Source organism: Typopeltis vanoorti, chromosome 24 (genome assembly GCF_054136105.1).
Source record: "Typopeltis vanoorti isolate ZY-2024b chromosome 24, IOZ_Tvanoo_1.0, whole genome shotgun sequence".
Lineage (NCBI taxonomy): Eukaryota > Metazoa > Arthropoda > Arachnida > Uropygi > Thelyphonidae > Typopeltis > Typopeltis vanoorti.
This window is the reverse complement of record NC_143572.1, coordinates 82,896,189-83,184,546: the sequence shown is the minus strand read 5'-3', so window position 1 is coordinate 83,184,546 and position 288,358 is coordinate 82,896,189. Positions and strand designations below refer to the sequence as shown.

Genomic DNA, 288,358 nt, shown 5'->3' with positions numbered 1-288,358 from the left:
TCGTAAATAATTTTTTTAAAATTCGGTGCTAAATACGACATACATATCCATAAGTAGATAGGTACTTAATTCGAATTCAAATCAAACGTGCGAATTTTGTTTAGTTACTTTTGTATTATTGCATCGTCAATGCTAGAGGGCGTATAATATTCTAATTTACAGATAGTGGGAATGAAGTGGTGTGGTGTTAAGACAGAAACACACGTGACCTAGACTGAAAACAACCAATAAACTTAACTATTCTTAAATTTAAACTTTTTTTTTTTTGTTTTAAAGCTAATTAGAGCAAGTCGAAGACCAGCGGAACAATTTCATAGTAAAATCACGCATTATTTATCCAAATGTATAAGTTTACACATTCGTATTTTTGTGTTTATAGTCGGCGACAGAATACTGTGTGTCGAAATACTGATTATAAACAAACTTGGAAGAAGAAGTATTTTTGTGTTTGTACCATAGCAGATACGGTCGACAGTACAGATTTTAAAAGTACAAATTAAAATTTTTTTTTCTAATATTATTTGTTGATTTACTTCTGATCAATACAATCTATACTAGTCAAACACTAATTAAACCCTATTTAAAAAATTATAGGAACATGGTACGACAAAGACCATGTGAATATCAAGTAGAAAAATTTAAAAAAAAAATAAATAAAAGAAGAAGCTGTTACAAATATGTCGGGAAGTATTATAAAATGCATAATGCCAGCGACATAAGTTTCAACCATAGAAGGTGAAATAGAAGAAATAGTGGCAAGAACGCCAAGAAATCGAAGATACTTTGGAACAAACAGGATAAGAAAAATATTGATGGTGAAAAGAATATTGAACTCAATACGACAGAAGCAATACAACAACGAGTAAAGAACGTCAATAGTAAGGAAATGGAATGTACAAATACAGATGAAATATTCTGCGATGTTGCTGCTTGGTCAATGCCAGTACCAGATGAAATTAAAATTGATACTATCAAGCAAGGAAGTGAAGTGTTTCAAAATAAAGATGGACCTTTTCATGCAACATATAGATCTTGAATAGGAATTACAGGAGATCGTCGCCAACTTACAAAATCATGGTTTTATAAAGAACTACCAAATGAAGAAATTGTTCTTAGAACTTGAATGGTTTATTCTCAGATAGCAAAAAAATTATTCTGTTTTTGTTGCCGTTTATTTGCCTGCGGCGATACAACTAGAGTATTGAGTATTGTGAATGGTTTTAATAAATGGGGGAAATTAAATCCAAAGATTTTACATGAAACTTCGGAACAACATCTTAATTGCTTAGAAATGTGGAAAACTTTAGCAAACAGGTTAAAATTGAATAAGACTATAGATCAAGTTACACGAGATTAAATTATTAAGGAAAAGACAAAAATCGAGGATGTTTTGAAGAGAGTTTTGGGTGGAATTCTCTTTTTAGCTCGTCAAATTCTTTCTCTTCGAGGTTGTAGACAAGATTCGTCCCCGACAAATAAAGGAAATTTTTTGGAGTTAATTCAGTTTCTATCTCATTCTGACCCTGTTCTAAAAGAACATTTATTAAGAACTGAACATTCTGCTTTAGATAATAGGAGATACCGCTCATACTTTCTCCAAGAAACCAAAATGAATTCATGTTTACTTGTACATGGTATTCATTTTGAATAACATGTAAAAGACAAAATATTGGCGAACATAAAAGAGGCTAAATATTTCGGGATCCTTTTCGACAGTACTCCTGACGTACTCACTTGGATCAAATGTGTGCAGTTATCAGATACGTGCACATTGAAAATGGAAAAGTTGAAGTAAGGAAGTCATTCGTAGGTTTTTTCCTATCTCAGAAAAAATTGCAAATTGCAAATACTTCTAATATTCTGAAGGAAATTAGAAGAGGGCACACTTGACATCAACCTATGCCGTAGCCAGGGTTATGATAATACTGCAACTATGTCTGGAATTCATGGTGGAGCTCAACGTAAAATAAAAAGTATCAATTCTAAAGCGTTTTTTATGTCATGTGCAAATCACTCACTTAATCTTTATGGAGTTCATGTTTTTGAAAGCATTTCTACTTGTGTAAAATTTTTTGCCGTGTTGGGAAAATTATATTCATTTTTTTTCAAGTTCAACTCACCGTTGAGAAGTATTGAAGGAAAGTGTATGACTAACATTAAAAAATTATCAAACACAAGATGGAGTGTTCACTATGAAGCAAGTCATAATGCATGATACAATATCGAAAAGTTAATTTTAAGTTTTGAAGCACTATGTGATATAAAAGAAAATATTGATACACGAGGATCAGCTCAAAATTTACTTCGTGCAATTTGCAATTTTACTTTTTGTGTTATCTGTCATTTTGGAATGAAGTTTTGGAAGTAAATGGTACTCAAAATACATGCAAACCAGCAGAATAAGTTTAGAAAAATGTAGTGCGAGACTTGAAAATCTGAAACTCTTTCTTGAAAATGAACGAACAAAAATGGTGAATATTGCAATCGAATATATAACAACAAAATACGATAAATTGTACATTCATATAGAAAAAAGGGTCAGAAAAAGGCTGAAAAAAAATCCTGGTAGAATTGTTGGAGATGTTTGTCTTACACTTCATGAGGAGGTGAGAAGATCAATGTTTGTGTGCCTTGATCGCTTTTTACTTGAATTTTGTAGCCGTAACAAAGCAATGAATGAAATAATGACGTTTTTAGTATTCCACAACCCAATATTTTAATACATGGCACACAAAAAGATTTCGAAAATTGCATCCGCAATTTAACAAATATCTATGATGAATTTCAAAGCGGAGATATAATTCCTGAAATAAAAACACTTCAGCGACATCTAACAGCTGTTAATATCAGCAAACAAGAAGCAGAAAAATGGACAGCTTCAATTATCAGTTCATTGTGGAGTGGGATTTTGTGGAATCTCTTCCAAATATTTCACTGTATTCAAGATTTTTTTAAACTATTCGTGTATCAGTAGCTTCTTGTGAAAGAATTTTTCTAAATTAAAATTCATTAAAAGTTGACTGCGGTTCAATGACAGAAGAGAGAGAGAGACTAAGTAATTTATCCATACTTTCTATAGAAAATAATTATGCCAGGAAGATAAACTTTGATAAAGTTATTGAACATTACGTAAATGTTAAGTGCCACAGATGTAAAATAAAATGTGTGTTGAAAGTTATAACAGATGTTTTTTTTTATTTTTTTTTATTTTTGGAGGGAGGAGAGGAGGACCAAAAATGCAGCCCTGGGTAGTAACGATTACGAGTACGCCACTGACAGTAATCCAAGAGATTGATGAAGGACTTTTATGGATGTTGGTGGATAGAGAGTTGAAAATACAGAGCGCATAGTGCTAAGCTATTCACGATGGCTCACAGGATTGCTTGATGTTTGAAGTCACTAACATGCAGAGATAAAGAGTTATTATTCCTCTTTATAAGCAATTGATAAGTTCGCATTTGGAATACTGTGGTCAGGTCTGATAGTCTGGATTCCGTGGAGATGAGGAATTGGCAGAAAAGATTCAGAGGCGAGAGGCGAGTGAGTGGTATAAGTAATGCTGCCTGCATTGATAGATTAAGAGTTTCGGGATTACACAGGCTGGTTTTATAGGCGGATAAGAGCGGATAGGATAGAAACATTTAAGTTACTAAATCGGTTTATAAGATTGATGCTGGCGAAATATTTTAACACTGGAAGAGTGGTGGAATAACAAGAGGTCATCCCTAGAAATTAAGTAAGAATGTGTTTAACAAGGGTATGAAGAACAGTTTTTCGCTTGGAGAGTGGTGAATGAATGGAATACGTTGCCTGACTTAAGTTGTGACTTCTTCGTCTGTCAGTGAGTTCAAGAAGAGGCATGAGAGGTATTGTGAGGATAGTTATGGTCCCCGCAGAGAGTCTTCTGACTCCATGCTGATGATCGTATAATAATAATAATAATAATAATAATAATCCCCCGAAGGAACACGGCATTGTCGTGACGGTGGGGCTTGCACACTTCAGTGATGTTTAGAGCTATTCTGGCGGTTGCACAGCTGCCAGCAGCGCCACCCTTGTCAGACAGGTCTCAACTGAGGAACCAGAATAACAGTGTTCCATTCCCATATTAATGGTGAAAAGGAAGAAGAGATCCATACCGCATCAGTCGACGCCCTGGTCATCAAGGACTCCGCCAGATGTGGATCCTGGGCATCAGCCGACAACTGGGCTACAGGATCCAGCGCTCCTTGCTGGGGAATCAAGGCAGGACGCTGAAAAGCGAATGGAAGAAACCAATACGTAAAAAATGGATGTAGAAGAAAACAGAGAAATTATGAAACACCAGAAAAAACAGATCAACACCAGAAAAATGAGGTTTCAGAAAGCGTATGCATTTAATTTGGAAACAAAAATTCCCAGAATCTGCAATAACAGAACAAAGACTTTTGGACCAAAGGAATTTCATTTTCCGTAACAAAATATTTACTGAACTTAAGCTGGAAGAGATATGTAATAAACCAACAACTCCAGTAACAGAAAATCATCAGGAGGTAGCTATATCAAACTTTGGAATTCAACTCAGTAAACGTCAAGCTAACGACATACCTCAGAATGTTTTGACAGAAGGGCAGTGTAAAATGAAGTCAGGGACATTGGAACATATTAATTCCATAAATGACCGTATAAGACTACCACCATTAAAAGCTTTAGAACACTCTAAGCTAAAACAGCTCCTCTTAGATGGAAATGTTGTAATTGAAACCATCAAAACCAACAGTATAAACGAAACAAATCAGCTCCTGTACAGCTTATATCATTTCAGTGAAGCTTAGTTGCAATCCGAAAGAGAAAAAGCTGAGGATGAAACAATCTGCACCATGGAAAATCCAGTTAGAACGAAAAGTCAAGAGGCTTCGAGCTGATCTAAGCAACTTAAAGAGTTTTAAAGAAGGACCGTTGAAAAATAAGAACATCAAAAACAAACTGACTAACACGTAAATTTTGGCCAACAAAACAATTGCTGAAGTTACCGAAGAGCTAAAACAAAGAATTACAGCGACTGCACAGAAAATTAAAAGATATGAAGCAAAAATAAACCGATATGTACAAAATATGCAATTTCGACAGAACCAACGTCAGTTCTTTCAGTCTCTCCAGAGAAATACAAATGCAAACCATCATTCACCCGGAAAAGAAGAAACACTCAAATTTTGGAAGTCAAACTGGGATAATCCTATTGAACACAATAAAGATGTTTCATGGATTAAGGAAATAGAATTAGAAATGAAACAAAAACAAATGCAAAATGTCATTATCACTAAAGAAATAGTCAGTGCTCAAGCTAGATAATTAAAAAACTGGAGTGCACCTGGCAAAGACGAACTACATGGATTTTGGTTAAAATATCTAACCAGTCTACATCATCGAATGGAAGAACAATTTAATTATTTGTTGCAGTCAGGCTCAGCGGAAGACTGGATGATATCTGGGCGCACTTTTCTCTTCATGAAAGTTAAGGATAAGAGTGCAGACCCAAGTAACTATCGTCCAATAACATGCCACCCAACTATGCTTACGCTGTTCACTGCAATCATAGCAAATTCCATATACCATTACTTATCAGATAATCAGATTTATCTGATTGAACAAAAAGGCAATTTTCAAAAATCTAGAGAAACAAAAGACCAAATCCTCATGAATAAAATGATTCCCTGAAACTCAAAAAGACGAAAAACTAATTTAAACATGGCATGGATAGACTACAATAAAGCATTCGATTCCCTCTCACACTCCTGGATCCTAAAATCACTAAAAATATTTGGAATTATAAAAAACATATGTTCGTTTCTGGCTACTGCTATGAAATCACGGAAAACAACAGTGAATTAGTGAATAATGAACGATTTGGAGATATCAGCATTAAACGTGGAATATTCCAAGGTGATTCCTTGTCACCATTGCTCTTCAACATCTCTTTGATACCTTTGTCTATGATTCTGAAGAAAACAAAACTTGGATAGGAAATTCCTAAATGTAATATTAAAATTTCACATCTGTTGTATATGGATGACTTGAAGCTATATGGAAAATCGGCCCATCAAATAGATTCTTTATTGAACACAGTTTGTATTTTCAGTCAGTACATCAAAATTGAATTTGGTTTAGATAAATGCGCAATGTTATCTATTAAACGAGGAAAAATTAATGACACTAGCAATTTGAATTTTGGATCAAGAGAAATATATAAAAGCAATTTCAGCTGACGAACACTATAAATACCTAGAAATATTAGAAGCCAATGATATTCTCCACTCGCAAGTTAAACAACAGGCAGCATCAGAATACATTAAAAAGAGAAATATTCTGAAAACAATACTAAATGGATTAAACACAATTAGAGCAATGAATTCTTGGGCTATATGAGTGATCCCATACACAGCTGGCATATAAATTGGACAAAAGAACACCTGGACAAACTAGACCGAAAAACTAGAAAACTAATGACTATGCATCATGCATTACATCCATGAAGTGATGTTGACCGGTTGTACCTACCGAGGAGAATAGGTGGTCGGGGTCCGCTGTAAGTGAGACATACTGTGGAAGAAGAAGAAATTGGTTTAAGAAATTACATCGACAATAGCTCTGAGCCAATGCTTCAAGCAATTACACAAGAGGACCTTCTAAAAGCAACAGGAAACAAATTCGATTACAAAAAGGAACAACAAAATACCGATGTGCCCAGTAGTAGTGTAGTCACTTCTAACAAGATCAAGATCAAGATAAGACAAGGAATCGTGACGTGATTGGTTGTTCATTTGATGACGTCATTGTGGGCGTGACGCCATGAGATTGGAATGTTAGGAATTTCCCTGTAGGCATATGTGTCAATGGATTTAGTTGTTGTGTTTTGTTTGGCGTATGGAATTGTGGGTGATTTTTTTTTGGTTCGCGTATGGAATTATGGGTGATGGTAGAGATAAGGATTCGTGTTGTGATTGGTGGGACACTCTGAACAAGATCAAGATCAAGATAAGATGAGGAATCGTGACATGGGTGTGTGTTGTTGTGAGATGTAGATAGGTGACGTCATTTGTTAGTTGTAAATAAGTGACGTTATTGTTTTGAATGGAATGGAAGATATATTAGAGATAAGGAATTGTGTCGTGATTGGTGGGACACTTTAAACAAGATCAAGATCACAATAAGATATGGAATCAGAGCAGTTAATCGAAAGGCTTTTCGATTAACTGCTCATCGGTGAAGTGCTTTTTCGGGGCATTGTCTTTCGATGAACTGCTTTTTCGATTAATTGTTGTTGGATAAACATGTCGATGAAATGTTTATTCGGTGAATTGCTTTTTCGATGAATTGTCTCTCGGTAAACTGTTTTTCGATAAACTCTCCAGATACCAGGAATCATGACGTGAATGTTTGTTGTTGTCAGATGAAGATCAGTGACGTCATTTGTTAGTTGTAAATAAGTAACGTTGTTGTTTTGAATGGAAAGGGAGATATATTAGTGTATAAGGAATCGTGTCGTGATTAGTGGGACACCTCTAACAAGATCAAGATCATGATAAGATAAGGAATCGTGACGTGAATGTTTGTTGTTATAGATTTTCGAATATTTGGAACTTCACTGGGCCCTCGTCTGTCAGGGACATCACGTGATGTGTTTGGTGATATTTAGAGATAAGAATCGTGACGTTATGTGTTTGGAAATTTCTGGGGAACATATGTCTCTCTGTGATATCACATGGTATTTTGGTTTGGCTATGGAATTGTGGGAGATGTTTTTGAGATAAGATATCTTGGCATTTTCCCAAGGTGACACACATCCAACATTGTCATCATGTTTTGTTTGGTTGTATATAGATGGGTGTACTAATTTCCAATATATTATGGGGTATTTCTTTCCTGTTAAAGGGTGGGAATTCTTAAAGTAAGTCGTGATGGCGGCAGTCTTTCGAACTTTTCTGAATAATTTAATTATATACTATGTCACTCAAACAAACATACAATTTTTTTTCTTCTATAGATTGTAGTACTAATTTTCAATACATTCTGGGGTATTTCTTTCCTGTTATAGGGTAGGAATTCTTAGAGTAGAGTCTAGTGGCGGCTTTGTTTCGAGCTTTTCTGAATAATTTTATTATATGCTGGTGTCCCTCAAACATACACTTTTTTTTTCTCCCAAGTTTTCATTATCAGTTTTAAGTGACATTACTAAAAGATTATTGGCAAATGACAACATCTTTTTCGAATTAATGTTATCTTGTTTACAAATGTTTGGGTAATGGTGTTATTTTTAGTTTACATGAAGAGAAAAAACCAAATGGTATTTTAAAAATAAACGGAGATTTAAAAGGTTGCCATGACTGTTTTGTATGTAGTCTAGAAATTCTAATGATAATTTAAATTTACTTACAGTTTTCCAGAATGATTGTTCTTAATGCAAATAGATATTCCAAAATAGCTGAATTTTTATCCACACCACAACACACAAAAACACAATCTTGAAAGAACGAAATTTCTGTAATAATCTGAAAAGTTATTTGACTTTTGTTCCTTTTGTCCGTTTTGGTCCACTGTTAATTCCTTAGCATAGGGTCATACGATGTTTGTGATGTGACTATATGTTTTTAGCATTCACATGATTCATTCATTGTGGCACACATATCCTAAGTCGTGTGTTTTTCATGAGTAATAATCCGGAACCGAGCGGTAACTTCAAATCGCAGTATTCACCTTTTAAATGACTCATATTCTTCCTTTGATGTTTTGAGCAGTATTATCAGTTTGCGGAAGTATGACTGTTTTTCTATAGTTGAATATTTAATTTAGATTACTATCTGATTGGTTCTCTGTTTAATTTTTACCCACAGTTGCTCATGCTGTTTTCCTAAGCTTGGTGTGAAAGTCTATGTGCCTTTTTGTTTTGGGTAAGTGTAATTTCCTGTTTCGAATTCCGAGTGCTGTTAGGGTATGGAATTCTGACAAGTGAAATGATTTTTTTTTTTCAAATTGAATGGTTATTTTCTGTATTTTACTTTTAAAATTCAGTTTAATTACATATTCTAACAGAATAACTGAGCAAAATTAATGAATAAATAAAATGTATGTGAATTTATTTTCCAACACTCTAGATTTCTCATTAAGTCTTATCTTAAAGATATCTCTCTTATCCAGTTGCCAAATTGTTGTACGTAGGTGAGAAATCGTGAGTGTGTGTGTAGTAACGTGTTGGTTTAAAATATCTAATGGCTCGGTAAAATAACCAAATTCTAGCAGTATTGTAACATTTCAGGTGAAATCTTCTCCACTAAAATTCTGATTATTAATTTAATACCCGATTTCTTTTGCTTCCAAGAGTTGATAGTTTCTTGATATATTTGAGGGCTTGCATGAACAAATAAGACTTTTAATTCACAGTCAAAAAAAAAAATCTGGGTAGTTTGTGGCAAGAAATTTTACAAGGAGGAAAAAAAAATGTTGTGGTCTTACTTAAATTTGTATTTTGACTGTTGTCCTCTCAGCCGGACTTTTTTTGTTCACAGTAGGGATATTTATATATTTTAACACAATTATTATATTAGATATTCTTTCCAACACAAATAAATAATTATGTATTCTTATTTCAAATGAATATTAGCTCAGAAAGAAAGAAAGAAAATTGTAAAGAAAAAAATGTTTACCTTCAAATAACTATTTTGGAATCACAGCAAGCAAGAAATTCATCACCTTTTCAAAGTTTCAAAGTTTTGAAATTCCTACACATGTTGTTTTCATCATTTGGTATCATTTAAATGAAGAACGGTTCTGGCTATAAAGTTTGTTAATGTTATTGATTTTTCTCTTCCAATGGCGGTCATTTTTTTTAATACATTCATGCTGATTCCTTGTTATCTGCATGCTACGATACCTTTTTATTTTCTACAACAAACGTTTTAAGAGTTTAAGTAACGTGATTGGCTAAAATATCAGCTGTTTGTCTCTGTAAAATGATCAAATTCTAACAGTCGTATTGTTAGAATTTGGTACGACTATTTTTTTTCCTAGTCTGGTGAAGGTATCTACAGATGTAGTAACAAATTGTCACTTATCAGTTCATTTTTACTTTATTCACAAAACTACAAATCCGTTATTTGCTATGGTCTCTGTTTTTAATATCCCCCATTGCTAGAATGTACGGGTGGTAAAGTTTTGAAATAAGTTTCGACTCGCAAACAAAAAAAAAAGACTGTCTACCTTTAAATAAATATTTATGATCACAGTAAGCAAGAAATTCATCAGCTTTTCAAAGTTTGGAAATTCATACCCATATTGTTTTCATCATTTGGCATCATTTAAATGAAGAACGGGTATGGCTATTAAGTTTGTTAATGTTTTTGATTTTGCTCTTCCAAAGGCGAGTATTATTTAATATATACATGTTGATTCATTTGTTATCTGCATGCTATGATACCATTTTTATTTTCTACAATAAACTTTTTAAGAGTTTAAATAACGTGATAGGCTAAAATATCAGTTGTCTCTCTGTAAATAACCAAATTCTAACAGTCGTATTGTTTGAATTTGGTATGACTGTTTTTTTTCTAGTCTGGTGAAGATATCTACAGATGTAGCAACAAAATTGTCACTTTTCAGTTCATTTGTACTTTATTCACCAAACTACAACTATGTGTTGTCAAGTTTTGAAAAAAAAAGAAGAAAAAAGTTTCGGCTGCCAGTGATATGTTTTTAAGCTTTTATCATGTAGAAATATTTGAAAAGAAAAGAAAAATGTACCTTCTTTTCTTTTTTACATCAAGCTTTTTTAAGAGTTTGGTAACGTGATGAGTTAAAATATCTGCACTCTCTCTGTAAAATAACCACATTTTTATCTTACTTTGTGTGGGGAAAGGTAAAATTTGTATTTGTGTTATCTGGAGAGTACAAACCTTTTTTTCTAAACCAAACTTTAAGAGTTTAAGTCACGTTTTGGGTAAAATTATCTGCTTTCTCTCTGTAAAATCACCAAATTCTAACAGGTAGGATTTTCGAGTATGCGAACGAAATGTTTACAGATAACTCAAAAAATGTCAATAGGTAGCATTAGACAAATTTCTAAATAATTAATTACAGGATATCAGGTTTCCCATGTGCCTGGCATTAATTTCACAGTAGTGATTTTTTTTACAATAATTAAACAGAATTGCATTAAGGTATAAAGTTATGGATTTAATTATCAAATTCTAAACTGAATAACTGAGTAAAAATTTTACTGTGAAAAACACAACAACAACACACATCTTTGTTCATTTAAGTTTTACAAATGCTTATTTTATTTTGCTGAAATATTACTTACAAAGAAAAAAAAATCGAAACTTGTAATTACCTAAAAATATCTCACAATATTTAGTTTACACTATTTTCCTGAAGAAAGAAAATTTCAAAGACTTTTGTGGTTCTCTCGTTATTTTACTTTACTGGACCTAAACACCACACCACAACACAATACGATAGCTGCACTGGATGAACGAATTGCAGTAACTGAAAAGACACTCGAGTTGATTGTTTTTCCTTATAGTACTGTTTACCTTACACTTTACCCTGACCGTTCCTTCCAAAATGAAACTTTCGCGCAGATGACTCACAGACATCTTTTCGCATGCTGGTGGATTTGATGTTGATGTGTGTTTATCTTTCTTTGTGACATTATGGTACAAACTTTATCTCTGTGGCTCGAATTCATCCAAAGGAAGATGAGCGAGCTACCCATTTGTAGATATCTTTTAGTGATGTCACCTCAAACTGATAAAAAATGAGATGAACGATCTCACCATTTGCGGATGTCCGAAATTTTTGGGATGGAAAAAAAAATAGCATTATGTGTTGGGTGTGAAAGGGTAGTCGAGAGGTTGACAGTGGTCTTCCCTGCAAGGTTCCCCCACCCTCCCTCTCCTCCAGAAGATGTCTGCTCATTTAGGGTAGATGAGTTAGCTTGCCGTTTTATTTTCGGATTTTTTTTAGTCATGTCACCTCCAACTGATACTAAATTCCCCCATTCCCCCACCCCATACTCTAACCCAATCATCCCTCTCTCCTCCAGCAGATGTCTGCTCAGGCTATCGGAGATGAGCGAGCTTATCATTTGCGGATATCTTTTAGTCATGTCACCTCCAACTGATACTGATAACTTTGGAGAAAAAAAAAATAGCATTAGGTTGTGGAAGTGAAAGGGTAGTCAAGATGGTGACAGAGATCTTCCCTGCAATACACCCCTCCCCCCCTCCCGCTCTTATCCAGAAGATGTCTGCTCAGCCTCGTGGAGATGAGTGAGCTCATCATTATCGGATATATTTTAGTGATATATAACAGCTTTAAAAACTATATATAGTTTTTAAAGCTGTTATATGGATACCGCTTTAAAAGTTCTCATAGGATGTCATTTCTGTGTATAATTATTATGTATGTGTTTATTTGGATTATGTTTTACCTCATCCACGGATTTTAGCTTGTTTTGGAACGAATTTTGACTTTCTTTGCAGATTTTTTTTATATATTTCATACAGTGAAAATATTATGTTGCTGTGTAATGTATATATTGAATCTGGTGAAGCCATATGTTTCTGGTCGATTTTTTTATTACTTCGTTGACTATTTCTATGTCTATTATTATTATTATTATTTTGTGTTTCATATGCGGATCATTGCATAGATGTTGGCTTACTGTCCAGGTTTAGAGCCGTGAAGTGATAGACTGCTACATTACATTTTATGACTGTCACTATTTGGTGGTGCCCAAATATTTATATGACATAAGCAAGAAGCAGTGATAGATTTCTGACTATTTCTTCTCTAGTACTTGATGTTATGGTTCGGATTAATTTATACATAAATAGCGTATCTAGGTATTGAACAGTGTTGTTGTGGTTTTCTCTTATAATATTTACTTTTTTATCACCGATTATCGATGGGTATTCAATTCATCGGTCTGGGTTATTTCCCCCAGAGGCAAAGCTACATGCCACAGGAAGGATCCCCAGGTTGCGGATCGGGGAAAGGCCACCAGCGATGGTGGCTAACTACGATTAACCAATAAGCAATCCCGGTCGAGCAGCGGCAATATCGACATGATGTGGTGGGTTAGTGGACAACTCCAGTAACTCTATAAAATGCCACAGAAGTCCAAAGACAGTACTTCGTCAAGGCGAGCTTAGGCCACCCTAAGCCTAAATCGATATGCTCCTTCTGATTCTCTCCCAAGCTCTTCAAGGAAGACTAAGGGTTTGGCAGATAAGTGTCGATGTGCTGACATTAAAAAGAAAACACGATTGAAATCTAATCCCAAAAACAAGAAAAGAGACGCATGCAGGCTCGGATGTCGCCCTGTCAAACAAGGTTCTCATACCTAATCGAGTAATCACTGTTGGATCGAAAAATCAGTTACTGAAAACAAAGACAAAAAAAAAAAAAATCAAACCCAGGCCTGTAAAGGATGGAATATCAATTGGCACATGGAATGCACGTACACTCTGGGCAACTGGAAAATTCAGTTGCCTCAAGAATAAATGAAAAAATACAGATGTGATATATCGGGTATTTCCGAAATGAGATGGACATTGTCAAGAGAATCATATGGTGGAAGAGTTCTCTGGTCAGGAAATGAAAGTAAGCATGAAGCAGGCGTAGATTTCCTGCTAAGAAACAAGGCCTGTCAGGCAATGACTAACAAACCAGTTAGTGAAAGAATAATGGTTGCCAGACTCAGTGCCCAACCATTTAATATCACAACCATTCAAATAAATGCATCCACTACAGAGAGTGTAGATGAAAACATTGAGAGATTTTACACAGCTCTACACTAGAAATCGAGGAGGTGCCGAAGCAGGATATACCCGTCATTGGAGGAGCCTGGAATGCAAAGATTGGCAAAAATAACACAGGATGGGAAAAGGTTATTCGAAAATTTGGATATGGAGAAAAAAATGAACGTGGAGAGATACTTCTGGAATTTGCCACAGATAACATGATGATTTGCAATACCAAATTCCAACAAAAAAGATTGTCGTAAATGGACGTCGCGCTCCTTCGATGGTAAACACAGTAATATGTTCGACCTGACATTAAATGACCAGAAATGGAGAACCTCAGTTCAACAGTCATCTTTCCAGAAAGCTGATATTGATTCAGACCACAGCGTAGTGATTGTGAATATAAGACTAAAACTGAAGCAGAAGTACAAAGGGAAGTTCCAAAAAGCTAGAGACAAAACTAAATGAAGGCAGGCTAAGAACAACATATCAGAACATATTGGAAACGAAGGTTAGGACCCCAACTGAAAAACAAAATATAAATACGAGCAGAACGAATGACTACAGTACTAAAAAAGCAGAATAGGAAGTAATTCCTGAAAGAAAAAAGATCAACAAGAAATGGATAACTCAGGAAACCCTAAAATTAAGAGAACTGAAATTTAAAAGAGAGATTATTCAAAGGCTGCAGATGAGTTATACCGTCAAAAATGCAATGAAGTACGAAAAGCAGCAAGATCTGATAAAGCGAAATGGTTAGAGGACCCGTGCAAAAATATTGAACAGTGCTATGAAGAACACAAAACTAGAGAGGTTTACAAACTTATAAGAAAGGTCAATAGGAATGTCAATAAGGCAGATGTACAAGTTATTGCAGCGACTTATATAAAAATCAACTAAATGATACTGCAACAGAAGTAAAATCAAAGAACTAAAAGCAATCTCTCCACCAGCAGAGATCTTTGAAAATGACATCTTGGAAGAGGAGGTGAATAAGGCTATAAAACATCTCAAGAATAACAAGTGTCTTGGAAATGACAACATAATAGGCGAGATGCTAAAATACTGGGGAGAATCAGTTGTAAAAGAAACACATAACTAATGTAATGAAATATGGAGATCAGGGTATCTCCCAAAGAGTGAAAAAAATCGGTCTTGGTTGTTTCTCATAAGAAAAGCAGTGTTTTAGAATACACCAATTACAGAACTATTGCATTAATGAGTCATCTTGGCAAAGTGCTGATGAAAATACTAACAGAACGCCTGAAGGGGCATATGGCGGCACATTTCGGATGAGCAAGAAGGATTTCGACAAGATCGAAATATACTCGCACTAAGACTAATAGCAGAGAAAGCTCGAAGAAAGAACAAAAAGATATATTCCTGTTTCGTGGGCTTCCAAAAAGCATTTGATAATATTGACCAAAATATGACATGGGCTGTCTTGGAATCCAATGGTGTGGAGAGTAAATTGATCCACTTGCTGAGAGATATAAACAGCCAAGCACAAGCAAAAATCAGAATAGCAGGTGAGATTGGAGATTGCTTTCCAACTAGTCAAGGCACAAGACAAGAGGATCCAATATCTCCAATCATCTTCATCACACATCTGGGAAGAACGATAGTTAAGATTAAAGAAGAATGTGGAGATATTTCGATAAATGACATGAGAATAAACTACCTCTGCTTTGCAGATGACATCGTCCTGATTGAAGAAGACGCAGCAAGGCTGGAACAGGCATTGCAAACACTATGCATAGAAGGAAAAAGTCATGGACTAAATGCCAACTTTAAAAAAACTAAAACAATGATATTCAGACAACAGCAGTTACTGAACAGAGTTAATAGATTTCAGCTGGAAAATGTGGAACACTTCACATATCTTGGATGTCACATGTCGCAAGACATGGACCCCAAAAAAGAGATAAAAATTAGAATAGTCAGAGCAACAACTATTTTAAAAGCCATGGACAAAATATGGAAGAGCAGAACTATAAAGATGCAAACTAAACTGCACATTGTAGAAATCTGTATCTTCAACAGCATGCTCTATGGATGCGAGGCCTGGGTACTCCTGAGAGAATCTGAAAGGAAAATATTGGTATTTAAGAGGAAGTGCTATAGAAATATCTTGAGAATAAGCTGGATACAGAAAGTGAACAATGAGGAAATCTACAGACGAATACAACCAAAAGAAAACCTGATCCAAAAAATAATCGAAATGAAACTACGTCTATTTGGTCATATATGTGGAATGAATGATGAGAGAAAATTAAAGCGTTGCTGTTTAGAATGATTGAAGGAAAGAGGTAGAGGTAGACCAAGCAGATAATGGGGCGATGATATCATCAAATGGTGCTGAAACTCTATACACAAACTGAGTCATTTTGCCCAAAATAGAATGCAATGGAAGATTCATATCAAGATGGCGGCAGACACCTACGGGCATTGGAACAATAGTTGTTGTTGATGATGATGATTCAGTTCAGCATAATTCTTAGCGTGAAAGTCAGCAACAGAGTTCGTGCAGAATTTTATCACGATTCAGTTTGGTGGCATGTAAATAGCAGTTAGTATTAAGGGGTGTGTTGGATTGGCCGTATTAATTATTTCAATGTAAAGGATTTCAGTATGCTCAAACTGATAAACAGTTCCATTTGCTATTAATGTATCTTCGAGAAATATTAATATTCCAGTCTGAAATTTGAAAAACTGTTGCTTCATCATTAGTAACGAATACGTCTGTTATGACCAATATATGAATAAAATCGTTTATTCTTCTAATGTTAATATACAGGATGGAGAGGCCTCTCGTTTAAACTGTGTGTTGTTTCCATGTATCGAGGTATTCAAAAGTACAATTGCTGATATATTCTGGTTTATTTACATCTTCCTGATGGTTCACGTTAATTTTTTTTTTTGTTGTTGTTTTTGTGCTGAAGTCTTCTTTTTGATGTAATTAGAAATTTATTGTTATACTGTGGCAGCCTGCCTTTGTCTTCCAAGATTTTGATTTGTATTGACTTTGAAGTTTGTGATATCCTCAAGAACATCTTAGCATCTCTGATCTAGAATAATTGATTTTTTTTTTCTTTTTTTTTTCTCGATTTTCTGACTTGGTAAAACATATTTTGGTTGAACTGTGTTTACATTCTCAAGTATTAAGACTGCTGTATTGTTCTGCAATTCGTTGAAGTCCTTGACAGCTGTTTTTTCAGTCTGCTGGCCTTTTATGAGATTGTCTCTTATGGATTTGCTTTTAACAAGTACTATGACTGATGCATGTCGTGCCAAGTCTCATGTTTTGCCTTCCTGGGAATCCGAATTAAGCCCTTAGTGTCATTATGCTGTAGGAGGAAGTCAATTGCAAGACCTAATTTCAGAAATTCGTCTGTCTGTAAAGTTTTGTGTAGGTGTAGTTTCAGGAATACCGTGGCACTATCGTAGGTGGCAGCGTTTCTTTGTTTTCTCTGGAGAATAGGCGCTTCCATTCCTCGCTTTTTGCATTGGATTTACGTTGTAAGGTTTGTTTCTTAAAGATTGGAACGTGTAAAATGTAGATTCCTAACACATTTCCTGCAAGTTGTATGATTTCAATCGGAAAATAGATTCTTCAGGCATTGTTTCACTTTATGACTCACCTTTCTTCCCTTGAGAAACTGAAGCTTTGTTCTCCGTACGTGAGCGATCAGGGTCCACACTGTGTTCAAATTTCAGCACTAAAAGTTTGAATACTACAAAGGCGATTTCGATGATTTATTTCTCACTGGCATTAGCGTGACAAGTAGAATTACTGCGCAACAACTTCAAAATAAAAACAGGAATTAGAATCCCTTTAATCACCTTACCGGCCATTAAAGATCCAATATGCACCTTCAAAAGCTTCGTATCCATCATACATTTCAAAGTAATATCAATGGTATTGCAATTTTAATAAGCACTTCGCATCCATGGAAATGTGGACGTATATGTAAGTCCTGGCCGGTAGCGTGGTTTTAAGCCATAATAGTAGAGGAGCAGCGATATCACCATATCCGTTCGTAAAACGAAACCGAACCCTCTCTGATTGATATTTATTTTTTAATAATATTTTTTTTTTTTTTTTAGAATAGAATAAGTTTATTGTCATTCATTTATACATATATCGAGTATTTACAAATATATAATTCAGATTAAGTATAAATATATAAACATATATAAATTATTATAACATATATAATAATAATATTTTTTATGTCTCAGATAAATTACATACATAGATGCAGTAATAATTATGAATACACGATTAACAATTATATAATAGATACTTGCAAGTTAATAATATTCTTAAATAATTTATTTCTTTTATTTTTTTATGTCTCAGATAAATTGCATACATAGATACTCTAATAATCATATATATATATATATATATATATATATATATATATATAATAGTTATTACACATTACAATTGTGAATAACAGATACTTGCAAATTAATAATTTTCTTCCTCGAAGCTTAGCAGAGCTTATCTGAGGAAGATAATAGATGATAGATGGTGGTGGTTTCATGGTTATGTTTCTATACTGGTCGCAAGCCAGGTGTTGATTTTACTGTTTGTTGGTATGTGCTTGGAAGACTTCGACTGCTATTACAATTTAACCTTTTTTTTTGCAAATTGGATTGGATTTATACATGGTGTGTTTGTTTCTTTGTGTTCTTGTAGTGATGGTTTTTTAGAGGGGGTTGTCATAGGTGTGTGTGGGGGGAGGCAGGCGGAGAGAGAAACAAAAATTGCTCTAATTTTCATTCTCGCTATAATATTTATATAGCGCCTGTTTCAGCTCTCTATATGTTCGTAGGTTTCTGTTGTCGAAAGGCAGTTTGTTTATCATGTCAGGTACGTAGAAGTTTCGGGTGGCTTTGCCGTATTTGCATTCTGTGCAGACTACACACTTATATGTTATGTAGTTTGTTGACTGTGGTCTTGTTATTTGATATGTTGTTCTGGTTACTCTGCAGGTTGGGCTGTAGTAATGATTTAACATGACTGTGTAGTGGCATAAGTGCTTCATCTTAAATGTTTTGTGTTTTGTCTGTGTTTCCTGCATAAGTGTGGGTTGTTCCCTCAATATCAGTTTTACCATTTTATCTTGCAACCATTGTAACCTGTTAAGTCTGTAGTCTGCACAGAATGCATATGATGTGATTGCATATCATAAAATGTTTTCCCATAATGCTTTATAGATTAGTATTTTTATGTGGGTTGGGGAAATGTCTTTTAATCTGTATAGTTTGCTTAAAATTATCATAAGCTTAGAATGTAGGTAGTTTGTATGGCTATTCCAACTATGATCAGCATCGAAGTGAAGTCCGAGATAGCGTGTTGTTTTCACCTGTGTGATGGTTGTGATTTTAGGTTCTGCACTTTGTGTATAGGATGATGAATGTCAGATAGTGAGATATTTAGTTTCTATGGGCAGGGTTTGGGTTGTTTTTGAATATCATTAGCTTTGTTTTTCCAGGGTTTATATATATGCCTTTTTCGTTTAACCAGTTAGTGATTTGATTGATGTCGTGATGATATTTGTGTAAGCGATATTTGCGTTGTTGTGAATGAATACTATGGCAGTGTCGTCTGCATACTGGAAGATTTTACTTTTTAGGGGAAGGTGGCTTATGTCGTTTCTGTATATGTTAAATAGAATGGGAGATAGGACAGCTCCTTGTGGTACTCCACACTTTACATGCACCTCTTTGCTCTACGCTGATCCAATACGTGTGGTGTTTAAACTAGGTCAATGAATACCACTAATGTTATTCTGTTTTTATCCAATGCAGCGTTTATTAGATCTGTGAAATCTTCCAGGAGTGTTGCTGTTCCTTTATTTTTTTGAAAGCCATACTGTGTTTTGGGTATGATTTTAAATTTTTCAACGTATGTGGAGAGTTTGTGATGCACAATGCGCTCCATGATTTGTTTGATTACAGACAACGTGGCGATGGGTCTGTAATTACTTATGTTTCTTTTTCCCTGTCTGTGTTTTGGTGTGATTAATGCAGTCTTTAGTGTTTCAGGTATGTGTCCTGTTCCGAAGATTTTATTTAACAGTTTTTGTATAACTGGAAGTAGGTTGGTTGAGTGTTTCTTGATGTCTTTTGGTCTTATTCCGTCTATCCCCAGTCCTTTGTTAGGGTTAATTTGTTGAATTGCCAATGATAGTTTTTTTTTTACTGTGGGGAACCACATTGACTGTGTTGCTCGTGGACCTAGTGGAGAACGTTCGTTTGTGTGAGAAAAGGTTTTCTTGCAGTTTTTGCACAGAGTTCACAAAGTGCTGATTAAAGTTGTTTGCTAACGGTTTGAGGGATTGGGGTCACAGGCAAAGCTGTGTTTTATTGTTTCTGAGGCAGTGGTTCTGTGTATATTCTCCAGAATTTTATTAATCAGGTGCCAGGTTTCCTTTATATCATTCTGAGCTTAATTTGTTGCTGTAATAGTTGCTTTTTGCCGTTCTAATCTGTGTTGTTAGGAGATTCCGTTTTCTTTTGTATTCATCTTGTAAAGCGATATTGTTCGGCGACTTCTTAAGTTGTTTCCATAGAGCATCTTTTCTTTGTATGTCTTTTAATATGTTTTCTGTTATCCATGGATTTTGTTTCGTTTGGGGGGGCGTATTTTTATTTTTTGTTAATGTTTTGTTATATATTTTGTTAAATGCAAGTTTAAGATTATTATATACAGCTTCAGCAGAGTGTAAAGATGCTATCTGCATCCAGTCTGTTTTTCTGATTTCATCGTTTACTATTGTTTCGTTCAGAATGCTATAATACTGTTTTGTAGTCTCAGTGAGTTTTATGGGTTCTGGTTCAGTGTGTAACTGTAATGCTGTGAAATAATGGTCTTCCAGTTTGCATGTTATGATGGCTGCTGTGTGGCTGTTTGGAAGGGTCCTTACATTTATATGATCAATGCAGGATGAGGTTGTTGTGTTTCCAACTATCTCTTCTCGTGTATACGACTGTATGGATGGGGTTAAGTTATATGCTGATAATAGGTCTAGGTTTTGTTCTGTGTTGTTATTTATTTTCCTAATGTTTATATTAATGTCTCCTATTATTATCAAGTATTCAATGTCGTCTACTTCCGTGGCTGATAGCCATCTATTTAGTTCTTCTAGGAATTTTGTGGGGCTTAAGTTAGGTGGTCTGCATATTGCGTTTAATATCAAGGAGTTTTCTTGTTTGATGTTTTTAATTTCGATGCATATTTTTCTGCGTATTCTAATTTAGAGTTTATTTCTGTTTCTTCTAGTTTATGTTTGGTAATTATTATTATACCACCGCCTCGTTTTGTGTGTCTGCAGTGTTTGTGTTGTTGGAAGTTTGGTAGGTGGATGCCTCTTCGTTTGTCGTAGATACTTCAGTCAGTATTAAAATGTCTATGTCGTCTATATCTTCTTTCAGATAAGCTTGCAGATTCAGCCAGTATTTTTGAATGCTTCTGATGTTGATGTGGAGAATAGATAGTCCTTTTTTGAGGATTTTCACTTGTTTCCATTCCTTTATTTTTTCAGAATGTGGCAATTATCATGTTCCGGGGTGATTACGTCTGCTTTGATGGTCTGCATTCATGTCGGTTGGTGTGCTGTTCCTTCTTTACGAGTTGTCAATATTCCTTTCAATATGGCAGCCTGTTGAGGTTTTCTATGGATTTTATTTCGATTCGTTTTGCCTCTTGTGTCTTTCTAATGAATATTTTGCTGTCTCTTATCCATATAAACTGGTAATTTTTTTCTGTTTTTACTTTCCTTGTTTGGTAGAATATTTTCTGATAATATGGCGTTAGGTATTCGAACAAGTATATTGGGGTATTGTCGTGGTTTCCTTTCAGATAATAATAATAATAATAATAATAATAATAATAATAATAATAATAATAATAATAATAATAATAATAATAATAATAATAATAATAATAATAATATCGGTGCTTAATTTGGTTTAAAAATAGAAAATAATTCATCTGGATGATTTCAAATGATACCTTATTTATAAACAAGGATTAACTGGCTCGTTTATATTCACAGTTTTTTTTTCAATCCAACAGGGAATATCAGAAGTTCGGCAAAAAAATTGCCATACCATTTATCAATGACACGACTTGTGAATATATATTAGAAACTGGAATTTAGATCCAATATCAATTATTTCTATTTATTAAATGTCTTGCTAAAGATAGAAATATAAGGTCCATAATCGGTTCCTTTCGAATAAAAGAACGTTTTAGACATGTTCAATAAAAGGAACAGACTTTGTCCGTCACCTTTGTTCAACTCCCTAAATAAAGGAATTCAGTAAAACAATAAAATCTGAATACAACTGTTCGAAAATAAATCATTCTCTTCTTTTATATCAATTCACCTGAAATGTTCACCTGAAAAAAAAAAAGAAAAAAAAACGAGTATTAGTAATTTAAATATGCGCTTTCATCGTGAAGGAATTAGGGCTCATTCCTGAGTTGTATTCTAATCAGTAAAAGGACGAACTTGATTCAGGTAGTTGAAAGGCGGGAATATTCTCTTCGTCTAAGAAAAGGAATATGAATCAAAGTTAACATTTCATTGCATGCCCCAAATTATTTCTGCGATGGTAATGTGAATTCGAATGCTCTGAAAATCTAAAGATATCCCATTAATGTCGAATAACTAACATGTATATCAATAAAATAATGAGAAATCTTCTTTGACATTAGAAGGCTACTACTACTAGTAACAAGAATAAATATTTTTGTTCATATACCTGGAGAAACGAGCGAGAGAGAAAGAGATTTGTTGGTATAAAGTAAATCAGAGGCAGTTGCGATCTCCATATCCTAATCGATTTGATGAGAATATTGTGATCATGGCTGACTCGGGTCCGAATTTCACAGAACCTCATACAAAAATTAGAAAAAGAGCACATCCGATCAATTGGGTACTTCAAAGCCTGACACCTAGTAGCGAAGAAGTAATTTCCATCCCCTTTATAAAGATTTGATGCATCTAAATCTAGAACTTTTTGTTCAGATTTTTTCAGTGGATTTCTTCAGGATGAAAATGTGGTTTGGAGAATTCAACGGCAGTTCCTCTCAATGTGCCTTCAAGTTTGTAGAAAAAAATCCTAAGAGAGAGGAGCAAAAGATCACCGTTGGAAATTCAATAACAGTGTAGTTAGTAGGGATGTAAGGTTCAAATTGTTTCCTATGAGAATGACGAATGAGTGGAATAGGATGCGTGAGGTGGTTGCCAATGAGAACCTCCAATTAATTTTACATCAGGTAGAATATTTTGTATCTGATCCAGAAACGAATGGCTCCAAGACCTACAGCACATTACTGCCATGTGTGGGCAAGAGGAGTAGAAGAAAGGAGGAATTTGTTCACATGTTGTTTGAACAGCTAAGTTTTTATTTTTGAGGAAATTATAGTGGTCAAGGTTTTTCTAAAGGACAGAAGCAGATAGAAATAAAGATTTAATACTGTGCATGAAAGTGTCTGTAGAAGAGGCAGAGGACAGAAACTGAACGTGTCTGTAGAAGAGGCAGAGGACAGAAACTGAACGTGTCTGTAGAAGAGGCAGAGGACAGAAACTATGAGAGGATTTGAAGTGGGTATTCGAGAAATTATCATTAATTAGTTGGATTGCCCTTTTCTGGATAGAATCGAGCAAATTTAGAGAAGAGCTTACTGTACCACTTCAAATATAGGAGCAGTATTCCATGACTGAGTAGATTTTGGATTTGTATGGAGTTGGGATCTGTGGAGGTTCAAAGTAGTGTCTTTTGCAAAAAAATACAAATATATTCAAGAATGCAGAAACTTTAGTTGAAATGTGGTTGTGCAAGGAAAGATTGGACGTACAGATCAGTGCAAGAAGAGAAATCAGATCATGTTTAGGTTTTCTCAATATTACTGAAGCCAAGAACGGAAGGAATACGAGTTCTTTCTTGCGATTGTTCAGAAAGATCTGAGTTTTGGTTGCATTGACACTTACCATATTGTTCTTGCCCCACTGGAAAAACTATTAGAGCCAAGTTCAGATCACTCGTCATGACATAGAGGATTCTAATACTTTCTTACTACAAGGATTGACCAATGAAAAGGAGGAATGGAGTGTATTCTTATTTGCAGAGCTATGGTTAGGATAGGAAAAGACCAGATCATTTATATACAAAGAGGAAGAGAAAGGGGAAAGAACAGAACCCTGGGGTATTCTTACATAGTTTGGTAGCTCTGATGAGCATAAACCAACTGCCATGATATGTAGTGAGCAACCAGTGGGAAAGTTAGTGATCCAGTTGCAGAGTAAGTAAGGCAGACCATAAGGTGGATGTTGGTTACATAGGCTCCTTAACCAAACCTGATCAAATGCATTTGAAATGATGAGAGCAAAAATATCAGTTTCTGCAAATTAATCTACGGTCTGAGTCCAGAGGTGATTGGTGAATGCAATAAGTTCAGCTGTAGATATGGAGTACAGGAATTCATACTACTGGCCATGATTAATTGATATGTCTCTAGATGGTTCAAGAGTTGGTTGTTAATAACCTCCATTTTTTCAGAGACAATAGAAGTGAGACTAATTGGATTGCATATCGTTGGTTGTGTTTAATCATTTTTCTTTCCTATGGGATGGATGTGAACCTGTTTCCAAGTTGCAAGGTAGATGAGAGCTGAATAGGATAGATTCAAGTGGCAACACAGAATAGGTGTTTGTCCTGGGATAGTGTGTTTAGCACAATAGGCAGGATAGTATCAAGACCAGATGCTTTGTTTGTATTCAGGTTATTAATGATTCTTCGGATTTCTTTTTGTTGGAAGACTCTGGAAGCCAAGAAAAGTGCCTATATCGTTCATAGCAAATGATCTTTCTCTGGATCATTAAGGCAAGAATTTGAAGAGAAGACTGATTCCATTAATTTGCTTTTGTCTTTATGTGATATAACTTCTGTACCATCAGGATATGAGAGTGATAAGAACTTGGATGGAAGAAGTTGCTCTAAATGTCCTTGGCAATGGACAAGAAGGACCAACTGCCATTTGGGCATGAGGAGAATTTATAGAATTTTTCACTTTCAAAGTCTGACTTCGATTTGGTGATGAATCTTTTACGACTGTTGCAAGGATTAGAACAAGCAGAGTGGGAAGCAGAAGATTTTCCCTTCACCCATCCATAATATGCAAAGATACTTTTATATTACTGTACTGATGAAATTTTTTATGAACCACGGCTTTGATGGTGGGTGAGAATTTCGAGTGGAATAACAGAGGAGAGGCTTCATTCCTGTTAAGATGATTTATATTATTCAGTCTGGGCACGGGTTTGGTTGAGAAGAACTGAAGCAATAGAAGGACAATCCGTCGGAGGAATATAATTCACTGAGATGCTTCTAGATGGCACCCTTGTATTACTCGGTTACCAATAAGAGAACCGATGACCACAGCATACAAGGATAGGGATCATGCTACAAGGAAGTCAAGTATGTTTGCAAAGTGAATGGGGGTTGTCAGGTACCATGGTAGGAAGAATAACTATCCGAGATAGGTCATTGCTGATGACAAACACCTAAACATCACTTCCTGGTTGATCGGTGAAACTGGAGAAGCAGAACCAATATGAATTTTGGACTTCGAAGTCTTCATCAAAGATGACCTTACTACTGCAGTATTTCTACTGCAGAAAGTTCAGTTTTAGCTGAAGAGGTTAGAGTGTTTGATGGAGTTTGGAGAGCAATAAAATATTGCTCTCCAAATGAAAAGGGCATAACTTTGGTAGAGAAATTTTGAGCCAATGTAGTTCAATTATGGTATATATTTTGTTTATAATGGTGTAGTGATTAATATCGAGGTCTTGGAGGTGTCGATTTTTGAAATGGAAGCTCTTGAAGAAGCTGGTGTTGTAAATAATTGGACTTTCATTTTTAGTCTTCAGGATAGTACCAAACTTCATCATTTGCCAGTGCATATCCAGTGGGTAGGATGCAGAATAAGAAACAATTTTCTACATTACTCGAACCATAGCGAAACAGACCATCAAAACTCAGGAAAAGAATAGCACACAATTGAGAGTTGTTTATGGAAATTCTTTACATAATTTGCGATTACAGTATTTTTCGACATGGGAAGAAATTCTCGACATACGTTCATGCAAGAAATCACATTCGCCTGTTGAATACATTGTTCCACACAACATCTATGCAATGGACCACAACACAAAGAAATGTGATTTTACTGCAGATCTCAAAAATTCTTCCACAAAAATATTTGAAACACCCAGAAATGCAAAACAAAAAATCCAAACATAAAAAACATCCAAAATTCCAAGCAAATAACCAAACACAAATTCTTACCAAAAAAAACAATTCTTTCCACATTAACTTCGCCAAATATCGATGGCCTAAAAAGCAGTATAACCGATGTACAGTGCCACCTGCTGTCATGGAAATCAAAACATCTTTGCATATGAGAACCAATAGGCAAACTAGTCATTGCACAGGTCATTTATCCCCAAGGGCATCTTTTGCATTTATCAGAACCAAAATACCATGCCACACTATAAACCCTTGCATATCAACTAGGTAGTGTTATTACTTAAATAAAGAGAGAGTAGGCTTCATTTTGGCGATGTAACATTATTTAAATTAAGGGGATATTAAATCCCACATTATTTCAAAACCGAATAAGAAACTCAAAGATCAAAATCAAAGAGTTTCATGCCGAATATAGTAATAGTAAACTATAAAAGTAGTTTAATTTTTTATAGTAAACTATAAAAATGAAGTCTATTGGCTCTTTATTTAAGTATTTTAATGAGTGCACCTGTTTGGTAACTCATATAGCAGAGTATATAAGTTCTTTTCGCTATACCCTCAGTAATAATTTGGTCTACCTATTCACTGATGAGATCTCAATAAATGTCAAAACCTCTCTGGGTAGTGACCTTCCACCATAATGTATAACATCATACATCTCCTAGGCGATGTGTTTTAAATTATGGGAAATAATAAGAATAGTGATCAGAGCTTTACTACCTTTGCTACGAGTTGCCTTAGTTTGTACTACGTACTATGTGCTTTAGCTTACGCTAGTATCCGCCGATATTTTTATAGTTTACTATTACTATATTCGGCATGAAACTCTTTGATTCTGGTCTTTGATTTTCTTATAAGGTTTTTAAACAATGTGGGATTTAATAACCTCTTAATTTAAATAGGTCATTTTATATTATATTACTCTTCTTCAACAGACTGAATTAACTCCGATAGGCGTCGCACAAGTCCGCAGTTTGAATACTAGGTGGCAAAGTATCAGTAAGTAGCCTCCCAATTTACTTATTCTTCAGGTACTTAAGTACTTAAGTACGTAGTAAATTTTGGTTTGTCATGTACCTTATCGCTACAAGTTGATTAAACTGATAATTTTGTGCCCTTTATAGTATCCCCAAGCAGTCAATGAAAAAGATCTACAAACCGGATAACTGTCATTACTTCCGACCTACGTACATGGCGGGTACTAATCTTAGGAAATTGCGATACGCCGCAAAGTAAGTGAGGAACTAGCCGATGATAGCAAGACTTTATAAGGCTGGCGAACTCTATTAGTGCGCAAAACTGCATGAAAGTTAGTACAAAAAATTACCAGAAGACAGAAAACTGACCAGTCAATGTATTACACGAAAATTTAGCGATCGACCAAGCTCACAAGGTATTTTGTTTAAAGCTGTATGCATTCCTCTGCTGAACAGCGGTCTCAGGCAGATGTGTCACTCAGCCCTGACACCAGTACAGCTAGGGAATCGTATTAAATTTCAAAATTTGCATATCATGCACTTTCTTAACTTTTAGTTATGACAGCGCAACCAAAGAAAATTACAAGTCATTAGCACATTTTGAATTATTCCATTTATAATATCGGACTCTTTCCTTCCAAACGGTCATTTCATTAACAAGAGAGTCTACCGGAAATCGCAGCGCACCCATAAAAGCGTGAGCGCGTACATCGTCTCCAATGGTAACCGGATGTGACGCCCCGGTAATAAGGAGGCGATTGGAGGGGAGGCGAGGAGGCGATTGGAGATCTTGATTGATCTGATTATGATCTTGAAGAGTGTGTCCTTCACGCAGCAGATTAGCAGTTCAATCGGAGTTTACTACTGTACCGTAGGTTCGTGCTCGATAAACAGAGCAGGTAAGACTTTTAGTTCTACTTTTAGTTCTAGCTTATTTTCATAAGCCTAGCCATGGATAAGTCCTTCGACGATCTCAATTTTCAGGAACTTTTGACGCTTTTCAGGGATTTAGGCAACTTGCTACACAAAAAATGGCCAGATAAAATCGGAGCACACCAGATCCTTGAAGCGGAGACAGAGGATACCCATCCCTCTAAACTTCCTCACCCTTCACATGACAACGCCTGCGAGCCAGCAATAACAACTGAAAACATCTCTCCTTCAAACTCCAGTAGCTTTCAGGAAGTTAAACGGAAGAAAAGAAAGAAAAAATCCCCTGCAACAGATCCTGAAATAATACCTCAAACGTCGGAAACTACAGCTCCAATGGATACATCAGCGCTAGCTGATGAAAGAACAGGGACATTGACACAGCCCAAAGAGAGGATTCCGCCAGTAATCTTGAGAGCTAAAGAAAACTGGTCGTCACTTGCTGAGACGATGAAGAACAATAACATCAAGTTCTCATCAGCTAAAAACACCGACGATGGAGTCCGCATACAGCCCGAAGGAGAAACGGACTACCGCCAGCTCACCAGACTTATGGATGAACAGAAAGTCCCATATCACACCTACCAACTAAAAAGCGAAAGAAACCTTAAAGTAGTCATCAGAGGTCTGGCAGAAACCATAACTACTGATGAAATAGCTACGGACCTCAGATCACAAGGTCTTGAACCAATTAAGATCTCGCGCATGTACCGCGCAGACAAGCGCCCCATGCCTCTGGTCTTAGTGGAGATCAGTAAAGACCACAGAGCAATTTACGACCTTACTATAGTCTGCAACTTAGTCATCAAGACCGAACCACTCAGAAGAAAGGCATCCGCCGGTCAATGCCACCGCTGCCAAAAATTTGGGCATGCACAAAAGTTATGTAAAGCAGATTACAAGTGTGTAAAGTGTGGTGACAACCATCCCTCGCACACTTGCACAAAATCATCGTCTACACCTGCTAAATGTGCGAATTGTGGCGGCCCCCATCCAGCAAATTTTAAAGGCTGCTCAATTCACCCATCTAACCAACGGAAGACTAGAGCGGCGTTGGCTCCGCCCACTGAGATTCAAGACACAAAACCTTCGCCGGAAGTCACAGTGCGGAGTGTTCCCGCCGATAAAACATACGCTTCTGCGGTCTCTCCCCGGATTTTACCCGTAGCCTCGACAGATTACAATGAAAATTCTGCACAGATTCTTGCTGCCTCACTAGGGGAGATGCTAATAGCCTTTAGCAAGATGAACCCCAGCCAAGCCGACACTAAGAAATTCCTGAGGAATGCTCAAGTCATCTTCTCCATGATCACCCAATGACATGCTCCTGCATCTCGATGCTGATATCCCAGATATTTCCACATTGCTTCGTAACACTACCGCTACTTTTTCACCTAAACAGCTTCTCATTCCGAGCAACTCATTCAGGAGTTTTCTAAGCGCCCGAAAGCTGCACTACCTTTCGGCTCACGCGCTTCCGCAATGCCCTAATCAGGGTGAGCCGAGTGCTCGCTAACCTTTAAAATAAGTCTTTTTCATACCGATGACGGGATCAGAATCCACGGGATTGACATCCATCAAGCCACAGAAGTTAACAGTTAACAGGTAATAAGGGGACGAAATGGAAGTTTTGCATTGGACTAGGCGACACACAGTTCTGCCAGATAGAGAGGAGGATAACGGCTCGCTACCAGAGTGTAGATTCAAGGAGTTAATTTTCCTTATGAGGAATTATACTAACTTTCTTTATTATGCAACCATGTAGATGGCATAGATTTCGCATTTTTTACTCTTTCAAATATTTTGCTTTATTCATTAAAATGGTGCAAACTAGAAACGGTGCTACCCGCTTGATGACAGGTGATTATTTCGCATTTTTTCTCTAATCTGGTTTTCTTTTTGACCTTTTTCTGGTTTTGCACTATTGCTTCTTTTTGACATTATTGAAAGAATGAAATTGTTACAGTTAAAAATATAACAAAATAAAAAACCAGTTGTAATTGAAGAAAACTATGAATAACACTCGCGTTGCCCAAAATCGTGAGTGACTTGGTTCGTTCATTACGTCGTTATCTTCTTCACGCATTAGGTATAATATCTGTTGCGACCAAGATTTCATCTTGTTTTATGGTAACTTTTATTTAGGACTTACTGTTTTTCTTTTATTCTTTGGTTTCCAAATGTCGACTTGCTTTATTATTCTTTCTTTACTGTACATGTTCAATCCATTTTATTCTTAATGTTGAAAGCCAATTGTTTATTACTTATATTTGATATTGTTTTCCTATGTAGGTATTTTTTTTTTTTATCTAGTCTAGTTTTGATTACTATTTTTCTTAGTATATTCATTTCACCAGTGTTGTCTTTTTTTTTTTTTTTTCGTAATGTCTGGTGTTGTTTCTGCTTTATATGTCATAATAGGCGCGATTACTGCTTTATAAATTCTTTTTCAAGCCTTCTTGCAGCTTTTTCATCTTGTTCTCTGACTTCTGGATGTAGCCTTCCTTCCCAGTTCAGTTGTATACTTAAATACTTGTAATGCGTTATTTGGTCTATATAATACCTTCCAATTCTAATTTACATTTTTGTGATATTGTGATAACTTTTGTTTTGGTTTTTGCTATCTTCATATTATATAATTTTGCCGTTTCGTTAAATGCAAGTAGTAATATTTTTAACTGGATTTCATTTTCTTCAATTAATATTACATCGTCTGCATAACATATAGTTATTATTCTATTTTTATTTTGACTTCCGTATTTTGCATTTTTTTTAACGTTTTGTGTTATTCCATCCATTATGATATTGGATAATGTTTGACTTAAGGAGTCTCCTTGTCTAATGCCATTATTAATTTGTATTTCTTTACTTGTTTTTCGTTGTGTTTTTATTATACAACTATTGTTATCATATATTTCTTTAATTATTTGTGTTATGTTTTCTGATACTTTTCTTCTCTGCAATAAATATATATATATATATATATATATATATATATATATATATATATATATATATATATATTACATCTTGAATTAATATTCTGTGAAATGCTCTTCCAGGTCTATAAAGCAAATTAATAATTTTGTATTATATTCTATTGTTTTCTCTATCAGTTTTTGAATTATAAATATTGCATCTGTACATGATCTGTCTTCTCTAAATCCTTGTTGTTTATCTAGTAGATTAATTTCATTTGTTATTTTATTATTTAGGATTCATATTAGTAATTTTAATGAAGTATTTCATAAATTTATCCATCTATAATTTTCTGCATACCTGTTGGTCCCACAGAATAACAGATATGCACCAGAAAAATGGCAAGCCAGCTGTATTATTAATTGCCTAAAATCTTTAAAGATGAATTGGCCAGCAAATAGAAGCAGAAATAGTGCTACCGTATAAGGGAGAGCTGACACACCTAACTGAAGTCCACATAGACAGCTATGTGGAATGCAAACAGCATATATAATATTTGAACCATCAACATCAGAACATTGTACAAACCTGGCAAATTAAAACTGATTGAGAGAGAACTAGAACTGTTAAAATGGGAAATTGTTGGAGCTGCAGAGACCCACTGGACCGAGGAAAAAAATGCAACCTTATTTTACTCAGGAAGGAAAGATAACCATCACAGAGAAGGTGTAGAACTAATCAATAAAAAAAAATGGTTCCTAAACTCAATAGCTGACGTAAGAAAAATTTCCTCTAGAGTCATTTCCCTAAGATTCAAAGCAAAAGAAAGTGGAATATTCATAAAAATAATAGAGGTTTATAACCCAGTACAATACATGAAGAGGTGGAATTTAGTCTATTTCATGAAAAACTGCAAAGAGAAATAAGGCAAGCAAGTACCAGAGATATCCTGATTATTATGGGAGATTTTAATTTAAAGATTGTTCAGTACTCTGAAGATAAATTATAAGTAATGGGAAAATTTGGTCATGGAGAAATGAATGAAAGAGAAGAGGACTTGATTAATTTTTTCAAAATAAATCAACTGTTAATCACAATTATCATATTCAAACACAGGTGACAACACAAATACACTTGGACATCACCAAACCTTGAAGTCAGAAATTGTATAGACAGTATAATCAATAATAAGAAATGGAAACATTCCTTCTAAAATGTCAAAACATTAAAAAAAGATTGACATGGATACAGGCCATAAACTGTTATCAGCTAAACTAAAAGTCAGTTGCAAAAGAAAGAGAATAAATCACCAAAAACAAAAGAAGATAGACTTTTCAAAACTAAATGATAGCTTGACTAGATCTAACTGTCACAGATCATTAAAAGAAAAATTAATAATCTTGCTTTGGATACAGTCCTGGAGTATTGGAAAAAAGGTAAAGAAAGCAACAAACATCTGTGCTACCAGACAAGAGGGAATAAAGATTTGCTTACACCAAAGATTTTGGACTTGTGCAAGAGAATAAGAATATCCAAAACTAACCTCTTAAAAGAAGATAATGAAGAAAATAGGATATTATACAAAAATTGAAAAAGAAAGTAACAAATGTAGATTAGCTAAAATCATCACATACTTAGAGGATAAAGCAGGATTGTGTGAAACATGACCCAAGACATTTGAGATAGTTAGAGATAAGCAGAACATACTCACCCAACCTAGTTTTAATATTGCAACAAGATGGAACCACAACAAGCATCACTGAAGCAATAAAAGAAATATTGACTAATCATTTTAAAGAAACATTTGCAGCTGAAGAAAACATTGATCAAGGTGCCTTCAACAGTGAAGAAACTTCTGACACAAGACATTCTAAATGAAGAAATACATAGAGCAATCAAACAAATGAAAAATGATAAAGCACCAGCCATAGATAACATTCAAAAAGAACTTCTAGAAGAAGGGGGAGAAAGCATAATAAATTACCTAAGGAAACTGTTTAACAAAATACTAAAAGGAAATTTACCAACAGAATGGAGAACAGGCCAGATCATACCCATCCATAAAAAAAAAAAAAAAAAAAAAAAAAAAAAAGGAGATTCCAGATCCTTTACTAACTATAGACTTATCATCCTTTTAAGCCATTGCTATAAAATATTCATTAGGATTCTTTAAAACAGAGTTAAACATTCCCATGAAGAACAGATGTGAGAAGAGTAAATGGGATTTAGAAATAGCAGAAGCACAATTGATGCAATTTTCACATTAAACAGATTACCAGATCTTATGTGAGACAAAAATAAAAATACTCCTGCTGTTTTATCAACTCAAACAATCTTTTGACTCATAAACAGATGCAAACTTATTAAATTTCTAAAAACAGAGAGTTTAACAAATACCTATTAAATTGTATTAAGAATTACTATTCGGAAACACAAACAATAGTGATATAGAAACAGATCAAAAAGCAATTTAAAATGGAATTATGCATGGCTGTCCATTGTCACAATATTTATTCAACTTGTACCTAAAAGAATTAGTAGATTGACTACAGATATATGAAAGCATAATAGTAAATGGAAGAAATATAATACATTTAAAGTATGCCAATGATATAATTATCACTATAGACAGTCAAGAAAAATTAGAAAATATCCTGACCATCATCATCATCATCAAATTCCTGCCATGTACCCTCAAGGGGTGTACAGGATATCACAGTACTACATGAAAAAATTACATCATTACTAACTTCCTATCTACAATTTTCCTCCAAATCAGTCTGTTACTTGTCAAGACTCCAACATTATCAGATCTTATATTTCTATCGTCTAAGGCACTTTGTACCGTATCAATCCACCTATATCTTGGTCTTCCTCTGGGTCGTTTTCCTGCCAACCTGGCAGAGAACACTTGTTTTGCTAATCTTTCCTCTCCCATTCTATTTAAGTGACCATACCATCTGAGATTAGCTCTGCTAATCTCAGATGGTATGGTCACTTAAATATCCTGACCAAGCTACATTCAAACCTGCTACAAATATGATATGAAAATCAATTTTACTGAAACAAAACTAATGGTAATAGGAAGAAAAAGGGAAGAAATTCAAATGAAAATAGGAAACAATAATACAGAACTAGTAAAGCAGTTCAGTTATCTAGGATCAACGATCATTGAAGATAGATCTAGACTGCCTAGAAACCATAAAACACTGAATCAATAATGGATAGTTAACAATCATCACCATCATGCGTATCAAGGATTTATACCTAGCGTGGCCAGTTCTGGCCTTAGAAGTCATCATTTAAGAGCACATCCTGGTTTTCTTTTTCCTAATATTTTGGTAATCTTTCTATTTTCATTCTTTGAATGTGTTCTATCCATTTATGTTTATATTTTTTAATTTTTTTTATTACTGGTTCTTGGTTTAATTCTTTCATAATATCTTTTGTGATCAAATAAGGGTATATTTTGCAGTTTTTCTCATAAACTTTATTTCTGCTATTATTAATCTTTGTTTTTGTTGTCCAGATTTTACTTCCAAATATAAATCTGGTACAGCTAATGTATTGTATACTTTTAGTGTGGTTTGTTTTTAAATAGGATTGGTTTAAATATAGAGTTAATCACACCTGTTATTTTTAAATATTTTGCAATTTTTATGTTTATATCTTTTTCATTTCCATATGTGATCATACATCCTAGGTAGTTAAATGAATTCATCTGTAGATCTTGTTATCTATTACTATTTTAGATCCTTCTGGATCTTATCCTTTAAAGGCCATAGTTTTTGATTTTTCTGTTGATATTATCATACGATAATCTTTGGCTATCTCATTTAGATCTAAAATAGCTTTCTGTAAGTTATCTTCAGAATTTGTAATTATTATTTGGTCATTGGCAAAAAGGAGAGTGTTTTAAGTTCACTGTCGGAGAAAGTTTAATTCCTTGATGTAAATTTTTAATCCATTTTATTATTATTTCACTTAAGTAAATAATAAAATGTTAAATAATGTGTTTCTCTTAACTTTACCAAATGCTTTTTCAAAGTCAATAAATGCAATATGTATTTCTAAATTGTATTCTCTTCTTTTCTCTATTATTAATTTTAGGCAAATTGCAGAGTCTATAAATGATTTTCCTTTTCTAAATCTGTTCTGTACTTCTAAAATAAAGTTTTCGGAATATTTCATCAGTTTGCTATTTAAGATTCTGAAATATATTTTGTAACAGGAATTTAGTATACTGATACCTCTATAGTTTTTAGGGTCATCTCTATTTTTTAAAGATAGGAATCACAATTGCTTTTTCCATTCTATTGGGGGGATACCAGTCGAATAAATTTTATTTAAAAATAATAATATTCTTTCTTTGAATCTTGTTCCTGCGTATTTATATAGTTCTGAACCTAGCATATCTTCTCCAGGTGATTTTCCGTTTCTTGTTTCTTTCAGGCTGATTTCTAATTCTTCTTTAGTTATTTCCTTTTCATTTTCGTTAATTGTTTGCCAGTTGTATTTTTTAAACATTTGTCTGTCCACAATTCTGTGTAGTAATTTATGGATAACAATGTGCACACTAAATAATAGGAACAATAAACAATTAAGGAAAGAACTGAAATTAAAGATGTATAAAACAATGATAAATTCCCACAGTACTGTATGACTCAGAATGCTGGATCTTGAGAAAAAAAGAAATGTATAAACTCAATGCTTTTGAAATGAAATGTCTAAGAAAAATCAATAGAACAAACTGGACAGAAAAAAAAAATGAAGAGTCAGAGAAAAACTTTACTTTAAAGAAACAATAACTATTCCACTAAAAAGAGGCAGCTTGCCATTAAGCTGGTTTGGGCATGTTACAAGAATGAACCAAGAGAGACTATCAAACATATTATTAAAAGATAGAAGGATGTCCTGTAAAGGAAGACCAAAAAGAAATGGATTGACAACATTAAAGAAAGCACCCACTTGAATCCATAATAGAACTTCATAAAAAGACAGCAGCAAAGAAATGGCAAAGATTTGTCTCTGAGGAACTCAACCCACCATGAGCAGAAGAGATAATTTTTTTTTTATATATTTTTTCTTAAATAGATATTATTATACTTTTTTTCCCCATTCTACAGGAATCTCTTTCTTTTGTTTTTATTATTTGATTGTATAGTATATCTAAACTCTGAGTTATAATTCTTTATCCTTTTTAATAATTCATTATTGATATTATCTAGACCTGGTGATTTCCTACTCTCAGTTTTTTAATTGCATTTTCAATTTAATGTTTTTTCAATTTTTTATCGCTGTTGTATTCATTTCTTCTTGGTTTGTTTGTATATGTTCTATTTTTATTTCAACTATTTATTTATAAAGGTTTTAAATAATTTTCTAATTCTTCTATTTCTACTTTTAATATTGGTATATATTCTGCTTCTTCTTCCTTTTGTGTATTAATAAATCTCCACATTTGTTTCTGTATACCATAAAAATCATATTCAAATTCTTTTGTATATAATTCTCAAAATTGATTTTTACTTTCTATTTTCTTTTGATTAACTTTATTACTTATTTCCTTTTATTTGTTCCAATTATCAGTTGTTTTCATTTACAAATATTTTTCTTTTGTTAATATTTTTTTTCTTCATTAAACCATGGAGAACCATATTCTTTAATTTTCGTATTTTTATTTATTTTTACCCCTAATGCTTCTGTTGCTATTTAAATTAAATTTGTATTAAAAATCTTCGAATTATCTTTTGTGCTGTTCACTGCTTAGTGAGTTATCTTGGAACTTTTGTCTTAATCTATTGTAGTATACTGTTCTTGTTGATTTTCTTTAAATTTTATTTTCACCCATTTCTTGTTAAGTCATAGTTTACATATTAACACGTTATGTTCACTTCCAATTTCTTGGGTGTTAATACTCTGTGTTCTATTTCTGATGGGTGTATTACTTTATTGCATATAATATAATCTATTATTGATTTCTCTCCTCTTGTGTTTTAAAATGTTATTTTCTTCTGTTTTTATGCTGTTTTTAGTGTCTCATTATAATTAATTATTCATTTGGTTTTATTTCTTGTACTATTTGTTGTAGATCCTTATAAAAAGATTCAGTTTTTTTTTTTTTTTAATTTCTTTCTTCTTCTGGAGCAAATATTGTAATTATATTTATCTCTATCTGTTTTTATCCTGACTATTAATATTAACTCTTTAATTATGTATTACTATTCCTACTCCAGCTTTAGTTCTATTAGCTCTATTTTTTTATTTTACTCTGCTGTACATAAATATATAGCCTTATAAGTTCATTATTCGATTCCTTCTTTGTTTTTGTTTCTGTTATGCTGCATATTTCAATGTTTCTTATGGTTATTTCTTGAATAAGTTCTTCCTCTTTTCCATTAATTGCCCTTACATTCATTGTTGCTAGTTTTATTATTCCGTATCGTATTCTTTTCCTTTTCTGTTTCTGATCAGTATCCAATTTTTCCTCCAATTCATATTTATCTTGGTTTCTCGAACAATATTGTTTTACATCCAATGACAGTTGCTAGCCCAATCACCAGACACCTCCCACCTTAGCCGAGAATATCAATGTAGCCTTCATGTCTAGGGTGGCCCTTCTGGAAGACCACGCTTCTGACATACTTCAACTACATCTCCCTTTCACCTCTCCACCACAATGAGGTGTAGGTAGGATTTAGAGAGCTACATCATTATATACTGTGTAATTGCACCTACATGCCGCTAAGTGCCTTCACCTCACACAATTTAAAATAAAAATTCCAATCCAAAAAACGTATAAAGTTAAAAATTCGATACGCTGGAATTCGTAATGTGAGAACTACTTGTATTTTTTTATTTTATTTATTTTTAATGAAAAAGTGTGGCCTTTGAAAAATACACATGTTAACCTTCCAACAGGCCAGAACATCTATTTATATATATCCAATAAAATCTGGATATGATTTTTATGTGCTAATTTTGTCTAGTCGGCAATACATTTTATTTGTTCTAGAAGAATGTAATTGAAGATAATTATTTAAGGTAATGTATATAAAAAAAAAAAAAAATTGGTTGTCCACTTTTCAGATTGTTATTTTCATTTTTATTCAAAATCAAATTTTGTAGATTGCCTGAAGAATGCACTTTGATGACTTTGTTTTATAAACCCTCTGTTCCAAAATGAAACCGAATTTTTCGAAAATAGAATAAACTAGTGCGCCACCTCTTGTATATATTTGTTTTCGAAAGTAGCAACCCTCATTAGGGTTGTGTTAACTCTTTATGACATTTGTTTCATTAGAAGTCGAGTTATAGTAGCAAGAATGATAGTGTGTTTTGACGAACAGTTAGACGTCACGATACCCATGCCATACGCGATGAATTCTTGCTATTAATCACTTCAAAAATTCAAGATAAAACTCGCCATTGACCGATTGGGCAGGCGAATGTATTCTTTGTGGATAATGCACTTTGAATCGTAGAAACAAATCAGCATTGTCTTTACTTTTGATTTCTCCAAGCGACTTTTTTTTGGATGCCCCTCTTCTAGTGGTCTCCACTCAGCACTCTGGTGCACTGTTTTGGGATCATGCTCATACTCAATACACCACATTTTGTCACCAGTAATGATCGTTTCAAGAAAGTTATTCCTTACGAGCGGTTTTAATGAGGTCCTTGCAGTGTTCGATTCGATAAATTTTTTTCGTCATCGGTCAACTTGTGGGGAAGAAATCGTGAATTTAATTCACAAAGGCCCAAATTTTCAGCCAAAATGTGCACAGTTGAATTTGGAATCCCCAATTCATTTTAAATCAATCTCACGGGCGATTTCTTTGAAATCGCACAATTTTTGGATTTATCTTCGCTTACTCCAGTTCTGGACACACGGATTTTTGATGGCTTCAAGCGTGTCACGACCACTTTGTAATCACTTGTAAACTTTGAGTATGGGATAAGCATTCATCACCGCATGCTTTTTGAATCATTTGAATTTCGGTAAAACTCTTAAGTTTAACACAAAAGTCATTCGCAGCTCTCTTTGAAAGTCATTTTCCGACCGTTCATCAAAAAAAAAAAAAAAACTGTTGCTATTGGCACAATAACTCGCCTTATAATGAAACAAATGTCATAGACAGTTGAATCAACACTAAGGAAGGTTGCTACTTTCGACAGCAAAAAGATGCAACAAGTTGCGCCACTAGTTTCTTCTATTTTCGAAAAGTTTGGTTTCTTTTTGGTCATAGGGTGTTGATAACAATACGGAAATCTTTAATTGTATCAAATGTGTTATATACTTTTCACAGAATGTTCACTTCACATTTGTATGGTTAAAGATTTCTGTATTATTATCTACACCCTCTGTTTAAAAAGAAACAGAACATTTAGAAAATAGAAGAAACTAGTGGCACGACCTGTTGTATCTTTTGTTGCAGCAACCTTCCTTAGTGTTGATGCAACTGTTTATGACATTTGTTTCATTAGAAGCCGAGTTATAGGTATGAAATTAGAGCAAAGTAGAGATTTATAGTTCATTTACAATGAGCAGGATGGGGGGATGGGTTGGAATACTTCAAAGCAAACGAAATTTTAATCAATTGTGTATAGCAGGGTTTCTCAAACTGTGTTCTTCGAGAAGTTCTGGAATTTTTCATTTTAGTTTTCTAAGCATTTTTCATGAATAAATATTTTATAGTAGAAATATTCTGAGGAGAACGATATTCATCAATATGTCGAAAAGCTCAGACCCTGAATGCCTAATAACATCTGTGTATTGTTAATTTTCACACATAAAACCTTTTCAACCTTTGGGAAAGGGAATACTGATGTTTATGACCGGTCATAAAAATTGCCTTCAAGCGGATTATAACAATGGTGGCATGTCCTCTGTTCACGATACTGAAGGAAATGACTTCTGTGTAGCAAATGTCAGTAACCAAGTGCAATATTTTTAAACATGGAAATATTCATGAATTATTGTTAATTTTCACACATCGAAATCTTTCAACAATCGGGAAAGAGAATACCGATATTCATATATTTATGGCAGATCATAAAAATTGCCTGCAAGCCTATTACAACAATGGGCGGCATGTTCTCAAAACTGAACGAAATAATATCTGTGTCACAAACGTCAGTGACCAATCAGGAAGGAAGTATAAAGAAAATTTTTCCACTGAAATTGAAGATCAATGTAGTCTGCATCCGGTTCTCAAATCTATTAATACTGAATATTTTCTTCACAAGTTCTTATTGCAGTGTATAAGTGCTTGTTCTGAAACTGGAGTGCCGTGATTTTTTTTTTTTTTTTAAGTAATAGGAATGCAGATTTAATTTCTTGGGGGGGGGGGGGGGTGGGGGGGGGGGGGGGTGGGGGGGGGGGGGGGTGGGGGGGGGGGGGGGTGGGGGGGGGGGGGGGTGGGGGGGGGGGGGGGTGGGGGGGGGGGGGGGTGGGGGGGGGGGGGGGTGGGGGGGGGGGGGGGTGGGGGGGGGGGGGGGTGGGGGGGGGGGGGGGTGGGGGGGGGGGGGGGTGGGGGGGGGGGGGGGTGGGGGGGGGGGGGGGTGGGGGGGGGGGGGGGTGGGGGGGGGGGGGGGTGGGGGGGGGGGGGGGTGGGGGGGGGGGGGGGTGGGGGGGGGGGGGGGTGGGGGGGGGGGGGGGTGGGGGGGGGGGGGGGTGGGGGGGGGGGGGGGTGGGGGGGGGGGGGGGTGGGGGGGGGGGGGGGTGGGGGGGGGGGGGGGTGGGGGGGGGGGGGGGTGGGGGGGGGGGGGGGTGGGGGGGGGGGGGGGTGGGGGGGGGGGGGGGTGGGGGGGGGGGGGGGTGGGGGGGGGGGGGGGTGGGAGCAATTAACTTTTCTTAACAATTAACTAGAATCTACACAACTCTTAGTGACTGATCTTCAGGGCCGTTCCGTGGGTTTGCACAGCCTGAGTGCAAAATTTTTGTGCCACCCCCCTTTAAAAATTAAAAGATCCCGAAGTACAATAACACGTTTCGAATCATTTTATTATACTGCACATTAAGAGGAAATCTCTCTCTCTCTCTCTCTCTCTCTGTAAAAAATATAGTTTATGATCCTTTTTCATTAACGTATGAATTTTTATTAGCTAATGCTGCTATTTAGAATTTATGATCAGTGATGTTGAAGCCTAGATTAATATCATGGCTTTTAAGACGTCATTAAAAGAGTTTTTTTTTTTTAAGGGGAAGGGGCGGAAAAATATGCTACTGCACATGGCGACAAAATTTCTAGGGTTGGCCCTGTGGCCAGTCCTGGTGAATATGGTGTTTGAGGTAGATATTGAAATCCCAAGTCGTATATTGTCTGCTGGATTTCATAAGCAGGTGCATTGTCCTGCAAAAGCAACACGCCTCTGCTTAGTTTCTCGAACCGATTTTCCTTCAGTACCTCCTTCAATTCCTTCAGAGCTGCTGTAACAGTTTCACCTTTCTTGAGGTAAGGTAAGGATTACACCATCCATATCCTAAAAGACAATGGCAAGAACTTTCCCTGCTGACTGTTTGGTTCGAAACTTCTTTGGCCATGGAGAACCTTTGTGTCTCCACTCCATTGACTGTTGTTTGTTCTCTGGGTCATAGTGACGAAGCCATGTTTCATCAACGGTTAGAATATGAGCTAAAAATTTCACGAGGATGAAATCCCTTTATGAAATATTCTTTTAACATCTCAACTATACCCGCCTCAGTGGCTATCATTCACTGCAACCAGTATGCCCCGCCAAAAAATCGCTTTCCAAACGAAGTAGGATAAATAGTAGTTATAAATAATAGGATAATAAAAAGATATATACCTCTCAAAATAATCCAAAACAAACAAACAAAAAAAAAATTGCACACACATCTTCGCCCCCACACGCCTTATAATTCATTTTTCGGTGAACTGTATTTTCGATGAATTGTGATTTTTCGATGAATTGTTGCTTTTCGATCAATTGCGTTTCGATGAATTGTCTTTTCGATTAACTGCTCATCGGTGAATTGCTTTTTCGGGGAATTGTCTTTCGATGAATTGCTTTTTCGATTAATTGTTGTTCGATAAACTGATTTTCGATGAATTGTTTATTCGGTGAGTTGCTTTTTCGATGAATTGTTGTTCGATGAATTGCCTTCGATGAATTGTCTTTCGGTAAACTGTTTTTCGATGAACTCTCCGGATACCTAATTTTGGTATTAAGAAATCTCTTATTGAAGGCGTTTGTGACAGAACAGATAATGAGTCATCCACCTCAAGGCTACAAAGATCTCCAGGATGTACAAAAGGAGGGGAAAACTACCAGCACACAGGAGAAAAGTCTGCATTCACTCGTAAGTACTTATAATAATATAAATATTTGGTGATCAGGATAGGGTATGTCAATGAAAACAACACAAATTAATTTAATGATGGTTTCTTGGTTTTAATTAAATTAATTAACTTAATCAAAACATCAAACTTTAATTGATGTTTAATTAATTTTCACTTATTAGTTAATAATAAAATCAGCTAAATTACCAATTAATTATTAATTAATACATTACGAAATAACCAAGGTGTTCCGTGAAAATTTCAGGATTTGTGAAGTGTTCCATCATAGAAAAAGTGAGAAACCCTGGTGTATAGGATGTATATGTCTCATAATTTCTTCATATGTCTATTTTCGTTGCTTTCACTCACAAACTGTTATTTTACAATGGTATAGAAATGGCATTTTTGTTGTTGAAATGAGCCCTAGAAATAACGATAATAACAATTTGTTTCGTTTTACAAGTTCATTTGAAATGCTACTGAATACAATTTTGCGATATATTACTATTAGACTTGAAATAAGAATGTAATGCAGTTTAATGTCTTGTTCATAAAAGCAGAGTTGTTTTCAACCAGCAGCAGTAGATATCAATCTGTAAGCATAAGAACGTGACATGTATATTTTCATATGTCGTAATAGTGCAAGATGAAATAAAAAGTAATGTTCAGAATTTATTTATTGCAATAACTTTTGCTTGATAAATTTTTTTTTCCAGAATATTTTAAAACAATTGTTACACAAGTGTAGAAACGGGCAGACCTCCCTCCCCCCCCCCCCCCCCAAAAAAAAGCTGAAACACTTCTGCAACACATCCAGAATTTGTTTTGTTTTTAATTCAAATATTTCTTTCTTTCTTTCTTAAATTAGTGCATGAAATAATTTATAAGTTTTTGATAATAAAATTGAAATTGTGATTATTACAAATTAAAAAATTATTTTGAAATAATTATTCCATCAGACTGTAAAAGAAATTGGTATTTCCTATTTAGGAACGAACTGAAAACAAAACAAGACTGCTGATGTATTATGCAACACTACTCGAGGCCCTTTAGTGTCACTTCTAAGGTGGTCTTTCTTTCGAAGCAGCTTTTAGCCTTTACCTGCAGCTGGGGAGAATATTGTTAAGATGAGTTATTTCCAGCAGCATTAAGTCGTCATATTTGGAATTTTTTAGTAAAAAAAAGACTAATACTACTGAACTTTCCTTTTTGTTGTTGTTGCATATATGTACATTTTTCGCATTTAGAATAATGTCCACAAACAGCAGAACAAATGATTGCAGAGTGAAAATAAAAAGTCAGGAATTGGAAGCAACTGCTATGGAGGGTTCTAAAATATTACTGATGTACTTCTTTTATCAAAATATAAATGAAGTCATTTTGAATACAGTCTGTAGAAACTTTCAAACACTAAAAAAGAACTTCCTGATCCACCGGTTGGATCAGTGAAGTAGTGTTTGGAGGGAGAAACATGACCTTGAACTTATTGAAGATCGCCGTTATAAGACGGATGACCTGGAGCATTATCTAGAATTAATAAAATTTTAAATTCTCTATTTTCTTTCTCACAATCACTTTCCATTTTACTCACGTATCAGTTGATTAAGGTATTCACAAACAATTTTTGAGTCATCCATGACTTTTTATATCTCTGCTAATGAAATTCCTAACGTTTCTGAAGGCTTGTGGATTATCATAGTACCATATCACAAATGGTCTCAGTTTATATCCAGCCACATTATCCCCTAACAGAATTGTAACACAGTTTTAAGAGCTTTGAAACCAAAAGTAGATTTTAGCTTTTTGTGGATGAATAGTCTGCTCTAGCATTTTTTTCAGAAAAAAATGAGATCTTATCCATATTAAAAATTTGCTGTGACAAATAATTTTCCTCAGCAATAATTTTATCGAATTTGTCCACAAACTCCTTCGTAGTCTTCTCATTGGCACTTGCAGATTCACCATACATTTTCATATTATGCAGTGCAAATCGCTGCGTGAATCTCATGAATCAACTGGAAGAAGCATAGAGTTCGTAGTCGTAATCGAGTCGCTTTCTTCTTCAACATGTTGAAGTGTCTTAGTGCCTTAGCAGTTATGGTCATAGTGATAAGAGGTATGCGCTTTTAGTTCAGGTCCTCTATGCATGATGGAAGTAGCTTTTCCAATCACAAATAGGATCTTGTCATAACTTCGTGACTGTCGTTGAACTTGGAATTTCATTTCAAGATCATTTGCTCGCCTCTTTCCCTGTCATACTTCACTAGATTTTTCAATTGGATGTGTAGGGTACATGTTGCACAAAATATTTAACAAATACACAAAATCAAAAGAGGAACTGTTGAAGACACTTGCTGATTGTGCTGTTGCCACTGCGCATGATTCATTTTTGTTAATTAGAAACCTTTTTACTTGACACGCTTAATTCTTGTTCATAAGTATAGTTGAAAATGTTATTTATTCCATTATGGGATCACGGAAGTAAGTAGTTGGATGATTGTGTATGTCTGCTGAATTCCTTTATATATATATGGCATAATGGATTCACTCGGCTGAAAGAAGCATATTTTTAAAAAGATCTTAAAATGACTGGAAACAGATATGAGAAGCAAAAAATACTGTTTAATTAAAGAGGGTTAATTTCTTCTTCATAGAAGACTTCTTTCAAAGTCAGAGGGTACAACCAGCAAAAAATTGCAAAAGAATTAAAATCTATACATTGAAGCATCAGTGCATTAACATTTGAAGCTGTCTGGGTATCTCTACTTCGTTGGGTGTGTGGAAGCATTCAACACCTCTGAGGTTGATGTTAAGATGTATTTGATTGAGGACAATTTCTTTGGATTCCACAAATTTTTCTAGTTCACCTTAGAAGCGTAAGATATTTTCAGATTTGTCCCATAAGACTGGATGAATGAGGTTTTCCTCATTAGTGTCATCAAAATTCAGGACATAGTTCGACAGAGCCCTAGCTCTTGGTCTCCCTTGTGTGACGTTTGTTATGTTTTTCTATAGAAATTTGATGGATTTTTCCATCTGGCCAAAATGAGGTTTATTAAAGAAGTTGCACCAAATTCGGTAAATGCCAGAATATTTCAGGTTGCCTTGTTTTTGTTTGGGCCTACTGAGCGAGGAACGAAATTTCTGAAGAGGAGTGGAAGAAGTCTGAATGTTGTATTTTTTAATAACTTTGGCCAATTTAGGTGAAATGGAGCTGATATGTGGCAGGGACATGTAGCCTTTTTCACTAGTTCATTCTTTAGTATGGCGAGGAGTTGGAATGAAAAGTAACTTATTAACTGTTTGTTTCGAATAACCATTTTGCTGAAAGATAGTAAGAAGAAACTGATGCTTCATTTATATTTTGTTTTATTTATGTTTGTATAAATAAACAAAAATCTGGTTTAGCCATGGTAACCCGTTATCTTATTAACTGTTTGTTTCGAATAACCATTTTGCTGAAAGATAGTTAGAAGAAACTGATGCTTCATTTATATTTTGTTTTATTTATGTTTGTATAAATAAACAAAAATCTGATTTAGCCATGGTAACACGTTCGCCCATACTAGCTAATCTATATTATTATTATTATTATTTGACACCTCCAAGGAGTCCAAAGACTCATTGAGGGAGAGTGTGCCAACAGCATCGAATGATTGGTCCCCTTCCAACTACTCTTTAGAAGAAAAACTATTTCCTCCTTTCATTTGAAACCAAAATTGTGGAAGAGAAATAACGATGCCATCTGCTTATTCCGGAGCCATGATCCTGAATCTTGAGATTCTTGACAACCTCAGTGAATACCCAAAAATCAGATTTACTGTTGAATTGGAGATTGATGGTTTTCTCCCATTTCTGGATGTCAAACTCACTCGTATGTCTGAGAAATTAAAAATCTCAATTAATTTACAGAAAATCAACTTGCACCAACAGACATCTCCATGCACAGTCCTATCACTATTCACCTCAAAAACTTTGTATTATTTCTATTATTATTATTACAGGCAACTCCAAGGAGTCGACAGACTCATCGAGGGAGGCCCTAACATCATGTCAAGAACAACTATTCGACATTCACACAGTATCTATCATACCTAGCCTGGATTAGCTGAGAATCAACAGGATTAAAAATAGTCGTTAAAGATAGTGGATGTGGTTTCATCTGATCATTAACTCTACAAAATAATACAAAAACTAAAATAATCGTAAGAGTGTCAAAAATAAATAAAATGATATATAAAATAATTGTGATTACAGGTAAAAATAATGGCCAAGTAACTACTTATATCTTGAAGGAATTATCCAAGATGATGTACACTGAAAATACGAAGAATTACTATGGCAAAATAAGTATTAAAGAAAAAAATCATTTAATACAGGTAAGATTAGTAAAGACATGGAGAAAGAAAACAAACAAATTTTCCAAGAAATGAAACAGTAGAGTATTGAAGACAGTCATATTGTGGCACACATGACGAGACAATGAATGGATTATAGACGTGATCGAAAGAGAGAAACCTGAGAAAAGAAGAAGATAGGCGAAATACACCTTATGGGTAGTGTTTACTTTAGTTGGAAGAGGAATGCCAGAAATAGGGTGATCTGGAGGAGGAATCTCTGCATTTCCACAGGGATTATCCCTTAAAATGATGTAGAGAAGGAAAGCCAAAGAAATAAGTACAGAGAATAATATCTACAGAAGAATGGCTGTTCATGCTACCTACAGCAGTAAACCACAATCGTTCTTCTAATAATAATTGACACAACCAACTGAATAAAATGCCATTTTTAAGAAATTCACTCTCGAATTGAAAAGCCATTTTAAACTTTAACCATTATTTCACAGTTTCCATGTGTGCAAGAAATACCTTCACATCTAACTTCATCCTCAGAGGATGAAGATTATTCCTGAGGACATGTTCACTTCAGAATATAATGCGGCTCCATGGTTCTCGGACTAGCTTATTATTTTGTGATTATGCGTTTCGCAAACGAAATCAGGTTTGTTAACACAATCATCATTTTAAGAGCGATAGTACTTGGTTATTTTCCATTGAAGGTTTTAGCGTTATTTTTGATTCCACTCTTCATTACAAATACTAAATTTCTAGATAAAAATTCATACATTAATTACGATTGAATATTAGTTAATATGTTGAGAATATTTTATTTGCTAAATGGAGTTTTAATTTAGCATTAATTACACAATTTCTCTTTGCAGATTGTGAATAGGGTTAGTGCCATGAGACATTTTGCCTACTAACGCATTAAAACCAAGCTGATAAGCAGCATTGTATGAAAACTATTAAGTTTTAGTAAACATTTCAAGCTGGACTTGCGAAATAAAAATCAAATAATCCCGAAGAGGTTGCTCTTATAGTAGTGTTAACAGAAAAGCATCAAATTAGAATGGAATAGATGACCCAAATTCAAAAAACAATTAGTAAATCTCCTCCTGCAACAACTGTTCATTCGCATTTCCTATTGATATATTTTAACTGAGATGAAAATCGGAAAAAGTATTTCGTTTGTGCGTCATTCAAGACGCAGTTTGTATATCATAGCATGAACTGACAGAAAACGCACAGTAATCAGTCAGATAAAAAAAAAAATCTATGTGCAAAGTATTACACAAATCCTTTAAGCAATCAGATCAACTTAAAACGCATCAGACAAAGATCAGGAATTGAACAATAGTAGACTACAGAGGTAAAGGGTCATGCTAGAAATGTGGGAAAAACTATCATCCTCATGACAGCCTAAAAAAAGGGCACCAGAAAATGCACGTGGAAAAAGAAGGGAAAATATTCCTTCTGTACGACATGTCTGAAGAATTTCTTTGATTCAGTAAATCTTTGACAGCATCTGAAATTGCACTCAGTCAAGAAGCTATTTTCATATAAAAATTACAGCAAGACCTTTTTCTCATTTACACACCTGAAGAGTCACAAGGCTACAGAGAACTAAGACACATAAAGCTGGTTAATCCTGGGATACGTTTTCGTTTTTCCGAATGTAAAAGTTTCTATTTTAGTTCTTTTGAGGTGCATTTTAGAAATTGTGAACACTACAAACTTTCCCGATTAAATTACCTGGCATGGAGAACACAAACACAACGGAACAGAAATCAGTATGCAAATCATTTTCCTCAAAGTCCTTTCTTTAAAGATATTATTATTCCTGACACCTCCAAGGAGTCCGAGGACTCATCGCGGGAGGACACCTACAACTGTCTCTACACTGAACCTCTACTACGAATCAACGCCCACCTCTACCGCCACCACAACTGGTATTCTATGTCTCTAAATTGTATGTGTTCTGAAGGGCCGATTTGTCTGTATGCAGGATGAAAAACCCGAGTTTCCGGGAGAAAAAAGCCTGCTACCTGCGTATATGAGATCGGCTAATTCACCTTCGATTGAAATCGATCAGATAAAGATTCCTATATTCTGTTATTCACACGAATGAGAGGTCTTTTCAATCCAAATATGCCACAAGATATTTACACTCTCAGAAACTAAAATGCCAAATAGTTTGTGCCCTTGCAGGAGAAACCTTTCACCTGTGAAATATGTGGCAGAGCCTTTTATGAAGTAAAGCTTTTATTTCACATCAGAAGGGTTCACGGGAAAGAGAATCCGTCTGAGTATAAAATTTGTAGAAATTCATATGGCTATAGACAAAGCTTTAAAATGAATCTGAGATCTCGCACTAAAGAAAACCTTTTAACTGTTATGTGTACCTCTACGTTTTCATCACTATGGTCCCATAAAAGATCTTCACCAAGATCGTTATGTACTCACTGAAGAAAAGTATTTTTATTCAAAACACATGGCAAATAATATTCTCAATCATAAAAACCACATGAAGAAGCAAACTAAAGATGATTTTTCCTTTACAACTGAAACCTGTTAGAAGAAATTCTGTGAATCGTCTCACATGAGAACTCACGAAAGTGTTCACATCAGAGAGAAACCGTTTCCTTATCGAATTTGTAACATGAGTGAAAAATTATCTAACCATACATACTGGTGAAAAAACTTTTCTATGCGAAATTTGCAACAAGATGTTTTCAGGTAGTTCGAGTCTGAAAATTCATCTAAAATTGCATACTGGTGAGAAGCCTTTTCTATGCGAAATTTGTAACAAGGTGTTTTCATTCAGTTCGAGTCTGAAAAGTCATCTAAGAGTGCATACTGGTGATAAGCCTTTTCTTTGTGAAATTTGCAACAATAAATTTTCAGACAATTCGAATCTGAAAAGTCATCTAAGAGTTCACACTGGAGAGAAACCTTTTCTATGCGAAATTTGTAACAAGATGTTTTCATTCAATTCGAGTCTGAAAAGACATCTAAGATTGCATACTGGTGAGAAACCTTTTTCCTGCGAAATTTGCAACAAGAAGTTTTCACAGAGTTCCGATCTGAAAAGTCATCTAAGAGTTCACACTGGAGAGAAACCTTTTCTATGCGAAATTTGTAACAAGATGTTTTCATTCAATTCGAGTCTGAAAAGTCATCTAAGATTGCATACTGGTAAGAAACCTTTTTCCTGCGAAATTTGCAACAAGAAGTTTTCACAGAGTTGCGATCTGAAAAGTCATCTAAGAGTGCATACTGGTGAGAAACCATTTTTTTGTGAAATTTGCAACAAGAAGTTTTCACAGAGTTGCGATCTGAAAAGTCATCTAAGAGTGCATACTGGTGAGAAACCATTTTTTTGTGAAATTTGCAACAAGAAGTTTTCACAGAGTTGCGATCTGAAAAGTCATCTAAGAGTGCATACTGGTGAGAAACCATTTTTTTTGTGAAATTTGCAACAAGAAGTTTTCAGTCAGTTCGAATCTGAAAAGTCATCTAAGCGTGCATACTGGTGAGAAACCTTTTCTATGCGAAATTTGCAACAAGAAGTTTTCAGAGAGTTTCCATCTGAAAAGACATCTGAGATCGCATACTGGTGAGAAACCTTTTCCATGCAAAATTTGCAACAAGAAATTTTCTCACTGTTTCAGTTTGAAATGTCATCTAAGAGTGCATACTGGTGAGAAACCTTTTCTTTGTGAAATTTGCGAGAAGAAATTTTTGCACAGTTCGAATCTGAAAAGTCATCTAAGAGTTCACACTGGTGAGAAACCTTTTCTATGCGAAATTTGCAACAAAAAGTTTTCTGACTGTTCCAGTTTGAAAAGTCATCTAAGAGTACATACTGGTGAGAAACCTTTTCTATGCAAAATTTGCAACAAGAAGTTTTCACAGAGTTTCCACCTGAAAAGACATCTGAGATCGCATACTGGTGAGAAACCTTTTCCATGCAAAATTTGCAACAAGAAATTTTCTTACTGTCCCAGTCTGAAAAGTCATCTAAGAGTGCATACTGAGTGAGAAACCTTTTCTTTATTAAATTTGCAAGAAGAAATTTTTGCGCTGTTCGATTCTGAAAACTCATCTAAGAGTGCATACCAGTGATAATCCTTTTACTTCTCAAGAGTGTAGCTCTATGTTTTCTACTATAGAATCCCTGAAACCACCAAAAACGCTACAATCCGATTGATGAAATGCTTTATCTACAAAATATGTTGCAAAAAATTTTTGAATTTGGCTATCGTAAAAATTGCAAACCACAGAGAACAAAAAGCTGTTTCAAAGAAGTGTTTGAAGAGCTTAGTTTTTTGTACAAGGCAGTAAAAAAAATGAAAAATATTTCAGATAATTCTGGGTTTTTTTTGTTTGGTTTTCTGTGAGAACTTGGGTGAATTTTGTGATGTTAATATCTAGCAATCATGACAAGTTTCTAACAAAACCTTTTGATGTGAATCCATACTACCCTCATTCTTCGAAGTTCATATGTTTCAAAACCGTCAGAGCAGGAAAGAACAATAAAATAATGACAGTCGGGAAACAGCAGCCGCTAGTATACGACAATGCACTACTTCAATGTGTGCACTTCAGATTTTTTCATCATAAATATCAGATGACTTTTTGAATTAATAAAATTTCAGTTGATTAGTTTTATTGTTTTTTTTATTTTTATTTTATTTTAATTTTCACTGTCATTTCATATGTTCCACTTTTTCTTAATTTAGTGTGAAATGAAAATTGTATTCATCTGCTTTGCAGACAATTTACATGTTAAATGTAAATTACAAGTTGTAATTGCTAAGCAATTTTTGCTGAGGTGTTTCACTTTCTAAAATTTAATAAAATGAGTTTTTTTTAAGTTGTGAGAATATTTTAATAACATAATTGCTTTTAACAAATACTCATTTTAATGCATAAGTTTTTTTAAAAAATTATAATAAATAGTGTTCGGATATGACAATGTGATTCCAGGGATATAACTGAAATTCAATTCTAAAAAAGCAAATTAGATGAAGACATCACGCACACATTCGTTTCTGTACTTCAAATAAGACTTGTACTTCTCTCCTCGACTTTTTGTTCATCGAAATTTAACTGATAACTTCCTTGAGGAAACTTCACCGAAATGAACCCAACAGAGTATTCTCTTATAATTATGACACCGGTTTACCTAATTTATAATCACTTTAGTTTCTCATTCATTTCTCTCATGATGCTCTATCGGTATGCACATTCATCTCCATCCCCTATTGTTTAGTTTCATTTCAGATGACACCATTCCCATAAGATTTTGTACATGATCCAACTTATTTCAAGAAGTGCAATAGACCATTGGAAGAAGTTTTGGCCATTATTAAAAACTTACATCAGGAAAAGGTATCTAATGAGATTCAAGAGAACGTTTGAAAAAATTCATATTGTTTTCTATTTTGAAAACATTTACAGTCGACTGTAATTGCCAAGTGATTAAAGTTTCATGAATTATTTTATTTATTAACATATTACAATCACTGCATTATAAAATAATGGAGTTGGTATTATGAAAACGAAATGAAAATGACCTGCGTGGGATGGGCAAAGCACATCGGGAATATTATTATTCCTGGTAGGGCTATCTAAGGCGTGAAGGCCATCCCACTCTGCCCAGCTAAATGCTAGCAGGTGAAGACAAAAGAGGAGATGGTGCAACTGCATTAATTTACTTCCCATTAGACATTCATGGCAAAGGATTTAACACAGCATACCATGCTGGCTTGGAAGTCGCCCAGTTCAATAAGGTCTGCATTGTTATTTGGTAGCAGCTCCAGGGTTGGCAATGACAAACTAGCGACTGGCGCTATCACGGATAAAAATAATGAAAAAACTAGATTCAGACTCCGCAACCATTTAAAGACCAGAACCTGGAATATTAGGACTCCACTACAAATCAGGTCAACTCAAACTACTACAGCACAAACTAGGAAGATATAAATGGACTGTTATGAGACTTTGTGAAATTCGATGGCCCAAAATAAGAGAGCTAACAACAGATGAAAGATTGCACTTCTTTACTCTGGATATGATTGCAGCGAAAAAGGTGTTGGGTTTTTGATACACTAAACATCACGAAATTCTGTCATGGAATTTAGTCCTCTCAATAGCAGAATTGCTTTATTCTGCCTAGGAGGAAAACCTCTCAATATGACCATGATACATGTCAGTGCCCCAACCACAGGCCACAAGGATTCCTAAGTGGAGGAATTTTATGGTCAAGAAAAATCAGAGGAGCGAATTGAAAAGACATTCCGATTGTAATAACAAACTTGGAACACATCGGTAAATATTTTTGAAAATTATGGAGACAATTACCTTGTTTGAGTAAAAACTTTAGTTTGATATAACTAAAATCTACATTCGACGTTTCCACTTTATGTCAAGGTCGTCATATGGAACATACACTATATACAGAGAACAAGCTACACTACAATATAACTGGTTTGCTAAGGTTACTGACCAACTGACAACAATTGTTAGCATGACCTCCAGTGGAGGAAAAAAATTATACATCAACGCTAGAGTTCTATTATTAATATCTGTTGGCTGTAGAATTACATTGGGTGCAACAACAAGTCTATATATCTATCTATATACATATATCAACATCATGATTAGATTATACATATACATTCCAGCCAGTTGGTATGGAATGGTTTCTAATACTAGCTGGAGGTTGGCTAGAGGCCTGACTTATGCTGGATATTATATATTAGGTGGGCTGAATGCATGCCATCCAGATCCTTGTAATTTTCATGTCATATTTGTTGTTGATATTTGGGTGGTTTATCAGAATTTTTAGGCTTCCTTAAATTTCCTTTCATACAAGGTTATTGTATGTTGTAAAGAGTTGGTGCTTTTCCAGTTGATTTGGTGTCAGGTGTTGAGCGTGTGATCTGAGAGGCCTGCTTCAATATAATGGTTATATTTAATGTGTCTTATGTGTTCTTTCTTACGTATAGGGATTGTACGTCCTGCTTCACCAATGTACGATACGTTACAGGTGCAGCGGATGTAATAAACTCCAGGATGTGGCATTGGGAAGAGAGGATCCTTAGAGGAGTTGAATATGGTTTTAAAGGTGGCATTGAGGTTGTAATGATTCTGTTGATTTTTTCTCATAACTCTAATGTATGTTATGGCTATGGTTTCACTGTAATCTAGATCCTTTTTTGTTGATGTTTTATGGAGTATTTTATTAATAGTATTTTTGTTGTAGCCATTATTTATGAATATGTCGCTGGTGATTTTTAGTTCTTGTTCCAGGGCTTGCTGGTTAGAGCAAATTGTTGTAGCTCTGTTTTATAGGGTGTTAATGACTATATTTTTGTGATGGGTGGTGGTATTAATTAGTGTATATGTATTGGCCGGGGTGTATCGCTTTTTGGTAGACCGTGAAGGATAGACTGCCTGAAGGAAGACGTATGACTAGTGTGTCCAGGAACGGAATCGAGTTTTGATTTTCAATTTTGATGGTAAATTGTATGCATTCGTGTTGTGTGTTCAGGTGGCCAAGGAATGTGTTTAGCGTTTGTCGCCCGTGCGGACAGACAGAGCCTTTGAGCCCTTGGCTCAAAGGTTTCCATGTAGAAGTTAGCGATTGGGGGGGGGGGGTTAGTGGTGAGCCCATGGCTGTACCTTCGTTTTTCAGGTAAATTTGTTTTTCCACACGAAGTAACCGGACTGTAGTACGTGAGCAAAGATGGCCGTAATGTCAAGCGGAAATTTTTTCTCTAGTAGGAGAATTGTGTCATTAATGGTGACATTTGTGTAAAGGGCAGAAACGTCGAAACTGATTAATAAGTCGTCTTTATCGAGTGTTATATTTTTAATTTTGTTTATAAAGTGTTGTGTGTTCTTTATGTAGGAGGGGGAATGACCTACCAACTCCTTGAGTGTTGACGCTAAATTCTTGGCTAAGTGGTAATTAGGGCTGTCAACCAAATCAATTGGAAAAGCACCCTTTCTTTACACCATACGAAAACATGGTATTAAAGGAAATTTAAGAAAGCCTGTGAAATTCTGATAAACCACCCAAATATCAACAACAAAGATGGCATGAGAATTCCAAGGCTCTTGATGTCACACATTCAGCTCACCTAACATACAAGATCCAGCATAAGCCAGGACTCTAGCCAACATTCAGATAGTATTAGAAACCATTCCATACCAACTGGCTTGAATGTACATGTATAATCTAATCATGACGTTAATATATGTATATAGATAGATATATAGACTTGTTTTTGCGCCCAATGTAATTCTACAACCAACAGATATTAATGATAGGACTCTACCGTTGTTGTATTTTTTTATTTTTTTTTCACCAGAGATCTGGCCAACAATTGTTGTAGCGGTTGGTCAATAAGTTTAACAAACCAGTTAGATTGTAGTGAAGCTTGTTCTCTGTACATGGTGTGTATGCTCTAGAAGATGACCTTTACATATCGGTCGATGCGTCGAATATAGATTTTAGTTAAATTAAACTGAAGTTTTTATTCAAACACGGCAGTTGTCACCATAATTTTCAAAAATGTATTCGGATCACCGTGTAAGCCTAAAAGAAAGGATTCAGATTATCCATGGAAATGATACCCACAAATCGCAAGGTACGGTACGTTAAAGATGCGTATTTCTCAATTGATCAATCGGCTGGCCTTTCTAAAAAGATGCAGAGACAGTAACCTGGATATATATATATATATATATATATATCCAAACAGCCCGCCAAAACCTACCAATATCTCAAAATCTACTTTCAAAATTGCGATCTGAACTATCGAGCTATTTATATCCAGACATTCTACAAGTACTTGAAATAATTATTCAAAATTCGGCCAAATATACCCTGGAAAAACAAAAACTTTCATCACCATTATCATGCGTATCAAAGATTTAGGCCTAACATGGCCTGTTCCGCCCTTAGAAGTCGTAGTTTACGAGGACGTCCTGATTATCTTTTTCCTAATGGCTTGTACTTTAAGGCTTGTTTTGGTAATTTTTCTGTTTTCATTTCTTTGAACGCGTTTAATCCATTTATGTTTATATTTTGTAATTTTTTTCTATTACTGGTTCTTGGTTTAATTCTTCCATAATTTCTTTTGTGATCAAAAATGGGTATACAGTGCAGTTTTTCTCATAAACTTTATTTCTGCTGTTGTTAATCTTTGTTGTTTTAGTCTTTTCGTTTAATTGTCAAGATTTTGCTTCCATACATTAAGACTGGTAGGGCTAATGTATTATACACTTTTAGTCTGGTTTGTTTTTGAACTAGGTTTGGTTTAAATATAGAGTTAATTACACCTGTCCTTTTTAAATATTTTGCAATTTTTACGTTTGTCTTTTTCATTTTCATATGTGATCATACATCCTAGGTAGTTAAATGAATCCACCTGTTCTAAGATCTTGTTATCTATTACTATTTTAGTTCTTACTGGATCTTCTTTAAAGGCCATAGTTTTTGATTTTTCTGTTGATATTATCATACCATAATCTTTGGATATCTCATTTAGATCTAAAATAGCTTTCTGTAAGTTATCTTCAGAATTTGAAATTATTATTTGGTCGTCAGCAAAGAGGAGAGTGTTTAAGGTGACTGTAGTAGAGAGTTTAATTCCTCGATGTAAATTTTTATTCCATTTTATTATTATTTCATTTAAGTAGACATTAAAAACAGTTGCTGAGAAGGGGGCCATCCCTGTTGGACCACTTGGATTTTCTCTGTCGTATATGATAGCTCGTGATTTAATCTTATTTGTATTTGATTATTTTCATATATACTTGTGATAGCTTTTAGGATATTATTTTGTGTTTGTCTTTCTTTTAATATGTTAAATAATATGTTGCTTTTAACTTTGTCAAATGCTTTTTCACAGTCAATAAATGCAATATGTGTTTCTAAATTGTATTCTTTTCTTTTCTCTATTATTAATTTTAGGCAAAAGGCCGGGTCTATACATGATCGTCCTTTTCTAAATCCATTCTGTACTTCTAAAATTAAGTTTTCAGAATATTTCATTAGTTTGCTATTTAAGATTCTGCTATATATATATATATATATATATATATCAGTGGCGCACCCAGAGGGGGGGGGGAATAGCCCGGGCACCCCCCCCAAAGAAAAGGAAAAAAACAAACACTAGAAAATTTTCCAAAAATCTTTCCCTAATTTAAATTCATTTTTTTTTATTTATGTTGTGTCGTGTCTTCTATTGCTATACTACTTATGAATTAGCGATCACTGCAGATGCTCAGTCATAGGTCGTATGCGATACGTTGTGGGTATTCGCAAATCGTCTACTCAACCTGGCCTCCCCCCCCCCCCCCAAAGGTTAAATCCTTAGCGCTCGGCCCCCTCCATGATTAAATCCTGAGTGCGCCACTGATATATATATATATATATATATATATATATATATTGTAACAGGAATTTAGTATACTGATATGTCTATAGTTTTTAGGGTATTAAATTTTTATTCCATTTTATTATATCATTTAAGTTTAAAAAGAGTTGCTGAGAGCTTTATGTACGGTAAATTACTGTATTTTTACATTTGTGAAAAGGGCAGAAACGTCGAAACTGACTAATAAGTCGTCTTTGTCGAGTGTTGGGTTTTTAATTTTGTTTATAAAGTGTTGTGTGTTCTTTATGTACGAGAGGAATGACCTACCACCTCCTTGAGTGTTAACGCTAATTTCTTGGTTAAGTGTGAATTAGGGCTGTCTATCCCTTCCACAATCAATTGGTCGAAGCGGAACATTTTGTTTGTGTATTTTTGGGATTCCAGATATTCTGGGGGACGAGCGTAGTGGGGTATGAGTTTTTTCACCGTGTCCGGTGGCCAAGAAGTGACGGACTTGAGTAGTTTCTCTGTTTTGTCCTTTATCTTGTTCGTTGGGTTATAGTTTATCAGATTATGTGTTGTTATCGGCTTCTAGTTGATTCATCTGAAGTATGTATTTTGTCCTCTTTATTGCTGGTAGTTCCGTTTTTGTGAGTTTGTTCTATATGGTTTTCTTATTGTTCAGGACATTACTTGTTTCTAATCGCATTTTATCGGCTATATTGTTGGGTTGGAACCTGATGCCTCTTTCTACATGGTAAATAAAATCCAATTTGTTTAGCTTTTTTTAGGTTCTATTGCGTAGTTAAGTCCTTTATCCAGTAGCGTAAGTTCGCCGCTGTTTAAGGTGTGGCTTGATAGGTTGATCACATGGTCCTAGCTTGCCGATGGTTGGTAGCTCCTTGTTTCCCTAGTTTGCTATTCTTTTTTGGAGGTGTTTACCGGGGAGGAGGTCTCTCCTGATTGGTTGGATTCCTGTGATTGACCGCCATATTTCGCCGTTGTTACAAACTGTGAAATTTGTTCCTGAGTTTTTCTTTAGTTTTACTCTCGGGGGCCCTGTAACTCCTAGAGAGCGCGCCCCCTGGGTGGCGGATAGGGGACCCCACCGTGTGTGTGTGTGTGTGCTTGAGTGTATATGGTGGGGTGGTCCGAATATACTGAATAAGGACTCGTGGACCATAAGGGGCAATCATTTTGGTTGTAAGGGAAGCGGCACTCCCATGGACCCTAGCTAGATCTATCCTCTCCTTCTACTTTGAGGAAGATCCACTTACTTTAATCTTTCCTATAAGGCCTTATCAACCAACTTTTCTTATTTTATGATCCTTATGCTAGTAGAGTACTCGAGGGCCATGGGGTCTTTTTCATTTCTGGCCTTACAACTCTTCCCTCTCTATAAACCTTACTATAATCTTCTCTTTCCTCTTCAATATACCCTATTCCTCCTATGGGTTTAAATTCGGAAGAAGCCTTCAGGTAGCAGCCCTACCGCTGAAATATTCCATCTTCAGGCATCGAGAACATAATTCTACTTGTAAGCAGACAGAAAAAGATAATCGGATTGAATCTATCGGAAACGGCCCTAGAATGGAAAAGGCAAAACAAAAATGGAAACGACAAAATATAATACGCATAGCAAACTGGAATGTAAGAGGAATAGCATATAAAGAAATAGAATTAGACCAATTATTAAATGAAAGAAATTTTAAAATAGTAGTAATCACTGAAACAAACAAGAAATTAAAAGGAACAATGAGAACAGAAAATTTTAATGTGATATACAGTGGAGTCGACAGAGACCAAAGAGCGCAAACAGGTGTCATGATTTGGATTCATAACTCCCTTTCAAAACAGTTAAAACATTATAAATTATGGAATGAAAGAATAATAGAAGCTAGAATAAAAATAGATAGAGGCTATTTAACAATAATTGGTTAACAATAATGAAATAATAATAAAATGGAATAAAAATTTACATCAAGGAATTAAACTCTCTACTACAGTCCCTTAAACACTCTCCTCTTTGCCGACGACCAAATAATAATTTCAAATTCTGAAGATAACTTACAGAAAGCTATTTTAGATCTAAATGAGATAGCCAAAGATTATCGTATGATAATATCAACAGAAAAATCAAAAACTATGGCCTTTAAAGAAGATCCAGTAAGAACTAAAATAGTAATAGATAACAAGATCTTAGAACAGGTGAATTCATTTAACTACCTAGGATGTATGATCACATATGAAAATGACATAAACGTAAAAATTGCAAAATATTTAAAAAGGACAGGTGTAATTAACTCTATATTTAAACCAAACCTAGTTCAAAAACAAACCAGGCTAAACGTATACAATACATTAGCCCTACCAGTCTTAATGTATGGAAGCAAAACTGAACAATAAAACAAAAAGACTAAAAAAAACAAAGATTAACAACAGCAGAAACGAAGTTATTGAAAAAATTGCGAAGTATACCCTATCTGATCACAAAAGAAATGAAGAAGTAATGAAAGAATTAAACCAATAATAGAAAAAATTAAAAAATATAAACATAAATGGATGGACCACGTTCAAAGAATGAAAATAGAAAGATTACTAAAACAAGCCATAAAGTACAATCCTTTAGGAAAACGAAAAACCAGGACGTCCTCTTAAACGATGACTTCTAAGGCCGGAACAGGCCATGTAGGCCTAAATCCTTCACACGCATGATGAGTTTTTGTTTATTATTTTCCAGGGTATATTTGGCCGAATTGTCAGTAATTCTTTCAAGTACTTGTAGAATATCTGGATTTAAAAAGCTCGATAGTTCAGATTGCAGTTTTGAAACCAGATTTTGAGTTATTGCTAGGTTTTGGCGGGCAGTTTGGATCTGTTCTCTAAGCATTGCTTTTTCTGTGCGGTCACATATATATATATACGATGTGCTTTAGCGGACGTAAATTTCTTTTTCAGATTGATGCAGATAGGAATAAGGTTATTGTCTCTGCATCTCATTAGAAAGGCCAGCCGATTGATCGAGAGGGAAATATGTATCTTTAACTTACCGTACCGATTACTTATCAACCGCTACAACAATTGTTGGCCTGTCCTCTGGTAAAAAAAAATATATATATATATATATATATATATATATATATATATATATATATATATATATATATACATCAACGCTTGAGTCTTATTATTAATGTTATCTGTTGGTTGTAGAATTACATTGGGCCCAACATTAAGTCCATGCATATTTATGTGTACATTTATTAACATCATAATTGTTCATGTAAATTCCAGCGAATTGCAATGGAATGGTATCTAATACTAGCTAAAGGTTGGCTAGAGTCCTGACTTATGCTGGATCTTATATATTAGATGGGCTGAATGTGAGCCATCCAGATCCTTGGAATTTTCATGCAATCTTTGTTGTTGATATTTGTTTGGTTTATCAGAATTTCGCAGGCTTCCTTAAATTTCCTTTCATAGCATGTTTTTGTACGGTGTAAAGAGCGGGAGCTTTTCCAGTTGATTTGGTTGACAGCCCTAATTACCACTTAGCCATGAAATTAGCGTCAACACTCAAGGGGTTGGTAGGTCATTTCCCCCTCCTACATAAAGAAGACACAACACTTTATAACAAAACTAAAAACATAACACTCGATAAAGACGACTTATTATTCAGTTTCGACCTTTCTGCCCTTTACACAAATGTCCCCATCAATGACTCAATTCTTCTACTACAGAAAAAATTTCCGCCCGACATTACGGCTATCTTTGCCCACCTACTACAGTCCGGTTACTTCGTGTGGTAAAACAAATTTGCCTACCGAGTACAGCCATGGGCTCACCACTATCCGCCCCCCCCCCAATTGCTAACTTCTACATGGAAACCTTTGAGCCAAGTGCTCTTGATTCTGCCAATCTAATACCGACAGTTTGGCTTAGACACGTTGACGATGTGTTTGCTATCTGTCCGCACGAGCGACAAACGCTAAACACATTCCTTAGCCACCTGAACAAACAACACAAATGCATACAATTTACCAACGAAATTGAAAATCAAAACTCGCTTCCGTTCCTAAACACACTAGTCATACGTCTTCCTTCAGGCAGTCTATCCTTCACGGTCAACCAAAAACCGACACACCCCGGCCAATACATACATGCTAATTCATACCACCTCCCATCACAAAAATATAGAGTCATTAACACCCTTAAAAACAGAGCTACAACAATTTGCTCTAACCAGCAAGCCCTGAAACAAGAACTAAAAATCATCAGCGATACATTCATAAATAATGGCTATAACAAAAATACTATTAATAAAATACTCCATAAAACATCAACAAAAAAGAATCTAGATTAGAGTAAAACCATAGCCATCCCATACATTAAAGGGTTATCAGAAAAAATCAGCAGAATCCTACAACATTATAACCTCAATGCCACCGTTAAACCACCCACTAAACTTAAAACCATATTCAACTCCTCCAAGGATCCTCTCCTCCTATTTGCACATCCTGGAGTCTATTGCATCCGCTGCACCTGTAACTTATCGTACAAAGGTGAAGCAGGACGTACAATCCCTATACGTAGAAAGAACACATAAGACAGATTAAATATTACCATTATATTGAAGCAGGCCTCTCAGATCACGCGCTCAACACCTGACACCAAATAAACTGGAAAAGCACCCGCTCTTTACACCATACAAAACCTGGTATGAAAGTGTTAGATGATGATTGATGTGTCTGAAAGGACGAACCATTCACTCAGGATTTACCATGTTTAAAAGGAAGGCTGAAGGATGAAAAACGTGCACTTCAGCAGAACACAAGTGAAATTTCTAAATGTATAAGAAAATAATTTCCTTTCGTGTAAGTTATCATAATACTAGATTGTTTTACTTATTTATGAGAAGAAAATTATTTGTAAATATCACGTTCATTTGAGATGACTTATTTTTCTGTGAATCACTGAGTAACCCGTAAGCAAAGATCTAATGGTCGCGTGTATGTTAAATGAAAAGCCCGAGGCAGTGACGTACACGGAAAGCAACTCACGTTCGACTTCCGTGAAAAGGAGCTCCCAAGGCAGGGAGAAAGTAAGGGAACGAGACTATCATAGCACCGTGTGGGAAATTTAGAAGGAAAAAGAGGGCGCTAACAAGAGAAATAAAAGGAGCTCTCTAGGTCAAGGAAGAGGTCTTTCTCATCTCATCGGTTGTTGTTCCGGGGCCTTCCTGTTCGAGTGGAATCGTGCCCAAGACAGCGATGTGCAATGGCGGGAGATTCAAGCAGTCTGTTCAGTGAACTCCTGATGGAAGATCAGCGTGTGATAGCGAGCGCTCTCCTTGGAAGCGGATGCAGGCACGAACATGTCTGCAGCTAACCTCCGACAACGCGGAAACGATGCTGTATACGAAGATAGGGCTACTTAGTGATAACCAGATCCTGCACGTGGCGTCATGGAAGATTCAATTCGCGGGCAACACAAGACCAGCAGAACCTGATTCCAGCTCAGTGATGGTAAAGTAGACTTTTGTTTCATGTTAAATAGTTGGTATTGGAGAGAAGAAATTACTTTGTGATATGATTGATGTTTCGACAGTCTAGTTAATGAACTCTAAGTAGAATTTTGTGATATGTAACATAATTGATGTCCATCTGGCATATTGTCCTGGACCGATTATTAATGAGAGAGACAGAGTCAAATTTGTGTGACATATGTTACAGGTAGAATTGAATTGAGATTGCTTTGATATTAAGCCTCAGAGCTTAGAAGGGAAATTTAGGAGAAAGAGAGTTATTGTTTGGAAGTACTGTGCTTAGTGATATGCTTAGTTTTGTTTGCTATGATTTTTGAACTAATTTAGTGTGAATTGACCTTATAACCTAGAGTTGATTTGGCATGATTGAGTTTATTGAATATGTGGTATAATATGACTGTAAATGTGTTTCAAGTTCAAATAAACATGTATTTTGTTTAATTCTCAGTCTTGCCTGAATGTGATAGCCAACTCACCACTCACAAAATTCTGAACCATAAGCAGGAGGGGATTGATAGTTAAAGAATTAATTTAAAGGCCACGACTGTCAGTAAGAGTTACTAATGAGTTCAGGAAGATGGTTTAATGTTATTTCTATGATTTCTGATTTCTATGATTATGATAATGATTTCTATTCAGAAATCATTAGAATAGAAATCCACTCTATTATAGGATATAATCTAATGCAGCGTAAAAAAACAAATTTGCATATATCCGAAATGAGGACAAACTAAAAATTTTGATAAGCATAGATACGACTGCAGAGTAGATAAGAGGAAGAAGAAAAAATAAGGTTTTAGCGATAACTAACAAATATAACAAAAGGAAATTTAAGGAAGCCTATGAAATTCTGAAAAACCACCCAAATATCAACAACAAAGATGGCATGAAAATTCCAAGGATCTGGAAGGCACACATTCAGCCCACCTAATATATAAGATCCAGCATAAGTCAGGACTCTAGCCAACCTTCAGCTAGTATTAGAAACCATTCCATAACAACTGGCTGGAATGTACATGTATAATCACGATGTTAATATATGTATATAGATAGATACATCGACTTGTATTGTTGCACCCAAAGTAATTCTACAACCAACAGATAATATTAATAATAGGACTCTAGCGTTGATGTATTATTTTTTTTTCACCAGAGGTCAGGCCAACAATTGTTGTAGCGGTTGGTCAGTAACTTTAACAAACCAGTTAGATTGTAGTGCAGCTTGTTCTCTGTATATAGTGTGTATGCTCCAAAAGATGAACTTGACATAACGGACAAAACGTCGGATGTAGATTTTAGTTATATTAAACTAAAGTTTTTACTCAAACACGGAAGTTGTCTCCATAATTTTCAAAAATGTATTCGGATCGCCGTGTAAGCCTAATAGAAAGGAGTCATCGTTAAAGGTTTTCTCCCATTTGTCAGATCCTATGGCTATGGGGAGAGAAAGGAAGAGGTTTTGAATTGATCAATTTTGCCTACCAAATGAACGCATCGTTACTAACCCTGTTTTCCCATAAACCTTTCAGAAGATGGAAATGGACTTCCCCTGAAGGTAAAACGCACAACCAAATCGATTTAATCCTTGCAAGCACAAAATTTAAAAACTTCTTCAAACTCACAAGAACTTGATCATTTCATGGACCTGACATTGGCAATGACCACAATATGGTCATCACAAATATGAAACTGAGCGAAATATTACCTACAAAATCAACTCATAAAAGATCTAATATAATATAGAAAAATTTAGACACCCCCCAAAAAAATTAAAAGACCCCCCTTTTACTGCAATTAATTGGAGAATAGAAGATCGAACTCTTATCATGAATAACCAGAAAAGAGTTGATAGATGAAAATGTTACACAACCAAGCTTTTTCGAAAGGACCCCCCAACCGACTGATGATATTTTGGGCGAATTTTTCCAGGAAGTTCGGAGGAAGGAGATTACTCGATATTAAAAGAAGTCGTTGCAGCAGTTAGCTCCTCAAAAACAGAAAACTCACCGGGAGTTGATGGTTACAATGGAACTGATAAGCGAAGGAGGTGACATCATCATAAACACCTTGCTAAATTTATTTCAGTATGTGTGGAACTATTCCTAAAAAGGGAAACAGCAACAAATGTAGCAACTATAGAACAATAAGACTTATTAGTCATGGAAGCAAAATCCTGTTAAAATATTATTGTCAAGAATCGAAAAGAAAATAGAAAGCAGGCTATCAGAACAAGCAGGTTTCCGAATGTCCAGAATACAATCGACAATATTTTTACATTACACATAGTAGGTGAAAAATACATTGAATATTACAAAATAATCTATCACAGTTTTTTAGACCTTCAGAAAGCTTTTGACTCAATATTGCACGAGGCTTTATGGAAAAGTTTGGAACATTGTATGGTATAGACCAGTGTTTCCCAAACTTTTTGATGTCACGGACTCCCTGTAGCGAATGTTATTATGTCGGGGGGACCCCCCTGTAGTGAATGTTAATTCACCGCAGCCCCATAAAATCCAAAATGGAAATTTTTTTATATTTTACATATCATAAAGAAGTGATAAGTTACAATTTTGCAACACTAAATGTGTCATTTATGACAATGCAATACTGTTATATATATATGGAAGAATATGAACATATCAATTAGGCCAGGTGTGAGCAATATGATAGGATAAAGTTTAATGAAAATAAATTATCCCGCGGACCTCCCCGTGAACCATAGTTTGGGAAACACTGGTATAGACAAAAAATCATTAAGATTAATAAAGTTCTTTATTCCTCATGTGATATGAGAATTGAAATTAAAAATTACAGCAGTGAACTTTTCCAGGCAGAATGGGGGGGGGGGTAAGACAGGGATGCATCTTGATCCTCTTCTTTTTATTGTTTTCTGGCATATGTATGAGATGAAGCTCTTCATGAATGTTGGCAGACTAAGAATAAACAATATACGTTTTGCAGACGATATCGATCTTCTGGCAGAAAGTGAAGAAGAATTACAAGAGATAACCAGCTGTGTTTTCGGAACATTAAAAAAATGTTGATTACATATAAACCTGCAAAAAACAAAAACAATGATAACCTCATAATCAGATATTGAACACTTAAAGATACAAATTGATAATGCAAATAAGTTCACTTATCTACAAAGCACACTTAGTCGAGATGGTCGCTCGAAAACCGACATTAGTAGTAGAGTAGCCACTCTGAACAAGATCAAGATAAGATAAGGAATCGTGACGTTATTGGTTGTTCATTTGATAACATTGTGGGCGTGATGTCATGAGATTGGAATGTTTGGAATTTCCCTGGGGGAATATGTGTGTGTGACGTCACGTTGATTGTTTTGTTCGCATATGGAATTATGGGTGATGATTAGAGATAAGGATTTGTGTCGTGATTGGTGGTGCACTTCTGACAAGATCAAGATAAGATAAAGAATCATGACGTGGGTGTGTGTTGTTATGAGATGTAGATAAGTGACATCATTTGTTAGTTGTAAATAAGTGACGTTATTCTTTTGAATGGAAAAGGGAGATATATATTTGTGGATAAGGAATCGTGTCGTGATTGGTGAGACACTTCTGACACGATCAAGATCAAGATTAGATAAGGAATTGTGATGTGAATGTTTGTTGTTATGAGATGTAGATAAGTGATGTCATTTGTTAGTTGTAAATAAGTGATGTTGTTTTGAATGGAGAGGGAGATATATTAGTGAATAAGGAATCGTGTCGGGATTAGTGGGACACTTTTGACAAGATCAAGATAAGATAAGGAATCGTGATGTGATTGGTTTGAGGACGTCATTTTGTGTGATGTCATGGGTTTGGAATGTTAGGAATTTCCCTGGGGGCATATGTGTCAGTGACGTGAGTTCTTGTGTTTTGGTGTGCGTATGGAATTATGGGTGATGAAAGAGATAAGGAATCGTGTCGTGATTGGTGGGACACTTCTGACCAGATTAAGATCAAGATAAGATAAGGAATCATGACGTGAATGTTTGTTTTTATGAGATGTAGATAAGTGATGTCATTTGTTAGTTGTAAATAAGTGACTTTGTTTTGTTTTGAATGGAAAAGGGAGATATATTAGTGTATAAGGAATCGTGTTGATTGGTGGGACACTTCTGACCAGATCAAGATAAGATAAGGAATCGTGACGTGAATGTTTGTTGTTATAGAGTTTGGAATGTTTGGAATTTCTCTGTGACCGTTATCTGTCACGGACATCACGTGGTATTTTTGGTTCGCTTATGCCTTGTGGGTGATTTTTAGAGATAAGAATCGTGACGTTATGTGTTTGAAAATTCACAGTTTCGAGGTTTTCTGAATAATTTAATTATATGCTATGTCACTCAAACACACATTTTTTTTCTTCTATAGATGGCTCTACTAATTTTCCAATACATTTTAAGGTATTTCTTTCCTATTAAAGGGTGGGAATTCTTAGAGAAAGTCGTGATGGCGGCATTGTTTCGAGCTTTTCTGAATAATTTAATTATATACTGGTGTCCCTTAAACACACACTTTTTTTACTCCATAACTCATCCATATTTTCTTCTATATTCATATTCTAACTCAAATTCATATTTATTCCTAATTCATCAGAATATTTTGATTTGTCTAAATTGTAAGGATTTTTGTCACGAAGACTTGCGAATTCTCTTTAAACTGTGTACTGGTGGCAAGGAGACGCGGCAGTCGTAACAATGGAAGCAGACGACGCTTAGGACTTTTTTTTTTAGCAAAGTTTCCGCCGAGTGGTATCCATTTTTTTTTTTAAATGTGCCCGAAGTGAGAGAACAAGTACAACATTAGTGTTTGAAAGCAAATATAATTTTCTAGTTAGATCATACTACAGTACAATAGGTCATCGGCATTGCAAAAAGAGAGCTATGAGTTAATTTCAGCAAGCATTCATTCTGCGTAATGATCAAGACTTTCACCAGCTTTACCATTCATCACGAGTTCGAGTTTTACTTAAATTAAGATCTTAAAATTCAATAAATAAATAAATAAACATATCTTGTGTGAATTCACGGTGATTTCAAAAGTGATCTTACTTAAACATACATAACACATCAATGACACTGTTTGTTCTTTTAAGTTTACACATTTATTTCACAGATATTATTTACAATGCAATATGCAGAAATAGGCATTTACAGATATCACCAATGCATAAAAAACTATTCAGTATTAGAATTACGCTTACCAAAATATATGAGTAGTGATTATTTAAATTACAATTATCAAGTGTTATATTTAAGTTAAAAAATTAACTTACATTTCTTTCCAGAATGGGTATATCTTGGTACTATCTAGGTCTTCTGAATATTCAAAATTGTTGATTTTAACGTATACTCACAGCACAGAACACAAACACAAGTCTGATATTCCAGTTGACTTTTCCTTATAGGTTACTGGCGGCGAACATATATTCACAACACTTGTTTTTTGGTGACTAATAATACATTTGGTGATCACTAATTTCCCATCTCTCAATGCGGATTTTTTGTATTTTACTTTTAAAATTCAGTTAAATACATATTATAACCAGAATAAGTGAGTAAAATAAATAAAGAAATTGTGTGTGAATTATTTTCCCACACTGTTAATTTTCATTAGACTGGTTTGTAGATAACTGAGTGACTCATATCCGGTTAGGTAGACATTTGTCAAATAAATTATCATCGCAGTTTCTTCAAAGGTAAATTTTCTCAGAATTATGTATTACTCAAACTTTCTGTTGTGACTAAATGTTTACATTAGTGTTAGGTAGCAAAGGTTTGCAATTGACCTCGTGATGATGAGAAATAAGGTATTCGAATCACTTCCTTTCATACACGTATCGCGGTTTCTTCAAAGGCAAATTTCCCAAGGATTATGATGCTTTCTGTTGTGACTAAATGTTTTCACTAGTTTTGGGTAGCAAAGTTTGCAATTGACCTCATGTGATAATGAGAACTAAGTTATTCATTGTCACGTTGTCATTATTGATTTTCCATTGGTTCTGATTTTTTATTAATAGACTAATGGGGCTCGCTGTTTCCATTTGTCTTTCTAGTACTTGTAATAGTTGTATGCATTCAGAGGTTTGTAGTTCCAAAATGAGTTTTTGGAACTAATTTTAATTTTATGTTAATTTTATGTTATTTTTATAACAATGACATTTGAAAATTTAACATTAGTTGAATTTTTGGTGACCACATTAGCGAATTTTGTCTATAAAGTTATAAGGTGGGTTTTGCAATAGAAAATTAAAAATCATGTTCATGATTTTCAATCTGTTTTCTGATAAGTGAAATCCCATAAGTCATTATATATATATATATATATATATATATATATATATATATATATATATATATATATATATATATATATATATATATATATATTTTTTTTTTTTGATTGGGAAAAGATGTTGAGTGTGGTTATTTAGTAATACTATGTTAGTGAAACCATTGAGTAGTGTCGAAATTGCAAAAAACATTATGATGAGTAACATTTCATGAAAATACTTCAAACTGTTTAGTGAAACGTCCATAATGCATTTTTTAATTATTTTTTTTTGCTTGTTAGGATTTTTGGGAAGAGGTTTGAGGGCTGATGTTTAGTAAAATTGTGTTAGTGAAAGGATCACATAGCACTGCAATTGCAAAATCACATTATGATGAGTAATATTTATCTGAAATCTAGAAAGCAATTTAAGGTCTGTTTTTAATATAATATATACGTTTATAAGGTGTTTTTGCAATGGAATTAAAAACATGTTTTTTTTTAATAGCAATCATCCGTTATTCGTTTTGTTGATGGTGATGGGAATATATTTAAGCATCACCCCATTTTTGTAGAGGTTGATTTGCCAGGAGAAAATGAACAAAGCACAGGACGTGGTGTTAATCCACATGTAACAATCTTTGGTTTGGCTGGAGGAAGTCGCGACTCCCCCAAAAAAATTTATATAATTTACATTCAGTTTCTGGATGTGAAACTAAACTCTCTACTTCTATTATTGAACCCTCACTCTACAAGGACTTTTATTCTGGTCACCTAATTCTATCAAGTATCAAACCCATCAATTGGAGTATCAAATCCGATTTCTTGATCTTGAACTCTTTTCACCAGAGTGTTTTTTTTTTTTTTGGAATATTTCGAGATATGCTTAATGAGATCATTCAGCGTTTATAGAGTTCAGGAAGTTTTTCTCATGTTCGGTTGGGCATTAGTGCATCCAGTATAGAAAGCAACATTAACTTACCATTCATGTTGCTTTCTGAACTAACTATCCAAAGGATGGTTGATGCTTTTTATGCTCTCGCTCAATAGAAACGTGAGTTTCTTTTGGCAAATGATGTTATCGATGTCGTACTGATTAACATCTGCAACAATGGTGGTGGATTACTTTCTGAAAAAAAAACAAACTGTTGTAGAAATTTCTAACAAAGACAATCTTTGCATGCCCGAGTGCTTGTTCTGGGTGTTTCATCACATGTTGATGATGCCAAAACATACAGACAATTGCGATTAGATTGAAAAAGATACAAACAAAGAGGGCTTTAACTCTGCACAAAATTGTAGGGGTTCAGCTTGGTTCTTGTGGTATTCCAGAGGCTGCTCTCTTTCAAAAGAATTTGACTCCGGAATACCAAATCGTGATTTCTTCGGCAGATGCTGATTTTTCTATGGTGTTTCTGGGGACAAATGCAAGTAAAGATCTGTCTTTTATATCACAAACAGCATTATGATTTAGTGCATAGCATGCCAGCCCTGTTTGGGAATAACTATTATTGCCCAAGTTGCTTGAAAACATTCAAACAATCTATCAAATTGCAAATGCATAGATGCCAAAATGTGTGCATCTGCTGCCACACAAACACCAATCATAGTGTGCAGAACCTTCTTTTGTGTGAGTCATGCAATAGATTTTTCTACGGCAACGAATGTCTGAATATGCACATACAAAATAGTATTTCTTCAAAATTCCATCGTTGCTCACAGTGTTTGGCCACTTTCTCTACAGATGAAAGCCATGTCTGTCCACCTGAAAATTTCTGCAGCCACTGAAAATTAGTTCCCCCAAAACAAATGTGTTTTGTACAAAAATCGGAGGTCTCAAATAAGCAGACTTTTATGATTTTTTTGACACAGAAACTATAGCAAAAAATCATCTTCATGTACCAGTCTTATGTATAGCTGATTTCGGTAGTCACGAACGTGAATTCTGGGGTGAAAACTGTATGTGTCAGTTTCTAGATGAGTTTTTTTCTGTCATGAATATCATGAAATGGGGACAAGATTAGAGGATCCTTCGGACTGTCAAACCAAAATACGAAAATATCGTGTTATAGCACACAATTTTTGTGGTTTTGACGGGTACTTTATTTTGGAATATCTTTTTTCAAAAAATTTCCAACCCTGTGTAGTGTTTAACGGATTGAAGATACTATCTATTATGACCCATTAATCATCATATTTCTTGACAGTTTTTCCTATATTAGTGTCGCTCTTAGGAAACTCCCAGCCATGTTCGATCTCCCGAAGTTCGTAAGGGTTTCTTTCCTCATACGTTTCACACATCCGATTCTCTGGATTATCGTGGAGTCATCCCCAAAAAATCATATCTCCAGCTGGAATTTATGAACAAAGAAACTTGTACAGAGTTAGAGACTTGGTACGAAAATCGGCTAGACACTGAATACTGTCTGAAAGCATAACTTTTAGCTTATACGAAAGATGATGTGGATGTTTTGCATGACAGTTGCAACACTCTTTGCACTCTCTTCATAGAGCTCACCCAGATTGATCCCTTTCTCCATGACATTACAATTGCAGGAGTATGTTTGAGAGTATTTCTCCAAAACTTTTTCAAACCTAACACATTGGCCATACTTCCTGCTCGGGGTTACATAGGGGCAAACATGCAAAGTCGAAAGGCTTTGGCTTAGCTCAAATGACAAGTACAGCAGAACAACATAACCATACAACATGCATGTTCTGTGGGGGGAGAAGTCTGCATTGGACCTTATTTTGTCGATGGGAAATGTGGAAGCTTAATATTTGAATATTATTACAGTAGCTCCTTCCATGGTTGTCAAAATTGCTACAGACCAAATACATCCCAACCATACACAAACACAGACATGATTTCCAGTTTTGAGCAAACAAAGGATTGCGAAAACTATTTTCGTAGCAAAGGATTCGACGTTATCTCAATTTGGGAATGCCAATTTAATGCAGAAATTTCTGAAAACACAGCCTTGAAAAACTTTATTGCTGCTCTTAATATTCCAGATCCCATTTTACCTCGTAGTGCTCTGCATGGTGGTAGAATCGACTGCTACAAAATGTATCACAAAATTTAGTCAGAAGGGGAAGTTATTCACTATTTTGACTTCATTAGCCTTTATCCATGGGTAATGAAATACCAGGTATGTCCAATGGAACATCCCAAAGTTATTCTCAATAATTTCGACTATCCTCCTGGAGTATACTTTGGTATTTGCCATGCAAAAGTGGAAGCACCTACTGATCTCTTTTTACCGGTTTTGCCCATCACAATTAACGAAAAATTAATCCCCCCCCTGTGTGGAAAGTGTGCTTCCGAAATGGCCCTATTATGCTCTCATACGGACCGATCATTTACAGGTTATTGGTGCACTCCAGAATTAGATTTAGCACATGCGCGCAGTTAGAAAGTTATAGAATTTTACGAGGTGTGGCGTTTTTCTCAAAACTTTGAAGGGGAAGAAAATTTCTTTGCTCACTACATTGATACCTTTCTGAAGCTGAAACAGGAAGCATCTGGATGGTCTGAAGGTCAAAACCGACAGTCTTATCTGGACGAGTATTTTGCTAAGGGAAGGTGTTATGTTAAATAGTGAACACATTAGTAAAAACCTTGGTAAACGGTCACTTGCTAAACTTTGTTTGAATTCTCTATGGGGAAGGCTTGGCATGAGAATGTTAAGAACTCAGACTCAGCTGATTTCCTCCTGTGAAGACCTTGTAGAACTTTTTTTAGATAACAGTAAAGTTATCCAAGATGCCAGGTTAGTTTCAGAAGAGAAGATGATGGTTGCCTACTCTCCTATTGAAGGCACTGAGCCTGAAAATAGGAAATGGAATGCTGTTATCTCCTCATTTGTAGCTGCTTATGGTAGGATAAAGTTATGTGGGCTGTTAAATAAGTAATAAGACTAATTTTACTGTGGCGAAACTACTCATCACAATATTAATTTCTGTGGAATAAAGAAATGTTGCTGTCTGTACTAACAAAAGAGGTTGATCGATGGCGTATATGGGCTGATGTGCCAGAGTGTCACGTGACTAAATACAAGTGCTCATCGGCGCACCCAGTCTTCGAAATGGAAGCTTCCTTGAAACAGCGTTATGCAATTAAATTTCGTGTGCGTTTGCAAAAATCGGAATCAGACACTTTTAACATGATACGTGAAGCTTTCCACGATGACGTAATGCCAAGGGCAAGTGTTTTTCACTGGCATAAAAACTTTTAAGGAAGGAAGCCAAAATGTGGAAGATCTTGAACATGAGGGAAGACCTTCAACGTCCATCACAGAGACAATGATCAACACAGCAGCGATTATCATCAAGCATGTCAATAGGAAGCGTCCATTGCTGAAGAATGGCTTCTTATTGCACCACGATAATGCAAGGCTACATATTGCTGGTTATGTAGTGGACGTTTTGCAGAAGAACAACACAGATATCCTACCACACCCTCCATACAGTCCTGAGCTCGCACCGTGCGATTTCTGGCTGTTTCCTCAGATTAAGAAACCACTAAGTGGCCGCCATTTCGAAAGCAACAAAGCATGTGTAAAAGCTGCAGAGGCGGTTTTGAAAGAACTCTAAAAGAAACGGACTCTCACATGTGTTTAAAAAGTGGATGCAACGTTGGGACAAATGCATCGAGTCTCACTGTAGTCTTATTTATACATTTCTGTATAAATAAGACTATATTTATACAGAAAACAGATCACCTTTAATCGTCATCATTTACTGAACAGCCTACGTATATGAGGTGATGGAACCTTTGCAAAGACGGCTTTTATAGACAGATACTGATTCTGTCATTTTCAGCGAAAAACCGGTTGATTGGGGAGCTAGGTGACGAACTCGACGGTGACTTTATAGTTGAGTTTGTTACCACAGGCCCCAAATCTTATTCCTACAGAACGCGGGGGAGTAAGATTGTGACCAAATGCAAAGGCATTACTTTAAATTCTCGCGCGGCCACTGAGATTAATCTGGAATCTATGATAGCAGCAGTAAGGGGTGAGACACAAAACATCCAAATTCCTGTACCATTTTCTGTCCATAGAGACAAATGGAGCTGTCCTCAAAACGATCTCCGTAACAAAAAGATTTGGATACACTTTTGCGAAACGTATAGTGTCAACAGACACGTGCACTTTTCCTTGTGGGTATTTTAAAGGATAATTCCTTACATTCACATACCCCATAAGCAAAAGATGCCATCTATGGGACAGAAAACTAAACAACATTCTATCTGGTAGGTAAAAACCCATGATTGTTTCCCAACACGAAAATTTGCAGTGTCGCCCTTCTCTTGTACAGTTTTCAGATCAGTGTTATTATTATTACTATATTTCACAATAGCTTATTTTTTTTTCTTTCTTTCTTAGAATTTAAAAAGAAAAAATTCGTCTTGGCATGATTACATGGTGACTGTTATAAAAAAAAATCTTGACGGGGAGATTTTTTGATATTAAAATCAAGCATCTATTTGTTTTACATGATTTCTGATTATATAAAAATGATCACAGTCTAATTATGTTATCATTTTCGATATGTTCATACATCCATTTACATGCATTATTTCGGGAGCTACTCAGTCAGGAAAAACAACATTCGTGTTGTCTCTCATAGAACATTGTAATCAACTAATCAAACCATCACCGGAGCGAATTGTTTACTGTTACAGTGAAAAACAGGATAAATTTAAAAAATTTACCAACATAGAATTCGTGAATGGCTTGAAATTACCTGAAATTGATTCTAATGTGAGCAATTTACTCATTATCGATGATTTGGTTCACCAGGCTAAGGACAGCACGGAAATAGCTGATGTTTTCATAAAAGGTTCACATCACCAAAAACCTCAGTGTCATTCTACTGACACAAAATTTATTCTGTAAAGGTACACATTTTCCTACAATTTCTCTCAATAGTCGTTGTGTTATTCCTTTTAAAAATCCCTGAGACTCTTTAAAGTTTTCTCATTTAGCTTCCCAAATATTTCCAGGGCAAACGAACGTGTTAGTTCCGATTTATAAAGATGCAACACGGGAACCCCACTCATATTTAGTTTTAGACTTTAGACAGGAAACACCTGATATTTTACGCTTAAGGTCACAGATTTTCCCAGGAGAAGAACCTAATACAGTATTTATCCCTGAATGGCTGATAGACTCAAACGCTATGAATATCTCATCAAGTACTTATCTCATTCCTGTCCCAAACAAGCAAATTATGCTTTAAAACACTGCACCTCCAGCCAAATCACCACACTCTGTGAGATCTGCAATTGCTTCGATATCATCTTTGTTAATGTTGATCTTGATTTTAGGTGCAATTTTCTTCGCTATTTCATGTAATTTTCACTTGGCTCATGAACAACACAATCAATTTCTAGGTTCGAGGTAATCGCTTGTTGATTCAAGTCATCCACTGTATCCTGAATTATTTTCAGTTCCCAATGCAGCTCCATAGTTGCGTTTTCTAGTTTAAATTTCTTTGTTTTAAGTTCCTTAACTTCCTGTGTCAGTCCAGTAACGATAATTAGAAACTCATATTGAACTTCTTAAGTCGTTGACGTCTTTTTTTTTTAATTCATTTATTAATCCCGTTAAATCAGTTATACGAGTACTGTACACATATCGTCTGTGTTACTAATCTCTGGAATGCAGAAGTCCTCACCCCTGGGGGAAGTTGCTAATGGCGTTGGCTAGCACTGAAATGTCGTTCCACGTGGAACAAAGAACTGTAACACTGGGCAGGTCTTTGTTGTTCGCCGAATTTGCACGAAGCGCATTTCCGGTTTTGTTTCCTGCCTTTGGAGACTTTTTTAAATTGGCTTTCGCTGAGATCAGCACAATAAAAATAATAACTAAGTTAGGGAGAATGGATGTCAATTTAATGTGGCAAAATGTAAGGTTATGCATTTTGGGGTGAAAAGATTGGAGGCAGTTTACTGCATTGGTGGAACCGTGCTCCAGGAAATTGATGAGGCACGAGATTTAGGAGTGTTGGTGGATAAGGAATTGAAATTTAGGGGACACATTGCAAAAGTGGCCAAATCAGCTCATCAAATCACTTGGTTGCTGAAGAATACGTTGACAAGCAGAGACAAGCAGGTTATTGTTCCTCTGTATCGAGCCTTGATAAGACCTCATCTCGACTACTGTGCTCAGATTTGGTCACCTAGGTTTCTTCTTGATGGGGAGGAGGTGGAGAGGATCCAGAGGCGAGTGACCAAGATGATAGCAGGTCTGTGGAATGAACCGTATGAGAACAGGTTGAAGATTTGTGGGTTGCAAAAATTGGTTGATAGGCGGAGGAGGGGAGATATGATTGAGACATTCAAATTACTGAAGGGTTTCTATAAAATTAATTCAGAAGATATTTTTGAGAACAGGGCTGGTTGTGGGAGGACTAGGGGACATCCATGGAAACTGGGCAAAAGTGTGGTTAGTAAAGGTGTTAGAACTGGGTTCTTTACTTTTAGAGTAGTGAATGAGTGGAATGCGCTCCCTGAGTCTGTGGTGGATGCTGTGACAGTGAATGAGTTTAAGGCGAGGTATGATAGATACTGTATGAATGTGGAATAGTTGTGATGAAAATGATTTTGGGCCTCCCTCGATGAGTCTAATGACTCCCTGGAGTTGCCCGTGATAATAATAATAATAATAATAATAAGTTAAGTTTATGTCTTTACAAAGTTTGCAGTGGACTCCAAATTTTTTTAGGTTGAGTTTAGTGCTAAAAGTTAATCATATTATTTGTTCTAGGTACTCACCTCGTATACTAGCCCAATGGCGACCGTTGAATAACAGTAGGTTGAATAGACAATTTTTTTTTAGCCTGCTTGCAGAGGTCAACTTACATAGAGCTGAGCATCACAGAACCTGGTAGAGCGAGTTAGGCTACACTTCAGACATATTTTTTTAAAAATATAGAATATTAATTAAATCCTTGTTTACTACGGACCACTGTTTCACACAACTATAAGGCACTGTGCACCAAGCAGAAATGTTAGATTCCGATATGTCACGCGTTTGACCCTGTTTAGCAAATAATTAAGTGAAATCCAGGTAAAAATGATTCTTCACACAAGAGTCAGTCCAACAGCCACTGAAATATATGCTATTCTAAGGTCTCCTGAAAACTGATCAAAATTATTTGAAATATTCTAATATTTTGAACAACGTTAATATTACTCTAATTATGTGAATGTTTTAAATAACAGTTTTTTTAATAATTTTTATTACATTTTTATGTCTCCTCATGGTTTCATAATCTACAAAGCATAAAGATTGAGATGATGCTAATTCATATTTGGTAATAATTATTTTCTATGCAATAAATTTGAATTGCAAATCATTCATCATATTTTCTTTCATTATTTTTTTTTTTTTTTTTTTTTTTTTTTTTTTTTTTTTTTTAGTAGGAGGTGTACAATCTGCGGTTGTTTTTAAGTAGTGATTGTCGTAATTATAAATGACGTAGTTGGGTGAATGCAGTCCAGTTATGTGATATGCTGATATGATTATTCCTTTGGGATCGAAGCAGTGTTTTAACATTACTCTGCGGTGCAACCGGAGTTTTCAATTTAGTATTTTGTGTTCAGTCGTTGCGGCCAGTAAGAGAGCGGTATTTTCATTTCGTTTCCACAATACCAGTTTTAATATTTTATATTTCGGTGATTGTAATATGTTAATAAATGAAATATTGCCTGAAATCTTAATTATTTTCCCTAAAACTTTGCAATTATAATCGACTGTAAATATAGATGTTCCACAAAACAATATGAACCGAGTCAAAGTTTTCTTGAATCTCATCAGATAACTTTTGCCGATGTAAATTATAATAATCGCCAACACTTCTTCGAATGGTTCTGCTGCACTTCTGTAAATAGGTTGCATCATGTACAAAATGTTGTGGGTTTGGTGTCATCTGAAATGGAACTAAACAATGGGGGGGGGGGGGATTTGCATACAGAAAGAGCATCACATTACATCATGAGAGAAATGAATGAGAAAAGAAAATTTGAAGTTAAAGTGATTATAAATGGTAATAGAAATTAGGTAATCGCTGTCATAAATATAAGAAAATACGCTGATCGGTTCAATTGGATAAAGTTTCCTCAAGGAAGTTGTCAGTAAAATTTCAGTGAAGAAGAACATCGAGAATAAATTAGTCCAAGTCTTATTTTGAAGAAGAGAAAAGTGTGTGTGTGTGTGTGTGTGTGTGTGTGTGTGTGTGTGTGTGTGTGTGTGTGTGTGTGTGTGTGTGTGTGTGTGTGTGTGTGTGTGAGAGAGAGAGCGAGAGAGAGAGAGAGAGAGAGAGAGAGAGAGCAATTATGTTATTAAAATATTGACAACTTTACAAAAGCAATTGCATTTTATTAATTTCAGAAAGTGGACCTATTCTGCAGAGCTTGCTTAGCAATTATAATTTGCAATTCACTTGTAAGCGTAATAAACTCTCTGCAAAGTAGATGAATACAATTCTCATTTCACACTAAAAAAAAAAAATCAGCTACGCCTTTTTATTCCCGTATACGGGGAGGCCATTTAGCCCTATCTAACTTTTGGAGACTGAGTGGGCAGTTCAAGCTCCACTGGTACCAATCAGAGATAGATGGCCCAAGGCTATCATTAATTAAGCGGTACACAGTGAAGAGAGACGGCTCAAATGTGCCGCCATCTCGTGGTCCGTAACCCTAACACAATATATTTAATGTCTGAAATAATGTGGGTTCTACGGTCGATTTTCTTGAGTTTACGGGACGAAAAACCCGAGTTTCTGGGAGGAAAAACCCGCTTGCCCGTGCCAGAGATCGACTAACTCGGGAACCGGTCGAAAAAAGGCTTAGAAAAATTTCCTCTAGTCGCCGACTAGACTCGAAACCAAGTCTTCCTTCGTGCGGCCAAGCGCCGTGGTGTGCAGAAGCCACATCCACTGAGCTACACAGGCTCTAAAATTCACACTATTTCACGCTAAAAAAAAAAAAAAAATACGTGGAACATATGAAATGGTAGTGTAAACAAAAACAAAATAAAATAATAAACAAATAATAAAAGTAATTAAATAACTAAAACTTTGTTCATCGAAATAAAAGCCTCCTTGATGTTTATGATGAAAACATCGAAAACGTGTAGAGAGAAATTGCGCACATAAGTGCACTAGCTGCTGTATCTGCCTACTTTCATTACTTTCGTGTTCTTGCCTTGTCTGACGGTCTTTAAACATGCGAGCTTCAGATAAGGAGGGGTATTGTGAGTACATATCTAAAAGGTTGTGCGGAAATTTGTCATGGTTCTAGATATTAGCAGATGAATTGTGAATGCAGCAGACATGTACAAAATTCACAGTAGAGTTTTCAAATAAGAGTGATGTCAAATATTCTTCATCTGGATGGTAGTTCGAATGAGAAACGCCAAATTCTTCGAAAACTTCCTTGAAAAAGATTTCTGTTTTCTTTTTTTAATCAAGAGCGAGGCCATCGATTTAATTTAAACGGCATGCGAAGATACGGCGGAATACCATTAAATTAAAGAAAATCGAATTGAGGCAGGGAATCGGTGTATCGATTCCTACAAGAGGATTTTATTTCTAATTTAGCAGGAAAAAAAAAGAAAAAGAAAAAAATGAACCCTTGAAGTGACTTTGGAAAATTCCTGCTTGGTGTCAGAAGTAGGTTCCGATACCGCATCATTAATCAACAATTAACATTAACACCCATTCCGTTCACACTGTTTTGAAAACTTTAAATTGTGATTGTTCTGATGACCTTCCCCATCAGTCCATGTAAGTATGATATTTTTAAAACTCGAGTGAAACTTTGAAAATCAGTGCTTCTTCCAAATGTACTACTTATTTTCCAAGAAAAATTTAATAATAATAAAAAAATCCTATTTAGGAGTATTTTAAGTTGTGCTTAAAGGGCGACCTGGATAAATGCAAAAATAATTGCAACGTATTTGACAATAGAGACACACATGAACTCACCACTCATTAGCTGTGCTGAAATTTTGAATATTTCCTCATATTATACTTTTGCGAGAATGTTTCCCCGCACGCGAGACAAGTGAAATATTTCTCATCAGTGTGTAGTCTTAGATGTCTTTTGAAAGTCGAATTTTGGTGTGTTGCTTAAGATAGCCTGATTCACTAAATTGTTTGCCACATGTTTTACACTAAAAAAGATTTTCTTCAGTAAGTGCATGATGATGTTTTTGATGCCTTTTCAAGGACCATACAGATGCAAACATGGAGCTACACCCGTGACAAGTAAAAGGTTTTCTTTTTTCTTTTGTATGAGATCTGAGATGCTTTTTAAGACTCTGTCTATAGCCATATGATTTCCTACAAATTTCACACTCAAAGTTTCTCTTTTCGGTGAATTACTGATACGAAGGAAAAGATTTCCTTTTTGATAAAACGCTTTGTCACATATTTCAAAGACGAAAGGTGTCTCCTTCAATGCACACTATCTAAGTGGGGGTGTAGTGTCTGAGGGAAAGCAAATGTCTTGTGGCCTATTTGGCATTGAAAAGGCCTTTGATTCGTGTGAAGAATGGAATGTCTTTTAAGAAAGGCCATTGAGGAAATTGATTTGCCACACAGTTCGGAAGAGAATGCCTTTCGCATCTAGGATCTTAGGAGACTGTTTGTGGTGAACTCTAGCCTTGTGCCTCTTCAGTTTAGAAGAGAGTAATATGTCTTTCTGTAATTTTCACATGGAAATGGCTTCTCACTTAAGTGAATTTTAAGATGTCTTTTAATATTTGCTGATTCAAAGAATATCTTCTGTCATATCGTACAGAAGGAATGTGCTTCTTCATCCTTCAAGTGCACTTTCTGTTAACTTTTATAGGCTGTCACGGCGATGAAAGTTTTTCACACATCTGTCACATGAGGGTTTACTGCTCGAGGCTGTTGCTGTTTGACTGATTTGAATTGCCTCTCGCGTTTTTAGTTGATCTGATCACTTAACGGCTTTGTAGCATACTTTAGACCAGGGGTGGCTCGTGGCTTGAAATACAACTTTCGAAATATACATACATATTGTAAGTACAGTGTATACGTGTTTGGATAAAATATCAAATTTTGGTAAAAATTAAAAAACAAAACAAAACATGAAACTATTGTTTATTATCGATAAAGTTATGCAGTTAGGTATAATTCAAAATTACTTAAAAATAAAATATATTCTTCTTGTTTTGTTTCTTCTTGTATTGTTTATTAACAATAAAGTTATACAGTTTTGTATAATTCAAAATTACTTAAAAATAAAATCCATTATCATAACCCCAATAATGTTCTAAAATAAAAATTATAACAAATGTTATGTCTTTAACTGTAATGTCCAAATATTTAAAGAGACGGAGTAAACACGATAAGCACTACGAACACTCTACTACTGGCGCAAACTGCATATAAAGAACAGTGGAACTGCACGATGGACAGTGTCGCAGTAAACAAATAGCTCGCATCTCACTATGACGTGCATATGCTTGCGGGCGTAGCAATACGACACTGTGGTAAACACAGCATGGCTAGCGTCCCTCGCCCTCCTAAGTGCTACAAGATGGATTTTTATTATTTTTTATACAAAATAACAGAATTGTATAGGATTGTTGATGATAAAATTAAATATTGCAAGTAAATATAAATAAATTAATAAATATATTTATATATCAAGAAAAATTGGGGGTGCTGTAGTTCCATAGTGCATATGTATAACGAACCGCCCCTGCTTTAGATATAAAGATTTTTTATCCAAGTGAATACTGTGCGTTTTCTGATGTCAGTTTAGGCTACTCTCATATACAAACTGCATCTTGCATGAAACATGTAAAACACTTTTCTCTATTTTCAATTCAATTGAGATATTTCACTAGGAAATGTGACTGAGCCCTGTTCACTGTTGCAAGAGGAGAACTCGTCCCCTTCTTTATTTAATTTGAGTTCAACTCCATTGTCATTTTGAAGATTTTCCACTACACCAAACGAAAATTTCCTCTTCGAAATTACCAGATTTTTATCTCACTAACACAACATGAAATGTTTTCTACTTAATAGTCTTCATGCATTTCTGCTTATCTGCTTGGTTTTAATGCATTAGTAGGTAAAACAACTCATAGAAAGTAATATATTCAAAATCTGTAAAGAAAACGAAGAAAAGTAATTCTAAATTAAAACTTCATTTAGTAAATAAAATATTCTCAACATATTAACTAATATTTAATAGCAATTAATATCTGAATTTTACAAATTAATTCTGAATCTAGAATCTAGAAATCTGAATCTAGAAATTTTATATTTGGAATGAATAGTGGACACAAAAACAACACTAAAACTTTCAAGGCACAATAGCATCGAATCAAAATGAAGACTCAGTTGGCAAACGTGACTTGGTTTGCCAAAGGCATCATAACAAAATAATGAGCTAAGCGGAGAGACATGGGGTCGTATTATAATCGGAATTTGAAGACATCCTTAAGGAGTAACGCTAAGGATGACGTTAGATATGAACGCATTTATTGCACACGTGGAAACTGCAAAATAACGGTCAAAGCTTGCAGATGACTTTTTAATCTGGGAGTGAATTTCTTAAGAAATCCCACTTTATTCAGTTGGTTGTATGCCAGTTATTACCAGACGAGCAATTATGATTTACAGTTTTAGGTAGCATGAACAGCCATTCTTTCGCTGATATTACCCTCATTTCTAATTTCTTTGAATTTCCATCTCTTCATCATTCTAATGGATAGTCCCTGTGGCTATGCAGAATTCCATCCTCTAGATCACCCTTTCCACTTTAGTAGTTTTATAACATCTTCCCATTAACGTAAACATTTCCTCTAAAAATGTATATTTCTGCTGTCATTTTTTTTTCTTTTCATTTCCCCCCCTGATTTCTCCTTTTCTAACACGTTTATAATCCATTCATTTTGTCTCCTCATGTATGCCAGGAGATGATCGTCTTCATTATTCGACTCTTTTATTTCTTGCAAGACTAATTGTGAATTTTCTTTTCTTCATGTCTTCACTAATCTTACTTGTATTAAAATATCTTTTTTTTCCTTTAAAACTTCTATTGCAATAGTAATTCTTCACATTAAATAAAAAATAAAATAAATCAACTAACGCCTTTTATTCCCTAATAGGGAGTAGGCGAGGCCTCTATACCGTATCTAGCTTTTGGAGACTGAGTGGGCAGTTCAATCTCCACCGGTAGCCAATCAGAGATAGCTGGCCCATGTCCATCACTAATTATAGCAGCCGCCGATGAAGAGGTTGGAAGACAAGTGCTACCATCTCTTGGTACCTAACCCTAACAAGATATTTTGATTTAAATAATTCTTCACATTTTCACCGTAAATCTTTCATCATCATCATGGATGATTCCTCCAAGTTATATGAGTGATTTTATTTTTTCAAATTTTTATCTCTAATCAGAATTTTATTTTCCTACTTTGTATTTTCACAGTCAGCATTATTTTGGTTTTGTTTCATTTATGAAAAGTCAATGATGAGATAAAACCTCATCCGTTCTATTAAATGACCGTTTTAAACCCTGTTGAGTTGATTTGAGAACGAACTAATTCAGTTACAACATTCTTAGAAATCAAGTACTTGCTAATCCTAATTTATCAAGATTGAATCTGGAAGACGAAATCCTGCAGAAGCAACACAACAATTCCAACAATTTCAGCAGGAATTTCATCTGTTGCAAATTGCTTTTCCAGATAGGAAATTCATTGATCGCTCTGCAAATTTCTTCAAGCAGTTTCTCCAGTGCAAACTTCTGGTTCGGTAATTTTACTGTTCATGTTTTCTCCACGATATAACTCTTCAAGGTATTCTTCCGTCTGTCTTTCTACTGTCTCTCTGTTACTGGTAAGTAATTTTCGTCTTTTTTTTATCTCTTCCTTCTTTACATTTTTGTTTCGGGATGAACTGGAGGATTGAGCAGCAATTATTCGATATTCTCTATCAGCACTTTTTAGTTTATGTTCAACTTTTTTTATGCTTCTTTATCTAATTCTCCTTTACCTTTACATAAATTTCTTGTTCATAATGAATTTAATAACATCCCACTTCTCTCCCTCATTCTTTCTAACTGCTAGTGTTACAGTTGTTCATAAAATGAAATCTGAACTAGGAATATCCAAATGAATTCAATAAAGCTAATCACGTTCATATGACACCCATTTCAATCAGCATTAATTAGCATATATAACTTCGAAACTTCTCTGTCCTCCTCTGCTGATTGATATACTATTCGGAGAATTCAGTCGCACTAAAACCCTTACATCTTTCAACGCTTCGCACATTGGTGAAAGAAAGAAAATTCTCCAATTTACGTTAATCAGAATCACTTGTTCCCAAACCATTGGCAAGTCTTAAATGGAGACGTACAGGGTATTCCATTTGACCATTTCAGATGGCATTGATCGGTGAATTCTCAATCTTTTCTTACGGTTTGGAATTAAGATTTTTACCATCTTATCTTGAGATGTCGGATTATGCTTCAACCTTTCGTTAGATTAGTGGCAGTCCTAGTATGAAAAGGAAAAAGAAATGAGTTCGAATCTTGCAGAAAACATGGGCTTTGAAACTGAAAGTTCGGGAGATGTTCATTCGCCGATATAAGACTTACGCAGCTAACTGGGGGGCCTGAAGTAGATTCAAAAATTTCCATCTTCGCTATCTAGAACACAGTTTCATGATTATAAAAGTTTGTTAAAATACAACAGAATTATAACATTATTAAACAACAGGAAAAGATAATTAGGCAACGCAAAGTACTGAACTACTACAGTTTTACAAAGACGTTTCATGAAGCGGAAACTATATAAAAAAAAAAGTGTGAATATTTTAAATGCGTGGAATCATGAACTGGAAGGAGGAAATAGCAGGATAGGATGAATCCACAGCAATTCTCGAATATTCGAGATATAACTGTTTCATGCAAATTGTGAAGGAGTATGCTAGAATGCTGTACAAAGGGTTATAAATTTAGTTATCACGTTGGATGATGAGAGGATGGACGATATACCAGCTTTCGGACAGGTTACAGGAAACATCAGAGATAAGAGGAATTGTATTCAATCTTTGGATAGAATGTTATAAAATATTTGAAAATCAACTTGAAGGAGTATTATGATAAATTCAAAAATACTTGAATGGAAGAGATCAAAAGATAGCGGTGAGTTCTGAATATTTCATTAAGAATGCAAGAACTCAGTATATAAAAGGAATCGGTGTGAAGTGGATGAACAGAGCAAATAACATCACTTAGTAATATTTGGCAGTTACCTTATTATTTCTAGATAATGATACTGCTGAATTTTGCTAAGGGTTTTGAACGGATATACAATGAAATACTGTTATTCAAATTAGAACAAATGGGGATGGGAATTAATCTGGTGACATGGAGAAGAGAATGGCTCATGGACAGATACCAAAAAATAGTGTATGGAGAAGCAAAGTACAGGATGAAGCAGGTGAACTGTGGTGTATCTCAAGGGGTGTGCTTGAACCGTTATTATTTAATTGGTAACTGAATGATAGGAAATGTCTTGAAGAAAGATATTCAGTTGCTTGCTGATGATTACAAGTTGGGGAAGGCAATAATTAAGAAAGCTGATGTAGAGAGCTTACATGATGATTTAAATAAGCTGACAATATGGACAAAAGATAATGGATATCAGTTCAATGTGGAAAAGTGGAAAATTATCCATTTTAAAAGATACAAACAATGAATCACACTGACGAAACTGCATTCTAAGAGATCGATGAGGCTAGCAACATGGAGTGTTGGTGTATAGAGAGTTGAAGTTCTGAGGGTTTATTGCTAAGGTGTCTACGATAGCCATTGCCAGCTATATGGGATCTGGCACTCCGAGACAATTTTAAGTTGGAGCCCCTTACTATTTTTTTGATCTACTTAAAATTTAAAGGTTAAAAAAATTCAAACATATATATTTTTATGTAAAACTGTGTACTTTTAAAAATACATATATTAAGTTCCCACCTGGCCAGGACGTGTATATTCATCCAGCAAAATCTAGATATGATGCATGCTATTAATTGAAAGAACTGCACTCATAGAGGGACTAAATAAACAAAACCACAGTAATAGGTTTTTAATACGTAAATATTTCGGGTACACGACAACTAGGCGACGCAATAAAAGATCAAATATGCAATCCTATTCTGTTGATCTATTATCAGGTAAATTTAAATAATATTTTTTTTTTTTTGAGAAATGAGTTAAAATAACGGTATAAACATAAAATTTGAAAAATCTCCCTTATAATTAAGTTTATTTTTATTGTGTAGAATCACGAATTGTATAGAAGTTATATTGAAGTTTCTTTGAAATTTCCCATACAAAAAAATGAGTCAGCTAGTTAATAAATATTTATATTATATATTTTCGTTTATATCATATATCAAAATTTGTAGGATCGTTTAAGAAAGAGATGGTTAAAAAGAGTGGTCCGATAATGATTTAAAAATGAAAAGGTATAATTGTACAGTATTAAAATAAAGAAAAAATATAGTTTTTTAATTCATTTATTAATATTATTTTGTAATTAATAAACATATTTACAAATGTTAAATATATACACTAAAACAAAAAAATATATAAAATTCAAAAGAATTTTTTTTTGAATTTATTAATTCATATTCTATTATATTTTCCCTATCGTAATTAATAACTTTTTTCAAAATTCTTTGGTCAGCTTCATCGTAACGTCTACGTTTGTGCTCATGTTGAAAACCTACTACTGCTCTTTCATAATCAACATAATGTTTTTTGAATTTTTTGTAGTCCATTTATAAAAATCCATAAATTTGGATGACTTGCACTGCTGCCAAAGATCAATTGCAGTTTTCGATGACAGGCTTCCGCAAAATTATTTGTCCTATCGCTTCCATTTATTGTTCTTTGGTACACAGACCAAAGGTTTGAGGGAAAAATCGGTGGAGCCCTGGTTCTGTTATTCCTTAGACGACCTATGTATGTGTTCGTAAACCATTCTAAAGTTGGTTCAAATTCATTGGATAAATGATTCTCAAGTTCAGAAATAGCGTAAATAATATCTTGTTCTGGAACGAAACAAGTGCAGTGACATTTTTGAATTTAAAGCGAATTGCGCATCAGAATTATATCTGGTTAAAAGACTGCATGAAGCTAAATGCTTACGTAGATTTTGTACGAGATGAAAAAAAAGCAACCATTTATGTTAGCTTGTGTAAATACTATATGTAACGCTTGATGAATGGCAATTTCAAATTCAACATTTATATTTTCGGGATCTAGTAATGGCCACCTTTCATGTATCATATAAAATAATTTTGTGTATGTTTCAACTGTCTTATTAGGTAATAAACAATATAAAACAGGGAAAACAGGACATCCATTCTTTGTAGCCAAAATAACAAAAATTTGAGCAAAAAGAGGGGAAGAAAGTAAAAATTTGCCATCCATAAATAACTCATTCATGCTCCACACTGCATGGCTTTCACGACCAAAAATTAATATTCTCATGGGGTCGGCCTGTTCTGATCCAGAATCAGCCAATAAAAAACGTTCAAATTGTGATGGACTGAATTCATAATTTAAGTATTCTTCAGGAATAATTATTGTTTCCCTAGAATCAAGATTAATTGGGGCTTTAAATTTTTTTTATTCTTCTTCTTTGAAATATTTCTGCAGACTGCTATGATTTGGAAGCATTCCTTCTACCGCAGAAGAAACATTTTGTAGAACTTGAGTTCTGATTTGTGATGGGTTGCTCATTGTCGTATCCGCTAAATTTTTGGCTGTTGTACTAACTTCTTGCGTTATTACTCTGGCCGCATTTCCAGAACTGCTACATGTGTGGTCCTCTTTTTCTGAAATTAGTGATCCATCACTGCCACTTGTCCAGATTCTACCTTTGCATCCTTTGTTTTTATTTTCACATCGCCAAAATTGAATTGAACCTTTCTTATCAATCTTGTCTTTAACATAAAGATTCCCATTCCAAGCATATTTTAACTTCTCTCTTTGACTTAATATTCTTGAATTATTTATTTCTGAAGAATAGAAACAAGAAATATAAATATAAAAATTAAATTTAAAAAAAGTTTTCACTATTGATATAATTAAGAATTTTTTCAGTACTATTTTTCAAATAGTACTGAAAAAATTCTTAATTATATCAATAGTGAAATATTTATATACTTCTAAATAATTGCACTCAGCAATTTGTGTCATTTGAGAGATAATCAAGAGTTTGAAATTTATTTAAATTAATTTAGATGTCACGTATACAATTTAGTATTCGATTAAGATTATAAATTTTGAATAAATACCTTTTATTTACTGAAACTTGTTCTTTGCACGTGGTAATTGTAACGTTGACACAAATATCGGAAACGATGTAATAAACAAACAAACGACTAGTTTTGCTGTTTAATAGAAGTTAAAATATTATTATTATTATTATTATTATTATTATTCGTGATACCTCCAAGGAGTCCGAAGACTCATCGCGGGAGAACACCTACAACTGCCTCAACCACTACACCGAACCTCCACTACAAATCATCTCCATCAACGCCATCTACCGCCCACCTTCACCACTACCACAACTAGTATTTTTTGTCTGTAAATTGCGTGTGTTCTGAAGGGCCGATTTGTCTGTATGCGGGATGAAAAACCCGAGTTTCCGGGAGAAAAAACCCTGCTACCTCCGTATGAGATCGGCTAACTCACCTTCGATTGAAATCGTCCAGACAAAGATTCCTCCCGTCGCGACGAGAATCGAACTTAGGCCTCTTGCGAATGCGTATTAAACTAAATAACCGCATTTAAAACGCCCAAATGATAAATTGCCAAACAAGACACCTTACGCAGTGAAGCTCAAAAATACTTCTTGAGACAATAAAAATAAACTTAATTATAAGCAAGATTTTTCAAATTTTATGTTTATACCGTAATTCTATGGAAAATTTCAATATAACTTCAATAAAATTCGTAATTCTACACAATAAAAATAAACTTAAATAAACTTAATTATTGCAGGCGTAAACTTCTGTGGCTAATTGGTTCAAAAGACATATTTCGGTGATTACACCACATTTTTTTATTATTCAGTTCTATAAAACACTGAACTGAAATAATAGTTCCCGACAAGTTTCGTAAACCGTAGGATTTACATCTTCAGGGGGTAAATAGTATAACTTAAAGTTTAAACAAGAGAATTAATAAATACAAATCATAACCGTCTGGCTGTTCATAAAACTCAAATAACAGAATGCAGATATATAACGTTATTCACATCGAACAATACTGGATGATGTCACGTGTGCTTGTTCTCGTTCATACAGTCCGAGCTCAGATTGAGGTAGATTTTTTATTAGAGCTGACCACACTTGATGGAGAATTAAACCTTGATTTTTATTGCATTGGGTTGGGTTTTTTAGCATATTAGCAGCTTCTTTAAATTTTCTTATATAACTGTTGTTTTCTATGTATGACATCGTCGTTTTTTGCCAGAGTACATCGTGTCCAGTGGAAGTGGTATGGAAAGCAAGACCCGTTTTTTGTTCTCTTTTGTATTGTACGTCTTTTTGGTGTTCAGCCATGCGTATTTCTCCAGATCTTCCTGTCTGTCCTACGTAGCAAATCCCGCAAGAGCAATGGATTTTGTAGACTCCTGGTTTTTTAAGAGGATGATGAGGTGGTTTTGGTGGATGTAGGAATCTTGAGATTTTCTCCATAGGAAGGCTACTTTTATGTTGTGTTTGTTCGTTAATTTGGCTAGCTTGTCTGACATTTTTGATATAAGAAAGCGAGATTGCATTTTTCTAATCCTGTTTTATTGTGTTGTTAGCTGGAGTCATTTTAAGGATTCTCTTGATGGTTTTTGTTTCATATCCATTCTGTTGGAGGATTTGTGTTAAGTATTTTAGTTCTTCGTTACATCTTTCTTGTGTGCTGGAGATATTGTATGCTCTGTCTCGAAGAGTTTTAATTAAGCTTATTTTTTATGAAGGATGGTGGTGTGAGGTGGCATTTAGAAATCTTCCAGTGTTTGTAGGCTTCCTATATACTGAGAAGGAGAGTTTACTTTCTTCATTAACTTCTAATAGAATATCCAGAAAATGAAGTTTTTTATTTTTTTCTTGTTCTAAAGTGAATTTTATGGTGTTGTACAAATTGTTGAGATAATCTTTGAAATTGATAAGTTCATCTGTTGTTCCACTGAATATGATGAAAATATCGTCCACATAGCGTAGGCATATTTTTGGTTTTTTATGGTAATTCTTAACTTGTCGGGAACTATTATTTCAGTGTTTTATAGAACTGAATAATAAAAAAATGTGGTGTAATCACCGAAATATGTCTTTTAAACTTAATTATAATGTTTCAATTGTTTTGTTTATACCGTTCTTTTAACTCATTTTTACCTAGTAATAGTTCAACAGAATAGAATTGCATATTTCATCTTTTATTCCGTCGCCCAGTTGACCGTGTCCCAATATTTCGACCTAAGTGTCTTAGGACATTGTCAGTACAGTTGAGAACAATACCAGGAATAACAACATACAGATAGGGCGCATGAATACAATGGAATCCAAATGCGTGCAACAGCGCTTTCTGACGTAAAAAAAAAAAAAAAAAAAAAAAAAAAAAAAGATTATTCAGATTAAATTAAAATTAAAATTGAATCATTTTACACAAATTTGTATGATAATTTCCCATATTTTAGGGATGGCAAGAACATCATTGTTGTTTAGATTGGCTCTGTGAAGTAGGGCTTCAGCACTTTCTTTATATAAACGTTCATGATTGTATGAAGATCTGTGTAGAAGTTTGGTCTTTTCCCAGTGGATCCTATGGTTTGGGTTTTCAACTCCGTGTTGGGAGAGGCCGGATTTCTGTGGCTTGATGAGACGGATGTGATCTTGATGTTCAGAAATGCGTTTAAGAACAGATCTGCCTGTCTGCCTAAAGTAAGACAGTTTACAGGAGCATGATACCGCGTACACGCCAGGCAGTAACAACAGTGGGAGTTTGTCTTTAGGCGAAGGTAACAACTTTAACAAGTTGTTACCTTCGCCTAAGGTGTGTACGAGGTACTATGTCTCATCAAGTCATCGGTCTCATCAAGCCGCAGAAATCCGGCGCAAAGTACGGCAGTTTAGAGGAGCATGGTACCTCGTACATGCCAGGTAGTAACAGAGGTGGGAATTTGTCTTTTGGCGAAGGTAACAACTTGTTAAAGTAGTTACCTTCGCCTGAGGCGTGTACGAGGTACCATGCTCCTGTAAACTGTCGTACTTTGAGCAGACAGGCAGATCTGTTCTTAAACGCATCTCTGAACATCAAGATCACATCCGTCTCATCAAGCGGCAGAAATCCGGCCTATCCTAACACGGAGAGTTGAAAACCCAAACCATAGGATCCACTGGGAAAAGACCAAACTTCTACACAGATCTTCATACAAACATGAACGTTTATATAAAGAAAGTGCTGAAGCCCTACTTCACAGACCCAATCTAAACCGCAATGATGTTCTTGCCATTCCTAAATTATGGGTAATTGTCATACAAATTGTGTAAAATAATTCAATTTTAATTTTAATTTAATCTAAATAATCTAATGTTTTTTTGTTTTTTTTTTACGCCAGAGAGCGCTACTGTACGCATTTGGATTCCATTGTATTCATGCGCCCTATCTGTATGTTATTCCTAGTATTGTTCTCAATTGTACAGAAGATGTCCTAAGACACTTAGGTCGAAATATTTACGTATTAAAAAAACCTATAACTGTGGTTTTACGTGTGTGTTTATTTAGTCATGAATTCTCCACAGGTTTCTTTATATAATGAACTCATAGAGGGATTCCCCTCTACGCATGCGCTAAATGTTCCTTAGAATGTAATTTCCTAGTATTGTTTGTTATAATTGTACTGGTGATGTCTTAAGATACTTAAGACGAAATATCTACATATTATTAAAAATTAATTACTGTGGTATACGTGTGCATTTTTAGCTATATAATAGGATGGATAAATTTGGCCGTCACGTGTATTAGAAGGTGCGATTATCCTTCACACCAAGGAGAACATTTAATCAGATTATCTCGCGATCATAGCTGTAGAAGCGTAGTTCCTTCTTCTATGCTGGGTAAGTGGACTTTTAGTTATATTGGATAGACTAAACTATACAAATTATTTTTATTTCAGTTTTCTCCTCTGATTGTACAATTTTGAATTCCAGGACAAAATAAGAGATCCTTGCAGAGGTTCGCCTTGAAGAACCAGTGTAATTTTTATTATTTCTTTTAATTTTGTCTAATCGCTTAGTCGACAATACATTTTATTGGATCTCGCAGAACTTAATTCAAGATAATTATTTGAAATATTTTGAAGAAAGAAAAAAAAAAAAAACGGGCTGTCGACGTTCCAAATTAGGTTATTTTTATTTTTGTTCAAAATGAAATTTCTTAGAATACTTCACAGATCCTGAAGTAAGCACTTTGACGACCTTTCTTTATAGATAATAATATGAAAATCTTTAATTATTTCAAAAGTGAAGCGTATATTCTGCGAAAAGTGAGAAATTCGAAATTAGAAGAAAGTAGATATTTATAATTCATTTATTATGAGTGGTTGTGGCAGTGTATAGGCGGTGGTTAGAATAGTTCCAAACATAAAATTTTAATCATTTCCTTATAAGAAATGTCTCAGATAATTCCATCATATGTATATTTATTTATGTTGTTTCCACCCATGAAAGGTTAACAACGTGACATGCATATTTCCATACATCGTAGTAGCGCAAGGTGAAATAAAAAGAATTTTTCAAACCTTATTTCTTGCAATAAATTTTGCTTGATAGCATTTTTTTTTTCTTAGAATATTTTAAAACAATTTTTCAACAAAAGTATGGATTTCCACAATATTTTCCACAAATATATATATCTTGGAAATAACCAAAATGTTGACTTGGAATTTCCTAATGGAGTTAACTCCGGACAACAGAGGTTCACTCTTCTAAGGGTACTTTGAAGCTCTTTTCGTCACAAGGGCAGCACTTGTGCATTCACCAGAAATGACATAACATGCCTAAGTACAAATCCTTGATTATCCACTGTTCGATCTGCCTTGTCTCAAAACTTCTCTTCCAAATCAATCTGACCTTTTCATATTCTCCCTTTTGCACTCCAAACTCTGTCGATCAAGAGATAACATTTTTAATGTTATCTCTTGATTGACAGAGCTTAGACAGTTGGCAAAGTAGCAACACTTTTACTACAATTTTACCCTGAAATGTATGAGTATGTTCCCCAAATGATTTACGTTTATAACAATTTGTCTTGTGAACGGTTTTGAAAATAAATTATTTCAAGCGTCAGTAGCATGAAAGGCTCTTCTCCATCACAAGAAGAAGATTTATTGAAAAGTTGAATCATTCTGAAACACATGCACTTATTTTTTTTTAAATTCAAATATTCTTTCTTTCTTAAATATCTGTATCAAATTATAAGTTTTCGAAAATAAAATTGAAACTGTGATTATTATAAATTAAGAAATGATTTTGACATAAATATTTTATCAGCCTCTAAAAGAAATCTCGGTATTTCTGTGTAGGATATACTTGAAAATAAAGCAAGACTTTTTTGCTATATATAAATACAATACTATTTATAATGTAGTATTGTAACAAGGTATGATGATGTATTGCAGCTCAAGCACTACTGCTTGAGGCCCTTTAGTGTCACTTCTAAAGAAATGGACTTTCTTTCGCAGTAGCCTTTACCTCGAGCTGAGAATATTATTATTAAGACAAAAGTTATTTCCAGCAGCAGTAAAAGGCGTCATATTTGGATTTTTTTAAGAAAAAAAAAATAACACTACTGAACTTTCGTTTTGTTGCATACATGTAAACGGTTTTTAAAAGGCGAAAATATATAATAGAATTTCTAAAAATTGAAATAATGTCAAGGGTCAGCTGAACAAATGATTGTAGATTGCAAAAAATATTGATTCGGCGGATCCAATAATGTTATTGGCTTACTTCTTTTATCAAACGGTATAACGAAGTAATAGATATTGAATACTGTCTGTGAAAACTTTCAAACCACTAGAAAACTAGACAGAGTAGTTATTTATAATTCACTTCCAGGAGTAATATTATGAAATAAAAAATCTATTGAACAGATAATTTGTAAGAAATAAAACATAAATGTAGATAAAAAATAAAAATAAATACATATATAAATGCATTCATTTTTTTTTTTATTTGAAAATGTCTTAGGTTAAATTTTCAATCTACTTACCTCAATGTGAATTAACTGCACATTCACTGTTTTAAGAAATCAACAATTCGATGATTTACGAACACAGAGCCGGATATACACGTGTGCTCAACACGTCGAAATAAGCAAATCCGTTTTCATGTAATAATAAAAAAAAAAAAAAAAAAGAGTCAGTTATGTCAGGGCGACCCCTGCAACGAGACGCACCGGGCGAACGCCTGGCTTGTTTAGCGCTTCCACCAGCTCTATACCATACAGCAAAAGCCAACTTGCAGTTTTTATAAAATGGTATTAAAAGTCGCAGCATTTATTTCAATCTATTTAGGGCATATCCACATTTAGTGAACGCTAATATTAAAATGTGTTTTTATTTCATTTTTTATTCTCATGTCAGTCCCCTTTGAGGAATGCACCCCGATGCGACGCATCTTCTGCTCACCGTGTGAAGTCGGCCCTGTAGTTATGCGCGACATGTATACAATGGACCAGCACCCAAAGAAATGTGATTTTACTGCCGATCTTAAAAATCTCCACACAAAAATAGATAATAGATCAAGCCCTCCCCCCCCAAAAAACAAGAAAAAGAATCCAACCATAAAAAACATCAAAAATCCAACCAAACAACCACAAACACTAATTATTATTACCAAATAAAGTTTCACATCCGCTTCGCCAAATATCCATGGTCTAAACAGCAATAAAAACGATGTGCGCCACCACCTACGGTCATCAAATCCAGATTTACTGTTCCAATCAGAGCCCCGAACTGGCAACCTCTACAGCCACCATCCACCTCAACTACCCATTACACAGCTCTTTTCGTCACAAGGGCAGCACTTGTGCATTCACCAGAAATGACATACCATGCCTAAGTGAAAATCCTTGTTGATTATCCACTGTTTGATCAGCCTTGGCTCAAAACTTCTGTTCCAAATCAATCCGACCTTTTCATATTCCACATTTTGCTCTCCAAACCCCTCTATCTAAAGTGCAACTTTTTGCCGTTCAAAACTGCAATAGTGAGGCCATCCTTCTTGGGATCTTCAAAATCCATGACTTATATTGGCTCCAACTTGTCCTGTATCATCGATGAAGAAAGCAGGGATGCTGATGAGTTTGCATCATAATTGACCTATCTCAGATCATTAATCTTCATCTCTGTCAGAATACCTGACAACCCCTGCAATTGCCAACACACTTGACCTCTTCCTAACAAGTTCCCCTTCCAAGTATACTGTGATTGCCAGTTCTTGTCTTGGTAACTCAGCACTACAAGGGTGCCCTCTGGTAGGAACTCCGTGAATTCTATTCCTCCTTCCCATGATCCATCTACTTCTTCAGTTCTTCTTATCAAAACACCTGCTCATACCGAATACAAGAATCCATCCTCAAAGGAATGAAGGCTTTTATCTCTTATTCCACTCCAAATGCTCAGACATCATCAAAGGCTTGGTTCTCAAAAAAGTGTGCTGTAAAAAAAATATAATAATAAATAAAATAACTCTGCTTACCACGAATGGCTCAAGATGAAATATCCTGTTGCCAACTCTGCCTTGTGAAAGAATCCAAAACAAGTCGACGTTAGACGTTTGAAGAGTCAAATGCTGCAAACTCGCCTCATGCTCAAATGGCAGTTGTTCCTTCTGGTCCTTTGCCAAGGCCACTGGTCGCAACTTCTTCCCACCGAGGATCCCACCACTCTCACATCCTGATGGTACATTAGTTACCTTATAAAAACAAGGCAAACTTACTGGCATCAATCGCTCTTCTCTTCCAATTCCTGCATTCATGACATGCAGAGAGTTTCCTACATTCCAATAAGAACTTCCTTCATGTCACCCATAATCTTCTGACAATGAAAAATCTGAAGAATTCGTAATAACCTAAACACAAAGAAGGCGTCTGACCTTCATGGTATCCCACCTATCGTGTTAAAAAATTGTCCAATCCAATCCATAACTTTACTGAATTGACGGTATGCTCAATTCCTCCTTTGATAAACCTTAAAGATTTAAGTACTAGAGTCCTTAATATCTGTCATGAATATTGACCTGAATTTGGATCTTTTACCTATATCCACAGTGTGGCGAAGATAACCATGAAAATCTGAATGCCACAAAAACTGAGATTTGTCTAATCTTCAGCAAGTAACAGCTCACATCCCTCCCACTTACATTCAGTAATATTGAGTTGTTCAAACATGATCAGATTTCCCTTCTTAGACTGACCCGAAGCTCTGACCTTCTCTGGCAAAACTACATTTCAACTGTAGCTTCTGAAGCCGCTCAAAAACTTGGCGTATTTTTTTGCGCAAGACACTACTTCACATCTCCACAGATCCTCATTCTTTACAAATCCCAAATCCACCCAGTCATGGAATAATGCTCCCATATTTGGGGTGGTGCACCAAACCCCTCTCTGAGATTTCTCAACTGTATCCAAAAGAGAGAAATCTGGCTAATTAATGATCCTAATTTCACATACTCACTTCACAAGACGCTGAATTTCTACCTTGTACCTCTTCTGCAGGTACTATCATGGACAATGCTAAGTTGAATTGGCCAGTATTATTCCTCCATTCTCCTTCAAAATCATTAAAACAAGAGCCACTGCTAACCAACATCCTTTCATAGTCCATCTTGAAACTCACCGAACAAACTCTGTACCCTCTCTCATTCCATCTACTTCAATCCTTTGGAAAAATTTACCCCATTGGGCCTTCCTCCCTAAGATTACAGCACTCAACTGTTCAAGCAAAATGTGAAAAGACTCTTCTTGCACACACACGGTACTAATATGCTGTAGGTTTTTTGGTGTTTCGTGTGCGGATCAGATATAAAAAAAAACAGTTATCAGTGTTAAATGTAATTGGTGGTTTTCTTTGAGAATCACTTCACACATCCGATTGCACTCATTCTCGACTCTCGTAGCAATAAAGTTTAACCTTACATCCCTACTAAGAGTACACTGTTACTCAAATTCCAACGGTGTTCTATTGCTCCTCTCGGAATTTCTTCCCCAAATCTGAAACATCATCAGAGGAACTGCCACTGAATGCTCTCAACCATTTCCACATTCTGAAAAAACCCAGTCGAACAAATCTGAGCACAGATTTGAATGCATCAAATCATTATAAAGTGGTGATAAATATTCCTTCACTACTAGACACCATGCTTTGAACTGTCCAGTTGATCTGCTGTGCGATTTTTTCCAATTTTTGTAAGAGGATCTCTAAAATATGGAAACATTTCAACTATGATCTCCATATCCTCACTACCCTAGTAAATTTCCTGACTTGAAATTTCAGGTGTGATATGCAGACTGAGCCTGTGTAGCTCAGTGGATGTGGCGTTTGCACACCACGGCGCTTGGCCGCACGAAAGAAGACTTGGTTTCAAGTCTAGTCGGCGACTAGAGGAAATTTTTCTAAGCCTTTTTTCAACCGGTTCCGGAGTTAGTCGATCTCTGGCACGGGCAAGCGGGTTTTTCCTCCCAGAAACTCGTTTTTCGTCCCGTAAACTCAAGAAAATCGACCGTAGAACCCACATTATTTCAGACATTGAATATATTGTGTTAGTGGTTAGGGACCACGAGATGGCGGCACATTTGAGCCGTCTCTCTTCACTGCATACCGCTTAATTAGTGATAGCCTTGGGCCATCTATCTCTGATTGGTACCAGTGTGAGATTGAACTGCCCACTCAGTCTCCAAAAGTTAGATAGGGCTAAATGGCCTCGCCTACTCCCGTATACGGGAATAAAAAAAAAAAAAAAAAAAAAAAAGGCGTTAGCTGATTTTTTTTATTTTTTATATGCAGACTGAAACGTTTTCAATTCAAATGGAACAACTTTTCCTTTTGATACATTAAAAGAACCAATTATTCTTTGCCCACACTGGCAGCTTATTCAGGTAATCCTGAAGTATTTCTATGTGTATTTTATTCATCAGCATTATTAGTATGACTTAATATCTCTAATTGTGTTATTCCCATATTTTTAATGTAGTAAATAAACAGTAATGGACTAATCAAGAAGAGCTTTGGACATACCTCTGCTCCTGCTTAATGTTTGATGTACATGATTCTTTGATTTCAGCCCAAATTTTCATCATTCGCTTCGGTTTACTTAACATATAAATATGCGATTTCCTACTGAATGCTTGAGCAAACTTCCTCAATACTCCAGGTTAGGGTTTCACTTTTATTCGACTTCGCCGTCACTCTGGTGCAAGCCACTTTCGTCTTCCATAAAGTATCGAAACCAATTTCGAATTCTGATTTTAACCAACTTATTCCAAAACCATAATCGCTACAACAGTATTAGAACTACTGTCCTTTCAATCCCTTGGGATTCAGCCAGAGTTGAAGTTGAGTTAAACAGCGCGCACGAAAGTAGCAATATTTTTCTTGCATATTCAAGCAACATACACCACCCAAATCCTAGCTAATCCCAAGAGATTTCCTCTTGAGATTTTGCAATACTAAAAGCACCTCCCATTTTTCTATCCAATAGGAGGTACTGATTTACCTGCAACTTGATGAAGAACCTTTGCAAAATAATCAGTAATTCAATTATTTCTTTTGGTTTTGTTACTGTCATTGCAACAGAATTTCTCAAGATCTGTTTTTCATTACAAACTTTTTTCTTACTGGCTAAATGGCGATAGAATGCTTTGGGATTTTCTTGCTTCTGCGCAGCTCATTTCACCTCATAATTTGTTTTTACCTTCCTTACCACGTATGAAGATATTTCCTTCCTTCAAATCTCAAATGATTATTTCCTTTTCATATCCAACATCTTTCTCTTTCAGATTCTCATAACATACTACTCTAAATTGTCCTCTGAGCGTGGCATAATTCCATATCTGTAATTCTACACAGCCCCCTTTCACGTCCGAAGAATGAACATACCTAACAGCTTCGAGATCCACGATGCCTACTCTCTCCAAATTGAAGCAAAATAGCTGCCGTCGGTACGCACATATTATTTGAAGTTATTACGAAATCGAACACTCGGGGGAACAAGTTCCTTCAATCGCATGTTCTCTTAAGAAAACTTCGCTTAAAACTGTATGAATTTCAATTGCTATCCCCATGTATTCTTTCCCCGCTCCAATTTATATATCCATAATAAGTGCTCGTAATGATTGCTATGTCATTACTAATCGAACTGATCTGCTGATTCTTCTTACCTATATCTACTAAACAATATAGCAGCATATGACAACATATTTTGCCCTGTTCACCCTCATCTAACACCAAATAGTTTCGAAAGCACTACCTTGTAGCACATTGTACACATTCTCCCACATTATACCACTACACTTTCGACAAATCTAAGTTTGCAAGTTGGAAATATTTTGCAAACAATCAAAGACAATACCCTGCCTTCTATTATTGTTCACTCGTATTTTCTGAAAATGCAATAAACCTTATATCGTTCTTTATCAAATATACCATTCTTTGTTACCCAAATCTGCAATAATTCTAATTCTGTGTGAAGATATACTAATCAGAAATAAAATTGCTCATGCTTTTTTAACACTTTCATTGCCAAGCTGAAAACTGGAATTTCGTGTGGTGGCCAAATTTTTTTTTTTAGTTAGTTAGCGACGTCCACGCGATAACGCGTGATCGGCCGTTTGGTGAGAACTCGCATCGCGTGATCGCGCGATATCGTTCATCACCAAGCTGAAAATTGGAATTTCGTGTGGTGGCCAAATTTTTTTTATTTTTTTATTTAGTTAGCGACGTCAACGCGATAACGTGTGATCGGCCGTTTGGTGAGAATTAGCATCGCGTGATATCGCGTGATTGGCAATGAACGTGTTAAAAGACTTCCGCCATTAAATTACAAAATTTAATTGTAATAACCAATGGACCTACCGGAAACACTTTTTCAATAATCCAGGAATACGAACACATCGATCCACTCCCGCAGAAACATAACTTTTCGGTTCTGCTCATAAGAACTTCCTTTGATAAGCACTTACTTCAAACACAAAACTCCAGAATTATTTAGATGAGTTCCTTGCTTCAAACGTAATTAATTTCGTTCATGGGATCAACATAAAAAAATATAAAGTCACTCCATAAATCTATGATCTGCACACTGTTGCTTCTCTTCAACACCCAAAATCGATTCATTTGCTACCATGACCCATTTTGATAGCAGCATTACATGAATGGGTTTAAGGACAGCGACTCGACACGAAACTGTAATTGACTTTTCGACTGATGAATTTGATGAATTTGACTGATGAATTGACCATTTCGACTGATGAATCAATTCTTGCCAGCTTCATGTTTTAAAAAAGTATGCACCATACAATTAAAAAAATCCATATTTGTGTAGGAACGATAAGCTTTCAGATGGTCAATGGAAGAAGTCAAAGCAGAAGTCAATTCGGATTGAGAGCTGAACAGAAGAAGGATTGAACTCACGAAGTTTTAAATACACTGAAATGTTCAGGAAGGAGAAGCAGAAAGTGTGCAGAGAAATTAAGAGATTTGAAAATTAATTCCTTGGAAGAACTGGGGGATAAAAAGTGGGGAAAATGAAAGAAGGAGCACAGTTGGTCAGGAAATGGAGACAAAAGGTGGGAAAGGAGGATGAAACAGTGAAAAACAACTCATGCTCAGGAATTTCATAAATGAGAGCATTCAACGTTCGCAAATATGCTTTAAGAAGTTTTAGGGACAGGGTGGAAGGGTGTAATGTACCTCTGGCTCTGGAAAGAAACGTGAATGCGTTGATGGAATAAGTGAAAAGGGTGATTTCAGGAAGCGGTTTAAGATAATGAGACAATGAAATAATTATAGAAAAGTCAGTGGATTGCCTTCTGGATATGATTAAGGAGAACTGGGAAGAAAAGCATTGATCTTTAATAGAATTATAGCTACTGTTCATAAAAAAAGAGACATTTCATTACGTGGATTGTGTATAATGAGAAGACGTAAGCGACCAATCTGTCTGCAACTATGTACTGCAAATGGTACTTTATACAATGCAAGATATTGCAGAAGAAAGAGAGCAGTTTCTAACTTTAGATGATTTAGCTCGACCACCAATGATCAGAGTAACGGAAACATGGTTGAGTTTAACGATGGCATTCTTATCAGAATTGAATCTTAGGCAAAGTAGCGCTTTAAAAGAGAGAGGGAGAGAGAAATGAAATATGCAAGGTAGATGGTGTACTCATAATAGCATACCAGATAAGATGTATTCATTTAAGTGTCACACACTAGAGAACAGCGAACTGGATGGTTTTAAAAAAATTTTTTGTGAAGTCGAATTATTGGGAAAGGAATTTATTTGCCACTTTGTAACAATCGAAATATTCAGTTGGAGTCCAAAATGTCACAGAAATGTTTATGCAAATTAATACCACAATTGAAAAAGTTTATCGTCAGGAAGAATTTTTACTGTGCAACCATGAGTTGGAAGGAGGAAATAGTAGGTTGGTATGAAGAAAGATTTCTGAAGTTTTATAGAGATCGCTATTCCATACAGTTTGTGGTAGGGGTAATGCTGTTAATTGTGCTAAATTTGGTAACAGCGGCGGATGACGTAATGTTGCACAAGATGTCTTTCAGACTGATTGCAAGAACATCTGTGAATAAGTGAAGGGTAGATCAGTTGTGAAGGGTAGATCATGCCTCAGTAACTTTCTCATGTTTTATAACACAGTGATGGCTGAACTGGGTAAGGGTAATGGGTTTACAGTGATAGTGCTGGACATTGCTAAGGCCTACAGGATACCACATGGAATTCTATTCAGTAAACTGCATCATATGGGGATGGATATAGGGTTGGTGAGATGCACAGGAGGGTGGTTGATGGAGAGATACCGGAGAGTGTTTTATTCAGAAGTGGAGTCCAAAAGACTGCTTGTGACTAGTGGTATGCCACAGGGTTCTGTTCTTGGACCATTTCTATTTAATTTGTTCATTAACGATATAGGAATGGATCTCAGAGGAACTGTTCATTTGTTTGCTGACGATGCAAAGTTGGGTAGAGCAATAGTGAATGCATATGATGTCAAAATTTTGCAGGATAATTTGAATAGATTGGAGGACTGAGCTGAGGAGAATGGATGTCAATTTAATGAGGCAAAATGTAAGGTTATGCATTTTGGGTTGAAAAGATTAGCAGCAGTATACCAAATTGGTGGATCTGTACTCCCAGGAGATTGATGAGGCTAGGGATTTGGGAGCGTTGGCAGATAGGGAGTTGAAGTCTAGGGGAACATTGCAAATGTGGCTAAATCAGCTCATCAAATCACTTGGTTACCGAAGAATACTTTGACCAGCAGAGACAAGCAAGTTATTGTTCCTCTGTATCAAGCCTTGATAAAATCCCATCTTGACTATTGTGCCAAGATTTGGGCGTCAGGGTTTCTTCTTGATAGGGAAGGTGGAGAAAATCTAGAGGCAAGTGACCAAGATGATAGCAGGTCTATGGAATGAACCTTATGAGGACAGGTTGAAGATTTGTGGGTTGCAGAAATTGGTTGATAGGCAGAAAAGGGGTGATATGATTGAGACATTCAAATTACTGAAGGATTTCTATAAGATTAATTCAGAGGATAGTTTTGAGAACAGGATTGGTGGTGCGAGGACTAGGGAGGGCCATCCATGGAAGCTGGGAAAGAGTGTGGTTAGTAAGGGTGTTAGAGTTAGGTTTTTACTTGGAGAGTGGTAAATGAGTGGAATAAGCTACCACAATCTGCTGTGGGTGCCATGACTGTGAATGAGTTCAAGGCAAAGTGTGATAGATACTGTGTGAATGTTGAATTGTTTTTCTTGACATATGTTTAGGGCCTCTCTCGATCAGTCTAAGGACTCCTTGGAGTTCCCGTAATAATAATAATAGTAATAAAAGAGGATATCTGTCCAATCACATGGCAGGAGGTTATGAAAGGCTTGAAACTAAGTAAAAGGAATGTTGTAAGGAGATGAAAGTTTAAGTGAACAGGTTAATTTTAACTAGACAAATATTTGATTAAGACAATAAGAGACAGCGTATATAAATTTAAAAGAATAAAAGGAGGAAGTGTCAAGTGGATGAACATAGAGAATAAGCAAACCAATAATACTGGATAGTTAAACTTCGAGAGATCTTATTGTGAAAAACATTGTGAGCAGTTTTACGTTTCCACATCATACTGTCTGACGTGCAGATATAGATGAATGATAAGAACATGAAGGAAGGAAAGACGAGAAAGAGTACCATTCAAACATGCTGAGGGAATTCCAAATGAGATATTCCACTATGTGATCAAGAGAAAGAATGATATGGGTTCTACCTTTTTAACCTACCGCGATGAAGTTCGTGGTAAGTGAAAAGGGATAATTTAGAGTAGTAACAGTTAGCGGTGATTATTTCGTTGTTTCTTCTTGCTTGAAATAATATTGTTCAAGCATGAAAGATGATCTAGGTTGTAAAGGAGGGCAGGGAATTTAAGGGCTGAAAATAAATGAATTTATTATTATTATTATTATTATTATTATTATTATTATTATTATTATTATTATTATTATTATTATTATTATTATTCCTAAAAGACCGCACTAAGGAATTCGCAATGCCTTTCGCAGGGTTGGTTTCAGGGAAAACTTTCATCTGAAAAGGTAGCAAATGAATGGTAAATGGAAAAGATTCGATAATTTCACGAGGATTGAAAAAACTATCGAATTAGTAAACACCGGTTGGCTTTTCAGAAGTGGTTGTTGCGGTTCATGGACAGATAGATTGCGAAGAGGATACAGTCAGGAAAACAGTCCGTGTATATTAACAAAACGAGTGGGTTTCTGGAAAAAAAGTCTTTTTTTTTCATTAATTCAGTTGAAGTGTAAAATAAGCTGATTGCAGTGATGAACAAAGGGGTGATTTTCATGCGATATATCTGGAGCTCAAAAAATATATTTAAACATACTGTCACATGCTTGACAAGTATATATGTTGTGGCGCTTGCTTGAATAAATCGTTGAATATACAACATGATCGTATACCGAGTAATATTCCCTGAAGTTCTTTTACGAAGTTCAGGATTGCTTATCAGTGGATTTTCTGGAATGTTTGAATTTTTTTATTATGTAAAAGAACTGGCCGAAGGATTGGAAAGGCAAAGCTTATTAACTCTTTAATTAATTTGATTTCTTATTCATTATTTATTTGTTATTATCGTTTAGTTCAATGATATATTGTATCAAAAATATCTAGAGTGTGGCGATCCTGACATTGCAGATGAACTCATTCACAGCCTTGACACCAGCCGACAGAAGAAATGGACTTAAACAGTAGAAAGACTCGATTTACGGCATTCCAGTAGAAAAGCATGGAGCCTTCTAAGAAAACTATCTAGTGGCACCCTGACTGCCAGGGAACAATCAGCGATTTCTCCTATCCAATATGCATCACATATTGTCAACAGATCAAGATATACCACTAAGGACAAACAACACGCTCTTCAAATAAAAAGAGAACTTACATATTTGAAAAATAACAGACCGTCAGATCCTTTATATTCACGACCCTTCACTCTTGAAGATATTAACTGCTCTAATGGATATGAAACCAGGCATGGCTCCAGGTTTCGATGGAATTCATCCTGATTTCCTGTTGAAGACAGGTCAAAAAGCTCGACAATGTTGGCTTGGTTTTTCTCTGACATTCTCCAGACTGGTAGACTTCCAAAAGAGTTTAAGAGGACAAAAATTATCCCCATCTTAAAACCAGGATAAACCAACAACAAACCAGAACCAACGATCCTCCGACTAGCCGCCCTTCTTAGCACTTTGTATAAGCTCCTAGAAAGGCTCATCCTCAATAAAATTGCCCCTAAGATAATAGAACAAGTCCTAGATGAACAGGCCGGATTCAGACATAAACGAAGCTGCTGTGATCAGGTTCTGTCACTCAACGCGCACATATAGAAGCAGGCTACCAACAATGCCTGAAAACAGTTGTAGCTTTTGTAGATCTTACCGTAGCTTATGATACAGTCTGGAGGCATGGCGCAGTCTGTACGTTGCTCCGTGCAATCCCATGCAGAGCAATATCAAAACTAATTGATGGCATGCTAAACAACCGCCTTTTTAAGTGTATGGACGAGAACAAAAGTAAACAAAGAACATTCGATAATGGACTACCACAAGGGTCAGTTCTGGCTTCCCTCCATTTTAACTTATACATCGCAGATTTGCCTAATACAGCCACTTAGAAGTTTTGCTACGCTGATGACATTGCTGTAGGCACCAGACACACCAATTTTACTACATTTGAAGATACACTAACAAACGACCTTGCAGTCCTAGATGAATACTTCAGCAAATGGAGATTAAACCCAAATCCTAGCAAAACAGAAGCCTCATGCTTCCACATGAACAATAGTCTCTCTAACAAAGCACTCATGGTCTATTTCAACCACAAACTACTCCGCTACAACAGATTCCCGAAATATCTGGGCGTCACTCTGGATAGAACACTATATTTTAAACCACATCTCATTAACGCATCATCCAAGCTCAAAACAAGAAATAATATACTGCAAAAACTATGTGGAAAAAATTGAGGAGCCTCAGCAACAATTCTTTGCTGCACTGCTCTTGGGATCGATATTAAATTGGTGATGTCGATTCAAGAATGGCTTGTTAACAAATATCAAAAAGTAGCGTGTTGCACGCAGAGTCCATGATGAATCAGCTGACCAACGTCATACCGCAACGCTCTATGTTTGAACAGTATTGTTTAAATTTTACATGAGTGATATAGGAAATGGCTTGAAAAAAGATATTCATTTGTTTGATGATGATGCCAAGTAGGGTAGTGCAATATATTCAATGAGAAAGAACTTGCTGAACAATATTTATTCAAGCTGATGTAGAGAGTTTGTAGGATGATTTAGTAACGGGCAAAAGACAATGGATATCAGTTCAATGTGGAAAGATTTAAAAATGCGCATTTTGAGATTAAAAGATTACAAGTTGTTAACCACTTGATGGAACAGTAATCAGTGGCATGCCCAGAAAGGAACGAGGGAAGGGGGATAGTCCGCCCCTGCCACCAAGCTGAATGGAGCCAAAAGCACGAATATCATTTACTGAAAATGATAAAAATGTTTATATCATTTTCAGTTCTTAAAAATTGTTTAATATTATTGATATTCGTAAATAACTTTTATTTACGAATATTTAATATTCGTAAATAAATGGTAATTTTTAGCATTTTTAATAATGGTAATTTTTAGCAATGATAATTTTTAGCAATGGTAATATTTAGCATTTTTAAAAATGCTAAATACGAAGTATGTATAAAATATGTAGATAGTATTCGAATTCAAATCAAACGCGTGAATTTTATTTAGTTACTTTTGTATTATTGAATGTTCAAAGCTAGAGGGTGTATAACATTAACAGTTAGTGGGGATGAAGTGGTGTGGTGTTAAGACAGAAACACGTGTGACCTTGATTGAAAATATCCAATATACTTGACTATTTTAAAATTTAAAATTTTATTGTTTTAAAGCAAATCACAGCAAGTCGAAGACCAGCGGAACAATTTCGTAGTAAAATCACACATTATTTATCCAAACGTATAGGTGTACACAATCATAATATTGTGTTTAAAGTCGGTTATAGAATACTGTGTTGAAAGACCAATTATAAACAAACTTGGAAGAAGTATTTTTGTGGTTGTACTACATAGCAGATATAGTCGTAAGTACAGGTTTTAAAAGTGCAAATTTTATTTTATTTTTTTCTAATATTATTTGCTGATTTGCTTCTGATCGATACAATCTATACTAGTGAAACACTAATCAAAACTAATAAAATAAAGAGAGACAGAGAGAGAGAGAGAGAGAGAGAGAGAGAGAGAGAGATTTCTGTGTTTCTTACTTGCATTGTAAAATGACCCCTTGGTATCATATATGTAGTTTTTAAAGCTGCCTTATTTGGATACCGCTTTAAATTTTCAACTGCAAGTAACTCTATAAAATGCCACAGAAGTCCAATGACGGTACTGCGTCAAGACGAGCTTAGGTCGCCCTAAGCCTAAATCTATATGCTCCTTCTGATTTTCTCCCAAGCTCTTCAAGGAAGACTAAGGGTTTGTCAGATAAGTCGATGTGCTGACAGTAAAAAGAAAACACGATTAAAATCTGATGCCAAAAACAAGAAAAGAGACTCATGCCAGCTCGGATGTCGCCTGGTCAAACAAGGTCCGCATCCCCAATCGAGTAATCAGGGTTGGATCGAAATATCAGTTACTGAAAACGAAGACAAAAAATCAAACTCAGCCCTGTAAAGGATGGAATATCAATTGGCACATGGAATGTCCGTACACTCTGCGCAACTGGAAAATTGCAGTTGCTTCAAGAAGAAATGCAGATTTCATATATCGGGTATTTCAGAAATGGGATGGACATTGTCGAGAGAATCAAATGGTGGAAGAGTTCTCTGGTCAGGAAATGAAAGCAAGCATGAAGCAGGCGTAGGTTTCCCCCGCTAAGAAACAAGGCCTGTCAGGCAATGACTAACAAACCAGTTAGTGAAAGAATAATGGTTGCAAGAATTAGCGCTCATCCAATTAATATCACAAACATTCAAATATATGTGCCCACTGCAGAGAGTGCGGATGAAAACATTGAGAGATTTTACACTGATCTACAACTAGCAACTGATGAGGTTCCGAAGCAGGATATACTCGTCATTGGAGGAGCCTGGAATGCAAAGATTGGAAAAAATAACACAGAATGGGAAAAGGTTATTCGAAAATTTGGATATGGAGAAAAAAATGAACGTGGAGAGATGCTTCTGGAATTTGCCACGGATATCAACCTGATGATTTGAAATACCAAATTTCAACAAAAAGATTGTCGTAAATGGACGTGGCGCTCCTTCGATGGCAAACACAGGAATATGATCGAGCTAATATTAATAAACCAGAAATGGGGAACCTCAGTCCAACAGTGCAGTTCATTCCAAGGAGCTGATTTTTGATTCGGACCACTGCTTGGTGATTGCGAATATAAGACTAAAACTGAAACACGAGTACAAAGGAAAGTTCAAAAATGCTAAAGTCATCTCAAAACTAAATGAAGACAGGGTAAGAACAGCATATCAGAACATATTGGAAACTAAGCTTAAGACCCCAAGTGAAAAACAAAATATAAATACAAGAGCAGAACGACTCAATACAGTGCTAAAAGAAGCAGCAGAAGAAGTAATTCCTGAAAGAAAAAGGATCAACGAGAAATGGATAACTCAGGAAACCCTAAAATTGGTACAAGAGAAAAGAGAACTGAAACTTAAAACAGAGATTATTCAGAGCAGATGAGCTATACCATCAAAACTGCAATGAAGTATGGAAAGTAGCAACAACTGATAAAGCCAAATGGTTAAAGGACCAGTCCAAAGACATTGAACAGTTCTATGGAGAACACAAAACTAGAGAGGTCTACAAACTTATATGAAAGGTCAATAGGAAGTGGCAAACAAGATCAGTAGCAGTCAAAGATGAAAATGGTAAAGTATGGATGGACATGACAGAAATCATACACAGATGGACAAGTTATTGCAGCGAACTATATAAAAATCAACTAAATGATACTGCAACAGAAGTAATCAAAGAACTAAAAGCAATCTCTCGACTAGCAGAGATCTTTGAAAATTACATCTTGGAAGAGGAAGACAGAAATCATACACAGATGGACAAGTTATTGCAGCGAACTATATAAAAATCAACTAAATGATACTGAAACAGAAGTAATCAAAGAACTAAAAGCAATCTCTCCAGCAGCAGAGATCTTTGAAAATGACATCTTGGAAGAGGTGGTGAGAGGCTATAAAACATCTCAAGAACAACAAGAGTCCTGCAAATGACAACATACTAGGCGAGATGCTAAAATATTGGGAAGAATCAGTTGTAAAAGAAAATACCTAAGTTATGTAATGAAATATGGAGATCAGGGTTTCCCCCGACGAGTGGAAAAAACCGGTCCTGGTTGTTCCTCATAAGAAAGGCAGTGCTTTAGAATGCACAAATTTCAGAACTATTGCATTAATCAGTCATCTTGGCAAAGTGCTGATTAAAATACTAAGAGAACGCCTGAAGGGGCACATGGAGGCACATTTTCTGGATGAGCAAGACGGATTTCAACAAGATCGGAGTGCAGTGCAACAAATATTCGAACTAATACTAATAGCAGAGAAAGCGCGAAGAAATAATAAAAATATATATTGCTGTTTCGTGGACTTCCACAAAGCGTTTGATGATATTGACCAAAATATAACATGGGCTGTCTTGTAATCCTATGGTGTGGACAATAAATTGATCCGCTGCAGAGAGATATAAACAACTAAGCACAAGCAAAAATTAGAATAGTAGGTGAGACTGGTGATTGGTTTGCCACTAGTCAAGGCACAATACAAGTGGGACCCAATATCGCCAATAATCTTCATCACACATCTGGGAAGAACACTAGATAAGATTAAAGAAGGTGGAGGCATTTCGATAAATGGCGTGAAAATAAACTACCTTTGCTCTGCAGATGACACCATCTTGATTGAAGAAGACTCAGCAAGGCTGGAACAGACATTTCAAACACTATATACAGAAGGAAAAATTATGGACTAAATGTCAACTTTGAAAAACTAAAACAATGATATTCGGACAACAGGAATTACTGAATAGAGTTATGATAGACAGATTTCAATTGGAAAATGTGGAACACTTCACATATCTTGTATGCCACATAACGCATGACCTAGACCCCAAAAAAGAGATTAAAATTAGAATAGCCAGAGCAACAATTATTTTAAAAGCCATGGACAAAATATGGAAGAGCCGAGCTATAAAGATGCAAACTAAACTGCGCATTGTAGAAACCTGCATCTTCAGCAGCATGCTCTAGGGATGCAAGGCCTCGGTACTCCTGAGATAATCTGAAAGGAAAATATTGGCATTGAGAGGAAATGCTATAGAACGATGTTGAGAATAAGCTGGGTACAGAAAGTGAACAATGAGGAAATCTGCAGACGAATACAATCAAAATAAAACCTGATCCAAAAAACAATGAAAAGGGAACTACATCTATTTGGCCATATACTGTATGTAGAATGAATGGTGAGAGAAAATTAAAAGCATTGCTGTTTGGAATTATTGAAGGAAAGAACAAAAGAGGAAGACCAAACAGAGAATGGGGAGATGACATCGTCGAATGGTAACGAAACTCTATACACAAAGTGTGTCATCTTGCACAAAATAGAATGCAATGGAAGAATCATGTAAAGATGGCGGCAGACACCTACGGGCATTGGACCCATGGTTGTTGTTAATGATAGTGATTCAGTTCAGCATTATTCTTAGCGTCAAAGTCAGCAATTAAGTTCTTGCAGAGTTTTATCACAATTAAGTTTGGTGGCCTGTAAATAGCATTTAGTATTAAGGGTTTGGTCGATTGGCCGTATTAATTATTTCAATATAAAGGATTTCAGCATGATCAAACTGATAAACAGTTTAATTTCCTATTAATTTATCTTCGAGAAATATTAATATTCCGGTCTTTAATTTGAAAAGCTGTTGCTTAATCATTAGTAAGGAATACGTCTGTTATGACCAATATATCAATAACATCGTTGATGCTCCTAATGTTAATATACAGGATAGAGAGGGCTCTCGTATGAACTGTGTTGTTTCCATTTATCAAGGTATTCAAAAGTACAATTGCTGATATATTCTGGTTTATTTACATCTGTCTTATGGTTCACGTTCATTTTTTGTTGTTGTTGTTGTTTTTGTGCTGAAGTGTTCTTTTTGATGTAATTAGAAATTTATTGTCATACTGTGGCAGCCTGTCTTTATCTTCCAAGATTTTGATTTGTATTGACTGTCAGGTTTGTGACAACCTCAAGAACATCTTAGCATCTCTGATCCAGAATAATTGATAATATTTTTCTGTTTTATTTTCTGACTTGGTAAAATATATTTTGGTTGAACTGTGTTCCTATCCCAATGGCTTTAACAGGCCTTTAAGGCCCACAACCTTCCAAGCATGCTTGGATTTCGTAACCGAAATACGAGGATAGAATGGTCACTCCTATGCCTCAAGGTATTCTTGGCTGTATCCCTGTGTGTTCAAGGGGCCGGTTTGCCTGCTTGCGGGATGAAAAACACCAGATAAACTGGCTGAAAAAACCCTACTGCCCGCGCCCAAGACCGGCTAGCTTGGCTATGGCTGAGGAAGATCCTTCAGCTCCTCATGTCACCGACGGAAATCGAACTTAGGACACTCCTTCCCCAGGCATATGGTCGCGAAGCGTAAAGCCACTAGGCTAACCGCGCGTTGAACTGTGTTAACATTCTCAAATATTAAGACTGGTGTATTGTTCTGCAATTCGTTGAAATCCTCGACAACTGTTTTTTCAGCTTGCTGGCTTTTATGCGATTGTCTCTTATGGATTTGCTTTTAAAACCTGCTATGACTTGCTTGTCGTGGCAAGTCTCATGTTTTGCCGTTACTGGGAATCCGATTTAAGGCCTTATTGTCGTTATGCTGCAGGAGGGGAAGTCAATTGCAAGACCTAATTTTAGAACTTCCTCTGTAAAGTTTTGTGTAGTTGCAGTTCCATGAATACCTTGCCACCATCGTATGCGGCAGCGTTTTTTTTTTTTTTTTTGTTCTCTCCGGAGAATAGGCACTTCCATTCCTCGCTTTTTGCATTGGCTTTACGTTGTGAGGTTGTTTCTGAAAGATTGGAGCATGTAAAGTGAAGATTCCTAACACATTTCCTACAAGTTATATGATTTCAGTCGGAAGATAGATCCTTCAGGCGTTGTTGCACTTTATGGCCCACCTTTCTTCAATTGAGAAACTGAAGCTTGGTTCTTCGCACGTGAGTGACCAGGGTCCTCAGTGTGTTCAAATTTCAGCACTCAAACTTTGGATACTACAAGCGCGATTTCGATGATTTATATATCATCACTGGCTTTAGCGTGACAAGTTGAATTTCTATGCAACAACTTTAAATTAAAAACACGAATTAGAACTACTTGAAAGCCATAAATGCAGAAGAGCAGCGATATCACCTGTCGTAGGCATGCGATGTGGTGTCACCACATCCGTTAGAAAGCCGAAACCGCACCCTCTCTGATTGATATTTATTTTTGTAATAATAATAATAATCTTCAAAATAAAAAAAATAAAAAAAATCAGCTAACGCCTTTTTATTCCCGTATACGGGGAGTAGGCGTGGCCATTTTGCCCTATCTAACTTATGGAGACTGAGTGGGCAGTTTAATCTCCACTGGTACCAATCAGAGATAGATGGCCCAAGGCTATCACTAATTAAGCGGTACACAGTGAAGAGAGACGGCTCAAATGTGCCGCCATCTCGTGGTCCCTAACCCTAACACAATATATTTAATGTCTGAAATAATGTGGGTTCTACGGTCGATTTTCTTGAGTTTACAGGACGAAAAACCCGAGTTTCCGAGAGGAAAAACCTGCTTGCCCGTGCCAGAGATCGACTAACTCGGTAACTGGTCGAAAAAAGCTTAGAAAAATTTCCTCTAGTCGCCGACTAGACTCGAAACCAAGTCTTCCTTCGTGAGGCCAAGCGCAGTGGTGAGCAAACGCCACATCCACTGAGCTACACAGGCTCTATCTCCAAAATTTCGGTGCGTAATTTTGTTTAAAAATAGAAAATAATTCATCTGGATGATTTCAAGTGATACCTTATTTATAAACAAGGATATATTGACTTATTTATATACCACAGTTTTTCTTCAATCCGACAAGGAATATCAGAATTTTTCGGCAAAAAAGTGCGATACCATTTATCAATGACACAACTTGTGAATATATATTAGAAACTGGAATTTAGATCCAATGCCAATTATTTCTATTTATTAAATGTATCGCTAAAGATAGAAATATCGGGTCCATAATCGGTGCCTTTCGAATCCGAGAACGTATTAGACATGTTCAATAAAAGTAACAGACTTTGTCCCACCCCTTTGTTCAACTCCCAAAATAATGGGATTCAGTAAAACAATAAAATCTGAATGCATGCTATTCGAAAATAAATCATTCTCTTCTTTTATAATATTATTTTCACTTGAAAATAAAAACGATATTAATAATTTAAATATGCGCTTTCATTCTTGGAAGAATTAGGGCGCATTTCCTGTGTTGTATTCCAGTCAGTTAAAGAACGAACTTCCTCCACGTAGTTGAAATTTCGGAATATTCTCTCCGTCTACAAAAAGGAATGTGGAGAGATGTTAACATTTCATTGAATGCCAAAGAACTCCGATGGAAATGTGAATTTGATTGCTCAGAAAAACTAAAGATATCTCATGAACATTGAATAACTAACTGTATAGCAATAAAATTATGAGAAAACCTTCTCTAGCATTAGAAAGCTACCACTGCTAGTAACAAGAATAAACATTTTTGTTAATATATCTGGAGAAACAAGCGAGAGAGAAAGAGATTTCTTGGTTAAAAGTTAATCAGAGGCAGTTACAATCTCCATATCCTCATCGATTGAATGAGATCATGGATGACATGCCTACGAATTTCCCAGATACTCTTAAAAAAATTGTAAAAAGTGCACATCAGATCAATTGGGTGCTTCATAGCCTGCCACCTAGTAGCGAAGAAGTAGTTCCCATCCCCTTTATAAAGATTGGATGCATCCAAATCTAGAACTTTTTGTTCAGATTTTTTCAGTGGCTTTCTTCAGGATGCAGAATTTGTTGGGAGCATTTAATGGCAGTACCTCTCATGGTGCTTTCAGGTTTGTAGAAGAAACTGCTAAGAGAGGAGCAAGAGATCACCGTTGGAAATTCAGTAACAGTGTAGTTAGTAGGGATGTAAGATTCAAATGGTTCGCTATGAGAATGACGAATGAGTTGAATCGGATGCGTGAGGTGGTTGCCATTGAGAACCACCAATTAAATTTACATCAGATAGAATATTTTATATCGATCAAGAAACGAATGGCCAGAAGACATAAGAACATTCCTGCCGTGTGCGGGCAAGAGGAATGAAAGAAAGGAGGAATCTGCTCACATGCTCCTTGAACAGCTAAGTTTTCATTCTTTGAGGAAATCACAGTGGTCAAGGTTTTTCCAAAGAACAGAAGCAGATGGAATAAAAGAGGAGGCAATGAAGTTGGTTCGGTGCGTGTCAAGATGGTCTTTAATATTTTTTACCAGTTATCGTTTTTCTAATGATATTGATGTAGGCTGGAGGAATATTAGCGTCAATTCAACATTACACTGTGCATGAAAGTGTCTGTAGAAGAGGCACAAGAGAGAAACTGAACGTCTATGAGAGAGGATTTGAATTGCGTATTCGAGAAATTATCAGTAATTAATTGGATTGCCCTTTTCTGGATAGAATCAAGCAATCTTAGAGAGGAGCTTGGTGTACCATTCCAAATATAGGAGCAGTATTCCATCACTGAGTGGATTTTGGATTTGTATTGAGTCAGGATCTGTGGAGGTTCGAAGTAGTGTCTTTTGAAAAAAAATGCAAATATTTTCGAGAATGCATAAGCTATAGATAAAATGTGGTTGTGCCAGGAAAGATCGGACTGACAGATCAGTGCAAAGAGAGAACTCTGATCATGTTTGGATATCTGAATATTACTGAAGGTAAGAGGTCAGGAATGGGAGTTCTTTCTTGCGATTGATCAGAAAGATCTGAGTTTTGGTGACATTGACACTTACAATGTTGTCCTTGCTCCACTGGAAAAACTACTAGAACCGAGTTCAGGTCACTGGTCATGACATCGAGAATTCTAATACTTTATTACTACAGGGATTGTCGAATGAAAAGGAGGAATGAAGTGTACTCTCATCTGCAGAGCTATGGATAGGATTGGAAAAGACCAGATCATTTATATACAAAAAGGAAGAGAAAGGGGAAAGAACAGAACAGTGGGGTAATCCTACATTGTACGGTAACACGATGAGCATAAACCGTCCACTATGATATGTAGTGAGAAAAAAATTGGGAAAGTTAATGATCCAATTGTAGAGTGAGAAAGGCAAACCATAAGATGGATGTTAGTTACACAGGCACCTTTACGAAACCCGATCAAATGCATTTGAAATTTGAGAGCAAAAATATCAGTTTCTGCAAATTTATCTATGGTATGAGTCCAGGGGTGATTAGTGAATGCAAGAAGTTCAGTTGTAGATGGAAAGTAGAGGAATTCATACTATTGGCCATGATTAGTTGATATGTCTCTAGATGGTTCAAGAGTTGGTTGTTGATAACTTCCAGTTTTTAAGTGACAACAGAGGTGTGACTAATTGGATTGCATATCGTTGGTTGTCTTTAATCATTTTTCTTTGGGAATGGACTGATGTGGACCTATTTCCATGTTGCGAGGTAGATGAGAGCTGAATAGGATAGATTCAAGTGGCAACACAGAATTGGTATTAGTTCTGGGATATAATTTTTAGCTTAATAGGTAGGATAGTATCAAGACTAGATGCTTTGTTTGTGTTCGGGTTATTAAGGATTCTTTGGATTTCTTTTTGTTGGCAGACTCTGTAAGCCATGAAGAGTGCCTATGTAGTTGAAAGCAAATGACCTTTATCCAGATCATTAATGCCAGAATTGGAAGAGAAGACTGATTCCAGTAAGTTGCTTTTGCTTTTAAGTGATATTACTTCTGTACTATCAGGATATGAGAGTGATAAGATCCTGGGTGAAAGAAGTTGCTCCCAATGTCCTTGGCAACGGACAAGAAGGACCGACTGCCATTTGGGCATGAGGAGAATTTAGAGAATTTGGCCTTTTCAAAGTCTGACTTCGATTTGGTGATGAATCTTTTATGACTGTTGTAAGGATTATAACAGGCAGAATGGGCAACAGAAGATTTTGCCTTCACCCATCCATAATATGCAAAGATACTTTTCTATTACAGCATTGATGCAATTTTTTATGAACCACGGCTTTGTTGCTGAGTGGGAATTTCGAGTGGAATAGGAGATGAAAGGCTTCATTCCTCTTAAGGTGATTTCTGTTATTCAGTCTGTGCAGGGGTTTGGATAAGAACTGAAGCAATAGACAGACAATCGGTCGGAGAAATATAATCTACTGAGATCCTTCTAGATTGTACCCTTGTATTACTTAGTTACCAAGAAGAGAACTGATAACCTGAGTATACCTGGGTTGGAAGCTTGTTATTAAGAGGTCAAGTGCGTTTGCAAACTGAAAGGGATCTGAGATAGGTCATTGCTAATAACTAACACCTCAACATCCCTTCCTGATTGATCGATTAAACTGGAGAAGCGGAACCAATATTAATTCTAAACTTTGAAGTCCACAAGAAGGATGACCTTACTACTGCAGTATTTCAACTGCAGAAAGTTCAGTTTTAGACAGAGATAGCTGAAGAAGATAGAGTGTTTGATGGAGTTTGGACAGTAATAAAATAGCCTTTGAAAAGGGCAGGTTTATTTGGGAGAAAAACTTTGAGCCAGTGAGGTTCAATTATTTTTTATATTTTATGTATAGTGGTGAAGCGATTAATTTCGCGGTCTTGGAAGTGGTCTTGGAACCTTCAATATTTGAAATGGAAGATTTGAAGAAGCTGGTGATGTAAATAATTGAACCTCACTGGTCCAAAGTTTCTCTTTGTCCAAAACTTCATCATTTGCCAGTGCACATCCAATGGGTAGGATGCAGAACAAGAAATCATTTTCTACATTACTCGAACCATAGTGAAACAGACGATCACAATTCGTCAATCTGAGGAAAAGAAGAGAACAGAATTATGTGTTGTTTATGAAAATTCCCTACATAAATTATCTTTACATAATTTGCAATTATAGTATTTCTCGACATGGGATGAAATTCTCGACATACGTACAATCAAGAAATCACATCGGCGTGTTTATTATGTTGTTCTGCACAACATCTATGCAATGGATCACAACCCAAAGAAATGCGATTTTACTGCGGATCTCAAAACTTCGACAAAAATATTTCAAAAACCCATAAAAGCAAAACAAAAAATCCAAACATAAAAAACATAAAAAATCCAAGCAAATAACCCAACACTAATTCTTATTAAAAAAAAAAAATTCTTTAAACATTAACTTCACCAAATATCGATGGCCTTAAAAGCAATATAAACGATGCAATGAAAGCAGTAAAAACGATGATTTCCATGACAGCGGTGCCACCTGCTGTCATGGAAATGAAAACAACTTTTCATATGAGAACCCCATAGGCAAACTACTCATTGCACAGCTATTTTTGCCCCAAGGACGGCATTTTGCATTTACCAGAACCAACATACCATGCCACACTATAATTCCCTGAATATCAACTACGTAATTTTATATTATATTACTGTTCTTAAACCGATTGCATTAACTCCGATAGGTGGCGCGCATAGCAGTGGAATGAACAAGTCGATGTCATTTGTTGCTGTAGTGTAACGAAGTTCTCAATTTGAACACTAGATGGCGAAGTATCAGTACGTAGCCTCCTAATTTACTTATTCTTAAGGTGCTTAACTACGAATTAGGAAGTAAATTTTTGTGTGTCATGTGTGATCCAAGCAGTCAATGAAAAAGATCTACTAAGCGGAGTTGTGACGTAACCTTCGGAGCTATGTACATTGCGTGTGCTAATCTTAGGAAAAGGCGATACGCTGCAAAGTATGCGAAAACAAGACTATAAGGTGAGTAAACTCTAATTGTATCAAAATCTATCATTATTACAGCACAAAACTGAGTGAAAGTGAGTACAAAAATTATCAGAAGACAGAAAGCTGACTTATCAATGTATTACATGAAAATTTAGAGATCAACCAAGCTCAAGGGTCAAGTCCTTTGTCTAAAGCGGTATGCATTCCTCTACTGAACAGCGGTCGCAGGCAAATGTGTCACTCAGCCCTTACACTAGTACAGCTACGGAATCTTATTAAATTTCAAAATTTGCATATCATGCACTTTCTTAACTTTTAGTTATGACAGCGCAACCAAAGAAAATTACGAATCATTAGCACATTTGGAATTATTCCATTTATAAAATCGGACTCTTTGCTTCCAAACGGTCATTTCGTTAACAAGGGAGTCCACTGCCAATCGCAGCGAACGCATAACTGCATGAGCGGGTACATTGTCTCCAATGGCGACCGGAATGGACGCACCGGTAATAAGGCGACGAAATGGAAGTTTCGCATTGAAGGACTAGGTGACACAGTTCTTCCCGAGAGAGAGGATGTTTACGATTCGCTACTCGAGTGCAGCTTCAAGGAGTTAATTTTACTTATAAGGAATTATACTACCTGTTTCTTTATAATGCAACCATGTAGTCAGCATAGATTTCGCAATTTTTACTCTTTCAAATGGATGGAGATATTCAGTTGTTTGCAGATGATGCAAAGTTGGGAAGAACCATAAAGAGTAGTGAAGATGTTGTGGCCTTGCAAGAAGACTTGAATAAATTGAGTGATTGGGCAAGCAAATGGGGGTGTGAGTTCAATGTTGCAAAATGTAAGGTTTTAAAATTTGGAAAACAAAGATGGGATGCAGAATTTATGCTTGGTAAGAATATATTGTTGGAAGTAGAGGAAATAAGAGATCTGGGAGTGATAGTGGATAAGGATCTGAAATTTAGGGGTCACATCGCCAAAATTGTGAAGACAACACAAAGACTTCTGGGAATGATGAGGAGGACACTGACGTGTAGAAGTAGGGAGATTCTTGTTCCATTGTATAAGGCTTTGATTAGGCCACACATGGACTATTGTGCCCAGATTTGGTCACCTGGTTTTCAGAAGGATGAGGAGATGTTGGAAAGGGTCCAAAGGCGACTGACTAAGGTAGTTTCTGACCTCTGGAATGTCGAGTATGAGGAAAGATTGAAAAGATGTAATTTGCAGAGACTAGTGGAGAGAAGGAAGAGGGGAGATATGATAGAGACCTACAAGTTGGTAAGGGGTTGCTATAGGATCAATGGTGGAGAAGTTCTACAGCGAATAGTGGGAGATCAGGGGAGAACCAGAGGTCATCCCTGGAAACTGTATAAAGAGGGTGTGAGTAGGGGAGTGAGAGGCAGGTTTTTTTCGTGCAGAGTTGTGAATGATTGGAATGCCTTCCCTGAGAGTGTGGTGTCTGCAAGGAGTTTGAATGTGTTTAAGACCCGGTATGATGAGATGTGTGTGAGATAAAAGGACCTCCTAGATGAGTCTTTGACTCCATGAGGTCTTGTTTAATAATAATAATAATAATAAATAGTTTGCTTTTTCCTTTAAAATGGTGGAAACTGTAGAAACGGCAGAGAAATTTCCCAGAAAGAGCTTTAACAGTGCTATCCGCTTGATGACTGGTGATAATTTCTCATTTTTTCTCTAATATGTTTTTCTTTGTTTCTTTTTAGCCATTTTCCAGTTTTGCACTGTTGCTTCATTTTGACATTGTTGGAAGAATGAAATTGTTATAGTTAAAAATAGAACAAAATAAAAAATCAGGTGTAATTGGAGAAAACTATGAATAACACACTCGCATCGCCAAGGATCATCAGTGATTTAGGTTCGTTCATTACGTCGTTTTCTTCTTCTTCACGCATTAGATATAATATCTCTTGCGACCAAGATTTCATCTTCTTTACTTTTTCTAGTACTTCCTGTTTTTCCTTTATTCTTTGGTTTCCAAATGTAGACTTGCTTTATTATTCTTTCTTCACTGTATTTGTTCAGTCCATTTTATTCTTCTGGGTGAAAGACGATTGTTTATTGCTTGTATTTGATATTGTTTTCTTATGTCTGTATTTTTTATTTTTATCTAGTCTAGTTTTGTTTACTATTTTTCTTAATATGTTCATTTCACCAGTGTTTAACATTTGTCTTGTTTCTGCATTATATGTCATAATAGGCCTGATTACTGCTTCATAAATTCTTTTTAGCATCCTGATATTCTTGGAGCTTTTTCATCTTGTTCTCTGACATCTGGATGTGGCCTTCCTTCCCAGTTCAGTTGTATACCTAAATACTTGTAATTTTTTATGTTCTATAATAGTACCTTCCAATTGTGGTTGTCGTGATATTGTCATACATTTTGTTTTGTTTTTTGATATCTTCATATTCTATAATTTTGCTTCTTTATTAAATGCAAGTATAATATTTGTAACAGGTTTCATTTTCTGCAATTACTATTACATCGTCTACATTACATATAGTTCTTATTATTCTATTTTTATTTCCACTCCCGTATTTTTTAACGTTTTGTGTTATTCCATCCATTATTATATTGAATAATCTTTGATTTAAGGAGTCTCCTTGTCTAATGTGATTATTAATTTGTATTTCTTTACTTGTTTTTCCTTGTGTTTTTATTATACAACTATTGTTATATATATATATTTCTTTAGTTATTTGTGTTATATTTTCTGATACTTTAAATCTCTACAATATATCTATTACATCCTGAATTAATATTCGGAGAAATGCTTTTCCAGGTCTATAAAGCATATAAATAATTTTGTATTATTATTATTTTGGGCCAATCCAAGGAGTCGACATACTCATTGAGGGAGACCCTAATTATGTGCAATTAATAAAGCACATCATGTCAAGAACAACTATTCGACATTCACACAGTATCTATCATACTTCGCCTTGAACTTATTCACAGGCATAGCGCCCACAACAGATTCTGGCAGCTTATTCCACTCATTCACCACTCTCCAAGTAAAAAACCTAGCTCTAACACCCATGCTAACCACATTCTTGCCCAGCTTTCATGTATGGCCCCTAGTCCTCCCACTACCAGTCCTGTTCTCAAAAATATCTTCTGGATCAATCTTATAAAAACCCTTCAGTAATTTGAATGTCTCAATCATATCATCCCTTTTCCACCTATCAACCAATTTTTGCAACCCACAAATCTTCAACCTGTTCTCATAAGGTTCATTCCACAGACCTGCTATCATCTTGGTCACTCGTCTCTGGATCCTCTCCTGCCCATCAAGAAGAAACCCTGGGGCCCATATCTGAGCACAGTAGTCTAGATGGGGTCTTATCAATGCTCGAACTTGTTTGTCTCTGCTTGTTAAAGTATTTTTCAGCAACCAAGTGATTTGTTGAGCTGATTTAGCCACTTTTGCAATGTGTCCGCTAAACTTCAACTCCCTGTCTACCAACACTCTAAAATCCCTGGCCTCATCAATCTCCTGAAGTACAGTTCCACCAATGTGATATACTGCTGCTTATCTTTTCACTCCAAAATGCATAACCTTACATTTTGCCACATTAAATTGACATCCATTTTTCCTAGCCCAGTCCTCCAAACTATCCAAATAATCCTGAAAAATTTTGACATCCTGTGCACTCACAATTGCTCTACCCAACTTTGCTTCATCAGCAAACAAGTGAACACTTCCTCTCAGATCCTTTCCTATATCGTTAATGAACAAATTAAATAGAAGTGCTCCATAAACAAAACCCTGTGGCACAACACTAGTCAAAAGCAGTCTTAAACCCATTACCTTTATCCAGTTCAATCATCACTGTGTTATAAAACGTGAGCAAGTTACTGAGGCATGATCTGCCCTTCACAAAACCATGTTGTCCCCCCATACAGTAACCTATTTTCATCTATCCAATCCTGTATTCTTCTCTTGACTAATTTCTTCAAGACCTGGACAATGATTCCTGATATGCTAATCGGTCAGTAATTTACAACAGCCGTCTTGGAACCTCCTTTATGCAGTGGAACCATTTTCCCCTCTTTCCATCCCCTCGGGACTAACCCAGACCCAAGTCTCAAATTAAACAAAATGGTCAAGGGTACTGACAATTTTTAGCCTCTTCATGTATGACACGAGCTGGTATATCATCCAAACCAACAGATGTATTGACATTGAGGTTTGTAATAGATTACTCACCTCCACTTCATTCACCACAATTCCCGTATAATCTATTGGTTCATTCATTTCTGCAATGTCACCACCTGAAAGATATATTCTTGCAAAGTGCTCGCTCAGTAATTCAACTAATTTGGTTACCTCCCTACCATCGGCATTCTTTAAAATCATTCTACCATATACATTTTTCCTTTTACTTGCAACATATCTAAAAAACTGTTTAGGATTCTCTTTAGCCTGCATGGCCAATGTTCTTTTGTAATCCATTTTTGATTTTCTTACCACACTCGTTACTCTTCTGGACTGCACTTTATACTGTTGGTGTGCCTGCCGGTCACCTTTCTGCTTAAATTCCCTCTATATTTGTTTCTTTTTTTGCAGCTCAAGCTTAATGGTGTTATTCATCCATTTAACCCCTACTTGATTTATTATTCGGACTCTAGGTATATAGTCAGCCATTGCTTCATGCAAACACTTCTTAACTACCTCCCATGCACTGTCGACTTCTAGTCCTTGCAGTTGTACATGCCATGGCACTGAACTAATCAAACTCCTAAGCTTGTCATACTTTCCAGCCCGATAATTCCACATGTACCCTGTCTTAATTGTAAATTCCAAACCTTGAGCCGCCTCCCAAGTCAAGACCCTATGATCACTCTCACCAATTGGTGGCAAAGTGGTCATATTCGTTACAGTCAAATTCTCAGATGCAGTTACTAAGTCAAGCACTCTCTAACCCCTAGTATTATCCATTACATGCTGTTGCAGATAGTTATCCCTTAATAACTGCATGAAATCCAATTCCTTCCTTCCATGTGTCCTCTCCCTCTTACAATCAATGTTACCATAGTTGAAATATCCCATAATATTTACTCTCCTTCCACTCATTTCTTCTATTTGCTTATGCCTACTATATCCACCATCTATTCCATCACCTGGTCTATAGCAGCACCCAACTGTATATTTTGTTCTAATAGTTTCAATCTCACACCAAATAGCCTCAATTGTGCTGTTTTCTCTATGCTGCAGTTCCACTTCTATTCTTCTTGGCTGTAGCTCATCAGCTATTCATCGATAACACTCCTCACCCCATTTTATTCTCCCTGTCACTCCTGAACACACCATACCCCTCACATTCAATCCCACTAGCTGTGTCATCTTTTGTCAGCCATGTTTCACTAATACCAGTAACTTGTGGTCTGGAAGTGCCAACCAACACCAGAAATTCTTACTTCTTGTTCTAATACTTCTGGCATTTGTATACATGAATTGTAGAAGCCGATTTGTCCCATCCCTATATTAATGCTTTATACTAACTATCCCATTCTGATTTGTGGTCTTTCCTACTCGCTTGGGCATATTTCACACATTCATATACTCAGCTCTCTCCCTAAAATCTACATAATTACTCCCCTCCCCCTAATAACTCTAGTTTTCCTGATTCTGCACATTCGCTTCCACTACATTCGACAACACCTTTTCAAGTCTCCGTACACCAAATCCATTCAAATGTAAACCATCCAATTAATAAAAATCTTTTCACCCATCAAACTCATTCCACACATCCACAAATTCCACACCACTCATCAAACATAATTCATGCATAAAGTCATTAGCAATTATTGCCCTCCTATACGCTTCACTGTCATACTGCAGCAACAGGCTCACCATCCTAACTCTCTCAGTCTTCTCTTTTGGTACTTCAAACAATTCCTTCACATCCTCACTAATAGCCTTTTTGTTTCCTTTCAAATCATTTGTACCTGCTACCACTATTAACTCTTTCACTCACTGCTTTTGCATTCTAATTGACTTACTTACATTCTTAGCGTTTGCACCGGGTTGGATTTTGCTAAACTCTCAACTAACACACCTCTTACTAAGGAATCTCAATACAACACACGCTCTTTCATTTTGTTTACACTCACTATCATACCCTTATTTTTTCTATCATGCTTTTGCCTATTGTTAGTTGGTACGCTTGGTAAACATTTTTGCCAACTCTCCAGCTGCCCATTTGCCCTATGTATCGCTCCGCGTAATAAAGCGATCTCGCTCATTGTGTCAGTGTCATCATTTTTATTCTCCGATTCATTCAGTCATTCAGTATTATTACCCTCATTCTCACTTTCAACACCACTCTCACAGCTATCAGGTACCACTTCGCATGTATCACCATTCATACCTCGAATATCACTGTTATCTAGATTCTCACTTTCATCAATGATATCACTCACACGACCTGAAGCACTCTTTAAATCCTCACATTCTTTACACTTTTTGCTCACATTCACTCCACTATCGTTGTTTAAACAGACTCCGACCACTCTCCTCAATGCATAAATTTTGCAAACGGTACACTGAATCAAATCCTTCAAGTTAATTTTTTAGACAAAAATGGCGACCACGCTTCTTTGTATTCCTCTTTATGGGAGCCATGTGCACAGATAATCGTATCTATCAATTTACTATAAAAATACTAAAAAAACACACACAAAAATCACCCAGACTCGTTAAAATACTAAAAGTAAACAATACTATGTAAATACTATGCAATTTCATCAATTTTTACTCAGAATATCACTTATTTGTTCAGGAGCTGTCCAGAAACACCAATTATATTCTATTGTTTTCTTTATCAGTTGTCAAATTATAAATATTGCATCTGTACATGATCTATCTTCTGTAAATTCTTGTTGTTCATCTAGTAGATTAATTTAATTTGTTATTTTATTATTTAGAATTCCTGTTAGTAATTTCAACGAAGTATTTAATAAATTTATCCATCTATAATTTTCTGCATACCTGTTTTTTCCGCAGGCCAACAGATGCAGCAGAAAAATGGCAAGCCAGCTGCATTAATTGCCTAAAATCTTCAAAGATGAATTGGCCATCAAATAGAAGCAAAAGAAAGAGTAATATTCATAAAAATAGTGGTTTATACCCCAGTCCAATCATATGAAGAAGTGAAATATATTAAATTTCTTGAAAAACTGCAAAGAGAAATGAGGCAAACAATTACCAGAGATATCCTGATTATTATTATGGGAGATTTTATTTGAACTGAAAGATTGTACAATATTTTGAAGATAAATTAGAAGTAATGGGAAAATTTGGTCATGAAGAGATGAATGAAAGAGGAGAGGACTTGATTAATTTTTGCAAAATAAATCAGCTGTTAATGACAAATACCATATTCAAACACAGGCCACAACACAAATACAGTTGGACATCTCAAAACCATGAAATCAGAAAGTGTATAGACTATATATTCAATAATAAGAAATGGAAACATTCCTTCTAAAATATCAAAACATTAAAAAAAGATTGACATGATTACTGGCCATAAACTACTATCAGCCAAACTAAGTCAGTTGCAAAAGAAAGAGAATAAACCACCAAAAACAAAAGAAGATAGACTTAGACTTCTCAAAACTAAATGATAGCTGGAACAGACCAAATGATAGCATTAGCCGAGACAATAGTGAATAAAGATTGGCTTACACCAGAGATTTTGGACTTATGCGAGAGAATAAGAATAACCAAAACTAACCACATAAAACAAGATAATCAAGAAAATAGAATATTATACAAAAATTTGAAAAAAGAAATAAACAAAAACAGTAGATTAGCAAAACTCATCACATGCTTAGAGGAAAAAGCAGGATTGTGTGAAACATGACCCAAGACCATTTCAGATAGTTAAAGAGACAAGCAGAACATACTCACTCAACCCAGTTTCAATATTGCAACAAGATGGAACCACTACAAGCAGCATTCAAGCAATAAAAGAAATATGGACTAATCATTTTAAAGAAACATTTGCAGCTGATGAAAATATAGATCAAGGTACCTTCAACCGTGAAGAAACTTCTGACACAAAAGACATCCTAAATGAAGAAATACATAGAACAATCAAACAAATGAAAAATAATAATGCACCAGTCATAGAAAACATTCAAAAAGAACTTCTAGAAAAAGGGGGAGAAAGCATAATAAATTACCTAAGGAAACTGTTCAACAAAATACTAAAGAGAGGAAATTTACCAACAGAAAGGGGAACAGGCCAGATCATACCCATCCACAAAAAAAGGAGATGTCAGATCCTGCACTAACTATAGACTTATCACTGTTTAAGCCACTGCTATAAAATATTCATCAAGATTCTTCAAAACAGAGATGAACATTCCCATGAAGAACAGATAGAAGAAGAGTAAATGAGATTTAGAAATAGCAGAAGCACAATAGATGCAATTTTCGCAATAAACAGTTTACCAGATCTTATGTGAGACAAAAATAAAAATACTCTGCTACTGTTTTATCAACTTCAAACAATCTTTTGACTCAATAAACAGAAGCAAACTTATTAAAATTCTAAAATCAGAGGGTTTCACAAATACCTATTCAATTTTATCATGAATTACTATTCAGAAACACAAACAATAGTGAAATACAAAAACATTGGAATCAGAACAAATAGCAATTTAAAAAGGAGTTATGCATGGCTGTCCATTGTCACCATATTTTTTCAACCTGAACCTAAAAGAAGTAGTAGATGGACTACAGGATGTGAAGGCATAATGGTAAAGGGAAGAAAAATAAGACATTTAAAGTATGCTGATGATATAGTTATTACTACAGACAGCCAAGAAAAATTCGAAAATATCCTGACCAAGCTACATTCAAACAAGTAAAAAATATGATATGAAAATTAATTTTACTAAAATAAAACTAATGGTAATAGGAAGAAAAGGGGAAGAAATTCAAATGAAAATGGGAAACAATAATACAGAACAAGTAAAGCAGTTCAATTACCTAGGATCGATGATCACTGAAGATCTAGACTGTCTTGAGACCATAAAACTCTGAAATAATAATAAATGGATAACAATGGGCACACTAAAAAAATATAGAACAATAAAAGATTAAGCAAAGATCTGAAATTAAAGATGTATAAAACAGTGATAATTCCCGCAGTACTGTATGGCTCAGAATGCTGGATCTTAAGGGGGGAAAAATGGTCTCAATGCTTTTGAAATGAAATGTCTAAGAAAAATCAATACAACAAACTTGACAGAAAAAAAAAAAATGAAAAAGTCAGAGAAGACTCAACTTTAAAGAAACAATAACTACTGCACTAAAAAGAACGAATTAAGTTGGTTTGGACATGTTACAAGAATGAACCCAAAAAGACTATCAAACATATTATTAACCACCTTACCAGCCATTATGGATCAAATACGTATCCTCATATGCTTCATATTCATCATATATTTCAGTGTGATATCAATGATATTACAATTTGAACATGCACTTCGCATCCATGATAACTTTGACGTCTATAGATGTCTTGGTCAGTAACATGGTTAAATGGTAGAAGGAAGTCCAGTAGAGTAAGGCCAAGAAAGAAATGAATTGACAACATTAAAGAAATTACCTACTTAAACTCCATAATAGAACTTCATAAAGAAACATCAGACAAAGAAATGGCAAAGATTCGAATCTGAGGAACTGAACCCACAATGTGCAGAAGAGAAGATAATTTTTTTTTTTTTTTTTTTTTTTCCCTACCAGAATCTCTTTTGTTTTTATTATTTGATTGTATGGTATATCTAAACTCTGAGTCGTAATTTCTTTAACATTTTTAATAATTCATTATTGATATTATCAAGACATGATTTCCTTCTCTTCACTTTTTTTAATTGCATTTTCAATTTTTATCTCTGTTGTATTTATTTCTTCTTGGTTTCTTTGTATACCCCGTTCTACTTTTTCCACTATTTATTTATAAATATTTTAAAATAATTTTCTAATTCTTCTATTTCTACTTTTAATATTAGGATATATTCTGCTTCTTTCTTTTGATATATAATAATCTAATAATATTATAATATACAATTATAATTAATATAATAATCTAATAATATTATAATATACAATTATAATTAATATAATAATCTAATAATATAATCTATTATTGATTTCTGCCTCCTGTGTTTTAAAATGTTATTTTATCTGATAAAATGTATTCTTTATTTTTAACTTTTATTTGCACAGAATTGTATCAGTGTTCCTGGATTGTTGATTCTTCATTAAATCTTTGCATAATTCCATGTATTGGTATTTTTCTTATTCTTATTTTTAAGTGTCCCATTATAATTAATTATACATTTGATTTTATTTCTTGTAGATCCTCATAAAAAGATTGTTTTTTTTTTATTTAATTCCTTCTTCTGGAGCAAATATTGTAATTATATAATTATATTTATCTCTATCTCTTTTTATCTTGACTGTTAATATTAACTCTTTATGTATTACTATTCCTACTACAGCTTCAGCTCTCTATTTTTTTTTTTTTTTTTTTACTCTGCTGTACATAAATATATATCCTTATAAGTTCATTATTCCATTTCCTTGTTTTTTGTTTGTTTCTGGCATGCTGCATATTTTATTGTTTCTTTTGGTTATTTCTTGAATAAGTTCTTCCTCTTTTCCATTAATTGCTCTTACATTCATTGTTTCTAGTTTTATTCCATATCGTATTTTTTTCCTTTTCTGTTTCCGATCAATATCTAATTATCCCATCCGATTCATATTTATGTTGGTTTTTCAAGCAGTATTGTTTTACATCCAATGACAGTTGCTAGCCCAATCACCAGACTCCTCCCACCTTAGCCAGGAATATTGATGTAGCTTTTAATGCCTAGGGTGGCCCTTTTGGAAGATTAAGATTCTGACATACTTCACCTACATCTCCCATTCACCTCTGGTGTGGTGAAATCCTACCCACAGTGAGGTGTGGGTAGGATTTAGAGAAGTGCATCATTATATACAGCATATTTGCCCATACATTGCCTTCACCTCACACAATTTAAAATAAAAATTCGATAAGCTGGAATTCGTAATGTGAGAACTACTTGTATTTTTTTATTTTATTTATTTTTAATGAAAGAGTGTGTACTTGGAAAAAAACACATGTTAACCTTCCAACAGGCCAGAACGTCTAGTTATATGCATCCAGCAAAATCTGGATACGATGCATGCTCTGTTGAAAGAGCAGGTATAAGAAGTGCAGTGTGGGTGTCATGTTCATTTAAACTTGCAATAAACCTTCAAGCTGAAGAGAATTCACGATTATCGTTGCATCTCATTTGCCAATAACAAGAAATGCAATTCCTTGTTCCATGCTGGGTAACTGGCCTTTTACTTATATGGGATAGACAAAAAATATAGAAATTATTTTTGTTCATTCCTTTTATTATACAATTTTTAATGCAAGGACAAAATAAGATATCCTTGCATACTTTATTCACTTGAATATTGTATTACCTTGAAAAATTAATGTGATTTTTATTTTTATGTGCTAATTTTGTCTATTCAACAATACATTTTATTTCTTCTCGAAGAACATAATTCAAGATAATTATTTAAAGTAATGTATTTAAAAAAAAAAAAAAAAAATGGTTGTCGACTTTCCAGATCCTTCATCAGGGTTGTGTCATCTGCTTATGACATGTGTTTTGTTAGAAGTCGAATTATATTGCCAAGAGTGACAGTGTGTTTTCAGGAATGGTCGGTCGTCACGATATTTATGCCGTACGCGACAAATTCTCGCTATCAATCACTTCAAAAATTTGAGATAACACTTGCCATTGGCCAAGCGGAACGAATTGTTTGTAGATAATGCCCTTTGATTCGTAGAAACAAATGAGCATTGTCTTTACTTTTTGACTTCTTCAAGCGACTTTTTTTCGGATGCCCCTCTTCTAGTGGTCTGCACTCAGCACTCTGGTGCACTGTTTTGGGATCATGCTCCTACTCAAAACACCACATTTTGTCACCAGTAACGATCGTTTCAAGGAAGTTAGTCCCTACGAGCGGTTTTAATGAGGTTCTTGCAGTGTTCAATTCGATACATTTTTTGGTATTATGTCAACTTGTGGGGAATAAATCGCGAATTCAATTCACGAAGGCCCAAACTCTCCATCAAAATGTTGTGCACAGTTGATTTTGGAATATCCCCAATTCATTTACAAACAATCGTCACGAATGATTTCTTTGATGAAATAACGCAATTTTTGGATTTATCTTCGCTCACTCCAGTTTTTGGAGGGCACGGATTTTCGATTGCCTCAAACGTCTCACGACCACTTTGCAATCGCTTAAACCACTCATAAACTTTGAGTACAGAATAAGTATTCATCGCCGTATGCTTTTTGAAGCATTTGATGAGTTTTGGTAAAACTTACCAAGTTTGACACAAAAGTCATTCGCAGTTCTCTGTTTGAAACTCATTTTCCGACCGTTCGTCAAAAAAAAAAACGATCTTGGCACTATAACTCAACTTCTAATGAAACAAATATAAATGGTTGAATCAACACTAAGAAGGTTGCTGCTTTCGACAACAAAAAGATGCAACAGGTCACGCCACTAGTTTCTTCTATTTTTAAAAATTTTGGTTTCTTTTTGGACAGAGGGTGTTGATAATAATACTGAAATCTTTAATCATATCAAATGTGTACATTTTCACAGAATGTTCACTTCACATTTGATATGAGTAAAGATATCCATATTATTATCTACACCATCTGTCCAAAAAGAAAATGAACATTTCGAATATAGAAGAAACTAGTGGTGTGACCTGGTTGTATCTTTTGCAGCAACCTTCGTTAATGTTGATTCAACTGTGACATTTGTTTCATTGGAAGCAGAGTTATAGGTATGAAATTAGAGCAAAGTATATATATTTATAATTCATTTACAATGAGCATGACGCGTTATCGGGGAGGTTGGAACTTCAAAACAAACAAAATTTTTATCAATTGCATATAGGTTGCACAATTTTTTTTTTTTTTTTTTTTTTTTTTTTTTTTTTTTTTTTTGTTGCTTTCACTTACAAAATGATATTTTACAATGGTAAAGAAACGGCATTTTTGTTATTGAAATGAGCACTAGAAATAACAATAATAACAATTTGTTTCGTTTTAAAAGTTCATTTGAAATACTACTGAATACAATTTTGCGATATATTACAATTAGACTTGAAATAAGAATGTAATGCAGTTTAATGTCTTGTTCATAAAACAAAAAGAATTGTTCTTAAACAGCAGCAGTAGATCTTAATCTGTAAGCATAAGAACATGACATGTATATTTTCATACATTGCAATAGTGAAAGATGAAAATAAAAAGTAATGTTCAGAACTTATATATTGCAATAACTTTTGTAGATAATATTTTTTTTCAGAATATTTTAAAACAATTGTGTTACACAAGTGCAGAATAGGGCAGGTCCTTCCCCCCCCCCCCCACCCAAAAAAAAAAATAGCTGAGCACTTCTGCAACACATGCAAACTTTTTTTTAATTCATATATTTCTTTCTTAAATAATTGCATAAAATAATTTATAAGTTTTCGATAATAAAATTGAAATTGTGATTATTACAAATTAAAAAATTATTTTTAAATAAATATTCCACCAGACTGTAAAAGAAATATTGGTATTTCCTATTTAGGAAAGAATTGAAAACAAAACAAGACTGCTGATGTATTGTGCAACTCTACTTGAGGCCCTTTAGTGTCACTGCTAAAGTGGTCTTTCTTTCGAAGCAGCTTTTAGCCTTTACCTGCAGCTGAGGAGAATATTGTTAAGACAAGTGATTTCCAGCAGCATTAAAAGTCATCATATTTGGAATTTTTTCTGGAAATTCTGGAAAGACTGTAAGTAAATTTAAATTATCATTAGAATTTCTAGCATTAAGTCCGTTTCTGTTTAATATTGTGATAGAGGTGGTAACAGAGGAGGTGAGAGAAGATGCACCTTGGACAATGTTGTATGCCGATGACATCTTGCTTTGTGTAGATTCAAGAGAAGAAGCGGAAACTAAACTGGAAAGATGGAGAAAAGTACTGGAAGAGAGAGGTATGAGACCGAGCAAAAGTAAGACAGAGCATATGTGTTGCGCAGTGGGCGGTGGCCAGGAGACAGATCTGGAGCTGGAAGGAAATGTCATCAGGAAGGTGAGAGACTTTAGATACTTAGGTTCAACAGTGGAAGAAGATGGAGGAGCTGAGAAGGAAGTGGGATGCAGGATACAAGCAGGTTGGAGGAACTGGAGGGAGATGGCTGGAGTGTTATGCGATAAGAGGGTGCCGATCAATCTGAAAGGCAAAATTTATAGGACAGTAGTGAGGCCAGCTATGACATATGCTATAGAAACTGTGGCCCTGAGGAAAAATAACATTAGCAGGATGGAAGTAGCAGAGATGAGAATGCTTAGGTGGATGTGCAGTGTGACCAGAAAGGATCATCTGAGAAATTACTATGTCAGGGGAACAGTGAAAGTTACGAACTTAGGAGCGAAAATACAGGAGGCAAGATTGAGATGGTTTGATCATGTGATGAGGAGGGAGGACGAATATGTGGGAAGAAGGGTCATGCAGATGGATGTGCAAGGAAGGCGGAAGCGTGGGCAGCCAAAGAAGAGATGGAGGGAGCTGGTAGAAGAGGACTTGAAGATGAAGAACTTGGATGTGGTGACAGCCCAAGGCAGGAAGGTGTGGAGGAGACTCATAACAAACAGTGACCCCACTTAAGTGGGAGAAGCTGCAGAAGAAGAAGAAGAAGATCATTAGAATTTCTAGACTACATTCAAAAAAGTTATTGTAAGCTTTTGAGTCTCTGTTTATTTTTAATTTATTTTTTAAAATACCGTTTGGTTTTTTCTCTTCATGTAAACTAAAAAAACAACTACCCAAACATTAGTATACAAGATAACTTTAATTCGAAAAGAGGTTGTTAATTGCCAATAATCTTTTAGTACTGTCACCTCCAACTGACAGTGATAACATCGGAGCAAAAAAAAAAAAAAAGTGTATGTTTGAGGAACACCAGTATATAATTAAATTATTCCGAAAAGGTAAATACTGCCGCCATCATGAATCTACTCTGAGAATTCCCCCTTTAACAGGAAAGAAATACCCCAAAATGTATTGGAAAATTAGTACAGTCATCTATAGATAACCAAAGACAAAACATGACGACAATGAAGGATGTGTGTCACCCTGGGAAAATTCCAAGATATCGTATGTCAAAAACACCCCCATAATTCCATAGGCAACCAAAAACACCATGTGATATCACAGAGAGAGATATGTTCTCCAGAAATTTCCAAATACAAAACGTCACAATTCCTTATCTCTAAACAATATACACCATGCTATAAGTGAACACACCACCAAACAACCAAACACACCACGTGATGTCCCTGATAGATCAGAGTCCCTAGCGAAATTCGAAACATTTCCAAACTGTATCTTATCACTATCCATCACCCATAATGCCATATGCAAACCATTTACTCTTCTGAAACTCATAACATCACACATCCAGGACACTGACATCGCTTCCCTTCCACCCTACCCCTATTTGGTTCATAGTATCCCACCAATCACGACACGAATGCTTATCTACTGATATATCTCCCTTTTCCATTCAAAACAACAACGTCACTTATTTACGACTAACAATTACGTCACTTACATTCATCTGATAACAATACATCCATGTAATGATTTCTTTTCTTATCTTGATCTTGATTTGGTCAGAAGTGTACCACCAATCATGACAGGATTCCTTATCCACTGATATATCTCACTTTTCCATTCAAAACAATGTCACTTATTTACAAATAACATCACTTATCTACATCTGATAATAACAAACGTTCACGACACGATTCCTTATCTTATCTTGATCTTGTTCAAAGTGCCCACCAATCATGACATGAATTCTTATCTCTAACATCACCCATAATTCCATACGCAAACAAAACACAAGAACTGAAGCCATTGACACATATGCCCACAGGGAACTTCCAAACACATGACGTCACACACACAATGACGTCATAAGCTCAACAACCAATTACATCTCGATTCCTTATCTTAATCTTGTTCAACGTGTCCCACCGATCACGACACGAATCTTATCTCTAATCATCACCCATAATTCCATACATGAACAAAACAACGTGACGTCATCTCAACATCCAATCACATCACGGTTCCTTATCTTTTTTTGATCTTGTCACTAGTAGCTACGCTTCTACTAACAGTCACTACCATCTGATATGGTCAAACAGAATATTGTGTATGTTTCCATTTAAGATGGTGTATAAATTGGAGACAGGTATTTCTGAGCAATTTAACATGAAGAATTTTCCTTCTTTCACCAACGTCTGAAGCATTGAAAGGCGTAGACCAGGGGTCGGGAAACCCTTCGCCCGCGGGCGAAATTTTTGCCGCGAGTCTATTTCAATTCGTCCCTCTGCTGATGTACATGTAAATAAAATTTATAATAACTTAAATTTATTTAAATTTAAATAATTAAATATACAAAATCAAAAATAACTAGATTGCATAAAATATGATCGTCATACATCTGGCAACCATCAAATCGAGATCAGCCATTTAAATAAATTAAATATAACCTTTGCTTGATTGTTATAATTATATGTCTACACAAGTGTAATTAAAAGATACCATATCAGATGAGAACGTTGCACATTTACTTATTGAGATATATTGCACACTACATACACTATATATAAGAGTTAAAATTTGCAAGTTGCCCGCAGAAGTTTTTAAATTAGCAATTTTCACTCTCATTACTAAAAAGGTTCCCCACCCCATAGACGTTTGATGTAATATTCGTAGAATTCAATCGTGACATTAATCAGCAGATGAGGGCTGGAAAGTTTCGAATTCCTGTATATGGTGTATAATAAATGCTGATTGAAATGGATGTCATATGGACAAGATTAGCTGTATTGCATTCATTTGGATATTCTTACTTCATATTTTTTTTTTCAACTGTAACACTAGCTGTTTGAAAAAATGACTGAGTGAAGTGAAATGGTTTAAAATTCATTATGAACAAGAACTTCACACAAAGGAAATATTTGCATAAACAAATTCTCGACATTGCTTCATTTTTGTTCCATTATTTTTAATGAAGTTTCGTCATCACTATCACAACGGATGGTAAAACATGATCAAAACTTTCTTGTGCTGCCATCTGCTGTTTATCAAATGTGCCACGCTAGTCACTCCATGAAATAATGAAGAGAGTAAAGCTAGAAGTGCAACTATTTTCGCCATCAGTGTCTTCCAGACATCCACTTGAAATGTCAAGAATTTCCAAGACCGAGTGCATTTAACCATTTCATTCATTTATTTGGTCAGTGATTCTTGATTCTTTTCTCAAATGAATAGTTTAAGGAAAAGTAGAATAAGCCTGAACAAGCAGAACTTAAGAGAATTAGAAAGTTGCATATGTATTGGCATTGAACAAATCCGCAACATGTTCGAAAGTAGAGAACCTCTTTTATTTCATTTACACAACAGGAATGGAGCATCATAACATAACCCAAGGCAAGAATTACAAGGAATACCGTGAAAAGTACGAATGGTTCAGATATTTGACCTGTTCCCCTTAATATTATGTGGAGTCTTTTTTTTTTTTAAATATCAAATCATATGCAAATAACATCTATTTTGTCATTTTGAAATTGAGTAATGTTTATTGTACTGAATTTCTTATTATAGTAATCGTTTGCCATTCTAGTGATTTTAATAATTAAAAGTTGCCTTTCGATAACTCTAAAAAGCCATATGCTTTCTCAAACTGAATGGACACGGTTTCACAACGCTGACACTTCAAGGGCATATTATCTTACAATATGGTGAGTTTTAATCTAGTACACATTTAGCAAATCTGCATCGAGTATATTTTCATTGTCAAATAAGTATTGAGAAAACCATCGTGTTACATAGCTTACAAGTTGCGCACTGCACAGGCATGCATAGTTGACATATGCTAAGAGTAACAAGATTGCTTTCTTGTAACAAATGGCAAATCGAAACAAAACTCGTTAGAATGAACTCGTCCTTTTTCTTTTATTATTTTTTCTTTAAATAATATATCTCGTTTTGATGAAAAATTGAGTTCTTGTAGGACAAAAGATGAAAGATTTTCATTTTAAATACAAATTTTTATTATACGCTAATATTGAATACCAGCACTACCATATTCACCACATAAATCAGTATGCGGTAAAGAACAGTATGTGTTCGTATTAAACAACAACTGGAATAATTTAATTGGAAATATTAAATTACTCTTTATAATTTGAAATAATCTATTCATTTCTAGGGAGATTTTCTGGGAAGCGAGGATGCAGTGTTGACTTTAAACCGTTGCAAAAAACACCAATTTCGTCTAAAGAATGGGTGCAGTTGATTATACCAATCTAAGAGTGCAATGATTGGTGACAGAGGCCACACAGGAAGTGAGAGTGAGCAATTGCGAAGCTAGGATGTCATCATCTGTGTCAATAAAATTTGTTAGTTATTTAGTTTTTTATTATGACGCTCTTCTATTAATGATTCGATCTGACTTTAGAAAATTTTTGTCATACTTTTTTTTCTGAACCACGTTTCAGTGATTCATATTTCTCTGGATATACTCATGTCTGTGGCTTTATATTGTATGCATTAGTTAGCAAATTTCTTTAGACCTTTTTCGAGGTCTGTCCGCATTTTTGGTTCATACCAGGGGTGAATGTCCGACGATTTGGATAATATATTTTTCAGGAGTGTGGAGAATTTAAAATGGCATGAGAAAGTCTCAGCTTCTCCAAGCCGTATATCCATCCTATATCATACTCAGATAAGTTGAACACAAACGTGTTCGTCAGTACCAGACTGGAACAACATAAACCACAGCAGTGTAAGGAGAAATTGCCTAAATAGTGTTTTGGTTGTAGCATCAATTCCATAATTCTGGCATCCTGACTACTGCCCATGTACAGACGTTTCATTTGGGAAAATTTTAATTACTGTTCTTTTCAGTTTTTACTTTTAAGTATGTCATTATTGATTATTTTGATATAAATACCTGATGATAAATTTCATTAAAATTTCATAATTGACTACTATTGAAATCGAATAAAACAACACTAAATAAAAAAATAGATAGAAAATCAAGTTTAAAGAGACATTTATTATCATCATGTAGCTTCCTCAGTGAGATGGTGCAGCACCATGTCCTTCCATTTCTCTCTGTTGGTGGCTTTCCTTTTTGTTTCTGCATAGCCTTGTGATCCTGTCCATGATCTTATATCTTCAAGCCATGTCCTTCGTTTTTTGCCTCTTGATACATTTCCAATAATTTTTCCTTCTGGATCTCTTAGCATGTCTTGCCAAACTCATCTTTCTCTGGATCGTTTCCTGTAATAAAGAGCTATGTGTTCTCATTCTCTGTAGGAAATCTGTATTTGTCAAATGCTCTGTCCATGGGATTTTCAGAGCTCTCCCATAACACCACATTTCAAAAGCCATTATCTGTTGTCTTACTCTCTTCTTGAATATCTAGGTCTCACTTTCATATGTGAAAATTAGCCAAACTAATGTTCTTATCATTCTTTTCTTTGTCTCAATACTCACAGAACTTCTGAGCAGGTCTTTATTTTTCCAGAATGCATCTTTAGCTATGGCTGTTCTTATTTTTATTTCTTTATCTTGCTTTCCATCTGCAGTAAAGTAGGTGCCTAAATATTTGTATTCTGTTGTATGTTCAATTTTCATATTGTTTATGAATATTTCTGGCTCGGATCTGCTTTCATTTCAGATTTTCATGATTTTGGTCTTTTTAGCATTTTTATCTAATCCAAATTCTTTATCTTCCTCAATTAGTAGCTGCATTAATATGATTAATTTGTTTGTTTTCTTCTATTAGAATCGTATCATCAGCATATCTAATATTGTATTTTATACCATTTATACTAATTCCTATTTTTTTGTTTTTCAATCTTTTTCATCACTGTCTCACTATAGATATGAAATAGATTTGGTGAAAGGATAAAACTTGTCTAACTCCTTTTTATTTTCACTACAGAAGTCTCATTGTTAGACAGCTGCATTTTCTGTTTGGTGTAGGTCATTTTTATAATCTTGAGTTTATGGTCTAATTTATCTAATATATTGAAAGTTTTATTATGTTTTAACCAAGCAAAAGCCTTCTGAAAGTCTATGAAGCATATGTAAATGTTCCTATTTCTTTCAAGTGATCTTTCTATTAGTATTTTTAGTTACAGGATAGCATTAAGGGTTCCAGTTCCTCTTCTGAAGCCTTTCTGTTGTTCACTCAATTCACCGCTTATGGCTCTTTCAATTTGTTTCTTAATGATGTTTAAAATAATTTTAGATGCATGGAATATTAGACAATTATTAAGGCTTTTGATTTTAAATTCTTTGGCTAATACATATGGTTAATAAAGAAGTACAGGCAAGAATGATTTCCAACCTGGTTAGGAATACAAAAGAAATTATGAGGTGCAATTAGCTGTGCAGGGCAAAGAGAATTCCAAATATTTTTATCTCTCTTATGGGTAAGAAGAAAAGATATTATGGAAAGATATCTTTAAGAAATGTTGCTGATATGAGGGTAACTGAACGAAAGAAATAATTCCATTCGGGAGTGGATATTTTGCGAACGTTTTTTGTCGGGTTGCAGCTAATTCAGTTCGTGATGTGGCAAACATATTTGTGAGCTTTAAGAAACAATCAGCTGGAACTGGAGGCGCATGCAATATTGCAAAATCTCAACTGGAATTCTGCCATTTGAGATTTTGCACCAGATGGCTTATTGTCTCATGTTTCCTATGACTATTATGTGCAATTTACGTATTAGATCTGGTAGAGTGGAAGGAAAGTAAGGTATTACCATTATTTAAAGGCAGATCTATACCAGATGTTGAAAATTAGACCTTTTAGTGAAGAGGTGATTTATGTTTTGAAAAGTTAAATGTCGAATTCAGAAATGGTGATATCAAAATATGGTATGATATAGTGGGCATTATGTCTGTGTACATGGAATGGATTAGATGTTTGGTGAAATGGATAGGAAGATGGTTTTCAGAGAGAAATCAAAGAGTAATGTATGGTGGTGGTGTGCAGTCAAAGATTAAGTTGGTGACTAGCGGGTGGTTGGTGGCAAAGCTCTATCTTTCATATTTCAGTGAGCAGTCCATTCCTGTTTAATTCCTCCATTAATGATACTGAAGGTAATTTAATGAGTGATATTAATTAGTTTGCTGATAAAGCTAATTTGAAGATGACAAAAGTAATTAAAACATATAGATCTTTCAAAATGACTTGAATAAGCCAAAATCGTGCAAACAGTATGATGGAATATAATATACAAGTTGAAAAGGGTTCAACCTGTATATTATATTAATGAAACTTCACACTTCCAGATATTGATCAGACTACAGATATATATATAGTTGGTGGCTGAGAGGAAAAAGAATTTCTGAGATGCTTGTAATTAACATTAGCAAAATAGCAGAGATGGTTATTTGGATGCTTTGAAATATTTTGAGTAGTTGGGATAAAGTATTCATTATTCTTCTTCTTTAGAAAAGTTGGAAACGACTGCATCTGGTGAAATGTTTCAGCATTATTTCGTATAACAAAAGAGATGGAAAAATCGCCGTACTTGAAGCAATTAGATAATGAAGAAATTTAAAGAGAGAACAATGAATTTCCTATCTGGAACATTGATGAGCAACAGATGAAATACCTGCTAAAATTGTAAGAATTGTTGCGTTGCTTCTGAAGGATTTCGTGTTCCCAGATTCCCGCTTGACAGATTAGGGTTAGAAGTATTCGATTTCTAGGAAAGTTTTAGCTGGATTAGCTGAGAATCAAGAGCATTTAAAATAGGCATCATAGAGAGTGGATGAGGTTTTATCTGATCATTAACTTGACAAAATAATATAAAAACTAAAATAATGGTAATAGTGTCAAAAATAAATAAATAAAAAGGAAGATAAAATGATTTGTGATTATAGGTAAAAATCATGACCAAGTAACATCATTCATATCTTGTAGGAATTATCCAAGATGATGAAAGGTGTACACTGAAAATACGAAGAAGAATTACTATGGCAAAATAAGTATTAAAGAAAAAACCATTTAATGCAAGTAAGATTAGTAAAGACATTTCGAAAAGAAATCTAACGAATAAATTTTGCAGGAAATAAAACAGTCGAGTATTGAAGACGGACATTTTGTGGCACACATGAGGAGAAAATGAATGGATTATAGATGTGTTGGAAGGAGAGAAACCCGAGAAAAGAAGAAGACAACCGTAATACACCTTAGGGGGAAGTGTTTGCTTTAGTCAGAAGAGGAAAGCCAGAAATAGGGTGATCTGGAGGAGGAATCTCTGCATTTCCACAGGGATTATCACTTAGAATGATGTAGAGAAGGAAATCCAAGGAAATGAGAACAAAATAATATCAACAGAAGAATGGCTGTTCATGCTACCTACAGCTGTAAATCACAATTGTTCTAATAATTGTCACACAACCAACTGAATAAAATGGTATTTTTAAGAAATTCACTCCCGGATTGAAAAGCCATTTTTAAACTTTGACCATTATTTCACAGTTTCCATGTGTGCAAGAAATACGTTTATTTCTAACCTCATCCTCAGAGTTATTCCTGAGGATATGTTCAACTTCAGAATATAATACGGCCCATGGCTCTCTTATTAGCTTATTATTTTGTGACGATGCATTTGGCAAACAAACGAAATCAGGTTTGTTAACACAATCATCATTTTAAGAGCGATAATACTGTTATTTTCCATTGAAAGTTTTACCGTTATTTTTGATTCACTATTCATTACAAATACTAAATTTCTAGATTAAAATTCATACATTTATTGCGATTGAATATTAGTTAATATGTTAAGAATATTTTTTACTAAATGGAGTTTTACTTTAGTTTATTAATTACATAATTTCTCTTTACAGATTGTGAATACGGTTTGTCCCATGCGAAATTTTGCCTACAAACGCATTAAAACCAAGCTGATAAGCCGCATTGTATGAAGACTATGAAGTTGTAGTAAACATTTCATGCTGAATTTGCGAAATAAAAATCAAATTATTCCGAAGTGGTGGCTCTCTTCTAGTGGCGTAACGGAAAAGCATGAAATGAGAATGGAATTGACAATCCAAATTCAAAGAACAATGAGTAAATCTCCTCCTGCAACAATGGCTCAGTCGTATTTCCCATTGATATATTTTAACTGAGATGAAAATCGTGAAGTAGTTCCTTTGTGCATCATCTAAGACGTAATTTGTATATCAGAGTATGAACTGCAGTAGTGTGAACCAACATCAGAAAACGCACAATAATCAGTCAGATAAAAAAAAATCTATGTGCAAAGTATGCCGCAAATTTTTAAGCGATCAGATCAACTTAAAACGCACGAGACAAAGAACAGCAATCGAGCAGTAGTAGACTCCAGAGGTAAACGGTCATGCTAAAAATGTGGGGAAACTTTCATCCTCATGACAGCCTAAGAGAACAGAAAATGCACGTGGAAGAAGAAGGGAAAATATTCCATCTGTACATGTCAGAAGAATTTCTTTGATTCAGCATATCTTTGAGAGCACCTGAAAACGCACTCAGTCGAGAAGCTATTTACATATGAAAATTACAGCAAGAACTTTTCCTTATTTGCACACCTGAAGAGGCACAAGGATACAGTGAACTGCAATGAAATCTGTTGAAATGTGAAATGTGACAGACGGTTTTCTAGCTGATATTACTTGAAGATACACAAACTTGTACTTCACTCATCAGAACACCGTTTCAAGTCCGAAAAATGCAAGAAAACATATCGCTTACAGTCCTGTCTTCAGAGACACATAAAACTGACTAACACTGGAAAACGTTTTCATTTTTCCGAAAGTAAAAAAAAGTTTCTATTTTAGTTCTTTTGAGCTGCATTTGAGAAATTGTGAACAATACAACAAACCACAAATCAATTTGCAAATTATTTTCATCAACGTCATTTCTTTAAACATTCCGTTATTCACACGATTTCAAACCAAAATATGCTACAAGACATTTGCCCTCTCAGAAACTAAAATGCCAAAGAGTTTGTGTGCTCTGCCAGGAGAAACCTTTCACCTGTGAAATATGTGACAGCCTTTTATGATAAAGTAAAGCTTCTATTTCACATCAGAAGGCTTCACGGGAAAGAGAAGCCGTTTTCAGTATGAAATTTGTAGGAAATCATATGGCTGTAGACAAAGCTTTAAAAAAGCATCTCAGAACTAATGCCTCACTGAAGAAAATCTTTTAATTATTATGTGTACCTCTTTCTTTTCATCTCTATGGTCCCATAAAAGGCTCCAAGATCTTAATGCACTCAGTGAAGAAAAGTTTTTTTCTTGTAAAATATGTGGCAAACAATATCCTCAATCATAAAAACAACATCAAGTGAAAAACTAAAGATGATTATTTCTTTACAACTGAAACATATTAAAAGATATTCTACGAATCGTTTCACATGAGAATTCACGAAAGTGTTCACATCAGACAGAAACGGTTTCCATGTTAAATTTGAAATATGAGTCTGAAAAATTATCTAAGAGTGCATACTGGTGAAAAATCTTTTCCATGCGAAATTTGCAACAAGAAGTTTACAAAGAGTTGTGAACTGAAAAGACATCTAAGAGTGCATACGGGTGATAAACCTTTCCTTTGTAAAATTTGCAACAAGATGTTTTCAGCCAGTTCTAGTCTGAAAAGTCATCTAAGATTGCATACTGGTGAGAAACCTTTTCTTTGTGATATTTGCAACATGAAGTTTTCATGCAGTTCGAGTCTTAAAAGACATTTAAGATTGCATACTGGTGAGAAACCTTTTCTTTGTGAAATTTGCAACAAGAATTTTTCAGTCAGTTCAAGCCTAAAAAGTCATCTAATAGTGCATACTGGTGAGAAACCTTTTCTATGCGAAATTTGCAACAAGAATTTTTCAGACAGTTCAAGCCTAAAAAGTCATCTAAGAGTGCATACTAGTGAGAAACCTTTTCTATGCGAAATTTGCACCAAGAGGTTTTCAGACAATTCGACTCTGAAAAGGCATATAAGATTGCATACTGGTGAGAAACCTTTTCCATGCGAAATTTGCAACAAGAAATTTTCAAACAGTTCCAATCTGAAAAGTCATCTAAGAGTTCATACTGGTGAGAAACCTTTTCTTTGTGAAATTTGCAACAGGAAGTTTTCAGGCTATTCCAGTCTGAAAAGTCATCTAAGAATGCATACTGGTGAGAAACCTTTTCTATGCGAAATTTGCAACAAGAAGTTTTCAAGCACTTCGAGTCTCAAAATTCATCTAAGAGTGCATACTGGTGAGAAACCTTTCCTTTGTGAAATTTGCAACAAGAAGTTTTTATTCAGTTCGAGTCTCACAGGTCATCTAAGAGTGCATACTAGTGAGAAACATTTTCTATGCGAAATATGCACCAAGAGGTTTTCAGGCAGTTCGTCTCTGAAAAGGCATCTAAGATTGCATACTAGTGAGAAACCTTTTCCATGCGAAATTTGCAACAAGAAATTTTCAAACAGTTCCAGTCTGAAAAGTCATCTAAGAGTGCATACTGGTGAGAAACCTTTTCCATGCAAAATCTGCAACAAGAAATTTTCAAACAGTTCCAGTCTGAAAAGTCATCTAATAGTGCATACTGGTGAGAAACCTTTTCTTTGTGAAATTTGCAACAAGAAGTTTTCAGTTAGTTCCAGTCTGAAAATTCATCTAAGAGTGCATACTGGTGAGAAACCTTTTTCATGCGAAATTTGCAACAAGAAGTTTTCAAGCACTTCGAGTATCAAAATTCATCTAAGAGTGCATACTGGTGAGAAACCTTTTCTCTGTGAAATTTGCAACAAGAAATTTTCAAACAGTTCCACTCTGAAAAGTCATCTAAGAGTGCATACTGGTGAGAAACCTTTTCTTTGTGAAATTTGCAACAAGAAGTTTTCAGTTAGTTCCAGTCTGAAAATTCATCTAAGAGTGCATACTGGTGAGAAACCTTTTCTATGTGAAATTTGCAACAAGAAATTTTCAAACAGTTCCAGTCTGAAAAGTCATCTAAGAGTGCATACTGGTGAGAAACCTTTCCTTTGCGAATTTTGCAACAAAAAGTTTTCAGTCAATTCGAAACTGAAAAGTCATCTAAAAGTGCACACCGGTTATAAACCGTTTACTTCTCCCGATTCTTCTATAGAATCACTGAAAGCACCAAAAACGCTACCATCCGATTGATGAAAAGTTTTTACCTGTAAAATATGTTGCAAACAATTTTTGAATTAGGCTATCGTAAAAAGCCACATTAAAACTCACACCGATTGCTCCTTTAATGCGTTTTCACGAAAAATTCCTCCACTCTTTTTACCTGAAAAGACACGAAAGAGGTCTCACCAGAGAGAAACCGTTTCCATTCCAAATTTTTAACAAGAAATTTTCAGACAGTTCTAGTCTGGAAAGACATCTACGAGTGAATACTGGTGAGAAACCTTTCACTTGTGCAGTGTGTAGCTCTAGGTTTTTGGCTATACAGATCCATAAATAGCAACAAAAACGATACCATTTGACTAAAGAAAATATTTCTTTCGTGTAAAATGTGGGAAGCAATTTTCTGAATAAAGCTAACATAAAAATCACATGAAAAGGCACAACAGGGATTAATCCTTTATTTAAATGCAAAATCTCGCACAAAAAATTTCTCGACTCGTCTCATCTGAAATGACATGAAAGTTTTCACACCAGAGAGAAACCTTTTTCATGTGAAATTTACAAGAGATTTTCTGACAGTTCGAGTCTGAAAAGACATCTAAGAATACATATTGATGAGAACCCTTTCACTTGTACAACGTGTGGAAAAACATTTTCGCGAAAGGAACCTCTGGTGACCCACTGAAAAATTTAACACAGCTAATGAGTAGTTGGTGAACATGTTGCCTTGATATGTACAATTATATTGCATTTATCTAACTCGCCCTTTTAAGCACAACTTAAAGTGTTCGTTGTGAATAGGTTTGTTTTTTTTTCGAAAATAATTAATCCAAGTGAGTAGCACTGCTTTTCCAAGTGATACTTGAGTTTTAAAAATATACTTACGTGGACTGAAAAAAAATTCATCGTAATTTGAAACATTGCGAACGAATGAGTTTTAATAACACACAAAAATTGAACTCTTCTAGATTTTATATAGTGCTATGTATTGAAGAAAGTCGCTGTAGCAGGAAGCTGCTGATACTAAGCAGGGATTTATCATTCATTTGAAGGGCTCAATATTTTATTTCCCTTAATTTTTGCTGCTAATTTAGAAATAAAATTCTCTTGAAGGAATGGATACACCGCTTTCCTAACCGACTACCTGGGATTTTCTTTTTTTTTTCTTTTTGATGGTATTCGGTCGGTTCCTCGCATGTTTAAATTAAACAATGCACTAGGAAAATGAAAAATATTTCAGATCGCTCTGAGTTTTTTTTTTTCTGTGAGAACACTCGGTTGAATTTTGTAATGCTAATATCTAGCAAGCATGACAATTTCCACCAAAACCGTTTGATGTGCAGTCATTCCTCGTCCTTTGAAGTGAATGTTTCAAAACCGTCAGAGTAGGAAAGAACAAGAAAATAATGACAATCGGGATACAGCAGCAGTTAGTATACGACAATGCACAACTTCAATGTACGTGTTTCAGATTTTTTCATCATAAATATCAAAGAGGGCTTGTTAAATGAATAAAATTTTAGTTAGTTTTATTGTTTTTCTTATTTTTTTTAATTTTTCACTATCATTTCATATGTTCCACTTTTTCTTAATTTAATGTGAAATGAGATTGTATTCATCGGCTTTGCAGACAATTTCTTCTTCTGGTTCCCATCTTCCATACGGCCGCGGGAGGGTAGCTACCATTCTAGGGAGAGATGATTATGAGCAAGGTGGTTTCCCGTTGCCTTTCTTGCCGTAAGTATTTATGACTGTAACCTGTGGGTTCACGGGGCCGGTTTGCCTGCTTGCGGGATGAAAAACCCCAGATAAACTGGCGGAAAAAACCCTGCTGCCCACGCCCAAGACCGGCTAACTTGCAATGGCTGAGGAAGATCCTTAAGCTCCTCACGTCGTAGACGGGAATCGAACCTAGGACACTCCTTCCCCAGGCATATGGTTGCGAAGCGCAAAGCCACTAGGCTAACCGCGCGTGTGAAATGTAAATTACAAATTGTAATTGCTAAGCAATTTCTGCTCAGGTGTTTCACTTACTGAAATTTAATAAAAAGCAGTTCTTTTTTGTAAAGTTGTGAGAATATTTTAATAACATAATTGCTTTTAAGAAATACTCATTTTAATGTATAAGCTTTTTTAAAAATTATAATAAATAGTTTTCGGATATGACAACGTGACTTCAGGGATATAACTAAAATTCAATTCTAAAAAAGCAAATTAGATGAAGTCATCATGCACACATTCGCTTCCCTACTTCAAAATAAGACTTGTACTTCTCTCCTTGACTTTTTGTTCATCGAAATTTAACTGACAACTTAGTTGACGAAACTTCACCTAAATGAACCCAAGAGAGTATTCTCTTATAATAATGACAGCGATTTACCTAATTTATAATCACTAGTTTCTCATTCATTTCTCTCATGATGCTCTATTAGTATTTAAATTTCCCTCACCCCCCTCCCCATTGTTTAGTTTAATTTTATCACCATACCCATAAGATTTTGTACATGATCCAACTTATTTCTAGAAGTGCAGTAGACCATTGGAAGATTTGTTGGCCATTATTAAAAACTTCTATCAGCAAAATGTATTTGAGATTCAAGAGAACATTTGAAAAAGTTCATATTGTTTTCTATTTTGGAAACATTTACAGTTGAAAAGGTATTTCGATTGAACAGGGTGATTGGAATAACAAACTTGTAGCAGACATTGGTAAACATTTTTCAAAATTATGGAAACAACTACTGTGTTTGAGTAAAAATTTTGGTTTAATAACTAAAATCTACATTCGACGTTTATTATATCAAGGTCATCTTTTGGAACATACACACTATATACAGAGAACAAGCTACACTACAATCTAACTGGTTTTAAAGTAACTGACCAACCGATACAACAATTGTTGGCCTGAACTCTGGTGAAAAAAAAAATTATACATCAACACTAGAGTCCTAATGGTTATATTTTATGTGTCTTATGTGTTGTTTCTTACGTATAGGGATTGTACGGTGAGTTACAGGTGCAGCGAATGCCATAGACTCCAAAATGTGCCAATGGGAGCAGAGGATCTTTAGAGGAGTTGAATATGGTTTTAAGTTTAGTAGGTGGCATTGAGGTTATAATGTTGTAGGATTCTGTTGATTTTTTCTGATAACCCTTTAATGTATGGGATGGCTATGGTTTTACTGTAATCTAGATTCGTTTTTGTTGATGTTTTATGCAGTATTTTTTTATAGCCATTATTTATGAATGTGTCGCTGATGATTTTTAGTTCTTGTTTCTGGTCTTGCTGGTTAGAGCAAAATGTAGCTCTGTTTTTAAGGGTGTTAATGACTCCCTAGTTTTGTGATGGGTGGTGGTGTGAATTAACATGTATGTATTGGCCCGTGTGTGTGTGTCGGTTTTCGGTAGACAATGAAGGACAGACTGCCTGAAGCAAGACGTGTGTCTAGGAACAGGAGCGAGTTTTGATTTTCAATTACGATGGTAAATTGTATGTGTTCGTGTTGTTTGTTCTGGTGGCTAAGGAACATGTTTAGCGTTTGTCGCCCGTGCTGCCAGATAGCGAACGCATCATCAAATTATCTAACCCAGACTGTCGGTATTAGATTGGTGGAATCAAGAGCATTTTGCTAAAAAGTTTCCATGTAGAAGTTAGCGATTGAAGGGGGAATAGTGGTGAGCCCATGGCTATAACTTCTTTGGTAGGTAAAATTTGTTTTGCCACACGAAATAACCGGACTGTAGTACGTGGGCAAAATGGGCCGTAATGTCGGGCAGAAATTTGTTCTGTTGTAGGAGAATTGTGTCATTGATTGGGACATTTGTCAAAAGGGCAGAAACGTCGAAACTGACCAATGTCTTTTTCGAGTGTTATGTTTTTAATTTTGTTTATAAAGTGTTGTGTGTTCTTTATGTAGGAGGTGAAGTGACCTACCAACTCCTTGAGTGTTGAAGCTAATTTCTTGGCTAAGGGCTGTCAACCAAATCAACTGGAAAAGCACCTGCTCTTTATACCATACAAAAACCCTGTATGAAAGGAAGTTTAAGGAACCCTACGAAATTCTGATAAACTATCCGAATATCAACAACAAAGATGGCATGAAAATTCCAAGGATCTGGATGGCACATATTCAGCCCACCTGATATATAAGATCCAGAATAAGTCAGGACTCTAGCCAACCTTCAGCTAATATTAGACACCATTCCATACCAACTGGCTGGAATGTACATGTATAATCATGATGTTAAATTTATGTATAAAGATAGATACATAGACTTGTTGCACCCAATGTAATTCTACAACCAACAGCTAATATTAATAATAGAACTCGAGCGTTGATGTATAATTTTTCTTCATTTATTTTTATTTTTTCACCAGAGGTCAGTCTAACAATTGTTGTAGCAGTTGGTCAGTAACTTTAACAAACCAGCTAGATTGTAGTGTAGCTTGTTCTCTGTATATAGTGTGTATGTTCCAAAAGATGACCTTGACATAAACGTCGAATGTTGATTTTAGTTAAATTAAGCTAAAATTTTTACTCAAACACGGTAGTTTTCTCCATAATTTTCAAAAATGTATTTGGATCATTGTGTAAGCCTAAAAGAAAGGAGATATCTGTAAAGGTTTTCTCCCATTTGTCGAACCCTATGGCTAAGGGGAGAGAAAGGAAGAAGTTTTGAATTGATCAATTTTGCCTACCAAATGAACTCGCCATTACTAACACTGTTTTCCCATAAACCTTCCAGAAGATGGACATGGACAAAGAAGGACCTGATTATAAACACACAACCAAATCGTATTAATCCTTATAAGCTCAAAATTTAAAAACTTCATCAAACTCTCTAAACCCAGATCATTTCATGCAGCTGACATTGGGCAATGATCACAATATGGTCATCACAAATATGAAAATGAGGGAAATATTACCTACAAAATCAACTCAAAAGTTATAATATAGAAAAATCAAAAGACCCAAATTTTTGACACAAGCTTCAATAAATATAATATCGAATCGAAACCAAATACTTCTCACAAAAGACAACTGAAACAGCTGATGAAATTCTTGGATACGAAAGAAAAGTCAATAAACCATGAATAACCAAAAATATTTTGGACCTTGATGACGAAATAAGAAATTTAAAATCTCATATTAAGAGTGGTGATATAGAGAGTAGTATAAAAATATTACCAATATTGTTAAAAAAAAAGAAGTCAAACATGCTAGATACCTACGGTTATTAGATGAATGCAAAAACATAGAGGACCTAAATAAAAATAATCCTAAAAGTATTTTTCAAATTATCAATAAATTAACCAAACCTTTTACTGCAATTAATTGGAGTATAGAATATGGAACCCTAATATCATGGATAACTAGAGAATAGTTGATAAATGGAAATGTTACACAACCAAGCTTTTTCGAAAGGACCCTCCCAACTGACTGATAATATTTTGGATGGAATTTTCCAGGAGGTTGGGAGGAAGTAGAATACTCGATATTAAAAGAAGTCATTGCAGCAGTTAGCTCCTCAAAAACAGAAAAATCACCGGGAGTTGATGGTGTTACAATGGAACTGATAAGCAAAGGAGGTGACATCATCATAGACACCTTGCTAAACTTATTTCAGGATGTGTGGAAGTGTTCCTAAAAAGGGAAACAGCAACAAATGCAAGCAAAATCCTTTTAAAAATGATATTGTGAAGAATCGAAGAGAAAATAGAAAGTACACTACCAGAACAAGCATTGTTCCGAATGTCCAGAATAAAATCGACAATATTTTTACATTATTACATATAGTAGGTGAAAAATACACAGAACATAACAAAATAAGTTGTCGTAGCGTTTTAGATCTTCAGAAAGCTTTTGCTTCAATATGGCACGAGGCATTATGAAAAATTTCAGAACATTATATGGTATAGACCAGTGTTTCCCAAACATTTTGATGTCGCCGATCCTCTGTAGCGATTGTTAATTCACCATGTCATTTATGATAACACTATTCTGTTATAAATGAAGATATTCGGAAGAATATGAATATATCAATTACGTCAGGTGTGAGCAACATGATAAGATAAAGTTTAATGAAAATAAATTATCTCTCGGACCGCAGTTTGGAAAACACTGGTATAGACAATACAATCATTAAGATTAATAAAGCTCATTATTCCTCATCTGATATGAGAATTGAAATAAAATATTACAGCAGTGAACAGTTCCAGGCAGAACGGGGAGGTAAGACAGGGATGCATCTTGTACCCTCTTCTTTTAATTGTTTTCTGGCATATGTCAGCGATGAAGCTTTTCATGAATATGACAATGGAATAACAGTTGTCAGGCTAAGAATAAACAATTTACGTATTGCAGACGATATCGATCTGACAGAAAGTGAAGAAAAATTACAAGAGATAACCAACATTAAAAATTTTCGGAACATTAAAAAAATGTTGATTATACATAAACCTGCATAAAACAAAAACAATGATAACTTCAAAATCAGATATTGAACCTTTAGAGGTACAAATTGAGAATGTAAATAAGTTCACTTATCTAGGAAGCACACTGAGTCGAGATGGTCGCTCGAAACCGACATTACATACCGAATTGCTAAGGCAACTGGGCCCTACAGAAGTTAAAACCATTGTGGAGAGATAACGGAATAGCAATCGCAACCAGAATAAGAATAATTGACATTTTGGTGAATACTATCCTCTCGTATGGTTGTGAGGCCTTGACTTTATGAGGGAAGATGAGAGGAGACTCCTGTTTTTTGAAATGAAAACTTACAGAAGACGTTTGAGAATTCCCTATATAGCTCACGAAGCCAATGAAAATGTCCGAAAACTGATTGATTCAATTAGACGGAGAAAAAGGGAAATTATTCTGCAGTAATTACAAGGAGACAGATGAAATGGTTTGGACAGGTGAAGAGGGCTAATGGCATTCCAAAGCAAGCATTTGGGGAATAAGGATTAGTGTCCGACCTCGATTAAAATGGACTGATAACATCAAAAAATGGGCAAATTCCCCCCTTTCTCAACTGACATCAAAAACAAGAGACGGAGATGACTGGGGGAGGCTAAAAACGAATATCATCTTACAGCCATGAGTTACCCAGTGGTCCATTTAGAACTCCGGAAGTGAAGAAGACTGTCATACTGGCCGCAAAGACAAAACACAAACTACAAAAGTTAAAACTCCAGTTGCACTGCACAGGGATGTTAAAACACTACTTCAATGCTTTCCAAATAACCATATCAGCATGTACTGGACTGATTTTTTTTTTCTCAGCTACGTTAAGTAGTGATTGTTACTGACATAACAGTCACTACTTAAACGCCACCTCTTGATTCTACACCTTCTAATAAAAAAATTGAATAATCATAGAAAATGTGATTTTGCAATAAATTAGAACTTCAAATAATTTAACAAATTATTTGAAGTTCTAATTTATTGCAAAGAATAATTATTACAAAATATGAATTAGCATATTTAAAAAAAAAAAGAATAATAATAAAGGAAGGTGAGATGAGATGAGATGAATTCTCATCGTCTGAATCTAGTTACTCTGTGGATTATATAACCATTTAATCACATAAAAATGTAATTTCAATTATAAGAAACGTATTTGAAAACATTCAAAAAATTAGAATAATTTTTTGTTGTGATTCAAAGTATTACAATATTCCAAATTTCTTTGATCGGTTTTAAGGAGAGCGTAGGAATAGCATATATTTCAGTAGTTGCAGGACTGACTCGAGCGTGAGGAATCGTTTCCATGTGGATTTCAGTTAATCATTCGCTAAACATGGGTGGAACGAGTAACATCTTGGAAGCTAAGAAGTTTCGTACGGTCTCTACGCAAAGTCCAAACTCCACAGTTTTAAGCTAAAGAATTGAAATGTTGTAAAGCAAGCGTGTGTAGAGTAGTGAGACAGTATCCTAATCACCGGAGTTTTCAAACCTTTCGTTACTACCATTAGTTATTAATAAAAGTAATAACTAAATTTCCAGTTTCAAAAACCGTTGGTTATTATCTTTCGACTGTTGTTGCAGCTATCGAAAGGTAATCAATACATCAAGAGATTAGAGGAGATTGAAGAATGTCGAGGAAAAACCGCTTTCGATGTGTAATGTATTTTCACAGCAGATGGAAAGAACGAGGTGCGAATGTGTCTAAATCTACGATGTTGAGACAACTTCAGAAATTGGGTTTTCAGTTACGTGTGGTGTGCCTAAGAGAAAGCCATTCAAATTCCAAGCAAAATGTAGTGAGAGTGCGATGGTGTAAGCAAAGACTGTTGTGTGTCCAAAGGACTTAAAGAAAGGTACCTTTATGCGATGAAATTATGTTTTGTGTGCAAACTCTGCATAACACGGTAAGCAAGGGATGCATCGCATAGCGGCGACTTCTTCAAGGGCCGCTGAAGTGAGTAGAAAAAATAAAAGAAAAACAGGTTTTAATATTAGTGTTCATTAAATGTGGATATGCACTAAATAGATTGTATTAAATACTGCGACTTTTAATAACATTTAGCAAAAATTGCTAGTTTTCCGTTATGTGTAGTATAGAGTTGGCCGAAGCAATGGATGAGTTGGGAGCTCGCACAGGACATCGCGTGACATTGGGAACTTTACACTACCGACTATCTTTCTTACATACAGCATGCATTCGCCAGCTAGGACCTGAGGCGCGTATGTGTATCCGGCTTAATCTCTATTATGAAGTGACATTTAGGCGTCCTTTGAGGAATAGACCTTATCATTACGTTCTTAAGTTCATTACGTCCTTTGCCGCGCTCAATTTAGAATAAAAATTCCCATCCAAAAAATTCGTAAAGTGAGAACTTCCTGTGCTAAGTTTTTGCTCGTTTCTGACAGTGGTGATTTGATAAATCCTCAGACTTTAATCCTCACAGCTTCGAAGTCCAGCGATTTTTTTCGTCTCATTTTGATCTCACTGCAATGTTAAAGGTAGAGCTTTTGCGACACACCACCATACATTACTCTTTGTTTTTTCTCTGCCAACCATATTCCTATCCATTTTACCAAACACCAAATCCATCCAATGTACACAGACAAAATGCGCACTACTACATACCATTTCTGATATAACAATTGTTGAGTTCGGGCTTTAACTAACTTTGTAAACTTTATTCACTTCTTCACTAAAAAATCTGGTGTTGATTTGCCTATAAGTAATGGAAATACCCTATCTTCCATCCACTCTCCTGGAACTGTACCAGATCTAACACGTTAACTGCACAGCCTAGTCAACTGAAACATGCGGTGATGAGCCATCATGTGCAAAGCCATCAAATGCAAAACTCAAAAATGGCAGAATTCTAGTTGAGATTTTACAATATTGCATGCGTTTCCATTTCCTATATTTCCAGCACGTCGTCTCCCAAAGCTCACATGAATGTGTGTCACATCGGGAACTGAGTTAGTGCAAATTGACATAAAACCGCAAAATATCCACTGCCGAATGGAATTACTTCTTTGCATTGTGTTAAAGCTCTTTGCCGCATTGCTTAAAGATATCTTTCCATAATAACTTTTCCTCTTACCCACAAGAAAGAGAAAAATATTCGGGATTCTCTTTGCCCTTCGCAGCTAATTTTACCTCATACCTTCTTTTGTATTCCTAACCAGGTTGGTAATCATTCTTGCCCGCACTTGTTTATTAACTATATGTATTAGTCACAGAAATCAAAATCCCAAGTTTAGAAAATATCTCTCTAACTTGATTTTCTATCTTTTTTTTTTTTTTTTAGTGTTGTGTTTTATTCAATTTCAGTAGTAGTTAATTACGAAATTTTAATCTAATATATCGTCAGGTATTTATATCAAAATAATCAATAATGACAAACTTAAAAGTAAAAACTGAAAGGAACAGTAATTAAGATCTTCCAGAATCAACATCTGTACATGGGAGAGTAGTCATGATACCAGAATTATGGAACTGATGCTACAACCAAAACAATACTTAGGCAATTATCGCTTACATCGATGTGGTTTATGTTGTTCTAGTCTGGTATTGAGGAACACGTTCGCGTTAAACTTATCTGAGTATGATATATATAATGGATACGGCTTTGATGAGCTGTGACTTCCAATGCTATTTTACAATATAAAACCACAGACATAATTATATTCAAAGAAATAGGAATCGCTGAAAACATCGTTCCAACCCAAAGGTATGACAAATTTTTCTAAAGTCAGATCAGATCATTAATAGAGCTTCATAATAAAAAAAAAAAAAAAAAAGAAAATAATCTAATGAAGCAGATGGTGACATCCTAACTCCTATATAACCCACCTTCACTTTCGACGTACCCTCTGCCGCCAGTAATTCCGCTCTTAGATTGGTATACCCAACTACATCCATTCCTTAGACAAAATGGAGGTTTTACGCAACGGTTTAAAGTCAACACTCCATCCTCCCTTCCAAGAAAATTTCCCTAAAAATGAATATATTATTTCAAATTATAAAGATCAATTTGATATTTCCAATAAAAATGTTCCAGTTCTTGTTTAATACGAACATAATCCGCATACTCATTTATGTGGAGAATTCAAACATGGTAGCGCAGTTATTAGATATTAGTGTATAATAATAAGAATAAGAAGAACAATTTCGTATTTAAAATAAAAATATCTAATAAAAATGGATTTCCGTGTTTTTTTTTTTTTTTTTTTTGTGTATTTCGTAATATACATGTAAGGACTGTATTGTCCAATCAGATGATATGCAGCACTCTGCTCATGAGCTGAAGATGTGTCCATCACTTTCGCTGCAGACGCTTTCCTGAACTAGGATTTGGAGAGAGAGAGAGATGAGTTCATTCAAACGATAACATTCTAGTGAGTTTCGTTTTGATTTGCCATCTATTAAAAGAAAGTAATCATGTTAGTCTTAGCATTGCCAACCAGGCATGCCTTTGCAGTGCGCAGCGTGTATACTACGTGATATGATACTTTTTCTCAATACTTATAGGAAAGTAGTTTGCTCAAATCTAAATGCGTACTCGATGAAAACTCACTATATTGTAAGGTGATATGCCCTTGAAGTGTCAGCATTGTGAAACCATGTCCATTCAGTTTGAGAAAGCATATGGCCTCTTAGAGAGTTGTTGAAGGGCTACTTTTAATGATTAAAATCACTAGAATGGGAAAACGATTACTATTGAATAATAAATTCAGTACAATAAACTTCGTCAAATTTTAAAATGCAAAAATATATGTTATTTACATAAGGGTTTGATTAAATAATTAAATAAATAAAATAAAAAATAAAATAAGATTATACATTGAGGCGAACAGGTAAAATATCCCCAAAGGTATTGGGAACCATTTTAAATGGCATCATTTAAAACCATTCGTACTTTTCATAGAATTCCTTTAAAATATTCTGCTGATTATTATTCTTGCCTTGAGGTATGTTATGATGTTCCATTCCTGTCGTGTAAATGAAATAAAAGAGGTTCTCTGCTTTCAAACATGGTGCGGTTTCGTTCAATGTCAATGCATGGACTACTTTGTTTTTCTCTTTAGTTCTGCTTGTTTTTTTCATACCCTACTTTTTTTTAAAACTATTCATTTCACAAAAGAACCAAGAATTACTGATGAAGCAAATGATTGAAATTATTAAATATCCTCGGTCTTGGAAATTCTTGACATTAGAAGTGGCATTTCCAGACATTTGAATGGTCTGGAAGACACATTCAAATCTCTTTCAAGTCTGATGGCGAAAATAGTTGCACTTTCAGCTTTACTCTCTTCAGGATTAAATCAGCCCGCGCTAGTCACTCTATCAAATAAACAGCAGATGGCAGCACAAGAAAGTCTTGATCACATTTGCATTTTTGGAAATTATGGAGACAACTACCGTGTTTGAATAAAAACTTTAGTTTACTATTACTAAAATTTTACAATTCGACGTTTCGACCTTTATGTCAAGGTCATCTTCTGGAGCGTACAAATATACACAGGAAACAAGCTATACTACAATCATACTGGTTCGTTAAAGACACTGACTAACCGCTACCACAATTGTTGGCCTGACCTCTGGTGAAAAGAAAAAAAAAATAATAATACATCAACGCTAAAGTCCTATTATTTGTGTTGTCTACTATATACATATATTAACATCATTCCAGCCAGTTGGAGTGGAATGGTTTCTAATAATAGCATATTGGCTAGAGTCCTGACTTATGTTGAATCTTTCAAATTAGGTTGGCTGAATGTGTGCCATCCAGATCCTTGGAATTTTCATACCATCTTTATTGTTGATATTTGGTTGATATTTGTTGATATTTGGTTTCATACCATCTTTATTGTTGATATGTATCAACAATAAAGATGGTATGAAAATTCCAAGGATCTGGATGGCACACATTCAGCCAACCTAATTTGAAAGATTCAACATAAGTCAGGACTCTAGTCAATATGCTATTATTAGAAACCATTCCACTCCAACTGGCTGGAATGATGTTAATATATGTATATAGTAGACAACACAAATAATAGGACTTTAGCGTTGATGTATAATTTTTTTTTTTTTTTCACCAGAGGTCAGGCCAACAATTGTGGTAGCGGTTAGTCAGTGTCTTTAACGAACCAGTATGATTGTAGTATAGCTTGTTTCCTGTGTATATTTGTACGCTCCAGAAGATGACCTTGACATAAAGGTCGAAACGTCGAATTGTAAAATTTTAGTAATAGTAAACTAAAGTGTTTATTCAAACACGGTAGTTGTCTCCATAATTTCCAAAAATGCATTCGGATCACCGTGCAAGCCTAAAAGAAAGGATCTTGATCACATTTCTTGAACCATCCGTTCTGACACTGATGACAAAAATTCGTTAAATATATTGGAATAAAAATGATGTAATGTTGAGAAATTGTTTGTTTATGCAAATATTTCCTTTCTATAAAGTTCTTGTTCATAATGAATTTTAAATCATTTCACCACTCTCCGTCATTTTTTCAAACTGCTAGTGTTACAGTTGATAAAAAGAAATCTGATGGAGGAACATCCAAATGAATGCAATACAGATAATCATGTCCATATAGCAACCATTTTAATCAGCAGTAGCACAGTTCAATCAGCATTTATTACCACATAGAACTATTCGAAATTTCCCAGCCCCATCTGCTGATTGATGTACTATTGGGATAATTCAATTGCACTTAAAAGCCTATATATTTCACAGCTTCAGACATTGGTGAAAGACTGAAAATTCTTCAAGTTAAGTTGCTGAAATACCTCTCTCCAAAGGTGAAAATATGTGAACCATCATTTATAAGACATGAGAATGAGAAATGAAAGGAAAGGATAAGAAACGAATTATTAATAATTAACATGTTTGATATTTTTGTCCTATAAGTTGTTCGGTATAGCAAAAGGGACGATCCTGTAAAGTGCAGGCATGAATAAGTGAATTTATGATGCCATAATTAAAAAAAATCTTACGAGGAGACGACGAGTATGGAAGGAATAAATATGGTTTGATGGAGCAAAAAATCATCTTGTAAAAGTTATTGCACAAGTGTATTTCTCTGGTTTGTGTATATTTCGCTCCGTTTTCTAAGAATTTTCTTTTGTTTACTGAGACTCAATATACATTTTATGCAAAACACAGTACATAATATCCGATTATTTTTGGAATTATCCACACTTTCGTGATTCCTGCAAACATTAGTTTATTCTGTTTTTTTTTTTTTTTTTTTTTAGTATCAGCGGCTTTTCTGTCTTATCAATCTCACATATGCTGGTATTTTGTTGTAGGTCAACAACGTCTTTTAAATACACAGAGGTATTCATTTTTATTAAGGAATAGATAAATTTTTACTGTTTGTTGTTTCAGAAGACTAGAATAGAATTGACTCTATACCGCTAAAAAATCTTTCTAACCTTAACAGATGCTATACTGCACAAGCAAGGGAAACGATTAGCTTTGTTTATCATTAAATACAGTAAACAGATTTTTAACGTCTGTAATATATTTAGAAACAATTAGTGTAGGACAACTCGAACGACACGCTTAATGGAAAAAACTGCGTTCCTGCAGGCTATGCTGCATGCATTTGTCAACCACTTTAAAATTTTCAGTTTCAGAAAACATGTGTAACAGTTGTTTATAATGCAGCCAGTGGATATAGAAAGCGCTCAATTTATGAAAGGCAAAATGAATATATATATATATATATATATATATATATATATAACTTGAAATCAATTTGAATTGCATTTCAGATATTCGATATCATCCAGACACTTCAATGCAAATTGCGTAGAACTAAAGCTTTGTGAAAATGCGACCCTTCGACGCACAAGCATACAGACGCTAAAAGCTAATACCCGGCAGGGAATAAGGGAACGACAAACACACAGGTGCAAACAAGACGTGTTAATATAATTTTAAATATGGAAAGCATAAATGTCAAAGGAACGAAATCCTTTAAATGGCTAAAAGACTTTCATACTCACGGAGTACACTTAAAACGTCTATATAATTTCCTTGATTAGCTGAATTTTCAGACTCATCATGACCTATCAAAGGAAGCTCTTGCTTAGCCAAATAACATAAAACACCAATTAATCTTTTTAAAACGTCTTTATTTTTCTCTTTACCTGGTCATTATGATGAGTAACTTCAATTTTTCTTTGTCAAAGAGAATGTCAACTTTTATTCTAAACACCTTAAGATATAAAAATCACTGAACATGTGATTGGGAGCGCTCATGTTTTTGCACTGCTGCAGTCAAATAGTTAAAGTCAGAATATCAATGCTTATTCCGAACGCCTTTCTCTCTGGAGAATAATAAACAAGGCCAGCAAAAAAATCTTGACTGCACTTCACATCCACAGTTAGCCATTCTACTCTACTGTATTGCGGAAAAGAAAGGTGTCTCATGTTCTCAGTTTTTGCATCTTTGTGCTTGCTCAGCAAATTTGGAAGAGGAGAACGAGGCTTACCTCCTTCGAATACCGTCATGCAATCCACAAAGGTCCTGGCAAAAAAACGGGACATTCAGTAGATCGTCAACACCGTTTTACATTGTAAATATGGGCAAAAAGTTGTACATTTTTTTGGAAAATTCTATATTAAAAACTTTTCTATGTATATATTATATATAAAAACCTCTCTTTTATAATATTATTTTCACCTGGAAAACAACGAGTGTTAATAATATAAATATGCGCTTTCATTCGGGAAAGAATTATGGCTCATTTCCTGTGTTGTATTCAGTCAGTAAAAGAACGAACTTCCTTCAGGTAGTTGAAATTTAGGAATATTCTCTCCATCTACAAAAAGGAATGTGGAGAGATGTTAACATTTCATTGCATGCCCAAAATAACTTCTTCGATGGAAATGTGAATTTCATTGCTCAGAAAAACTAAAGATATCTCATGAATGTTGAATAACTAACTGTATAGCAATAAAATTATGAGAAAACCTTCTCTGGCATTAGAAAGCTACCACTGCTAGTAACAAGAATAAACATTTTTGTTAATATATCTGGAGAAACAAGCGAGAGAGAAAGATATTTCTTGGTTAAAAGTTAATTAGAGGCGGTTACAATCTCCATATCCTCATTGATTGAATGAGATCATGGATGACATAGCTACGAATTTCACAGATCCTCTTAAAAAATTTGTAAAAAGTGCACATCAGATCAATTGGGTGCTTCATAGCCTGCCACCTAGTAGCGAAGAAGTAGTTCCCATCCCCTTTATAAAGATTTGATGCATCCAAATCTAGAACTTTTTGTTCAGATTTTTTCAGTGGCTTTCTTCAGGATGCAGAATTTGTTGGGAGCATTTAATGGCAGTACCTCTCATGGTGCTTTCAGGTTTGTAGAAGAAATTCCTAAGAGAGGAGTAATCGATCACCGTTGGAAATTCAGTAACAGTGTAGTTAGTAGGGATGTAAGGTTCAAATTGTTTGCTATGAGAGTGGCAAATGAGTTGAATCGGAAGCGTGAGGTAATTGCCATTGAGAACCGCCAATTAAATTTACATCAGATAGAATATTTTATGTGATCCAGAAACGAATGGCCAGAAGACATAAGCACATTACTGCCATGTGTGGGCAAGAAAAACAGAAGAAAGGAGGAATCTGTTCACATGTTACTCGAACAGCTAAGTTTTTAATCTTTGAGGAAATCATAGTGGTCAAGGTTTTTCCAAAGGACAGAAATAGGTAGAATAAAAGAGGAGGCAATGAAGTTGGTTCGGTGAGTCTCAAGATGGTCTTTAATCATTTTTAGCAGTTGTCATTGTTCTAATGATTTTGAAGTAGGCTGGAGGAATATTGGCGTCAATTCAGCATTACACTGTGCATGAAGGTGTCTGTAGTAGAGGTACAAGAGAGAAACTGAACGTCTAGGAGAGAGGATTTTAATTGCGTATTCGAGATTTTATCTGAATTAGTTGGATTGCCCTTTTCTGGTTAGAATCGAGCAATCTTAGAGAGGAGCTTGTTGTACCATTCCAAATATAGGAGCAGTATTCCATTACTGAGTGGATTTTGGATTTGTATTGAGTCAGGATCTGTGGAGGTTCGAAGTATTGTCTTTTGAAAAAAAAAAACAAATATTTTCGAGAATGCATAGGCTATAGTTAAAATGTGGTTGTGCCAGAAAAGATCGGACTGACAGATCAGTGCAAGGAGAGAACTCTGATCATGTTTGGATATCTCAATATTACGGAAGGTAAGAGGTCAGGAATGCGAGTTCTTTCTTGCGATTGATCAGAAAGAGCTGAGTTTTGGAGGCATTGACACTTACAATGTTGTCCTTTCCCCACTGGAAAAACTACTAGAACCGAGTTCAGGTCGCTGTTCATGACATCGAGAATTCTAATACTTTATTACTACAAGGGTTGTCGAAAGAAAAGGAGGAATGCAGTCTACTGTCATCTGCAAAGCTATGGATAGGATTGGAAAAGACCAGATCATTCATATACAAAGAGGAAGAGAAAGGGGAAAGAACAGAACAGTGGGGGTAATCCTACATTGTTTGGTAACACGATGAGCATAAACCATCCACTATGATATGTAGTGAGCAAAAATTAGGAAAGTTAATGATCCAGTTGCAGAGTGAGAAAGGCAAACTAAAAGATGGATGTTAGTTACACAGGCCCCTTAAACAAACCCGCTCAAATGCATTTGAAATGTCGAGAGCAAAAATATCAGTTTCTGCAAATTTATCTATGGTCTGAGTCTAGAGGTGATTGGTGAATGCAAGAAGTTCAGCTGTGGATGGAAAGTAGAGGAATTCATACAATTCGCCATGATTAGTTGATATGTCTCTAGATGGTTCAAGAGTTGGTTGTTGATAACCTCCAGTTTTTCAGTGACAACAGAGGAGAGACTAATTGGATTGCATATCGTTGGTTGTCTTTAATTATTTTTCTTTGGGAATGGATTGATTCGGACCTGTTTCCATGTTACAAAGTAGATGAGAGCTGAGTAGGATAGATTCAAATGGCAACAGAGAATTCGTGTTAGTTCTGGGACATAATTTTTAGCTTAATAGGTAGGATAGTATCAAGACCAGATACTTTGTTTGTGTTCAGGTTATTAAGGATTCTTTGGATTTCTTTTTGTTGGAAGACTCTGGAGGTAATGAAGAGTGCCTATATAGTTGAAAGCAAATGACTTTTATACAGATCATTAATGCAAGAATTGGAAGAGAAGACTGATTCCAGTAAGTTGCTTTTGCCTTTAAGCGATATAACTTCTGCACTATCAGGATATGAGAGTGATAAGAACCTGGGTGGGAGAAGTGCTCCCAATGTCCTTGGCAATGCACAAGAAGGACCGACTGCCATTTGGGCATGAGGAAAATTTAGAGAATTTGGCCCTTTCAAAGTCTGACTTCGATTTGGTGATGAATCTTATACGACTGTTGCAAGGATTAGAACAGGCAGAGTGGGCAACAGAACATTTTGCCTTCACCCATCCATAATATGCAAAGATACTTTTCTATTACAGCAATGATGCAATTTTTTATGAACCACAGCTTTGATGCTGAGTGAGAATTTCGAGTGGAATAAGAAATGAAAGGCTTCATTCCTGTTAAGATGATTTCTGTTATTCAGTCTGGGCAGGAGTTTGGATAGGAACTGAAGCAATAGACAGACAATCGGTAGGAGGAATATAATCCACTGAGATCCTTCTAGATTGCACCCTTGTGTTACTTAGATAACATGAAGAGAACTAATAACCTCAGTATATACTTGGATCGGAGCTTGTTATGAAGAGTTCAAGTGCGTTTGCAAACTGAATGGGATTGCCTGAGATAGGTCATTGCTGATGACAAACACCTCAACATCCCTTCCTGATTGATCGATGAAACTGGAGAAGTGAAACCGATATGAATTTTGGACTTTGAATTCCCCAAGAAGGATGACCTTACTATGGCACTATTTCAACTGCAGAAAGTTCAGTTTTAGACAGAGATACCTGAAGAGGATAGAATGTTTGATGGAGTTTGGAGAGTAATAAAATAGCATTTGAAAAGGGCAGGTTTATTTGGTAGAGAAATTTTGATCCAATGAGGTTCAATTATTTTATATATTTTATGTTTTGCAGTCGTGGAGTGGTCTTGGAACCTTCAATATTTGAAATGGAAGGTTTGAAGGAGCTGGTGATGTAAATAATTGGGCTTTCATTTTTAGTCTTCAAGATGGTCCAAAACTTCATCATTTGCCAGTGCACATCCAATGGGTAGGATGCAGAACAGGAAATCATTTTCTACATTACTCGAACCATAGTGAAACAGACAATCACAATTCGTCGAAACTGAGGAAAAGAACAGCACAGAATTATGTGTTGTTTATGAAAATTCCCTACATAAATTATCTTTATATAATTTGTGATTACAGTATTTCTGGACGTGGGATGAAATTCTCGACATATGTACAATCAAGTAATCACATCGGCTTGTTTATTACGTTGTTATGCACAACATGTATGCAATGGATCACAACCCAAAGAAATGCGATTTTACTGCGGATCTCAAAACTTCTTCAACAAAAATATTTCAAAAACCCATAAAAGCAAAACAAAAAATCCAAACATAAAAAAACATAAAAAATCCAAGCAAATAACCCAACACTAATTCTTATTAAAAAAAAAAAAAATTCTTTAAACATTAACTTCACCAAATATCGATGGCCTTAAAAGCAGTATAAACGATGTGCAGTGCCACCTGCTGTCATGGAAATCAAAACAATTTTTCATATGAGAACCCCACCTCCTAGGCAAACTACTCATTGCACAGCTATTTTTGCCCCAAGGGCGGCATTTTGTATTTACCAGAACCAACATCTCATGCCACACTGTAAATCCTTGAATATCAACTAGGTAATTTTATATTATATTACTGTTCTTCAACCGATTGCATTAACCCGATAGGTGTCCCGCATAGCAGTGAAATAAACAAGTCGATGTCATTTGTTGCAGTAGTGTAGCGACGTTCTCAATATGAAAACTAAATGGTGAACTATCAGTAAGTAAACTCCCAATTTTCTTATTCTTAAGGTGCTTAACTACGAAACAGTAAGTAAATTTTGGTGTGTTATGTACCTTATCACTACAAGATGATATAATTGATAATTATGTGCCCTTTATTTATAGTATCCAAGCAGTTAATGAAAAGGATCTAAAAACTAGAGAACTGCTATAACCTACCGACCTACGTACATGGCGGGCGCTAATCTTACGAAATGGCGATTTGCCACAAAGTATGCGAGGAACTAGCCGATGATCACAAGACTTGGTAAACTCTAATTGTAACAAAAACTATCATTTTTACTGCACAAAACTGAGCGAAAGTCAGTACAAAAAATTATCAAAAGATAGAAAGCTGAGTTGTCAATGTATTACATGAAAATTTAGAGATCAACCAAGCTCACAAGAGTCCAATCCTTTCTGAACAGCGGTCGCAGGCAAATGTGTCACTCAGCCTTGACACCAGTGCAGCTACGGAATCGTATTAAATTTCAAAATTTGCATATCATGCACTTTCTTAACTTTTAGTTATGACAGCACAACCAAAGAAAATTACGAGTCATTAGCACATTTGGAATTATTCCATTTATAATATCGGACTCTTTTCTTCCATTTCATTAACAAGGGCATTAACACTGCAAATCGCAGGGGACGCATAACTGCGTGAGTAGGTACATCGTCTCCAATGGCAACCGGATATGACGCACCAGTAATAAGGGGATGAAATGGAAGTTTCTCATTGAAGGACTAGGTGACAAACAGTACTGCCCGAGAGAGAGGAGGATAACGGCTCGTTACTCGAGTACTTCAAGGAGTTAATTTTCCTTATGAGAAATTTTACTTTATTTTTTTTTTTATAATGCAACCATGTAGTCGGCATAGATTTCGCATTTTTTACTCTTTCAAATAGTTTGCTTTATCCTTTAAAATGGTGCAAACTGTAGAAACGGCAGAGAAATTTTTCAGAAAGGGCTTTCACAGTGATGACTGGTGATAATTTCGCATTTTTTTCTCTATTCTGCTTTTCTTTGTTTCGTTTTGGCCATTTTCTGGTTTTGCACTGTTGCTTCTTTTTGACATTGTTGGAAGAATGAAATTGTTATATTTAAAAATAGAACAAAATAAAAAATCAGGTGTAATTAGAGAAAACTGAATAACACACTCCCATCGCCAAGGATCGTGATTGACTTAGGTTGTTCATTACGTCGTTTTCTTCTTCTTCTTCACGCATTAGGTATAATATCTGTTGTGACCAAGATTTCATCTTCTTTAATGGTAACTTTAAAGAATAAAAGAAAAACAGTAAGTCCTAGAAAAAACTTTTTCTAGGACTTACTGTTTTTCTTTTATTCTTTGGTTTCCAAATGTAGACTTGCTTTATTTTTCTTTCTTCACTGTACTTGTTCAATCCATTTTATTCTTTGGGTGGAAAACCGATTGTTTATTGCTTGTATTTGATATTGTTTTCTTATGTCTGTATTTTTTATTTTTATCTAGTCTAGTTTTGTTTACTATTTTTCTGAATATATTCATTTCACCAGTGTTTATCTTGTTTTCGTAGTGTCTGGTCTTGTTTCTGCATTATATGTCATAATAGGCCTGATTACTGCTTTATAAATTCTTTTTCAAGCATCCTGATATTCTTGGAGCTTTTTCATCTTGTTCTGACTTCTGGATGTGGCCTTCCTTCCTAGTTCAGTTGTATACCTACTAAATACTTGTAATGTGTTATTTGTTCTATAATTGTACCTTCCAATTCTAATTTACATCCTTGTGGTTGTTGTGATATTGTCATACATTTTGTTTTGATTTTTGATATCTTCATATTATATAATTTTGCTGCATTTATTAAATGCAAGTAGTAATATTTGTAACAGGTTTCATGTTCTGCAATTACTATTACATCATAACATATAGTTCTTATTATTCTATTTTTATTTTCACTCCCGTATTGTATTTTGTATTTTTTAACGTTGTTATTCCATCCATTATTATATTGAATAATGTTTGATTTAAGGAGTCTCCTTGTCTAATGTGATTATTAATTTGTATTTCTTTACTTGTTTTTCCTTGTGTTTTTATTATATAACTATTGTTATCATATATTTCTTTAATTATTTGTGTTATGTTTTCTGATACTTTTTTTCTCTACAATATATCTATTACATCCTCAATTAATATTCGGTGAAATGCTTTTCCAGGTCTATAAAGCATATAAATAATTTTGTATTATTATTATTTTGGGCAACTCCAAGGATTCGACAGGCTCATCGAGGAAGGCCCTAATTATGTGCATTTAATAAAGTACATCATGTCAAGAACAACTATTCGACATTCACGCAGTATCTATCATACCTTGCCTTGAACTCATTCATGGTCGTAGCACCCACAACAGACTCTGGAAGCTTATTCCACTCATTCACCACTCTCCAAGTAAAAAAACCTAGCTCTAACACCCTTGCTAACCACATTTTGCCCAGCTGCCATCTGTGGCCCGTAGTCCTTCCACCACCAGTCCTATTCTCAAAAATATCTTCTGGATTAATCTTATAGAAACCCTTCAGTAATTTGAATGTCTCAATCATATGAGACATTCAAATTACAAATGACATCACCCCTTTTCCACCTATTAATCAATTTTTGCAACCCACAAATCTTCAACCTGTTCTCATAAGGTTCATTCCACAGACCTGCTATCATCTTGGTCACTTGTCTCTGGATCCTCCACCTCCTTCCCATCAAGAAGAAACCCTGGGGCCCATATCTGGGCACAGTAATCTAGATGGGGTCTTATCTAGGCTCAATATAGAGGAACAGTAACTTGTTTGTCTCTGCTTGTTAAAGTATTTTTCAGCAACAAAGTGATTTGTTGAGCTGATTTAGCCACTTTGCAATGTGCCCCCTAAACTTCAACTCCCTGTCCACCAACACTCCGAAATCCCTGGCCTCATCAATCTCCTGGAGTACATTTCCACCAATGTGACATACTGCTGCTAATCTTTTCACTCCAAAATGCATAACCTTACATTTTGCCACATTAAATTGACATTATTTTCCCTAGCCCAGTCCTCCAAACTACCCAAATCGCCCTGCAAAATTTTGACATCCTGTGCACTCACAATTGCTCTACCCAATTTTGAATCATCAGCAAACAAGTGAACACATTCTCTCAGAACCTTTCCTATATCGTTAATGAACAAATTAAATAGAAGTGATCCAAGAACTGAATCCTGTGGCACACCAGTAGTCAAAAGCAGACTTCTGGACTCCACTCCTGAATAAACCACTGTCTGGCATCTCTCCATCAACCACCCTCCTGTCCATCTCACCAACCCAATATCCATCCCCATATGTTGTAGTTTACTGATTAAAGTTCCATGTGGTATCCTGTCAAAAGCCTTGGCAAGTTCCAGTAGAATCACTGCAAACCCATTACCCTTATCCAGTTCAGCCGTCACTGTGTTATATATCGTGAGCAAGTTACTCAGGCATGATCCGCCCTTCACAAACCATGTTGTCCCCCATACAGTAACCCATTTTCATGTATCCAATCCTGTATTCTTCTCTTGACTAATTTCTCCAAGACCTTGACAATGATTCCTGATATGCTGATCGGTCGGTAATTTACAACAGCAGTCTTGGAACCTCCTTTTTGCAGGGGAACAATTTTCCCCTCTTTCTATCCCCTCGGGACTAACCTAGACCTGAGACTGAAATTAAACAAAATGGTCAAGGGTAGTGACAATTCTTTAGCTGCTTCATGTATGACAATAGCTGGTATATCATCCAATCCCACAGATGTATTGACATTGAGGTTTTGCTTTCATTTTGTTTACACTAACTATCATCCCGTTATTTTTTCTATCATACTTTTGTCTATTTTTAGTCGGTACGCTTGGTAAACATTTTTGCCACCTCTCCAGCTGCTGATTTGCCCTATGTATCGATCCGTGTAATAAAGCGATCTCACTCATTGCATCAGTGTCATAATTTTTATTCTCTGATCATTCATTCAATCGTTCTGTATTTTTACCCTCATTCTCACTTAAATGCTACTCTCACCGCTATCAGGTACTACTTCACAAATATCACCATTCTTACCTCGAATATCTCTGTTATCTAGATTCTCACTTTCATCAACGATATCACTCACACGATCTGAAGCACTCTTTAAATCCTCACATTCTTTACACTTTTTGCTCACATTCACTCCACTATCGTTGTTTAACCAGACTCCAACCACTCTTCTCAATGCATAAATTTCGCAAATGGTACACTGAATCAAATCCTTCAAGTTCAGATTTTTCGACAAATATGGCAACTTGGACTCCATCTTTGTATTCCTCTTTATGGGAGCCATGGGCACAGATAATTGTATCTATCAATTTACTATTAAAATACTCAAAAAGCACACAAAAATCACCCAGACTTGCTAAAATAAATATTAAAAGTAAACAATACTAAGTAAATACTATGCAATTTCATCAATTTTTACTAAGAATATCACTTATTTGTTCAGGAGCCATCCACAAACACCAATTCTGTTGTTTTCTCTATCAGTTGTCGAATTATAAATATTGCATCTGTACATGACTATCTTCTCAAAATTCTTGTTGCTCATCTAGTAGATTAATTTCCTTTCTTATTTTATTATTTAGAATTCCTATTAGTAATTTCAACAAAGTATTTAATAAATTTATCCATCTATAATTTTCTGCATACCTGTTGGTCCCGTAGACCAACAGATATGCAGCAGAATAATGGCAAGCCAGCTGCATTAATTGCCTAAAATCTTCGAAGATGAATTGGCCATCAAATAGAAGCATAAATAATGCTACAATGTAAGGGAGAGCTGACACACCTAACTGAAGTCCACACAGAGTAGGCAAGAAGACAACTATGTGGAATGAAAACAGCATATATAACATTTCGACCATCAACATCAGAACATTGTACAAACCTGGCAAATTAAAACTGATTGAGAGAAAACTAGAACTATTCAAATGGGAAATAGTTGGAGTTGCAGAGACCCACTGGATTGAGGGAAAAAATCAACATGAAAAATGCAACCTTATTTTACTCAGGGAGGAAAGATAACCATCACAGAGAAGGTGTAGCATTAATCATTAAAAAAATGGTTACTCAATAGTTGAGGTAAGAAGAATTATCTCTAGAATCATTTCCGTAAGATCCAAAGCAAAAAAAAAAAGAGTAATATTCATAAAAATAGCGGTTTATACCCCAGTCCAATCACATGAAGAGGTGAAATATAGTCAATTTCTTGAAAAACTGCAAAGAGAAATGAGGCAAACAATTACCAGAGATATCCTGATTATTATTGGAGATTTTAATTCAATTGAAAGATTGTACAGTACTCTGAAGATAAATTAGAAGTAATGGGAAAATTTGGTCATGGAGAGATGAATGAAAGAGGAGAGAACTTTATTAATTTTTGCAAAATAAATCAACTGTTAATCACAAATACCATATTCAAATACTGGCTACAACACAAATACGTTTGGACATCACCAAACCATGAAATCAGGAACTGAATATAGACTATATAATCAATAATAAGAAATGGAAACATTCCTTCTAAAATATCAAAACATTAAAAAAAGATTGACATTGATACAGGTCATACACTACTATCATCCAAACTAAAAGTCAGTTGCAAAAGAAAGAGAATAAACCACGAAAAACAAAAGAAGATAGACTTCTCAAAACTAAGTGATAGCTGTACCAGATCTAACTTTCACTGATCATTGAAAGAAAAATTAAATATTCTTGCTTTAGATACAGTCCTGGAGTTTTGGAAAAAAGGTAAAGAAATTATTAAAGAAACAGCAACAGATATCTGGGCTACCAGACAAGAGTGAATAAAGACTGGCTTACACCAGAGATTTTGGACTTATGCAAGAGAATATGAATAACCAAAACTAACCACTTAAAACAAGATAATCAAGAAAACAGAATATTATACAAAAATTTGAAAAAAGAAATAAACAAAAACAGTAGATTAGCAAAACTCATCACATACTTAGAGGAAAAAGCAGGATTGTGTGAAACATGACCCAAGACCATTTGAGATAGTTAAAGAGATAAGCAGAACATACTCACCCAACCCAGTTTCTATATTGCAACAAGATGGAACCACCAGCAGCATTGAAGCAATAAAAGAAATATGGACTAATCATTTTAAAAGAAACATTTGCAGCTGATGAAAACATAGATCCAGGTGCCTTCAACTGTGAAGAAACTTCTGACACAAAAGACATCCTAAATGAAGAAATACATAGAGCAATCAAACAAATGAAAAAGAATAAAGCACCAGTCGTAGAAAACATTCAAAAAGAACTTCTAGAAAAAGGGGGAGAAAGCATAATAAATTACCTAAGGAAACTGTTCAACAAAATACTAAAGAAAGGAAATTTACCAACAGAATGGAGAACAGGCCAAATCATACCCATCCACAAAACAAGGAGATGTCAGATCCTGCACTAAGTATAGACTTATCACCTTTTTAAGCCACTGCTATAAAATATTCATCAAGATTCTTCAAAACAGAAATGAACATTCCCATGAAGAATAGATGGAAGAAGAGTAAATGAGATTTAGAAATAGCAGAAGCACAATAGCTGCATTTTTCGCAATAAACAGTTTACCAGATCTTATGTGAGACAAAAATAAAAATACTCTACTGCTGTTTTATCAACTTCAAACAATCTTTTGACTCATTAAACAGAAGCAAACTTATTAGAATTCTAAAAACAGAGGGTTTGACAAATAACTATTCAATTGTATCATGAATTACTATTCAGAAACACGAACAATAGTGAAATACAAAAACATAGAAACAGAACAAATAGCAATTTAAAAAGGAGTTATGCATGGCTGTCCATTGTCATCATAGTTATTCAACCTGTACCTAAAAGAAGTAGTAGATGGACTACAGATATGTGAGACAGCCAAGAAAAATTAGAAAATATCCTGACCAAGCTACATTCAAACAAGTAATAAATATGATATGAAAATGAATTTTACTAAAACAAAACTAATGGTAATAGGAAGAAAAAGGGAAGGAATTCAAATGAAAAAAGGAAACAATAATACAGAACAAGTAAAGCAGTTCAATTACCTAGGATCAATGATCACTGAAGATCTAGACTGTCTCGAAACCATAAAACTCTGAAATAATAATAAATGGATGACAATGGGAACACTAAAAAAATATGGAACAATAAAAGATTAAGCAAAGATCTGAAATTAAAGATGTATAAAACAATGATAATTTCCACAGTACTGTATGACTCAGAATGCTAGATCTTAAGGGAAAAAAAATGGATAAACTCAATGCTTTTGCAATGAAATGTCTAAGAAAAATCAATAGAACTGGACAGAAAAAAAAAAGTGAAAGTCAGAGAAGATTCAACTTTAAAGAAACAATAACTACTGCACTAAAAAGAACTAATTAAGCTGGTTTGGACATGTTACAAGAATGAACCCAGTAAGACTATGAAACATATTATTAACCACCTTACCGGCCATTATGGATCAAATACGCATCCTCATATGCTTCGTATCCATATATTTCAATGTGATATCAATGGTATTACAATTTTAATATGCACTTCACATCCATAATAACCTTGATGTGTATAGACGTCTTGGTCGGTAACATAGTTAAATGGTAGAAGGAACTCCAGTAGAGGAAGACCAAGAAAGAAATGGATTGACAACAATAAAGAAAGTACCCACTTAAACTCCATAATAGAACTTCATAAATAGACAGCAGACAAAGAAATGGCAAAGATTCGTCTCTGAGGAACTGAACCCACAATGAGCAGAAGAGAAGATAATTCTCTGTATTTTTTGTTTGTTTGTTTGTTTTTTAATATCCTTTCTTAAATATGGATATTATTATACTTTTATTTTATTTTTTTTTTCATTCTACCGGAATCTCTTTTGTTTTCATTATTTGACTGTATGGTATATCTAAACTCTGAGTTATAATTTCTTTACCATTTTTAATAATTCATTATTGATATTATCAAGACCTGGTGATTTCCTACTCTTCAGTTTTTTAATTGCATTTTCAGTTTTTATCTGTTTTGTATTTATTTCTTCTTGGTTTGTTTGTATACCTAGTTCTAATTTTATTTCCACTATTTATTTATAAAGATTTTAAAATTATTTTCTAATTCTTCTATTTCTACTTTTAATATTAGGATATATTCTGCTTCTTTCTTTTGTGTATTAATAAATCTCCACATTTGTTTCTGTATACCATAAAAATCATATTCAAATTCTTTTTGTATATGATTTCCAAAATTAATTTTTACTTTCTATTTTCTTCTGATTAACTTTATTACTTATTTCCTTTTATTCATTCCAATTACCTGTTGTTTTCATTTATAGATATTTTTCTTTCATTAATATTTTATTTTCTTTATTAAACCATGGAGGCCATATTCTTTAATTTTCTTATTTTTACCCTTAATACTTCTGTTGCTATTTCCGTTAACTTTGTATTAAAAATCTTCCAGTTATCTTCTACATGTTGTTCACTGCTCAGTGAGTTATCTTGGAACTTTTGTTTTAATCTATTGTTATATATTGTTATTGTTATATTTAATATATTAACACATGTTCACTTCCAATTTCTTCTGATGTTAACACCCTGATATGTACTATTTCTGATGGGTGTATTACTTTATTGCATATAATATAATCTACTATTGATTTCTGTCCTGTGTTTTAAAATGTTATTTTATGCTGATAAAATGTATTCTTTATTTCTAACTTTTATTTGTACAGAATTGTATCAGTGTTCCTGGATTGTTGAATTAAATCTTTGCATAATTCCATGTATTGGTATTTTTCCTATTCTTATTTCTAAGTGTCCCATTATAATTAATTATTCATTTGATTTTATTTCTTGTAGATCCTCATAAAAAGATTCTGTTTTTTTTATTTAATTCCTTTTTCTGGAGCAAATATTGTACTTATATTTATCTCTATCTGTTTTTATCCTTGAGATGCCCCGATGCGATGCATTATCTGCTTACAGTGTTGAGCTGGTTCTGGCCTCCTGTTTCGTGTTGCCACTGGAAATAAAGCCTAAAATTCAAGTTCCCCTATATTTTGTACTGGTAATGTACGGTCGCTGACAGGAAAATGCGGCCGACCACACTATCCACTGCACGCAGACAACAATGTCTTACTATTATGGATGTCGTGGGGAGTATATTAACCGTTGGTTTCCGTACAAAGGAATATTCAAATCAAACACGCATTCAAACATAACGAACACAAGCAGCACAGCATCCCACATAGAAAAATTTCTTATTTACTACAAAATGAGCTCTTACCCATCATGAACAACAATGAATAACTTCCCAAACAGACAGTTTCCTGTGGTTCACCAACCAAGTGGTCAGAAATGTACAGTACGATAACGCTGACTTAACAGCGTTATCTTTTGCCATGGTATGACAGTGAAATGTTTAAAAGGAGGGCCATAGTTACAAATGACTTTATGCGTGGGTTATGTATGACGAGTGGTGTGGAATTTGTGGATGTGTGGAGTGAGTTTGATGGGCGAAAGGATCTATATAAGATGGATGGCTTGCATTTGAATGGTTATGGTGTAAGGAGACTGGAGAAAGTGTTGCTGAATGTAATGGATGTGGAAATTCAGGGAAACTAGATTTATTAAGGGAGGGGGGGGGTAGATATACAGTCCTAAGGGAGGCAGTTGAATGTATGAATGAATATAATATGCCCGAGCAAATAAGGACAACAAATCAGAGTGGGATAGTTAATTTAAGGCACCATGGTAGGGTTTGGGCTAATGGGGGTCTTAAATTCATGTACACTAATGCTAGGAGTATTAGGAACAAGAAGGAAGAGTTTTTGGCCATGGTTGGCAATTCCAGACCACAGGTTATTGGTATTAGTGAATCATGGCTGACTGTAGATGATATAGCTAGTGGGATTCAATGTGATGGGTATAGTATGTTCAGGAATGACAGGGAGAATAAAATGGAGGGAGGAGTATTGTTGATGATAGCTGATGAGCTACAGCCAAGGAGAATAGAAGTTGAATTGCAGGATAGAGAAAAGAGCACATTTGAGGCCATTTGGTGTGAGATTGTGGCTAGCAGAACTAAATGTACAATTGGGTGCTGCTATAGACCAGGTGATGGAAAAGATGGTGGTGACAGTATGCACAAGCAAATAGAAGAAATGAGTGGAAGAAGGGTAATTATTATGGGAGATTTCAACTATGGTCGCATTGATTGGAGTGAGGAGAGGACACATGGGAGGAAGGAATTGGATTTCATGCAGTTATTAAGGGATAACTATCTGCGACAGCATGTAATGGAAAATACTAGGGGTCAGAGAGTGCTTGACCAATAATTACATCTGAAGATTTGGCTGTAACAAATATGACCACATTGCCACCAATCGGTGAGAGTGATCGTAGGGTCTTGACTTGGGAGGTGGCTAAAGGTGTGGAATTTTCAATTAAGACAGGGTACATGTGGAATTATCAAGCTGGAAATTATGACAAGCTTAGGAGTTTGATTGGTTCAGTGCCATGCATGTACAACTGCAAGGACTAGAAGTTGATAGTGCATGGGAGGCAGTTAAGAAGTGTTTGCATGAAGCAATGGCTGACTGTATACCTAGAGTCCGAATAATAAATCAAGTAGGGGTTAAATGGATGAATAACACCATTAAGCTTGAGCTGCAAAAAAAGAAACAACTATGGAGGGAATTTAAGGAGAAAGGTGACCGGCAGGCACATGAACGGTATAAAGCGCAGGCCAGAAGGGTAACGAGTGTGGTAAGAAAAGCAAAAAAGGATTACGAAAGAACACCATGCAGGCTAAATAGAATCATTTTTTAGATATGTAGCAAGTAAAAGGAAAAATGTACATGGCAGAATGATTTTAAAGAATGCCGATGGTAGGGAGTCGTAACTGAATCAGTTGATATAGTTGAGTTACTGAGTAAACACTTTGCAAGTATATATCATCCAGGTGGTGACTTTGCAGAAACGAATAAACCAGTAGATTATACAGGAATTGTGGTTAATGAAGTGGAGGTGAGTAGTCTATTGCATAACCTCAATGTCAATACATCCGTGGGATTGGATGGTATACCAGCTTGTGTCATACGAGAAGCAACTTAAGAATAGTCAGTACCCTTGACCATGTTGTTTAATCTGAGTCTCGGGTCTGGTTTAGTCCCGAAGGTGTGGAAAGGGGGGAAAATAGTTTCACTGCATAAAGGTGGTTCCAAGACTGCTGTTGTAAATTACCGACCGATTAGCATATCAGGAATCATTGTCAAGGTCTTAGAGAAATTAGTCAAGAAAAGAATACAGGATTGGATGGATGAAAATGGGATATTGTATGGGGGACAACATGGTTTTGTGAAGGGTAGATCATGCCTCAGTAACTTGCTCACGTTTTATAACACAGTGACGGCTGAACTGGATAGGGGTAATGGGTTTACAGTGATACTACTGGATCATGCCAAGGCCTTTGACAGGATACCACATGGAACCCTAATCAGTAAACTGGAGCAAATGGGGATAGATATAGGGTTGGTGTGATGGATAGGAGGGTTGTTGAAGGAGAGATACCAGAGAGTGGTTTATGCAGGAGTGGAGTCTAAAAGACGGCTTGTGACCAGTGGTGTGCCGCAGGGCTCTGTTCTTAGGCCACTGCTTTTCAATTTGTTCATCAATGATATAGGAAAGGATTTGAGAGGAAGTGCTCACTTGTTTGCTGATGATGCAAAGTTGGGTAGAGCAATTGTCAGTGCACAGGATGTCAAAATTTTACAGGATGATTTGGATAGTTTGGAGGACTGGGCTAGGAAAAATGGATGTCAATTTAATGTAGCAAAGTGTAAGGTTATGCACTTTGGGGTGAAAAGAATAGCAGCAGTATATCGCATTGGTGGATCCGTACTCCAGGAGATTGATGAGGCCAGGGATTTGGGAATGTTGGTGGATAGGGAGTTGAAGTTTAGGGGCACATTGCAAAAGTGACTAAATCAGCTCATCAGATCACTTGGCTTCTGAAAAATACTTTAACATGTAGAGATAAACAAGTTGTTGTTCCTCTATCGAGCCTTGATAAGACCCCATCTGGACTACTGTGCCCAGTTATGGGCACCAGGGTTTCTTCGTGATGGGGAGGAAGTGGAGAGGATCCAGAGACGATTGACCAAGATGATAGAGGGTTGTGGAATGAACTTTATGAGAATATGTTGAAGATTTATCGGTTGCAGAGATTGGACGATAGGCGAAGGAGGGGTGATATGATTGAGACCTTCAAATTACTGAAGGGTTTCTATAAGATTGATCCAGAAGATATTTTTGAAAATATGACTGGTGGTGGGAGGACTAGGGCCCATGCATGGAAGCTGGTCAAGAGCGTGGTTGACAAGGCAGTTAGAGCTAGGTTTTTTACTTAGAGAGTGGTGAATGAGTGGAATAAGCTTCCAGAGTCTGTTGTGGGTGCTACGACCATGAATGAGTTCAAGGCAAAGTATGATAGATACTGGGTCAATGTCGAATAGATGTTTTTGACATGATGTTAAGGCCTCCCTCGATGAGTCTGTCGACTACTTGGAGTTGCCCAGAATAATAATAATAATAATAATCGTACTTTACTTAGAAAACGTGAGGATCATGTTTTGTGATTGCAGGGAAATTTCTTTGTAGTTCTTGGGGTCTACAAAGTATTGGTTAAAGTCATTTGCTAGTTGTTGGATAGATTTAGCCTGTTTCATGAAAGCTGTGTTTTATGGCTTCAGAGGCAGTGGAATTGGATGAACAATCTACCATCTCATTGATCAGTTGCCAGGTCATCTTCATGTTGTTTTGCATCAGTCAATTTGTCTGTGCAGTACTTTTTGCATTTCTCATTTGAGTTCTATGGCGATTCCTTGTTATCTTATATTTGGTTTTTAAAGTTGCCTTATTTGGATATCGCTTTAATTGTTTCCATAGAATGCACTTTCTGTGTATATCTAGAATTATGTTTTTTGTTCTCCAAGGTTTTGGCTGGTTCTTGGAACGAATTCTGGCTTTCTTTTAGCTTTCTTATATGTTTCATACAGTGAACATTTAATATTGTTATATAAGGTATGTATTGAATCTGGTGATGCCATGTATTTCCAGTTGATTTTTGTTATTTCATGGTTGACTCTTTCTTTGTCTATTATTGTTTTGTGTTGTATTTCATAGGTGCAGCATTGCATTGATGTTGTCTTCGGGTGAAGGTTTTAGAACAGTGAAGTAATGGTCTGCCACTTTGCTCGTTATGACTCCTGCACTATTTTGCAGTACCCAAATGGTTTATATGATCTAAGCAAGCAGTGATTAAATTCCCGCTATTACTTCTCTTGATGTTATGATTAGTATTAGGTTATACATAGATAGCATTTCTTGGTATTTTGTTATTGTTATCATTGACGATATTTATGTTTTATTATCAATTATCATTGGGTATTCAGTTCACCATAATTCTTCGCATGAAAGCCAGCAATTTGATGCAAAAGGTTTCAGCATACTCAAACTAATTTTCCACCCCTCTTTTTGTTTGGTGGCATGATCTATTTTGTTGGAAGCCTGGAATTTGGAAATATGTTGCTTCATCATTAGTAAAATACTTCTGTTAGGATAAATATATATCAATAACAGCTGGGTAATTCTTCAGATAAGGCATTAATCAATATCTTTTAATGCTTCAGATATTAATATACATAATGGAGAGAAATCTCATTCGTTGTGTGTGTGTTGATCATGCATTGAGCAAGTGAAAGATAGTACTCAGGTGTCATTACATTTATCTGATTGTTCACATACATTTTTGCTGTGTTCAGGTCTTCTTTTTAATCTAATTAGGAGTCTCGATTTCACTGTAGCAGCTCATCTATGTCTTCCAAACTTTTGAGTTTTTTCGACTTTGAACTTTGTGACTTCCTCAAGAATATCTTATTTCTAATTCACAAAAATTGGCAATTTTTTTCTGTTTTTGCTTTTCTTGATTGGTCCAACAGATTCTGGTTAAATACTGAGATAGTAAGATTGGTGTATTGTCTTCTGACACATTCTTGGCAGCTAGTTTTTTTTTTTTTTTCCAATCTCATAAAAGCCAGTCAGCTGGCTTTTATGAGATTGCCTCTTCTTGATTTCCTTGTAAGAGGAAATATGGATGTTGCTGCAGGTCGTTGCAAGCCTTGTTCTTCCTGGGAATGCGATTACATTCTGAATATCGTTATGAATTACATTCTGAATATATTATTATATCGATAATCAGAATGTAATTCTGATTATCGATATAATATCGTTGCATGGCCTAATTTTATAACTGTCTCTGAAGTTTTCTGTAGGTGCCGTTTCAGGAAGACCGTCTCTGACAAGATCTTCTTTATGTTGTTGCTGATTTAAAAGTTCATATGGTAGTTTTAGGGAATTCAGTTCTTGACAGAGTTCGGATGTCTTGCATCAAATTGCGTTGCCTATTATTACATTAACACTAAATTTGATGTCTTTTACTGTGTGAAGACTGCTTCAACTGTAAATTATTTTTTTAAAAACTAATCCTCATATTCGCTTTTTTTTTTTTGTTCATTCTGCTTATCAAAGAGTTCTTGTGCAAAATTTAAAACTGACTTTTAGTCTCTGAACCATTTTCTATTAGTATATTTAAAGAATTCAAATTAGAGTATTCACCTGTATTTTTTGGCCTGTTCACTTTATGGTTTGGTTCTGCCTGCGATATAATTGCCTGAGCCGTGTTTTGCAGATTTTCTTTGTTCTTCCTGCAGTATAGGCACTTTCATTCCTAGCGGTTTGCATTAGATTGACATTGCCAGGTTGTTTTGGAAAGGCAAGAACTTGGTACAGTGAAGATTCCTAAGCCATTTCCTACAGATTACAGTGGTGCCTCGCAATTCAACACTAATCCGTCACCGTACTTGTGTTGAATTGCAGGATAATATTTCCCATATAAGTCTATGGAAAGTTGATTAATTCATTGTCGGACCCCCATTGCATTCCCAGTTGGACAGAAATACACCAGATTATTTACTTTACTTTAATTTACACATATTTTACTATTGTATAGCACACTAAATTACAAATAATTTTTAATATTGGTATTTAAAATGGTTCCTAATATCTTTTTTATTTTTGAGGTTTTTGAAATCGACCACATAATTTTAAATGCACATTTTTTTTTTAAAAGAAAAAAAAAAAAAAGAAAGAAAGAAAACTGTTATGCAAATAGATAAGGTTGATCTACAAAAAACTGAGGTAAAGTTTGTTCTATTAAATTCATTATTCACTAAGCGAGAAAAGTTATTCATATTATTGTAATTTTAACAATAAATGATGATTCCTCATCAGCACTCTAAAAGACGACATGTGATTCTGATATGAAAAGGACACATCTGTACAACTCTCATCATCAAATTCCTGCCATACACCCTCAAGGGGTGTACAGGATATAATAGTACTACATGAAAAAATTACATCATTACTAACTTCCTATCTACGATTTTTCTCCAAATCAGTCTGTTACTTGTCAAGACTCCAACATTATCAGATCTTATATTTCTATCGTCTAAGGCACTTTGTACCGTATCAATCCACCTATATCTTGGTCTTCCTGGTCGTTATCCTGCCAACCTGGCAGAGAACACTTGTTTTACTAATCTTTTCTCTCCCATTCTATTTAAGTGACCATACCACCTGAGATTAGCTCTGCTAATGCATTCCTGGATGCTGACAATGTCAAGTTCTTTCCTTATATCCTTGTTTTTAATATAATATTGCCATTGATGCCATCTGTTCATCCCTCTAATCTTTCTCAGGATTTTCATATCTGCTGTCTGTAGTCTTTGGTCAAGTGCTTTACTTCTGACCTAGTTCTCAGATCCATAAGTTAAAACTAGTTTGAACACAGTCTTGTATAAAGCTAATTTCGTGTTCCGACTAATTTCTCTCTTATTCCATATGAATTTATTCAGTTGACTTCCCATCATACCAGCTTTGCTGATTCTGTTGTCTATTTCTATATTGAATTTACCATCTTCACTAAAAATCGTGCCTAAGTAGCTGAAATGTTTTACTTGTTCCACAGGTTCTCCATTCACAACACAGTTAACATTTTCAATGATTCTGCCTATTTTCATTGTCTTTGTATTGATGACCTTCATACCATATCTATTACAACAGCTATTCAATTTAGTCAGAGAATCTTGCAGACCCTTAGCGGATTTATTTAGAAGTATAACATCATCCGCATAAAGTAAAGAACTGACATTAACATCTCCAATTTTGATATCATGTTTAATACCACTTTCCTTCATAATGTGATCCATATAGATAATGAATAACAGAGGGGATAATGTACATCCTTGTCTCACACCAGATTTAACATTAAACCATCTTCCTGTACTTCCTTCAATTCTAACTGCTGACTTACAACTCAAATAAAGACTAAGTATTGCTTGATATAATGCTCCATTGACACCATATAACTGTAACGTATTGAATAGCTTCTCTTTTGCACCTTGTCATATGCCTTCTCCAAATCGACAAAACTTAAATACAGATCTTTGTTATATTCCCATGCTTTCTCAACTATTTGTTGTAAAGTGAAGATCTGATCCTGACAGCCTCAATTTAGCCTGGATCCAGGCTTGTTCTTTACCCAGCTTTTCTTCCACAATTCATCGCGATCGTTTCTCAAGTATACTTGCATAGATCTTGCCAGGAACACTTAGTAGGGAAATACCTCTGTAATTCTCACATTCAGTTTTATTTCCCTTTTTTTATATATGGGTACTATGAGAGCTCTACTCCAATCATCAGGAATTCGTCCCTCTGTCCAGGCTTTCTGAACTATGCAGTGCAGCCACTGTAAGACTTTTATACCACCATACTTCAGCACTTCTGGTCGAATATCATCTATTCCTGCTACCTTTCCACATTTCAAGCCTTTGATGGCTTTTTCTACTTCAAGCCTGGATATGTATTCCTGACTGCATGCCTGGTCAGTGTTTTTTACCACTGTGCTGTCATCACTGCTTGTTTCATTTAGCAGTTTTTCAAAGTAATTACTCCATATTTCAAGGATATCTTTTTCTTCCGTTTTCATGTCACCTTCATCATCTCTAACTCCTTTTACAGCATTCTTTCCTCCATTCCTAAACTTCTTCAACAACCTCCAGAATATTTTGCCACCTTCTTGATATTTATTTTCTATGTTCTTGCCAAAGTCCTCCCTTGATTTTTTTTTAGCTAGTTTTACAGTGTTTAGCATTCTTGCATTTGTCTCTGTATTCTCTAAGAGCACAAGCTGACTTATTTGCCAGGAACTTTTGATATGCTTTCTTTTTTTCCTTCACTGCCTCTTTAACTTCCTGTGTCCACCATGGAGTTCTAATTTTTCTATCCTTGCAGACAACTTCACCACATGCCTCTCTAGCTGAGTCAGTCAGGTCTTTCTTCAAGGCTTGCCACTGAATCTCCAAGGTTTGATTCCTTTTCTCAAACTCTTTCATTTTTTCTTCAATAATCTTTGTGTATTTTAGTCTACAGTTCACATCTGAGAGCTACTCAACTTTCATTCACTTTAAAACTTTCTTACATGTCATTCTTTTCAATATGAAATTCAATTTTATCCTGCTGAAGTCTAAATAGTGATCACTTCCAATTTCAAATCCTCTGTACACTCTGGTGTCCTGCACCAGGGAGAAAACATCACTATCAACAATAACTAGTCAATGAGACTTTTGTTATTCCTTGTCTCTTCTCTTCATGTGAATTTGTGCACATTTTTATGTTGGAACATGGTGTTAGTAATAACCAGTCCATGTCCTGAGCAGAAATCCAACAGATAACGCTGACACTTCAAAGGCATATTATCTTACAATATGTTGTTTTAACCTAGTACGCATTTTGCAAATCTGCATTGAGCATATTTTCACTGTCAAATAAGTATTGAGAAAACCATCGTATTACGTAGCTTACAAGTTGCGCACTGCACAGACATGCGTAGTTGACATATGCTAACTGTAAGACGATTACTTTCTTGTAACAAATGGCAAATCGAAACGAAACTCGTTAGAATGAACTCGTACTTTTTTCTTTTATTATTATTTCTTTAAATAATATATCTCGTTTTGATGAAAAATTCTTAGAGGACAAAAGATCAAAGATTTTCATTTTAAATACAAATTTTTGTTATTATACACTAATATCGAATACCAGCACTACCATATTCACCACATGAATCAGTATGCGGATTATGTTCATATTAAACAAGAACTGGAATAATTTATTTGGAAATATCAAATTGCTCTTTATAATTTGAAATAATCTATTCATTTCTATGGAGATTTTCTGGGAAGCGAGGATGGAGTGTTGACTTTAAACCGTTGCGTAAAACATCAATTTCGTCTAAAGAATAGGTGCAGTTGATTATACCAATCTAAGAGCGCAATGATTGGTGACAGAGGCCACGTAGAAAGTGAGAGTGGGCAATAGAGAAGCTAGGATGTCACCATCGGTGTGAATAAAATTTGTTAGTTATTCAGTTTTTTATTATGACGCTCTTCTATTAATGATTCGATCTGACTTTAGAAAATTTTTGTCATACTTTTTGTTTCTGAACGACGTTTCAGTGATTCATATTTCCTGGATATGCTCATGTCTGGCTTTATATTATGCATTAGTTAGCGAATTTCTTTAGACATTTTGAGGTCCGTCCGCATTTTTGGTTCATACAGGGGTGAATATCTGTGAATGTCCGACGATTCGGATAATATATTTTTCAGGAGTATGGAGAATTTAAAGTGGCACGAGAAAGTCTCAGCTTCTCCAAGCCGTATATCCATCCTATATCATACTCAGATAAGTTTAACACAAACGTGTTCGTCAGTACCAGACTGGAACAACATAAACCACAGCAGTGTAAGGAGAAATTGCCTAAGTAGTGTTTTGGTTGTAGCATCAATTCCATAATTCTGGCATCCTGACTACTGCCCATGTACAGATGTTTCATTTGGGAAGATTTTAATTACTGTTCTTTTCAGTTTTTACTTTTAAGTTTGTCATTATTGATTATTTTGATATAAATACCTGATGATATATTTCATTAAAATTTCATAATTAGCTATTGAAATCGAATAAAATAACACTAAATAAAAAATAGATAGAAAATCAAGTTTAAAGAGACATTTATTATCATCATGTAGCTTCCTCAGTGAGATGGTGCAGCACCATGTCCTTCCATTTCTCTGTTGGTGGCTTTCCTTTTTGTTTCTGCATAGCCTTGTGATCCTGTCCATGATCTTCAAGCCATGTCCTTCGTTTTTTGCCTCTTGATACTTTTCCAATAATTTTTCCTTCTAAAACTATTAGTATCCTCTGTCATTCTGAACCTCTCAGCATGTCCTGCCAAACTCATCTTTCTCTGGATCGTTTCCTGTAATAAAGAGTTATGTGTTCTCATTCTCTGTAGGAAATCTGTATTTGTCAAATGCTCTGTCCATGGGATTTTCAGAGCTCTCCCATAACGCCACATTTCAAAAGCCATTATCTGTTGTCTTACTCTCTTCTTGAATATCCAGGTGTCACTTTCATATGTGAAAATTGGCCAAACTAATGTTCTTATCATTCTTTTCTTTGTCTCGATACTCACAGAACTTCTGAGCAGATCTTTATTTTTCCAGAATGCATCTTTAGCTATGGCTGTTCTTATTTTTATTTCTCTATCATGCTTTCCATCTGCAGTAAAGTAGGTGCCTAAATATTTGTATTCTGTTGTATGTTCAATTTTCATATTTTTGAATATTTCTGGCTCGGATCTGCTTTCTTTTGAGATTTTCATGAATTTGGTCTTTTTTGCATTTATATCTAATCCAAATTCTTTACCTTCCTCAATTAAGTAGCTGCATTAATTTGATTAGTTTGTTTCTGTTTTCTTCTATTCGAATGGTATCATCAGCAATATCTAAGATTGTTGTATTTTATGCCATTGATACTAATTCCTATTTTTTGTTTTTCAATCTTTTTCATCACTATCTCACTATAGTTATGAAATAGATTTGATGAAAGGACACAACCTTGTCTAACTCTTTTTTATTTTCACTACAGAAGTCTCATTGTTAAATAGCTGCATTTTCTGTTTGGTGTAGATCATTTTTATAATCTTGAGTTCATGGTCTAATTTATCTAATGTATTATTATGTAAACGTTTTATTATGTTTTACCCAGTCAAAAGCCTTCTGAAAGTCTATGAAGCATATGTAAATGTTCCTATTTCTTACAAGTGATCATTCTATTAGTATTTTTAGTTACAGGATAGCATTAATGGTTCCAATTCCTCTTCTGAAGCCTTTCTGTTGTTCACTCCATTCACCGCTTATGGCTCTTTCAATTTGTTTGTTAACGATGTTTAAAATAATTTTAGATGCATGGAATATTAGACAATTATTAATGCTTTTGATTTTAAATTCTTTGGCTAATATATATAGTTAATAAAGAAGTACAGGCAAGAATGATTACCAACCTGGTTAGGAATAAAAAGAAATTATGAGGTACAATTGGCTGTGCATCTCAACTGGAATTCTGCCATTTGAGATTTTGCACCTGGTGTCTTATCGCCTCATGTTTCCTTTGACTATTATGTGCAATTTACGTATTAGAACTGGTAGAGTCGAAGGAAAGTAAGGTATTACCATTATTTAAAGGCAAATCCATACCAGATGTTGAAAATTAGACCTTTTAGTGAAGAGGTGATTTATATTTTGAAAAGTTAAAATCCGAATTCAGAAATGGTGATATCAAAATATGGTATGATATAGTGGGCATTATGTCTGTGTACGCAGAATGGATTGGGTGTTTGGTGAAATGGATAGGAAGATGGTTGTCAGAGAGAAATCAAAGAGTAATGTAGGTGGTGTGCAGTCAAAGATTAAGTTGGTAACCAGTGGGTGGTTGTTCGCAAACTCTATCGTTCATATTTCAGTGAGCAATCCATTCTTCCTGTTTAATTTCTCCATTTATGATACCGAAGGTAATTTAATGAGTGATATTAATTTGTTTGCTGATAAAGCTAATTTGAAGATGACAAAAATAATTAACACATAGAGATCTCTCAAAATGACTTGAATAAGCCGAAATCGTGCAAACATTACGATGGCTGTTTTATCAATGTGGATTTGTGAACTTTCGGTTGAAAAGGGTTTAAGCTGTATATGATATTAATTGAATTTCACTTTTGGATATTGATCAGACTACAGATATATAGTGAGTGGCTGAGAGGAAAAAGAATTTCAGAGAGGCCTGTAACTAACATTAGCAAAATAGCAGAGATGGTTATTTGGATGCTTCGAAATCTGTTGAGTATTAGGGATAAGGTATTCATTATTCTTATTTAGAAGGGTTGGAAATTACTGTATCCGGTGAAATGTTTCAGCATTATTTCGTATAACAAATGTAATGGAAAAATCGCCGGACTACGAAGCAATGAACCACATAACCGCATGAAGAAATTTAAACAGATAATAATGAATTTCCTATCTGGAACACTGATCTGCAACTGATGAAATACCTGCTGAAATTGTAAGAATTGTGTTGCTTCTGCAAGATTTCGTCTTCCCAGATTCCCGCTTGATAGATTAGGGTTAGTAAATATTCGAGTTCTAGGAAAGGTGTAGCTGTATTAGCTGAGAATCAACAGGATATAAATAGTCATCGTAGAGAGTGGATGAGGTTTCATCTGATCATTAACTCAGACGTATTGGAAGGAGAGAAACCTGAGAAAAGAAGAAGACAACCGAAATACACCCTAGGGGAAGTGTTTGCTTTAGTCAGAAGAGGAAAGCCAGAAATAGGGTGATCTGGAGGAGGAATCTCTGCATTTCCAGGGGGATTATCACTGAGAATGACGTAGAGAAGGAAATCCAAAGAAATAAGAACAGAGAATAATATCAACAGAAAAATGGCTGTTCTGCTACCTACAGCTGTAAATCAAAATTGTTCATCTAATAATTGACACACAACCAACTGAATAAAATGGTATTTTTAAGAAATTCACTCCCTTTGACTATTATTTCACAGTTTCCATGTGTGCAAGAAATACGTTCATTTCTAACTTTATCCTCAGAGTTATTCCTGAGGACATGTTCAACTTCAGAATATAATACCGCCCCGTGGCTCTCTTATTAGCTTATTATTTTGTGACGATGCGTTTGGCAAACGAAGTCAGGTTTGTTAACACAATCATCATCATTTTAAGAGCGATAATACTCTGTTATTTTCCACTGAAAGTTTTACCGTTATTTTTGTTTCCACTATTCATTGCAAATACTAAATTTCTAGATTAAAATTCATACATTAATTGCGATTGAATATTAGTTAATATGTTGAGAATATTTTATTTACTAAATGGAGTTTTAATTTAGCATTAATTACATAATTTCTCTTTACAGATTGTGAACAGGGTTAGTGTCATGCGACATTTTGCCTAATAACGCATTAAAACCAAGCTGATAAGCCACATCGTATGAAGACTATTAAGTTGTATTTGAGAAATCAAAGTATTCCAAAGTGGTTGCTCTTCTAGTGACATAACGGAAAAGCATCAAATGAGAATGGAATTGACAATCCAAATTCAAAGAACAATGAGTAAATCTCCTCCTGCAACAAATTGCTCAGTCGCATTTCCCATTCATATATTTTAACTGAGGTGAAAATCAGGAAAAGTATTTCGTTTATACATAATCAAAGACGTAGGTTGTATATCAGAGTATGAACTGCAGTAGTGTGAAACATCAGAAAACGCGCAATAATCAGTCAGATAAAAAAAATCTATCTGCAAAGTATTCCACAAATCTTTAAAGCGATCAGATCAACTTAAAACGCACGAGACAAAGAATAGCAATCGAGCAATAGTAGACTCCAGAGAAAAACGGTCATGCTAAAAATGTAAGGAAAACTTTCATTCTCATGACAACCTAAAAGAGCGCCAGAAAATGCACGTGGAAGAAGAAGGGAAAATATTCCTGTACATGTCAGAATTTCTTTGATTCTGCAAATCTTCGAGAGCATCTGAAAACGCACTCAGTCGAGAAGCTATTTACATATAAAAATTACAGTAAGACCTTTTCCTTATTTACACACCTGAAGAGGCACAAGGGTACAGTGAACTGCAATGAAATCTGTTGACATGTGAAATGTGACAGACGGGTTTCCAGCTGATATTACTGGAAGATCCACAAACTTGTACTTCACGCATCAGAACACCGTTTCAGGTCAAAAAATGCAAGAAAACATCGCATACAGTCCTGTCTTCAGATACATAAAACCGGGAACATTTTCATTTTTCCGAATGTAAAAAAAGGAGTTTCTATTTTAGTTCTTTTGAGGTGCATTTGAGAAATTGTGAACAATACAACAAACCACAAATCAATGTGCAAATCATTTATCTCAACGTCATTTCTTTAAACATTCCGTTATTCATAAGAATGGGAGTCCTTTTCAATCCCAAATATGCCACAAGATATTTGCCCTCTCTCAGAAACTAAAATGCCAAATAGTTTGTGTGCTCTGCCAGGAGAAACCTTTCACCTGTGAAATATGTGACAGCCTTTTATGATAAAGTAAAGCTTTTATTTCACATCAGAAGGGTTCACAGGAAAGAGAAGCCGTTTTGAGTATGAAATTTGTAGGAAATCATATGGCTATAGACAAAGCTTTAAAAAAGCATCTCAGATCTAATGCACTCACTGAAGAAAAACCTTTTCATTTTTATGTGTACCTCTGCGTTTTCATCTCTATGGTCTCATAAAAGGCACCAACATCTTCATGCACTCACGGAAGAAAAGTTCATTTCTTGCAAAATACGTGGCAAACAATATTCTCAATCATAAAAACCACATCGAATGACAAACTAAAGATAATCATCCTTTACAACTGAAACATAGAAGAAATTCTACTAATCATCTCGCATGAGAATTTACGAAAGTGTTCACATCAGAGAGAAACGGTTTCCATGTCAAATTAGAAAGATGAGTCTGAAAAATTATCTAAGAGTGCATACTGGTGAAAAATCTTTTCTATGCGAAATTTGCAACAAGAAGTTTACAAAGAGTTGTGATCTGAAAAGACATCTAAGAGTGCATACTGGTGAGAAACCCTTTCTTTGTGAAATTTGCAACATGATGTTTTCAGTCAGTTCGAGTCTGAAAAGTCATCTAAGAGTGCACACTGGTGAGAAACCGTTTCTGTGCGAAATTTGCAACAAGAAGTTTTCTGGCAGTTCAGGTCTGATAAGGCATCAAAGAGTGCATACTGGTGAGAAACCTTTTGTATGCGAAATTTGCAACAAGAAGTTTTCAGGCAGTTCGAGTCTGAAAAGTCATGAAAGGTTGCATACAGGTGAGAAAGAGGTTTTCAGACCTTTTCTTTGTGAAATTTGCAACAAGACATTTTCAGTCAGTTCGAGTCTGAAAAGTCATCTAAGAGTGCATACTGGTGAGAAACCTTTTCCATGCGAAATTTGTAACACTAAGTTTACAAAGAGTTACGATCTGAAAAGACATCTAAGAGTGCATACCGGTGAGCAACCTTTTCCATGCGAAATGTGCAACAAAAAGTTTAGACGCAGTTCGAGTCTGATAAGACATCTAAGATTGCATACTGGTGAGAAACCTTTTGTTTGCGAAATTTGCAACAAGAAGTTTTCATGCAGTTCTAGTCTGAAAAGACATCTAAGATTGCATACTGGTGAAAAACCTTTTCTTTGTGAAATTTGCAACGAGATGTTTTCAGTAAGTTCACGTCTGAAAAGTCATCTAATAGAGCATACTGGTGAGAAACCATTTCTATGTGAAATTTGCAACAAGAATTTTTCAGACAGTTCGAGTCTGAAAAGTCATCTAAGAGTGCATACTGGTGAGAAACCTTTTCCATGCGAAATTTGCAACAAGAAGTTTTCAAAGAGTTGCGATCTGAAAAGACATCTAAGAGTGCATACTGGTGAGAAATCTTTTCAATGCGAAATTTGCAACAAGAGGTTTTCAGACAGTTCGCCTCTGAAAAGGCATCTAAGATTGCATACTGGTGAGAAACCTTTTCTCTGCGAAATTTGCAACAAGAATTTTTCAGACAGTTCGAGCCTGAAAAGTCATCTAAGCGTGCATAGTGGTGAGAAACCTTTTCCATGCGAAATTTGCAACAAGACGTTTTCAAAGAGTGGCGATCTGAAAAGACATCTAAGAGTGCATACTGGTGAGAAATCTTTTGTATGCGAAATTTGCAACAAGAGGTTTTCAGACAGTTCGCCTCTGAAAACGCATCTGAGATTGCATACTGGTGAGAAACCTTTTCTATGCGAAATTTGCAACAAGAATTTTTCACACAGTTCGAGTCTGACAAGTCATCTAAGAGTGCATACTGGTGAGAAACCTTTTCCATGCGAAATTTGCAATAAAAAATTTTCAAAGAGTTGCGATCTGAAAAGACATCTAAGAGTGCATACTGGTGAGAAATCTTTTCTATGCGAAATTTGCAACAAGAAGTTTTCAGTCAGTTCGAGACTGAAAAGCCATCTAAAAGTGCACACCGGTTATAATCCTCTTACTTCTGTCGATTGTAGCGCTGGGTTTTCATCTATAGAATCCCTAAAAGCACCAAAAATGCTACCATCCGATTGATGAAGCTTTTACTTGTAAAATATATTGCAAACAATTTTTAATTAGGCTATCGTAAAAAAACACATAAAAACGCACACCACAGATTGCTCTTTGGCATCCGAAATTTTTCACGAAAAATTCCTCCGCTCCTTTAACCTGAAAAGACACGAAAGAGTTCTTCCCAGAGAGAAACCGTTTCCATTCGAATTTGTAACAAGAGGTTTTCAGACAGTTCGAGTCTGGAAAGACATCGAAAACATATGTAGGAAACAATTTTCTCAATAAGGCTAACTTAAAAATCACATGAAAAGGTACAACAGGGATTACTGCTTTAACTGCAAAATCTCGCTTAAAAAATTTCTCGACTTATCTCATCTGAAATGACACGAAAGTTTTCACACCAAAGAGAAATTTCTTTCATGTGAAGTTTACAAGAGATTTTCTGACAGTTCGAGTCTGAAAAGACATCTAAGAGTACATACTGATGAGAACTCTTTGACTTGTACAACGTGTAGGAAAACATTTTCGAGAAAGGAACCTCTGGTGACCCACTGAAGAATTGAACACAGCTAATGAGTGGTGGTTGAACATGTTGCCTTGATATGTGCAATTATATTGCATTTATCTAAGTCGCCCTTTTAAGCACAACTTAAGAGTGTTCGTTGTGAATATAATTATTATTTTTTTCGAAAATAATTAATCCAAGTGACACTTGAGGTTTAAAAATATACTTACGTGGACTGAAGGAAAATTCATCGTAAATTTATAGAAACAGTGCGAATAAATGGGTTTTAATATCACACAAAAATTGAACTCTTGTGGATATTGTATAGTGCTACGTGTTGAAGAAAGTTGCTCTATCGGAAACCTGCTGATAACAAGCAGGGGTTTTCATTCACTTGAAGAGCTCAATATTTTATTTCCCTTAATTTTTGCTGCTAATTTAGAGAGAAAATTCTCTTGAAGGAATGGATACACCGCTTTCCTAACCGACTACATGGGATTTTCGTTTCTTTCTTTTTTTTAAGGTATTCGGTCGTTTACTCACATGTTTAAATTACATCGATGGCTTCGCACCTGACGACGAAAGGGGATCAAAAAGCTGTTTCAAAGAAGTGTTTGAAGAGCTTAGTTTTTTTTGTGCAATTCACTAGGAAAATGAAAAATATTTCGGATCGCTCTGAGGTTTTTTTCTCTTTTCTGTGAGAAAATGCTGATATCTAGCAACCATTACAAGTTTCTGCCAAAACCTTTTCATGTGCAGCCATCCCTTGTCCTTTGAACTTCATATGTCTCAAAACCGTCAGAGTAGGAAAGAACAAGAATATAATAACAGTCGGGAAAGAGCAGCAGCTAGTATACGACAAAGCACAACTTCACTGTACGCGTTTCAGATTTTTTCATCATAAATATCAAAGAGGGCTTTTTCGGTGACTTTTTGAATGAATAAAATTTCAGTTAGTTTTATTGTTTTCCTTATTTTTTTTTTTAATTTTTTACTACCATTTCATATGTTCCACTTTTTCTTAATTTAATGTGAAATGAGATTGTATTCATCGGCTTTGCAGACAATTTACTACGTGTGAAATGTAAATTACAAATTCTAATTGCTAAGCAATTTCTGCTATATAATAAAACGCAATCTGCATTTTATTAAATATCACTGAAATTTAATAAAATGCAGTTCTTTTTGTAAAGTTGTGAGAATATTTTAATAATATAATTGCTTTTAACAAATACTCATTTCAATGTATAAGCTTTATTAAAAATTATAATAAATAATTTTCGGATATGAAAATGTGAGTCCAGGGATATAACTGAAATTCAATTCTTAAAAAGCAAATAGATCAAGTCATCATGCACTCATTCACTTCCCTACTTCAAAATAAGACTTGTACTTCTCTCCTTGACTTTTTGTTCATCGAAATTTAACTGACAACTTAGCATCACCTAAATGACCCCAACAGAGTATTCTCTTATAATTATGACAGCGATTTACCTAATTTATAATCAATTTAGTTTCTCATTCATTTCTCTCATGATGCTCTATTGGTATACAAATTTTTCTCACCTCCCCCATTGTTTAGTTTCATTTTATCACCATACCCATAAGATTTTGTACATGATCCAACTTATTTCTACAAGTGCAGTAGAACATTCGAAGAAGTGTTGGCCATTATTAAAATTTACATCAGCAAAATGTATTTGATGAGATTCAAGAGAACGTTTAAAAAAGTTCATATTGTTTTCTATTTAGGAAACATTTATAGTCGACTGTATTTGCCAAGTGTTTTAAGAGTCAATTATTAAGTCAGGCATTATTTTATTTATTAATATATTACAATCACTGCATTATAAAATAATAGAGTTGGTATTATGGAAACGAAATGAAAATGCTCTGGGTGGGAGGGGCGAGCATGTCGGGAATAGAATATTATTCTTGGTAAGGCATGAAGGCCATCCCACTATGCCCAGCTAAACGCTAGCAGATGAAGATAGAAGAGGCGCCACTGCCTTAATTTACTGTCCATTAGACATTCATGTCGAAGGATTTCATACAGCATACTATGCCGCCTCGGAAGTCGCCTGGTTCAACAAATTTGCATTGCTATTTGGTAGCAGCTCCACGGATGGCAATGAGAAATTAGCGACTGGCGCTATCACTGACAAAAATAATTAAAAAACTGGATCCAGATTCAGACTCTACAACCATTTCAAGACCAGAACCTGGAAGATTAAAACTCCACTACAATCAGGTCAACTCAAACTACTACAGCACAAATTAAAAGATATGAATGGACTGTTAAGGTACTTTGTGAATTTTGATGGCCCAAACTATCACTAACAGAATTGCTTTATTCCGCCTAAGGGGAAAATATCTCAATATCACCATCATATATGCCTAGGCCCCAACCACCACACATGGATTCCTAAGTAGAGGAATTTTATGATCAACTTAATGCAACAATCACTGGAGCAAATTGAAAAGGCATTTCGATTGTACAGGGTGATTGGAATCACAAACTTGTAACAGACATCGGTAAACATTTTTGAAAATTATGGAGACTACTGTGTTTGAGTTAAAACTTTGGTTTAATATAACTAAAATCTACATTCGACTTTTATGTCAAGGTCATCTTTTGGAACATATGCCTGACCAACCGATACAACAGTTGTTGTATCGGTTGGTCTGACCTCTGGTGAAAAAAATAAATTATACATCAACAGTAGAATCCTATTATTAATATCTGTTGGTTGTAGAATTGCATTGGGCACAAGTCTATGTATCTATCTATATACATATATTAACTTCATGATTATACATGTACATTCCAGCCAGTTGGTATGGAATAGTTTCTAATACTAGCTGAAGGTTGGCTAGAGTCCTGATTTATGCTGGATCTTACACATTTGGTGGGCTGAATGTGTGCCATCCAGATCCTTGGAATTTTCATGCCATCTTGTTGATTTGGGGTGATTTTTTGAGAATTTCGCAGACTTCCATAAATTACCTTTCGTAGCAGGTTTTTGTATGGTGTAAAGAGCGGGTGCTTTTCTAGTTGATTTGGTGTCAGGTGTTGAGCATGTGATTTGTGAGGCCTGCTTCACCTTAATTGTTATATTTAATGTGTCTGTGTTCTTTCTTACATATAGGGATTGTACGGTAAGTTACAGGCGCACCAGATGCATTAAACGCCAGCATGTGCCAATGGGAGGAGAGGATCCTTAGGAGTTGAGTATGGTTTTAAGTTTAGTAGGTGGCATTGAGGATATAATGTAGGACTCTGATTTTTTCTACTAACTCTTTAATGTATGGGATGGCTGTGGTTTTACTGTGATCTAGATTCTTTTCTGTTGATGTTTTGTGCAGTATTTTATTAATAGTATTTTTGTTATAGCCATTATTTATGAATGTGTCGCTGATGATTTTTAGTTCTTGTTTCAGGGCTTGCTCGTTAGAGTAAAATGTTGTAGCTCTGTTTTTATGGGTGTTAATGACTCCATACTTTGTGATGGGTGGTGGTATGAATTAGCATATATGTATTGGCCCGTGTGTGTCAGTTTTTGGTAGACAGTGAAGGATAGACTGCCTGAAGGAAGACGTGTGACTACTGTGTCTAGGAACAGGAACGAGTTTTGATTTTCAATTTCTATGGTAAATTGTATTCGTTCGTGTTGTTTCTGCAGGTGGCTAAGGAACGTGTTTAGCGTTTGTCGCCTGTGCGGCCAAATAGCGAACACATCATCAACGTATCTAACCCAGACTGTCGGTATTAGATTTGCGGAATCAAGAGCCTTTTGTTCAAAAGTTTCCATGTAGAAGTTAGTGATTGGGGGGGGGGGGGGGTTTGTGGTTAGCCCATGGCTGTAACTTCTTTTGTAGGTAAAATATGTTTTCCCATACGAAGTAACCGGACTGTAGTAATTGGGTAAAGAGGGCCGTAATGGCGGGCAGAAATTTGTTCTGTAGTAGGAGAATTGTGTCATTGATTGGGACATTTGTCAAAAAGGGGCAGAAACGTCGAAACTGACTAATAAGTCGTCGTTTTCGAGTGTTATGTTTTTAATTTTGTTTATAAAATGTTGTGTGTTCTTTATGTAGGAGGGGAGTGACCTATCAACTCTTTGAGTGTTGACACTAATTTCTTGGCTAAGGAGTAATTAGGACTGTCAACCAAATCAACTGGAAAAGCACCTGCTCTTTACACCATACAGAAACCCTGTATGAAAGGAAATTTAAGGAAGCCTGCGAAATTCTGATAAACTACCCAAATATCAACAACAAAGATGGCATGAAAATTCCAAGGATCTGGATGGCACATATTCAGCCCACCTGATATATAAGATCCAGCATAAGTCAGGACTCTAGCGAACCTTCAGCTAGTATTAGAAACCATTCCATAACAACTGGCTGGAATGTACATGTATAATCATGATGTTAAATCTATGTATATAGATAGATACATAGACTTGTTGTTGCATCCAATGTAATTCTACAACCAACAGATAATATTAATAATAGAACTCCAGCTTTGATGTATAATTTTTTTTTTATTTATTTTTATTTTTTCACCAGAGGTCAGTCTAACAATTGTTGTAGCGGTTGGTTAGTAACTTTAAAACCAGTTAGATTGTAGTGTAGCTTGTTCTCTGCATATAGTATGTTCCAAAAGATGACCTTGACATAAAAGTCGAAACGTCGAATGTAGATTTTAGTTATATTAAACCAAAGATTTTACTCAAACATGTAGTTTTCGCCATAATTTTCAAAAAATGTATTTGGATCACCGTGTAAGCCTAAAAGAAAGGAGACATCGGTAAAGATTTTCTTCCATTTGTCGAACCATATGGCTAAGGGGAGAGAAAGGAACAGGTTTTGAACTGATCAATTTTGCCTACCAAATGAACTCACCATCACTAACACTGTTTTCCCATAAACCTTCCAGAAGATGGACATGGACCTGATGGTAAAACACACAACCAAATCGTATTAATCCTTATAAGCACAAAATTTAAAAACTTCAAACTCACAAGAACCAGATCATTTCCTGGAGCTGACATTGGCAATGATCACAATATGGTCACAAATATGAATATGAAAATGAGGGAAATATTACCTACAAAATCAACTCATAAAAGTTATAATATAATTTAGAAAAATTAAAAGAACCTCAAATGCATGCATTATTTCAATACAAATTTTTGACACAAGCTTCAAAAAATAGAATAATATCGAAACGAAGCCAAATACTTCTCACAAAAGACAACTGAAACAGCTGAAGAACTTCTTGGATACAAAAGAAAAGTCAATTAACCATGGATAACCAAAAATATTTTGGATCTTTATGACGAAAGAAAAAATTTTAAATCTCACATTAAGAGTGGTGATATAGAGAGCAGTATAAAAATATTACCAAGATTATTAAAAAAAAAAAAAAAGTCAAACATGCTACAAACCTACGGATAATAGATGTATCCAAAAACATAGAGGTCCTAAATAAAAATAATCATAAAAGTGCTTTTCAAATTATCAATAAATTAACCAAACCTTTTACTGCAATTAATTGGCGTATAGAAGATGGAACTGTAATATCATGGATAACCAGAGAATAGTTGATAAATGGAAATGTTACATAACCAAGCTTTTTCGAAAGGACCCCAAACTGACTGATAATATTTTGGATGGAATTTTTCCAGGAGGTTCAGAGGAAGGAGATTACTCGATATTAAAAGAAGTCATTGCAGCAGTTAGCTCCTCAAAAACAGAAAAATCACCGGGAGTTGATGGTGTTACAATGGATCTGATACGCGAAGGAGGTGACATCATCATAGACACCTCGCTAAATTTATTTCAGGATGTGTGGAACTATTCCTAAAAAGGGAAACAACAACAAATGCAAGCAAAATCCTTCTTAAAATATTATTGTGAAGAATCGAAGAGAAAGTAGAAAGCAGATTATCAGAACAAGCAGGTTTCCGAATGTCCAGAATACAATCGACCATATTTTTACATTACACATAGTAGGTGAAAAATACACAGAACATAACAAAATAATCTGTCGCAGTTTTTTAGATCTTCAGAAAGCTTTTGACTCAATATGGCACGAGGCATTATGGAAAATTTCAGAACATTATATGGTATAGACCAGTGTTTCCCAAACTTTTGATGTCGCGTACCCCTGTAGCGAATGTTAATAAACCATGTCATTTATGACAATGCTATTCTGCTATAAATGAAGATATTCGGAAGAATATGAACATATCAATGACGCCAGGTATGAGCAACATGATAAGATAAAGTTTAACGAAAATAAACTATCCCGCGGACCGCAGTTTGGGAAACGCTGGTATAGACAATGAAATCATTAAGATTAATAAAGTTCATTATTCCTCATCTGATATGAGAATTGAAATTAAATATTACAGGGTGAACCGTTCCATGCAGAATGGGGAATAAGACAGGGATGCATCTTGTCCCCTCTTCTTTTCATTGTTTTCTGGCATATGTCAGAGATGAATCTCTTCATGAATATGACAATGGAATAGTAGTTGTCAGACTAAGAATAAACAACTTACCTTTTGCAGAAGATATCGATCTGGCAGAAAGTGAAGAAAAATTACAAGAGATAACCAACCGCGTTTTTGGAACATTAAAAAAATGTTGATTATACATAAACCTTCATAAAATAAAAACAATGATAACTTCAAAATCAGCTATTGAACCCTTAAAGGTACAAATTTAGAATGTAAATAAGTTCACTTATCTACGAAGCACACTGAGTCAAGATGGTCGCAACCAACATTAAATACGGAATTGCTAAGGCAACTGGGCCCTCCCAGTTGCCTTAGCAATCCCTCCTTAGCAATATTCTGCTAAAGAATATTGCTAAGGCAATATTCTGTTATCCCTCCACAATGGTTTTAACCATTGTGGAGGGATAACAGAATAGCAATCGCAACCAGACTAAGACTAATTGACATTTTGGTGAAGTCTATCCTCTTTGGTTGTGAGGACTGGAATTTATGAGGGAAGATGAGAGGAGACTCCTGTGTTTTGAAATGAAAACTTACAGATGTTTGAGAATTCCCTATACAGCTCACGAAACCAATGAAAATGTCCGAAAACTGATTGATTCTATTAGACGGGGAAAAAAGGGAAATTATTCTGCAGTCATCAGAAGAAGACAGATGAAATGGTTTGGACAGGTGGAGAGGGCTAATTGCATTATAAAGCAAGCATTTGAGGAATCGTTCCAGGATTAAGGATTAGTGCCCGACCTCGATTGAAATGGACTGATAACATCAAAAAAGGTTACAAGCAAATTCATCGAAAAACAGTTCATCGAAAGACAATTCATCGAATGCAATTCATCCAAAATGCAATTCGCCGAATAAACAATTCATCGAACAACAATTTAACGAATGGCAATTCATCGAATGACCAATTCGTCGAAAAACAATTTACCGAAAATTTTTCGATGAATTTTTTCATAATTCATCGAAAAGTAATTTTTCTTGCAAAGTATTGTTTAAAAATCTTCAGTAACAATGCGGAACGTTACTCATGATACTGACAACATATGGAAGTGGTCATTGAAACGTAATAATTATTTTCTTGCATTTTAGAACATTTAATGTAAGTGTACATACTGCTTCATTGTGCAAATAGCGATTTGTCTGTAGAGAAGACATTTCGTTCTACCAAATTTTGTCACAATAATTCTAGTCCGACTGAAATGAAAAATTTCATTAAATTTCATCCAGCCCAGAGCGAAATTGCTAATATTTCGGAACTTCTTTACGGAAATGTTATGATAAAAGTGATCCATTTGGAACAACCGTGTACAGTTTCTTGTACCGAAAACTTCTGCTAAGTCAGCGAGTTATTGTAATACATAATTTCGACACTTTTCTTTGTAGTCCCGAATATAGCTGAACTGAAAACTGGAATGGTTCGACAATTTTTTGTAATTGCTTCAAATACCGAATCCGAGTTAAATTTGCCCATTAATAAATGTACGAGGCGCATAATTTTTATCAGTCCTCTTCAACTGAAGGTAAGTTAGTAGGCCTAATACGGAGATGACTAGGCTTTTCCTCCTGGAAATAGGCAAATCAGTCCCATGAACACACATATACACAGACAGGAAATACTTATCGGACAAGAAGGACAATAAGAATCCATATGGTTCTGTAATTATTCCTTAGTAAAGTAGCATTGCTATACCAACAATCATTTTATTGAGGAGGATGAGGTAAATAATATTAATCATTAATATTACTATACTACTACTACTAATAATAATAATAATTTTTTAAATAATAATAATAAATTGAATCTTTGATGTAAATATTTTTCAACCTTTTTGAAGCATACTAATCTGTTGTTGTATTTAGATGAGCAGCAGTTGGAAGTCTTATTCGACTTCTGAAGGATGCCAATGGTCGGCGGAACAAGTTAGAAAACACAGTGCTAAAGGAAAAGGGGATTGGGTTGATTGTTTTGAATTAAGGCCGAAGCAACTGACCTTAAATCACTGCGAGTGTTTTCCTATTCGGTTCGCTTGTTTTTCGGGAAGAAAAAATCTTTCATCCACGTATGATGGAAGATAGGCTGCCTCTATGCTATGCCCAGTTCCGTGGATAGGGTATAGCATAGAGGCAGCCTGCCTCAATAAGGGCGCTCGTTCAACCATATTGTGGTAGGCGCCGTCGCTACGCTAACAATTCCTGTTAGCGTAGCAAGTGCGGAAAGAAGTTCTTCCAAGCTTAAACTGATTAAAAATTATTGACGAACAGCAAAGATCCAAGAAAGATTGGTTGGTCAAGCAACTATATCGATAGAGGCCGACATAGCTTATAATTTAAATTTAGAAGAGCTTCTAAACAGTTTCATTGTGCGATATCCCCGTAGAACAAACATTTAATTAATATTATTATGTAATCGATTAGGCTGCATTAATGTTTCTCTTTTAATAAAAACGAAATAGTAATTGGAGATTTTCTTATATTTTTGTCCTATAATCCATCACGGGTGATATTTAATTGTTTGTCTCAGAGCGCGATCTAATCTGGGACGGCCCTGGACACCTCTCAGGAGTACACGTAATTGAGGAAGGGCCGTTTGTCTACAACTCCCGGTCTTCACCACTTCATCCACCAACTAGCAGAATGCCATGTACTAATTTTTGTCTGTATGCGGGATGAAAAACTCGAGTTTCCATGAGGAAAAACTTTGCAGCCACGGTATGAGATGGACTAACTCAGCTTTAGTTGAAAAAGCTCATATAAAGTTCCTCTATCACGACAAGAATCGAACTCAGATCATTTCCTATCAAAAAGCGCACTTCCGCCATGTTAATTATACGTATATTCAAGAAGGTGTGTATGCATAACACATACCTAGAAGAGAGTCGTTCGTTTAATAAAAACATTCAAGATTCATCAGTGTGTTTTAGGAATTTGCTAACAGTTAGGATTCTATGACAACTAATTTAACGGACCTTCCTTGTCAGCAACAGCGTCTGGCTGGAAATTCAGACATTCACATAATAAATGTTGTTTAAGTAGTACATGTAAACAAGGGAAAGAAAAGTGAGACGTTCATTGCTAATAAATAAATAACACCTGTGCAATGTAATGGAAGAAAAATCATGAGTTTGCTGATAAAAGATTTCAAAATCTATATTTTCCCCACAAGAGCCTGTGTAGCTCAGTGGATGTGGCGTTTGCACACCATCGCACTAGGCCGCACGAAGGAAGTCTTGGTTTCGAGTCTAGTCGGCGACTAGAGGAAATTTTTCTAAGCCTTTTTTCGACCGGTTCCCGAGTTAGTCGATCTCTGGCACGGGCAAGCAGGTTTTTCCTCCCGGAAACTCGGGTTTTTCGTCCTGTAAACTCAAGAAAATCGACCGTAGAACCCACATTATTTCAGACATTAAATATATTGTGTTAGGGTTAGTCACCACGAGATGGCGGCACATTTGAGCCGTCTCTCTTCACTGCGTACCGCTTAATTAGTGATAGGCTTGGGCCATCTGTCTCTGATTGGGTACCAGTGGAGATTGAACTGCCCACTCAGTCTCCAAAAGTTAGATAGGGCTAAATGGCCTCGCCTACTCCCGTATATACGGGAATAAAAAGGCGGTAGCTGATTTTTTTTTTTTTTGATATTTTCCCCACTTCTGAATAACGTCGATTAGCTGATAATATAATGCAGTCAACAGTAACAAAATTTCACAAAAAGCGGTTGTCTTTTTGTGAAACTCACTTAATATGTACTGTATTTGTTTAAATGCAAGCACAAGCACCATGAATTTTGGCAATTGTTAAGTGCGAAGTACAAGCGTTCAGAAATGTATCGGTAGCAATTGATGCAATTTTCTTACAAGTTCCGCCAATATTAATTACAGTTTACTTAAATTAAATTCAAACTTTTATAAGAAAACATTGTCCATTCCATCAAACAGTTAAATTTTAAAAGCTGAATATTGGAATTGTTTTTACTCATTCCATGTTTTGAAATATGTGCTTCTATCACAATATATAATGTTTATTAAAACAAATGAAGAAATTTTTCAATCTCTGAATATAAAATCAATTAAGTTCTATATAAGTAAATATAAACGAAAATTATTAGAACATATAAATCGAATGGACAATAGTAGAGTGCCAAAAATACTATATGGATATAAAATAAATGAAAAAAAAAAAAAAAGAGAGAGAGAAGAAGATTGGAAAGACAAAGAAAGAGGTGGCATGGGTGGGCTCTGGAAAAAACGAATTGGTCCAAAATCCATGATACGAAGAAGAGCAAGAATTAATTTGACTTAAAAGTAACTTAATGAGGAATTAAAAAAAAAAATGAATTTCAAGAAAGCAAAGACTGCGAACAGATAAGTGAATCGAATACGCACGTTCAGTTTACGTAGTAGACGTGTACCGCTAACAACTTAGAAGCGGAGAATAACACTACGGCTCATATTTTCCGGTAGCAAGAAATAATGAGCCGTTGGGTTGTGCTAAATGAGAAACAGCAATAAACAGCCAGTCCATCCTAAGGATCTACTGGACAAATTTATGATGTCTACTGAATATATAAACCAAATATAAAATTGCTTGGTGTCTTTAACGTATAATATACTCGTGGTAAAAAAAAAAACTTTCTGTATTTCTATATATAGTACGCCCACATTTTATAGAGCTTCGCTTCGCTTTGCGCCAAGATTAGTCGATTCATGCTGAAGGGCAGAAAGAAATAAGGCGATGTAGGAATTGGCCGCCAACATGCGAAATCACGTGTTTATAGATAAAATTTCCCAATTATTATACAAGCAAAATAGTTACCGCTTTAAAAACTACAATGATCATAAAAGAGAAGTTAATTTTCCGACGTGTAATGATAAACAACTCATCCCACGAAACGCATTGATTACCCTATTATCGAAATGGATTCTCCTTCTGTTGACATGCGCAGAAGTGTCCAAGGGTCTCGTATCTGTGGGCGTACTATATATATATATATATATATATATATATTAAAAAGAAGAGTTGATAGGATACATTCTTGTCATACTTCTCTTGATATGTCTTTTTATTCTTTGTTCTAGTATGACTGCTATTCTATTTCCTGTGTATATTTCCTGAATAAGCTGTAAGAGCTTTTTCAATATATTTTGATTGGCAACATCGTAAATAGGTTTCTCTATTAATTTTTCTCAAAGGGTTTTTCATAATCAATGAAGGCCGTGTCTGTGTTTCGTTTAGAAATTTTCTCTTCGCTTTTCAATTAAGGTTTTTAGAGCAAAAATTGAGTCTGTGCACGATCGGTCTTCCGGATTCCATTCTGTTATTCTGGTAGTTTGATCACTACAATACTGCTTAACTTCACTTTTAATATTCCAGCATATAGCAGAATAAGTCTACCGTAATTAAGTAATCTTTACTTCCTTTTTTAAAAAAAAATAAATAAACGGAATAACCAGTGTTTTTCTCTAAGAGTTTGGAGTTTTGTAGTTGAAAACTAAGGTACACATTGTGTATAACGCATCATATTAAATGCATAGTATCTCATAATTTTTACAGAATATGTAATACACCGGAATATATATAAGAATTCGATACAGAATTGCTGAAAATGATGGGCATAAAAATATCCTTAACAAATTATATCTACACAACAAAATATTAAAGAAAATCTGCATTTTTAATGAAAAAGGAAAAAAAAAAACACTAGAAAATTTTCTAAAATCTTTAGAAATCTTTATGTTGTGTCGTGTCTTCTATTTCTATGCTACTTATGAATTAGCGATCATTGCAAGTGCTTAGTCATATGTATGCGATGCCTAGTGTGTATTCTCAATCGTCTACTGAACTCTCCCCCCTCCCAAGATTAAATCCTGAGTGCGCTACTGTGTGAATATATGTAAATGTGAAAAGGGAAAAAAATTATGAGAATTTCTTTATTGTTTAACACAAAATATCAAGATTCAGATTTTTCCCAATACACTGAATTTTTTTTTAAAAAAAATGAAATATTTTGCAGTAAATATGTTTAAATCTTTCAAAACTTGGCTTTGTCAAGCTGTTTTCCCAGCGGCGTAGGAACACTTTGGCATTGGGGAAGTTGCCAAGGGCGTCAGTGACCTGCTGTGTTACATTGCAACTGTCTAATTATATATTACGAATAGCTAGGAATTTGTCTGGAGAGATAAAAGTCTACCTATGCTGCCGAGTGCTCCACACACACAGATAATCTAATATCGCGACTACTGGAATGCTTCATTCCGAATGAGTGTTAATCTCAGCGGTGCTGTGTAATGTTATTAATGGAAGAAGAGAATGGGAGGTGGGGGTAGTGGTTAACAGTTTGCTAAATTCAACTATGAAACACAGTCGTCTTAATACAGTATCATAGGTTTCAGAGTTAACTCTGCCGGTACATTGATTATACAGACAGAGCTTACGAGAATACAATCTTCGGCATTGATCGAAGTTACCTTAGCTTCCTCTACTCAAAAGAACACTTAAAATAACTTCAGAGCTTAAGGGGACTGTATTTTCGTAAGCTCTCAAGTCAAATTTAGGAAACCTTCATAGTTTCTAGAAATATTCGTTTAGAACTCATTTTGTATCTTTAATATCCACTATTTCTATGTAATTTATTATACAATTTCTTGGCTTGTGACATTTTTCATTTACCTTTTGAAAAGGAGCCATAATTCTAAATTTTGAATTTTTTTTTGTTATCCCAACGTATGATAGATCATATGGATTCATTCAATGTCAACAATCCGGAGCAATCCGCGACCATTTCAGCGCCGCACGAAAAAAAAAAAAAAAAAAAAAAAAAAAATTCCTATAGTGATTACTGTGAATAACTTGCTTGTTTCTCATTATTAATGTAGTGCATCCATCGGCATGCTTTTAAAGCAGTTAATGCTGTTAAGTTTTTAATGTCCTAAAAATCAGCAATTTTTGAAGAGTCATTTTATTCATGTACAGATATACAAGGATTATAAAATTAAGATATTTCAGAAAGGAAGTGCATCAGTAGAATATTCGAAAAATTCGTTGCTATGCGCTTTCTTTAAGTGTCCCATTTTCAATACAATATAGTATTAGTGGCACCCTTCTGACACCAGCCCAACCATTGCGTTCCTACCTCTGCATAACGATATATCTCTTAGTCTTAATGGGAAAACGTTTCTGTTATAACAATTGAGCTTTCTCGTGGTAGTATAACACAATTGTGTTAACGAAATAATTTTGTTACGAAGGGTGAACATTGATTTATTTGCCAAGCAACTTTCGTTTACAGCAGCTTCACTTTAGTTATTGTTGAATTAGAACTTCGTTTGAAAAAAATAAATCGGCAAACAACACACTGCTTAAGTCAGCATGGTGAATACATTGCATCGAAATGAATAACCAGTGTGAAGGAAGTTTGGTTTTACAGTTTGAAGTGCCATGATGTTTTTATAAAAGTGGAATGCTCAAAAAAAACATTTGCTTATACCGAGAGCATGGAGTGCGGAAGAAAGAAACACGAAGACCATGTAATTGCTTGATGTGATAGCCAGAAAAAAGAAAACATCACAGAAATGAAGTGAACAGGAAGTTAGATAGCTCTAACGTGACGAATGCCGATACTCCTGTGATTCATTTACCAGAATTTATCATTTTAGTTACATTTAAAATTATCGTGAATTTTTATTTTTCCCCCTCTAACTCTTTAGAATAGCAGAGTTGACACTATCATCTGCTTATTACACGTACATACAGAGTATATATTTTAATTCTGACCATTTTATAGTTTGCATTGCCTTTTAAAATTTGAAATTAATTTTTTAAAAATTGTTCATTTTCTTTTCTGAAACAGTACAACAATTATTATTTATTATTTTATATTTTTTGAATGGGAGGGGATTTAGAATTTTCCATTTGATCGAAAGGATGTAAGTTATGTACAGTTTAAGAAAACAACGACTTTCCATTAGAAGCAGACTTAATCTCCCCAATGGCCAGGACGTCTATAGACGTCCAGCTAAATCAGGATATGATTCAGCCCACCTGTGAAACAGTGATAGACAGTGCAATTTGACCGTCATGTCCATTAGAAGGTTCACACCTTCTAATTTCTCATGCTGAAGAGAACAGTTAATCGGATTATCTCACTTTCGTAGCTACCTAAGGTTGCCATATAACAAGAAACTCATTTCCTTGTTCTATGCTGGGTAACTGGATCTTAGTTATATTGGAGAGACTAAAAATATAGAACTTATTTATATTTTTGTTTTCTCTTTTTATTGTACAATACATTTTTAAGGTCTGGACAAAATAAAGTTCCTTGCATAATTTCTTCACTTAAATATTGCATTACCTTCGAGAACCAATTTCATTATTATTTTTTTGGCGCTAATTTTTTTCTAATCGCTTACTCGACAAAACATTTTCTCTGTAAATTAATTCACGATAATTAGTTGAAATATGATTTTTTAAAAAAAGAAAAGAAAACCAGCTGCCGACGTTCCAGATTATATTAGTTTTGTTCAAAATCATCGAAATTGAATAACTTCGCAGATTTCCTTTAGGACGTGCTTGATCGACTTTGCTTTATAGAGAATAACATGAGATTCTTTAATATCACTAAATGTTTTTTTTATATAGTGATCTACTGTTCTTTGTACTTTCTCTTTCTTGGTTTCCTTGTATAATTGGTCATTACAAAATGAAATTAACAGTTGTAATTTAAATTTATATGTATATATTTTTCTGCATAATTCAGATATTTTATTCTCCAATTTTTAAAGTAAGCGATACATTTGCTATATTTTATCATTCAAAATATGTATATCAAATGTGAAATTTCATTTCCATATTTTTACAATAGAATTGAACTTTATTTCGCCTTTGATAATAGTTTAAACCCCCCCCCCCCTTGCTGCATCACTATCACACACCCAAAAACTGTTATGAAACATAGGTACAGTTTTTATTTAATTCGTTATTTTTCTCTAGTAATTGTTCCACATAACTTTAATTTTTCGATACTGAAACCATGTAGTGATTATTATAAACTAGCAAATTATAAATCAGAAAATATACATATTATTTCCTGATTATTATAAATCAGGAAATTATGTGATATTCGGTAATAGGCGAAATTTATATTTAAAATCACTGTCATCCTTCAAAATGCAATAGCAGAATAAAGAAAGATGGAAAAAACCAAACAAGAAATTTCTGCCTGTAAAATATTCAGATATTGCTTGAGGTTCTTTAGTCTGCTGTCTACTGTGCATGTTCTATTGTTCTGTTTCTCAGTGAGGGTTAGTAATCTCCGTTAGCTTAGAGCATATTACTGGGCAGAAAGGAATAAGTATGAAATAAAAAATGGTTATTTTCAGGGCCTTCAAAACAATTCTTTTCAGGACTACAAATATTGATAGAGAAATACCTGAATGTGTTCATTGCATCTTGAAGGAGAATTTTTAAGTCCTTTTATATCACAGAATAATATTTTCGAATTAATAAAATATAAGAGAATTAGAATATTCTTTCCAGTTCCTCTTCAACTGGAAAGAGTATTCCAGGTAAACTATTTCAGCATAAAAATAATAAAATAAAATTAATAAACAAAATATATAAATAATAACGTGAATATTTTCACCTTGCAAACACTCAATATTGATGTGATATGGGTTCAAATTTCTTGTTTCGTAGATATATATACAGATACATATATCATCATCATGCGTATCAAGGATTTAGGCCTAGCATGGCCAGTTCCGGCCTTAGAAGTCATCGTTGAATCGTTTAAGAGGACGTCCTGGTTTTCTTTTTCCTAATGGCTTGTACTTTAAGGCTTGTTTTGGTAATCTTTCTTTTTTCATTCTTTGAACGTGTTCCATTCATTTATGTTTATATTTTTTAATTTTTTCTACTACTGGTTCTTGGTTTGATTCTTTCATAATATCTTCGTTTCTTTTGTGATCAAATAGGGTATACTTTGCAGTTTTTCTCATAAACTTCATTTCCGCTGTTATTAATCTTTGTTTGTCTTTTTGTTTTATTGTCCAGATTTCGATTCCATACATTAAGACTGGTAGGGCTAATGTATTGTATACTTTGAGCCTGGTTTGTTTTTGAACTAGGTTTGGTTTAAATATAGTTAATTACACCTGTTATTTTTAAATATTTTGCAATTTTTACGTTTATATCTTTTTCATTTTCATATGTGATCGTACATCCTAGGTAGTTAAATGAATTCACCTGTTTTAAGATCTTGTTATCTATTACTAGTTTAGTTCATTTGGATCTTGTCCTTTAAAGGCCATAGTTTTTGATTTTTCTGCTGATATTATCATACCATAATTAAAATAATTATGGTATGATAATATCAACATTTTATTTTTTATTTAAAAATTTTTTTAAAGTTATAAAATTTAGTTTCGTTATTTAAAAAAAAAATTATCATACCATAATCTTTGGATATCTCATTTAGATCTAAAATAGCTTTCTGTAAGTTATCTTCAGAATTTGTAATTATTATTTGGTCATCGGCAAAGAGGAGAGCGTTTAAGTTTACTGTAGGGGAAAGTTTAATTCCTTGATGTAAATTTTTATTCCATTTTATTATTATTTCATTTAAGTAGATATTAAAAAGAGTTGCTGAGAGGGGACATCCCTGTCGGACCCCTTGCTTTATCTCTCTCGTATATGATAGCTCGTGATTTAATCTTATTTGTATTTGATTATTTTCATATATACTTGTGATAGCTTTTAGGATATTATTAGGTATTTGTCTTTCTTTTAATATGTTAAATAATATGTTTCTTTTAACTTTGTCAAATGCTTTTTCAAAGTCAATAAATGCAATATGTGTTTCTAAATTGTATTCTCTTCTTTTCTCTATTATTAATTTTAGGCAAAAGGCCGGGTCTATACATGATCGTCCTTTTCTAAATCCATTCTGTACTTCTAAAATAAAGTTTTCGGATATTTCATTAGTTTGCTATTTAAGATTCTGCTATATATTTTGTAACAGGAATTTAGTATACTGATACCTCTATAGTTTTTAGGGTCATCTATATTACCTTTTTTAAAGATAGGAATCACAATTGCTTTTTCCATTCTATTGGGGAGGGGATACCAGTTGAATAAATTTTATTTAAAAATAATAGGAGTCTTTCTTTGAATCTAGTTCCTGCATATTTATATAGTTCTGCACCTAGTTTATCTTCTCCAGGTGCGTTTCTCGTTTCTTTCAGGCTGATTTCTAATTCTTCTTTAATTATTTCCTTTTCATTTTCGTTAATTGTTTGTCAGATGTCTTTTTTAAAATATTTGTCTGTGCACAATTCTGTGTAGTAATTTAGAAATTTTTCTCATTTCAATTCAGTGTTTAATTTTGTGTTTTCTTTGGTATCTGCATTTAAGTGTTTCAAAATTTTATATACACTGGGTCTTATTTTATATAAATCATCTTCTAAATTTGAAACAAATTTGTTCCATGATTTTCTATTTTTTTTTCTGACTTCTCTTTTAGCTATGGCTCATTCTTTTATATTCTATTATTTCTAAATATTATTTCTAAAATTTCAAATTTCAAATAATTTCAGCAGACAGTAGAACAGCTGATTTTAGATTGCAAATAAATAGCACCAAATTATAAGCTTCACGGTACAACAATCTGATTGCCGTATTTCTTTTGTCAAAACGGTAAAATGAAGTAATCGATTTTGAACACTGTCTAGAAAAGCTTTCAAACCTGTAGAAATTTAGAGTAGTTATGCACATGAGTTCCAGGAGAGGATAAGGAGGGGAGGAAGCATTAGAAAATCTTCAAAAGTACCAAATATTTTGAATCATTCCGTATATGATATTTTTCATATTATATTTTCTACATATCTACGAGGATATGCACTGGATATTATCGTAACGTGCATAATACAAATAAATAAAAGACGAAGGCGAAGAATCACTGCTAAAATATCATTGGATATAAATTTTTGATAACAAAAAGACTCACAACGGAAACTGAGTAACGCACTTTAACATTTTAACATTTGTTGTTCATAAAGACAAAATTAAAAAAAAAAATCGTTTCTAAAACTGAAATGTGATGATCCATATAATGGTATTTGGCTAGGAACAAAAGCAAAAGGACATATTTATTTCAATAAATATTATTTAAAAATATAAATATTTGACATGATATTTTCAAAGCAAACATTTGAAAATTCTGAAATTCGAAAAAAAAAAAACTGTTTGTATATTATAAGTAAAGTGAAAGAACAACCAGTGCAACTCTTCTTGCGCACTGATTTGTAGAATAAAATGCACCAAATTTACTATCACTGAACAGATTCATTGCAAAGGCTGATCGGTGGTCATTTCAGGATTGATTATTTTCTCACATGTGAAATTCGTTTCAATTCTTGGGAAGAGACACAAAAATCATTTTAGAGGCAAAAAGGTCAAAAAATATCTTAGGACGGTAAAGGAAATTCCAGGCAACACAATAGACGTCAAGACAGGGGGACACAAAGGTCGCTCAGCAACAGTTAATTCACTAATGGCCCTAGAACAGCGTAACGAGGTCATCGGGGGAGGACGGTAATGGCATGATAAAAGGTAGAATGCCAATGAAGTTTTGATCCATGGAAAAAAAAGCTAGGGAGAGCTGACTTTCATCCACCTCAGCTGGTTGGGGGTGGGGGGTTAATGAAGCAAGTCCAACTACCGTTTTTGTTTGTTTAGTTTGGTCTGATAAATATTTCTCCCTGCTTAGGGAATCTTCTAACAGCTAACTTCTTTTGTTTGTTTGTAAGAAAGACATGGCGAAAATATTATTTACTACTTTTTATTTATTATTTATATGTTTTTTAAAATGATGTAATCAAAAAGCTTTAGTGATTATGTTTTAATTTAACAATAACGCGAGAAGCATTTATAGGCCCCAAGACTTGAGGCCAATAATCGTTCAAATTATTATTATCATTACAGTAATACCAATCTTATGATGTTTCGCTTTATGAAGATCCGCTTAAACGACGCTTCTCAATTATAACCAGCGCCCATTTATACGATTGGTGGTGGTGGTGGTGGGGGGAGTTCTGATGAACATCCGCAAGAAAAATCAATTAATTTTATGTTTTCTTAGATTAAAATTTTCTTATATTAAAAGAAAAAGAACAAATTATCACAATTTGAAACATACGGTTAAAGGATTTTTAAGATATGTTCTTTCTTTAATTTAATATCATTTTTGTTCTAGGTACCAAAACATTCCAGCCTCCCCACCATACAATGCAGTAGCTCATACGAAGGTTTTTTAGCAGGAACGGCTAAAAAACCTTCGTATGAGAACCAGGAACGGCTAAATTAACAGCCACAGAAACGCGCAGCGATTGTTTCACTGCGCGTTTCTGTGGCTGTTAATTTACAATATTCACTGCTTGTTACCAGTAGCGCACTCAGGATTTAATCTTGGGGGGGGGGGGGAGATGACGAGTTGAGTAGGCGATTTGAGAATACACACTCAAATATCAAATATACACAACAACGATGCTGCCATTTCGAATCCTCTGTTAAACGTCTTTCCCTTTTCGCACAAACCAGTCCTCAGCTGCAGACATGAATTCATATTTGTAAATTTTGTTCCTCTGAAGTTTATTTATTTATTTATTTGTTTGTTTGTTTTTTTTAAATTTGGGAATAGGAAATAGTCAGATTGGGCCAGGCAGGGCCGGCTCTACTACCAAAGGTGAAGAAAAACGCATTTGCAAGGGGGGGGGGGGGTTAAATTGTGGAGGGGACGCCAAAATTTGCCTAAAGTATACAAAAAATAAATCATAAAAAAGTCATTTATTTCTTCTCTGTTGAAACCAAACTTCAGGATGTCGTTAGTTAAATTTTTACATAATAAAACTTCAATAAAACTTCATTGTAGTGTATATATTTTTAAAAATCATAATAATTAAAAGAATGTAGTGTTAAGGGCTTAATTCTCTCTCTCTCTTTCTGTAAAAAATATAGTTTATCATAATTTTTCATTAACTTATGAATTTTTATTAGCTAATACTGCTATTTAGAATTTATGATCAGAGATGTTGAAGCCTAGCTTAACAGCATGGCGTTTAAGACGTCATTAAAAGTTTTTTTTTTTTTTTAAGGGAAGTGGCGGCAAAATATGCTACTGTTATATATTTGTTGCAACGATGCTGTCATTTCGAATCCTCTGTTGAAAAAGTCTTTCCCTTTTCGCACAAACCAGTCCTCAGCTGCAGATACGAATTCATATTTGTTGAATTCATATGAATTCATATTGCCCTGGGACTAGGTCTGGTGAATATGGTGGTTGAGGTAGATATTGAAATCCCAAGTTGTATATTGTCTGTTGGATTTCATAAGCAGGTGCATTGTCCTGCAAAAGCAACACGCCTCTGCTTAGTTTCTAGCAACGTTTTTCCTTCAGTACCTCCTTCAATTCTTTCAGAGCTGCTGTAACAGTTTCACCTTTTTTTGAAGTACTTGGTAAGGATTACACCATCCGTATCCTAAAAGACAATGGCACGAACCTTCCCTGGTGACTTTTTAGTTCGAAGCTTCTTTGGCGATGGCGAACCTTTGTGTCTCCACTTCATTGAATGTTGTATGTTCTCTGGATCATAGTGAAGAAGCCATGTTTCATCACAGGTCAGAACACGAGCTAAAATGTTCTCTGGGTCATAGTGAAGAAGCCATGTTTTATCAACGGTCAGAATATGAGTTAAAAAATTTGCACCGGATTTCTCAAAGTGATCAAAAAGCTCTTGAGATGACAGCACATGTTTTCTCTTTAGGTCGGCATTCAAACCTTTGGGGACACTTTGCTGAGAATATCTGCATTTCCAGATTTTGGTAGATAATGACACCAACTCGTTCCCTGGATGTCTCCAGTGTCTTTGCGATGTTTTTGGCTGGCATTTGTTCATCAAGGATCATGGGATGCACTGCATCGAAGTTTTCAGGTTTGATCGCTGTGGAAGGTCTCCAGCCCAGGAGATCTTCCACAGCGAGCCCTCTTCAATTGTTGGTTATACTGGAAGGCACAGTCCTCTAAATTCTCACGCAATGTTTGGTGAATTTCAGTTGCAGACTTTTCTTGCAGCACGAAAAACCTGACGGCCCGCACCTCTGTGTCTTCGAATTTCTTCAAACCACTAACATGTTTTCTTACATATCCTAAATGAAAAACAATAATTATTACGATTTCAGGAAACATAGGTGTTAAAGGGTTTTAAGATATGGTCTTCCTTGTGGTTTATATCAGAATGCTTTAACATCATTTTTGTTCTAGGTGTTTATCAAAACTTTTCAGTCTTCCACCCCCCCCCTCGTACAGCTAGTTACTTTCAACTGGTCCTTTCACCACATCACTAGTGACTTCCTCTTCTGAGATATCGCAAAGACACATATTGATATATCAAGTCCTATATGCTGATTGATATCGAGTTTACTTAATTCCTCATGTATACCTCCAACTCACTTACCATCAGTGTTCCTCCTCCCTCCCTAATCACCTCACGTTCTGTAGGATGTTATTTTTACGAGGATGAAATACCTTTATGAAATGTTCATTTAACATCTCAACTATATCCGCCTTAGTGGATATCATTTACTGCAGCCAGTATACCCCGCAAAAAAATAGCTTTCCAAATGAAGTCGGATACATAGTGGTTTACCATATACTAGTTTACCTGAAAGATATATCCCTCATAAAACAATTAAAAAAAAAATTGCAAACACATCTTCACCCCACATGCCTTATAATTCATTTTTCGGTGAACTGTATTTTCGATGAATTGTTGTTTTTCGATCAATTGCGTTTCGATGAATTGTGTTTTCGATTAACTCTGATCGGTGAATTGCTTTTTCGGGGAATTGCCTTTCGAGGAATTGCTTTTTCGATTAATTGTTTTTTGATGAAATGATTTTCGATGAATTGATTATTCGGCGAATTGCTTTTTCGTTCGATGAATTGTCTTTCGGTTAACTGTTTTTCGATGAACTCTCCGGATACCGTAAGAAATTCACTCGACAGTTTTCAAAGACAGGAAAAAAAATAATCAGAGTGATCTGAAATACTTTTCATCAGAATAGTGGCTAGTACGAGAAACACCAAACTCTTCGAAAATTTCTTTGAAACAGATTTCTCTTTCTTTCTGATTGTCAAGTTCGAAGCCATCGATTTAATTTAAACAACATGAGAGGAACTGACCAAATACCATTAAAAACAGAAAACTGCTTGTAGTTGGTTAGGGAACCAGTCTATTCATTCCTTCAACATGATTTTGTTTGTACATTAGCAGCAAAAATTAAGCAAAATAATAATTAAAAAAAAAAAATGAACGCTTCAAGTGACTTTGAAATATCACTGCTTGGTCATCATCTCTATCATCTCTCCTACCCACTTTCGCTTTCGGTGTGCCCTCTATCACCAATCACTGCGCTCTTAGACTGGTATACCCAACTATGCGCATTCTTTAGACGAAATAGAGGTTTTAAGGAGCAGTTTAAAGGCTACGCTCTCCCAGATAATCTTCCTAGAAATTAATATATCGTTTGAAATTAGAAAGTGCCACTTGAATTTCCAATAAAGAAGTTCTAGTACTTCTTTATAGTAGTGCTTTTATTCGATATCAGTGTGTAATAATAATAAGAAGAAGAAGAACAATAACAACAATTTTATTTAAAATAAAAATGATTCTCATCCTTTGTCCTCTGAGAACTTACAATTTTTCATCAAAACAAGATATAAAAAATAAAAACAATGATTTTACATTTTTCTTGTTTCATAATATACAGATAAGGACTGCATCGTCCAATCAGATGATATGCAGGCACTCTGCTCACGAGTTGGAGAACGGCTACTGCCACTGAAGTGACCATCACCTTTCCTACAGAGGCTTTCCTGAACTAGGATTTGGAGACAGATGAGTAGTACTGTCCAACCACAGATGCCAGATCTCTGGCTGGAAAATTGCCAAGAAGATTCAGTTTATGTTGAAGGGGAGAAAGGAATAAAGCCATGTACGAATTCGTCACCAACACTCGAAATCACGTGCTTTAATGTAAACGTTTCCAACTGTTGTACAAGCATAACAGTTATCGCATTAGAAACTAGAAATTTCATAAAAGACAAACTAATTTTCCAAAGTAGAATAATAAACACTCATCACTGATTATGGAAGTGTTACACAAAATAGGTTTAGATTAGTTTAGATTGGAGAGACCGAAGGTTAATAGCTGAATTACGTATGAACCAGACTGCCATAATAAAGACAAAAGTAGGAAAAACTAAAGCATTTGATGAAGAGAAAAGAGGAATCCCTCTTGGAGGAAGAACAATACAAAATATTAGATTCGGGGATGATCAAGCAATATTAGCTAATACTGAAGATGAACTACAGCGCCTAATGCAAATATTTTAAAGTATATGCAAGAAATATGGTATGAAAATTAACATAAAGAAAATAAAACTGATCAGAATCTCCAGGAAACCAGGAAGTGTCAAGGTGATGATGAATGGAGAAAGTGTAGAGCAAGTGAGACAATACAAATACTTTGGTAGTATAATACAAGAAAATGGAAAATGTGACATAGAAATAAAAGAAAGAATTAACAAAGGAAAACATGCATTTTATAGTAAGATACATTTGTTTATTAATAAAATGAATGAAAATTTTAAGAAAATGCTGATTGAGTGTTATATTTGGAGTATAACTTTATATGGGTCGGAAACAGCCACAGTTGGGAAGAAAGCAGCTAAAATGTTGGAGGCATTTAAAATGTGGTGTGGCTATGGAGAAGAATCAAAAAAATAAAGTGGACTGAAAAAATTACAATGAAGTATTACAAAGAGTTGAAGAAGAAGAAGGGAATTTGCTAAAGACCTAACTGGATAGGACATGTATTAAGATGAGACTGCCTACTGTTAAAGAATGATAGAAGTGAAAATTGAAGTAAAGCGACCAGGAGGAAGGAGACGACTAATAATGCTTGATGATATAATGGGCACAACAGGATATCAAGAAATGAAGGAGGAAGCAAGACAGAGGAAATTGGAGGAAGAGAATTTGCTGAGATATACCACTGGACCTGTCAAGAGACAGACACTAATAATGATGATGACTAATCACCCTATTATCAGAATATATTATCTTTCTTCCGCAATGTGCAAAAGTGTCAACGGGTCTCGCACCTGAGACCCCTTGACCAGGTTTACTGTTCAATGGTCTTGCTTGTTTTCAGTGTGCTTTATCCTGTACCTGTACCCCTACGAAATTATATCACTGAAGCAGCGTTTCTACCACCAGAATTAATGAACGAATACATCGATCTTTCTTCAGAATGAATATAATTTACTAGGTAGAAAATCTTTTGTATTGCAAACAGTGCTTATCGAAGTTTCTGTAGTATCTCGGTCTGTTCCACATTGATGCTGCAAGAATCTCTGCTTCCATCATCAAATTCTGGCAAAGATATTTCACCTATACATGAATGTACACTAGATTCTATCCCACTGACAGATGTATCTGCAAATCTCATCTGTGAATCATTGGTGGTAACTTCTGAATCATGTAAATGTCTTCTAAGAATGGAAGTCTCACTTCTGAATGCGCTGAAATAAAGACGAAGTGACTGAGCTAGATTCTACTAGCCTATATCCTTCCTGCTCGGCTTTGTTTTCTCCAGACCTATGCATCGTTTCTCCATAATTGAGAAGACCCATTCCCATATGTTTCATTTCATTCAAAGGAGTAGAAAGTATATTTGATTTAACAGAAGGGCAGGTGTTACTACTGATGAATGCTAGAAGACAAGAGTCTGATTTGCGTTGTCTTATTCTCAATTCTTGTGTGGTAGTGGTATGGTGTGGCTCCAGGACTCTTTGATGCAGTACAATTTGGAGTACAATTAAATAAACGTTCACATTTTCAGTCTTTGGACATGGCAGTCCAATAAACCACATTAACTGAAAACTATCTACCTCTTATTCTACTGGAGCGAATTGCTCTGGATTCAAATGATTAACTGAATACACGGATATCTCTCCAGATTGCCAATACTACAAATATTAATTCCACTATACCATATCATTTCAACCGTTCCTTGGTCGATGCAATTGCAATAATCACAATAAAATGTTTATACTTTCCAAAAAAATATGGAAGGCTTAGTTAACTTATTTGAAGTCTGCTTTCGCATCATGATGCTTGCTAAACATCATGATATTTTCTAAATAACAATAATAATAATAATAATAAAGTGTTCTTGTTTCTGCGGTCTTTAGAAAAGTATATGCAATAAGGGCGAGTTCATTCAAACGACGGCATTCTAGCGAGTTTCGTTTTGATTTGCAATATGTTAGAAGAAAACAATCGTGTTATTCTTAGCATATGCTAATCATGCATGCTGGTACAGTGAACACTGTATAAACTAAATAATACATGCTTTTCCCACTGGTGTCACTGGGAGCCATACCAGACAATGCTAAGGTTGAAGTAATGCAGAGCTCATATGAATTTTATCTAAAAAAGTTGCCACAAGGTGCTTTGACCTTATTAAATAAAATCTCAGGATGAGAGATAGATGCAGAAAGTTTTTTAACTTGGGCATATCATGTATTCGAGATACCAAGTAATTTTATATATGAATTTTACCTAAACAAGTTGCCATAAGGTATGCATTACTTCAACCTTAGTATTGTCTGGTATGGCTCCCACTGACGAGACCTCAATAAAGGTCAAAACAGGTATGGGTAGCGACCATTGCCTTTAATGCATATCATACATCTCCACAAGGGGATGTGGTTTACATTAAGGAAAAAATACTAAGGAAAGTGATCAGAGCTTAATCCACCTTTACCAAGAGTTGCCTCAGACTTCAACTACGTGCAGGAGCAAACCTGACTTGTCTGTTTGCTAACTTGGGAAATAGAATTAAAAACCAAGTTTATATAAAATTAATCGGTATCTTGAATATATATATATCCCTTGGCATTCTTTAGGTCTGACTCCCACTGACGGGACCTCAATAAATGTCGAAACCGGTATGGGTAGTGACCATTATCTTAATGTATAGCACCATACATTTCCGCAAGGAAATGTGCTTTGCATTAGGGAAAAATTCTAATCAAAGTGCTCAGAGCTTGCGCCACCTTTACCACTAGTTGCCTAGTGTTGCACTACGTGCAGCCGCAAACTTGACTTACTTGTCTGTTTGCTTACTTGGGAAAAAGGATTAAAAAACCTAGCTTATAATTGCTTGGTATCTTTAATATAGTATATACCGAAGGTAACAAACTTTCTACACACACACACACACACACACACACACACACACACACACACACACACACACACACACACACACTAGGTTGTAAAAGGTTAGGTTGTAAATGTATATGTAAAAGTTGGTAACCCCCAGATACATTTAAAAAAAATTACTTAACTTAGTGGTCCATAGAATTGTTTTAGGCATTTTATTAGTCGTTTGGCTTAGAAAGGTTGAGAAACGCTGTTCTACGCCAACATCATCTACTGTCCACCGCCACCAGTAGTATTTTCACAAATATTCATGCCGCGGTCGGGATTCGAATCAGCAGTCTTTTGGATGGAGAGTGATGCACTAACCGCTCGTGAAAATAGTCTGGCTATCAAGGGAAAAAAAACGTTCTACGAAATTTCATTTTAAACTCATAAAAGGATGTACTAAATTACACTTTTACTAAAATAATATTTTAGTTTCCAGTATGTATTGCATTAGTAAATACCAGAAATAATACTAATGTAATGTATAAGGAGGACAGAAGGGTATTTGTCGTTTTATTTATTCCGTAAAAATGTCTCAATTGTGAAATACATATTAATACACAAAGTGACATTTTTCTCTACAGTATTTCGTGTGTTGACATCAAAGCTATATGACAGTTTATTTTTTTTATTTCCGCTAGAATTTATACTAACGTTAATATGAGCACCAATACTTCTGTAATACTTCCAATCAAACGTGTCCACGTGGCAATAAATGATCTTACATTCGTAGTGCCTAGGGGTGAGGGGTACATAACACGTATTAGTGAATTACAGATCCTTGTAATTCACTAATACGTGACAGTCAGATTTTATGGCCTGGATAATAAAAGATTAGGCACTTCATTTGTAAACTAAGTTAGGGTTATCATTTTTATATAATATGTATACTCTCTATACATAAAAATGTGAAATATATCGCCATATAACAGTATACATAGATACAAATACTTTACGCACGGTGTAAATCAGATATCAGTACTTCAGAGCAATATGGCTTTATCTGCTGACCTCAAAAATATAAAATATTACTGTATATTATATCTATAATTAAGGATATCCAGAATATTATATAATATATTACAATATTTTATAAAATACAGAATATCATGTATATTGAAAATATATGATAATCATAATAACAATAATAATATAAACAGTTCGAATAACGTAACCTTACCGCATACTACAAAGCTTGCCACAGATGTCACAATTTCCAATGTTTGTATATATCACAGAAAGCCATAATTTAAAATTAATGGTTTCACAAATAAGGTAAGAAATTTATAAAGTCACATAAGCAAACATACTTAGATACTCTGCACGAAATGATATTAAAATTACGGACTTCGTTACACTTCTGCAACAAACTTCAATTTGGTTTATTACATAAGCGACATCTAGCTGAATTTGTTTTTCTCGTAAGTATAATATCAAAGTAATTATTTCAGCGAAAAAGCAATTATTGAATATTAAGTATCGTGGGAAAGTAGATGTTTGAAAGGATTAAATGTCCTCGATTCTTGGAAACTGTTGCCATTTGAAATGAATGGTCTGAAAGAGACTCTTGGTGAAAATAGTTGCACTTTCAGCTGCACTCTTTGCAAGATCAAATTAGTCAGCACTAGTCACTTCATAAAATAAACAGCAGGTGGCAACGCAAGAATTTATTACATTATGCCACACGTCGAGATACTGACGATGACAATTCTTTAAAATAATGTAACGAAAATGAACTAATGTTGAGAAGTTTTATACAGCATTTACATTGTTGACATTTGAAATGAATGGTCTGAAAATAGTGGTAAAAATAGTTGCATTTTCAGCTTTACTGTTTTCGGAATCAAATCACCCAGCAAGAGTTACTCAATAAATGACATAGTACGTGGCAGCACAACAACGTTTTTGTTACATTGCGCCACACCTTGAGATACTGACGATGACAATTCTTTAAAATAATGGAAGAAAAATGAACCAGTGTTGACAAGTTGTTTATGAAAAAAAAAATCTTTGCATAAAGTTCTTGTTCATAATAACATTTCACTAATGTGTGGTATTTGTTTCATACTGCTAGTGATACAGTTGTTGATAAAAAATACATCTGAAGTAGGAATATCTAAATGAATTCTTTGCAGCAAATCACGTCCATATGACATCTATTTCAATCAGCATTAGCTCAGTTCAATGAGCATTAATTAGCACTTACAACTATTCAAAAACTCGACACTTAAACGCCTCCCTCTTTCAACTCTTCAGACATTCATCTCATTTCATCCGATTGGTAACGGGTTGAGTCAAACTAAGAAGAAAGGTTCTCCACATATCGCGATCTGTAGCCATCTCAATCATGACTCTATAGCTGGGTAGATGTCAGCAACTTTATCCAAGTACTTCTTGGTCTGCCTCAATGTCTTTATCTTTCTATATATCCATTCAGAGCAAAATAGTGGAGTCTATGAGGGGCCTTTCTCTGAATTTGACCAAACCATCTCAATTGATGCTTAATGATTGTGTCTATTATATTATCTGGGAAGTTTAAATCTTTTCTAACTTGATCATTAGTCTTGTGTTGCATCCAGTGGGTGTTATTAATTTTTCTGAGTCATTTCATTTCAAATGCTTGAAGTTTCTTGATTGGTTGTTGAGTTAATCTCCAGGCTTCTGAAGCATAAGTAGCCGTTGGGATAATAATTTTTTTATATAATTTTAATTTTAGACTAGAAAATTATAAAGTCACACAAGCAAACATACTTAGATACTCTGCTCGAAGTGATATCAAAATTACGGACTTCGTTACACTTCTGCAACAAACTTTAATTTGGTTTATTACATCTAGCGGAATTTGTTTTTCTCGTAAGTAGAATATCAAAGTTATTATTTCAGCGAAAAAGCAATTATTGAATATTAAGTATCGTGGGAAAGTAGATGTTTGAAATTGGGATTTTTTTATTTTTCCATATTTTGTTTAGTTTATTCATGTTGGTCCAACCTAGGTTTAGCCTGCGTTTTACTGTTTCCATATTGTTGAGATTACTAGATATAAGACTGCCAAGATAAACATATTTATTAACTTGTTTCAGGAGGTGATTTTCGAGATTTATAGAAATATTTTCTTATTTTCTACTATCTTCATTATTTTTGTTTTATGAAGATTTATTTTCATACCATAAGTTTTACAAGAGTCATTTAAAATATTAATAGTTTTTTCTAGCTGCGGTTTAGAATCTAGTAAAATAATGATATCATCCCCATATTTTCTGTGATTAATGTTGGCACCATTGATTTTTACATCTGGTTCATCAGCTATGGTTTTACAGACTTCATCTAGGAAGATATAAAGAGTTCAGGTGGAAGAGGGCATCCCTGCATTTCACCTTTCTGAAAATTATATAACTTCTGAATTTCTCGGTTTTAATGTTGTTTGTTTTAACAAAAGCTTTGGTGTCTCCATAATAATTTGTAATAAATGTTAAAATATCAGAATCCATTTTTACGTTTTTTAGGATAGTAATCAATTTGTTTCTATTAACTGAATGAAAGGCTTGCTTAAAATCTATAAAACAACAGTATATGGGCATGTTGCATTCCCAATATTTTTCTGCTATATTATTAACGATGAAGATGTGGTCTATAGTGGATCTATGTGGCCTAAATCCTGCTTGGTTTTCCTCTATGATTTTTTGTGTAAGAACCTCTGTTCTCTTCTGTATAATTCGAATGAATAGTTTATAACCATGACTTAAGAGTGTTATGGGTCTATAATTTTTACATATTCTTTTGTCTCCTTTTTTGTGAATTGGTATTATCATTATTTTTTTATATACTTTAATGTGGTTCAAACTCTTGTTATTAATTTAAAAGTGTCACAAAGTAACTCTTCTTTTCACGCTGAAGACAGTGATATAAAATTCATCGAAATCAGCAAAGTGAAACCCAAATTTTGTGTGTGCTGAAAATTGAGCAGAGTTCATCGTGGTCACTAACGAGCATAGAACAAAGGATGTCGCCATTTTACAGTTGTCCAGGGGTAGAAAGGTGAGCTATAAAGTGCAACAAGTGACTGAAGGAATTATCGTCCGACGAAAGTCATATATCCTGCAGGATATGCCATAGGAATCTTCACTTTACATGTTCCAAAAAATTCTCAGAAACAACACGGCAACGCAAATCTAATGTCAAGCGAGAGGAATGGAAATTCCTACACTGCAGAGAGAACAAAGAAACGCCACCACCCAAGATGCAACTGATTACACTGGAGGCAAAATCGGACGATGAACAGAACAGACAAAAAAATACCGGTGAGTCTTATAATTTGAGTTCCGTAAATTTATTACTAGAAAAAAAAGTTTAGAAAATATAAAAGCCAGCTTGGTAGATCTTGTCCAAGAACTATCTGAAAAACAGAATAAGCAAATAACAAAAAAAAGTAGCGAATATGAAGAGTTTGTTAAATTTAATAATTCAAAAGTCGAAGAAGTCTCCAAATGGTAAATTACATTAAAATCAGGATTAACACACTAACTGACAGGCAGCACGAATTGATAAAAGACACATCGGAACTCCGTCAAGAATTTAATTCCCTGAAACGAAAAATACGAAGTTTTAAACCAACAACAACATAAAGAAGACCTTGTCATAAATGGTCGTCCAGAAACTGAATCCACAGAAAATCTCAGAGACGTAGTTTTAAACTTAGGCCATGCAATTGACATCCACCTAGAGCATAATGATATTTAGACCATAAATCATATTCCCAGGAAGAACAAAAATCAAGGCTTGACACGACCCGCACCAGTAATAATCCGTTTGACCAGTAAGGCTGCAAGAGACATTCTCATAAAAGCCAGCAGACCGAAAAAACCAGTAGTCAAGGATTTAAATGCATCGTATGACAATACGCCAATCTTTCTATCTGAGTATGTATGACCTTTCAATCAGAAACTTTTGAACCAAGCAGAGAAAAGAATAAACAGAAAAAAGTATCAATTTTTATGGATCAAAGAGCAAAATATTCTTGAGAAAGTCACAGATTTCAAAGTCTATACAAATAAAAAGCTCGAAAGATATAGAGAGGTTGTCAGAGTGAAACAAGACTCCAACTTAGATCAATATGAATATCTCAACACAACAAAAATGAATGTGAATCAGCAGATAGATGTAATTACACCAGAATACATCAGTAATTGTACTTTCGAATCGCTTAATGCATGAAAACAACACACAGTACAAGCAAGAGGTCTCTTAATCTCGAATATTAACATCAGAAGTATCCGAAAACATTGGTTATTGTTATAGGCTTATATGAGGAATTACACTGATATTATTGATATATGATTCTAACAGAAGTATCCATAACTAATGAACGAAGCGACTACTTTCCAAATTCCAAGCTTCCAACAACACAGATCATGCCGCCAAACAAAAAGAGGGGGTGGAATATTAATATTTATCAAACAAAAAATAATAGCAAAAGAAAATGCCTATCAGTTTGAGCACGCTGAAACCCTTTGCCTCGAAATCACTAATACCACCGATAGACAGTATCCCATAATACTAAATGCTATTTACAGACCACCAATCCTAAACATGATAAAATTCTTGCAAGAACTAAATTGCTAGCTTTCACGCCAAGAAATATGCTCAACCGAATACCTAATGATAATTTTCGACATAAACATAAATATTGCAAACGAAAACAGAAAAACACTGTACAATACCTAGACACGCCATCCATGTATAATCTAATACCAACAATAACATTATGTACTAGAGAAGACATATTCGGAAATCCTGTCACTGCCTCCTGTCTAGATCACATAAACATCTGATACCACCAAACAGTTACACTGCATCAGTTATAAAGTGCAAAGTCGCAGACCATTACTTCACCGCTCTAAACCTGCACACCAAGACAATATCCATGCAATGTCCCACAAAAGAAAAGCGACAGAAAACAATAATAGACAAAGAAATAGTCAACCCACGAAATAAGAAAAACAGACTGGGAACATCTGGCATTAGATTCAGCAGATATCTTATACAACAACGTTAAACTCACACTGGAGGAAATATATAAGAAAGCTACAAAGAAAGTCAGAATCCGTTCAAAAACAACACAAAATCCTTGGATAACACAAAACTTTATACTAGAAATACACAGAAAGGACATTTTATAGATAGAATTAAAGCGATATCCAAATAACACAGCTTTAAAAACTGAATATAAGATTACCAGGAATCGCCTTACAACACAAATCAGAAATGCAAAAAAAAGAATCTACTACAGAGACAAACTACAAAATTAGTTTGTCTCTGCACTACTACCTCTGCACAAAACAACATGAAACAAACCTGGCATCTGATCAATGAGATGCTAGATTGTGTTCCCAAAACCACCGCCTCCAAAACCGTAAAACACAGCCTCATGAAAGGCGCAAAGCCTATCCAACAACCAGGAAATGACTTTAATCAATACATTGCAAACTCCATTCAAGAACTGCACAGAAATATTCCCCAATCACAAAACGTGACCCTTTGCAAACTCCATTCAAGAACTGCACAGAAATATTCCCCAATCACAAAACGTGACCCTCCACTTGGACCACAATCAAAACAGACATTATGGTTCCCAACCATAAAAGAAGCAGAACTTCTCTCTTCAATGCATCAAATCAAACTAAACAAAGGCCCAGGAATTGATGGTATAAGAAAAAAAGATATAAAGCAAATGCAATTAGTTTAAGTCCTATCCTACTAAAATTCATAAATAAAATATTTAAAACAGGACGGATACCAAGTATGCTAAAGAACGCATTAATCACACCCATATACAAAAATGGAAAAAGAATTTAATCAGCAATTACAGACTGATAGCAACATTACCAATTATCAATCAAATTATTGAGCTGATAATACTGAAGAAACTCAGAGCATACACAGAGACATTTCATATTATCCCCAAAACACAATATAGTTTTCAGAAAAATAAGGGAACAACATCTCTCTTGGAAGACTTTACAGACGTAATTAATACCGCCTTAGATAAAAACAAAATTGCCATGGTAGTCTTTATTGATCTAACTAATTAAGAATATACCGTATATTGGAATAGACGGGCCGCTTCACAGATGGTTTACAAACTACCTTCAAAATATAAAGCATATCACACATATCGTGTCAAACCAAAGCAGGAACCTGTGGAGTACCACAGGGAGCTGTACTCTCCACAACGCTATTCAACATTTACAGGCACGATATTAATCAGCTACCAATCAAAGGTAAGAAATTCCAATACGCAGACGATACAACGATAATATCCATCCATAATTACGCAAGCATAGCACAAACAAATATGCAACATGACATAAATCTGATCATAGACTGTCTCACGAAAAACTCCATACACCTAAACTCAGAAAAGACAAAATTAATGATATTGAAATCCACTGATCCGACCAGTTGATAACAAATATATAACCATCCAGTATCCATTTTCAAACATAAAAAACACCCAGAATAGCAAAACCACTACAATCACTCAGATTGAAACATTACGATACTTTGGAATTTATTTCGATGCAGATATGAACTGGAATTGCATCATAAACCATCTGCACAACAAACTCCAAACAATAAGTGGCAAACTCTACGGGTTAAAAGATGTAGTTCTCATAGACCTAAAAACACTAATATACAAATCACTATGCCAAAACATACTAAGATACCTTAGTATGTTTTGGTAATCACTATGCTAAAACCACGTATACTTTCTGTGCACTTACAAATTAACTAGATTAATGTCGCTACAGTACAAAATGATAAAAGTGATCTTTTGGGAACAAGGAGAAAATAACGACCTTGTATACATTGCAATGTCAGATCTCTTTATCATGAATCGGCATCGGACACGTTTAACATGATACGCGAAGCTTTCCACAATGAAGCAATGTCGAGGTCAAGTGTTTTTCGCTGGCATAAAACTTTTAAGGAAGGAAGGCAAAATGTGGAAGATCTTGAACGTGAGGACCTTCAACGTCCATCACAGAGACAATGATAAACACAGCAGCGATTATCATCAAGCACGTCAAAAGGAAGAGTCCATTGCCGAAGAATGGCTTCTTATTGCACCATGATAATGCAAGGCCACATATTGCAGGTTGTGTAGTGGACATTTTGCAGAAGAACAACACAGATATCCTACCACACCCTCCATACAGTCCTGATCTCGCACCGTGCGATTTCTGGCTGTTTCCTCAACTCAAGAAACCACAAAGAGGCCGCCATTTAGAAAGCAACAATGCATGTGTAAAAGCTGCTGAGGCGGTTATGAAAGAACTCCCAAAAAAACGAACTTTCACATGTGTTTAAGAAGTGGACGCAACGTTGGGACAAATGCAACGCGTCTCACGGGAGTTCGAAAAAGACCATGTAAATGATGATGATTAAAAGTTATCTGTTTTCTGTATAAATATAGGCTTATTACTTATTTAAGAGCCTACGTATATTTACTATATTCGGCATGAAACTCTTTTAGTTTTATATTCGGCTATGAAACAATATGGGATGTAATATCCCTTAACTTAAATTAGTCAAAAAACTAAATTAGCTGTATACAAGACAGTGTTCAAACCAATTTTAACTTATTGATCTGAGAGCTGGGTCAGAAGTAAAACACTTGACCAAATACATGAGACAACAGATATGAGAGTCCTGGGAAAGATTAAGGGTATAAACTGATGCCGTCCATACAGTATCATATTAAAGACTAGGATATTAGGAAAAAACTTGACATTGTCAGCATTCAGGAATGCGTTATTAACCTCAAATGGTATGGTCAGCTCTTTATCGCTTAAACAGAATGGGAGAGGAAAGATTAGCAAAACAAGTTTTCTTTGCCAAGTTATCAGGAAAAGGAGCTAGAGGAAGACCAAGATATAAATGGATTGATATGGTAAAAAGTGCCTTAGAAGAGAGAAATATAACATCTGATAATGGTTTGACAGGTAATAGATTGATTTGGAGGAAAATTGTAGATAGGAAGTTGGTAATGATGTAAACCCTCAATGGATTTACAGGAAGTTGATGATGATGATATTGTAATGAGCCTTTGTTAAAATAATGTTCCTCATCACGTCATCATGTAGTGATATTATTGTTAATTATAATCTTTGGCTGTTTAGTAGTACCTATGTAGCCACCATATAGGGAAATGACTATGAGCAAAGTGGTTTCTCGCTGCCTTCCTTGCCGCACTATATCCTATGACTGTAGCTTGTGCGTTCACGTTCACGGGGCCAGTTTGTCTGCTTGTAGGATGAAAAACCCCGATAAACTGGTGAGAAACTTCGCCCCCAAGACCTGCTAATTTGGCTATGACTGAGAAAGATCCTTAAGTTCCTCACGTCGGCGACTGGAGTCCATTCCAGGACACTCCGTTCCCAGGCATACGGTTGCGAAACGCATAACCACTAGGCAACAGCGCTGACGTAGTGATATTAACTCATGTTAATTTAGTAAGATTGATTATAAAAATAGTAAAGAATTCCAGGAACTGTTCTAGATAGAATCTCAAAAAAAAAACACTCTCCAAGAATGACGTCATCATGTCCGAAGGTCTGAACTATTTTGCCTACTTCGCGGCCCTAAAGTGCTATCTAAGCTTGCAACCCAATGCCTGCGCAGTATCCACACTAGAAAAATTTTTAAAAAAAATATTAAATTTATCTGCTTGACAGTTCGTTTCGTACCGCATTTCTGCTTAAGTTTACACAAAAAGCATTCAATTGTAGAGAAATTTCTCTTTTTGCGACGGAAAACGTTTGTTTTTCTATTGAACTTGTGTTTGTAGTTTGTTGTTTTACAATATTGAGCTGATCAAGTTTGCCCCAAATGAATTCTCTATCATGAAAATCAGATTCTTCACTTAAATTGCACAAGGTTTATAAGTTGACTTAAATACTCGTATGAAGTGGTATTTCCATTTATAAACCTCATTGGCCTTTTATCAGTCGTGTCTCTTAGGTAGGCTGACCATACGTACCGTTTTGAACGGGAGAGTACCGTGTTTTTCGTATTTACCGGTCGTCTCCAGTTGTTTTGATAAAAATGTGAATTTTGTTCCGTTTTTAATAAAAACTATAAATATACTTTAATATTGGTCAATCATAACTCATTATTCATAACCTATAAACGTACATCAATATGTACCAGTAATTTGTATAACCAGGGAGTCGCATTGTTCGATACCAAATATCGATATCTGCAGTGATTTATTCAGAGTAAATAAAAAAATGTACGTTGGCAACATTTGCACATCTCAGACGCTGCGTCTGTTTTGCTGCAGAATGCTAACCGTTGCCTTTGTTATTCAATGCCGGGAGTTTAAATTTCATAACTTTTTAAAGTTTTAAGTCTATCCTTGGAATATCAGAGAGGCGAAACTGCAGTGTTAATGACAATCTCCAGAAAGCATTCAAAATTATCAAACTGGACATGCTGTGTAGCAATGGAACCGAAGTGGTATGCCAACATTGTACTGTTAATTTTTGCGTTGCCCATGGAGGCAGAAGCGACCGATGCTGAAAAGACTCCGAATTCAGTTAAAACCATCAGCTCGTTTATGGTGAGACGTGATGGTGATAGTGAAAATGATAAAATTGCAGCAAATGAAGCTCATGTTACTTATCATGCTGTGTGTCTTGGCCAAAGTTTTCGCGAAAATGGCTGCTTGTAGACAGTGACATATAAAATTTATGAACCAAAATTTTCATCAGCAAATCAGAAACAATAATTATCAATGTTTCATCACCATAAATATTGGGCGAAGTAATTGAGGATTTGAATAAAACAAAAAGCATTAAATATATGAAACTTTTTCCAATCGTTGTGCGGTACTTTTTGCCAAATCGTGTTGTTCAAGACAAAATTATGGATTTTATTTCCTACCTGAAACACCGTCCCCCCCCCCCCCTTTACGTCTACCTAAATTTTTGTATGGGTTCTGTCATTGAAGAATAATGGTAAGCCCAATATGTTTATGTAATTTTTTTTTATCGTCTTACTTTTCATGAATACAAAATACTACTTAACCCTGCATCCCGTTTTTACCATCCCAATGTCCCGTTTCTGTCTAAAGGAAATACATTCAGCCTACTCTTAGGTTTACGTTCAATTCCTCATCGGAGACGGCGGAGCGACCAGATTGACATGTGAAATGAATGGTTAATCTTACGAAGAAAACACTTCGATTTTGTAAGTAGCGAACTTAAAACAAGTTAAATAAGAGTAGATTTGAATGAAGCAGATAGACTTCAACTAATTCACCTCTCATTTGCAGTACAAGGCTCTTAAAGAAACAAACAGCATGAAGTAATAAAGTGTTTCACTAAGTTGCAATTTCACTGAAAAATTATTTTAGTTTCCAGAATGTATTGTAGCAAAGACACCAAAACTAATACTAATCTGATGTTTACAGGTAACGGAAGACTATATTGTATAATATTAGAATATTGTATCTAAATTAAAATGTTATAATTGGAAATATAAAGGTTTCAAAATTTTATTTATTTTATTTATTCAGTAAAATGACTTAATTGGGACTTTTTCCTCGAGAATATCCTGTATGGTGTGACATGAATGACATACGATATTTTTTTTTTTGCGCTGGATTTTACACTTATAAACACTAATACTCCTCTAATGTATGCAATCATACCTAAATTATATACCTAAACAGCGCCCTCTCTGATTGATATTTATTTTTATAATTTTTTTAACATTTTATTATTTTTCAGATAAATTACACACATTATATGAACACAGTTATGCATAACAAATACTTTCTCGTACATAAACGTTTTTTAAATACTAATACTAATACTACTACTACTACTACTACTACTACTACTAATAATAATAATAATAATAATAATAATAATAATAACTGTTTATATCATCATCATCATCATCAAATTCCTGTCATGTACCCTCAAGGGGTGTACAGGATATGATAGTACTACATGAAAAAAATTACATCATTACAAACTTCCTATCTAAAATTTTCCTCCAAATACAAATCAGTCTGCTACTTGTCAAGACTCCAACATTAACAGATCTTATATTTCTATCGTCTAAGGCACTTTGTACCGTATCAATCCAACTATATCTTAGTCTTCCTATGGGTCCTTTTCCTGCAACTTGGCAGAGAACACTTGTTTTACTAATCTTTCCTCTCCCATTCTATTTAAGTGACCATACCACCTGTGATTAGCTCTGCTAACGCATTCCTGGATGCTGACAATGTCAAGTTCTTTCCTAATATCCTCGTTTTTAATATGATATTGCCATTGATGCCATCTGTTCACGCCTCTAATCTTTCTCGCAGATATGACTCTCATATCTGCGGTCCTCTAGTCTTTGGTCAAGTGTTTTGCTTCTGACGCAGCTCTCAGATCCATAAGTTAAAACTGGTTTGAACACTGTCTCGTACACAGCTAATTTAGTGTTCGGACTAATTTCTCTCTTATTCCATATGAATTAATTCAATTGTCTTCCTAACATACCAGCTTTTTTGATTCTGTTTTCTATTTCCATATTTAATTTACCATCTTCACTAAAAATCCTTCCTAAGTAGCTGAAATGTTTTACTTGTTCCACAGGTTCTCCATTCACAACACAGTTGACATTTTCAATGATTCTGCCTATTTTCATTGTCTTTGTCTTTTTATTGCTGACCTTCATACCATATCTATTACAACAGTTATTCAATTTAGTCAGAGAATCTTGCAGACTTGTAGCGGATTTATTTAGAAGTATAACATCATCCGCATTAAAGCAAAGAGCTGACATTAACATCTCCAATTTTGATATCATGTTTAATACCACTTTCTTTCATAATATGATCCATATAGATAATGAATAACAGAGGGGATAATGTACATCCTTGTCTCACACCAGATTTAACATTAAACCATCTTCCTGTACTTCCTTCAATTCTAACTGCTGACTTATAACTCAAATAAAGATTAAGTATTGCTTGATATAATGCCCCGTGAATACCATATAACTGTAGCGTATTGAATAGCTTCTCTCTTGGCACCTTGTCATATTCCTTTTCCAAATCGACAAAACTTAAATACAGATCTTTGTTACATTCCCATGCTTTCTCGACTATTTGTCGTAAAGTGAACATCTGATCCTGACAGCCTCTATTTGGCCTGAATTCAGCTTGTTCTTCACCAAGCGTTTTTTCCACAATTCTTCTCAACCGTTTCTCAAGTATAGTTGCATATATCTTAGGAACACTCAATAGGGACATACAATAGGGATGTAATTCTCACATTCAGTTTTATTTTCCTTTTTTTATATATAGGTATTATCAGTGCTCTACTCCAGTGATCGGGAAATTAATCCCTCTGTCCAGGCATTCTGAACTATGCAGTGCAGCCACTGTTAGACGTTTATACCACCATACTTCAGCATTTCTGGTCGAATATCATCCTCCTGCTGCCTTTTCACATTTCAAGCCTTTGATGGCTTTTTCTACTTCAAGTATGGATATGTATTCTTAACTGCATGCCTGTTTAGTGTTTTTTTATCACTGTGCTTCATCATTGCTTGTTTCATTTAGCAAATTTTCAAAGTAATTACTCCATACTTTAAGGATATCTTTTTCTCCAGTTTTCGTTTCAACTTTATTATCTCCAACTCCTTTTACAGCACTTTTTCCTCCATTCCTTTGCTTCTTCAACAACCCCGGAATATTTTGCCACCTTCTTGATATTTATTTTCTATGTTCTTGCCAAAGTCCTCCTATGACTTTTATTCAGCTAGTTTTACACACTGTTTAACTTTGTCGCTGTATTCTCTAAGAGAACAAGCTGACTTATTTGCCAGGAAATTTTGATATGTTTTCTTCTTTTCCTTCACTGCCTCTTAAAATACCTGTGTCCACCACTGGAGTTCTAATTTTTCTATCCTTGCAGACAACTTCAGCATGTGCCTCTCTAGCTGAATCAATCAGGGTTTTCTTCAAGGCTTGCCACTGAACCTTCAGGGTTTGGTTACTCTTCTCAAGCTCTTTTATTTTTTTCCCAATAATCTTTATGTATTTTAGTCAACAGTTCACATCTGAGAGCTGCTCAACTTTTATTCTTTTTAAAACTTTCTTACATGTCACTCTTTTCAATATGAAATTCAATTTTATCCTGCTGAAGACTAAATAGTGATCGCTTCCAATTTCAAATCCTTTGTACACTCTGCTGTCCCGCACCAGGCGGAAAACATCACTATCAACAATAACATTGTCAATGAGACTTTTCTTATTCTCCCATCTCCTCTCCATGTGAATTTGTGCATATTTTTATGTTGGAACATGGTGTTAGTAATAACCAGTTCATGTCCTGAGCAGAAATCCAACAGGTGTTTGCCATTATTATTAGCTTTGCTCTTTTCCCCAAAATTTCCCAAAATAGTTTTGTATGACTCACAATCATTTCCTACTCTGCTATTTAGATCCCCAACAAGGACCAACTTTTCCTTTTTCACTGTGTCAGTTGCTTTTTCTAAAGCATCAAAAAATTCCTCCACTTCTACCTTAGTAGAACCTTCTGTGTGACCATAGGCACAAATACGTCTCATTGTCCAGTTCCCCATTCTCATATTTGCCCACATTACTCTACTTGAGACTGCCTGCCATTCAAGAAGATGAGCCTCGTATTTTGTGGTGAATACTATGGCTTCTCCTTCTGTTGCTTGATTGTCATTGCCTGAATATAATATATTGAATTTATTGCTCAAAAAGTTCTCACCAGTTTTTTCTTTTCTGTTTCAGTCACCCCTATTATGTCGATCTGGTACTTATCTAATTCCTCCGCTAGTTCCATTTCTTTGCCATTCAGCCTTCTTATGTTGATAATACTGATCTTTAACTCTGGTGACGTTGAGTTGGGGTGTGTTTTCAGATTTGTTTGTTCCAGTAGCTGACTTTTTGCTGTTCGCCCTGGTTCCCTGGCGAAAACAACGGGGGCCTTGTTTAACCGGGCAACGCCCCAGACGACATGAAATTTTGTCACGTTGTACCATCTTTTTGTATTTTGGTTTAAACAATACGAATACAATTTGGTCGGATAAATCCCAAATTGCCAGCCCATTCTCGTTCGTTCAGTATCCAAGTAGATACCCATCAGGGTGCATCATGAGAAGATGAGGATTGAACATTAGGTCAGAAGCCCTGGTTGATTTTCCGCATTCCTTTAAAGGCTATGTGGAGGTCTCCTCTCAGTTATACAGCTTTGACCCTTAAGCTCCCCGGTATATAATTATAATATTCATAATGATGATTATTACAGATGTTTCTCTCTCTCTCTCTCTCTCTCTCTCTCTCTCTATATATATATATATATATATATATATACAATATTAATGGATACACAATATTAATGGATATATTCACCCGATATTGCATAATTTTGTTACAGTTATTACATATATTACATACATTTCACTACATATGATACATTACTTACATTTGTTTACATATGGTACTTACATTACATACATTTGTTTACGTATAATACATACATTACATACATTGGTTTACATGTGATACGTACATTACATACATTTGGTTACGTATGATACATCTTGGATGAGAAGTAATTTCTCTGCTTTCATCCACGAAGCTTATATGTAAGCTTATCTGAGGATGATACCAGTTGGTTATTATTTATTGTTTTTTTTTTTTTTGGTGTGTTGGGAAGCTACGAAATCTATGATTGAGAAATGATTGAGAAACGCACGCACGCATGCACGCACGCGCACGCACGCACGCACGCACGCACGCACGCACGCACGCACGCACACACACACACACACACACACACACACACACACACACACACACACACACACACACACACACACACACACACACACACACACACACACACACACACACACACACACACACACAATAACTTGGAAAGTGTTGATGCATCACTAACTGGAAGCCTAAACGAATATATTGTTTCATTAAGTTTGTATGGTATTTTGGGTGCCTGTTTCTTGTTCATAGTATGTCCTTAGAGCTCTTTTCAGGCTATTGTAGTTTGTAAAGTTTCTGTATTCAAAAGGTAATTTGTTTATCATGTCTGGGATGTAGAAGTTTTGCGTGGCCTTTCCGTAGTGATTATTGTATTTTTATGTGATATAATTAGTTGTCTGAGGTTTTGTTATACGGTATGTATTTCTGACTGACCTGTAGTTGGCATCGAAATAATGTTTTAGCAAAACTGCATAGTGACATGAATATTTTGCTCTCAGTATTTTGTGTTCCGACATTGCAATGTTTATAAGGTCGTTATTTTCTCTTTGTTCCAAAAAGATCACTTTTATCATTTTGTACTGTAGCGACATTAATCTATTTACTTTGTAGGGTGGACAGAAACCATACGTTATTAGAGCGTATCTTAGCATATTTTGGCACAGTGCTTTGTATATTGGTGTTTTTAGGCGTATGAGAACTACATCTTTTAACATGTAGAGTTTGCAACTTATTGTTCGGAGTTTGTTGTTTAAATGGTTTATATGGCTATTCCAGTTCATATCTGCATCGAAGTAAATTCCAAGGTATTGTATTGTTTCAACCTGAGTGATTGTAGTGATTTTGCTGTTGTGTGTGTGTGTGTTTTTTTTTTTTTTGTTGAAAAGTAGATGTGGGATGGTTATATATTTGTTATCAACTGGTCGAGTCAGTGGATTTCTGAATATCATTAATTTTGTCTTTTCTGAGTTTAGGTGTATGGAATTTTTCCTGAGCCAGTCTATGATCAGATTTATGTCATGTTGCATATTTGTTTGGGCTATGCTTGCGTTATTGTGAATGGATATTATTGCTGTATCGTCTACGTATTGGAATATCTTACCTCTGAGTCGTAGCTGATTAATATCGTGCGTGTAAATGTTGAATACGGTTGTGGAGAGTACAGTTCCCTGTGGTACTCCACAGGTTCCTGGTAGCTCTCTGCTTCGGTTTGACCCAATATGTGTGATATGCTTTCTATTTTGAAGGTATTTTGTAAACCACCTGTGAAGTGACCTGTCTATTCCAACATTGCTCAGCTTTTCTAACAAGGTTTGATGTGTAAGTGTATCGAATGCTTTAGTTAGATCAATAAAGACTAGCATGGCAATTTTGTTTTTGTCTAAGGCGTTATTAATTAGGTCTTTAAAGTCTTCCAAGAGAGATGTTGTTCCCTTATTTTTCTGAAAACCATATTGTGTTTTGGGATAATATGAAATGTCTCTGTGTATGCTATCAGTTTCTTCAGTATGATCCGCTCTAAATAATGATTGATAATTGGTAATGTTGCTATGGGTCTGTAATTACTGATTAAATTTCTTTTTTCCGTGTTTGCATATGGGTGTGATTATGGTGTTCTTCAGCATACTTGGTATCTCTCCTGTTTTAAATATTTTATTTATTAATTTTAGTAGGACTTAAACTAGTTGCATGTTGCTTTATATCTTTAGGTCTTATTCCATCAATCCCTGCGACTTTGTTTGGTTTGATTTGATATATTGCAGAGAGACGTTCTGCTTCTTTTATGGTTGGGAACCGTAACGTCTGTTTTGATTGTGGTCCAAGTGGAAGGTCACGTTTTGTGATTGGAGGAATATTTCTGTGCAGTTCTTGGATGGAGTCTGCAAAGTGTTGGTTAAAGTCATTTGCTTGTTGTTGGAGAGGTTTTGCGTCTTTCCTGAAGCTGTGTTTTATGATTTCGGAGGCGGTGGTGTTGGGGATAAAATCTAGCATCTCATTGATCAGATGCCAGGTTTGTTTCATGTTGTTTTGGGCTGAGGTTAGTTTGTCTCTGTAGTAGCTTCTTTTTGTATTTCTGATTTGCGTTGTAAGGCGATTCCTTGTTATCCTATATTCAGTTTTTACAGCGGTGTTATTTGGATATCGCTTTAATTCTTTCCATAAAATGTCCTTTCTGTGTATTTCTAGAATTAAGTTTTGTGTTATCCAAGGATTTTGTGTTGTTTTTAAGCGAATTCGGACTTTCTTTGTAGATTTCTTATATATTTCCTCCAGCGTGAGTTTAATGTTGTTGTATAAGATATCTGCTGAATCTGATGCCAGGTGTTCCCAGTCTGTTTTTCTTATTTCGTGGTTGACTATTTCTTCGTCTATTATTGTTTTCTGTCGATTTTCTTCTGTGGGACGTTGCATGGGTATTGTCTTGGTGTTCAGGTTTAGAGCGGTGAAGTAACGGTCTGCTACTTTGCACTTTATGACTGATGCAGTGTAACTATTTGGTGGTGCTCGGACGTTTATATGAACTAGACAGGAGGCAGTGATAGTATTTCCGAATATTTCTTCTCTAGTATATGATGTTATTGTTGGTATTAGATTATACATGGATAGTATGTCTAGGTATTGTACAGTGTTGTTCTGGTTTTCATTTCAATATTTATGTCGCCAATTATCGTTAGTTGTTCGGTTGAGCATATTTCTTGGCTTGAAAGCCAGCAATTGAGTTGGTGCAAGAATTTTTATCATGTTTAGGTTTGGTGGCCTGTAAATAGCATTTAGTATTATAGGATGCTGTGTATTCGTGGTATTAATGATTTCGAGGTAGAGGGTTTTTGCATGTTCAAACTGATAGGCCGTTTCTTTTGCTATTAATTTTTGTTTGATAAATATTAATATTCCACCTCCTCTTTTTGTTTGGCGGCATGATCTATGTTGTTGGAAGCCTGGAATTTGGAAAGCAGTCGCTTCGTCATTTGTTATGCATACTTCTGTAAGAATCGGTATATCAATAATATCAGGGTAATTCCTCAGATAAGCCTGTAATAATAACCAATGTTTTCGGATGCATCTGATGTTAAGATGAACAGATTGAGAGACCTCTCGCTTGTACTGTGTTTTGTTTCCATGCATCAAGCGATTCGAAAGTACAATTACTGATGTATTCTGGTGTGATTACATCTATCTGATGGTTCACATTAATTTTTTTTGTGTTGAGATCTTCTTATTGAACCAAGTTGGAGTCTTTTGTTTCACTCTGGCAATCTGTCTATATCTTCCGAGGTTTTTATTTGTATAGACTTTGAAGTCTGAGACTTTCTCAAGAATATTTTGCCATCTTTGATCCAAAAAAATTGATACTTTTTTCTGTTTTTTCTTTTTTTTGCTTTGTACAAAGATTCTGATTGAAAGGTGTTAAATACTCAGATAGAAAGATTGGCGTATTGTCTTGCGTATTGCTATTAATAATAATAATAATAATAATAATAATAATAATAATAATAATAATAATAATAATAATAATAATCTTCAAAATATAGGTGCGTAATTTTGGTTTAAAACAGAAAATAACTCATCTGGATGATTTTAGATGACACTTTATTTATAAAGAAGGATCAACTGGCTTGTTTATATACACTGCCTTTTCTTCAATACGACAAGGAATATAAGAATTTCGGCAAAAAAGTGCGATAACATTTATCAATGAACCGAAGTGTGAATATATGTTAGAAAGTGAAATTTAGATCCCATTTCCATTATTTCCATTTACTAAATGTCACGCTAAAGATAGAAATATCGAGTTCCCAATCGGTGCCTTTCGAATCCAAGAACTTGTTAGACATGTTCAATAAAAGGAACATACGTTGTTCCTCCCGTTTGTTCAACTCCCTAAATAATCGAATTCAGTAAGACAATAAAATTTGAAAGCATACTGTTCGAAAAGATGATTCTCTTCGTTGATAATATTCTTTTCCTCTGGAAAAAACGAGTATTAGTAATTCAAATATGCGCTTTCCTACGTGAAAGAATTAGAGCTCATTTCCTGTGTTGTGCTTCAGTCAGTAAAAGAACAAACTTGATTCAGGTAGTTGAAATGTGAGAATATTCCCTTTGTCTTCAAAAAGAAAAAAAAAAAAAAAAGAAATTGCATAGAAGTTGACATTTCATTGCATTCCCAAAATTACTCTTGCGATGGTGATGTGAATTCGATTGCTCTGAAAAACTAAAGATATCTCATTAATCTTGAATAACTAACAGTGTATAGCAATAAAATTATAAGAGAAAACCTTCTTTCACATTAGAAGTCTACTACTGCTAATAACAAAAATAAACTTTTTTTTTTCATACATCTGGAGAAACGAGCGAAGAGGGAAAGAGGTTTGTTGGTTAAACGTAAATCAGAAGCACTTACGATCTCCATATCCTCATCCATTGGATGAAGACATGGAGATCATGGTTGACATGGCTGCGTATTTCACAGATCTTCTTACAAAGTTGGCAAAACCGCTCATCAGATCAATTGGATACTTCACAGCATGCCACCTCTTAGCAAAGTAGTTCCCCTTTATAAAGCTTTGTTGCATCCAAATCTAGAATTTTTTGCTCAGATTTTGTCAGTGGGTTTTTCAGGATGTAGAAGTGGTTGAGAGCATTCAATCGTAGTTCCTCTCAAGGTGCTTTCAGATTTTTGGAAGAATTTCCTAAGCGAGGAGCAAGAGATCGCGGTTGGCAATTCAGTAACAGTGTAGTCAATAGAGATGTAAGGTTCAGATTGTTTGATGCGAGAATGGCGAATGAGTGGAATCGGATGCGTGAAGTGGTTGTCAATGAGAACCGCTAGTTAAATTTAAATCCGATAGAATTTTTTACGTCTGCTCCAGAAACGAATGGCTACGAGATGTACAGCAAATTAGCGTGTGTGGGCAAGAGGAATAGAAAAAAGGAGGAATCTGTTCACATGTTGCTTGCACAACTGAGGTTATGCAAGCAACATGTGAACTTCTTCTAATGTCAAAAGAAGTCTTCTTCAGTAGTCTTTTAATGTCAAAGAAGAGTTTATTCTTTAACGAAATAGTGATCGAAATTGTTCCAAAGGACAGAAAAGATGGAACAAAAGAGGAGGAAGTGAAGTTGGTTCGGTGAGTGCCAAGAAAGTCTTTAATATGTGTTAAAAATTTTCGTTATTCTAATGATTTTGAAGTAGGCTAAATATTACTGTCAATTCAGCATTACACTGTGCATGAAAGTATTTGTAGAAGAGGCACAAGACAGAAACTATCATCTTTGAGAGAGTTTGAAGTGGGTATTTAAGAAATAATCACTGATTAGTTAGATTGCCCTTCCTGGATAGAATCGGGCTATCTTAGAGAGGAGCTTGGTTTACCACACCAAATATTGAAGCAGTATTCTGTGGCTGACTGAATTTTGGATTTGTATATTGTGAGGATCTGTGGAGGTCTGAAATCATGTCTTTTGCGAAAAAATACAAGTACTTTGGAGGATGCAGAAACTATAGTTGAAATTTTGTTGTGCCAAGAAAGAACGTACAGATCATTGCAAGAAGAGAAATCTGATCATGTTTGGATATCTCAATATTACTGAAGGCAAGAGGAAAGGAATGCGAGCTGTTTCATGCACTAGATCATACAGATCTGAGTTTTAGTGACATTGACACTTACAATGTTGTCCTTTCCCCACTGGAAAAACTATAAGAACCCAGTTCAGGTCACTGGTCTTGACATTGAGGATTCAAATACTTTAGTACTAGAAGGATTCTCGATTGAAAAGGTGGAATGGAGTGTACTGTCAGCTGAAGAGCTATGGATGGCATTGGAAAAGACCAGATCATTTTTATACAATGAAGAAGAGAAAGGTGAAAGAACAGAACCTTGGGGTAATCCTACATTGTTTGGTAACTCTGATGAGCATAAGCCATCTGCTATGATATGTAGTGAGCAACCAGAGGGAAAGTTAGTGATCCAGTTGCAGAGTGAGTAAGGTAGATAACAAACATCCATAAAATGGATGTTTGTTATGTAGCCTCCTTTGCCAAACCCGATCAAATGCCTTTTAAATATCGAGAGAAACCATGTCAATTTCTGCAAATTTATCTCTGGTCTGACTCCCGAGGTGATCGGTGAACGCAAGAAGTTCAGCTGTAGATGGAGAACAGAGGAATTCATTCTACTGGCCAGGATAAGTCGATATGTCTCTGGATGGTCCAAACATTGTTTGTTGATAAACTTTATTTTATTCAGAGACAATAGAAGTGAGACTAATTTGACTGCATATCGTTGGTTCGCTTTATTAATTTTTCTTTGGGATGGGCTGGATGTGAACCTGTTTCTGTATTGCAAGGTAGATGAGAGCTGAATAGGATAGATTCAAGTGGCAACACTGGAGAGGTGTTAGTTCTGAGCCATAATTTTTAGAACTATCCTACCTATTGTTCTAAATATTATGCCTCAGAACTAACACCTATCCTGTCTTGCCACTTGAATCTATCCTAGGCCATCTATCAAGACCAGATGCTTTGTTTTTGTTCAGGTTAATAAGGATTCTTCGGATTTCTTTTTGTCAGAAGACTCTTGAAGTTATGAAGAGCGCCTATATCGTTGAAATTAAGGGACCTTTCTTCTGATCATTAATGCAAGAATTAGAAGACAAGGCTGATTATAGTAAGTTGCATTAGTCTTTATGTGATATACCTTCTGTACCATCAGGATAGGAGAGTGATAATAATCTAGGTGGAAGATGTTGCTGCCAATGGCCTTGGCAATGAATAAGAAGGACCAACTGCCCTTTGGGCGTGAGGCGAGTTAACAGAACTCTGCCCTTTCAGAATTTGAAAGGGCAGAGTTCGTGACCGGTGATGAATCTTTTATGACCGTTGCGAGATTTGGAACAGGCGGTGTGGGCAAAAGAAGATTTTGCCTTCACCCATCTCTAATTTGCAAAGGTATTGTTCTATTACAGCATTGATGCACTTTTTTGTGAACTATGGCTTCAATGGTGACTGAGAATTTCGAGTAGAATAAGAGATGAAAGCCTTCATTCCTGTTAAGATGATTTCACTTATTCAGTCGAGGCAGTGGTTTGGATGAGAATAACTGAAGCAATAGACGGACAATCGGGTGGAGGAATATAATTCACTGAGATCCTCTTAAATAGCACTCTTGTATTACTTAGTTACTAATAAGAGAACTGATAACCACGGTATATACCTAAATGGGTAGGTTGTTATTAAGAGGTCAAGGGTGCTTGCATAGTGCAACGGAGGTTCGGTGTTCTAGTAGGAAGATTGACGATCTGAGATAGGTCATTGCTGATGACAAACAGCTCCACATCCGTTCCTGATTGATCGATGAAACTGGAGAAGCAGAACCAATATAAATTTTTGACCTTGAAGTCCAGAAGAAGGTCGACCTTATTATTGCAGTATTTCGACTGCAGAAAGTTCAGTTTTAGACAGAGATAGCTGCAGAGGTTAGAATGTTTGATGGAATTTGGAGAGCAATCAGATAGCATATGAAAGGGAAAGGTTGATTTGGAAGAGAAATTTTGAGCCAGTCAAGTTCAGTAAGTTGATATTCACGGATTTATAGTCTGGCATGGTATGTTGGTTCTGTAAATGCAAAATGCTGATCTTGGGACAAAAAACTAATGCAATGAGTAATTTGTCTATGGGGTTCTCGTAGGAAGAGTTATTCTGATTTCCATGACAACATGTAGCAATATACATCGTTTATGCTGCTTTTTAGGCCATCAATATTTGGTGAAGATAATGTGGAAGATTTTTTTTTTTGTAAGAATTAGTGTTGGTTTATTTGCTTGAATTTTTGATGCTTTTTCAATAAAAAAAACTTCAGCTAACGCCTTTTCTTCCCTAATAGGGAGTAGGCGAGGCCTTTATACCCTATCTAGCTTTTGGAGACTGAGGGGACAGTTCAATCTCCATATGTAGCCAATCAGAGATAGCTGGCCCATGTCTATCATTAATTATAGCAGCCACCGATGAAAAGGCTGGCAAACAAGTGCTGCCATCTCTTGGTACCTAACCCTAACAAGATATGTCACTGTCTGAAATAATGTGCGTGTTTACGGGACGAAAAACCCGAGTTTTCGGGCGGAAAAACCCTCTAGCCTGTGCCAGAGATCGACTAACTCGGGAACCGGTCGAATATAGGCTTAGGAAAAGTTCCTCCAGTCGGCGACAGGACTAGAACCTAGGTCTAACTTCAAGCGGCAAGCGCGGAGGACGCAAGCGCTACTTCCTCTGAGCTACACAGGCCTTTGATGTTTTTTATGTTTGGATTTTTTTGTGTTGTGTTTATGAAATATATTTCTGGAAGAATTTTTGAGATCCTCAATAAAATTGCATTTCTTTGGGTTGTGGTCCATTGCATAGAATCTATGCACCAATTTTTGCAGAACATCTATGCCATATAGATGTTGTGCATAAAAATGTAATAAACAAGTGGATGTGATTTCTTGCTTGTAAGTTGTAGCGAATATTATCCCATTTCGAAGAATATACTGTAATTGCAAATTATGTCAGGATCATATATGTAAAGAATTTGCATAAACAACTTACAATTGTGTGCTCTTATTTTCCTGAATTTTCACTGATTTTGATCGTTCGTTTCGCAACGGTTCCAGTAATGTATGAAATGATTTTTTGTTCTACTTCTTACCTACTGGACATGCACTGGCAAATGATAGAGTTCCAGACTATCCCGAAGACAGTAAAAATAGAAGTGTAAATATTTTCATTACCTGTGTGTTTAAGACCTTCCATTACAAATATCGACACTTCCAAGACCGCGGAATTAATCGCTTCACGACTATGCATAAAATATATAATTTATATTATAATAGAGATCTTCAATTCGATTGAATTTAACTGCGATAGGTGTCGCGCATAGCAGTGGAATAAGCAAGTCGGTATGATTTTGGAGTAGTTTAGCGAAGTTCTCAATCTAAAAGGGATGTTACGAAGTATTAGTAAGTAATCTCCTAATTTAGTTATTCTTAACTTACTTAATTGCGAATTAGGAAGAGTAAATTTTTAGTGTGTCATGTGTGCGCTTTATAGTATCCAAGCAGTCAATGAAAAAAGTCTACAAAGCGGAGTTATGACGTAACCTTCGTAGCTATGTACATTGCGTGTGCTAATCTTAGGAAAATGCGATACGCTGCAAACTATGCGAAAACAAGACTTTACAAGGTGAGTAAACTCTAATTGTATCAAAATCTATCATTTTTACAGCACAAAACTGAGTGCAAGTGAGTACAAAAATTATCAGAAGACAGAAAGCTGACTTGTCAATGTATTACATGAAAATTTAGAGAGCAACTAAGCTCACAAGGGTAAAATCCTTTGTTCAGAGCTGTATGCATTCCACTACTGAATAGCGGTAGCAAGCAAATGTGGCACTCAGCTCTGACACCAGTGAGTCTACGGAATCGTATTAAATTTCAAGATTTGTATATCATACACTTTTTTAACTTTTAGTTATGACAGGCTACCAAAGAAAATTAGGACACTCATCAGCACATTTTGAATGATTGCATTTCTAAAATCGGACTCTTTTCTTCCGAACAGTCATTTCGGTAACACTGGAGTTCGCAGCGGACGCATGACTGCGTGAGCGGGTAACTCGTCTCCGTTAGCAACTGGGTGTGACCTTACTTGTAAGAGTGGATGAAATGGAAGAGCCTTAGAAGATTCATTGAAGGACTAGGTGACTCATAGTTCTGCCAGAGTTTTATCCACTCGAGGGCCGATTCAATGAGTTAACAGTTTTTCCTTATGAGGGATTATACTACCTTTTTCTTTATAATGCAACCGTGTAATCGTCATAGATTTCGCATTTTTTACTCTTTCAAATAGTTTGCTTTATCATTTAAAATGCAAACTGTAGAAACGGCAGAGAAATTTCCCAGAAAGAGCTTTAACAGTGCTATCCGCTTGATGATTGGTGATAATTTTGCATTTTTTCTCTAATCTGCTTTTCTTTGTCTTTTTGGCCATTTTCTGGTTTTGCACTGTTGCTTCTTTTTGACATTGTTGGAAGAATGAAATTGTTATATTTAAAAATAGAACAAAATAAAAAAATCAGGTGTAATTGGAGAAAACTATGAATAACACACTCGCATCGCAAAGGATCGTGAGTGACTTAGGTTCGTTCATTACGTCGTTTTCTTCTTCAACGCATTAGGTATAATATCTGTTGCGACCAAGATTTCATCTTCTTTAATGGTAACTTTTTCTAGGACTTCCTGTTTTTCTTTGGTTGCCAATAGACTTGCTTTATTATTCTTTCTTCACTTCATCTATGTACATGTTCAATCCATTTTATTCTTCGGGTTGAAAGCCAATTGTTTACTGCTTGTATTTCACTTTTTTTTTTTATCTGAATTTTTTTATTTTATCTAGTCTACTTGTGTTTACTATTTTTCTTAATATATTCATTTCACCAGTGTTTAACATTGTCTTGTTTTCGTAGTGTCTGGTCTTGTTTCTGCATTATATGTCATAATAGGCCTGATTACTGCTTTATAAATTCACTTTTTCAAGCATCATGATATCCTTGGAGCTTTTTCATCTTGTTCTCTGACTTCTGGATGTGGCCTTCCTTCCTAGTTAAGTTGTATACCTAAATACTTGTCATGTTTTATTTGTTCTATAATAATACCTTCCAATTTTAATTTACATCTTTGTGGTTCTTGTAATATTGTCATGTTTTGATATCAAAAACCAAAACATTTTGTTTTGGTTTTTGATATCAAATTTTATATTATATAATTTTGCTACATTATTACATGCAAGTAGTAATATTTGTAATAGGTTTCCTTTTTTGCAATTACTATTACATCGTCTGCATAACATATAGTACTTATTATTCTATTTTTATTTCCACTCCCGTTTTTTGTATTTTATTAACATTTTGTGTTATTCCACCCATTATTATATTGAATAATGTTTGATTTAAGGAGTCTCCCTGTCTAATGTTATTAATTTGTATTTCTTTACTTATTTTTCCTTGTGTTTTTATTATGCAGCAATTGATATCATATATTTCCTTAATTATTTGTGTTAGGTTTTCTGATACTTTTCTTCTCTACAATATATCTATTACATCCTGAGTTAATATTCGGTGAAATGCTTTTCCAGATTTATAAAGCATATAAATAATTTTGCATTATTATTATTATTATTTCGGGCAACTCCAAGGAGTCGATCGACTCATCGAGGGAGCCCCTAATTATATGCATTTAATAAAGCACGTCATGTCAAGAACAACTATTCGACATTCACACAGTATCTATCATACCTCACCTTGAACTCATTCACGGTCATAGCACCCACAACAGACTCTGGCAGCTTATTCCACTCATTCACCACTCTCCAAGTAAAAAAACCTAGCTCTAACACCCTTGCTAACCACATTCTTGCCCAGCTTCCATGTATGGCCCGTAGTCCTCCCACCACCAGTCCTATTCTCAAAAATATCTTCTGGATTAATCTTATAGAAACCCTTCAGTAATTTGAATGTCTCAATCATATCACCCCTTTTCTGCCTATCAACCAATTTTTGCAACCCACAAATTTTCAACCTGTTCTCATACGGTTCATTCCACAGACCTGCTATCATCTTGGTCACTCGCCTCTGGATCCTCTCCACCTCCTCCCCATCAAGAAGAAACCTAGGTAACCAAATCTGAGCACAATAGTCTAGATGGGGTCTTATCTAGGCTCAATAGAGGAACAATAACTTGTTTGTCTCTGCTTGTAAAGTATTTTTCAGCAACAAAGTGATTTGTTGAGCTGATTTAGCCACTTTGCAATGTGCCCCCTAAACTTCAACTCCCTGTCCACCAACACTCTGAAATCCCTGGCCTCATCAATCTCCTAGAGTACATTTCCACCAATGTGATATACTGCTGCTAATTTTTTCACTCCAAAATGCATAACCTTACATTTTGCCACATTAAATTGACATCCATTTTCCCTAGCCCAGTCCTCCAAACTATCCAAATCGTCCTGCAAAATTTTGACATCCTGTGCACTCACAATTGCTCTACCCAACTTTGCATCATCACCAAACAAGTGAACACTTTCTCTCAGATCCTTTCCTATATCGTCAATGAACAAATTAAATAGAAATGGTCCAAGAACAGAACCCTGTGGCACACCACTAGTCACAAGCAGTCTTTTGGACTCGACTCCTGAATAAACCACTCTCTGGTATCTCTCCATCAACCACCCTCCTGTCCATCTCACCAACCCATTATCCATCCCCATATGCTGCAATTTACTGATTAGAATTCCATGTGGTATCCAAAATGTCAGAGTCGTTAGCAACGTCCAGTAGAATCACTGTAAACCCATTACCGTTATCCAGTTCATCCGTCATCACCGTGTTATAATACGGGAGCAAGTTACTGAGGCATGACCTATCCTTCACAAAACCATGTTGTCCCCCCCCGTACGGTAAACCATTTTCATGTATCCAATCCTGTATTCTTCTCTTGACTAATTTCTCCAAGTCCTTGAGAACGATTCCTGATATGCTAATCGGTCAGTAATTTACAACAGCAGTCTTGGAACCTCCTTTATGCAGGGAATTATTTTCCCCTCTTTCCACCCCCTCGGGACTAACCCAGACCCGAGACTGAAATTAAACAAAATGGTCATGGGTACTGACAATTCTTTAGCCGCTTCACATATGACACAAGCTGGTATACCATTCAATCCCACAGATGTATTGATATTGAAGTTTTGCAATAGACTACTCACCTCCACTTCATTCACCACAATTTCCGTATAATCTAATGGTTCATTCATTTCTGCAATGTCACCACCTGGAAGATATATTCTTGCAAAGTGCTCACTCAGTAATTCAACTATATCAACTGATTCGGTTACCTCCCTACCATTGGCATTCTTTAAAATCATTCTGCCATATACATTTTTTCTTTTACTTGCAACATATTGAAAAAACTATTTGGGATTCTCTTTAGCCTGCATGGTCAATGTTCTTTCGTAATCTTTTTTGCTTTTCTTACCACCCTCGTAACCCTTCTGGCCTGTACTTGATGCCATTCATGTGCATGCTGGTCACCTTTCTCCTTAAATTCCCTCCATAGTTGTTTCGTTTTTTGCAGCTGAAGCTTAATGGTGTTATTCATCCATTTAACCCCTACTTGATTTATTATTTGCACTCTAGGTATATAGTCAGCCATTGCTTCATGCAAACACTTCTTAACTGCATCCCATGCACTATCAACTTCTAGCCCTTGCAGTTGTACATGCCATGGCACTGAACTAATCAAACTCCTTAGCTTGTCATACTTTTCAGCCCAATAATTCCACATGTACCCTGTCTTAATTGTAAATTTTACACCTTTAGCCACTTCCCAAGTCAAGACCCTATGATCACTCTCACCAACTGGTGGCAAAGTGTTTATATTCGTTACAGCCAAATTCTCGGATACATTTACTAAATCAAGCAACCTCTGACCCCAGGTATTTTCCATTACGTGCTGTCGCAGATAGTTATCCCTTAATAACCGCATAAAATCCAATTCCTTCCTCCCATGCATCCTCTCCTCCTCTCAATGTTACCATAGTTGAAATCTCCCATAATAATTACCCTCGTTCCACTCATTTCTTGTATTTGCTTATGCATACTATCTCCATCTATTCCATCACCTGGTCTATAGCAGCACCCAACTGTATATTTTGTTCTGCTAGTTTCAATCTCACACCAGATAGCCTCAAATGTGCTCTTTTCTCTATCCTGCAGTTCCACTTCTATACTTCTTGGCTGTAGCTCATCAGCTATCATCAATAATACTCCCCCCCCCCCCCAATTTTATTCTCCCTGTCACTCCTGAACACACCATACTCCTCACATTCAATCCCACTAGCTGTGTCATCTTCTGTCAACCATGTTTCACTAATGCCAATAACCTGTGGTCTGGGAGTGCCACCCGAGGCCAGAAATTCTTCCTCCTTGTTCCTAATACTTCTGGCATTTGTATACATGAATTGCAGAAGCAGATTTGTCCCATCCCTATATTAATGCCTTATACTAACTATCCCATTCTGATTCGTGGTCTTTCCTACTTGCTTGGGCATGTTACACACATTCACATACTCAACTCTCTCCCTAAAATCTACATAATTACTCCCCTTTCCCCCAATAACTCTAGTTTCGCTGATTCTGCACATTCACTTCCACTACATTCAACAACACCTTTTCAAGTCTCCACCAAATGCATTCAAATGTAAACCATCCATTTTATATAAATCCTTTTGCACATTGAACTCATTCCACACATCCACAAATTCCACACCACTCATCAAACATAATTCACACATAAAGGCATTAGCAATTATTGCCCTCCTTCTATACTCTTCACTGTCATACCACAGCAACAGGCTTGCCATCCTAACTCTCTCACTCTTCTCTTTTGCTACCTCAAGCAATTCCTTCACATCCTTACTAATAGCCTTTTTGTTTCCTTTCAAATCATTTGTACCTGCTACCACTATTAACTCTTTCACTCGCTGCTTTTGAATTCTAAATGACTTGCTTTCATTCTTAACGTTTGCACCGGGTTGGATTTTGTTAAACTCTCAACTAACACAACTCTTACTAAGGAATCTCCATATGACATGCGCTCTTTCATTTTGTTTACACTCATTTTAATACCCTTATTTTTTCTATCATACTTTTGCCTATTATTAGTTGGTACGCTTGGTAAACATTTTTGCCAACTCTCCATCTGACGATTTGCCCTATGTATCGCTTCGCATAATAAAGCGATCTCACTCATTGCGCCAGTGTTATAATTTTTATTCTCCGATGATTCATTCGATCATTCTGTATTTTTACCCTCATTCTCACTTTCAACGCCACTCTCACAGCTATCAGGTACTACTTCGCAAATATCATCATTCCTACCTTGAATGTCACTGTTATCTAGATTCTCACTTTCATCAACAATATCACTCACATGACCGGAAGCGCCCTTTACATCCTCGCATTCTTTACACTTTTTGCTCACATTCACTCCACTATCGTTGTTTAATCAGACTCCAACTGCTCTCCTCAATGCACAAATTTCGCAAACGGTACACTGAATGAAATCCTTCAAGTTAAAGATTTTTAGACATGTGGCAACCTGAATGCCATCTTTGTTTTCCTCTTTATGGGAGCCATGTGTACTGATAATCGTATCTAACAATTTACTATTAAAATACTCAAAAAACACACAAAAATCACCCAGACTTGCTAAAATACGGAAAGTAAACAATACTGTGTAATTATTTGATGCAATTTCATTGATGCAAATTGATGCAATTTCATCAAATTTTACTCAGAATATCACTTACTTGTTCAGGAGCTATCCACAAACACCAATTATATTCTATTGTTTTCTCTATCAGTTGTCGAATTATAAATATTGCATCTGTACATGATCTATCTTCTCTAAATTCTTGTTGTTCATCTAGTAGATTAATTTCCTTTGTTATTTTATTATTTAAAATTCCTGTTAGTAATTTCAACGAAGTATTCAATAAATTTATCCATCTATAATTTTCTGCATACCTGTTGGTCCTGCAGACCAACAGATATGCAGCAGAAAAATGGCAGGCCAGCTGCATTAATTGCCTAAAATCTTTAAAGATGAATTGGCCATCAAATAGAAGCAGAAATAATGCTACCATGTAAGGGAGAGCCGACACACCTAACTGAACACATAGATTAGGCAAGAAGACAGCTATGTGGAATGCAAACGGCATATATAATATTTCAACCATCAACATCAGAACATTGTACAAACCTGACAAATTAAAACTGATAGAGGGAGAACTAGAACTGTTCAAATGGGAAATGTTGGAGTTGCAGAGACCCACTGGATTGAGGAAAAAAAATTCACATAAAAAAATGCAACCTTATTTTACTCAGGAAGGAAAGATAACCATCACAGAGAAGGTGTAGCACTAATCATTAAAAAAATGGTTCCTAAACTCAATAGCTGAGGTAAGAAAAATTGTCTCTAGAATCATTTGCCTAAGATCCAAAGCAAAAGAAAGAGTAATATTCATAAAAATAATAGAGGTTTATACTCCAGTCCAATCACGTGAAGAGGTGAAATATAGTCAATTACTTGAATAAGTGCAATGAGAAATGAGGGAAACAATTACCAGAGATATCCTGATTATTATGGGAAATTTTAATTGAATTGAAAGATTGTACAGTATTCTGAAGATAAATTAGAAGTAATTGGAAAATTTGGTCATGGAGAGATAAATGAATGAGGAGAGGGCTTGATTAATTTTTGAAAAATAAATCAACTGTTAATCACAAATACCTTATTCAAACACAGGCCACAACACAAATACACTTGGACATCACCAAACCATGAAATCAGAAAGTGTATAGACTATATATTCAATAATAAGAAATGGAAACATTCCTTCTAAAATATCAAAACATTAAAAAAAGATTTATATGGATATAGGCCATAAACTACTATCAGCCAAACTAAAAGTCAGTTGCAAAAGATAGAGAATAAACTACGAAAATCAAAAAAAGATAGACTTCTCATAACTAAGTGATAGCTCTACCAGATCTAACTGTCACTGATCATTGAAAGAAAAATTAAATATTCTTGCTTTAGATACAGTCCTGGAGTTTTGGAAAAAAGGTAAAGAAATTATTAAAGAAACAGCAACAAACATCTAGGCTACCAGACAAGAGTGAATAAAGATTGGCTTACACCAGAGATTTTGGACTTATGCGAGAGAATAAGAATAACCAAAACTAACCACTTAAAAGAAGATAATCAAGAAAATAGAATATTATACAAAAATTTGAAAAAGAAATAAACAAAAACAGTAGATTAGCAAAACTCATCACTTCACATACAGAGGAAAAAGCAGAATTTTGTGTAACATGACCCAAGACCATTTGAGATAGTTAATGAGATAAGTAGAACATACTCACCCAACCCAGTTTCAATATTGCAACAAGATGGAACCACTACTAGCAGCATTGAAGCAATAAAAGACATATGAACTAATCATTTTAAAGAAACATTAGCAGCTGAAGAAAACATAGATCCAGATGCCTTCAACCGTGAAGAAACTTCTGACAGAAAAGGCATCCTAAATGAAGAAATACGTTGAGCAATCAAACGAATGAAAAATAATAAAAGCACCAGTCATAGAAAACATTCAGTATTTAGTATTTTGTTCAACAAAATACTAAAGAAAGGAAATTTACCAACAGAATGGAGAACAGGCCACATCATACCCATCCACAAAAAAAGATGTCAGATCCTGCACTAACTATAGACTTATCACCCTTTTAAGCCACTAATATAAAATATTCATCAAGATTCTTCAAAACAGAGATGAACATTGTTACACCTGATATCTTGAGAATATAGAATTCTTAGCTATCATGGTGTAACATGAAGAATAAATAAAATAAATTAAAAACCCTGCATAAAAGATAATAGTTGAATTAATTGAAAGAAAAGGAAAGATTCTTGCATCCGATAAAAAAAAATAAATAAAGATGTTTGTTAAACTAACTAACATAAGAAAGAATATATTAATATTGTGATATGATTTAAAAGAGAAAATTTAACTAAATAAGACAGAAAAGGATTAGTCATAAGAGATGGTATATGAGAGGCTAGAGATTAAGTTATTAAGTAAGTTCATAGAAAACTTTTGATAAGGGGATTAAAGTAGAGGCTAGCACAAGAAAAACAACAGAAAATCGCTTAGGGTCAATTCCCAGATTGAGACATCGTTACGGGCTCGCCGATCAAAGGACATTTAGCAGAAAAACGCCACCCTAATTGGTCGGTGAAGTAAAAACAAGTAGGGGCAGCGAAAAGAAGTTAGAAAAAGTGCCGTTAGGAGAACAGGTATAAAAGGGTTGGAACCCCCCACCCCACGAGTCTTTTTTGGTTTTGGTTTTGATTCTGTTCCAGGAGAGTCTTTCGAGAGCTCTTTCATAGAGATTTCACAGTATTTTCCTGAGTGGCGAGATAGGGGTTATATCTCCACGTCACAACACAGAAACGAAAGTGAGTGGAATTTCGGTTCCGTATTTCCTATGTGAGAAGCGAAGAATGCCATATAGTCGAGGAAAAGAAAGAATATTCTTTGTGTTCCAACTTCAGTGACAACTACGAAAAACGGAGAGCTGTAAAGAAATAGATGTCCACGTGGCAAGTTGCACAGCCGATATATAGATGATTCAAAAGTGTGTTCGGAGTTACGAAAAGTTAAGCCAGCGTATGCCTAGTTCAGTTCCAAAAAGAACGTAGGAGAAGCAGAGTATCGGTGAGGTTATACCAAGATAGTTCAATCAGAAGAAGGTAAGGGCCCATATGAAAAACTCAAGAAAGCAAGATACTGTGAAATATATCTAACGTTAACAAAAATTTGTCTGTGATAAGTATCATTATTCTAATACGGAACTGTTGAAGGGACCAAGGAAAATTTATACTAGGACTTAAGTATCTGACAGAATATATTAAAAGTAAGCTGGCTAGTGTTAATGTTGTGTGAAAAATTAAGTGTCCTGAGAATTTTGCATGTCTATTGTAATGTATAGGAAAGTTAAAATGTCATAGTTGTGTGTTAGTGCAGTAAATGGTTTAGTTAATCTACTTAAGTTTGAATAGTCAAATAGTGTGAATTAATCTTATTTGTCCATGTCAAATGAATTTATGTGTTGAATTGTTATGGCAGCATGATCGTAATACCCATTATAGGATCATAGCCTAATTACATGTAATAAGCTAATGTTAGTTTGTAAGTATTTAGTTTAGCATTAAATTGAGTTGTACCATGTTAAGGAATTTAATAAACCTTTGTTCAATGATAAAAGAGTTGTCTGAAATTGCTGTCCAATGCACCACTTGAAAAATTACGAACCTAATCACGCGGGAAATTAATGTTAAGAAACGAGATAAAGTGTCACGACTGCAACATAGTTACACTTTCAGGCATATTTGAGTTCTTTCTCCTTGTTTTTGTATATAATATCTTAAACTAAATATCCCAAAAGGTGCAGTATAAATACAAATATTAGGGGTACTAAGGGGAGAAATAACTTAAGTATTAGTAAAATTTTTGGTGATATCTCATGCGTAGATAATAGAAGAACATAGATAAGAGGAAATTACTAGATAGAATAAAAATCGTAAAATGGGACACAACAACGTTCCCATGAAGAACAGATAGAAGAAGATAAAATGAGATTTTGAAATAGCAGAAGCACAATAGATGCAATTTTCGCAATAAACAGTTTACCAGATCTTATGTGAGACAAAAATAAAAATACTCTACTGCTGTTTTATCAACTTCAAACAATCTTTTGACTCAATAAACAGAATCAAACTTATTAAAATTCTAAAAACATAGGGTTTGACAAATACCTATTAAATTGTATCATGAATTACTATTCAGAAACACAAACAATACTGAAATACAAAAACATAGAAACAGAACAAATAGCAATTTAAAAAGGAGTTATGCATGGCTGTCCATTGCCACCATATTTATTCAACCTGTACCTAAAAGAAGTAGTAGATGGACTACAGATGTGAAGGCATAATGGTAAATGGAAGAAATATAGACATTTAAAGTATTGATGATATAGTTATCACTACAGACAGCCAAGAAAAATTAGAAAATATCCTGACCAAGCTACATTCAAACAAGAGACAAATATGATTTTGTTTTAGTAAAATTGAAAATCAGTTTTACTAAAACAAAACTAATGGTAATAAGAAAAAGGGAAGTAATTCAAATGAAATTAGGAAACAATAATATAGAACAAGTAAAGCAGTTCAATTACCTAGGATCAATGATCACTGAAGATCTAGACTGTCTCGAAACCATAAAACTCTGAAATAATAATAAATGGATAACAATGGGCACACTAAAAAAATGTGGAACAATAAAAGATTAAGCAAAGAACTGAAATTAAAGATGTATAAAACAATGATAATTCCCACAGTACTGTATTGCTCAGAATGCTGGATCTTAAGGGGGGAAAAAAATGGATAAACTCAATGCTTTTGAAATGAAATGTCTAAGAAAAATCAATAGAACAAACTGGACAGAAAAAAAAAAATGAAAAAGTCAGAGAAGACTCTACTTTAAAGAAACAATAACTACTGCTCTAAAAAGAACGAATTAAGCTGGCTTGGACATGTTACAAGAATGAACCCAGAAAGACTATCAAACATATTATTACCACCTTACCGGCCATTATGGATCAAATACGCATCCTCATATGCTTTGTATCCATCATATATTTCAATGTGTTATCAATGGTATTACAATTTTAATATGCACTTCACATCCATAATAACCTTGATGTCTGTAGACGTCTTGGTTGGTAACATGGTTAAATGGTAGAAGGAAGTCCAGCAGAGGAAGACCAAGAAAGAAATGAATTGATAACATTAACGAAAGTACCGACTTAAACTCCATAATAGAACTTCATAAAGAGACAGCAGACAAAGAAATAGCAAAGATTCGTCTCTGAGGAACTGAACCCACAATGAGCAGAAGAGATGATAATTTTCTTTTTTTTTTTTTTTTTTTTCATTCTACAGGAATTGCTTTTGTTTTTATTATTTGATTGTATGGTATATCTAAACTGAGTTATAATTTCTTTACCATTTTTAATAATTCATTATTGATATTATCAAGACCTGGTGATTTCCTACTCTTCGGTTTTTTAATTGCATTTTCAATTTTTATCTCTATTGCATTTATTTCTTCTTGGTTTGTTTGTATACTTAGTTCTAATTTTATTTCCACTATTTATTTATATAGATTTTAAAATAATTTTCTAATTCTTCTCTTTCTACTTTTAATATTGGGATATATTCTGCTTCTTTCTTTTGTGTATTAATAAATCTCCACATTTGTTTCTGTTTACCATAAAAATCATATTCAAATTCTTTTGTATATGATTCCCAAAATTGATTTTTACTTTCTATTTTCTTCTGATTAACTTTATTACTTATTTCCTTTTATTGACCGCGCGGTTAGCCTAGTGGCTTTGCGCTTTGCAACCATGTGCCTGGGGAAGGAGTGTCCCAGGTTCGATTCCCGTTGTAGACGTGAGGAATTTGAGGATCTTCCTCAGGCATAGCCAAGTTAGCCGGTCTTGGGCGCGGTCAGTAGAGTTTTTTCCGCCAGTTTATCTGGCGTTTTTCATCCCGCAAACAGGCAAACCGGCCCCGTAAACATATGCCTCTACAGTCAAAAATATATCCCCAGCGGCAGACCAGGCAACGGGTCGGTTGGGAGAAATACTAACAAGAAGTCGCATCTAAGTAACACGCGGACCCTGCATAGGAAGCGGGAATAAGGCGTAGAAGAAGAAGACTTATTTCCTTTTATTCATTCCAATTATCTGTTGTTTTCATTTATAGATATTTTTCTTTAGTTAATATTTTATTTTCTTTATTAAACCATGGAGGCCATATTCTTTAATTTTCTTATTTTTATTTTTTATTTTTATTTTTTTTTTACCCCTTATACTTCTGTTGCTGTTTCAGTTAAATTTGCATTAAAAATCTTCCAATTATCTTCTACATGTTGTTAACTGCCTAGTGAGTTATCTTGGAACTTTTGTTTTAATCTAATGTAGTATACTGTTTGTGCTGATTTTCTTTAAATTTTATTTTCACCCATTTCTTGTCAAGTCTTAGTTTACATATTAACACATTATGTTCACTTCCAATTTCTTCTGATGTTAACACTCTGATATGTTCTATTTCTTATGATGATACATAAATATATAGCCTTATATGTTCATTATTCCATTTCCTTTTTTGTTTGTTTCTGTGATGCTGCATATTTTAATGTTTCTTTTGGTTATTTCTTGAATAAGTTCTCCCTCTTTTCCATTAATTGCTCTTACATTCATTGTTTCTAGTTTTATTATTATTCCATATCGTATTCTTTTCTGTTTCCAATCAATATCCAATTTACCTATCCAATTCATATTTATCTTGGTTTTTCGAGCAATATTATTTTACATGCAATGACAGTTGCTAGCCCAATCACCAGGCTCCTCCTACCTTAGCCAGGAATATTGATGTAGCCTTCATGCCTAGGGTGGCCCTTCTGGAAGACCAAGCTTCTGACATACTTCACCTACATCTCCCATTCACCTCTCCACCACAATGAGGTGTGGGTAGGATTTAGAGAGGTACATTATTATATACAGCATAATTGCCCATACATGCCCCAAAGTGCCTTCACCTCACACAATTTAAAATAAAAATTCGATAAGCTGGAATTCATAATGTGTGAACTACTTGTATTTTTTTATTTTATTTATTTTTAATGAAAAAGTGTGTACTTGGAAAAATACACATGTTATCCTCCTAACAGGCCAGAACATCTAGTTATATACATCCAGCAAAATCTGGATACAATGTGTGCTCTGTTGAAAGAGCAGGTATAAGAAGTGCAGTGTGAATGTCATGTTCATTTAAACTTGCAATAAACCTACAAGCTGAAGAGAATTCACGATTATCGCTGCATCTCATTGCCAATAAAAAGAAATGCAATTCCTTGTTCCATGCTGGGTAACTGGCCTTTTACTTATATGGGATAGACAAAAAATATAGAAATTACTTTTGTTCATTCCTTTTATTATACAATTTTTAATGCCAGGACAAAATAAGAGATCCTTGCATACTTTATTCACTTGAATATTGCATTACCTTGAAAAACTAATGCTATTTTTTTTTTATGTGCTAATTTTGTCTTGTGATAATACATTTTATTTGTTCTCGAAGAACATAATTCAAGATAATTATTTAAAGTAATGTATGAAAAAAAAATTGATTGTCAACTTTTCAGATTGCTATTTTCATTTTTATTCAAAATCAAATTTCATAGATTGCTCGAAGGACACACTTAGATGACTTTGCTTTATAAATCCTCTGTCTAAAATGAAACCGCATTTTTCGAAAATAGAATAAACTAGTGACGCCACCTGTTGTATATTTTTGTTGTCGAAAGCGGAAGCCTTCATTAGGGTTTTGTCAACTGTTTATTATTAACATGTGTTTTGTTAGAAGTTGAGTTATAATGCCAAGAGTGACAGTGTGTTTTCAGGAATGGTCGGTCATCACGATATTCATGCCGTACGTGATGAATTCTCGCTGTCAATCACTTCAAAAATTCGAGATAAAACTCACCATTGGCCAGGCGGAACAAATTCTTTGTAGATAATGTCCTTTGAATCGTAGAAACAGATCAGCATTGTCTTTACTTTTTGACTTCTTCAAGCGACTTTTTTTTTGGATGCCCCCCCTTCTAGTGGTCTCCACTCAGCACTCTGGAGCACTGTTTTGAGCTCATGTTCATACTCAAAACACCACATTTCATCACCAGTAATGATCGTATCAAGGAAGTTAGTCCCTACGAGCGGTTTTAATGAATGTCTTGCAGTATTCAATTCTTTACATTTTTTGGTCATCGGTCAACTTGTGGGGTACAAATCATGAATTCAATTCACAAAGGCCCAAACTCTCCGTCAAAACGGAATCCCCAATTCATTTTCAATCAATCTCACGGATGATTTCTTGGATGAAATCACTCAATTTTTGGATTTATCTTTGCTTTGATAAAACTTTGAGTACGGGATAAGTATTCATCACCATATGCTTTTTGAAGCATTTGATGAGGTTTGACAAAACTTACCAAATTTGACACAAAAGTCATTCGCAGCTCTCTGTTTGAAACATATTTTCCGACCATTCGTCAAAAAAAAAACAAACAACAACTCTCGCTCTTGGCACTGTAACTCAGCTTCTAATGAAACAAATATCATAAACAGTTGAATCAACACTAAGAAGGTTACTGCTTTCGACAACAAAAAGATGCAACAAGTTGCACCACTATTTTCTTCTATTTTTAAAAAGTTCGGTTTCTTTTTGGACAGAGGGTGTAGATAATAATACGGAAATCTTTAATTATCATATGTGTTATATACTTTTCACATAATGTTCACTTCACATTTGATGAGTAAAGATTTCCATATTATTATCTACACCCCCAAAAAGAAACCAAACATTTCAAAAATAGAAGAAACTAGTGGGGAGACCTGCTGTATCTTTTGTTGCAGCAACCTTCTTTAGTGTTGATTCAACTGTGGCATTTGTTTCATTAGAAGCCGAGTTATAGGTATGAAATTAGATCAAAGTATATATTTATAATTCATTTACAATGAGCAGGACGGGGGGGGGGGTTTGGAATACTTCAAAACAAAAAAATTTTAATCAATTTTGATCAAAATTAGTAAGAAGAAATAACAGAAGCTCCTTTTATTTTGTATAAATAAACAGAAATCTCATTTAGTCATGGTAACCCGTTATTGCCCATACTAGCTAATCTGTATTTCTAATCTTTAGAAGAAAAACTATTTCCTCCTTTCCTTTGAAACCAAAATTGTGGAAGAGAAATATCAATGCAATCTTCTTAATTCGGAGCCACGACCCTGAATCTTCAGATCCTTGACAACCTCGGTGAACACCTGAAAATCGGATTTACTGTTGAATTGGAGATTAATAACTCTCTCCCCATTCCTGGATGTCAAACTCGCTTGTATTTCTGAGAAATTAAAAATCTCAATTTATTTAGAGAAAACCAACTTGCACCAACAGTCATCTCCATGTAGAGTCCCATCACTATCCACCTCAAAAACTTGGTATTATCTCTACACTAGGCAAACGTGCTTGCTCACTCCTGTGTGAAGAAGATACTAACAAAGAGCTTCAGTTTCTTCTTACTACGTTTCATTAAAATATTTATTCGAAACAAACAATACGTTACTTTTCAATCCACCTCCTTGCCATACTGAAGATAGAAATAGTGAAAAAGGCTACATATCCCTACCATATATCAGCTCCATTTCGCCGAAACTGGCCAAAGTTCTTAAAAAGCACAACATCCGGACTTCTTTCACTCCTCTTCAGAAACTCCGTTCCTTGCTTAGTATGCCCAAACAAAAACATGACAACCTGAAATATCTCGCGATTTACCAAATATGGTGCAACTGCAATATACCTTTTAACCAGACGAAAAAATCCATTGAATTATGTCTTGAAGAACATAAGAGACATCACATGTGGCAGAACAAGAGCTAGTGCTCTGTTGAACCATGTCTGTTGAATGTGTCCTGCAAGTTAAAAAAAAAAAAAAAAAAAAAAAAGTCGGTGTAAGGGCATTCCCTGAATTGTGCCCTGCTCTCCTAGGGCTACTGCCATCTCTGTACTATTCATAGCGAAAAACAACTTGTATTGTTTGTTAAATGTTAACAGGCACTATATTTATTACAGTATATTTAGAGCATATCCATATTTAATAATTTAAAATGTTTTTTTTTTTTTTTTAATTAGATATGGTAGAAACATCCTCGCCTTCTCCCTATACTGGAATAAAAAGGTGTTAACTAATTTTTTTAGCTGATTTAATTTTTTCTACTCATTTTAGCTTCCTTTGAATTCCATTGAAGGAGATGCCCCGATGCGACGCGTTGTCTGTTTACTGTGTTGAGCCGGTCCTGGGTTCCCGTTTTGTGTTGCCACCGGATATAAAGCCTGCAATTCAATTTCCCCTATATTTTGTACTGGTAATCTACAATCGCTGGCAGGAAAATGCATCCGACCACACTATCAACTGCACGCAGACAACAACGTCTTACTATTATGGATGTCGTGGGGAGTATATTAGCCGTAGGTTTCCGTACAAAGGAATATTCAAATCAAACGCGCATTCAAACGTAAAGAACACAAGCAGCACAGCATCCAATATAGAAAAATTTTTTATTTACTATAAAATGAGTATGCGCCCATCATGAACAACAATGAATAAGTTTCCTGTGGTTCACCAACCAAGTGGTCAGAAATGACCAGTACGTAAACGCTGACTTTACTAAACAGCGTTATCGTACTTTACTTAGAAAACATGGAGGATCACGTTTTGTGATTGCAGGGAAATTTCTCTGTAGTTCTTGGAGTCTACAAAGTATTGGGTAAAGTCATTTGCTAGTTGTTGGATAGATTTAGCCTCTTTCATGAAAGCTGTGTTTTATGGTTTCAGAGGCAATGGAATTGGATGAACAATCTACCATCTCGTTGATCAGTTGCCAGGTGTTCTTTATGTTGTTTTGCATCAGTCAATTTGTCTGTGCAGTACTTTATTTTTGCATTTCTCATTTGAGTTTTATGGTGATTCCTTGTTATCTTATATTTGGTTTTTAAAGTTGCATTATTTGGATATCGCTTTAATTGTTTCCATAGAATGCATTTTCTGTGTATATCTAGGATTATGTTTTTGTTCTCCAAGGTTTTGGCTTGTTAAACGAATTCTGGCTTTCTTCGGCTTTCTTATATATTTCATACAGTGAACATTTAATGTTGTTGTTGTATAAGGTATGTATTGAATCTGGTGATGCCATGTGTTTCCAGTTGATTTTTGTTATTTCGTGGTTGACTCTTTCTTTGTCTATTATTGTTTTGTGTTGTATTTCATAGGTGCAGTATTGCATTGATGTTGTCTTCAGTTGAAGGTTTTAGAGCAGTGAAATAATGTCTGCCACTTTGCTCCTTATGACTGCTGCACTATTTTGCAGTACCTAAATGATTTATATGATCTAAGCAAGCAGTGATTAATTTTCCACTATTTCTTCTCTTGCATGATGTTATGGTTAGTATTAGGTTATACATAGATAGTGTTTCTTGGTTTTTTGTTATTGTTGTCATTGACAATATTTGTTTTATTGTCATTTATCATTGGGTATTCAGTTTGCCATAATTCTTCGCATTAAAGTCAGCAGTTTGATGCAAAAGGTTTCAGCATACTCAAACTAAAAAGCAGTTTCTTTTGCTATTAATTTATGTTGGATAAATATTAATATTCCGCCCCTCTTTTTGTTTGGCAGTATGATCTATGTTGTTGGAAGTCTGGAATTTGGAAAGATGTTGCATCATGATTAGTAAAATACTTCTGTTAGGATGAATATATCAATAACAGCTTGGTAATTCTTCAGATAAGCCATTAATCAATGTTTTTTAATGCTTCAGATATTAATACGCAGGATGGAGAGACCTCTTTCATTGTGTGTGTGTGTGTGTGGTTTTCATGCAACGAGCGAGTTAAAGATACAATTGTTGATGTATTCTGGTGTTATTACATTTATCCGATTGTTCACATTCATTTTTGTTGTTTCAGGTCTTCTTTTTAATCTAATTAGGAGTCTCGTTTTCACTGTAGCAGCTCATCTATGTCTTCCGAGCTTTTGATTTGTTTCGACTTTTAACTTTGTGACTTTCTCAAGAATATCGTATTTATAATTCACAAATTTGGCAATTTTTTTCTCCTTTTGCTTTTCTTGATTGGTCCAGCAGATTCTGGTTAAATATTGAGATAGTAAGATAGATGAATTGTCTTCTGACGCGTTCTTGGCAGCTAGTTATTTTTTTCAATCTCATAAAAGCCAGTGAGCTGGCTTTTATGAGATTTGCCTCTTGTTGATATCCTTGTAAGAGGAACTATGACTGGTTCTGCGGGTCGTGACAAGCCTTGTTCTTCCTGGGAATGCGATTACATTCTGAATATCGTTATGCTATAGGGGGATGTCAATTGCATGGCCTAATTTTATAACTGTCTCTGAAGTTTTCTGTAGGTGCAGTTTCAGGAAGACCGTCTCTGACAAGATCTTCTTTATGTTGTTGCTGATTTAAAAGTTCGTATTGTAGTTTTAGGGAATTCAGTTCTTGACTTAATACGGATGTCTCGCATCTAATTGCGTTGCCTATTATTACATTAACACTAATTTTGAAGTCTTTTACCGTGTGAAGACTGCTTCAACTGCTAAATTATTTTTTTTTAAAACTTATCCTCATATACGCTATTTTTTTAATTTTTTTTTATATTTGTTCGTTCCGCTTATGAAAGAGTTCTTGTTCAAAATTTAAAACTGACTTTTAGTCTTTGGACCATTTTATATTAAGTATATTTAAAGAATTCCAATTAAAGTATCACCTGTATTTTTTTACCTGTTCACTTTATGGTTTGGTTCTGCTTGCAATATAATTGCCTGAGCCGTGGTTTGAAGCTTTTCTTTGTTCTTCCAGCAGTATAGGCACTTTCATTCCTAGCGGTTTGCATTAGATTGACATTGCCAGGTTGTTTTGGAAAGGCAGGAACTTGGTACAGTGAAGATTCCTAAAGCATTTCCTACTGATTACAGTGGTGCCTCGCAATTCAACACTAATTCTTCGCCGAACTAATGTTGAATTGCGGGATAATATTTTCCATATAAGTGTATGGAAAGTTGATTAATTCGTTATCGGACCCTCATTCCACTCCCCCTAACGGGGAAAGTGGGACAGAAATACACCAGATTATTTACTTTACTTTACATGTATTTTACTATTGTATAACACACTAAATTAAAAATAATTTTTAATGATGGTATTTAAAATTGTTCCTAATATCTTTTTTATTTTTGAGGTTTTTGAAATCGACCCCATAATTTTAAATGCTCATATTTAAAAAGAAAAGAAAGAAAGAAAACTGTTATGAAAATAGATAAGGTTGATCTACAAAAATTGAGTAAAGTTTGTTCTATTAAATTCATTATTGATTAAGCGAGAAAAGTTATTCGTATTATTGTAATTTTAACAATAACTGATGATTCCTCATCAGCACTCTAAAAGACGAAATGCGATTCTGATATTAAAAGGATATGGCTGTACAACTCTGATACTTGAAAAGGAATATTGTTTTGTTGGATCTGCAGCACAAGCAGCTCTAACTAAGTATGCAATTACTTTATTTCCCTGCAAGAGGAAGATGCTGGCAACGAAAAGGAAATAATCAGTTGGCATTTGAAGAAAACAAATATCTTAACATGTGTTCAGGAAAGTAAAAACTAACTATGAGATGAAATCAGTTGCATAGATGAATGAAAACCCCAAAGCATTCTATTGCCATAAAGCCAGAGTAAGAAGAGAGTCTCTAATGAAAATAGATCTTTAAAATTCTTCTGGTATGATGGTAGAAAAAACTTAAAGAAAGAATTAAATTAGTGAGTGATTATTTTTTAAATGTTCTTCATCAGGCTGCAGGTAAAGCAGTACCTCGTGTGGCAGGTATGGACGTCACTATGAGGCAGATAAAGTAGAGGTGCTTGAGGTGTTGAAAAAACTCAATAGGAAATTTCATGGAAATAGATTGGAACTGAGTGTGTATATTGCATGAATATGCAAGAAAAATATACTCGCTTTCGTTCACACTGTTTAACTTAAATTCAGCTCTGGAAGAGTCCTAACAACGTGAAAGCAAGGGAGTGCTGATACTGTTGAAGTGATTATAGTTTTAGAATAAGTTGGTTAAATCAGAATTCGAAATGGACTGATAATGATGTGATACTTTATTGATGATGAACATGGCTTGTACTGGAGTGACGGCCAAGTTGGATAAAAGAGAAATCATAACCTACAGTACTGCGGTTCTTTGCTCAAGCATTTGGTAGGATATCGAATGTTAATATGTTAAGTAAACTGATGCAAATGATGCAAGAGTAGTGTACATCAAATATTAACCACTGGATACAGTGGTGTATCCAGTGCTCTTCTTGATTAGTCTATTGTTGTTTATTTACTACATTAATAATAGCAGAGATACCGCAGTCAGAGATAATCAGTTATAGTAATGCTGACAAATAAAATAGGCATAAAAATAATTCAAGATCACTTGAACAATCTGGCATTGTGGACAAAGGAGAGTGATTTTTTAATGTATGAAAATGTAGAGTTATATTTGAATTGAAAAAGTTTCAATCTGCATATTACACTGATGAAATTTCAATACTTAGAATTAATGAGAGCATGGATATCGTCATCAATTCGATGAGGTTATGGAAATCATGTCTGTGGTTCCGACTTTCAGAGATAATCTTAGAAAAATTAGGAAAACCCCATATCAAATCAAATGGGTGCTTAAAGACATTTTGACTAGTATGAATAAGTAATTATTATCCTCTTTATAAAGCTTTGATGCATGCAAATATGGAATTTTGTTTTCCGATTTGGTCAAAGCGTTTCTTTAGGATGTAGAAGTGGTTGAGAGCATTCAATGGCAATTCCTCTGGAGATGCTTTCAGGTTTGTGGAAGAAATTCCTAAGGCAAAGAAGCAACAGATCATGATTGGAAGTTGAGTAAAAGTGTAGTTGGTACAGATGTAAGGTTTAGATTGTTTGGCCATGCGTGACGAATGAGTGGAATCAGATGCGTGAAGTGGTTGCCAATTAGAACTTCGAATTAAATTTAAATCTGATAGAATTTTTTATATCTGATGTACAAACAAAAGCCCACAAGACGCATCACATTAGCACCATGTGTCAGTAAGAGGAATAGATGAAAGGAGGAAACTGTTTACATGTTGTGTGAACAGCTGAGGGTTTAAAACTTTTGGGAAGTCACAGTGGAATTGGTTTGTTGAGTGTCAAGATGGACTAAAAGAATTTTTATTAGCAGTGGCTGTTCTAATGATTTTGAAGTAGACTGGAGGAATAATAGTTTCAATTCAGAATTACACTATGTTTGAAAACATCTGTAGTAGCGTCACAGGGCAGAAAGTGAACATTTATGAGAGGGCAATTGAAGTGGTTGTAAAGTATTGTCTTGTGCAGAAAAAAAAAAAAAGCTACCAGTATTTTTTTGGAGGCTGCAGAAGATGTAATTGAAATGTGGTTGTGCCAGGAAAGACTGGATGTACAATTCAGTCCAAGAAGAAAAATCTGATCATGTTTGGATATCTCAATATTACTGAATGTAAGAAGTAATGATGCAAGCTCTTTCCTGTGAGCGATCAGATAGAACTGAGTTTTGGTGCGATTAATGCTTACAATCTTGCCCACTGGAATATAGCTATGAGTTAAGAGTTGAGGTCACTACTCGTGATAGACATTGAGGATTCTTATACTTAATTACAAGGCTTTTCGAATGAAAAGGAGGAATGGAGTGTCCTGTTGAGGTTGCCAGTTTGGGTTTTAACGGGAACAGTAACTTTGGTTAAGACTGCCACACATTTGTTACACATGGTTTATATTGCTGTTTAGGCCATGGATGTTTGGTGAAGCAGATGAAAAAAAAATTTTTTTTTTTTGGTAATAATTAGTGTTTAGTTGGATTTTTTATATTCCTTTCTATGGTCGGGTATTTTTTTTTTTTAATCAATACTTGAATTATTTTTGTGGGTGAAGTTTTTGAAATTGCATTTCTTTTGGTGATGGTCCACTGTATATAGACGATGCATATCACTAACTACAGATCCGCTTTACACATTAAGCAGGTGATGCATCACATCGTGGCATCTTGTTCAAAGAGCACTGAAGTGAGTATAAAAATAAAATAAAAAACATTCAATATTAACATTTATTAAATGTGTATATGCTCTAAATATATTGTAATAAATACTGTGACAAGAATTGCAACTTGTTTTTCACTATGCATAGTATAGAGTGGGCAAAAGCACTAGACGAACCAGGTGCTCATCCAGGGTGATGATCATTTCAGAGGGCGTTCTTACAATACTAACTTTTTTTCTTTTTTTTTTTTTTTTTTACATGCAGCACTCATTCAACAGGCATGGTTCGACAGCACTAGCTCTTTTACTGCTGTATGTGATGTCTCTTTTTTGTTCTTCAAGACATAATTCGATGGATTTTTCCGTCTGCCCAAAATAAGTTTATTGCAGTTGCACCAAATTCCTTAAACGTCAGGATATTTAAGGTTTTCATGTTCGTGTACTATAGAGCTGGTTGAAACACTAGAGAAGCAGAGCATTCGCCTGGGGTGTCAGTTTAGAGGGGTGTTTTAATGTAGTAAGGGTGTCCTTACTACATTACTGAATTTCTTTTTATACCTGCAGCACACATTCGTCAGTTAGGATGTCAGGTGTGCATATATATCCTGCTCTGTTTATAAATTTTCGAATTGTTGACTGCTAAACACACCACGAATGTGTAGTTCTTCTTATGGAGGTAAGTATTTTCAAAATTTAACCTATGACTTTACAAATCAAAGAAGAATGCATATTCATTTGCATTTCCTTAAGTATTTGTTTTTGTTTTATTTTTTATTTATTTACTTTTATGTCTTACCAAATTTTTGGTTCAATAAATTTTTGAATTTCAGAATGTTACTCCTGGAACTGAATTATAAATAACTACTCTTGTAGAAAGACTTATATGTTGGTTATATATGATTACTAAATAACTTAAGAAATTCACAACGTATACTAGAATTTAAATTAAACTTTAATTTTAATTTCCAATATTTTGGCAACATCACGCTGCCATCTTCATGGGAACTTAAGATAAAGATGTGCATGCAGGCACAGCAAATGAGGATGAAACATGGAAGCTACTGTTTTTCCTAAAGTCCTGATAATGCCCCATAGTGGGCTATATTAGGTGTTTTTGGCGCTGTTGGGCTGAAGTTCTCCTGATGCAAGTCTCCCAAATTTGGGGTAGCATCCAAATTTGTTGAGGTTTGTCATGTTTCTTAGGGCTGAGGCTGATTCCATGAATAGTCTTTCAAATTTAAAATTGCTGCGGTGTATTGTTGTGGCTTTCTTCCACCGTATTCCGTGGCATGTGTCCAAAGCATGGTCTGTAAGCCCAGAGTGGCTGTATTGGTGAAACTGCATGTAGTCCTTGTTTTCTGATATTCGCTGTCCTGCCTGTTTGGCCAAAGTAGGACAGCTTACATCTGCAAGGGACCTGGTATACACCAGGTGGGTCTAGAGGAAGTGGTTTGTCTTTACTGGAGCAGATAAGAGATGCAAATTTTCTGTATGGTCTGCAAGAGATCAAGTTATGTTTTTATAGGATTTTGGTAATTTTTTTCTGAGGTGCCCCAGATGTAGGGAATGGTGATGGATTTAGAGTAATATTTGTTGTGAGGGGGGATTGTGGTTTACTGGTTTCAGTATTTTTTGGATTTTTTTTTTTTGGGGTGTAGCCATTGGCTGAGAAAGTGTTAAGGATGTGATTTAGTTCAGTGGTTAGGGCATTTTCATTTGAACAGATTAGTTAAGCCGTGCTGTACAGTGTCTTGATAATTCCATATTGTTGTGCAGGGGAGGGGGGGGGATTGTTGGTGAATGTATCTTTCTGTATGGCAGATACATCCATAATATATATGTATATAAAATATACTCAATGAAACTGACTACACAGGTAAGCTTAAGGCTTTATTATTAGATCGAGCTACTTACCTCCCTATTGAATACAACCTCACCAACTCACAAATTAGAAAACTCCATAGGCTCCTTAAGAAGGTCACTTCTTGGCCTGTGGAACTTAATAACAAACTAAAACCGTTTAACTCTAGACCCCACCCCCACCGTATATACGGGCTCCCAAAAATACATAAACAGAATGTGCCATTACATCCCATAATGGATGGCATTGATTCCCCCACATACAAATTAGCTAAACATTTAGCCAAGCACTCACACACTATACTGGCAACACACCATCACATAAAACCCAGCCCACTTCGAAGCCAGTGTAGAGAATACTCTACACTCCAACATACTGACATAATGGTCAACTTTGATGTCTCCTCCTTATTCACAATTATCCCACTCAAGAAAACCTTAGAGCTAATTCAAGCTAAATTTCCTCCCGATATCTCAGTCCTATTTCAGTTTACGATGAACTCGGGCTATTTCGTTTGGCAGGGAAAATTCTACGAACAGATAGAGGGACAGCCATGGGTTCACCACTTTCCCCACCCTTGGCCAACTTCTTGATGGAGACTTTTGAAGAGAAAGACTTAAACTCTGCGCCACAAAAACCTACCATATGGCTTTGCTACGCTGATGATGAGTTCGCTATTTGGCCACATGACTGATACACTCCTCTCCTTAACACACTTAAACAACCAACACCCCAGAATCTCGTTCACCCTGGAAAAAGGAAAACAATAGCCTCCCTTTCCTAGACACAGTAGTCACTTGCCAGCTTGATGGAACCTTGGTTTTCTCAGTTTATAGAAAACCCACCCATACAAGCAGATACATTCACCAAACCCCCCCCCCCCACCACCACCACCACCACCCTCACAACAATATGGAGTTATCAAGACACTATACAACAGGGCTAATCTAATCTGTTCAAATGACAATGCCCTAACCAATGAACTAAATCACATTCTTAACACTTCCTCAGCCAGTGGCTATTTGGCCACATGGCTCTGATACACTCCTCTCCTTAACACACTTAAACAACCAACACCCCAGAATCAAGTTCACCCTGGAAAAAGGGGAAAACAATAGCCTCCCTTTCCTAGACACACTAGTCACCTGCTAAAAAAATATCCAAAAATACTGAAACCAGTTAACCACAATCCTCCTCCCTCTCTTCACAACAAAGATTACTCTAAATCCATCACCATTCCCTACATCCAGGGCACCTCAGAAAAAATTACCAAAATCCTAATCAGATGTGACTTGACCTTGTTACAAACCATTTAGAAAATTGGCATCCTTATCTGCACCACTAAAGACCAACCCATCCTCTCTAGACCTACCTGGTGAATACCAGGTCCCTTGGAGCTGTAAACTGTCTTACTTTGGCCAAACAGGCAGGACAGCAAATATCAGAATTTCAGAACACAAGGACTACATCTGGTTTCACCAGTACAGCCACAATTATTACCCTGCAGCAAGTTCAAATTTGAAAGACTATTCATGGAATCAACCTCAGCCCTAAGAAACATTCCAAACCTCAACAAATTTGGATGATTGAGAAAATTTGGGAGATGTACATCAGCAGAACTTCAGCCCAGTGGCCAAAAACACCTAATATAGCCTACTAGAGGGAACCATCAGGACTTTAGGAAAAACAGTAGCTACCTCACTTTGTACTCATTTGCTGTTTGTTATGCTTACCAGCACGTGTCTTTATCTTAAGTTCCCATGAAGATGGCAGCGTGATGTTGCTGAAATATTGGAAATATTTCAGCTTTAATAAATATTGGAAATATTTATTAAAGTTTAATTTAATTTAAATTCTAGTATACGTTGTGAATTCCTTGAGTTATTTAGTAATCAAATAACTACTCTATTTTCTTTTCTAGTGGTTTGAAAGTTTTCTCAGACAGTATTCAATATCTATTGCTTCATTTTACCGTTTGATAAAAGAAGTAAGCTAGTAATATTGATGTACCCACCGAAGCAGATACTTCTAATTCCTAACTTTTTATTTTGCACTCTGCAGTCATTTGTTCACCTGTTTGTTCACATTATTCTAAGTTTTAGAATTTCTATTCTATATTTGCAACATTTAAAAATACATCTATGCAACAAAAAAAGGAAGTTCAGTAGGGTTAGTTTTTTTTTTTTTGTTTGTTTGTTTGTTTTCTTAAAAAATTCCATATATGATGACTTACTGCTTTTGTCTTAACAATAATCTCCTTAGTAGTAGGTAAAGGCTAAAAGCTGCTGTGAAAGAAAGCCAACTTCTTTAGAAGTGTCTACTTAAAGGGTCTAAAGCAGTAGTGCTTAACACATCAGCAGTCTTGTTTTGTTTTCAATTACTGTATATTCAAAACAGAAATTTCAATATTTCTTACAGTGTCTGATAAAATATTCTAAATAGAAATTCTGATATTTCTTATAGTGTCTGATAAAATTTATTTAAAATAATTTCTTCATTTGTAATACCATAATTTCAATTTTATTATCAAAAATTTAAATTTAGAATAAAAATAATGCATGTGTTCGCAGAACCGTTCAGCTTTTCTTTTTTTTTGGGGGGGGGTGGACTACTCTGCCCTTGTTTTAAAATATTCTGAATAAATGCTGTCAAGGAGAATTTATTGCAATAAATAAGGTTTGAACATTACTTTTTATTTTACCTTGCAGTACTACGATGTACGGAAATAAATATGCATGCCACTCTTAACCTTTCTTGGATGGAAGCAGTGTACATAATTATACATATGATGAAATTATCAGAGATGTGTCCTATACGGAATTGATTAAAATTTTTTTTGTTTGGAAGTATTCCAACTTCCCATCCCTCCCTCTACCGCTGCCAAAACCACTCATAATACATGAATTGTAAAAGTTTACTTTCTTCTAATTTCGCATTTCATGCTTTTCACAGTATTACACTTTACATTTGATGTGATTAAAGATTTTCATATTATTTTCAATAAAGCAAAATCGTCAAAGTCAATCCATCTCTGAAGTATTCTGAAAAATTTGATTTTGAACAAAAATAAAAATTACAAAATCTGGAATAACAAAACATATTGCCAGCTAAGTGATTAGGCAAAGTTAGAAGAAATAATTAAAAATGACAGTGATTCTCCGAGTTGATGCAGTATTTAAGTGAAGAAAGTATGCAAGGATCTCTGATTTTGTTCTGGCATTAAAAATTGTACAATAAGAGGAGAAAACAAAAACAAAATAATTTCTATATTTCTAGTCTATCCAATATAACTAATACTCCACTTACCCAGAATAGAACAAGGAGCTACGTTTCTTGTCTTAGGCAACTGAGAAAGCTATAATCTTGAGATAATCTGGTTAAGTTTTCTCTTCAGTATAAAGGCTTATCTCACATTCAAATAAATATGACAGCCAAATTTATCCATGTTCTTTCAACAGACAGGATGCATCGTGTCTAATTTTGCTGGATGGATATAGACTTCTGCTAAAGTGGGAGGATAAATTATGTATATCCCAAAGAACCCAATTTTATGTAAAAATGTATGTTTGGATATTTTAGCTGCTAAATGTTAAGTACATTAAGAAAAAAAAAAAAAAAGCAAGCGGTGCACAACTTAAAATTAGATCTGCATGACAGAGTTCCTAAAGCAGGCAATGAATGCAGTAGACAATTCTAAGAGCTTAGTAGGGTTTTCTGGCTTTTTGTTAAAGTGCTTCTCCAGATGGTCGGCCTTCAGCACAGGCAAGTAGGATTTTTTCCCTTCCTGGAAATTCTGGAAAGAAAAGTGACTGTAGAATTCGCAGTATTTCCATGGTTTACGATGACTTCTGAACTTCAACTCCCTGTTTACCAAAACCCCAAGTTCCTAGCCTAGTCAATCTCTCGAAGTACAGTTTCATCAATTAAACTGCTTGTAATTTTTAATCCCAAAATGCATAACTTTATCCTTTTCCACATCGAACTGCCATCCATTATCATTTGTCCATTTGCTGGGTTCTTTAAATCATCCAAATTAAACAATAATGGTTCGAGCACAGAGCCTTGAGACACACCACTGGTCATCTGCTTCATCCTGGGTTCCGCTTCTCTTAACACTATTTTTTGGTCTCTGTCCATGAGCTATTCTCTTACCATATCACCAATTTAATATTCATCCCCATTTGTTCAAATTTGTGTACAAGTATTCCATGGGGTATCCTCTCAAAATCCAGCAGAATCCTTATGTAGAAATAATAAGGTGAACGCTAAATATTACTTTGGGTATTTTCTCAGTTCATCCACTTCACACCGACTCTTGTTTTTATTATTATTATTATTATTACATTGCACCTCCAGGGATTCCAAAGACTCATCGAGAGAGGGCATCTACTCTAAATCTACGCATCTCACTGCTCCACCAACCTTCATCACCTAACACTAATGCCATCTGTCGCACTTTCACGACAAGTACTTACACATACAATCACAAACATCCATGACCACAGCAGGATTTGAACCCACAGCCTTTTGGCTGGAGAGCGGATATGCTTACCACTCAGCCAACCATATTAATCAAATGTTCGCCACTATCATTTGATTTCTTCCATTGAATTTTTTTTTACTCAATACTGCTTCAAGTATTTTATAGCCTTCTGTTTGAAGGGTGGACACAGCTCCTTTAATCTCATATGGTAACTGCAACCGTCTGAAAGGTGGTATATCATCTACCATTTCATTATCCAACGTGGTTACCGAATTAATGACCTTCCACAGCATTACCACCATAACTAACTGCATGAAACAGAGTTATCTCGAAATTTCGAGAAATGCTGTTGATTTATTCTATCCTGCTATTTCCTCTTTCCAATTTATGATTCCATGATTTTAAAGTATTCACACGTTCATCTTTCCCCGGCTACGTGAAAGGTTTTTGTAAACTTGTAGTAATTTCACACCTTGCATTACCTAATTATCTTTTCCTGTTGTTTATTATTATTCTGTTAGGTTTTGATTGATTTTGTAACCCACAAACGGTGTTCTAGATAAAGGAGATGGAAATTTTTGAACCTACCAGTTAGCTCTGCAGAGATCTTGTATTGGCAGATGAAATTCATCTCCCAAACGTCTGGGTTCAAACCCATGTTCTCTGCAAGATTCAAACTCATTTCTATTTTCCCGTAGGACTGCTACTAATCTAATGAAAGATTCTAGCATAATGCGATATCTGAAAGTATGATGGTAAGGGTCTCAATTGCAGACCGTTAGAAAATATTGAAAATTCCACAATAGCAGAAGGGTAGCCACTAGTGACAAGATAAGATAAGGAATCGTGACGTGATTGGTTGTTGAGATGATGACGTCGTGATGTGTGATGTCATGAGTTTGGAATGTTTGCAATTTTTCTGAGGACCATCTGTGTGTGTGTGACGTCAGTGTGTTTGTTTTGTTCGTGAATGGAATTATGGGTGTTGATTAGAGATAAGATTCATGTCTTGAATGGTGGGACACTGAACAAGATCAAGATAAGATAAGGAATCGCGACGTAATTGGTTGTTTAGATGATGACGTCATGTGTTTGGAATTTCCTTGTGGGCATGTGTCAAACGCTTCAGTTCTTGTGTTTTGCTCGCGTGTGGAATTATGGATGATGTTAGAGAAGGATTCGTGTCGTGATTTGGTGTGGCACTTTGAACATGATCAATATAAGGAATCATGTCGTGAATGTTTGTTATTCTCAGATGTAGATAAGTGATGTTATTGTTTTGAATGGAAAAGGGAGATATATTAGTGGATTAGGAATCGTGTCGTGATTGGTGGGATACTTCTGACCAGATCAAGATAAGATAAGGAATCGTGACATGGATGTGTTGTTATCAGATGAATATAAGTGGCGTTATTGTTTTGAATGGAAAAGGGAGATATATTAGTGGATAAACATTCATGTCGTGATTGTTGGGATACTATGAACCAAATAGGGGTAGGGTGGAAGGGGATGTCAGTGCCCTGGATGTGTGTTGTTATGAGTTTTAAATAAGTAAATGGTTTGCATATGATATAATGAGTGATGGATAGTGATAAGATAAAGTTTGGAATTTCTCTAGGGGCCCTCATTTGTCAGGGACATCACGCGGTGTGTTTGGTTCGCTTAGGCATTGTGTGTGCGCTTAGAGATAAGGAATCGTGACGTTTTGTGTTTGGAAATTTCTGGGGAACATGTATCTCTCTGTGATATCATGTGATGTTTTGGGTTGCCTATGGAATTATGGGTGATGTTTTTGACATAAGGTATCTTGGAATTTTCCCAGGGTGCACACATCCTACATTGTCATCATGTTTTGTCTTTGGTTATCTATAGATGGCTGTACTAATTTTCCAATACATTTTGGGGTATTTCTTTCCTGTTAAAGGGTGGGAATTCTTAGAGTACATTCGTGATGATGGCAGTGTTTAGGCTTTTATGAATAATTTAATTATATGCTGGTGTCCCTCAAACACTTTTTTTTTTTAGCTCCGATGTTATCACTATCAGTTGGCGGCGACATCACCAAAAGATTATTGGCAAATGACAACCTCTTTTCGAATTAACATTATCTTGTTTACTAATGTTTGGGTAATGGTGTTTTTTAAGGTTACATGAAGAGAAAAAACCTAACGGTATTTTAAAAAATAAATTAAAAATGAATGGAGACTCAAAAGCTTACAATAACTTTTTTGTATGTAGTCTAGAAATTGGAATGATAATTTAAATTTACTTATAGTCTTTCCAGAATAATTCTTAATGCAAATAGATATTCCAAAATAGTTGAATTTTTATCCACAACACCCAAAAATACCATCTTGGGAGAACGAAATTTCTGTAATAACCTGAAAAACTATTTGACTTTTGTTCATTAGCATTGTGTTATACTGTTTTTATTCCCAAGTTGGTGAGTGTAACCTCAAACTGTCTTTTCCTGACTAATATATCTGCCAGCGATTGGTTAACGCTCACACAGAACAATATTTCTGTAAATAACCAGAAAATATAGTTGACTACATCGTTTAGATTTCCACACGTTTGGTTCCGTTCGTTTTCTTGGAGATGACTCATTAATTTCTGGTCTTAATTTTCGGCCCTTAGCACACTATGGAAATAGTTGTATTAATCACATCCTGTAATATATGAGTTGAGGTATTGTTCAAAAGGTATCATTTTCCCACGATTGGATGTTTCTCAAATACTTACATATGAGGAAACTAGAATTTATTTCAAATGAATATTAACTCTGTAATATATATACTTCGTTGATTTCTATGTTACCTTTAATTTGACTGTAATATTAATAAATTGTATTTACTGAATCTAACATACTGCAATTAAATAAAGTGAAAAAGACAGTATTTTTTTTTCTTATTCTTCTGATTTAACATTTGCGCTTATGTTCATAGTGTATGATTTGCCACTGGTGCTTACGTGTAATTTATGTGTTTTTTCTCATTTGACATTTCAAAACAAGTTCAACTATGATTTTTACATAATTCAACTATGTAAAACTCATTTCCGTTAGTCCCAATTGACTGTTGTCCTCTCAGCCCGGCATTTATTTCACAGTAGGGATATTTATATATTTTAACACAATTATTATATTAGATATTCTTTCCAATACCAATAAATAATTATTTATTCTTATTTCAAATGAAAATTGGCTCTGAAAGAAAGAAAGAAAAAAAAAATGTTTACCATAAAATGAATATCTATGATCACAGTAAACAAGAAATTCATCAGCCTTTTCAAAGTTTTAAAATTCATGCACATATTGTTTTCATCATTTGGTATCATTTAAATGAAGAACGGGTCTTTCTGTTAAGTTCGTTAATGTTTTTTTTCACTTTTCAGGTGAAATATTCTCCACTGAAATTCTGCCTATTAATTTAATACCCATTTCCTTTTGCTTCGAAGATCTGACACAGTTTCACTGAGTGGATTTTCAAAAAAAAAAAAGTCTCTTGTTAGTGAACTTTCGGTTGAAAAAGGTTCAATCTGTATATTATATTAATTGAATTTCACTTCTGGATAATAGACTACAGATGTATAGCTGGTGGCTAAGAGGAAAAAGAATTTCAGATAGGCCTGTAACTAACATTAGCAAAAGAGATGGTTATTTGGATGCTTCGAAATGTGTTGAGTAGTAGGGATAAAGTATTCTTCTTTAGAAAAGTTGGAAACGACTGCATCTGGTGAAATGTTTCAGCATTATTTCGTATAACAAAAGAGATGGAAAAATTGCCGGACTTCGAAGCAATGAGCCACATAACCGCGTGAAGAAATTTAAACAGAGAACAATGAATTTCCTATCTGGAACACTGATGTGCAACAGATGAAATACCTGCTAAAATTGTAAGAATTGTGTTCCTTCTGCAGGATTTCGTCTTCCCAGATTCCTGCTTGATAGATTAGGGTTAGTAACTATTTGATTTCTAGGAAAGTTGTAGCTGTATTAGCTGAGAATCAACAGGATTTAAAATAGTCGTTAAAGAGAGTGGCTGAAGTTTCATCTGATCATTAACTCTACAAATAATACAAAAACTAAAAATAATGGTAACAGTATCAAAAAAAAAAAAAAAATGGCTTTTCAATCCGGGAGTGAATTTCTTAAAAAATACCATTTTATTCAGTTGGTTGTGTGTCGATTATTAGATGAACAACTGTCATTTACAGCTGAGTTAGCATGAACAGCCATTCTTCTGTTGATATTATTTTTATTTATTTTTTTATAAATATTTAATTAATATATAATTAATAAATAATAATTAATATATGAATTTTTATAAAATTCATATATTAATTGCGATTGAATATTAGTTAATAATGTTTAACATTTTTTTTTTACTAAATGGAGTTGTAATTTAGCATTAATTACATAATTTCTCTTTACAGATTGTGAATATGGTTAGTGCCATGCGACATTTTGCCTACTAATGCATTGAAACCAAGCTGATAGCCACATTGTATGAAGACTATTAAGTTGTAGTAAACATTTCATGCTGTATTTGCGGGAAAAAAATCAAATTATTCTGAAGTGAAAAGTGGCATAACGGAAAAGCATCAAATGAGAATGAAATTGACAATCCAAATTCAAAAAACAACGAGTAAATCTCCGGCATTATATACGTGGCACAATATATTCTCAATCATAAAAACCACATCAAGTAACAAACTAAAGATAATTATCCTTTACAACTGAAATCTATTAGAAGAAATTCTATTAATCGTCTCGCATGAGAATTCACGAAAGTGTTCACATCAGAGAGAGAAACGGTTTCCATGTCAAATTTCAAACATGAGTCTGAAAAATGATCAAAGAGTAGTACATACTGGTGAGAACCTTTTTCCATGCGAAATTTGCAACAAGAAGTTTACAAAGAGTTGGGATCTGAAAAGACACCTAAGAGTGCATACTGGTGAGAAACCTTTTCTTTGTGAAATATGCAACAAGATGTTTTCAGTCAGTTCGAGTCTGAAAAGTCATCTAAGAGTGCACACTGGAGAGAAACCGTTTCTGTGCGAAATTTGCAACAAAAAGTTTTCAGGCAGTTCGAGTCTGAAAAGTCATCAAAGAGTTCATACTGGTGAGAAACCTTTTCTTTGCGAAATTTGCAACAAGAGGTTTTCAGGTAGTTCGAGTCTCAAAAGTCATCAAAGATTGCATACTGGTGAGAAACCTTTTCTTTGTGAAATTTGCAACAAGATGTTTTCAGTCAGTTCACGTCTGAAAAGTCATCTAATGGAGCATACTGGTGAGAAACCTTTTCTATGCGAAATTTGCAACAAGAATTTTTCAGACAGTTCGAGTCTGAAAAGTCATCTAAGAGGAGTGCATACTGGTGAGAAACCTTTTGTATGCGAAATGTGTAACAAGAAGTTTATAAAGAGTTCCGATCTGAAAAGACATGTTAGAGTGCATACCGGTGAGAAACCATTTCTATGCGAAATGTGCAACAAGAAGTTTTCAGGCAGTTCGGGTCTGATAAGACATCTAAGATTGCATACTGGTGAGAAACCTTTTGTTTGTGAAATTTGCAACAAGAAGTTTTCGTGCAGTTCGAGCCTCAATAGACATCGAAGATTGCATACTGGTGAGAAACCTTTTCTTTGTGAAATTTGCAACGAGATGTTTTCAGTCAGTTCACGTCTGAAAAGTCATCTAATTGAGCATACTGGTGAGAAACCTTTTCTATGCGAAATTTGCAACAAGAATTTTTCAGACAGTTCGAGTCTGAAAAGTCATCTAAGAGTGCATACTGGTGAGAAACGTTTTCCATGCGAAATTTGCAACAAGAAGTTTTTAAAGAGTTGCGATCTGAAAAGACATCTAAGAGTGCATACGGGTGAGAAATCTTTTCTATGCGAAATTTGCAACAAAAGGTTTTCAGACAGTTCGCCTCTGAAAAGGCATCTAAGATTGCATACTGGTGAGAAACCTTTTCTATGCGAAATTTGCAACAAGAAGTTTTCAGTCAGTTCTAGTCTTACAAGTCATCTAAGAGTTCACACTGGTGAGAAACCTTTTCTTTGTGAGTTTTGCAACAAAAAGTTTTCAGTCAGTTCAAAACTGAAAAGTCATCTAAAAGTGCACACCGATTATAATCCTTTTACTACTCCCGAGTGTAGTGCTAAGTTTTCTTCTATAGAATCTCCAAAAGTACCAAAAACGCTACCATCCGATTGACGAAAAGTTTTTTCCTGTAAAATATGTTGTAAACAATTTTTGATTTAGGCTATCGTAAAAAAACATAAAAACGTACACCACAGATTGCTCCTTTGCATGCGAAGTTTTTCACGAAAAATTCCTCCACTCGTAATCTGAAAAGACAGGAAAGAGTTCTTACCAGAGAGAAACCGTTTCCATTCGAAATTTGTAACAAGAGGTTTTCAGACAGTTCGAGTCTGGAAAGACATCTACGAGTGAATACTGGTGAGAAACGTTTCACTTGTGCCGTGTGTAGCTCTAGGTTTTTGGCTATACAGTCCCTTAAATACCACCAAAAACGATACCATCTGACTAAAGAAAATATTTCTTTCGTGTAAAATGTGGGAATCAATTTTCTGAATAAGGCTGGTTAAAAATCACATGAAAACGCACAACAGGGATTACTCCTTTAAGCGCAAAATCTCGCACAAATATTTTCTCGACTGGTCTCATTTGAAATGACACGACAGTTTTCATATCAGTGAGAAACTTTTATCATGTGGAATTTGAAACGAGATTTTCTGACAGTTCGAGTCTGAAAAGACATCGAAGAGTACATACTGATGAGAACTATTTCACTTGTACAACGTGTTGAAAAAACATTTTCGCGAAAGGAACCTCTGGTGACCCACTGAAGAATTGAACACAGCTAATGCATGGTGGGTGAACATGTTGCCTTGATATGTACAATTATATTATTGCATTTATCTAAGTCGCCCTTTTAAGCACAACTTAAGTGTTCGTTGTGAATAGGTTTATTACTTTTTTTCGAAAATAATTAATCCAAGTGATACTTGAGTTTTAAAATATCATACTTACGTGGAATGAAGGAAAATTCATCGTAAATTTATAGAAACATTACGAACGAATGGGTTTTAATATCACACAAAAATTGAACTCTTGTAGATTTTATATATTGCTATGTGTTAAAGAAAGTTGCTGTATTGGAAACCTGCTGATACCAAGCAGGGATTTTCCTTTCACTTGAAGCGCTCAATATTTTATTTCCCTTAATTTTTGCTGCTAATTTGGAAATAAAATTCTCTTGAAGGAATGGATACACCGCTTTCCTAACCGACTACCTGGGATTTTCTTTCTTTTTTTTTTTGTTGGTATTCGGTCAGTTCCTCGCATGTGTAAATTATATCGATGCTTCGCACTTGCCGAAGAAAGGAGAACAAAAAGCTGTTTCAAGGCAGTGTTTGAAGAGCTTAGTTTTTTTCGTACAATGAACTAGGAAAATGAAAAATATTTCAGATCACTCTGAGTTTTTTTTTCTGTGAGAACTCGGGTGAATTTTGTAATGCTAATATCTAGCAAAAATGACAAGTTCCGACAAAACCTTTTGATGCGCAGCCATCCCTTGTCCTTTGAAGTTCATGTTTCAAAACCGTTAGAGTAGGAAAAAAAAAGAAAATAATGCCAGTCGGGATACAGCAGCAGCTAGTATATGACTGCACACCTTCAATGCATGCGTTACAGATTTTTTCATCATAAATATCAAAGAGGGCTTTTTCGGTGACTTTTTGAATGAATAAAATTTCAGTTAGTTTTATTGTTTTCCTTATTTTTTTTTTTAAATTTTTCACTACCATTTCATGTTTCACATTTCACTTTTTCTTAATTTAGTGTGAAATGAGATTGTATTAATCGGCTTTGCAGACAATTTATTACGTGTGAAATGTAAATTACAAATTGTAATTGCTAAGCAATTTCTTCTGAGGTGTTTCACTTACTGAAATTTAATAAAACGCAGTTGTTTTTGTAAAGTGAGAATATTTTAATAACAATTGCTTTTTAACAAATACTGATTTTAATGTATAAGCATTTCTGAAAATTATAATAAATAGTTTTCGGATATGACAATGTGACTCCAGGGATATAACTGAAATTCAATTCTAAAAAAGCAAATTAGATAAAGTCATCATGCACACATTCACTTCTCTACTTCAAAATAAGACTTGTACTTCTCTCCTTGACTTTTTGTTTATCGAAATTTAACTGACAACTTAGTTGACGAAACTTCACCTAAATGAACCCAACAGAGTATTCTCTTATAATTATGACAGCCATTTACCTATTTTATAATCACTTTAGTTTCTCATTTATTTCTCTGATGATGCTCTATTGGTATTCACATTTTCTCTCCCCCCATTGTTTAGTTTAATTTTATCACCATACACATAAGATTATTATGATGGCCATTATTAAAAACTTACATCAGCAAAATGTATTTGATGAGGTTCAAGAGAACGTTTGAAAAAGTTCATATTGTTTTCCAATTTGGGAACATTTATAGTTGACTAATTATTGCCAAGTGTTTTAGAGTCAATTATTAAAATTTCAGGCAATATTTAATTTATTAACATATTACAATCGCTGCGTTATAAAATAATAGAGTTGGTATTATGGAAACGAAATGAAAATGCCCTGGGTGGGAGGGGTGAAACACATCGGGAATATTATTCCTGGTAGGGCTATCTAAGGAATGAAGGCCATTGCACTATGCCCAGCTAAATGCTAGCAGGTGAAGATAGAACAGGAGATGCGTGCCATTTGCCTTAATTTACTGTCCATTAGACATTCATGTCGAAGGATTTCACACAGCATACCATGCCACCTTGGAAGTCGCCTGTTCAACAAATTTGCATTGCTATTTGGTAGCAGGCCCAGGGTTGGCAATGAGAAATTAGCGACTGGCGCTATCACTGACAAAAATAATTAAAAAACTAAATCCAGATTCAGACTCTGCAACCATTTCAAGACCCAAACCTGGAAGATTAGGACTCCACTACAATCAGGTCAACTCAAACTACTACAGCACAAATTAAAAGATATGAATGGACTGTTATGGGACTTTGTGAATTTCGATGGCCCAAAACAAGAGAGCTAAAAACATGAAAGATTTCACTTCTTTACTCTGGATGTGATTGCAGCAGAAAAGGTGTTGAGTTTTTGATACACAAAACATCACGAAATTCTGTCATGGAATTTAATCCTATCAATAGCAGAAATGCTTTATTCCACATAAGGGGAAAATCTCTCAATATCACCATCATATATGTCTATGAACCAACCACAGGCCACGTGGATTCCTAAGTAGAGGAATATTATGATCAACTTAATGCAACAATTACTGGAGCGAATTGAAAGGGCATTTCGATTGTACAGGGTGATTGGAATGGAATAACAAACTTGTAACAGACATCGGTAAACAATTTTGAAAATTATGGAGACAACTACCACGTTTGAGTAAAAACTTTGGTTTAATATAACAAATCTACATTCGACTTTTATTATGTCAAGGTCATCTTTTGGAACATACGCACTATATATACAGGGTGTTCGGGGGATAAATTTGACATATTTATAATTAATTATATTTTTCCGTAAGTTACATGTATTAACACACACTTCTCTTCATTTAAAAGTTTGGACCCTTCTTCATTCATATACAAGATGTCAGAAAGGATGGATAGCTGGAACCCACCTGAATCATGGAAGAGAATAACTTGTATCATGATGATTCGTGCCCGCCATCAAAATAAGGATATTACGACTGCTGCCCAATGCTCCCTGAATACAGTAAAAACAATCAGGCATGAACTAGAGACTTGCAATGGTGACTACGAGGATGTAGCAAGAAGAAAGATCCCTAGCAGACGATCTGATTGCGTTCGTACAGCAGAATTCCTCGCAAATCTGCAGGAACAGGTGTTGAAGAACCCTGGCATTGGAATTCGGGCTTTGTTCGTGGAGTTGCTAACTGTAGTCAAGCCCTGGATAACAAGGGTAGCCAATGGTAGGCCGTATGTATGGCAGCAGGATTCGGCCCCTTGCCACACCTCTGGGAAAAGTCAAAAATGGTTGTCTGAAATTTTCTACGACTTTACCAGTCCAAATGTTTGGCCTCCAAACTCCCCAGACCTTAACCCCATGGATTATTTTGTATGGGGCGCAGTTGAAAAAGACACCAATCGCACTTCCAGTAATACAAAAGCCCAGTTAATGGATAAAATTAAAACAGTTTTTGCGGCCCTTCCCAGGGAGACTGTAGCATCAGCTTGTTCGAGGTTCCGAAGCAGAATTGAAGCTGTGATCGATGTTAATGGTGGTTATTTTGAGTAAATCTTGTTGATAGTATTGTAATTAACTCTGCCTGTAATGTTTTTTTTTTGTCAATTCATTAAATTTAATAGATACAAAGAAGATTTTCTTTTTCCTTACGAAACTGTCAAATTTATCCCGAACACCCTGTATATACAGAGAACAAGCTAAACTACAATAACTGGTTTGTTGAAGTTATTGACCAACTGCTACAACAATTGTTGGCCTGACCTTTGGTGAAAAAATATAAAAAAAAATTATACATCAATGCTACAGTCCTATTATTAATATTATCTGTTGGTTGTAGAATTGCATTGGGTGCAACAAGTCTATATCTATCTATATACATATATTAACATCATGATTATACATGTATACATTCCAGCCAGTTTGTATGGAAGGGTTTCTAATTCTAGCTGAAAGTTGGCTAGAGTCCTGATTTATGCTGGATATTATATATTAGGTGGGCTGAATGTGTGACATCCAGATCCTTGGAATTTTCATGCCATCTTTGTTGATATTTGGCCGATTTATCAGAATTTCGCAGGGTTCCATAAATTTCCTTTCATACCAGATTTTTGTATGGCCTAAAAAGCAGGTGCTTTTCCAGTTGATTTGATGTGAGGTGTTGAGCATGTGATCTGAGAAGCGTGCTTCATCATAATGGTTATATTTAATGTGTCTTATGTGTTCTTTCTTACGTATAGGGATTGTATGGTAAGTTACAGTTGCAGTAGATGCAATAGACTCCAGAATGTGCCAATGGGAGGAGAGGATCCTTAGAGGAGTTGAATATGGTTTTAAGTTTAGTAGGTGGCATTGAGGTTATAATGTAGGATTCTGTTGATTTTTTCTGATAACCCTTTAATGTGTGGGATGGCTATGGTTTTACTGTAATCTATATTCTTTTTTGTTGATGTTTTATGAAGTATTTTATTAATAGTATTTTTGTTATAGCCATTATTTATGAATGTGTCGCTGATGATTTTTAGTTCTTGTTTCAGGCTTGCTGGTTACAGCAAAATGTTGTAGCTCTGTTTTTAAGGGTGTTAATGACTCCATACTTTTGTGATGGCTGATGGTATGAATTAGCATCTATGTATTGGCCTGTCTGTGTGTTGGTTTTAAGTAGACCATGAAGGATAGACTGCCTGAAGGAAGACGTGTGACTAGTGTGTGTAGGAACAGGAGCGAGTTTTGATTTTCAATTTCGATGGTAAATTGTACGCGTTCGTGTTGTTTGTTCAGGTGGCTAAGGAACGTGTTTAGCATTTGTCGCCCATGCGGCCAGATTGCAAACACATCATCAATGTATCTAACCCAAACTGTCGATATTAGATTGGCGGAATCAAGACCCTTTTGCTCAAAAGTTTCCATGTAGAAGTTAGCGATTGGGGGGATAGTGGTGATCCCATGGCTGTAACTTCTTTTGTAGGTAAAATTTGTTTTGCCACACGAAGTAACTGGACTGTAGTACATGGTCAAAACGAGCCGTAATGGCGGGCAGAAATTTTTTCTGTAGTAGGAGAATTGTGTCATTGATGGGCACATTTGTGAAAAGGGCAGAAACGTCGAAACTGACTAATAAGTCGTCTTTTTCGAGTGTTATGTTTTTAATTTTGTTTATAAAGTGTGTGTTCTTTATGTAGGAGGGGGAGTGACCTACCAACTCCTTGAGTGTTGACACTAATTTCTTGGCTAAGGAGTAATTCGGGCTGTCAACCAAATCAACTGGAAAAGCACCCGCTCTTTACACCATACAGAAACCCTGTATGAAAGGAAATTTAAGGAAGCCTGCGAAATTCTGAAACCACCCAAATATCAACAACAAAGATTGCCTGAAACTTTCAAGGATCTGGATGACACACATTCAGCCCACCTAATATATAAGATCCAGCATAAGTCAGGAATCTAGCCAAACTTCAGCTAGTATTAGAAACCATTCCATACCAACTGACTGGAATGTATAGTCATGATGTTAATATATGTATATAGATAGATACATAGACTTGTTGCACCCAATGTAATTCTACAATCAACAGATAATATTAATAATAGAACTCGAGCGTTGATGTATAATTTTTTTTCTTCACCAGAGGTCAGTCTAACAATTTTTGTAGCGGTTGGTCAGTAATTTTAAAACTAGTTAGATTGTAGTGTAGCTTGTTCTGTATATATAGTGTATACTCCAGATATTGACATTAACATAACGGTCGAAACGTCGAATGTAGATTTTAATTATATTAAACTAAAGTTTTTACTCAAACACGGTTGTTTTCTCCATAATTTTCAAAAATGTATTTGGATTACAGTATAAGCTTAAAAGAAAGGAGACATGGGTAAAGAATTTCTCCCATTTGTCAAACCCTATGGCTATGGGGAGAGAAAAGAAGAGGTTTTGAATTGATCGATTTTGCCTACCAAATGAACTCCCACCACTAACACTGTTATCCCATAAACCTTCTAGAAGATGGACATGGACTTCCCCTGTTGGTAAAACGCACAACCAAGTCGTATTAATCCTTATATAAGCACAAAATTTAAAAACTTCAAACTCACAAGAACCAGATCATTTCCTGGAGCTGAAATTGGTAATGATCACAATATGGTCATTATGAATATGAAAATGAGGGAAATATTACCTACAATATCAACTCATAAAAGTTTTAATATAATATAGGAAAATTAAAAGAACCTCAAATAAATGCATTATTTCAATACAAATTAAAACAAAATTTTGACACAAGCGTCAAAAAAAATATAATATCGAATCGAAACCAAATACTTCTTACAAAAGACAACTGAAACAGCTGAAAAAATTCTTGGATACAAAAGAAAAGTCAATAAACCATGGATAACCAAAAATATTTTGGACCTTTATGACGAAAGAAGAAATTTAAAATCTCATATTAAGAGTAGTGATATAGAGAGCAGTATAAAAATATTACCAGGATTATTAAAAAAAAAGTCAAACATGCTACAAACCTACGGATAATAGATGAATGCAAAAACATAAGGACCTAAATAAAAATATCCTAAAAGTGCTTTTCAAATTATCAATAAATTAACCAAACCTACTGCAATTAATTGGAGTATAGAAAATGGAAGTCATATCATGTATAACCAGAAAATAGTTGATAGATGGAAATGTTACAGACACACAAGTCTTTTCGAAAGGACCCCCAACTGACTGATAATATTTTGGATGGAATTTTTCCTGGAGGTTGGGAGGAAGGAGATTACTCGATATTAAAAGAAGTCATTGCAGCAGTTAGCTCCTCAAAAACAAAAATCGCCGGGAGTTGATGGTGTTACAATGGAATTGATACGCGAAGGAGGTGACATCATCATAGACACCTAGCTAAATTTATTTCAGGATGTGTGGAATTATATTCCTAAAAAGGGAAACAGCAACAAATGCAAGCAAAATCCTTTTAAAAATATTATTGTGAAGAATCGAAGAGAAAATAGGAAGCAGACTATGAACAAGCAGGTTTCCGAATGTCCAGAATACAATCGACAATATTTTTACATTACACATAGTAGGTGAAAAATACACAGAACATTACAAAATAATCTGTCGCAGCTTTTTTTAATCTTCAGAAAGGTTTTGACTCTATGTGGCACGAGGCATTATGGAAAATTTCAGAACATTATATGGCATAGACCAGTGTTTCCCGAATTTTTGATGTTACGGACCCCTGTAGCGAATGTTAATTCACCGTGTCATTTATGACAATGCTATTCTGTTATAAATGGAGATATTCTGAAGAATATGAACATATCAATTAGGCCAGGTGTGAGCAACATGATAAGATAAAGTTTAATGAAAATAAACTATCCCGCGGACCACAGTTTGGGAAACACTAGTATAGACAATAAAATCATTAAAATTAATAAGTTCATTATTCCTCATCTGATATAAGAATTGAAATTAAATATTACAGCAATGAACCGTTCCAGGCAGAATGGGGAAGTAAGACGAATGCATCTTGTCCCCTCTTCTTTTCATTGTTTTCTGGCATATGTCAGAGACGAAGCTCTTCATGAATATAACAATGGAATAGTAGTTGTCAGACTAAGAATAAACAACTTACCTTTTGCAGATGATATCGATCTGGCAGAAAGTGAAGGAAAATTACAAGGGATAACCAGCCGCGTTTTCTGAACATTAAAAAAAACGTTGATTATACATAAACCTGCATAAAACAAAAACAATGATAACTTCAAAATCAGATATTGAACCTTTAAAGGTACAAATTGAGAAAGTAAATAAGTTCACTTATCTACGAAGCACACTGAGGCGAGATACTCGCTCGAAACCAACATTAAATACTGAATTGCTAAGGCAACTGGGCCCTACAGAAGTTAAACCCATTGTAGAGAGATAACAGTGCAATCGCAACCAGACCAAGACTTATTGACACTTTGGTGAATTCTATCCTCTTGTATGGTTGAGAGGCCTGGACTTTATGAGGGAAGATGAGAGGAGACTTCTGTTTTTTGAAATGAAAACTTACAGAAGACATTTGAGAATTCCCTATACAGCTCACGAAGCCAATGAAAATGTCCGAAAACTGATTGATTAAATTAGACAGGGAAAAAAGGGAGATTATTCTGCAGTCATTACAAGGAGACAAATGAAATAGTTTGGACAGGTGGAGAGGGCTAATGGTATTCCTAAGCAAGCATTTGAGGAATCGTTCCAGGATTAAGGATTAGTGCCCGACCTCGATTAAAATAGTCTGATAACATCAAAAAATGGGAAAATTCCTCCCTTTCTGAAATGACATCAAAAACAAGAGACCGAGATGATTGGAGGAGGCTAAAAAAGAATATCTTATAGCCATGAGTGACCTAATGGTCCATTTAGGACTCCGGAAGTGAAGAAAATGTCATACTGGCCACAAAGACAAAACACAAACTAATATAGTTAAAACTCCAGTTGCACTTGACAGGGATGTTAAAACATTACTTCAATGCTTACCCAATAACCATATCAGCATGTCACATACTGGACTGCATTATCTCAACTATGTTAAGTAGTGATTGTTACTGACATAACAGTCACTACTTAAACGCCACCCCTAGATTCCACACCTTCTAATAAAAAAATTAGAATAATCAAAGAAATGTGTTAAATTATTTGCAATTCTAATTTATTACAAAGAATAATTATTACAAAATATGAATTATCATCGTCTGAATCTATTTACTTTGTAGATTATATAACCATTTCATCGCATAAAAATGTTATTTTAATTATAAGAAAACTTATTTGAAAACATTCAAAAAATCAGAATAATTTTTATTGTGATTCAAAGCATTACAATATTCCATATTTCTGCGATCGGTTTTAAGGAGAGCGTAAGAATAGCATATATTTCCGTAGTTGTAGGACTGACTCGTGCGTGAGGAATCGTTTCCACGTGGATTTCAGTTAATCTTTCCCTAAACATGGGTGGAACGAGTGACATATTGGAAGCTAAGAAGTTTCGTACGGTCTCTACGCAAAGTCCAAACTCCACAGTTTAAGCTAAGGAATTGAAATGTTGTCATGTAAGCGTGAGTAGAGTATTGAGACAGTATTCTAATCACCGGAGTTTTCAAACCATTCGTTATTACCTTTAGTTATTACTAAAAGTAAAAACAAAAATTCCAGTTTCAAACCGTTGGTTATTACCAACGGTTTGAAAGGTAATCACTACATCAAGAGACTAGAGGAGGTCGAAGAATGTCGAAGAAAAGCCGCTTCCGATGTGTAATGTATTTTCACAGCAGATGGAAAGAACAAGGTGCGAATGTGTCTAAATCTACGATGTTGAGACAAATTCAGAAATTGGGTTTTCAGTTACGTGTGGTGTGCCTAAGAGAAAGCCGTTCAACTTCCAAGCAAGAGGTGACGAGAGTGCGATGGTGTAGGCAAAGACTGTTGTGTGTCAAGAGGACTGGAAAGAAGGTTACTTTATGCGATGAAATTATGTTCTGTGTGCAAGCTCTGCATAACACGGTAAGCAGGCGAAGCATCGCATAGCGACGCTTTCTACAAGGGCCGCTGAAGTGAGTAAAACAAATAAAAGAAAACAGGTTTTAACATTAGCGTTCATTAAATGTGGATCTGCATTAAATAGATTGTATTAAATATTGCGACTTTTAATAACAATTTAGCAAAAATTGCAAGTTTTCCGTTATGTGTAGTATAGAGTTGGCAGAAGCAATGGATGAGTTGGCAGCTCTCCTGGAACATCGCGTGACAGCGGGAACCTTACACTAGCGACTTTCTTTCTTACATACAGCATGCATTCGCCAGTTAGGACCTGAGGCGCGTATGTGTATCGGATTAATCTCTATTATGAAGTGACATTTAAGCGTTCTTTGAGGAATAGACCTTATTGTTAAACTGTGAATGAAATTATTATGTATATTTTGTCCTTCATTCACATTTAACATAACCTATCATATATTAAGCATGACTTGTTTAAAATTTATTTGTTAATCCCTTGCTTAAGAATTATTATTCATGTATTATTCCTGAATTTCATCAGCTATTATTTGATTAAATAATTTGAATGTATATTTTACTATTGGAAGGACTTAGTGATAAATATCATTTATCTTATTTACTTTATTCCTTCAATAATATTATGAGAAATTATATGTATATAATTTATTGTACCTAATATATACACTGTAACATATATTTTATTATTGTTAATTGTAAATGAAATGAAAGAGAAAATTAAGTAACTGTAATATTTTTATAATGTTTTTCATTACTCAATGTAAAAGTATAGCCTTATGTAACGTTAACGCGAATGTTTACGTTTTGTTCGTTGCCATGGAGAGAGAAATAAAATGGAACGCGCGTGGGTAGACCGTGAGCTTCGATAACGAGGAGAGAAGAAAAATATATGAGTAGTAATATAGATTAAAAAAAAAATGAAGAGTTTTTGAAGGGGAAGAAGGAAGGATTTAAGCAAGGGGGTGAAAGTAAATAAAAAGGACTGAAGGGCAGGAATTCAACAGAGTAGCATTTAGAAGTGTGCAGAGACGAAGTGTAAACTTATAGATAGCTGAAAGTAAAGTCAGCAGTGGCATTAATAGGAATTTGGTGCCGTATTTGGATATTTGGATAATTAAAGGACTGGAAGGTTAATGAAGGATTCAGAATAGATCCAGTTAGCTTAGAATTACTACTTATTTCTATATTGCTTTTAGGAAGAATTGTACGGAGGTTAATTTGTTGTGAAGTAGTAAACAAGGATATCAATCTGCCCTATAGTTGCCGTCGAGAATTGTGAAGCGCGACAAATAATAATCTAGTTATGACCTTGAAGAATTCTTTTAAATGTGTTCCATGGGTGTAATAAATATAATTTGAAGATGTGCTCACATTAAATCTGACGTGCTAAAGATAAATTCCGGTAAGGACAGTCATATCTTATTTGTTTCTGTGTATGAAGATTTGAGTGATAGTTCCATTTCGCTTATTATAACATTTACTGTGGCATATCGCCGAAGTTAGAAGTTAAAAATAATTTGCCTTGAAATAATAACTGCCGT

The 288,358-nt window shown here is 35.1% G+C and overlaps 3 protein-coding genes and 1 long non-coding RNA gene across 4 annotated transcripts; all 4 read left to right on the top strand.

The window, feature by feature from the left end:
* The first annotated feature begins 49,309 nt into the window (after positions 1-49,309).
* Positions 49,310-146,166, top strand: LOC150093486 (uncharacterized). The gene is made up of 6 exons (XM_090413636.1): positions 49,310-50,022; positions 50,096-50,552; positions 69,318-69,440; positions 142,598-142,814; positions 142,890-143,271; positions 143,440-146,166. The coding sequence occupies exons 1-6, from the start codon at positions 49,310-49,312 to the stop codon at positions 144,230-144,232; spliced, it is 2,685 nt and encodes an 894-aa protein (XP_090269762.1). The 3' UTR covers positions 144,233-146,166.
* LOC150093487 (uncharacterized) lies at positions 117,697-141,092 on the top strand. The gene is made up of 3 exons (XR_016550404.1): positions 117,697-117,849; positions 131,550-131,754; positions 140,919-141,092. It is a non-coding gene; the product is annotated as an uncharacterized LOC150093487 (long non-coding RNA).
* A 40,876-nt stretch (positions 146,167-187,042) lies between the features above and the next one.
* LOC150093485 (uncharacterized) lies at positions 187,043-190,929 on the top strand. The gene has a single exon (XM_090413705.1). It carries the CDS (start codon positions 187,779-187,781, stop codon positions 189,483-189,485), a length of 1,707 nt encoding a protein of 568 aa, XP_090269831.1. The 5' UTR covers positions 187,043-187,778; the 3' UTR covers positions 189,486-190,929.
* A 50,722-nt stretch (positions 190,930-241,651) lies between these two features.
* On the top strand, positions 241,652-278,476 carry LOC150093484 (uncharacterized). Its single transcript, XM_090413763.1, has 2 exons — positions 241,652-241,866; positions 274,876-278,476. Exon 2 carries the CDS (start codon positions 275,279-275,281, stop codon positions 276,665-276,667), a length of 1,389 nt encoding a protein of 462 aa, XP_090269889.1. The 5' UTR covers positions 241,652-241,866; positions 274,876-275,278; the 3' UTR covers positions 276,668-278,476.
* Positions 278,477-288,358: the final 9,882 nt, after the last annotated feature.

Bases quoted from the DNA above. Each gene is read 5' to 3' on its own strand.
- LOC150093485 (XM_090413705.1), top strand. From the start codon at position 187,779: ATGAGAATTTACGAAAGTGTTCACATCAGAGAGAAACGGTTTCCATGT.
- LOC150093484 (XM_090413763.1), top strand. From the start codon at position 275,279: ATGAGTCTGAAAAATGATCAAAGAGTAGTACATACTGGTGAGAACCTT.
- LOC150093486 (XM_090413636.1), top strand. From the start codon at position 49,310: ATGTTTTCAGGTAGTTCGAGTCTGAAAATTCATCTAAAATTGCATACT. The intron at 69,441-142,597 runs GTAACAATCTTT...ATTTGCAACAAG, and splicing joins GACGTGGTGTTAATCCACAT to AAGTTTACAAAGAGTTGTGA. The intron at 143,272-143,439 runs GTTTTCAAGCAC...ATGCACCAAGAG, and splicing joins TGCGAAATTTGCAACAAGAA to GTTTTCAGGCAGTTCGTCTC.